Source organism: Salvelinus alpinus, chromosome 39, assembly GCF_045679555.1.
Source record: "Salvelinus alpinus chromosome 39, SLU_Salpinus.1, whole genome shotgun sequence".
NCBI lineage: Eukaryota > Metazoa > Chordata > Actinopteri > Salmoniformes > Salmonidae > Salvelinus > Salvelinus alpinus.
In genome coordinates this window covers 9,194,084-9,414,793 of record NC_092124.1, presented here as the reverse complement: position 1 = coordinate 9,414,793, position 220,710 = coordinate 9,194,084, and the positions used below count along the sequence as shown (strand labels likewise).

General features: G+C 42.8%; 10 protein-coding genes and 1 pseudogene across 16 annotated transcripts; 1 reads left to right on the top strand and 10 right to left on the bottom strand.

The window, feature by feature from the left end:
• Nucleotides 1-6,470: 6,470 nt before the first annotated feature.
• LOC139566822 (uncharacterized) lies at nucleotides 6,471-19,231 on the bottom strand. 3 transcript variants are annotated; one of them, XM_071388138.1, is made up of 7 exons: nucleotides 19,054-19,230; nucleotides 18,111-18,335; nucleotides 17,596-17,714; nucleotides 11,939-12,115; nucleotides 8,427-8,585; nucleotides 8,026-8,137; nucleotides 6,471-7,802 (listed from the first exon to the last, which is right to left on the bottom strand). In XM_071388138.1, exons 1-7 carry the CDS (start codon nucleotides 19,121-19,123, stop codon nucleotides 6,922-6,924), a joined length of 1,743 nt encoding a protein of 580 aa, XP_071244239.1. In that variant the 5' UTR covers nucleotides 19,124-19,230; the 3' UTR covers nucleotides 6,471-6,921. The 3 variants fall into 3 exon arrangements, with proteins under 3 accessions (XP_071244239.1, XP_071244241.1, XP_071244240.1); XM_071388140.1 differs by lacking the exon at nucleotides 18,111-18,335 and having other exon boundaries at nucleotides 19,054-19,231; XM_071388139.1 differs by lacking the exon at nucleotides 19,054-19,230 and having other exon boundaries at nucleotides 18,111-18,369.
• LOC139566824 (putative nuclease HARBI1) lies at nucleotides 18,325-24,278 on the top strand. 2 transcript variants are annotated; one of them, XM_071388141.1, is made up of 12 exons: nucleotides 18,325-18,442; nucleotides 21,035-21,105; nucleotides 21,193-21,369; nucleotides 21,460-21,521; nucleotides 21,604-21,690; nucleotides 21,778-21,819; nucleotides 21,888-22,061; nucleotides 22,141-22,176; nucleotides 22,275-22,829; nucleotides 22,899-23,014; nucleotides 23,111-23,222; nucleotides 23,317-24,278. In XM_071388141.1, exons 9-12 carry the CDS (start codon nucleotides 22,358-22,360, stop codon nucleotides 23,685-23,687), a joined length of 1,071 nt encoding a protein of 356 aa, XP_071244242.1. In that variant the 5' UTR covers nucleotides 18,325-18,442; nucleotides 21,035-21,105; nucleotides 21,193-21,369; nucleotides 21,460-21,521; nucleotides 21,604-21,690; nucleotides 21,778-21,819; nucleotides 21,888-22,061; nucleotides 22,141-22,176; nucleotides 22,275-22,357; the 3' UTR covers nucleotides 23,688-24,278. The 2 variants fall into 2 exon arrangements, with proteins under 2 accessions (XP_071244242.1, XP_071244243.1); XM_071388142.1 differs by lacking the exons at nucleotides 22,899-23,014; nucleotides 23,111-23,222; nucleotides 23,317-24,278 and having other exon boundaries at nucleotides 22,275-22,489.
• A 9,960-nt stretch (nucleotides 24,279-34,238) lies between these two features.
• LOC139566821 (uncharacterized) lies at nucleotides 34,239-51,310 on the bottom strand. The gene is made up of 7 exons (XM_071388137.1): nucleotides 50,696-51,310; nucleotides 49,990-50,120; nucleotides 49,618-49,791; nucleotides 47,646-47,798; nucleotides 47,212-47,320; nucleotides 43,751-43,872; nucleotides 34,239-37,324 (listed from the first exon to the last, which is right to left on the bottom strand). The coding sequence occupies exons 1-7, from the start codon at nucleotides 50,976-50,978 to the stop codon at nucleotides 36,263-36,265; spliced, it is 2,034 nt and encodes a 677-aa protein (XP_071244238.1). The 5' UTR covers nucleotides 50,979-51,310; the 3' UTR covers nucleotides 34,239-36,262.
• Nucleotides 51,311-60,352: 9,042 nt separating this feature from the next.
• On the bottom strand, nucleotides 60,353-67,066 carry LOC139566788 (zinc finger protein 583-like). 2 transcript variants are annotated; one of them, XM_071388103.1, is made up of 4 exons: nucleotides 66,886-67,066; nucleotides 65,554-66,461; nucleotides 65,161-65,291; nucleotides 60,353-64,371 (listed from the first exon to the last, which is right to left on the bottom strand). In XM_071388103.1, exons 2-4 carry the CDS (start codon nucleotides 65,810-65,812, stop codon nucleotides 63,208-63,210), a joined length of 1,554 nt encoding a protein of 517 aa, XP_071244204.1. In that variant the 5' UTR covers nucleotides 65,813-66,461; nucleotides 66,886-67,066; the 3' UTR covers nucleotides 60,353-63,207. The 2 variants fall into 2 exon arrangements, with proteins under 2 accessions (XP_071244204.1, XP_071244202.1); XM_071388101.1 differs by lacking the exon at nucleotides 66,886-67,066 and having other exon boundaries at nucleotides 65,554-66,469.
• Nucleotides 67,067-77,376: 10,310 nt separating this feature from the next.
• LOC139566798 (uncharacterized) lies at nucleotides 77,377-88,704 on the bottom strand. Of its 2 annotated transcripts, XM_071388122.1 has the most exons (5): nucleotides 88,188-88,692; nucleotides 87,637-87,767; nucleotides 87,283-87,459; nucleotides 84,080-84,232; nucleotides 77,377-79,272 (listed from the first exon to the last, which is right to left on the bottom strand). In XM_071388122.1, the coding sequence occupies exons 1-4, from the start codon at nucleotides 88,468-88,470 to the stop codon at nucleotides 84,080-84,082; spliced, it is 744 nt and encodes a 247-aa protein (XP_071244223.1). In that variant the 5' UTR covers nucleotides 88,471-88,692; the 3' UTR covers nucleotides 77,377-79,272. The 2 variants fall into 2 exon arrangements, with proteins under 2 accessions (XP_071244223.1, XP_071244222.1); XM_071388121.1 differs by lacking the exons at nucleotides 77,377-79,272; nucleotides 84,080-84,232 and having other exon boundaries at nucleotides 85,749-87,459; nucleotides 88,188-88,704.
• A 9,503-nt stretch (nucleotides 88,705-98,207) lies between these two features.
• Nucleotides 98,208-113,977, bottom strand: LOC139566768 (uncharacterized; annotated as a pseudogene).
• A 4,077-nt stretch (nucleotides 113,978-118,054) lies between these two features.
• Nucleotides 118,055-122,684, bottom strand: LOC139566793 (uncharacterized). Its single transcript, XM_071388113.1, has 3 exons — nucleotides 122,167-122,684; nucleotides 121,659-121,783; nucleotides 118,055-121,451 (listed from the first exon to the last, which is right to left on the bottom strand). Exons 1-3 carry the CDS (start codon nucleotides 122,447-122,449, stop codon nucleotides 120,333-120,335), a joined length of 1,527 nt encoding a protein of 508 aa, XP_071244214.1. The 5' UTR covers nucleotides 122,450-122,684; the 3' UTR covers nucleotides 118,055-120,332.
• A 3,546-nt stretch (nucleotides 122,685-126,230) lies between these two features.
• Nucleotides 126,231-136,993, bottom strand: LOC139566777 (uncharacterized). The gene is made up of 3 exons (XM_071388080.1): nucleotides 136,576-136,993; nucleotides 128,359-128,483; nucleotides 126,231-127,950 (listed from the first exon to the last, which is right to left on the bottom strand). Exons 1-3 carry the CDS (start codon nucleotides 136,856-136,858, stop codon nucleotides 126,652-126,654), a joined length of 1,707 nt encoding a protein of 568 aa, XP_071244181.1. The 5' UTR covers nucleotides 136,859-136,993; the 3' UTR covers nucleotides 126,231-126,651.
• A 2,588-nt stretch (nucleotides 136,994-139,581) lies between these two features.
• LOC139566785 (uncharacterized) lies at nucleotides 139,582-144,911 on the bottom strand. The gene is made up of 3 exons (XM_071388097.1): nucleotides 144,432-144,911; nucleotides 143,856-143,986; nucleotides 139,582-143,668 (listed from the first exon to the last, which is right to left on the bottom strand). Exons 1-3 carry the CDS (start codon nucleotides 144,688-144,690, stop codon nucleotides 142,481-142,483), a joined length of 1,578 nt encoding a protein of 525 aa, XP_071244198.1. The 5' UTR covers nucleotides 144,691-144,911; the 3' UTR covers nucleotides 139,582-142,480.
• Nucleotides 144,912-163,566: 18,655 nt separating this feature from the next.
• On the bottom strand, nucleotides 163,567-200,324 carry LOC139566736 (uncharacterized). 2 transcript variants are annotated; one of them, XM_071388013.1, is made up of 13 exons: nucleotides 196,874-200,324; nucleotides 196,351-196,481; nucleotides 195,972-196,151; nucleotides 191,634-191,795; nucleotides 191,137-191,248; nucleotides 190,822-190,949; nucleotides 184,940-185,135; nucleotides 182,867-182,997; nucleotides 182,522-182,686; nucleotides 176,596-176,748; nucleotides 176,100-176,211; nucleotides 175,087-175,856; nucleotides 163,567-164,236 (listed from the first exon to the last, which is right to left on the bottom strand). In XM_071388013.1, the coding sequence occupies exons 1-13, from the start codon at nucleotides 197,130-197,132 to the stop codon at nucleotides 163,952-163,954; spliced, it is 2,784 nt and encodes a 927-aa protein (XP_071244114.1). In that variant the 5' UTR covers nucleotides 197,133-200,324; the 3' UTR covers nucleotides 163,567-163,951. The 2 variants fall into 2 exon arrangements, with proteins under 2 accessions (XP_071244114.1, XP_071244113.1); XM_071388012.1 differs by lacking the exon at nucleotides 163,567-164,236 and having other exon boundaries at nucleotides 172,105-175,856; nucleotides 196,786-196,904.
• Nucleotides 200,325-200,769: 445 nt separating this feature from the next.
• On the bottom strand, nucleotides 200,770-219,374 carry LOC139566772 (uncharacterized). The gene is made up of 6 exons (XM_071388070.1): nucleotides 218,885-219,374; nucleotides 217,147-217,277; nucleotides 216,791-216,946; nucleotides 206,326-206,475; nucleotides 202,981-203,092; nucleotides 200,770-202,802 (listed from the first exon to the last, which is right to left on the bottom strand). Exons 1-6 carry the CDS (start codon nucleotides 219,135-219,137, stop codon nucleotides 201,847-201,849), a joined length of 1,758 nt encoding a protein of 585 aa, XP_071244171.1. The 5' UTR covers nucleotides 219,138-219,374; the 3' UTR covers nucleotides 200,770-201,846.
• Nucleotides 219,375-220,710: the final 1,336 nt, after the last annotated feature.

Below are 220,710 nucleotides of genomic sequence, written 5' to 3'. Positions count from 1 at the left end.
GTGGGTTTTAAAATATGTTCCAGGGTCAAATAAATTCCCCCGATACAATATATTGTAAAATACATATTGGCTTATAGAGAGAACTATTCTAGGTGCCGACGTAAAAGTGGGGTTGGGATTACTCAGCAGGGTCTGTAGAATCTATATATACAGTGTTATTTAATGGGGGACTCTGGTCTAAATACTCAGCAACACTTTCTACTCCACCCACTCCATAGCCCCCAATGCAATACACTGTAGGTCTATACATTACATGTTGGCTTATAGAGAAGAAAACGATTCTATGTGCCAATGCAAAAGTGGCGTTGGGCATACTAATGTAATTCATAGGCCTACAGTGTATTGTATTGGGGGCTTTGGAGTGGGTGGAGTAGAAAGGGTTGCTGAGGATTTAGACTAGAGACCTCCATTAAATAGCACCATATATACAGTGGGGAGAACAAGTATTTGATACACTGCCGATTTTGCAGGTTTTCCTACTTACAAAGCATGTAGAGGTCTGTAATATTTATCATAGGTACACTTCAACTGTGAGAGACGGAATCTAAAACAAAAATCCTGAATATCACATTGTATGATTTTTAAGTAATTAATTAGCATTTTATTGCATGACATAAGTATTTGATCACCTACCAACCAGTAAGAATTCCGGCTCACACAGACCTGTTAGTTTTTCTTTAAGAAGCCCTCCTGTTCTCCACTCATTACCTGTATTAACTGCACCTGTTTGAACTTGTTACCTGTATAAAAGACACCTGTCCACACACTCAATCAAACAGACTCCAACCTCTCCACAATGGCCAAGACCAGAGAGCTGTGTAAGGACATCAGGGATACAATTGTAGACCTGCACAAGGCTGGGAAGGGCTACAGGACAATAGGCAAGCAGCTTGGTGAGAAGGCAACAACTGTTGGCGCAATTATTAGAAAATGGAAGAAGTTCAAGATGACGGTCAATCACCCTCGGTCTGGGGCTCCATGCAAGATCTCACCTCGTGGGGCATCAATGATCATGAGGAAGGTGAGGGATCAGCCCAGAACTACATGGCAGGACCTGGTCAATGACCTGAAGAGAGCTGGGACCACAGTCTCAAAGAAAACCATTAGTAACACACTACGCCATCATGGATTAAAATCCTGCAGCGCATGCAAGGTCCCCCTGCTCAAGCCAGCGCATGTCCAGGCCCGTCTGAAGTTTGCCAATGACCATCTGGATGATCCAGAGGAGGAATGGGAGAAGGTCATGTGGTCTGATGAGACAAAAATAGAGCTTTTTGGTCTAAACTCCACTCGCCGTGTTTGGATGAAGAAGAAGGATGAGTACAACCCCAAGAACACCATCCCAACCGTGAAGCACGGAGGTGGAAACATCATTCTTTGGGGATGCTTTTCTGCAAAGGGGACAGGACGACTGCACCGTATTGAGGGGAGGATGGATGGGGCCATGTATCGTGAGATCTTGGCCAACAACCTCCTTCCCTCAGTAAGAGCATTGAAGATGGGTCGTGGCTGGGTCTTCCAGCATGACAACGACCCGAAACACACAGCCATGGCAACTAAGGAGTGGCTCCGTAAGAAGCATCTCAAGGTCCTGGAGTGGCCTAGCCAGTCTCCAGACCTGAACCAAATAGAACATTTTTGGAGGGAGCTGAAAGTCCGTATTGCCCAGCGACAGCCCCGAAACGTGAAGGATCTGAAGAAGGTCTGTATGGAGGAGTGGGCCAAAATCCCTGCTGCAGTGCGTGCAAACCTGGTCAAGAACTACAGGAAATGTATGATCTCTGTAATGGCAAACAAAAGTTTCTGTACTAAATATTAAGTTCTGCTTTTCTGATGTATCAAATACTTATGTCATGCAATAAAATGCTAATTAATTACTTAAAAATCATACAATGTGATTTTCAGGATTTTTGTTTTAGATTCCGTCTCTCACAGTTGAAGTGTACCTATGATAAAAATTACAGACCTCTACATGCTTTGTAAGTAGGAAAACCTGCAAAATCGGCAGTGTATCAAATACTTGTTCTCCCCACTGTATATACACTGAGTGTACATGACTGAGTGTATATAACATAGACTGACCAGGTGAATCCAGGTGAAAGCTATGATCCCTTGCTGATGTCACTTCTTAAATCCACTTCAATCAGTGTAGATGAAGGGAAGGAGACAGGTTAAAGAAGGACTTTTAAGTATTGAGACAATTGAGACATGGATTGTGTATGTGTGCCATTCAAGACAAAAGTTTTAAGTTCCTTTGAACAGGGTATGGTAGTAGGTTCCAGTTTCCCATGTATATCAAGAATAGCGCACCACCCAAAGGGTGGCCTGTGTTGGAGTCAACATAGGCCAGCATCCCCGTGGAACACTTTCTACACCTTGTAGATTCCATGCCCTGACAAATTGGGACTGTTCTGAAAGCAAAGGGGGGTGGGGGTGCAACTCAACATTAGGAAGGTGTTCTTAATGTTTTGTACACTTAGTGTACATTCTAAAGACCCTACTCTGTGCTGGTGGTCATTTCCAGTGGTGGAAAGAATACAGTAAATTACCTAAAAAAATTGCTGAGACGGTTGGCTTAGATCGAAGGAAGCCAAGGAAACTAAGGCCAATTTGAATTAATATATGGTCAATATACCACGGATAATTCTTCGTTCATAACTAAGTGGGAAGTGGGAATTTACCAGTTGTGAAGTCGTAAATACCAGTTGTGTAACGGAAGCCTTGTGTAACAGGGATCGGACCAAGACGCAGCGTAGCTCGTGCTCAACATGATTTTAATAAACAAGACGAAACTGTGAACACTTACAAAATAACAAAAGTGGCTTACCGATACAGCCCTATCTGGTGCAGAGAAAACACAGAGACAGGAAACAACCACCCACAAAATCCCAACACAAAACAAGCCACCTATATATGATTCCCAATCAGAGACAACACAAAACATCTGCCTCTGATTGAGAACCATATTAGGCCAAACATAGAAACAGACAAACTAGACACACAACATAGAATGCCCACCCAGCTCACATCCTGACCAACACTAAAACAAGCAAAACACATAAGAACTATGGTCAGGACGTGACAAGTTGGATGCATTCACGTGCCTTGAACTTGTTGAAAAAGGCAGATTGGCTAATGCCAAGCATGCGTAAACTATAAACTAAAAGTACAGCTATCATGCTTGTAAACTAATTTTTGTGTTGAAAACCCATATTAATAGATTGCTTTTTATAAATAATGTTTTGTTGTTGCATTTACCAGCCCAGAATGCTATTATCGAGGTAATTTCCTTAGTAGGTAATGTCAGAGGTCAGCATGTGGGAGAAGTGGGAGCTCAGTTACTAGTAATTCCAGTAGTTAGCAGTTCAAGTGGATTTTTCCCAGTCGTATGTGGTAAATTCCCTATTGGTTACAAACGCAACATAAAAGCTGTTCTTATGCATGACACAATGTGGAGTGCCTGGATACAGTCCTTAGCCGTGGTATATTGGCCATATACCACAAACCTCCAAGGTGCATTATTGCTATTATAAACTGGTTACCAACGTAATTAGAGCAGTAAAAATAAATGCTTTGTCATAACCGTGGTATATGGTCTGATATACCACGGCTGTCAGTCAATCAGCATTCAGGGCTCGAACCATCCAGTTTATATATATAACAAACCACCCAGTTTATATATATAACAAACAGGTAAGTAAAAAGTCAAAATACACTATATATACACAAAAGTATGTGGACATCCCTTCAAATTATCATCTATTTCAGCCACACCCGTTGCTGACAGGTGTATAAAATCGAGTACACAGCCATAGACAAACATTGGCCGTAGAATGGCCTTACTGAAGAGCTCAGTGACCTTCAACGTGGCACCGTCATAGGATGCCACCTTTCCAACAAGTCAGTTTGTCAACTCTAAGTGCAGTTATTGTGAGGTGGAGATGTCTATGAGCAACACCGACTCAGCCGCGAAGTGGTAGGCCACACAAGCTCACAGAATGGGACCATCGAGTGCTGAAGTGCGTAAAAATTGTCTGTCCACAGTTGCAACACTCCCTACCGAGTTCCAAACTGCCTCTGGAAGCAACGTCAGCACAAGAACGGTTTCTCCGCTTCTTCATGAAATGGGTTTCCATGACCGAGCAGCCGCACAGAAGCCTAAGACTACCATGCACAATGCCAAGCTGGAATGGTATAAGGCTCGCCGCCATTGAAACTCGTTCCTTGGCGTGATGAATCACGCTTCAACATCTGGCAGTCCGACGGATGAATCTGGGTTTGGCGGATGCCAGGAGAACGCTACCTGCCCCAATGCATAGTGCCAACTGTAAAGTTTGGTGGAGGAGGAATCATTTTCTAGGGCTTTTTTTCATGGTTTGGGCTAGGCCTCTTAGTTTCAGTGAAGGGAAATCTTAACGCTACAGCATACAATGACATTCAAGACGATTTTGTGCTTCCAACTTTGTGGCAACAGTTTGGGGAAGGCCCTTTCCTGTTTAAGCATGTCAATGCCCCTGTGTACAAACACAGTTTGTTGAGATCGGTGTGGAAGAACTTGACTGGCCTGCACAGAGCCCTGATTTCAACGTCATCAAACACCTTTGGGATGAATTGGAATGCCGACTGCGAGCCGGCCCCAATCACCCAACATCAGTGCTCGACCTCATGAATGCTCCTGTCTGAATGGAAGCAAGTCCCTGCAGCAATGTTCAAATGTCTAGCGGAAAAGCCTTCCCAGAAGAGTGGAGACTGTTATAGCAGCAAAGGGGGGACCAAATCCATATTAATGCCCATGATTTTGGAATGAGATGTTGGACGAGCAGGTATCCACATACTTTTGGTCATGTAGTGTATCAAAAGGACAACATGGTTCCTAATTTATTAACAGATTTGATCACATTGTTTTAGTACATAAAGGAACAGGTACAACCTGATTATGCCCAATAATGTTAGGGGGTGTTATAAATATATTATAAAAAAGAGGGTATAGAACATAGGAAAAAACAAATTCAGAGGGGAGATATAGTTACATTTCAATAAAATGACCGTGTTTTGGCTATGCCAGCACACCAAACAACACATCTGTATAATCTGAGAATGTTAGCATACCCAGATGCTCAACTGAGGGGCTTAGTAATAAAACAAAAAAAACTCTTACTCCAAGACACACCACATGATAATTATAATTCAGTATGTCAGGTAAAAAATGGTTCCCAGATAACCCCATGTGTACATCTCAAGCCACACTGCTACGATTTCTTCCCATTGTGGACACTCCTATGTCTGGTAAGGTTAGTCAGGAAGGAGAAGCTCTTGTAACATAGTTTGCACTTGAAGGGCCTGTCCTTGGTGTGAACGGTCTGGTGTCTCTTCACATAGTTTGCCTCAGCAAAGCGCGTCCCACAATTAGGGCAGGCGTACGGCTTGTCGGCTTCCGTCCTAATACTCGGCCTCCCACGTTGTGACCCAATGACACCAGAGGAGGTAGAAGCAGGAGCCACCACCCTCAGGTGGTTACTCTTTAAGCTCCCTCCTTGACCTCTAGCCATTGATGGGTGTTGTTGGGATTGTGTGCTGTGTGCTGTGTTATAGGCTAGGTACCTCTCGTGGTGAACGCCCATCCTGACCATGTCTGTATTCGTGGGGTAACCATGAGGTAACTGAGGAAGGCTAGACCCAGACCTTTTATGAACCCAGTCACCAGGCATTAGACGAGACCCTGAAGGAGAAGACAGCCTTCCTGATAGACTACCACCCGGGGTGTCGCCCACTACTCTCTGTTAAGGCTGAAGCCCAGGGTGACCTGCTCTGTTCATCATGGATACTGTGGTGTTTGTATCAAAGGAACAGGAGGGTCTATCTCTATCAGCCCCAGGCCCTGCTCCATCCCTGCACTGAGACTGTGAAGAGAAGGGTCTGGGCTGCAGACTGGAGCCTCTGTCTCTCTGATGACCACCAGGACTGAGTTTGTTCAGTCCACCTGTCCACTGGTTGTGTTATGTGTGGTGGTGGAGTCTCTGTCCCGGATCCGACTCAGGAAGGAAGAGCGACGGCTCTGATCCAGGGTCCTGATCCGGGGCCAGGGTTTGTGACAAGCCGATTTAGAGGTCCAGTCTCTCCCGCCAGCAACACCGGATATCAGCAGGTCCTCATGGCCTGCAGACTGTAATAACAAATTGAACAGAAAAGTATAAAGGTTTATATAAGAAACTCTTTGCTGTACACACAGAAACATGACATTAAAAAATGATAACCAGTCAAGCCCATCTCTGACACTGATTCAAGTACCTAACAATATAGAGCGATTGGAGAGTATTATAAAAACATTTCCATATATGTGATGATTCCAGAATTAAATACATTTTGGTTCGACTGAGATAAGGGAAGTCCACGCAATGATACAAAAAAAACAAGGGGGTCAGCAGAGTACATTTTGTATTTAATTTCAATAAAATGGTCAAACACTCACATAACGTGAAGTACAGTATGTTTATTGCACAAAATGATACGTGACAAGTACAATAACTTTTCTCACTATGGTAACACCCTTTCTGTAAATCTGGTACCCTCGCTTTGATAAAATGTATTTTAGAATACTTTGGAAAAGATTCAACATTACACACATCTTCATGTGAAGTAAACATGAATTAAGGCACTATCATTTCCTCATTATAAAACACCAGCATCACCCTACAAGACATAGTTGTCACTTTTCATCAGTGAAGCATTTTTACAGACACCATCAGCATATCATCATACTCATTCTTTCCTCAGTTCACCTCATCCACTTCCCTACTACATCCTAAACCAGCAGAATGAATTACAAACTAACTAGTACTACATTACATGTCACTATATATGTGCATTTTCTGCTGGTGCATCCTGAGGTAGCTCCTCTCTGAGAACCTCTTCTCGCAGTGGTTACAGGTGCTCTCCAGTGTGGACCTTCAGGTGCATCTTCAGCTGGTCCTGGCGGGAGAACCTCTTCTCACACTGGGGGCAGCTGTAGGGTTTCTCCCCTGTGTGGACCCTCTTGTGCCTCTTCAGGTGGTGCTGGTGGGAGAACCTTTTCTCACACAGGTGGCAGCCAAAAGGTTTCTCCCCTGTGTGCATCCTCTGGTGGATCTCCATCTGTTTGGGGAAATTGAAGGCTTTCCCACAGAATGAACACGGGAAGCGCTTCTCTTTGCCACCGGATCTACTGATAGCGTTACTACTACTGTCATTTGTCAATAGGCTTGTGTAGCCATTTAGTATTGAGGCACTGGCATTGTCTGAGGTCTGGTTTAACATCAGGAGAGTGTGAGGAGGACGAATGCCAGGGAATGTCTGTGTTGTCGCAGGGTCCATGTTCCAGTTGATAGATCCTATAGAAGGCAGGCTGAAGGCAGCATCTGTTAGGGGGTTAACCTGAGGCGCCATCAGTCTCTCTGAATCACAACTATAGGAGCAGGACGGAGCATCGCTAAACGAGTCTGTGGCTGTTCTCTCCCGCCTCATACCAACACCACCCCGTCCATGCAGACCTAATCTACGCCTCGCCCTGGTCTCAGCCAGTCTGTTGTCGTGGAGACTAAGTTCAGTTGTTGTTTTGTGTTCCACTGTCTGTTTCTGGTTGTGGCTAAGAGTGTTGTTCCCCAGCCCAGAGTTGAGGACGCTGTCCCATCCACTGACCTCCACTATATCGCCGCTGGTCCTGTCTTGCTCAGTAATGTTGTCGTCCCCGGGGCCCTTGGCTGCACCCGTCTGGGTCTGGGAATGCAAGATGGCCGCCCAGTCTCTGTTAGCCTCCAGCCAACCACCTGCAGGAAGAGGTTACAAAATCGACTTTACAAACATGGCAGAGAAAACTATTTTGGGGGGGTCCATTACCTGGTCAAGTTCATACATTATAATATGTGTTTTTGTATGTAAACATAAACTGTTTTGATTTCATTTTATGAACGTAGAAATAATAATAGCCAGGCGCATCACTATTCCCTTGAAGATCTATTACTGTATGTAGGCTATATGTATTTCTCTTACCTTGCTCCCCCATCTTTAATCCACTCAGCAGATCAATGCTCTCTGGTTCGTCTTCTATCGTCTCCTCTTTGACCAGCAGCAGATCAGGCTTCCCATCCTCCATGTCTACTGACTGTAAGAGATACAGAGTGAGAGGATATTGGATCAAGAAATCTGATATGAGCACCCTGCTATGGAGCATCTTCTGATTGGGCAATGAGGGATTGCTATGAGTACTATGCAAACATGTTAGTAGATTTTATACTATGCAAAAATGCCGATCTAATATCTTTCCATATAATCTTATTCATTATGATTTAAAAGGCTAAACTGATCCTAGATCAGCACTCCTACTCTGAGAGGCTTTGAGGATACAGACCCTGACCTAATACCATACAGACAGTAGTTTACTGTGGGCTCACCTCAGTGAGACTGTGTGTGGTCCTGTGCTGGCCAGCTGGTTCCTCTGTGGGTTCAGGAGGAGGTGTAGTCTGGTTGTCCTCCATGACCATGGTCCCCTCAGGGTTCCCCAGACCCTCCTCACAACCCTCCTCCTTCACCAGCAGCACCTCTGGACCCTCCTACTCATGGAAGAGACAGGTGATACAGATTACACAGACATACACTCCCTCAGGTACGTATACACACAGATAATAAACACACTTTCAACATCGTGTTTACCCATCATCACTACGTTTGAGTCCTATACTGTAGTTACAGAATGACTTAATTGTTGTTAAACCCATCATGGTGGACATAAATACACTACCGTTCAAAAGTTTGGGGTCACTTAGAAATGTCCTTGTTTTTGAAAATAAAGCAAATGTTTTGTCCATTAAAATAACCACAAATTTATCAGAAATACAGTGTAGACATTAATGTAGTAAATTACTATTGCAGCTGGAAACGGCAGATTTTTTATGGAATATCTACATAGGCGTACAGAGGCCCATTTTCAGCAACCATCACTCCTGTGTTCCAATGGCAAGTTGTGTTAGCTAATTCAAGTTTATCATTTTAAAAGAGTAATTGACCATTAGAAAACCCTTTTGCAATTGTTAGCACAACTGAAAACTGTTTTGCTGATTAAAGAAGCAATAAAACTGTCCGTCTTTAGACTAGTTGAGTATCTGGAACATCAGCATTTGTGGGTTTGATTACAGGCTCAAAATGGCCAGAAACAAAGTACCTTCTTTGAAACTCGTCAGTCTATTCTTGTTCTGAGAAATGAAGGCTATTCCATGCGAATAATTGCCAAAAAACTAAAGATCTCATACAGCGCTGTGTACTACTCCCTTCACAGAACAGCGCAAACAGTCTCTAACCAGAATAGAAAGAGAAGTGGGAGGCCCCGGTAAACAACCGAGCAAGAGGACAAGTACATTAGTGTATAGTTTTAGAAACAGACGCCTCACAAGTCCTCAACTGGCAGCTTCATTAAATAGTACCCGCAAAACACCAGTCTCAATGTCAACAGTGAAGAGGCGACTTCGGGATGCTGGCCTTCTAGGCAGAGTTCCTCTGTCCAGTGACTGTGTTCTTTTGCCCATCTTAAATATTTTATTTTTATTGGCCAGTCTGAGATATGGCTTTTTCTTTGCAACTCTGCCTAGAAGGCCAGCATCCCGGAGTCGCCTCTTCACTGTTGACGTTGAGCTGTCGGGTGTATGCAAAATAGGGTGAGATCAGATGTGATGTATACTGAAGAGAGTCTCAATGAAACTTTTAGAATGAAAAGTCCCATGTTGTGTTTATTAACCATCCATATGAAAATCACAAATACACGTCTCAACCAAAAATCTGCATGAACTTGATAAACTGCATACATTTTCTCATTAAAAGTGTATTGGGGAAAGAAATTAAGCAAAAAAAATTCTGTAGTTGAATGGAAGTAATGAAACAGGCATTGTGAACATCTTATAGGCTACACAGTACAAACACAATGTGTAACATACGTTTTATGCTTATAAACTGAACAAATAAATAAAAATCGCACCATGCAACTATTTCACTGAGTTACAGTTCACATAAGGAAATCAGCCTATTGAAATAAATGCATTACGCCCTAATCTATGGATTTCAAATGAATGGGGTGCCAGTGAAGCCAGGCCCAGACAGTCAGAATGAGTTTTTCCCAACAAAAGGGCTTTATTACAGACAGAAATACTCAGTTTCATCAGCTTTCCGGATGGCTGGTCTCAGACGATCCCGCAGATTAATTAGCCAGATGTGGAGGTCCTGGGCTGGCATGGTAATACATGGTCTGTGGTTGTGAGGCCAGTTGTACTGTCAAATTCTCTAAAATGACGTTCGAGACAGCTTATGGTAGAGAAATTAACATTTGATTCTCTAGCAACAGTTCTGGTGGACATTCCTGCAGTCAGCATGGCAAATGCACGCTCCCTCAACTTGAGACATCTGTGGCATTGTGTTGTGTGACAAAACTGCACATTTTAGAGTGGCCTTTTATTGTCCCCAGCACACGGTGCACATTTGTAATGATCATGCCGTTTAAATCAGCTTCTTGATTTTATTTATTTAACTAGGCAAGTCAGTTAAGAACAAATTCTTATTTACAGTAGTGACCGCTTGCCATACCTGCCAAGTGGATGGATTATCTTGGCAAAGGAGGAATGTTCACTAACTAAATCTGAGAGAAATAAGATTTTTGTGCGTATGGAACTTTTCTGGGATCTTTTATTTCAGCTCATGAAACATGGGACCAACACTTTACATGTTGCGTTTATATTTTTGTTCAGTATATATGCCTTATATCACACAATGTCTGGATGCAATATTCTACCCAGGAATATTCTAAAGTCAAATCTGTTACTCTCGTTATTCCAAATGCATCTGTGGATCTTTTATGCTGACAACACTGACAATTCATATGTCTTTACTGCAGGGCTTGATCTAAACGTCAATTGCTATTGAGTGGAACGATTACTTTCTATGTTATAGTGGAATGTTTTTTCTGCTGGTGTATCCTGAGGTAGCTCCTCTCTGAGAACCTCTTCCCGCAGTGAGTACAGGCAAACAGCCTCTCTCCCGTGTGGACCTTCAGGTGCATCTTCAGCTGGTGTTGGCGGGAGAACCTCTTCTCACACTGGGGGCAGCTGAAAGGTTTCTCCCCTGTGTGGACCCTCTGGTGCCTCTTCAGGTTGCCAGCCTGGGCAAAGCACATATGACATTGGGTACAGCTGAAGGGTTTCACCCCTGTGTGGACCCTCTGGTGGACCTCAACCTTCTGGGGGCAGCTGAAACCTTTGTTACAGAACATGCAGGGGAACCGTTTCGCTTTACTATTGCCTGATGTGTCTCCCCCTCCCTGAGCCTGGGCTCTAGCCTTCTCGTTTGAATTCAATACCTGATCAAAAAGTACACGGCCATGTGAATCAGAAGATGCCGTCGACGTTGACACTGGGTCGCGATCCCAGAACCTGTGTACAGGGGAGTGGGTCACAATATTTGTATTTGTCTCTAAGCTTCCCCTGTAATCTAAGAAACCTCTGCCCTGTGAGTGTCCATCTCCTTGGTGACTATCTGCATTCCATGTGGGAGGAGCGTCACCCTCCACTTTCACAATCACCTCATCTACCACTATAACCTCCCCTTTCTTATCTAGGCACCCTTCAGAGTATACATTACTACTGTACTGGTTCCAGTCCCCTTTAGACAGATCAGTCTGTGTCTCTAAACCAAAGGGCATATTGCCAGGGTCCATCTCTGTAGCGTAAGAACAAGACAGATCATCAACACCGGTGTCTAACGTTTCACCATCACCACGGGAATGAACCGTCCTCTGAGCAGGAGGACAGACCAGTCTCTCTGGGTCTGATCTGTGGTCAGATCCTGTGTGTAAGAGCCTGTGTGTTACAGTTAAAGTCTCTGTGTCGGTCTCTGACTTGAGGACGGCGTTCGGCGCTCCACTGACCTCCGTGATGCTGCGTCGAGTCTTGGCCTGGGGCGCGGGGGCAGTTGCGGTGTCTTCCGTAGCTATAGGGGGCGCTCCAGTCGATCCAGTCTGGATGTCTCTGCTGTGCCGTGGGTCCTCCTCTCCTTCAGACGTCTCCTGCTTCACCCCAGGACCTGCAGCCTCTGCATCTGCAGACTGACACAAAAAGAGGAGATTGTTGAATTGTATAACAGGGAAGTAGGACTGTTGCGGTGAGCGTATTACCGCCACACCGGTGGTAACGAGACACAAAGGCAGTCAAATAGGCTTCTCCAAGCTCCGATGCTGCTGATGGTCATTAGTAGAATACCAAACTTGCTAACTGCCTGGTACTCAGCACTCTATTGTCCGTCTAATCACTCTGACATTAATGCAAATGAAATTGGAAATCTAATCAAACACTTCATGAGAGCCCATGAGCTCATGTTGCGCAACAATTCTATAGGCTATGCAATTGCGCGAAAAAAAAGAGCGATGGCCTCTATTAAAAAGAGGAGGATCCCATCAGCTTTCGATTGGCTAGGCCTACTATATTTACTTCAAGTTTCCTAATATTAAGCACATTGCTTATCTTTACAACAGGAGTATAATCTACCTGGCTGGCATGAAAATTAATCATGGGAAAAGCGTCCTCCAGTCGCTATTTAAGTGCATAGATGACATGTATTTTTTCAGCTGCCCCTGTTGAGACAGGTGCATGATAATGGTCCATTATAAATCAAAACACATTTCACACATACAGTGCCTTTGGAAAGTATTCAGACCCTTTGACTTTTTACACATTTTGTTAGGTTACAGCCTTATTCTAAAAAATTTTTTTTTTTTTTTTTTTTTTAAATTTGTATCCCCTTTTTCTCCCCAATTTTCGTGGTATCCAATCGCTAGTAATTACTATCTTGTCTCATCGCTACAACTCCCGTACGGGCTCGGGAGAGACGAAGGTCGAAAGTCATGCGTCCTCCGAAGCACAACCCAACCAAGCCGCACTGCTTCTTAACACAGCGCGCCTCCAACCCGGAAGCCAGCCGCACCAATGTGTCGGAGGAAACACCGTGCACCCGCCCCCCTCGGTTAGCGCGCACTGCGCCCGGCCCGCCACAGGAGTCGCTGGAGCGCGATGAGACAAGGATATCCCTACCGGCCAAACCCTCCCTAACCCGGACGACGCTAAGCCAATTGTGCGTCGCCCCACGGACCTCCCGGTCGCGGCCGGCTGCGACAGAGCCTGGGCGCGAACCCAGACTCTGGTGGCGCAGCATAGCACTGCAATGCAGTGCTCTAGACCACTGCGCCACCCGGGAGGCCCTTATTCTAAAATTGATTAAACATGATTCCCTCATCAACCTACACACAATAGACCTTTAATGACAAAGCAAAAATAGATTTTTAGAAATTAATGCTAATTTACAAAAAATAAAAAGACGGAAATATCACATCATGTCTTTTTAAACTATTTTTTATTTATTTTTCACCCTTTTTTTGTGGTATCCAATTGGTAATAGTTACAGTCTTGTCTCATCGCTGCAACTTCCGTACGGACTCGGGAGAGGCGAAGGTCGAGAGCCATGCGTCCTCCGAAACACAACCCAACCAAGCCGCACTGCTTCTTGACACAATGCCCATCCAACCCAGAAGCCAGCTGCACCAATGTGTCGGAGAAAAACACCGTACACCTGGCGACTGTGTCAGCGTGCACTGCGCCCGGCCTGCCCCAGAGGAGTCGTTAGTGCGCGATGAGACAAGGATATCCCTGCCGGCCAAACCCTCCCTAACCCGGACAACGCTAGGCCAATTGTGCGCCGCCCCATAGGTCTCCCGGTCACGGCCGGCTGCGACAGAGCCTGGACTCGAACCCAGAATCTCTAGTGGCAGAGCTAGCCCTAGGCTGCAGCATCCCCTTTGTGTGGCCATAAAATTAAACTCATTAATCTGCTTTACAAGGGGTGTAGAGCCTAACTGGCATACGTAAGCAGCGTGTGAGTTTCAAGTTTGGGGAAGATCGTTTTCACCATAAAAATGCACCTTTATAATAAAAGCATTATCGCATTTGCGTTCACTTTTGATAATGGTGTTTTCCCGCTAATGGAACATTTGTGCTTATAGCCTGCTGCAGTGTGCGCATTGCTGCGCTTATCATGTGAAGAAATAGCCTAATAGTTTATCAACATTTAAAGCTGTTGCGTCAGCCACATTGTATAAAAAAGTTTTTTTGATGCTAGTGGTTGTATTAATTTGGAATCTATCGCATCCCACAACTGCCCCAGAATATGTTTGGAATATTTACTTCTCGCACAGAATGGATTGTTTAAAAATGGTGCATTATGGCCACACAAAGGGGATGCTGCCGTGAAATTCGAGGCATTATCAAGTGCTTGTCAAACTGTGAATGAGAGACTGATAAAGTGTGTACTGCGCAAAAAACTAAGCAGAGCTCATGCCTTTAAGCGACTTTAAAAATAAATCATTAGCGTCGCATCATGCAGCCTTACAATGTATTACAAATCAAAACATATAGCCCAATGTTTGTAGAACAACTAAAGTTATATTAATAACTTATTTATTTGTTAACCACTCAGCACAGAATAGCCGCATGTGCGCACTCCCTCAAATCGTTTGGAGAAAATATTCTTTCTATTTTAGTCAGCTTTGTTCAATTGTATTGTTCATACTATAAAATGATGCCACGGAATTCTAAGCAAATCTTGTCTGCTAAATGAACTAGTGTAGCCCACAGCCATTTGGCATAGCCAGATCAGGACACCTCAGAGTATGCTATTCTGTTCTTCTAAAATAGACTACATTTCCTTCATATCATGCTTCTTTAGACCTGTCTAAAATAAATAGATTTATTGTGAAGGTGTAGGCTATATTACATGGATTTATTAGACTTTTTAAAATGTAGATGTTCCAAAGGTCTGCATCAGTGGCTTGTAGGCTTTGTGTGGAAGCCAGAAGATGCTGAACGTGTTTATGTTCATTAACGTCAATTACCGGAGGCCGACAGTTATTTGCTTGACAATCACTGGCTGATGAAATTCCGTGACCGCCACAGGCCCACTCACAAGCTCCCCTGTGGCAGATAAATAAGGATGTACTTGTAAGCAAATTAATAGCTATGAGCAATGGAGCAGCTGCACCCCCACTTTCAAAATAGGGGTGCAAACTGATGTTTTTGCGCACCCACTTTAATATCAGAAAATGTATTTGTTGTTTTCAAATGATTAGTAATGTTTTGAGCTAGTCTGTATTAAAATAGATATACTATATATACAAAAGTATGTGGACACGCCTTCAAATGAGTGGATTCATACAGTTCATCCACACCCGTAGCTGACAGGTGTTTAAAATAGAGCACATTGCCATGCAATCTCCATAGACAAACATTGGCAATAGAATGGCCTTACTGAAGAGCTCAGTGACTTTCAACGTGGCATCGTCATAGGATGCCACCTTTCCAACAAGTCAGTTTGTAAAATTTCTGCCCTGCTGCCCCGGTCAACTGTAAGTCCTGTTATTGTGAAATGGAAATGTCTAGGAGCAACAACGGCTCAGCTGCAAAGTGGTAGGCCACACAAGCTTACAGAACGGGTCCATCGAGTGCTGAAGAGCAAAAAAATGATCTGTCCTCGGTTGCAACACTCACTACAAAATGCCTCTGGAAGCAACGTCAGCATAAGAACTGTTTGTCGGAGCTTAATGAAATGGGTTTCCATGGCCGAGCAGCCACACATAAGCCTAAGATCACCATGCACAATGCCAAGCGTCGGCTGGAGTGGTGTAAAGCTCGCCGCAATTGGACTCTGGAGCAGTGGAAACTCGTTCTCTGGAGTGATGAATCATGCTTCACCATCTGGCAGTCCGACGGATGAATCCGTGTTTGGCGGATGCTAGGAGAACGCTACATGCCCCAATGCATAGTGCCAACTGTAAAGTTTGGTGGAGGAGAAATAATAGTGTGGGGCTGTTTTTCCATGGTTCGGGCTAGGCCCCTTAGTTCCAGTGAAGGGAAATCTTAACGCTACAGCATACAATGACATTCTAGATGATTCTGTGCTTCCAGCTTTGTGGCAACAGTTTGGGGAAGGCCCTTTCCTGTTTCAGCATGACAATGCCCCCATGCACAAAGCGAGGTCCATACAGAAAGGATTTGTAAGACTGGCCTGCAGAGAGCCCTGACCTCAACCCCATCTAACACATTTAGGATGAATTACAACGCCGACTGCGAGCAAGGCCTAATCGCCCAACATCAGTGTCCAACCTCACTAATGCTCATGGCTGAATGGAAGCAAGTCCCTGTAGCAATGTTCCAACATCTAGTGGAAAGCCTTCCCAGAAGAGTGGAGGCTGTTAAAGCAGCAAAGGGGGGACCAACTCCATATTAATGCCCATGATTTAGGAATGAGATGTTCGACAAGCAGGTGTCCACATACCTTTGGCCATGTAGTTCATGTCCATGTTATATATAGGATATAATAGCTAACAGATGGCATTTTGCACCCCCTCCTCCCGTCGCCTCAAGATGAATGGTTTTGCTTCGTTTCCGCGTGCCACTGTTTTGGTTCAGTGCAGTTAGAAAGCACTAGTTGCACCACTGGTGTTTAACATGAAAAGGCATATGCAAAAGAAAATTGTTTATCTATTTTGTTGTGCTGTTCTATCGTTATTAGAGTAGGAGGCTACTAGTATGCAGGTTGTATATGAGTACATTTCTTTTCGTATGAAGTAGCGTTTATGAAAGTAAAGGTTGGAGACACTTGCTCTAGGTCAATCTGTTGAAATATGACCCATATTACCGGAGCTACATTTTATCCTTTCTACTGCAGATTCAGAGCCACAATTTATGGATATATAGCTGACCAACAAAAAATATCGCATTTAATAATTATAAATTAATATGTTTGGAATATTATTTTTTTAATGGTAAAATAATGAATGACCAAATGTAAACGCAAAACTCTAGTTTACATTTTCAAGTTGACAGTTCAATGCCCTACCAGATAACACTGCCATATTGAGGACAAAAATTGTTAAAGGTTCACATTTGTAATTGTACTACATTATTGTGATTGCATTATTTGTGACAAAAAGATGACAACTTAATGTGCAATTTCACAATGTTTTTTGTATTAACCTACCAAGTACAACATTTAAATCCTTATTGAGTAAAACAATATTATTCCTCCCATTTTTGATTTCATTATCATTCTTTATCCTTGACAGTTTGGCCTGTCAATCGATCACTGTGGGTGGGATTGTCAGGGGAGGAGCAGAATATTTGAAAGTCACAGGCTTGTTTAGGTTTCAGATCTGTCAATGAATTATTAGGGGTGGGATTTTCAGGGAAGGGAGAAGATGAGTACTCTAGTAATTATATCACTTTTTCAATAGAATTTATTGTGGGAAAACCAAAGAAAAATAGTTCTGTTCTGTTCATATATATGGATTCCCCCTGTTAAGAAACAGAGTAGAATGGCAGGAAAATGGTTTCAAAAATGCTAAGAATTCTGGGAGAGATCCCCCAGACGCCAAAGCTTTTGCACCACCACTTTCAGAAAAAGTCAGGCGCCCATGGCTGAGGGGAGAATTTCTGAAATAAACGGGCCATGTTTGATTATCTGTCACACTATGACACTAACCTCTATCACGATAACCTGCTGAGTTGAGGTTCCACTACCCTCATCTATAGCTAAGGGTTGGTCATCTCTCCACGCTGGCTTCACAAAGCTCCTGTGGCCTCCAGTGAGATGTCCTTCACCTGAGAGAGTGATTGAGGAAAAAGGGGTGGTTAAGTTAGGTACTGTCAATGCTATATTGTACACAGTCTACAATTGGCAAAGATGTAAGGAAACACCTCATAACTTCTTGATACACTATTTATTGATTGACTTATGTTCCATGCATCACATTCTTTTGAGTATGACAATAGGAAATTCAGTAAATCAAGAATCTTGTTAGAATATTATATTGTGTCTTTGTGCAAGAAAAATGTGTTCTTAATTGACCTGCCTGGTAAAATAAAATGTGCAAGATAGCCAAGTAATCAGGGGAAGTGACCAGAAGCTGACCAAGACCCAATTCTGGGTAACGCATCTGAACACGTGATGAGGGTAACATGGCAACAGCCCCCGACTTCTGCAAAATCAAAATGTACCTCTTGCCATTCCTTTGTATCGTTCGAGGATCTTGACACTACTGGGACGACTTGCGAGGACGCGCTCCCGTGCCACCTTCAGTTCCACTAGCTGTAGTTTCCTCCGCAAAGCCCTGTTTTCTTTCTGGCTTTGAGTTATTTCCAAACGAAACACTGCATAGTCGTCGTCTACGAGTTTACAGATGTCTGCCACGGCTGAATTCGCTAGCACCTCCATGATGGAGGCTATTTGAGTGTGAAAAACCATACAGTTAGCCATTGTTAGCAGCTACTAGCTAGCGTTACCTAAACATATATCAACCAAGTCGAACGCGAATTAAACAGTACATGGGGTACGTATGTGATGCTGTGCAGTTACATTAGTCATATTCTGAATTGCAGGGTGTAAATAAATGTCTAAATAAAACCGCTAACGTGGAAATTGTTCTTGGTTACAGTTCGCTTCCGTTTACACTGAAGAGAAGGATCTTATTGGGTGGCGTCATAGCTCAAAGGGTGTGATTAAATAAAATATGCGTATTCTTTGAAATACGGTACTGCTTAAAATGGTAATTATGTTAAAAATCATATTTTGTGTGTTGGAATGGTATACCGGTCGTTAACATTTACGCGAGTAGCTCATCCTCTATAAGGAAATACCAAGCGTTTTTTAAACCTTTGATTGAGAAAAGTTTAAGTGTTTTCTCAAATTTATGCTTTTGCCACAAATACGATTATTAGATATGCACGGTTATTCGAATATCCATAGTATGCCAATAGTTGTGAGTATAAATACATTAATTAAAACATCCGTCTGACAATGGGTGGGTATAATTTGTGGAACGTTCAAACAGGAATGTGTTCCAAAAACTTCGTAAAGTACAAGGTTGCCAACAAACGACGCATACAGAGTAGAATGATCAATTCACGTCGCTAACTAGCTGCCGAATAGGCATCAACTCACCACGTAGCTTATTCTTAATGTTTGTCCATAGGCTACCAGAGTGAGGACAGACATTTTTCGGAATAAACATGGTTATACCCACCCTCTGACAATCATTTTAAATGATTAATTTAATAAAACAAACTTTTCAATCTAGTTATGACGTGTGCCCCGTAAAGACTAGTAGCCAACCGGTAGACTTCAAGTGTAGCTTGTTTATGTTGACCAATCAAAGTGGCAAATAGGCTCAATGTGACGCAAGTACGTGACAGTTCACTACTGCAATGTACAATGGAATAAAATTACGTAATTACACGTTTTTGAAACGAGTAGGAGTTGGCTACAACCAGCAACCAACGGGTAGGCTGTTGTTTACGGAATGGGGTTGAAGAGAGCGCCTCAATTAACCTACCATGCCAAGCTGTCTAGGATACTCCAGTGAAGACAGGCACTGTTATGTTGGATGATTTGTAAGTCGCTCTGGATAAGAGCGTCTGCTAAATGACTTAAATGTAATGTAAATGATGATATATAACATTGTGGCTGGTACATGTTAGCTAGTTTGGGCTGTAGCCAAACTGTCTTGCTAATGTGTCTCTCGCTCAATTTCAATTTAAGGGCTTTATTGGCATGGGTAACATATGTTAACATTGCCAAAGCAAGTGAAGTGGACAAAAATTAACAGTAAACATTATACTCACAGAAGTTCCAAAAGATTAAAGAGAATTAAAATGTCATTATGTCTATATACAGTGTAACAATGTGCAAATAGTAAATGTAAAAAAGGAAAATAAATAAACATAAATATGGGTGGTGTTTGTTCTTCACTGGTTGCCCTTTTCTTGTGGCAACAGGTCACAAATCTTGCTCCTGTGATGGCACACTGTGGTATTTCACCCAGTAGATATGGGAGTTTATCAAAATTGGTTTTGTTTTTGAGTTCTTTGTGGATCTGTGTAATCTGAGGGAAATATGTGTCTCTAATATGGTTCATACATTTGGTAGGAGATTAGGAAGTGCCGCCTAGTTTCTATCTACAGCAACCCTTCTCAATAGCAAGGCTATGCTCACTGAGTCTGTACATAGTCAAAGCTTTCCTTAAGTTTGGGTCAGTCATTTATTCTGCCACTGTGTACTCTCTGTTTAGGACCAAATAGCATTCTAGTTTGCTCTGTTTAAAAAAAAAAAATCAGATGTGTCAAGTAATTATCTTTTTCTTGTCTCATGATTTGGTTGGGTTTAATTGTGTTGCTGTCCTGGGGCTCTATGGGGTCTGTTTGTGTTTGTGAACAGAGTCCCAGGATCAGCTTGCTTAGGGGACTCTTCTCCAGGGGCCTGTTGCACAAAAGTAGAATTAAGACATCCGGGATAAATGACTCAGCTGAGCTCAATGAAGCCAAAACATGTGCGTCCAGGCTTAATTGGTTGCACAAAGACCAAGCCAGGATGAGCAGACACGGATTCATTAAGCCAGGTGAAACCAATCCTGGATAGGTGCGCGCTCACGGCTCACTCAAATAGACCCCGCCACAGATCACAGATTAACTGATTTACCATGGCAACTAGAGCCGCGTACTTTTCCCCGTCGGAAGCACAAATCCTCATGGAGGCATACGAGGAGGTAAAAGATATAATTAAGAAGAAAGGCAACACCGCCACAGTGATAAAGCAAAGAGAAAAAGCGTGGCAAAGTATTGCAGACCGCCTGAATGCCTAAGTAGTGCACAATTACACACTCACCGCTCCGCTGAAACATCACAATTACAATTCAAATATTTAATTCACATCTCCAAAAATGCAGTTGTACTGTAATTATGAAACGGTTAAATTTTTAATTGAAATGCACTGCAGATATGAGTGAAATTGTGTAAAGTAACTCCATCACACTGTATAAAGCTATGATAAATTTTTTGATATTTTTACTGAAAACAAGACAAAAATACCAAGTAATTTTTTGCAGTGTGACTCCATTAAATGTGTGTGTGTGTGTGTGTGTGTGTAGATTAAACATGAACGGGCCAAAACGGACATGGCAGCAGGTCAAAATCAAATACAAGAACATTCTGCAGAATGGTATGGTCCCTGACTAATATTTAACAAAGCACAAGCATATATTGTACCCAGAAGGTGCCTGCTCACACATTGTCTGTACTGTTTTAGCAGTGAAAAAGAATACCCACAGACAAGGCACGGGTGGTGGGTCACCAAAGGCTGACCTTACCCCAGCAGAGGACATGGCCTTGGAGCTAAATAAAGGCAGGCCCGTCTTAGAGGGGATCCCTGGGGGGAAAGAGACGAGCATAGGTTCCTCCCAAGATGCCACCCGCTTCATTCAAGGTATGTCCTTCCATCTCTACATGGGATACAACCACATTCATATTGAATCAATTTGGACTGTCTGACTTTGGTTTACCTATTGCCTTGCAGTGTCTGGCAGCACTGTGTTCCTGTTAGAGCCACCAGCACAAGCACCAGACGATGCTGATCCAGTGAGTACTCCATCAAAGGCATACTGTAGGCCTGGCATGTCTTGTCTACTAGCTTCAATATGAATCCGATTAAATGTGATAGGGTGAAGGCCCCAGTGCAGCAGCAACAGCACATGATGGAGACGATGATGAGGAGGAGACCATCTCTCTGGATTCCAGAAGGCATGAGGTATCATGTTAAGACTGTGAAAGTACTATTTACTCTACAATGGTGAGGAGTCCTCATCAAAATCAAAAAATCTAATTTCTTTTACAGGACCCAGATGCTATACAGTGGGAAAACCAGCCTGGCAACATAGTGCGTATTAATAAAAGGACACCACATCCTGCCAAATTCCAGCTGCGCTAATTGTATTGTGTTCACAGAGCTCACAAGCTATCAGAAAGTTGTATGGCAACCACCTCCGGCGCCAAATAGAACTGGCAGACATAGACATTCAGTACAAGAAGAAAAAGATGGAAAATCTTGCACTGGAGTCCGAAATAAAAAAGAGGACAATTAGGAAACTGGACCTTGAAATAAAAAAACTTGAGAGGGAGGTGAGATATGCCTTCAATGTACACTGTATGCTAACTGTAACACAAATGTATTAATCATTATTTTTCTTTCCTCCCCCAGCTCCAAGAAGATGACACAGCTCAAAATAAAAATTAGGTATATTCTCGTAAAGTCAAGTGAGCCATGACATATGAGCTCTTATTGTGAGCACACAGGACGGTGGCATCTTTCTAAGGTTTTTTTTATTTTCCCAGCAATCAGTACAACCAAGTCATCGTTATAAGGCATCGCCCTCTTTTGCCCACCCCCCCAGCACCAGGTGTGGCCACTAGCCTATATGAAGGCCCAAAATTGTGTGTTCCTTTCTGCTCTGACAATGGCATGCCCATTCGTGCGAGATGTGGTGGATGAAGAAGCACTTGTGCTGAGGAGAGCCTTCAGGCGAGAAAGGGTCTTCAGGGACCGGTTGGACCCACTGGCCTTCCCTGATGACCATCTATATGAAAGATACAGGTTTTCTGCAGATGGCATCAGGTATCTATGCAGACTACTGGGTCCCAGGATTAAGCACCGCACTGCACGGAGCCATGCACTGAGTGTGGAGCAAATGGTTTGTGTGGCCTTGCGCTTTTTTGCTAGTGGAGCCTTCCTGTACTCAGTGGGGGATGCAGAACAGCTGAACAAGGCCACAATTTGCCGCACAATAAGGAGTGTGTGTCTGGCTATCAAAGCATTAGCAGATGTCTTCATCTCCTTCCCTGGCCACAGAAGACTCTGTGACATCAAAGAGGAGTTCTATAGGATTGCAGGTAAGAGGATCTACAAATTACAGGACAACTGTTAACACATAGTAGGATACTCATTACTTTGTGTGACAGGTTTCCCCAATGTCATTGGTGCAGTGGACTGCACACACATAAGGATAAAAGCCCCCTCAGGTGCCCATGAGGCCGATTTTGTGAATAGGAAATCCTTTCACAGCATTAATGTTCAGGTGAACATAACTTTTTGATATTGTCCATTGACGAACACTCTGCATTGCCAGTGATGTGCATTGATTGGTGTAATATTCCTCATCTTATGATTTCAGATGGTCTGCAATGCTGACTGTGTGATCAGCAATGTTATGGCAAAATGGCCTGGCTCAGTCCATGACTCCAGAATCTTTCGGGCCCCTGAAATCTATCAGTGCCTATCACAAGGTAAGCCACACAACCCCTATTTATAACCATCATGGCTGTGTCAAGAATATCACTGTGTTTATGAGGTAGTAATGATGAGATTTTGTGTTGACAGGTGAATTCTCTGGTGTGTTGCTGGGAGACAGGGGGTATGGCTGCCAGCCTTTTCTCCTGACACCTTTCACAGACCCCCAGGAAGCACAGCAGGCCTACAACCATGCCCATGCCAGGACCAGGGCCAGAGTTGAAATGACCTTTGGCCTCCTGAAGGCACGCTTTCACTGCCTTCACAAATTAAGGGTCAGCCCTGTTAGGGCATGTGATATTACTGTGGCTTGTGCTGTCCTCCACAATGTGGCCTGCCTGAGGAAGGAGAGGGCCCCCAGAGTGCCACCAGCCATGGACTGGGACAATCCGGCAATCTTCCCTGATGACGACAGTGGTCGGCTGCTGAGGGACCAATATGTGTTGAATTATTTTAGTTAGTATGTGTGCTTTCAATTTTGGTTAAATATGTCCTGCGGTGGCAGAGGAATTTGGGTTTTTTTGGGTTCGTTTTTTGACGAATTTGGCCTCTTATGATGTTTGTGCGGTATACTGTGTGTAATACAAGGCTGCAGGGAGGCTACTGCATCCATTCATTTGTCTGTTCAGTTGATGTGTATGGATTTGTCCTGCATTTATTTTAGTGTGCAGACATGCAGGGTGTGTTATATACAGACCTTTGAATGTGTATGTATCATTTTGTATAATATGCTTGGATTCTGTGCTTTCCATCTTGTAGAGTCACTGTGACTTCAGTTTCGAAAGGAGCTGATGGTTTACCTGCTTTGTTTTGTCCTTATTCAATAAAGGAACATAATGTTACACATTGTGTTTTTATATTCATATGGAATGTGTATTTGTTTATATGACAGAGTACTAGGGCCACACTGAAGAAAAAGGATAAAGTCATAAATTTATGAGGCTGGTTCTTTCTGCAGAAAAGCTACATATTGTTTTTACAGTTTTGATACTTATGACAATGTGATACTTAATATTCTGGCACATCAGCATGTCTTTGTTTATGAAACCATACTGAAGTACAATTTCACGAAATGCCCCACATCTGTCATTTTAACAACTGTCCTCCTTTAAAACAACTGGTTACAATATTATGACTTGTGTTTTTTTCCCCTCTGTGGCCCTAATATTCTATCATTTTATATATAGCCTTATAGTCTATGGGAAACTGTAAATTATCTAATGATAGCAACATCATCTAAAAATCATTTTTTATCCAAAATCATTGAAATTAATGATCACAAACGTTTAAATAATAACAGTGGGTCTAGTTATATGTGATAACAATGTATAGTGAGCAGTGAAATAACTATTGGTTTCCATTTGTGGTGACTGCTGACTGACATTAGGGATGAGATTAAATAGATCCTGGAATTTAGCCTGGTCTGGAGCAGGCTAGCTCCACAGAATAAATCTCCATGGTAATTTATACCATAACATATCCTCCTGCCCCCTATCCATCTTTAGTGCAACCGGATTACGGATCAATTGAGCCAGGATCACCAAGATATCCTGGCTTAATCCCTTATCCTAGTTTTGTGCAACAGGCCCCAGGTTCATCTCTCTGTTGGTGATGGCTTTGTTATGCAAGGTTTGGGAATCGCTTCCTTTTAGGTGGTTGTAGAATTTAACGGTTATTTTCTGAATTTTGATCATCTCTCGCTCCCTCCATCTGCTCGCTACCATCTCACCGGCCCCTCTGCAGCTGCAATAGAGCGCCACGCTTCCTCGTGCAGCAGTACTCAGGTTAAAACACAAGTAAAAAATGTCTGGATATCCATCCAAAATTCATCATACTAGTGATATTATAGTGAAATAGTGAAATTATTTCAAACCCCCATCTCTAACGACTATAGGATGAGTCAACAACATTATTTGGGTATGAGTTATCATAGGATTTCCCAAGCTCGACACTAATTGCTATTCGTACATGTAATGAATATGCAAAATGTATGATATGTTACGAATTTCAATTTGTTGTCGCTAATGTTAGCTAGGCTAGGGGTCAGGAGTTGGGTTAAAGGGTGAAAGGTTAGCTAACATGCTATGTAGTTGCAAAGTAGTATGTAGTTAATTAATCTTCTCCTTTCCCCCCTCTGATAACCAGGTGGTGAATCGCATCTCTGCATGTCTGGCAGACATATCAGTGTGGATGACGGATCACCACCTCAAGCTGAACCTCGGCAAGACGGAGCTGCTCTTCCTCCCGGGGAAGGACTGCCCGTTCCATGATCTCGCCATCACGGTTGACAACTCCATTGTGTCCTCCTCCCAGAGTGCTAAGAACCTTGGCGTGATCCTGGACAACACCCTGTCGTTCTCAACTAACATCAAGGCGGTGACCCGTTCCTGTAGGTTCATGCTCTACAACATTCGCAGAGTACGACCCTGCCTCACGCAGGAAGCGGCGCAGGTCCTAATCCAGGCACTTGTCATCTCCCGTCTGGATTACTGCAACTCGCTGTTGGCTGGGCTCCCTGCCTGTGCCATTAAACCCCTACAACTCATCCAGAACGCCGCAGCCCGTCTGGTGTTCAACTTTCCCAAGTTCTCTCACGTCACCCCGCTCCTCCGCTCTCTCCACTGGCTTCCAGTTGAAGCTCGCATCCGCTACAAGACCATGGTGCTTGCCTACGGAGCTGTGAGGGGAACGGCACCTCCGTACCTTCAGGCTCTGATCAGGCCCTACACCCAAACAAGGGCACTGCGTTCATCCACCTCTGGCCTGCTCGCCTCCCTACCTCTGAGGAAGTACAGTTCCCGCTCAGCCCAGTCAAAACTGTTCGCTGCTCTGGCACCCCAATGGTGGAACAAACTCCCTCACGACGCCAGGTCAGCGGAGTCAATCACCACCTTCCGGAGACACCTGAAACCCCACCTCTTTAAGGAATACCTAGGATAGGATAAAGTAATCCTTCTAACCCCCCCCCCTTAAAAGAGTTAGATGCACTATTGTAAAGTGGTTGTTCCACTGGATATCATAAGGTGAATGCACCAATTTGTAAGTCGCTCTGGATAAGAGCGTCTGCTAAATGACTTAAATGTAAATGTTAAATGTAGTTGTCCGTGATGAGAATCGAACACCCAACCTTTGGGTTGCTAATGTTTGTTTTATACTCCCACCCATCTTTAGTTTTTAGCCATAAGTAACCTTCTGTCTTAAGTAACATACCAAATTAACATATCATACTATATTGAACAAAACATATGAACGCAACATGTAAAGTGTTGGTTTCATGAGCTGAAAGAAAAGATCCCAGAAATGTTCCATATGCACAAAAAGCTTTTTTCTCTAAAATGTTGTGTACAAATTTGTTTACATCCCTGTTAATGAGCATTTCTCCTTTGCCAAGATAATCCATCCACCTAACAGGTGTGGCATATCAAGAAGCTGATTAAACAGCATGATCATTACACAGGTGCACCTTGTTCTGGGGACAATAAAAGGCCACTCTAAAATGTACAGTTTTGTCACAAAACACAATGCCACAGATGACTCAAGTTTTGAGGGAGAGTGCAATTGGTATGCTGACTGCAGGAATGTCCACCAGAGCTGTTGCCAGATAATTGAATGTTGATTTCTGTACCATAAGCCTCCTCCAAAGTAATTTTAGAGAATTTGGCAGTACGTCCAACTGGCCAAACAACCGCAGACCACATGTAACTACGCCAGCCCAGGACCTCCACATCCGGCATATTCACCTGTGTGTCGTTTGAGATCAGCCACCTGGACACCTGATGAAACTGAGGAGTATTTCTGTCTTTAATAAAGCCCTTTTGTGGGGATAACACATTCTGATTGGCTGGGCCTTGCGCCCCAGTGGGTGGGCCAGTCTCCCAACTGGGAGGGCCTATGCCGTCCTAGGCACACCCATGGCTGCACCCCTGCCCAGTCATGTGAAATCCATAGATTAGGGCCTAATGAATTTATTTAAATGACTGATTTCTTGATATGAACTGTAACTCAGTAAAAGCATTGAAATTGTTGATTGTTGCGTTTACATTTTTGTTCAGTATAATTTGAGTGTCCCGGATTTATGTTTACTATGTTACGTCTAGTCTAAGGCTTTTAAATATTTTGGACATTATTTTTGTCCAGCTTCTGTGAAAAGTTTGGACACGTGCGATGCCTTTTGCATGAAAGGTGTCAGTGGCTGTAGGAAGCCTGTTTAGGAACATCAAGTTATTTAAAATGACTGCTTGTTTTTCGTTTATCATTTTGTAATAAAAAAAACATCTTCCACTTTCCTCTGTTGGACCTAACTGTCAAATCGCAGGAATTTTGATCGCTGTCCGTGGTTCTGAATCCGCTTGTAGGCAATATTAGCATGTTTGTTTATTTACCTTTAACATGTCCGTTCACGACTGGCCATATCAACCATGATGGTAGTATATATATATATATATATATATATGAGAGCAGTATAAAGGTGAGTTGACATTCCCCCTTTCTCTTTATCCTGGATCTTTTTCCAGCTCCTGTGAAAAGTTTGCATGTGCGTAAAATCCTCCATAGGCTTCATTATCTTAATAATATATGCCCAAGGGGAGCAATTATGGTGCCTGTAACTATTTAGACAGCCTATTTAAAACAAGTTCCTGTTTCGTTTTATAAAATTTTTATTCGAATTATTCACTGTCTTTTCAGGTCCTGGCCAATCAAAAACAGCACATGTAGAAATGACCCGAATTGCGGGCTGCAGTTGCACACTTCTACAATTTATCTTCTTAAAATCTAACATTAACCACACCGATAACCTTATGCCTAACCTTAAATTAAGACCAAAAATCTAAACAAAAGATTCATGAATGTTTACGATATGGCCAATTTGGACTTTGTGGATGTGGTAACTATTGACAACAGGGGTCAAGCCTCGACACACAACTTTATTAATCAAAACCCAGCCCTTTCACGCCACCGCCAGCTACTGCCTCCATAATTACAGTTGTGAAAATAGCAACATTCTTTATACACAATCTTACCGCCAGCACTAAGATTTACCATTGCGTTAGGTCTGAATCTCCTATGATCAGTATATTTCAAGCTGAGAACATTTTTTTTTTAAAGAACATTGTTGCCAAGAATAAAGTAGGAAATAATGAATGACTTTATTCCATCTACTTCACCTCAGTAAGGTAAATATTCAACTGTTCTAGCCTAGGTTTTCTGTCTCTCTAAAAACAGGTATTTACACAAGACTGTTTTAAATGGCAAGTTAACAAAGGGTTAATGAGGGGTATGTGGTTAATTACCCTCTTAATTAAACTCTTACTCCAAGACACTTCACATGATAACTATAATATGTCAGATAAAGAATGGTTCCCAGACATCCCCTGTGTACATCTAAAACCACACTGCTACAATTTCTCCCTGTTGTGGACACTCCTATGTCTGATAAGGTTATTCTGGAAGGAGAAGCTCTTGTAACATAGTTTGCACTTGAAGGGCCTCTCCTTGATGTGAATGGTCCGGTGCTTCTTCACATAGTTTGCTTCAGTAAAGAGCTTTCCATACGTGGGGCAGGCGTACGGCTTGTCGGCGTCCGTCCTAATGCTCGGCCTCCCACATTGTGACCCAATGACACCAGAGAAGGTAGAAGCAGGAGCCACCATGTGGTTAGTCTTTGTGGTCATGTGGTTAGTCTTTGAGCCCCCTCCTCTAGCCATTGTTTGGGTGTTGTTGGGATTGTATGCTGTGTTGTAGGTTAGGTACCTCTTGTTGTGAACGTCCACCCTGACCCTGTCTGTATTGGTGGGGTAATCCAGAGGCAGCTGAGGAAGGCTAGATCCAGGCTTTCCATGAACCCAGTCACTAGGCATTAGACCGGTGGTCACCAACCTTTTCTGAATCAAGATCACTTTCGCAGTCAAAAAAAAAGAAAGATCTACTGCTCACATTTTTCTTTTTACATTAACCTCACACAAACAGTTTTGTAGGAATGAGGTTTGGGCAATAGGCCTAATACATTATCACAGCATATTGGGTATATGATTGGCCTGCCAATATTGTTAATCAGACCATATTATATTTCAAAACTTGAGCTTTGATAACAAAATAGATCAGTTGGTTTAGCACTTGTGAGGCACTGTGGAGCATGAATTTAAATATGTAGCTTTTTTATTTTACTGGACTGATGGTACCTGCGCCTGATGGTCAACGAGGTCAAATCACGACATCAGTGATCTAGAAAGATGCCTGAGTTTCTGACTTGGAATTCCGTGTTGGATGACCGTTCAAAACTATTTTTCCCAACCGCCTCTCACGGCCCCTGTTCTCTCCTTCCTTTCCTCCGACCAGGGAGTGTCTGTGTTGTTGCAGGGTCCATGTTCTAGTTGATAGATCCTATAGAAGGCAGGCTGAAGGCAGCACCTGTTAAGGGGTTTAACCTGTGGCACCAATGTTTACAGTTAATTAATTGAGCTGTATCTAAGGATATTTTCTTTAGAGTTATTTACATATGTAATTGTATTAGAATTCGTGTGTTGGAGATTGAGAGAACTACATACATATTTCTGTTGTATTGGTTAGTATTGGATTACGCTATTGACTGCAAGTTCCAGAATGCCTTGCAACAGGCCAGAGAGAGAGAGAGAGAGAACTCGCCAGTTACGTACAAGTGATTATCCTGACTTTCGCTAGCAACTTTCTTTTATTGTTTTGTAGAATCTAAAGTTGTTAAACGTGACGTGAACAAGTAGTACTACTAAAATAAGTTTTCATTTCAAACCCGACATCCCGAGTCATTACTTTGAAGGTAGTTATTCTATACCATCTGTCTGTCTGAATTACAACTATAGGAGCAGGATGGCACATTGCTTGCCGAGTCAGTGTCTGTTCTCTCTAGCCGCATAAGGACATCTCCCCGTCCACGCAGACCAACTCTACGCATCGCCCTGATCTCGGCTAGTCTGTTGTCATGGAGACTAAATTCAGTTGTTGTTTTGTGTTCGACTGTTTGTTTCTGGTTGTGGTTAACAGTGTTGATCCCCAGCCCAGAGTTGAGGACGCTGTCCCATCCACTGACCTCCACTATGTCGCCTCACCTGCAGGAAGAGTTTACAAAATAGACTTTACAAACATGGCAGAGAAAACGTAACGTTATGACTAACTACTGTTCACGAAGGAGGGAAATTAGGTAAATCATACTACGGGGAGTCGGTTGAAGGATCTACAATCACGCCTGAGAAGGCCAATGAAAACCGTGCCTAGCTGGAAGCCCCGCCTTTCACAGATGAAATGCGTGAGACTCAGATTCATTACTTCAATTTAATAACGCTTTTCACCAAGCCCTGGAACGGGGCCAAACAGGTGTTCTACCTCGTTTCGCTCCTTCAGGGAACAATAGTTATAGTGTTGACGCTACGTTTCCTTTCAGTCAGTCAACTTTGGTACAACATACTATGGGGAAATATAATCACGCCCCAAGCCACCCCAACGGATACTAAATGAAATGGACCAAGACAGACCACTCAGACCTGACCACGCTAGATGGGGCAGTCCAGATGCAGCACACAGGGTGTCCTGCCTGCTTACTTCCCCTGTCACAGCCGTAAGCACACTGTGGGCTACACTGGGAGCTGTGACATCCAAGCAATAAAATATCACAAGTGTTTGGAGATGCCCAACTCGCCGCAGCACAAATATATCCTATAGTCAACCCTTTAAACAATGCCCAAGTGACCTAGCCCCTTGCTGCTATATGCCCGGGGAAAAAAGCTGGTCATATTACCGGATATCTCTGGACGTTCAATGTATGTGCGTAAAGCTCTCAGCGGACACAGGGCACGTAACCGCTGTTGCTATTCAGAAGCAAAAGGAGGATGTGAAAAGGGAAATGGCTCAAAAAGAACTGTAGGACATAGCCATGACTTTTGGGGCAAAGGTCACATTTGGACGCAATATCACCTTAGAGTTCCCCAAGGCGAACTGAGTACAGGGAGGGTGTACAGATAACACGTGGAAGTCCCCAACACATTCAGCCAAAGCCATGAGCAGGGAGGTTTTTTAGGAGAGCATCTTCAGAACCATCAACTCCAAAGGCTCAAAGGGGAGCAGCACACAGTGCCTCCAAAACCAGCGCCAAGTCCCATGTGGGCAAATAGGTTTAGAGACCGGTCTGAGACGATATACACCTTTTCAGGAACCGCACAATCAGGGGGTGGGCCCCCGGTGAGGCTCCGTCAATTCCCACGACACACTGAGATAGCAGCCATGTACATATTTATCGTGGAGAATGCACGCCTCTGCTCAAAAATCTCCTGCAGGAACATAAGGATGTCCCTCACAGAGCACTGAAAAGGAACAAGTCCTTTATCTTGGTACCAGAGATCAAACACTTGCACTTATACCATATAGACCTCTCGTGGAAGGTAGCAGACTGAATGGATCAATAACATTCAGCGGTAAACCTCTAGCCATCCGATTGGCCCTTTCAGGGGAAAGGCCCATAGGAACCAAATCTCCAGCCATGCGTGCCTGGTACACCAGGTCCCTCCCGGCACACCTTCTCCAATGTGGGCTGAATCAGAACCACTGGCGGAAACATGTAAAGGAGGGTCGGAGGCCACTGGTGTGCCAGAGCATCCGTTCCCAACGGGGCACTCGGGTCACTCTTCGAGAAAAATAGTCGAAACTGCGCGTTTTCTCACGATGTGTAAAGATCTACATCTGCCCTGTAGTCTCCACTCATGCCGTGACCACCTTGCGGGACAACACCTGGCGCATGAGAACTCCTTGCAACAGTACCCGGGGATCCCTCCGCTGGGCCAGTGCCCGAAGGCATGTCGGGGACACCTGAAATGACCAGTTTAGGTGGTGTTGTGACTTTTGGCTAATTAATATTCAAGATAATTTACTGATTAATTAATTGATCAGGTTTATTTGAATAATTTGGTTATACAAATAATAAGAGGGGCACCATTAGGTTTTGGATATAGAGACACCGTATAATTAACTAATCATTAGTCAATTTACTATATTCTCATTCTCAACAGTTGTCGAGCTCTGAAACCTCAAGAACCAAATCGCTTACAAATTAACTCAATGTCACAAATAATTAAGTCAAGGTTTTATTTACTAGACTAAATAAATTGGAAAATTAGGTAGTTAAAGACACAATATAAGACAGGGTACAATGGGGGTACAACAGTTATTGAGGTGAGAAGCCCCACAGGGCAATATGAAATAGGTTTCTGTACTCAACTCAGACAAATACAACAGGACATTCACAGGACCTTTGAGAATTACATGATCTTACTCATTGAAGGAGAAAATGTCAACATAGGCTTTCGCAACTGTGAAACTCTAGAGCTCCCCAACCAGGAATAGACATGAACTAGGCTACCGATTAGTATCTGATGTGGACAGTCCCGGGATAGTATTGACCATGGGTTTGTAAATTAGACCTGCTGTCTTACAACCCTCAATGACTTCCACCACTTTAAAAATACAAAGCACCACTTTCAGAGGAAATTAATAATGCAATGCGGTAATTTACTTGTATGTTGATATTGCCTGCCCAGTAGGATTCTGTTAGGATAGGATGAAGCCGGGATAGAGACGAAAAAGACGTGTTGTCCAAGACTCTTTCTCTCTCTCAGTTCTCAGTCCAGGAAACTAAAGTCTATGAGAGCTCTTCCGTGCAGTGAATTCTTCCTCTGCTGCCAGCTGGGATGGATAGCGAACTCGGTCAGTTAGTCTCGAATGCAAATAGTGCGTTCCTGCAATCACCCGCAGCAAGAGCGACATCGTTGATATATACAGAGAAAAGAGTCGGCCCGAGAATTGAACCCTGTGGTATCCCCATAGAGACTGTCAGAGGTCCGGACAACAGGCCCTCCGATTTGACACACTGAACTCTATCTGAGAAGTAGTTGGTGAACCAGGTTGACATATTGTTCATCGGGTGCAATGGAGAGATTGAAAATACTAATGGCCGAACCTACCAGCACCGCAAAAAGTCAGGTAAACAACCTCCAACCGCCAAAAGGACCAACCGCTAAAGTAAGTAAATATAATTTTACTCAACATTCTGGCTTGTAGAGACTACTGCATCTTTTGTAGGGCGACTTCAGTCAGACCGAAAAAGACATGCAGTAACCATGGTAACAATCTGATGTTCAGACAAGGTAGCTTCCAGCTTCAATTAAGCTAACTTTCCTTGTGAGCTTACAGCTGAATTTACTACCTAGTTCTTTGTTTGTGATAATATGCAAAGCATAATGCAAAATATACTGATTTCAAAGACGATTGTCACCAAAAACTTTATTAATTCACTTCGTCTCCCTCGCCCCAAAAAATAAATTTACTTGTGTCCCCTCCTTTGCTTCCCATCTGGTTTCCACTCGATTCCATAGCAACAAACTCAGATTCCAGCCACATTCTGCCTGCGAATGACATTCATTTCTTAGACAGTGCACGCTATTATAAAAGAAGAGATTGCTTCTTCTGTGCAAATGTTGTTAATCAGTACAACAAAATAATATTCTCTTAGCAGTTGCCAATAAAGTAAGTCCTAAATGGAAAGGAAAACAAGCTCAATTACTCAATGCATGCACACACTCCAATTGAATAATATGCATTCACCTGTATTGTGAATAGACCTAGGCCACAGCTTGATTTACTCAGTGTATCAATACAGATTTTCCATTCAAATATAGGATTACCATTATGTTGTTTTCTAGTTAGATTGGTAAAAAAAAAGTACATTTGAATATAATTGATTCAAAATGGACATAAAAAATGTTAAAATAGAATGATATTGAACTCAAAAGATGCCCAACGATTGAACAGAGCAGTATTTGAGTTGATCTGACTGGATCAAGTGCCATTCTGTGACTTTGGCAAATACGCCTTTTTTTTTGTGGTATCGTTTTGGTATCAAGTATCGTGATACTAAACCTGGTATTGATATCGAAGTCAAAATTCTGGTATCATGACAACACTATACCCCATAATGACAAACTGAAAACATGTTTTTAGAAATTTTAGCACATTTATTGAAACTTAAATACAGAAATATGTAATTTACATAAATATTCACATCCCTGAGTCAATACATGTTAAAATAACCTTTGGCAGCAATTACAGCTGAGTCTTTCTGAGTAAGTCTCTCAGAGCTTTACACACCTGGACTGTACAATACTTCCATATTATTCTTTTAAAATGTCTTCAAGCTCTGTCAAGTTGGTTGTTGATCATTAAACAATGGGTGGGACTAATCCTGGAAGCTGATTGTTTAAAACTGCATTCCAGGTTTTAGTTACCACCGGCTAAAACTATGACGTTGAAATGCCTATCTGCTCTGTTCCATCTCACTGTGCAATCCACTGTCTCATCAGCCCAGCAAGACAACTTATAAACTTGATCTCCACTGTACAAAGAAATGTCAATAGAAAACAGGTAAAACGAAACGAAGTGCAGCTAGTTTTCAGTCTTTCCAACTTCAGTTTGAAGTGATTATGTTAGCTCTGTTGTTAGCTAGCTCCTCTGAACAAGTGTCCTGATGAGAGAGCACATTTTCTATGCCAGGTGAAATCGCACATCATTTAGCTCATTGTTATGGATGTATCCAAATAAATGTCACTAAAAGACAGCTTATGTAAATGAAGCTACTTTTGTTGTTATTCTGCCTGCATTGTTTGATGTGACTAAGTTAGCCGTAGTAGGCTAGCTAGCAAGCAAGGGATAAGAACATTGAAAATATGAAGAGTGGTAGGTACTCAGTGATGTGTTGTTGGATTTGCCCCAAACATAACGCTTTGTATTGAGGAAAAAAATCCATTTTTTTTTGCAGTTTTAATTTAGTCCCTTATTGCAAACAGGATGTATGTTTTGGAATATGTTGTATTCTGTACAGGCTTTCTTCTTTTTACTCTGTCATTTGGGTTAGTTTTGTGGAGTAACTACAATGTTGTTGATCCATCCTCAATTCTCCTATCACAGCCATTAAACTGTAACTGTATTAAAGTCACCATTGGCCTCATGGTGAAATCCCTGAGCGGTTTCCTTCCTCTCCGGCAACTGAGCTAGGAAGGACGCATGTATCTTTGCAGTACCTGGGTGTATTGATACACCATCCAAACTGTAATTAGTAACTTCACCATGCTCAAAGCGATATTCAATCTTTTTTTACCTATCTACCAATAGGCGCCCTTCTTTGCGAGGCATTGGAAAACCTCCCAGGTTCTTGTGGTTGAATCTGTGTTTGAAGTTCACTGCTCAACTGAGCGACCTTACAGATAATTGTACTGGGTACAGAGAAGAGATAGTCATTCAAAAACCATGTTAAACACTATTATTGCGCACAGAGTGAGCATGCAACTTACATGACTTGTTAAGCAAAGTTTTACTCTGAATGTATTTAGGCTTGCCATAAGAAAGGGGTTGAATACCTATTTCAGCTTTTCATTTTTAATTAATTTGTAAAAATGTCTAAAAACTTAATTCCACTTTGACATTATGGAGTATTGTGTGTAGGCCAGTGACACAATCTCAATTTAATCCATTTTAAATTCAGTCTAACAACAAATGTGGAAAAAGTGAAGGGGTGAGAACACTTTGACGACATTGTACACGTCTCAACAAAAACTCTGCATGAACTTGATGAACTGCATTCATTTCTCATTAAAAGTGTAGTTGAATGGAAGTAATGAAATAGGCATTTGTGACAATCATATAGCCTACACAGTACAAACACTATGTAACAGAGTTTTTAGGCTTATATATACACACCTTATATATCACACAATGTCTGGATGCAATATTCTACCCAGGAATATTCAACACTGAAATATGTTACTCCTGTTATTCCAAATGGATCTGTGGATCTTTTCTGATCTAAAGGTGAGAAGCTATCTTGTGGAATGGTTACTTTCTATGTTATAGAGTGAATGGTTTTTAAGCTGGTGTATCCTGAGGTAACTCTTCTCTGAGAATCTCTTCGCACAGTGCGTACAGGCCAACAACCTTTCTCTCGTGTGGACCTTCAGGTGCATCTTCAGCGGATTCTGTTGGGAGAACCTCTTCTCACTCTACGGGCAGCTGTAGAGTTCTCCCCCGTGTGGACCCTCTGGTGCCTCTTCAGGCTGTACGAGTGGGAGAAGCGCATATGACACTGGGTACAGCTGAAGGGTTTCACCCCTGTGTGGACCCTCTGGTGGGTCTTTACGTTCTGGAGGCAGCTGAAGCCTTTGTTACAGGACATGCAGATGAACCGTTTCTCTTTACTATTGCCTGATGTTGCTCCCCCTCCCTGAGCCTGGGCACTTTGTTCCTTTGAGTTCAATACTTGATAGAAAAGGACGTGGCCGTGTGAATCGGAAGTCCCCATCGACGTGGACACTCTGTCGCGATCCCTGAGAATGTGTAAAGGAGAGTGGGTCGCAACATTTGGATTAGTCTCTAAGCTTTCCCTGTAATCTAAGACATCTCTACCTTGTGAGTGTCCAAGTCCTAAGTGAGTCTTGCCTGCATTCAGTGTCAGAGGAACGTCGCCCTCCATTTTCACAGTCACTTCGTCTACGACTATAACCTCCCCTTTCTTATCTAGGCACCCTTCAGAGTATACACTACTACTGTACCGGTTCCAGTCCCCTCTAAACAGATCAGTCTGTGTCTCTAAACCCAAGGGCATGTTGACAGGGTCCATCTCTGTAGTGTAAGAACAAGGTAGATCATCAACACCAGTGTCTAACGCCTCACCATCTCCACGGGAATGAACCGTCCTCTGGCTCTGGTGAAATACCGGTAAATACTCTGAGCCAGGAGGACAACCCAGTGGCCCTAGTCTCTCTGGGTCTGATCCGTGGTCAGATCCTGGGTGTAAGAGCCTGTGTGTTACAGTCTCTGTGTTGGTCTCTGACTTGAGGAATGCGTCCGGCGTTCCACTGAACTCTGTGATGCTACGTCGGGTACTGGGCGGCGCTGGGGCGGAGGTGGTGGGGACCTCTGTGGCTACATGGGGCGCTCCAGTCTGGATGTCTCTGCTGTGTCGTTGGTCCACCTCTCCTCCAGTCCTCTCCAGCTTGACCCCAGGATTTGCAGCCTCTGCATCTGCAGACTGACATAAGAAGAGAGGAGGTCATTACCGGCACATGAGACTAATTGGATAACAATGTCGTAGGGAAGTCTCACAAGCTATACTTTCGTCCGTTTGCTATATCGGCATCGAACATGTCACCCTCCCTAGGAAAGGGGGTGACCTTGACAATTTATTGTTAAAATGAGAGGATGCCTGGATCTTTAATTTAAAGTCCTTGCTCCCTTTCGCCCTAACATAGAGTTTGATCTGAAACCATTCTTGTGATTGTGTTTTTGCTATCCATTATAAATAATGTTTGTAGGCCTATGTTGCCAAATTACACTACATGGTCAAAAGTATGTGAACACCTCTTCAAATTAGTGATTTGGCTATTTCAGCCACACCCGTTATTGACAGGTGTATACAATCAAGCACACAGCCATGCAATCTCTATAGGAAAACATTGGCAGTAGAATGGCCCGTACTGAAGAGCTCAGTGACTTTCAAAGTGGCACCGTCATAGGATACCACCTTTCCAACAAGTCAGTTCGTAAGGAGCAACAACGGCTCAGCCGCAAAGTGGTAGGCCACACAAGCTCACAGAACTGGACCGCCGAGTGCTGTAGCGCGTAATAATTGTCTGTCCTCGGTTGCAACACTCACTACCAAGTTCCAAACTGCCTCTGGAAGCAGCGTCGGCACAATAACTGTTTGTCGGAAGCTTCATGAAATGGGTTTCCATGGCTGAGTAGCCGCACACAAGCCTAAGATCACAATGCGCAATGCCAAGCGGCGGCTGGAGTGGTGTAAAGCTCACCACCATTGGACTCTGGAGCAGTGGAAACGCGTTCTCTGGAGTGATGAATCACGCTTCACCATCTTGCAGTCCAATGGACGAATCTGGGTTTGGCGGATGCCAGCAGAACGCTACCTGCCCGAATGCATAGTGCCAACTGTAAAGTTTGGTGGAGGAGTAATAATGGTCCGGGGCTGTTTATCATGGTTCGGGCTAGGCCTCTTAGTTCCGGTGAAGGGAAATCTTAATGCTACAGCATACAATGTGACATTCTAGATTATTCTACACTTCCAACTTTGTGGCAACAGTTTGGGGAAGGCCCTTTCCTGATTCAGCATGAAAATGCACCTGTGCACAAAGCGTGGTCCATACAGAAATGGTTTGTCGAGATCGGTGTGGAAGAACTTGACTGGCATGCACAGAGCCCTGACCTCAACCCCATCTTACACCTTTGAGATGAACTAGAACGCCAAGCTGCGAGCCAGGCCTAATCGCCCAACATCAGTACTCGACCTCACTAATGCTCTTGTGCTGCGGGGACTTGCTTCCATTCAGCCAATGTTCCAACATCTAATGGAAAGCCTTCCCAGAAGAGTGGAGGCTCTTATAGCAGAAAAGGGGGGACCAACTCCATATTAATGCCCATGATTTTGGAATGAGATGTTCAACAAGCAGGTGTCCACATAGCTTTGGCCATGTAGTGTATATCTATGATCATATGTAATCCATTCGTGCTTTTTATATAAATCACGTAACCATAGCAACGGTAAACATTAGGCCATAGCGATGGTACAAAAATAAACAGACATGCACACTCCCAATGCAGGTGCATGTCTAATGGTGCTTAAGCAATACAAACCTATGCTCCTAATGCACGTCTAATGTACCTCACTGGACTAGGTAATGGCTTCCCTTAGCCTAATGACCTAGACACATATAGAGTGCACTTATTCTGCTTACTACTCTAAGATGTATAATGTAAACACTGCCTGGGGAAATAATGTGATGCTGTGCAGTTAAATGAGTCATATTTTGAGTTCCATGGTGTTAACGTCTAAATAACAACAAAAACGCTAACGTGGAAATTGTTATTGGTTCCTGTTCACTTCCGTATAAACTGAAGAGAAAGGATCTTATTGGTTGGCGTTTTTGCTCAAAGGATGTGGTTAAATGAAGTATTTATGTGTATTGTTCTTTGAATTACGGTACAGCTTCTTATATTACATCAAATCTCCTATGATCAGTATCTTTCAAGATGACAGCAGACTAGTTTAGAATGAACAGTGTGATAGCGTGACAATAATAGAATGACTTTATTCCATCGACATCACCTCAGTAAGGTAAATATTCAACTGTCCTTGTTCTCGCTTCGGTCCTTCTTATGATAATTATTACAATACAGTGCCTTGCATAAGTCTTTACCCACCTTAAACTTCCCCATTTTAGTGTTACAACATGGAATTTAAATGGATTTAATTGTAATTTGTCAACAATTTATTGAAAATACTCTGTCAAAGTGGAACAAAAATTCTAACATTGTTTGAAAAGTTATGACAACTAAAACACTACTATACCTTGATTACATAAGAATTCATCCCCTGAGTAAATACTTTGGTAGTGATTACAGCGTTGAATCTTCTTGGGTAAGTCTCTTGAGAGCTTTGCACACCTGTAGGCTATTGTGCAATATTTGCCCAATATTCTTTTAAATTCTTCAACCTCTGTCAAGGTGTTGGGGATCATGGCTAGACAGCAATTTTAAGTCTTGCCCTAGATTTTCAGATAGGTCAAAAATGTAACTTGGCCACTCGGAACGTTCACTGTCTTCTTGGTAAGCAATTTCAATGTAGATTTGGCTTTGTGTTGTAGGTTATTGTCCTGCTGAAAGGTGAATTCCTCTGAGTGTCTGGTGTAAAGCACACTGAAGCAGGTTTTCCTCTGGGATTTTTCCTGTACTTAGCTACATCCTGTTTCTTTCCATCCTGAAAAATCCCAGTATTTGCCAATGTCAAGCATACCCATAATGCAGCCACCAACATGCTTGAAAATAAAGAGGCAGTTACTCAGTGATGTGTTCTGTTGTATTTCACCCAAACATAAGGCTTTGCATTTAGGCCAAAATGTCCTTTGCTGTGTTTATTTTGTAGTATTACTTTAGTGCTTTGTTGCTTACAGGATGCATGTTTTGGAATATTTTCATTCTGTCATTACCTACAGTGTTGATCCATCCTCAATTCTTCCATCTCAGCCATTAAACTCACCAATGAGTTTTAAAATCACCAATGGCCTCATGGTAACATCCCTGAGCGGTTGCATTCCTGTCCTGCAGCTCAGTTCAGAAGGATGACTATCTTAGATGTGTCTGGGTATAATCATATCAGCCCTATTATGTCACACAGTGATTCCTTGTAACATATGTGTTTTGTCTACATTTACATTTAAGTCATTTAGCAGACGCTCTTATCCAGAGCGACTTAGAGATATTTACTCCTGAACTCATCTAGTCTTGCCTAAACAAAGGGGGTGAATACTGTATATTTTAGTTATCCAATTTTTATATTTAAAAAAAGCTTCCATTTTGACAGAGTATTTTGATTAAATTGTTGACGAAAAAATGACAATTAAATCCATTTTAACTCCAGTTCGTAAGAAAATTAGGAAAAGTCTAAAAGGGGGATGAATGTTTAGCTTACCCCTTATATCACTACAAGTTACCACAAAAATATGCAGAACATTTGATTGTATTGTTATATTCTGATTTTAAAATACCAACCCAACAGGATAGAATGAAGCATAACAGGGTATTTGGTATTTTATTAGCACCTACTCTTCCTGGGGTCAAGATAAAACATGAAACATAATACAGAACATCAATAGACAAGAACAGCTCAAGAACAGAACTACATACATTTATAGAAAATGAAAGCAATAGGGTGGAACAAACAGCAATAATGAATACATGATTTAAAGTCTATACTGAACAAAAATTGTTTCAAAGATTTTACTGTTGCAGTTCATATAAAAGGAAATCAGTCAATTGAAATATTTTCATTAGGCCCTAATCTCTGGATTTCACATGACTGGGAATACTGATATGCATCTGTTGGCCACAGACACCTTAAAATAAGGTAGGGGCGTGGATCAGAAAACCAGTTAGTTTCTGGTGTGACCACCATTTGCCTCATGCAGCGCGACATCTCCTTCGCATAGAGTTGATCAGGCTGTTGATTGTGGCCTGTGGAATGTTGTCCCACTCTTCAATGGCTGTGTGAAGTTGCTGGATATTGGCGGGAACTGGAACACGCTGTTGTACATGTTGATCCCGAGCATCCCAAACATGCTCAAATGGGTGACTTGTCTGGTGAGTATGCAGGCCATGGAAGAACTGGGCATTTTCAGGTTCCAAGAATTGTGTTCAGATCCTTGCGATGTGGGGGCCTTGCATTATTATGCTGAAACATGACGTAAAGGCGATAGATGAATGGACCACAATCGGCCCGACAGGATCTCATCACGGTATATCTGTGCATTCAAATTGCCATCGATAAAATGCCATTGTGTTCGTTGTCCGTAGCTTATGCCCGCCCATACCATAACCCCACCGCCATCATGGGGCACTCTGTTCAAAACATTGACATCAGCAAACCTCTCGCCCACACGACGCCATAAACGAGGCCGGTTGGACATACTTCCAAATTCTCAAAAACAACATTGGAGGCGGCTTATGGTAGAGAAATTAACATTAAATGATCTGGCAACAGCTCTTGTGGACATTCCTGCAGTCAGCATGCCAATTGCACACTCCCTCAAAACTTGAGACATCTGTGACATTGTGTTGAGTGACAAAACTGCACATTTCAGAGTGGCCTTTTATTGTCCCCAGCACAAGGTGCAACTGTGTAATGATCATGCTGATTACCTTGACAAAAGGAGAAATGCTCACTAACTGGAATGTAAACAAATTTGTGCACAACATTTTTGCAAAATACTCTTTTTGTGTGTATGGAACATTTCTGGGATCTTTTATTTCAGCTGATGAAACATGAGACAAACACTTCACATGTTGCGTTTTATATTTTTTGTTCAATAAATGAAATGGTTGAAAAACATTACACCTATAATAATAATGAATATTGTGGATTAGTTTACTTTCTATTTATTTGATAAAATCAAAAATGTACTTTTTAAAAACATTGTCAACCTGAGTTTGTAAAACATGAACAGATTTATTGTTGCTAGCCAATTACATACTAATTACAATTATATATGCACATTTCATTACTTACATTATGTAAGCTATGTAACTAATTAATAATTGTAATGTTATTAGCAACAAATGTATCTAAATATGCATAAAATATATTATTCAAAGATGAATAAATATTGACATTAGTCATTTATTTGCTATTTTTTCAAACAACATTTAACAACTGTTAGGTGCATAATCCTAACAGGGTGGAACCTTAGAGTGGAATAATTTAGCTTTACACCGTTTTATTCCCCACCAACAAATGATACTTCCTGAACGTGGTGCCATTGTGGGAGGGCGCTGTTTTTTTAAAGGGGAATTCAGTTTTTCCTCTATATTAATTTAGCCACCTCCGCAAAAGATATGTACATTAGTTTTAATCTTTTTGCAGAGACAAGCTTTTTAAATGGATAGTTGTTGGCTCAATGCCTGGAAGTTTACGGGAACAGCTAGCCTGTTTCAAATGACAAGTTAACAAAGGATTAATGAGGGGTATGTGGTTAATTACTCTCTTACCTCAAGACACTTCACATGATAACTATAATATTTAATCTAAATAACAGTTCCAAGACATCCCCTACGTACATTTCAAGTGATACGATTTCTCTCAATTATTAGACACGACTAGGCTACTCCTGCAGTGCATACAGGGACACTGCCTCTCCCGTATGGACCTTCAGGTGCACCTTCATATTGTGGTGGTGGGAGAACCTCTTCGCACACTGGGGGCAGCTGTAGGGTTTCTCCCCTGTGTGGACCCTCTGGTGCCACACAGGACCCTCCTGTGTGGACCCTTCAGGTTGGACAATCGGGAGAAACTGGCCGGGCACAGGTGGCAGCTGAACGCTTTCTCCCCCGTGTGCATCCTCTGGTGGATCTCCACCTGTTTGGGGAAACTGAAGGCTATCCCACAGAACGAACACGGAAAGCGCTTCTCTTTGGCGCTGCCACCTTTACTGATTCCGTCTCTACTACGGTCATGTGTCAATGGGCTTGTGTAGCCATTTAGTGTTGAGGCACGGGCGTGTTCTGAGGTCTGGTTTAACATAAGGAGAGTGTGAGGAGGATGAAGGCCAGGAAGTGTCTGTGTTGTCGCAGGGTCCATGTTCCAGTTGATAGATCCTATAGAAGGCAGGCTGAAGGCAGCACCTGTTAGAGGGTTAACCTGAGGCGCCATCAGTCTCTCTGAATTACAACTATAGGAGCAGGATGGAGCATCGCTAGCCAAGTCTGTGTCTGTTCTCTTCAGCCGCATACGGACACCTCCCAGTCCCCGCAGACCAATTCTACGCCTTGCCCTGGTCTCAGCCAGTCCTGGTCTCAGTTCAGTTGTCGTTTTGTGTTCCACTGTCTGTTTCTGGTTGTTATTAACAGTGTTGTTCCCCAGCCCAGAGTTGAGGACACTGTCCCATCCACTGACCTCCACTATGTCATCTCTAGTCCTGGCCTGCTCAGTGATGTTGTCCCCTGGGCCCTTGGCTGCACCGGTCTGGGAATCCAAGATGTCCGCCCAGTCTCCTCTGTTAGCCTCCAGCCAACCACCTGCAAGAGGTTACAAAATACTTTCCAAACATGGCAGACAACGTTACATTTTATGACTATAACTACTGTTCCCTGAAGGAGGGAAACAAGGTACAACATACTATGGGGAGTCGCACACTCGCCACTTCGATTGAAAGACCTACAATCACGCCCGACAAGGCCAATGAAATCGCTGTACACCTCGCCTTCCACAGGATTCATTCCTTCAATTGAATATCTCTCTCAGGGTTTGACAAACTTTTTTAGCCACAAGTAGTACAGATGTTTTACTTGTTCGAAAGCGCAAGTCACTTGGCCACCCCCAGACCAAATCTCTGGTCTCCCGTGCCAAACCTGCCCGTACGTCTGGGACAACAGGACTCTGCGCAACGTGAGTTGTCAGGGTCCTCGCCTAAAGGGCGAATGATCTGCCTGAACCAAGGCTGCCTGGGCCAATGGAGAGCCACAAGAATCAATGATAAGCCCTCCCAGCGCACCCTCTCCAACGTGGACTGAATCAGAACCACTGGCGGAAATGCATAAAGGAAGGTCAAAAGGCCACTGGTGCGCCAGAGTGTCTTTCCCAACAGGGCACTTGGGTCCCTCATGCAGATAAAAAGACGACAATGAGCATTTTCTTGCAATGCGTAAAGATCTATGTCGGCATTGCCGAACCTCTCCCATATCTGGGCAACCACCCAGGGGTGTAGTCTCCACTCTTGATGAAGAGGGGCCCCCCTGGATAGCAGATCCACCCGAGTTGTGGTAACCAGGAACATGCATCACCTGATGTGAGAGCAAATGTGCACTGCTCCACCACAACAGGGAGCGAGCCAAGGTGAGGAGGGTCCGGCCATGCCTGTTGATGTATTATATTTACATTTAAGTCATTTAGCACACGCTCTTATCCAGCGTGACTTACAAGAGTGAGAGCGCACATTTGTGTACCGTTTTCGTACTGGTCCCCCGTGGGAACCGAACCAACAACCCTGGCATTGCAAGCACCATGCTCTACCAACTGAGCCACCATCGTTAGATATGACCAGCACACAGTGGTGTAAAGTACTTAAGTACAAATACTTGAAAGTACTGCTTAAGTAGTTTTTGGGGGTATCTGTACTTTACTTTACTATTAATATTTGTGCCTACTTTTACTTTACTACATTCCAAAAGAAAAGAATGTACTTTTTACTCCATACATTTTCCTTGACACCCAAAAGTACAGGAAATTTGTAAAATTCACACACTTATCAAGAGAACATCCCTTGTCATCCCTACTGAGTCTGATCTGGCGGACTCACTAAACACAAATACTTAGTTGGTAAATCATGTCTGAGTGTTGGAGTGTGCCCCTGGCTATCGTCAATTAAAATAAAAAATACAATTCTGCCGTCTGGTTTGCTTAATAAGAAATCTGAAATGGTTTATACTTTTGATACTTAAGTATATTTAAAAGCAAATACTTTTAAACTTTTACTCAAGTAGTATTTTACTGGGTGACTTTTTTACTTGAGTAATTTTCTATGAAGGTATCTTTACTTTTCCTCAAGTACGACAATGTAGTACTTTTTACACCACTGCCCGCACATGTCTGACAATCAGAAGTTCCAGGTAATTGATATGCCGGGCTCTCTGTGACACCGACCATACTCCTCGAATTCAGTAACCCTCGCACACCGCGCCCCGTCTGTCATGATCACCTTGCGGGACAACACCTGGCCCATGAGAACCCCTTGCGATAGTAACCGGGGATCCCTCCACTGGGCCAGTGCCTGAAGGCATGTCGGGGACACCTGAATTGACCTGTTTAGGTGGCGAGATGTATCCAAGCGTGTTGCTAGCACCCAGCACTGGAACAGCCTCAGGGGAATGACCACCATCCACAGAAGCACCATCCCCAGTAGACGCAGGAACTGGTGAAAACGTACAGGAACTGGTGAAAAACGAAATTGGGCCAAGCAGAGCTGGAAACCCGACAACCTCTCCGGGGATAGAAAAGTGCAATTTAAGGATGAGTCTAACTCGAGACCCAGGAATGGAATGTGCTTAGACAGCTCTTTTTCTGGTTTACAATAAAACCTAGAGAATGAACATAGGGCATTAGCCTCGATGTGTGTAACACTGCTTGTTCCTTTGACTGCTATCAGCCAATCGTCCATATAGGTCAACACACTCAGCCCCTGGCCCCTCATGGAGTACCAAAAAATGATGCTACTTTCATAGCGTGAGGAGGTGGCTGTCCCCGAACTAAGTCCTCTTCATCACCCGAGGAAACCCCCGGAGCTGTCCAGGGACACCATGGCGTCGTCCGAACATGGGCCCTGTATGTCACCGAACCCACCGGCTCACCACCTCCCTGCTGGGAGGCTAGTTCCACCTTTTCCGACAACAGCCTCAAGCCCCTCTCCGCTTCCTGCACCTCGGTCCCAGCCAAGTTGCCGGATTCTTGGAAAGGAAAGTCGCAAAGAATGCTACACGTCTTTCCAGGGAGTTTTCACACAGTATGTGGCAATGCGCACACGGACTGGTTCGCATAGTATAACCGCATGACTGGGGGCGTGATCGTGACCCTGAACCCGGCTTAGCCATCGTCGTCTCGGTCGCTTTCTTAGCCATCTTACTCATTGCTCCAGAAAACTGAAGAATAATTAACTGTTTGGGATTAGGAAACTAACGATACCAAATACAAACTTCAGCACACAACGTCCAGGGGGGTGAGCACGCTCTACCACAGTCTCGTTTTCCAATTGTTTGTTTTAGTAGCGTGAATTGCTCCTGTTCACACCAAGGTGAAGAGTGGAATAGTTGACGGAATAAATCCGAGCCTCGCATTTATAACCTGTGGATGGACGGGGCTTCCAGCGAGGCGCAGATTTCATTGGCCTTGTCAGGCGTGATTGTGGATCCTTCAACCGGTCACGAGAGTGCGACTCCCCATAGTATGTTGTACCGAAGTTGACTGACTGAAGAGGAACTCCTATACATTTTTCTGTCAATTACCTGGTGAAGTTCGTTGTTTTTGTATGTCAACATAAGTTGTATTCATTTTATGAATGAAGAAAGTGAAGAAAGAATCATTTCCAGGCGCATCACTATTACTATTGAAGAGGGCTCTATGCTGACTTTTTTTTTTACAAGGAGTAAGTATAAGTGGGAAAATGTAGGCGCACAAAGAAATTTAGGAGCACAATTAAACATATTTCAGGTATTAAAGCTAGAATCTTAAATTGTTCTAGGCACACTGGTGCTAAATTAAAATTCCAGGTTTCCCTACAAAATATTTAGATGCATATGTGAGTAAAATGGTCGCACTGTAGAACCCTGTTGAGGATCTATAGGTTATACGTATTTCTCCCTTACCTTGCTCCCCCATCTTTAGTCCACTCAGCAGATCAATGCTCTCTGGTCCGTCCTCTGTCTCCTCTTTGACCAGCAGCAGATCAGGCTTCCCATCCTCCATGTCTACTGACTGTAAGATACAGAGTGAGAGGATGTTGGATCAAGAAATCTGATATGAGCACCCTGCTATGGAGCATCTTCTGATTGGGCAATGAGGGACTGCGATGAGTACTATGCAAACATGTTAGTTGATTTGATTACTTGACACTCTTTAAAATGGTTTGATAATTCAGGCATGGTCCCACCCTTTTGACAAAATGAATGAAGACCTGGGCCCGTTTCCACAAAGAGTCTTAGTAGGAGTGCTGATCGAGGATCAGAACTCCTACTCTGAGAGGCTATGTAGATACGGGCCCTGACCTAATACCATTCAGACAGTAGTTCAGTGGGCTAACCTCAGTGAGACTGTGTGTGGTCCTGTGCTGATCAGCTGGTTCCTCTGTGGGTTCAGGAGGAGGTGTAGTCTGGTTGTCCTCCATGACCATGGTCCCCTCAGGGTTCCCCAGACCCTCCTCCTTCACCAGCATCACCTGTGGACACTCCTCCTCCTGGAAAAGACATGTGATACAGATTACACAGACATACACTCCCTCGGGTACATAAACACACACACAGATAATAAACACACTTTCAACATGGAGTGTTTACCCATCCCCAATATGTTTGAGTCCCATACTGTAGTTACAGAATGACTTCATTGTTGTTAAACCCATCATGGTGGACATAAATATGATGTTGTGGATAAATATGAGTCAGCTATGATAAGTGAAAAGTCATCAGACAAACCTTAAACTATTTTGAAGTGTACACTAGGTATTTGTTAGTGTGTAGGTGATATTTAGTAGGCCTTAAGTGTGTATCGATTATAAAGCACTCGAGAGTATGCAGTCAATAAAAGTCTTAGAATGAAAAGACCCATTTTGTGTTTATTAAACAAGTGTTAAATACACCATATGAAAACCATCAACAACAACAACAAAATCAGCATGAACTTGATAAACTGCATTCATTTTCTCATGAAAAGTGTATTGGGGGGGGAAATTAAGTAGTTGAATGGAGGTAATGAAATAGGCATTTGTGAACATCACACTACACATATCTTTATTTTAAATAGTAAAAAATAAAATAAAAACCCTTGAATGAGTAGGTGTCCAAAATTTTGACTGGTACTGTGTATATACACACACACACGCATGTATATGCCTTATATACTGTATCACACAATATCTGGATGCAATATTCTACTCAGGAACATTCAAAACTGAAATCTGTGGATATTTTTGCTGACAATAATGAAAATGTATCTTTGATTTTAATGCAGGGCTTGTTCTAAACCATTCCTGAGTGGAATGGTTACTTTCTATGTTACGGAGTGGAATGGTTTTTCTGCTGGTGTATCCTGAGGTAACTCCTCTCTGAGAACCTCTTCCTGCAGTGTGTACAAGCAAACGGCCTTTCTCCCGTGTGGACCTTCAGGTGCATCTTCAGCTGGTCCTGGCGGGAGAACCTCTTCTCACACTGGGGGCAGCTGTAGGACTTCTCATGTGTGGACCCTCGGGTACCTATTCAGGCTCGACGAGTGGGAGAAGCGCATGTGACACTGGGGGCAGCTGAAGGATTTCTCTCCTGTGTGGACCCTCTAGTGGGTCTCCACCTTCTGAGGGCAGCTGAAGCCTTTGTTACAGAACATGCAGAGGAACCGTTTCTCTTTACTATTGCCTGATGTTGCTCCCCCTCCTTGAGCCTGGGTCCTTTGAGTTCAATACCTGATCGAAAAGGACGTGTGAATCGGAAGGCCCCATCAACGTGGACACTTGGTCGCGATCCCTGAGCGCACGTAAAAGGAAGTTGGTTGTGACATTTGTATTTGTCTCTAAGCTTTCCCTGTAATCTAAGAAGTCTCTGCTATGTAAGTGTCTGTCTCTTAGGTGACCATCTGCATTCCGTGTGGGAGAAACGTTGCCCTCCACTTTCACAGTCACCTCATCTAGAATCAGACCCTCCCCTTTCTTATCTAGGCACCCTTCAGAGTATACACTACTACTGTACTGGTTCCTTTGAGCCATTCCAGATCAGTCTGTCTCTAAACCCAAGGGCATGTTGCCATGGTCCATCTCTGTAGCGTAAGAACAAGACAGATCATCACCACCAGTGTCTAACGTGTCACCATCTCCACGGTAATGAACCGTTCTCTGGCTTTGGTTAAATACCGGAAAGTACTCTGAGCCGGGAGCAGGAGGACAGCCCAGTGGCCCCAGCCTCTCTGAGTCTGATCCGTGGTCAGATCCTGTATGTAAGCGCCTGTGTGTTACAGTTAAAGTCTATGTCTGTCTCTGACTTGAGGACAGTGTTCGGCGTTCCACTGACCTCCGTGATGCTGCGTTGGGTCCTGGGCCTGGGCGGTGCTGGGACGGTGGTGGAGTCCTCAGTGGCTTCATGGGGCACTCCAGCCACTCCAGTCTGGATGTTTCTGCTGTGCTGTGGGGCCTCCTCTCTTTCAGACCCCTCCTGCTTCATCCCAGGAACTGCAACCTCTGCAGGCTGACACAAGAAGAGAGGAGATTATTACCGGCACAAGTCTAATTGGATAACAACGTTGTAGGAAAGTCCCACAAGCTCCCTAATGGCAGATAAATGAGGATGTACATGTAAGCAAGTGAATAGCTGAGGGGAGCCTTTCTGAAATAAATGGGCCACATTTAATGTACTGTAATTTTGATGTAATACTATTACACTAACCTCTATCACGATAATGTCCTGGGTTGAGGTTCCACTCCCATCATCAACAGTGATTGGTTGGTCATCACGCCATGTATTGTCTCTCGCTGGCTTCACAAAGCTCCTGTGGCCTCCAGTGAAATGTCCTTCACCTGAGAGAGTGATTGGGGGAAAAGAGGGGATTAGGTTAGTTACTGTCAATGCTCAATGGTATATTGTACGCTATTGTTACTGTCTAGAATTGGCAAGGATGTAAGGTAACACTTCTCATAACTTCTTGATATACTATTTATAGATCAATGTATTAAGTTTCATGCATCAAATTGTTTTTAATTAGTAAATAATAGGACAAGCAGTAAATAAAATATCTGTTTAGAATATGATATTTTGTCTTTATGCAAGATAGTTAAGTAATCCGGGGAACTCTTGCATACTATCCAAAAACTGACCAAGACCCAATTCTAGTTAACACAGAGTTTCCAAGACTTGGTCCTAAGAGACGCACTTTTTTTTTTTTTTTCACCAACACTGCAAAGCTGATTTAAATGATCAAAGCTTGATGATTAGTTGACTATTTGTATCAGATGTGTAGTGCTAGGGGGGGGAAACAAAACCTGCACCCTTTAGGGTCTGGAAGACCGAGTTTGGGAAATGCTGAGTTAACACATCTAGTCACACATGCGCATAGGAGAACGGGGCGCCAGGCCCGTTCTTTTGCAAAACGTACCTCTTGCCATTCCTCTGTTTCGGTTGAGGATCTTGTCAATACTGGGACGACTGGCGAGGGAACGCTCTCGCATTGTCCTTTCTGCGCGCTCCCGTGCCACTTTCAGATCGAGTAGCTGTAGTTTCCTCCGCAATGAGCTGTTTTCTTTCCGACTTTGAGTTATTTCCAAACGAAACACTGCATAGTCGTCGTCTACGAGTTTACAGATCTCTGCAACGGCTGCATTAGCTAGCACCTCCATGATGGAGGCTATCTGAGTGTGAAAAACCATACAGTTAGCCATTGTTAGCAGCTAGCTAGCATTACCTAGGTAACATCGATCAACCAAGTCCTGTCTCCAACGAGAATTAAACACTACCCGGGAAAAGTATGTGATGCTGTTCATTTAAACGTCATGAGTTCCACTGTGTTAATAAAAACGCTAACGTGGAAATTATTCTTAGTCACTGTTCACTTCCGTTTAAACTGAAGAGAAATGATCTTATTGGGTGGCGTCATAGCTTAAAGGGTGTGGTTTGAATAATAAACTGTTTTTACGTTACGCATCAAATCTCATATGATCAGTATCTTCCAAGCTGAGAGCAGACTTGTTTAGAAAGAGCAGCGTGTCAGCAAAAAATAGAGTAGAAAAGAATAGAATCACCTCAGTAAGGTAAATATTAATCTGTCCGAGTTCTGTTTAGTTGACTGCTTCTATCTCTACAAGTTACCACAAAATATACACAACATTTGGAATTGTTAAATTATGATTTTAAAATACCTACCCAGGTAGCAATTCCACTTCCTTTACTTGGACTTGTTCTCTCTTTTCCAAGTTTACAAATTAATAACTCGAATCTTTTGGATAAAAAATGCAACAATAAGTGGATACGATTGGCAGTTAATTAAGTAATTTTTTCGTGATTATAATTTAATATATTGCTATGAAAGTGACCAAACCATGCTAAGGTAAAAAGCGACTACCTTTTACCTTATCCAGTTTTCCCAAAAGTTAAAGAAACTAATTTAATGATTTCTTGCACAAAAGATTCCATTTTGACAAAATGGCTTGTGTTTTTTGTTTTTGTATCTCTAGACTAACATATGGTGCTCTATCTTTATATCTTGACAGTAAAATAAGCAAGGAGATAGACCAGATGCTTTTCAACTTTCTGTGGAGAACCTGTACCCATTACATTAGGAAAACTGTTGTAATGAACACAATTTTCTGGACTTTACTACCTTAAATAATACTTTTAAGATCAATTGGATAAAACAATTCCTAAGAAGACCCACTTCTATCTGGAATTTTATTCCTCATCATGTCTTCTCTACTTTTGGTGGCCTTAACTTCATGTTGTTTTGCAATTATAATATTGACAAAGTTCCAGTGAAACTTTCTGCTTTTCATCGGCAGGTTTTCTTGTCATGGTCCTTAATTTATAAACACATTTTTTCTCCACAGATATTATATATGGAATAGTCGGGATATATTGTATAAAAATACTTATTTGTTTTTAGAATATTGGTTCCGAAATAATATCCTATTGGTGAGCCAACTGGTAAATGCAGAGGGTCTTTTACTCAGTTATAAGGAATTCTTATCACTTTACAAGGTCCCTGTAACACCTAAAGATTTTGCAATTGTTTTAGATGCCATTCCCTCAGGTGTTGCTCTGTTATTCAGGAACGTGTCAAGACCTGACCCTCAGAGCCTACCTTCTATTGACCCTGTTGACTCATTAGTAGGAAAGATTTGTTTCTCTTTTGGTCCATTCAACAACAGAGCGATACGAACCTTGTTTCAGCAGGATGTTGTATGTCATGCCTTATTGGAAATATCTGTTGGAAAAAAGTGTGGATGTTGCCACACACATACCTACTTGTCAACAAAATTAAGGAAGTTTCCTTTAAAATTATTCATAAATATTATCCTGCCAACCACTATATGAAGAAGTTTAAGGAAAACATAAACTCAAATTGCTCCTTTTGTAATGACCACCCAGAAACAGTGTTGCATCTTTTTTGGCATTGTATTCATGTAAGAATACTGTGGCAAGACATCAGTAGATTTATAATTTAACACATTTATGAAGATTTTACACTATTGTGGAGAGATGTACTGCTTGGATTCTTTACATACGATAGAAATAAGCTGAAACATTTTAATGTCATTCATTTCATTATTCTTTTGGCCAAATTTCATATACACAAATGTAAATTTACAAACAAAAAAACTAATTTTCTTACCCTACAAAAATAAATTGAACTGTATTTTAAGACAATTAAATACTCTACTAACAAAAAAGCTGTTAGAATTATAAGTGTATGTATGTCCCTTAAGGTCCTTGTGTAATTGTAATGTGATATTGTACCCCCTAGCTCAATTGTCCATTGTATATAATATATATATACTTGTGTTCCCTCATGTACACTCTGTATTGATTTGTTGTTAATAAAATAATAAAAATAATTTTAAAAAGTGTTTCCTGACCGATATCGCATTTGGTTAATGAATGTCCCCCATGAAACACTGTAGACGCAGAATCCTATTTCACGTTCTCAAAAACCCCAGAATGAATCCAACTAAGATAACAACAAAAACATTTAATTCATTTTGACGTTTTAGTTGCACAATTTTACATCTAACTAAGGAGCTACTGGGCATGTATGTCTCACTGTCTTATCTATGCTATTGGTTAGAACGCAGCCACTGCAGCTGTTCACCCCATGTTAGTGGGCAAGTGGACCTTGTCAAATCAAAACCCAACCTTCATTTACCCGTTGTGACGCACTGATGTTCCAAACTCCATTTTAGAAGAGACGGACTTTATGACCAAAATCATCCTATTTACACCTTGTAGTCCATTTTAACAATAGTATAATGTTAATTGACTCATATCGATGCCACATAGGCCGTTTTCAAAGGGATTCGTTGCTTTTTAATGGCAGTCGCTCTTTAACGCTTACCGTATGTGGTCCGGAGCCTGCTGGTTTTCTGTTCTACCTGATAATTAATTGCACACACTTGGTGTCCCAGGTCTAAATTAGTCCCTGATTTAGAGGGTAACAATGAAAAAGCACATTGGAACTGGCTTCGAGGTCCAGACTTGAGTTTGAGGGCCCTATATTATGTTTTGTATATGTACAGTCACCTCCATAATTATTATCACCCTTGATTAAGTTGAGCAAAAAAGACTACAATTAATAATTCAAATATTGAGCTACAGTGCCTTCATAAAGTATTCACACTCCTTGACCGTTTACACTTTTTTTTGTGTTACAAAGTGGGATTAAAATGGATTCAATCATAATTTTTTGTCAAAGATCTACACAAAATACTCTGTCAAAGTGGAATAAAAATGCTAACTTTTTTTAATAAATGGAAAATAAACAATAATATATCTTGATTAGATAACTATTCAACCCCCTGAGTCAATACATGGTAGAATCACCTCACAGCTGTGAATCTTTCTGGGTGTCTCTAAGAACTTTGCACACCTCGATTGCACAATACATGCTCATCATACTTTTTTAAATTCTTCAAGCTCTGTCAAGTTGGTTGTTGATCATTGCTAGATAGCCATTGTCAAGTCTTGCCATAGATTTTCAAGTTGATTTAAGTCGAAACTCAGGAACATTTCATGTCGTCTTGGTAAGCAACTCCAGTGTATAGTTGGCCTTGTGATTTAGGTAATTGTCCTGCAGAAAGGTGAATTTGTCTCCCAGTGTCTGTTGTAAAGCAGACTAAATCAAGTTTTCCTCTAGGATTTTGCCTGTGGTTAGCTCTATTCTGTTTATTTTTATCCTAAAAAACTCCCTAGTCCTTGCTGATGACAAGCATACCCATAACATGATGCAGCCACCACCATGCTTGAAAATATGAAGAGTGGTACTCAGTGATGTGTTGGATTTGCCCCAAACATAATGCTTTATATTCAGGACAAAAAGTACATTAATTTGCCATATTTTTTCACTATTCATTGAGTGCCTATTGCAAACAGGATACATGTTTTGGAATATGTTTTATTCTGTACAAGCTAACTTATTTTCACTGTCATTTATGTTAATATTGTGGAGTAACTACAATGTTGTTGATCCATCCTCAGTTATCTCCTATCACAGCCATTTAACTCTGTAACTGTTTTAAAATCACCATTGGCCTCATGGTGAAATCCCTGAGTGGTTTCCTTCCTCTCTGGCAACTGAGTTAGGAAGGGCGCCTGTATCTTCAAAGTGACTGGGTGTATTGATACACCATCCAGAGTAATTAAAAACTGCACCATGCTCAAACAATATTCAATGTCTACTTTTTTTAAATCCCTCTACCAATAGGTGCCCTTCTTTGCGAACCATTGAGATTGTGTCACTGATTTACACACAATACCCCATAATGTCAAAGTGGAATTGTGTTTTTATACATGTTTAAAAACAAATACAAATAAAGATCTTTTAAAATATTGGCAAATTATATAATTTTATATTAACACAACTGGTCAGAGAATAAAAAATACTAAAAAAGATTGGTGCCAAAATTATTGGCACCCCTGTTTTCAATACTCCAGCACCCTCACCTTGCAAGGACAATGACACTGGGCCTTTTTCTAAAACGTTTTATGAGACTGGAGAACACATTGGGAGGGATCTTAGACCATCCCATACATAATCTTTCCAGATCCTTGAAATCCTTCGTCTGCGCTTATGGACTGTCTTCTTCAATTAAACTATAGGTTTTCAATGGTCGGGAGACTGAGATGGACATTGCAAAATTTTGATTTTGTGGTCAATTAACCATTGCTTTGTGGATTTTGATGTGTGCTTGGGGTTATTATCTTGCTGGAAGATCCACTTGCGGGCAAGTTTCAGCCTCCTGGCAGATGCAACCATGTTTTGGGTTAAAATGTCCTGGTACTTAGTAAAGTTCATGATTCCATGGACCTTAACAAGGGCCCCAGGACCAGTGGAAGCAAATTAGCCCCATAACATCAAAGATCCACCATCATATTTTACAGTAGGTATGAGATTTGGTTGTTTTCTGCATATGCTTTATTTTCAAGTCATCTCACCATAACACCGCCTGGAGTTTGCGGAACGGTATTGGTACTTGGATTGAAACTGGTGCTATGAGGGGGAACGAGCATCAGAAGACTATATGGGCTATATGAATTTCTCCGTTACCTTGCTCCCCCATCTTTAGTCCACTCAGCAGGTCAATGCTCTCTGGTCCATCTTCTATTGTCTCCTCTTTGACAAGCAGCAGATCATTCTTCCCATCCTCCATGTCTACTGACTGTAAGAGATACAGAGTGAGAAGATGTTGGATCAAGACATCTGATATGAGCACCCTGCTATGGAGCAACTTCTGCTTGTGAAATTAGGGATTGCTATGTGTACTACGCAAAAATGTTAGTTGATTTGATACTTTGAAAACGTGTTAGTTGATTTGATTACTAGACACTCTTTTAATGGTTTGATCATTCAAATGCATGGTCCAACACTTAAGACAAAATTTCTCAAGACCTGGGCCTGCAAGTATCCACAAAGAGTCTCAGTCTCTAGGAGTGCTGATCTAAGAAACTAAGGAATTAACATGGTCCACACACATCCACACAGTTGTGAAGCGGGCACGACAGCGCCTCTTCCCCCCAGGAGGCTAAAAAGATTTTCAGGAGGCCCTCAGATCTACAGCTGTATATCACTGGGGCCGAGCTCGCTGCCATCCAGGACCTCTATACCAGGTGGTGTCAGGGAAAGGTCCAGAAACTTTTCTCGTTCAAATATTTTTTATTGAACACACACAAGAATGGTGTATAGGTATAAAAGACAAGTATACAATTATTATCTAAACATAAAAGAGCAGACGGATCAGAAGCGGGTCTGGGTCTATTGAAGTCTCCAGAACTTCAGAGAGGATCCTAAAAATTCCACACCAATAACCATACAAGCTAGAGCACAGGGCAAAGCAGTGGAGTAGTGTACCCTGCGCAGCCAGACATTTATCACACATAGGGGATGTATCAGGAAATATCCTATGCAGTTTGGTTTTGGAATAGTGTAATCTGTGTAATACCTTGAATTGTATGAGACGATGTCTGGAGTTAATGGAGCAGGTGTGGATATACTCCAAGCTATCTTCCCAGTCTGCCACAGAAATGTAAGTCCCTAGTTCTTCCTCCCATTTTGCCTTAATGGCATCTGTAGAAGGTGTGCTAACAGATTGAAAAGCGTCATATAGACGAGATATCAGTTTGTCTGAGGTGGGGCATATTTTTATGCATCCGTCAAACATGGAAGGTTTAGCATTCCCAAATGTCGGGAGGTGTTTTCTAACTTTCTCTAATTTGTAGGTATCTGAAAAAGTTACGTCTGGAGGTCCAGAAACTTTTCTAACCCTCCAGCCACCCAAGCCATTGACAGTTCTCTCTGCTGCCGAACGGCCAGTGGTGGAAAAAGTACCCAATTGTCATACTTGAGTAAAAGTATAGATACCTTAATAGAACGTTGCTCAAGTAAAAGTAAAAGTCACACAGTAAATTACTCCTTGAGTAAAAGTCTAAAAGTATTTGGTTCTAAATATACTTAAGTATCAAAAGTGAATGTAATTGCAAAAATATACTTATGTATCAAAAGTAAAGTAGAAGTATAAATACTTTCAAATTCCTTCTTTTAAGCAAAGCAGATGGCACCATTTTCTTGTTTTAAAAAGGTATGAATAGCCAGGGGCAGATTCCAACACTCAGACATAATTTACAAAAGATGCATTTGTGTTTAGTGAGTCCGCCAGATCAGAAGCAGAAGGGATGACCATGTGTTTAGTGAGTCCGCCAGATCAGAGGCAGAAGGGATGACCATGTGTTTAGTGAGTCCGCCAGATCAGAGGCAGCAGGGATGACCATGTGTTTAGTGAGGCCGCCAGATCAGAGGCAGCAGGGATGACCATGTGTTTAGTGAGTCCGCCAGATCAGAAGCAGAAGGGATGACCATGTGTTTAGTGAGTCCGCCAGATCAGAGGCAGAAGGGATGACCATGTGTTTAGTGAGTCCGCCAGATCAGAGGCAGCAGGGATGACCATGTGTTTAGTGAGGCCGCCAGATCAGAGGCAGCAGGGATGACCATGTGTTTAGTGAGTCCGCCAGATCAGAGGCAGCAGGGATGACCATGTGTTTAGTGAGTCCGTCAGATCAGAGGCAGCAGGGATGACCATGTGTTTAGTGAGTCCGCCAGATCAGAGGCAGCAGGGATGACCATGTGTTTAGTGAGTCCGCCAGATGAGAGGCAGCAGGGAACATGTGTTTAGTGAGTCCGCCAGATCAGAGGCAGCAGGGACCATGTGTTGTCTTGATAAGTGCGTGAATTGGACCATTTTCCTGTCCCGCTAAGCATTCAAAATGTAACAAGTACTTTGGTTGTCAGGTAAAATGTACGGAGTAAAAAATAAATGATTTTCTTTAGGAATGTAGTGAAGTAAAAATATAAATAGTAAAGTAAAGTACAGATACCCCCAAAAAACTACTTAAGAAGTACTTTAAAGTATTTTTACTTAAGTACTTCACACCACTGTGCACGGCAAGCGGTACCAGTGCACCAAGTCTGCAACCAGCAGGACCAGGGCTGGGCGATATGGCCTAAAAATCATCTCTCTATTTTTTCCAAACCGATTCACGATATACAGTACCAGTCAAAAGTTTAGATACACCTACTCATTCAAGTGTTTTTCTTTATTTTTACTATGTTCTACATTGTAGAATAATAGTGAAGACATAAAAACTATTAAAAAAAACATATGGAATCATGTAGTAACCAAAAAAGTGTTAAACAAATCAAAATATATTTTAGATTTAGATTCTTCAAAGTAGCCAGCCTTTGCCTTGACAGCTTTGCACACTCTTGGCATTCTCTCAACCAGCTTCATGAGGAATGCTTTTCCAACAGTCTTGAAGGAGTTCCCACATATGCTGAGCACCTGTTGGCTGATTTTCCTTCAGTCTGCAGTCCAACTCATCCCAAACGATATCAATTGGGTTGAGGTCGGGTGATTGTGGAGGCCAGGTCATCTGATGCAGCACTCCATCACTCTCCTTGTTGGTCAAATAGCCCTTACATAAGCTGGAGGTGTGTTTTGGTTCATTGTCCTGTTTGAAAAACAAATGATAATCCCACTAAGCGCAAACCAGATGGTATGGTGTATCGTTGCATAATTCTGTGGTAGCCATGTTGGTTAAGTGTGCCATGAATTCTGAATAAATCCCTGACAGTGTCACCAGCAAAGCACCCCCCACACTTCCTCTTCCATGCTTCACGGTGGGAAACACACATGCAAAGATAATCCGTTCACCTACTCTGCGTCTCACAACGACACGGTAGTTGGAACCAAAAATCTCCAATTTCGACTCATTAGACCAAAGGACAGATTTCCAACGGTCTAATGTCCATTGCTCATGTTTCTTGGCCAAAGCAAGTCTCTTCTTCTTATTGGTGTCCTTTAGTAGTGGTTTCTTGGCAGCAATTCGACCATGAAGGCCTGATTCACGCAGTCTCTGAACAGTTGATGTTGAGATGTGTTGATTACTTGAACTCTGTGAAGCATTTATTTGGGCTGCAATCTGAGGTGCAGTTAACTCTAATGAACTTATCCTCTGCAACAAAGGTAACTCTGGGTCTTCCTTGTCTGTGGTGGTCCTCACGAGAGCCAGTTTCATCATAGCGCTTGATGGTTTTTGCGACTGCACTTGAAGGAACTTTAAAAGTTCTTGAAATTTTCCGGATTGACTGACCTTCATGTCTTAAAGTAATGATGGACTGTCGTTTCTCTTTGCTTATTTGAGCTGTTTTGCCATAATATGGACTTGGCCTTTTACCAAATAGGGCATCTTCTGTATACCACTCCTACCTTGTCACAACACAACTGATTGGCTCAAACACATTAAGAAGGAAAGAACTTACACACATTAACTTTTAACAAGGCACACCTGTTAATTGAAATGCATTCCAGGTGACTACCTCATGAAGCTGGTTGAGAGAATGCCAAGAGTGTGCAAAGCTGTCAAAAGGTGGCTACTTTGAAGAATCAAAAATATATTTTGATTTGTTTAACACTTTTTTGGTTACTACATGATTCCATATGTGTTATTTCATAGTTTGTCTTCACTATTATTCTACAACGTAGAAAATAGTAAAACAAATTAAATAGAAAACCTTGAATGAGGAGGTGTTGTAAAACTTTTGACCGGTAGTGTATATTATATAACTTTATAGTAAGAAGAATAAATTAACATAGCTGAATAAAATAGAAAGGATATTTGTATGTAATGATTGCCTAGCCAGTGCGCACATGGAGTGGCTATTCTGTGTGGAATGTAAAAAGTGATCATTTAAAACAGGTCCTATACACTTCATTTAGAGTTATTTGGCTACTTTAGTTGTGATACAAACCTCTTACAAATCAAAACATATTGGCTGCATGATGCTACTATTGTCTGATGATTTGAAAGTCGCAAAAAGGGTAATGCGCTCAGTTTCTTGCCTAGACTGTGTACACTGTTCATTAGTCTCTTATTCTGTGCATTCAAATTGCCATCGATAGTATAGCCTTAATATGCCTGTACGGGACAGTGTTAATGAAATAAGAACGCTATAATAGGTGTGTTGGAAAAATGAAAAGCTCCTGACACTCATCAGTCATTCATTATGAATACGATTTATTTGATTTCATTCTTCATTAATGTAACCACAATGTTCAGTTGAAATGACAGATGCACTCACCAACAGTAGGGACATCTTATTGATAAAATATATAACAAATGGATTTGGGCTAATTCACCATCTGATGAAGTGGAAACTCAAAGGGGCAGATTCAGACTTAGGAAATGCACGACTTTCCTATGCACGCCTTTCCTATGCCCTTCTGAAGCATCAAATCAGACCGACAGCAAATTACATCAATGCCGCGTAATACATTCTGCAGTAAAAAATTTCAATATGTAATCCAACATGTTTAGTGGATGTGTGCATCAAAAGTTCAACATTCACCTTTTCCTACTATTTCTGTCAAGTCTAGCATACAATTTGATGCATACATTGGTGTGTACCACACAGAACGCACTGAAACTGCAAGGCAAACGCAGCATTCCATTGGAAATGAATGTACTTCTGATGTACCAAAACGCAATGATGCTGTCGGTGTCAGTATTTGGTATTCAGAGTTACCTTATTCAGTCGCGTAACGCGCTCTGCAGGTGCGGTTACCTTGCATGCTCTAAATACATTTCATTCAACTGCTGAAAACCCTCCCACTTGCTGGCCAACAGATTTTCTCATGGAGTTTCCATTCAATAGGGTTTTCAGTACATGTATCTTAAGCCATCCCTTGAAATAGGCTGTACCTTTTTAGTTAGAACTTTGTCAACAGACTCACTAGATTATATTGACAGGACGGGTTCAGAATATTAGGGATCAATGAAAGAAAGCCATCTAAATATATGCATATTCGCCTCCGTTTCAGCGCCAATTGGTAGATTTAAAAAATACTCTGATCTTGTTGATTATTTAGGGTAAGGAAAGTATTTATGAATCACAAATAACAGGTTTGGAGAGCCTTTACACGCAAAATATTGATCCTGAAAGTTGCCATATTCAAGTTCAAACTATGAGATATTGGAAGGTGAGAAAATTGTACAATAGGGGTTCAAGAATATTCCTATAAATACATTATCCCTCACTAATCATGGAATTGTAGCCTAATGACTGGTCCAGTAATCATGAACCGTGCACCAGGCTCCAGGTTTAAACTGCTAAGTGTGGTCTGAGTTCCATAATGATTTAAATAGGCTACATGTCCCAAATTATTGCCACTAATGCTAGCGACTCTCTGGAACAATTTACAAGGACGTGACAGAGGAAAGAAAGGTAAATAGAATGGCAATGGAAGGATGTGAAATGTAGGCTACAAATGGAAAGAAACTAACACTAAAGTGACAGTTACAAATTAATGTGGGTATTACTGGCAGTGGCTCCCGATTTAATGGATAATATTTAACATTATAAACTGTAAAAATAAAAAATAAACTGAGAAAAACCTGGGCATAAAATTAAAACATTCTATAGCGCATAAATCAACTTGGTAGGTTCGGCGCTCAGAAGCCTATAGCTTGGCTCTCCAAATTTCACCCCCCCACCCAAAAAAACTATGAGGACATAGGCCTACAATTAACATTTTGAATAACGACAGAGCTATTTTTAGGTAGGCTACATTTTCATGAACCCTAGGCACTCGTGGAATTTTTTTTGGAGAGCCTTACCACACAAATGTAAGAAAACAGTGCTTTAATTAACTTAATTAGCCTAAAAAATTTTACATTATCAACTGTTACTAATGATCCTCAGCAACAAGCACACGGCCGTGACAGTGTTTACAGAGGAAGCAAATTAAGGTAAACGAAACGATGTAATGACTATGTAGGCTATACCAACTGAAGGGAACTAACAGTGAATTGGCAGTTGAATATGCGTGGTTATTAGGCCTACTGACGGTTGATACTGATAGTGGCTAATATTTAACATGATAGAAATAGGAAACAGAAGGTCAGGGTAGCCAATAATTAAGACATTAGAGTGTGCCCCTCTCTGAAAGTTAAAAGGCTGTACAATTTAAATTCTGCATAATGGCACAACATTTCATAAACTTTTCTGTGGGAAAAGTGATATGTAGATATGCTTCAGTACTGCCATATGACTGGTTTCACATTTGTCTCCAGCGATTAGTAGGTCAAATAGATCTAGATGCTATTCTCAAACTTAAGGGAAATGCGTTCCATTTACGCCGCTTAACTCTGGTCAGAATTCCCCCTATTATGCATTAGCTAGACTGCTAAATATAATATGCCGCTAGTTAGCTGTGTAATTGATTAATGTAATGTCTTAAACTTTGCAGCATACCCAATGATGTCTATAGGCTTACGCAATCACTGCAAATGGCAGATGTGCGCTTCCTGCGCACCGTTCCGTATAAGCTATTTCTCAAAGCCATAGCCTACCAGATACTTTGGTTAAAAAACGGTGCTCCAGCGGTCCATATTGAGAGTTGAGAAATAAATGTAATACCTACAGAAAGCTGAGACCCTCCTCTCTCCAACAGTCACAACAGTAGGCCTATTTGCTTTTAAAACTGTAATTGTTCCGCAATTGCAATTTGAAATGTTGCAATCACAATGCATTTTACTCTCCTCTCCCATTCACTCAGAGCCCAGAGAGAGAGAGTGTGGTTTGGAGGATGGATGAGACGTTTCGGATAATAGCAGCGAGTCTATTTAAATAAAAAGTGTGGAACTTGAAATTGAATGTCATGGTCAATACACCTGTGTTTCCAGAATGCAACACTTTATCATTTTAACTAGAGCGCTGAGTATCAGGCTATTAGCAAATTGATGGCCGTTAGCAAGTTTGGCAGGCTTCTAACGCCCATCAGAGCCATTAATTTACAGAGGGCAGTTTTGGAGTAGCCTAGTTACCGTGAGTCACGTGGAATTAAACTGAGGTCATGACTCGTGACCGCTAGTCTGGGGGTAATACTGGGCCCTCTCTCCCGTGTGGACCTTTAGGTGCATCTTCAGCTGGTGCTGGTGGGAGAACCTCTTCTCACACTGGGGGCAGCTGTAGGGTTTCTCCCCTGTGTGGACCCTCTGGTGCCTCTTCAGGTTGCAAGTCTGGGCAAAGCTCATGTGACACTGGCTACAGCTGTAGGGTTTCTCCCCTGTGTGGACCCTCTGGTGGATCTTCAGGTTCCAAGCCTGGGAGAAGCGCATTTGACACTGGCTACAGCTGAAGGGTTTCACCCCTACGTGGACCCTCTGGTGGATCTCCACCTTCTGAGGGCAGTTGAAGCCTTTATTACAGAACATGCAGAAGAACCGTTTCTCTTTAGTACCGCCTGATGTTGCTCCCCCTTCCCCAGCCTGGACTCTAGCCTTGTCGTTTGAGTTCAATACCTGATCGAAAAGGATGCGGCCGTGTGAAGCGAAAGGTGCCATCGACGTGGACACTGGGTCGCGATCCCTGAGCGCGTGTAAAGGGGAGTGGGTTGCGATATTTGGATTTGGCTCTAAGCTTTCCCTGTAGTCTAAAAAGTCACTAGTGTTGCTCTGCGACTGTCCTTCTCCTAAGTGAGTCTGGTCTGCATTCCATGTCAGAGGATCGTCACCCTCCTCTTTCACAGTCACCTCATCTACAACCAGACCATCCCCTTTCTTATCTAGGAACCCTTCAGAGTATACACTACTACTGTACTGGTTCCAGTCCCCTCTCATTGAATTAGTCTGTGTATCTAATACCACAGGCACGTCACCAGGTATCAACTGTGTCTCTGTAGCATATGAACAGGTCGGATCATTGCCAGTCTGTGACGCGTCACCTGAATCCCGATGGGACAGAACAGTCCTATGGCTCGGGTTACCGTAAAGTAAATACTCTGAGCGGGGAGTAGGAGGACAGCCCAGTCTCCTCAGCCTCATTAAAGTCTCTGTCTCAGACTTGAGGACGGCGTTCGGCGTTCTACTGATGTCCCTGGGCTGCGCTGGGGTGGTGGGGTCCTCCGTGACTACATGGGGCGCTCCAATCTGGATGTTGCTGCTGTGTTGTGGATCCTTCTCTCCTTCAGACCTCTCCTGCTTGACTCCAGGACCTGCAGCCTCTGTATCTGCAGACTGACACAATAGGAGAGGCTATTATCATTACATGAGTTGAATTAGATAAAAATGTCATAGGGAAGTCTCACAAGCTCCCCTATGGACAGGGCTGTGCACAACCCCCCCAAAATGCCTCTGTAGCTAAAATAAATAAGCCTATTTATTTCTGCAACAACTCACTCACTCATCACAAATTGTAAGCAAGCTAGTTACTGTAACTCCATAAGAGATGACTGGCATTGGGAAAAGAGGTTGGGCTATCAGCTGATTATTGGTGTTGATGATTGATGTAAATCTGCTAGTTACCTATCTCGATTAATTTTACCTCTGTATTTCTGCCTCTCTCAGATGCTCGTATCAGCCAACCAGACCGAATATTGACGATGATGTAGGCTAAATCATGTGTGATCAAGTGTTAATAAAATGTTATGCTGCTGTGGTATTTAATAGCAATCTCCGTACAGGGCAGACTGGGAAATAGACGCAACCGGGCGTGCGCAAGCTCCGTACAGGGCAGATCAAGAGGCGCAACCAACAGAGCTTGACAACAACTTGCGGTCAGTGGGTTCAGAACAACAATGACAAAAAATATTTTGGAGGAAATTATACCACCACCCAAGAGGGCACTTTGGAGACTGGAAGGGCAAAGGGGCAGAGCCCTATCAGGTAGAGCCCTATCTGTGCACGTGCCTGCTTATGGCAGATGAGGATGTACATGTGAGCAAGTGAATAGCTGAGGGGAGCCTTTCTGAAATAAACAGGCCACATTTCATTTACTCATTTTCAATTCAACACTATTACACTAACCTCTATCACAATAACGTGCTGGGTTGAGGTTCCACTCCCCTCATCAACAATGATTGGTTGGTCATGTCTCCATGTATTGTGTCCTGCTGGCTTTACAAAGCTTCTGTGGCCTCCAGTGAGATTTCCTTCACCTGAGAGAGTGATTGAGGGAAAAGAGGTAGTTCGGTTACTTACTGTCATTGCTCAACACTATATAGTGGATGTAATGTAACACTTCTCATAAGTTCTTGATATAGGCCTACTATTTATTGATCTATGTATTATGTTCCATGCATCATATTCTTTTCATTGAGTAAATAATGGGAAAAACAGTAAATCAAGAATCTGGTTAGAATATGATATTGTGTCTTTGCGCAAGTTAGATAAGTAATCAGGGCCTACTGCAAATTGTACCTCTTGCCATTCCTCTGTATTTGTCGAGGATCTTGACACTACTGGGACGACTGGCGAGGACGCGCTCCCGTGCTACCTTCAGTTCTTGTAGCTGTAGTTTCCTCCGCAATGCCCTGATTTCTTTCTGGCTTTGAGTTATTTCCAAACGAAACACTGCATAGTCGTCGTCTACGAGTTTACAGATCTCTGCCACGGCTGCATTCGCTAGCACCTCCATAATGGAGGCTATTTGAGTGTGGAAAACCATACAGTTAGCCATTGTTAGCTAACCTTAGCAGCTAGCTAGCGTCACCTATATACTAGCTATCAACCAAGTCCTGTCTCCAACGCAAATTAAAGATTACATGGGGTAAGTATGTGATACTGTGCAGTTAAATTAGTCATATTTTGAATTCCATGGTGTTAATAAACGTCTAAATAACAACAAGAAAAACGCTAACGTGAAAATAGTTATTTGTCATGGTTTACTTCCGTTTACACTGAAGAGAAAGGATGTTATTGGTTGGCGTCATAGCTCAAAGGGTGTGGCTAAATGAAAAGGATGTGCGTGCTGTTCTAAGAATAACGGATTTTTTAAACATTACACATCAAATCTCCAATATCTTTAAAGCTCAGAACAGAAAAAAATACTAGCTGGAACTCGTCTGAGCGGTCGGCTATGAATGCCCGCACCCACTAGTACTAAAGTTGTATTGATTTAATTTTATGAATGAAGAACAGTAAGAAACAAATATAGGCAGGTGCATCACTACTCCCATTGAATATATATTACTGTATGTAGGCTATATGTATTTCTACCTGACCTTGTTCTCCCATCTTTAGAGCAGATCAAAGCTCTCTGGTCCGTCCTCTATTGTCTCCTCTTTGACCAGCAGCAGATCAGGCTTCCCATCCTCCATGTCTACTGACTGTAAGAGATACAGAGTGAGAGGATGTTGGATTAAGAAATCTGATATGAGCACCCTGCTATGGAGCATCTTCTGATTGGGCAATGAGGGATTGCTATGAGTACTATACAAACATGTTAGTTGATTTGATACTTTGCAAAGTGTTAGTTGATTTGATTACTTGACACTCTTTAATGGTTTGATCATTCAAAGGCATGTACAGACTTAAGTCACATTTAATCACGACATGGGCCCATATCCACAAAGTATCTCAGAGTAGAAGTGCTGATCTAGGATCAGGTTCCCCATCTGTCTGCATAGTCTTATTTATTATTATCTAAAGGCACGCCTGCTCAGAATTTTTTCTCTATTAGTCTACACCTACTGTTTATGAAGCATGTGACATATTAAATTTGATTTGATTTTGAGTTCACAGTGGACTCACCTCAGTGAGACTGTGTGTGGTCCTGTGCTGCTCAGCTGGTTCCCTCTGTGGTTTCAGGAGGAGGTGAAGTCTGGTTGTCCTCCATGACCACGGTCCCCTCAGGGTTCCCCAGACCCTCCTCACACCCCTCCTCCTTCACCAGCAGCATCTCTTCCTCCAGGAAGAGTCTGGTGATATAGATGACAAGGAACAACACTCCCTCAGGTACACACACACAGATAATAACCACACTTTCAACATGGAGTGTTTACCCATCCCCCACTACTTTTGAGTACTATACTGTTACAGAATGTCTTCATTGTTGTTAAACTATCATGGCGTACATAAATATGATGTTGTGGGTAAATATGAGTCAGCTATGATAAGTCAAAAGTCATCAGACAAACCTGACTATTTATGTGTACAGTAGGTGTTTGTTAATGTGTGGATATGTGTAGGTACATTTAGTAAGTCTGGTTGTTGGTTGTGGTTGTTGTGGTTGTTGGGGGTATGCAGAATAGGGTGAGATCAGATGATGTATACTAAAGAGTCTCAATATAAGTCTTAGAATTTAAAGTCCCATTTTCTGATGTGTTAAATACACCATATGAAAATCACACATACACGTCTCAACTAAAAATCTGCATGAACTTGTTAAACTGCATTAATAGGCATGAAATCTAAAAATATAAATAGGCATTTGTGAACATCATATAGCCTACACAGTACAAACACAATATTTAACAGACTTCTTAGGTTTATATACAATTCCTAAATGCAACATCCAGGAATATTCAACACTAAAATCTGTTAATCCATTATTCCAAATGCATCTGTGAATCTGTACAGCACTTTGTGACATCTGTTGATGTAAAAAGGGCTTTATAAATACATTTGGTTGATTGATTCTGCTGACAACAATGAAAAATCATTTTTCTTTAAAGGGGAATTGCTAAATGTATGTAGATCAAAACATTTAATAAAAACATGTTTGTGAAATGCTTACTTACAGGCCCTTCCCAACATTGCAGAGATAATAATATAAAAAGTATATGGAATAAATACAAAATGAGTAACAAGATATTCTAAACTAAGTGTTTTGATAGCTTTCAAATGTAGTATCAGGTCCACGTAGAATAAACAAACCTTTACATAAATCAAATAACATTTTATTTGTCACGTGCCGAATACAACAGGTGTAGACTTTACTGTTAAATGCTTACTTACGAGCCCTTTCCCAACAATGCAGAGATAAAAATGGAGAACATTTTGAAAAAAAGGGAAATAGTAACACAATAAAATAACAGCGAGATTATATACAAGGAGTACCGGTACTGAGTCAATGTGCAGGGATATGAGGTAGTTGAGGTAATATGTAGGTAGGGGTAAAAGGGACTAGGCTAGATGGATAAGGAGAGATAATAAACAGAGTAGCAGCAGCGTATGTGAAGAGTGTGTTTTGTGTGTGTGTGTGTGTGTGTGTGTGTGTGTGTGTGTGTGTGTGTGTGTGTGTGTGTGTGTGTGTGTGTGTGTGTGTGTGTGTGTGTGTGTGTGTGTGTGTGTGTGTGTGTGTGTGTGTGTGTGTGTGTGTGTGTTGGAGTGTCAGTGTAGTAAATGTCAGTGTAGTATGTGTCAGTGTGTGGGTGGAGTCCAGTGAGTGTACATAGAGCTGGTGGAGGAGAGTCAGTGACTCAGTGCAAATAAAAAGGTGTCAATGCAAATAGTCAGGATATGGAAAGATAAAGTGCTCGATCCTCGTATATAATCCAATGAACAGAAATAGGACAGCACTCCGGTAAATAAACGTAACGCCACGTAGGGTAGGAGATGGGGCTAAATTACTTCTCCAAAGAGAGACATATTGGATAGTCCGCTTGGGCACTCTTGCCCCAGCAGGCCTGAATGCAGAATGTTATTTTTCGTTGTATGTTTTTGTAGTAGTATATAAATAGGCCAAACATTTAGGTAATGACATCATTACTCAAGAAGGGCTCATACCCGAAATGTTTGTGCTGCAATAAAAAATTGTCAGGGTAGCCATTTGACTAACTGTTCAGCAGGGCTTTCCTCTGACATCGCTTGGTATAAAGGTCCTGGATGGCAGGGAGCTCGACCCAGTTTTTCACACAACACAATGCCACAGATGTCTCAAGTTTTCAGGGAGCATGCAATTGGCATGCTGACTGCAGGAATGTTAACCAGAGCTGTTACCAGATAATTTAATGTTAATTTCTCTACCATAAGCCGCCTCCAATGTAGATTTAGAGAATTTTGCAGTATGTCCAACCGGCCTGCAGACCACGTGTAACCACGCCAGACCAGGACCTCAACATCTGGCTTCTTCACCTGCGGGATCGTCTGAGACCAAAAACACGGACAGCTGATGAAACTGTGGTTTTACACAACCAAATCATTTTTACAGAAACTGTCTCGGGGAAGCTCATCTGTGTGCTCGTCGTCCTCACCAGGGTCTTGACCTGACTGCAGTTCGGCGTCATATCAGACTTCAGTGGGCAAACGGTCACCTTCAATGGCCACTGGCACGCTGGATGAGTGTGCTCTTCCCGGAATTATCTGGGAATTGACTGGATTTCTGACCCATGCCCCTACCTTTTTTTGTAAGGTATCTGTGACCAACAGATGCATATCTTTATTCCCAGTCATGTGAAATCCATAGATTAGGACCTAATGAATGTATTTAAATGTACTCTTTTCCTTATATGAACTGGAACTCATTAAAATCTTTGAAATTGTTGCATGTTGCGTTTTATATTTTTGTTCAGTGTATATATAGACAATATGCATAGCAGTATTGGCAACACACTTACATTACAGTTTGGTAGTTTAGTAGAAAATATGTCTGCAAGCTTATCAAAATAACTTTAAGTAATTAGTGGTAATTATTATTATTACACAGCATGTCAAACTCCCCAATAAGAACCCATGCAACTTACATTTCGATGCACGCACAACATTCAGGTATTCGGGTTAATGTCCACAATAAAAAGTCCTCAGAAAAACATGTGTCTTCTTCCTTCGCACATTGATAACACTCTTTTGGATACTGGAACATCTTCACTGTAGCCAGGTCAGTATCAGGCAATAAGAAGGACCATGAAAACAAATCTGAGCGGTTGGCTGTGAATGCCCTCATCCGCTAGTACTTGATGCTGATTAAGGATCTGACTCACTACAGGCTGTCCGGCAAGAACAAGGCAGATGTTTTATTGGCTCTTGGTCACAGCCACATATTACCACACAAGCACAGACTAAAAGTGATCGTCATGGTTACAATTAGGAATGGACAGCAGTTGAACTGTTGTGGTTCTATAAGGCATGAGTGTGCACAACATGTAAACGGTATTAGTTAAAGCGTTATAGATCTGCAATATAAATAGGCTATATGCACTAGTCATTCAGAGTAACAGTTATTCCAAGATCCATTGTAAATAACCAAAGTGTGTGTGTGTGTGCTCCAAATGTGTGGTGGGGATGAAGAAAATGAATAAACACCCTGAAAGGAGAAGCATCCACCTTGTTCTTACCGGGCATCCAGTAGAGCAGTGGTGCCCAAACTTTTTATAGTCCCCTAACCCTTCAAACATTCAACCTCCAGCTGTACCCCCTCTAGCACCAGGGTCAGCGCACTCTCAAATCTTTTTTTGCCATCATTTTAAGCCTGCCACACACACATAAGAATGAGTGTGAGTTTGTCACAATCCGGCTCGTGGGAAGTGACAAAGAGCTCTTATAGGACCAGGGCACAAATAATAATAATATAATAATAATCAATAATTTTGCTCTTTACTTAGCCATCTTACATATCAAACCTTATGTGTTCATCAAAAATTGTGAATAACTCACCACAGGTTAATAAGAAGGGTGTGCTTGAAAGGATGCACATAACTCTGCAATGATGGGTTGTATTGGAGAGTCTCAGTCTTAAATCATTTTCCACACACAGTCTGTGCCTGTATTTAGTTTTCATGCTAGTGAGTGCTGAGAATCCACTCTCACATAGGTACGTGGTTGCAAAGGGCATCAGTATCTTAAACAGCACGATTTGCCAAGGCAGGATACTCTGACCGCAGCCCAATCTAGAAATCTGGCAGTGGCTTCTGATTAAATTACATTTTCAACAGAACCGCTTGTTGCAATTTCGATGAGGCTCTCTTGTTCAGATATCGGTAAGTGGACTGGAGGCAGGACATGAAAGGGATAACGAATCCAGTTGTTTGTGTCATTCGTTTCAGGAAAGTACCTGCGTAATATGGTGGAAATTACAAGAATATATTATAATGCTGTTATTGCAATTGGCTCATTCATCCCCCTCCTTTCCCCTGTAACTATTCCCCAGGTTGTTGCTGTAAATGAGAATGTGTTCTCAGTAAACTTACCTGGAAAAATAATGGAAAAATAAATTAAATTAAAATAAATTGCATCAAATGGTTGTTTTATGCAACAGAATAAGGGGTTGTTAGAACACTCATTTGTGTGTGTTCTACCGAGGATGGGGCTCTAGAAGATTTACGATGTCTTTGGGTGATACCGCATTCCAGAGCTTGAGTTAATGTTTCTGTACTGGGGTACCGGGGGGAGATGGCTCCAGTATGGAGTTGGGGGGCCAGAGACTGGTCTCTACACAATGATAACTGTTTTTACAGCAGATATTGTCTGCTGTGAATTATAAGTATCTTTCATACAGATCTTAACCTTGTGACCCATTCCATACATCTGTTGTTTGTCATGTAGACTGAAGAAGGATGGCCTTTGCTATAAAATGCTGTGGCTCAAACCAGCTCGTTGAGTTCGCAGTGATCACCTCCAGGGGTGATTACCGACCAGCTCCATTACTGCAGTAATTAAATAATAAAGTTGGATTGTTTTGAAGAAATCTAAAAGTCTCTCCTTTTGATGACAATACTTCCACCACAGTAATTGCGCACCCAACTCACTCAGGTGCTTCGCTATATCACATTTTACATTATCCGTAAGCTTGCGTTCATTTGCACACAAAAAAATCATACAATGATGGAAAGACCTGTGTGTTGTCTTTGTTAATGAAGACAGAGGAGAGCTCCAACTTCTTAATCATAGCCTAATTTTTGTCCCGCACATTGAATATAGTTGCGGAGAGTCCCTGTAATCCTAGATTCAGATCACTCAAGCAAGAAAAAACATCACCCAGATAGGCCAGTCGTGTGAGAAACTCGTTATCATGCAAGTGGTCAGACAAGTGAAAATTATGGTCAGTAAAGAAAACTTTAAGCTCGTCTCTCAATTTTAAAAAACGTGTCAATACTTTGCCCCTTGATAACCAGCGCACTTCTGTATGTTGTAAACGCGCTACATGGTCGCTGCCCATAACATTGCATAGTGCAGAAAATACGAGAGTTCAGGGGCCTTGCTTTAACGAAGTTAACCATTTTCACTGTAGTGTCCAAAACGTCTTTCAAGCTGTCAGGCATTCCCTTGGCAGCAAGAGCGTCTCGGTGGATGCTGCAGTGTACCCAAGTGGCATCGAGAGCGACTGCTTACACACGTGTTACTACTCCACTATGTCTCCCTGTCATGGCTTTTGCGCAATCAGTACAAATACCAACACATCTTGACCACCAAAGTCCAGTTGATGTCACAAAGCTGTCCAGTACTTTAAAAATATCCTCTCCTGTTGTCCTGGTTTCCAGTGGTTTCCAGAAAAGGATGTCTTCCTTAATTGACCCCCCATAAAAGTAACGGACATATACCAGGAGCTGTGCCAGGCCCGCCACGTCTGTTGACTCGCTTGTATGCGAAGCAGTAATTGTTTTAAAACATCTCCTGCCATGTCACCGATGCGTTGTGAAACAGTGTTGTTTGATGAAGGCATTGTCTGTATAGTTTTTATGGCCTTTTCCCCCCAGCATTGTCCCAGCTATATCCGCAGCAGCAGGAAGAATTAAGTCCTCCACAATAGTATGGAGCTTGCCTGTCCTAGCCACTCTGTAGCTCACCATATAAGACGCTTCTAGCCTCTTCTTATTAATGGTATCTGTTGCTTTTATACACGTCTTACTACTCTAAAGTCGTCTTAATTCTTGCTCAAAAAACTCCCGTGGCTTATCTTTCAAATTGGCATGTTTTCTTTCTAAATGTCTGCTCAAGAGTGAAGGTTTCATCGAGATGTGAGATAGTACTTTTGCACATACACTAACGTTCAAAAGTTTGGGGTCACTAAAAAATATCATTTAAAAAAAAAGAAAAGCACATTTTTTGACAATTAAAGTAACATGAAATTGATCAGATGTTGTAAATTACTATTGTAGCTGGAAACGGCTGATTTTTAATGTAATATCTACACAGGCGTACAGAGACACCAAAGCCATCTGCCAGGGCACCAAGGTCATCTGCTAGGGCACCAAGGCCATTTACCAAAATAGCCAATTAAATTGATTTGAAAACCAAAAAACACTAGCTATTCTGTTAAGAAAAACAATAGTGTATGTAAATGTACATAAATAATTTGCCTACAAGTCAAAGTGTAAGTGATAGCCTATGCGTATTGGCTACAGCCTGTCATGTCCAGACTGATGCTGGCATGAGGGAGGCACCTGAAAATGTAGCCAAACTTTAATGAGACTTTTAATTACACATTATATATATATATATATATATTGTATTTGTCAAACATGACTGGTGTTTAGCCTATATATATATATAGGCTAAACACCAGTCATGTTTGACAAATACAATGTAGGATCATTATTACTATCTAAAGGCTTGATTCTGTCAAATTCATTCCGACAGGAGAGAAAGGCCAGTGCCTGTTGTGCACTGCAACATCACCCACCTTGTAATCTGTATATTATTTTGAAACTATTTAACAGTAAATGTAACTGTTTAAAACCTGGACATTTGTTGTCATTTTATGAGGCATGTCTTAACATTCCTATGGTTGGAAAATGGTAAGGGGGGTTATTTTCTAAACACTTCCTCATATCCCATTGAAAGCAGTGGGCCTATTTTTCTCATGTGCTCAACTTTCTTTCCTTGTCCAGCAGCCAAAAACACAATCCTAGTCATATTAACAACCCATGCTTGTTGTTGCATCTTTAGATCTTCCCTCTTTCGAAAGGATTTTTGAAGGATATTTTCATCTCTGTCATATGAAACCACTCGCATTTGAGTGTACTTTTGAGAATGGTGTTTTCCTGCTAATTGCATTTTGGAACATTCACACTTATAGCCTACGCATTGCTGCGTTCATAATGTAAAGAAATAGCCTAATAGTTTAGCAAGATTTTAAACTAAACCTTCTGATCTGTTGCATCAGCCTCATTGCTTTAAAAGGGTTTTTGATGTACAGGGGTTGTATTAATTTGGGATCTATCACGTCCCACAACATGTTCGGAATATACACTGCTCAAAAAAATAAAGGGAACACTAAAATAACACATCCTAGATCTGAATGAATGAACTATTCTTATTAAATACTTTTTTCTTTACATAGTTGAATGTGCTGACAACAAAATCACACAAAAATGATCAATGGAAATCAAATTTATCAACCCATGGAGGTCTGGATTTGGAGTCACACTCAAAATTAAAGTGGAAAACCACACTACAGGCTGATCCAACTTTGATGTAATGTCCTCAAAACAAGTCAAAATGAGGCTCAGTAGTGTGTGTGGCCTCCACGTGCCTGTATGACCTCCCTACAACGCCTGGGCATGCTCCTGATGAGGTGGCGGATGGTCTCCTGAGGGATCTCCTCCCAGACCTGGACTAAAGCATCCGCCAACTCCTGGACAGTCTGTGGTGCAACGTGGCGTTGGTGGATGGAGCGAGACATGAATTCCCAGATGTGCTCAATTGGATTCAGGTCTGGGGAACGGGTGGGCCAGTCCATAGCATCAATGCCTTCCTCTTGCAGGAACTGCTGACACACTCCAGCCACATGAGGTCTAGCATTGTCTTGCATTAGGAGGAACCCAGGGCCAACCGCACCAGCATATGGTCTCACAAGGGGTCTGAGGATCTCATCTCGGTACCTAATGGCAGTCAGGCTACCTCTGGCGAGCACATGGAGGGCTGTGCGGCCCCCCAAAGAAATGACACCCAACACCATGACTGACCCACCGCCAAACCGGTCATGCTGGAGGATGTTGCAGGCAGCAGAACGTTCTCCACGGCATCTCCAGACTGTCACGTCTGTCACATGTGCTCAGGGTGAACCTGCTTTCATCTGTGAAGAGCACAGGGCGCCAGTGGCGAATTTGCCAAATGCCAAACGTCCTGCACGGTGTTGGGCTGTAAGCACAACCCCCACCTGTGGACGTCGGGCCCTCATACCACCCTCATGGAGTCTGTTTCTGACCGTTTGAGCAGACACATGCACATTTGTGGCCTGCTGGAGGTCATTTTGCAGGGCTCTGGCAGTGTTCCTCCTGCTCCTTCTTGCACAAAGGCGGAGGTAGCGGTCCTGCTGCTGGGTTGTTGCCCTCCTACGGCCTCCTCCACGTCTCCTGATGTACTGGCCTGTCTCCTGGTAGCGCCTCCATGCTCTGGACACTACGCTGACAGACACAGCAAACCTTCTTGCCACAGCTCGCATTGATGTGCCATCCTGGATGAGCTGCACTACCTGAGCCACTTGTGTGGCTAGAGTCTCATGCTACCACTAGAGTGAAAGCACCGCCAGCATTCAAAAGTGACCAAAACATCAGCCAGGAAGCATAGGAACTGAGAAGTGGTCTGTGGTCACCACCTGCAGAACCACTCCTTTATTGGGGGTGTCTTGCTAATTGCCTATAATTTCCACCTGTTGTCTATTCCATTTGCACAACAGCATGTGAAATTTATTGTCAATCAGTGTTGCTTCCTAAGTGGACAGTTTGATTTCACAGAAGTGTGATTGACTTGGAGTTACATTGTGTTGTTTAAGTGTTCCCTTAATTTTTTTGAGCAGTGTATATTTCTTGCACAGAAGGACAAGCTGACCAATAGAATAAGTCAACTTTAGTACTATGGGGGATAGTAGATTGACATAGGCTGTTCGTTGGGCCTACTCTTCTTGTTGGCTGATGATCACCATATCATCTACTCTGCCTCATCATTGGGGAGAAGTGCCTTGGTCAGGGAGGTGACCAAGAACCCGATGGTCACTCTGACAAATCTCTAGAGTTCCTCTGTGGAGATGGGAGAACCTTCCAGAAGGACAACCATCTCTGCAGCGCTCCACCAATTAGGTCTTTATGGTAGAGTGGCCAGACAGAAGCCACTCCTCAGTAAAAGGTACATGACAGCCCACTTGGAGTTTACGAAAAGGCACCTAAAGACTCTCAGACCATGAGAAACAATATTCTCTGGCCTGATGAACCCAAGATTGAACTCTTTGACCTGAATGCCAAGCGTCATGTCAGGAGGAAACCTGGCACCATCCCTACGGTGAAGCATGTTGGTGGCAGCATCATGCTGTGCGTATGTTTTTCAGCGGCAGGGACTGGGAGACTAGTCAGGATCGAGGGAAAGATGAAGTACAGAGATTCTTGATGAAAACCTGCTCCAGAGTGCTCAGGACCTCAGACAGGGGCAAAGGTTTACCTTCCAACAGGACAATGACCCTAAGCACACAGCCAAGACTATGCAGGAGTGGCTTCAGGACAAGTCTCTGAATGTCCTTGAGTGGCCCAGCCAGAGCCAAGACTTGAATCCGATTGAACATCTCTGGAGAGACCTGAAAATAGCTGTGCAGCAACGCTCCCCATCCAACCTGACAGAGCGTGAGGGGTCCTGAGTGGCTCAGCGGTCTAAGGCACTGCATCTCAGTGCAAGAGGCATCACTACAGTCCCTGGTTCAAATCCAGGCTGTATCACATCCGTCCGTGATTGGGAGTCCCATAGTGCGGCGCACAATTGGCCCAGCGTCGTCCAGGTTTGGCCCGGGGTAGGTTGTCATTGTAAATAAGAATTTGTTCTTAACTGACTTGCCTAGTTAAATAAATGTTCCATTTTTTTTTATTACAAAACATTTAGAGGATCTGCAGAGAATGGGAGAAACTCCCCAAATATAGGTGTGCCAATCTTGTAGTGTCATACCCAAGAAAACTCGAGGTGCTTCAACAAAGTACTGAGTAAAGGGTCTGAATACTTGTGTAAATCTGATAGCAGTTTATTTTTAATTTTTAATACATTTGAAAATATTTCTAAAAAAACGTTTTTGCTTTGTCATTATGGGGTATTGTGTGTAGATTGATGAGGGGGGAAAACGATTTAATCCATTTTAGAATAAGGCTGTAACTTAACAAAATGAGGAAAACGTCAAGGGATCTGAATACTTTCCGAATGCACTGTATTAGACCATGCATTTAGCCTATGCATGGTCTACATGATCAGATGTGCTACTAGCAAGAAGCAAGAAGCACCTGTAGCCCAGCAGCATAGTTGCTATAAAATGTACATAGGCTGAAGCATTTTTAACAAATGCCAAAACTGCTTTGAAAATACATTTGACAAAACTGCTTTTAAAAGTGGTTTCCCGCGATTGCATTAAGAATTGTTGTGCATTGCCTGCTTGTCAGAATACATGTAGCCCTCCCATTGCTCTTTAAACTTGAATGAGCCTCGAGAGGAATATTTATCTCGCATAGAAAGGGAAGGGGGTGGTGGGGGGGTATACCTAGTCAGTTGTACAACTGAAAATGTGGCATTTAACCCAATGCCTCTGAATCAGAACACACAACAAGGTAAACAGGTACAGTGCTTCATTTGAGCAGGATCCTGCCGGAACAGGATCCGGAACCTCTCGGTTTAAGACTGTTTTGTCCCGGAACCTATTTGGCAGGATCCGGTACCTTTATAAAAGGCCAACATTTTCTCGGACCCTAGGCTACTAAAAATGTTCCCCGTGTATGCAACTTCTGTAAGAGCCTCTACTCTACTGCTCTATGCCACTACTCAAACGCGATGATATGCATGCAATGCTTTATTATAAAGGTGATTTTTCCCCTCATGCGTTCTGGTACCTTAGAACTCCCCAGGTCACCCCCCTCTCGGGCTCACTTTGTTCTGGCACCTCCCGATTTACAAAGTAAGCACTGAATAGGTACACTATTCCACTATTGGGCCGTCTGATTTTGTTTTAATAATAACAACATTACATGGAAAAAAAATAGTAGCACTGGAAAGTAACATCCTGAGTGATAAAGTAGAGGCTTTGAATTACTTTGCCAGCAGCTACACACCACTGTCTGAGTTGAACGCTGCTGTGGTGCCCTTTACAGACCATTTCATCCCTTCCATCTGAACATTAGAGTGTCATCAACAATCATGCATGTCAGTTCAGTGCACACAGTTTAACAGAGAAAATGCAATATTTGGGAATATATTTCGTAGAACAGACATGCTTCTGTCTGTATTAGGCTATGTCATCTAAACCAGAATCCATATGACTGAAATCCATGGCAGTGACTGAGAACTTTATGGAACTAACGTTATACATGGGCCATGTGCTTTTTCTGCTGGTGTATCCAGAGGTATCTCCTCTCGGAGAACCCCTTCCCGCAGTGCGTACAGATGAACAGCCTCTCTCCAGGTTAATCTTCAGCTGGTGGGAGAACCTGTTTTCACACTAGGGCAGCTGTAGGATTTCTCCCCTGTGTGGACTGTCTGGTGCCTCTTCAGGTTGGAAAAGTGGGAGGAATTGGCCCTGCACAGATGGCAGCAGGATAGTTTCTCCCCTGTGTGCATCCTCTGGTAGATCTCCACCTGTTTGGTGAAACTGAAGGCTTTCTCACAGAATGAACACGGGAAGCGCTTCTTTTTGCCACCGGATCTACTGATAGCATTACTACTACTGTCATTTGTGTAGCAATTTGGTGTTGAGGAACTGGCATTGTCTGAGGTCTGGTTTAACATTAGGAGAGTGTGAGGAGGACAAAGGCCAGCGAGTGTCTGTATTGTCGCAGGGTCCATGTTCTAGTTGATGGATCCTCAAGGCGGCAGGCTGAAGGCAGCACCTTTTAGTGGGTTAACCTGAGGCACTGTCAGTCTCTCTGAATCACAACTATTAGGAGCAGGATGGAGCATCTTCAGCCGAGTCAGTATCTGTTCTCTCCCCCTGCATACGGACACCTCCCCGTCCCCACAGACCAAATCTACTCCTCGCCCTGGTACTCAGCACGTCTTTTGTCATGGAGACTAAGTTCAGTTGTTGTTTTGTGTTCGACTGTTTCTGGTTGTGGTGTTGATACCCAGACCAGAGTTGAGGACGCTGTCTCATCCACTGACTCCCACTATGTCGCTTCTGGTCCTGGCATGCTTGGGGGAAGTCGTCCCCTGGGCCCTTGGCTGCACCCATCTGGGTCTGGGAATCCAAGATGGCCGCCCAGTCTCCTCTTTTAGCCTCCAGCCAACCACCATCAGCGAAGTCTACATATACAGTTTTGAGTCAATGTTTGTTTTAGTATCTAAACAAGTTTTATTCATTTCATTGTATGTCCATTAGTAATATAATAGTAATAACATATGCCATTTAGCAGGCACTTTTATCCAAAGCGACTTAGTCATTCGTGCATACATTTTATGTACGGGTGGCCCTGGGAATTGAAATGACTGTGCAAGTGCCATGCTCTACCAACTGAGCCACACACACAGTGCCTTCAGAAACTATTCATACCTCTTGACTTATTCCACATTTTGTTGTGTTACAGCCTGAATTCAAAATGTATTAAATAACAAATCCTCATCCATTTACACACACTACCCCATAATGAATGACAAAGTGAAAACTGTTTGCAAATATATTGAAAATGAAATGCAAAAATCTAATTTACATGAGTATTCACACCCGAGTCAATATTTGTATAAGCACCTTTGGCGGCGATTACAGCTTTGAACTGTGTTGGGTATGTCTGTATCAGCTTTGCACATCTGGATTTGGGGATTTTCTCCCATTCTTCCTTGTAGATATTCTAAAGCTCTGTTAAGTTAGATGGGGAGCTGCCGTGAACAGCAATCTTCAAGTCTTAACACAGATTTTCAAATGTGATTCAAGTCTGGGCTTTAGCTGGGCCAATCAAGGACTTTCACATTCTTGTTCTGAAGCCATTACAGTGTTGCTTTGGCTGTATGCTTGTAGTCATTGTCCTGTTGGAACGTAAATTTTCGCCCCCAGTCTAAGGTTTTTTGCATTCTGAAGCAGGTTCTCATCAAGGATTTGCCTGTATTTGGCTCCATTTATTGTTCTCTCTATCCCTACCAGTCTTCCAGGTCCTGCCGCTGAAAAGCATCACCATAGCATGATGCTGCCACCACCATGCTTCACGGTAGGGATGGTGTTAGAGGGGGGAAGAGTTGTGCCTGGTTTTCTCCAAACATAGCACTTTGCATTCAGGCCAAAGAGTAACAGTTTTGTCTCATCAGACCACAGAATCTCAGTCTTTCACATGCCTTTATGCCAACTCCAGGTGTGCTGTCATGTGCCTTTTTCTCAGGAGTGGCTTCCGTCTGGCCACTCTCCCATAAATCCCAGATTGGTGAAGTCCTGTAGAGACTGTTGTCCTTCTGGCAGGTTCTCCCATCTCAGCCAGAGAACTCTGTAGTTCTGTCAGAGCGGTCATTGGGTTCTCAGTCACCTCTCTGACCAAGGTCCTTCTTGCACCAAGGTCCTTCTCAGTTTGGTTGGACAGCCAGCTTTAGGCAGAGTCTGGGTACTTCCATATGTGCTCTTGGAAACGTTCAACACTCTAGAAACTGTTTTATAACCTTCCCCAGATATACGCCGCGTCACAATTCTATCTTGGAGATCTACGGGCCGCTCCTTGAACGTCATGGTATAGTTTCTGCTCTGACATGCACTGTCAACTGTGGGACCTTACACTGAGTGTACAAAACATTAGGAACACATCTTTCCATGACATGGACTGACCAGGTGAATCCAGGTGAAAGCAATTATCCCTTATTGAGGTCACCAGTTACATCGACTTCAATCAGTGTAAATGAAGGGGAGGAGACAGGTTAAAGAAGGATTTTTAAGCCTCGAGATATTAATTGTGTACGTGTGCCATTCAGAGGGTAAATGTGCAAGACAAAATATTTAAGTGCCTTTGAACGGGGTATGGTAGTAGGTGCCAGGCGCACCGGTTTGAGTGTGTCAAGAACTGCAACACTGCTGGGGTTTTCACACTCAGCAGTTTCCCGTGTGTATCAAGAATGGTCCACCACCCAAAGGACATCCAGCCAACGACAGGTCATTGATGAAATGGGACAAAGGAGGCTGATAAATTGTGCAGCGCAACAGAGAGGCTACAGTGAGTCAACTGACAGTCCAGTACAACAGTGGTGCCCAAAGAACCACAAAATAATAAACAGCTCATAGTACCTTGACACAAAGGGATTATGGCAGCCGACAACCTTACAAAGTTCCATTTCTTTCAGCAAAAAACAAGAAACTGCGGTTGCAGTGTGGTAAAGAACAAAAACACTGGAGAATTGGAAAAACATTGCCTGGTCTGATGAATCCCTGGTTCCTGCTGTTTTACACTGATGGGAGGACTAGGGTATGGAGAAAACCACGAGTACATGCATCCATCATGCCGCGTGTCAACATTGCAGACTGGTGGTGGTGTGATGGTGTGTTTTCATGCCACACATTTAGGCACTTGATAAAAGTGGAGCAACGTTTGAATGCCACAGGATATCTGAACATCGTCGCCAATCAGGTGCATCCCTTCATGTCAGCAGTGTATCCATCTGTGAATAGATTTTTCTTCAGCAAGATAATGCCCCAGCCACAAGGCTAGGATTGTCCAGGAATGGTTCCACGAACGTGTTAGTGAATTCAGCTTACTGCAGTGGCCTGCCCAGTCACCAGATCTCAATCAAATTGAGCATCTGTGGGATGAGATGGAACGAGCTATTCAGAGTAGAGATCCACTACCAGCCAACTTGACACAACTGTGGGAAGCATTCGAGTCAACATGGGCCAACATCCCTGTGGAACGCTTTCGACACCTTGAAGAGTCCATGCCCTGACGAATTGAGGCTGTTCTGAGGGCAAAAGGGGGGGCAACTCAGTATTAGGAAGTTATACTGTTTTGTACACTCAGTGTATATAGACAGGTGTGTTTCTTTCTAAATTATGTCTAAACAATTGAATTGGCCACAGGTGTACTCCAATCATGTTGTAGTGACATTTCAAGGATGATTGAAGGAAATTGGATGCACCTGAGCTCAATTTGGAGTGTCATAGCAAATGGGTGTGAATACTTATGTAAATGAGATATTTCTATATTTCACTTTCAATAAATGTGAAAAATACTAAAAACATGTGTTCACTTTGTCATTATGGGGTATTGTGTGTAGATGTGGAATAAGTCAAGGGGTATAAATACTTTCTGAAGACACAGTATATTAAGTTCTGTATATGTATTTCTCCCTTACCTTCCTCCTCCATCTTTAGTCCACTCAGCAGGTCAATGCTCTCTGGTCTGTCTTCTATTGGGCATGGTCCCACGCTTAAGATAAACTGGGCCCATATCCACAAAGTGCTGATCTAGGATCAGTTCCCCACCTGTCTACATAGTCTTATTCATTATGATCTAAAAGGCTAAATTTATCCTAGATCAGCACCCCGACTCTGAGAGGCTTTGTGGATATGGACTAGAGGTCGACCGATTATGATTTTTCAACGCCGATACCGATACCAATTATTGGAGGACCCCAAAAAAGCTGATACCGATTAATCGGACGATTTTTATATATCGGCCGATATATATATATATTTGTAATAATGACAATTACAACAATACTGAATGAACACTTACTTTAACTTAATATAATACATAAATAAAATCAATTTAGTCTCAAATAAATAATGAAACATGTTCAATTTGGTTTAAATAATGCGGTTTAAATAAAAAGTGTTGGAGAAGAAAGTAAAAGTGCAATATGTGCCATGTAAAAAAGCTAACGTTTAAGATCCTTGCTCAGAACATCAGAACATATGAAAGCTGGTGGTTCCTTTTAACATGAGTCTTCAATATTCCCAGTTAAGAAGTTTTAGGTTGTAGTTATTATAGGAATTATAGGACTATTTCTCTCTATACCATTTGTATTTCATATCATTTTGACTATTGGATGTTCTTATAGGCACGTTAGTATTGCCAGCCTAATCTCGGGAGTTGATAGACTTGAAGTCATAAACAGCGCAATGCTTGAAGCACAGCGAAGAGCTGGTGGAAACGCAGGAAAGTGCTGTTTGAATGAATGCTTACGAGCCTGCTGCTGCCTACCACCGTTCAGTTAGACTGCTCTATCAAATCATAGACTTAATTATAATATAATAAACACACAGAAATACGAGCCTCAGGTCATTAATATGGTCAAATTCGGAAACTATCATTTCGAAAACAAAACGTTTATTCTTTCAGTGAAATACAGAAGCGTTCCGTATTTTATCTAACGGGTGGCAACCCTAAGTCTAAATATTGCTGTTACATTGCACAACCTTCAATGTTAGGTCATAATTATGTAAAATTCTGGCGAATTAATTACGGTCTTTGCTAGGAAGAAATGGTCTTCACACAGTTCGCAACGAGCTACGAGGCCCAAACTGCTGCATATACCCTGACTCTGCTTGCACAGAACGCAAGAGAAGTGACACAATTTCCCTAGTTAAAATAAATTCATGTTAGCAGGCAATATTAACTAAATATGCAGGTTAAAAAAAATAACTTGTGTATTGATTTTAAGAAAGGCATTGGTGTTTATGGTTAGGTACACATTGGTGCAACGACAATGCTTTTTTTCGCGAATGCGCTTGTTAAATCATCACCCGTTTGGTGAAGTAGGCTGTGATTTGATGATAAATGAACATGCCCCGCATTGATTATATGCAACGCAGGACAAGCTAGATAAACTAGTAATATCATCAACCATGTGTAGTTAACTAGTGATTATGTTAAGACTGATTGTTTTTTATAAGATAAGCTTAATGCTAGCTAGCAACTTACCTTGGCTTCTTGCTGCACTCGCGTAACAGGTGGTCAGCCTGCCACGCATTCTTCTCGTGGAGTGCAATGTAATCGGCCATAATCGGCGTCCAAAAATGCTGATTACCGATTGATATGAAAACTTGAAATCAGCCCTAATTAATTGGCCATGCCGATTAATCGGTCAACCTCTAATATGGACCCTGACCTAATACAATGCAGACAGTAGTTTACATTGGGCTCACCTAAGTGAGACTGTGTGTGGTCCTGTGCTGCTCAGCTGGTTCCTCTGTGGGTTCAGGAGGAGGTGTAGTATGGTTGTCCTCCATGACCATGGTCCCCTCAGGGTTCCCCAGACCCTCCTCCTTCATCAGCAGCACCTCTGGACACTCCTCCTCCTGGAAGAGACAGGTGATACAGATTACAGACATACACTCCCTCAGGTACGTACACACAGATAATAAACACACTTTCAACATGTAGTGTTTACCCATCCCCACTATGTTTGAGTCCAATACCGTAGTTACAGAATGACTTCATTGTTGTAAAATCCATCATGGTAAATATGTTGTGGGTAAAAATAAGTCCGCTAAGTCAGCTGTCAAAAGTCAGACAAATCTGACTAAACTATTTTGACGTGTACAGTAGGTGTTTGTTAGTGTGTGTGTCAGCAGGTAGACATATTTAGTGTATATTGGTTATAAAGCTCTGTTGGGATGCAGAATAGGGTGAGATCAGTTACTGTCTTACCTCAATTAGCCACGAAATCCCTAGTTTGAAAGTGACAAACAGTTTTCTGGAAGCTGTGCTGCGCCATTTTCCCTAAATTTCTCTCCACGTGGACCAGCCCCCTAGCAAATCGAGATCCAGCCAATGATATTCACCCCCTCTATGTTTTTTGAGTGATAGCTAGCAAGAATCACACACAGCAGAACAAGAGAGAGAGCAATGACGTGAATTGAACATACACTATATACACAAAAGTATGTTGACACCCCTCAAATTAGTGGATTTGGCTATTTCAGCCGCACCCGTTGCTGACAGGTGTATAAAATTGAGCACGCAGCCATGCAATCTCCATAAACAAACATTGGCAGAAGAATGGCCTTACTGAAGAGCTCAGTGACATTCATTGTGGCACCGTCATAGGATGCCACCTTTCCAACAAGTCAGTTTGTAAAATTTCGGCCCTGTTAGAGCTGCCCCCGGTCAACAGCGAGTGCTGTTATTGTGAAGTGGAAACGTCTAGGAGCAACAACGACTCAGCCGCGAAGTGGTAGGCCACACAAGCTCACAGAACGGAAATCTTAACGCTACAGTGTACAATGACATTCTAGATGATTCTGTGCTTCCAGCTTTGTGGCAACAGTTTGGGAAAGGCCCTTTCCTATTTCGGCATGGCAATGCCCCCGTGCACAAAGTGAGATCCATACAGAAATGGTTTGTTAAGATCGGTGTGGAAGAACTTGACTGGCCTGCACAGAGAACTGACCTCAACCACATCGAACACCTTTGGGATGAATTGGTACACAGACTGTGAGCCAGGCCTAATCGCCCCGAGCTGACAAGGTACAAATCTGTCGTTCTGCCCCTGAACAAGGCAGTTAACCCACTGTTCCTAGGCCGTCATTGAAAATAAGAATTTGTTCTTAACTGACTTGCCTAGTTAAATAAAGGTAAAATAAAAATAAATAAAAATGTTCCAACATGGAAAGACTTCCCAGAAGAATGGAGACTGTTATAGCAGCAAAGGGGGGGACCAACTCCATATTAATGCCCATGATTTTGGAATGAGATGTTCGACAAGCAGGTGTCCACATAATTTAGGTCATGTGAGGTAGTACGCAATTTTCGGGGATCACTTCTGGCTCGTGGGCTACTTTCAGAAGAACTGGCTAAAAAGAATAATGAGAGTCTTAGAATTAAAAGTCCCATTTTGTGTTTATTAAACAAACAAGTTTTAAATACTCCATATGAAAACCACACATACAGGTCTCAACTAAAAATCTGCATGAACTTGATAAACTGCATACATTTTCTCATTAAAAGTGTCTTGGGGGGAAAATGAAGTAGTTGAATGGAAGTAATGAAATCGGCATTTGTGAACATTATATAGCCTACACCAGGACTCTCCAACCCTGTTCCTGGAGAGCTATCGTCCTGTAGGTTCACTCCAACCCTAATCTAGCACAACTGATTCTAATAATTAGTTGGTTGATAAGCTGAAACAGGCTCGATACAAGTAGGGTTGGAGCAAAAACCTACAAGAGACCCCTGGCCTACACAGTACAAACACAATATGTAACAGACTTTTTAGGCTTATAAACTGTATGCCTTATATATATCACACAATGTCTGGATGCAGTATTCTACCCAGGAATATTCAACACTGAAATGTGTTACTCTTGTTTTTGCAAATGGATCTGTGGATCTATTCTGCTGACAACAATGAAAATTAGTCCTTGTCTTTAATACAGGGTTTGATCTAAACGTCAGAAGCTATCGGGTGGAATGGTTACTTTCTATATTATAGAGTGGAATGTTTTTTTTGCTGGTGTATCCTGAGGTAGCTCCTCTCTGAAAAACTCTTACTACAATGCGTACAAGCAAACGGCCTTTCTCCCGTGTGGACCTTCAGGTGCATCTTCAGCTGGTGCTGGCGGGAGAACCTTTTCTCACACTGGGGGCAGCTGTAGGGTTTCTCCCCTGTGTGGACCCTCTGGTGCCTCTTCAAGTTGCCAGCCTGGGCGAAGCTCATGTGACACTGGGTACAGCTGAAGGGTTTCACCCCTGTGTGGACCCTCTGGTGCCTCTTCAAGTCGCCAGCCTGGGCGAAGCGCATGTGACACTGACTACAGCTGAAGGATTTCACCCCTGTGTGGATCCTCTGGTGGATCTCCACCTTCTGGGGGCAAGGGGAGTGGGTCGTGACATTTGGATTTGTCTCTAAGCTTTCCCTATAATCTAAAAAATCTCTACCTTGTGAGTGTCCTTCTCCTGAGGGAGTCTCGTCTACATTCCATGTCAGAGGAACATCGCCCTCCACTTTTACAGTCACCTCATCTACGACTATAACCTCCCCTTTCTTATCTAGGCACCCTTCAGAGTATACGCTACTACTGTGCTGGTTCCAGTCCCCACTAGACAGATCAGTCTGTGTCTCTAAACCCAAGGGCATGTTGCCAGGGTCCATCTCTGTTGTATAAGAACAAGACAGATCATCACTGCCAGTGACTAACGTGTCACCATCTCCACAAGAATGAACCATTCTCTGGCTCTGGTAAAATACCGGTAGGTATTCTGAGCCGGGAGCAGGAGGACAACCCAGTGGCCCTAGTCTCTCTGGGTCTGATCGGTGGTCAGATCCTGTGCGTAAGAGCCTGTGTGTTACAGGTAAAGTCTCTGTGTCTGTCGCTGACTTGAGGATGGCGTTCGGCGTTCCACTGACCTCCATGATGCTGCGTCGGGTCCTGACCTGCGGTGCGACGGAGGTGGCGAGGTCCTCCGTGGCTACAGGGAGCGCCACTCCAGCCGCTGCGCCAGTCTGGATGTCTCTGCTGTGTCTTGAGTTCTCCTCTCCTTCAGTCTTCTCCTGCTTGAACCCAGGTCCTGCAGCCTCTGCTGACTGACACAAAAAGAGAGAAGGTTATTACCGGTACAGTGGAATTGGATAACAATGTCGTAGGGCTCTCACATGCTGAGGATGTACATGTAAGCAAATTAATAGTTGAAGGAGCCTTTCCGAAATAAAAGGGCAATGTTTGACAAACTGTCATTTTCAATGTCACACTATGACACAAACCTCTATTACGATAACATGCTGGGTTGAGGTTCCACTCCCCTCATCTATAGCTATGGGTTGGTCATCTCTCCACGCATTGTGTTCCACTGGCTTCACAAAGCTCTTGTGGCCTCCAGTGAGATGTCCTTCACCTAAGAGAGTGATTGGGGAAAAAGGGGTGGTTAAGTTAGGTACTGTCAATACTCAATGCTATATTGAACACTGTCTACAATTGGCAAGGATGTAAGGTAACACTTCTCATAACGTCAATATATACTATTGATGGATTGATTATGTTCCATGCATCATATTATTTTAATTGAGTATGATAATAGGAAACTCAGTAAATCAAGAATCTGGTTAGAATATGATATTGTCTTTGTGCAAGAATAATTTGTTCTTCATTGACCTACCTGGTAAAAAAAAAAATGCTAAACAAAAAAAAAGCTAGATAATCAGGGGAAGTATTGGATACTATCGAAAAATGTCACAAGACCCAATTCTAGGTAACACATCTGAACACATGCACTGAGGGGAAAGGGGCGATAGCCCCTGCCTTCTGCAAAATGTACCTCTTGCCATTCCTCTGTATCGGTCGAGGATCTTGACACTACTGGGACGACTGGCGAGGACGCGCTCTCGCATTGTCTTCTCTGCGCGCTCGCGTGCCACCTTCAGTTCCAGTAGCTGCAGTTTTCTCCGCAATGCCCTGTTTTCTTTCTGGCTTTGAGTTATTTCCAAACGAAATACTGCATAATCGTCGTCTACGAGTTTACAGATCTCTGCAACGGCTGAATTCGCTAGCACCTCCATGATGGAGGCTAATTGAGTGTGAAAAACCATACAGTTAGCCATTGTTAACAGCTACTAGCTAGCGTTACCTAGATAACATCTATCAACCAAGTCCTATTTCCAACGCGAATCAAACATTACCTGGGGGAAAGTATTAATCATATTTTGAGTTCCATGGTGTTAATACAGGTCTAAATAACAACAATAAAAACGCTAACGTGGAAATTGTTCTTGGTTACTGTTCTCTTCCGTTTACACTAAAGAGAAAGGATCTTATTGGTTCGCGTAATAGCTGAAAGGGTGTGGTTAAAGTGAAATGTATGCTCGCTGTTCTTTGAAGTACTGTACTGGTTATTACATAATGGCGTCTTTTTGCAAGCACACACTCAGCCATGTTGGTCAAAGCCCAAGGTGAAAGTGTAGGGGTTTGAATAAACGCGAAAAAATCAGGTCTGTGGTAAACACAGGTTTAGGATATCTTATACGTTTTCTATGAGCTATTCTTCATCAGCCAACGTAACTTTTTGTGAATTTTGAAGCATTTGAGACGTTAAAACATTTATGTAATCAATGCACGCACATAAAGACTTCATAATTCATAAAGGTCATATTAACTGACTGACATTATCTCATGGGTCGTTCCATGTCATTTCAGCAAGCCATTTTAGGCTGTCCTGAAATCGTTTCTGTAGTTAGAAACATAAGATTACCATTTCTGCAACATTATTTTGATTAAATATAATTTGAAATTAAAGCAATTGATGGCACCCAAATTTGCCATTTTAATTTATAGAACTCATATAATATTCAATAAACATAGTACCTAACATTCGATTTGAACCAAACTTTTTTCTAACTCTAACCACGTTTCTATCCAGTTGTATGCGAGTAAAATCATACCATATAAAAAAAAAGAAATCGATACAATTTTATAAATGCCGACAGATAATTTGTTCATTTAACATGGTGGGATCTTTTTGTGTCATTAAAATTAATTATACTAGGAAATGCGGTGGAAACAACTTTATGTGCAAATATTAACATAATAACTATCATAAAGAAGTACATTTGGAGTCACGCGATGATATGGTGTGTGGTCCACCCACTACGACTCGGGAAACCATGCAGTTTATTAAACTTGTCATGATCGTCTTTAGGTGAAAGAGAGGACCAAGGCGCAGCGTGATATAAATACATATTTTATTTGAAGATGAAAACGAACACTAATACTAATACAAACTAGACAAAAACAACCGTGAAGCTACAAAACGAAAGTGCAGACACAAGCAACTAACGTCAAGACATAGACAATTACCCACAACCTACCTAATGCCTATGGCTGCCTTAAATATGGCTCCCAATCAGAGACAACGATAGACAGCTGTCTCTGATTGAGAACCAATCCAGGCAACCATAGACTTACATAAACACCTACACTGAACACAACCCCATGAACTCTACAAAACCCCCTAGACAATACAAACACCCTAGACTAGACAAAAACACACAAACATCCCCCATGTCACACCCTGACCTAACTAAAATAATAAAGAAAACAAAGATAACTAAGGCCAGGGCGTGACAAAACTACAGATGAAATAAATTATACTGAACTTCACAGGGTGGTGAAAGTGCACAGTGATACAGTAAGTTTGAATAACAAATAAAAATATTCTGTCTCTTATCCATAATAATCTCATCATGTAGACTCACTAGCCTACTTTCACTGTACGTAAATCTGAGAACCTCCAATTAGTATGAAATGTTACGTTTCTTATAGTATGTATTCATGTGTGGATTTCCATCACCCATTTCGTATGACATGTTATGAGTTACATGTTATGAATTTGCAAAAATGTACACTACCGGTCAAAAGTTTTAGAACACCTACTCATTCAAGGATTTTTCTTTATTTTTACTATTTTCTACATTGTAGAATAATAGTGAAGACATCAAAACTATGAAATAACACATATGGAATCATGTAGTAACCAAAAAAGTGTTAAACATATCAAAATAGATTTTATATTTGAGATTCTTCAAATAGCCACCCTTTGCCTTGATGACAGCTTTGCACACACTTGGCATTCTCTCAACCAGCTTCATGAGGTAGTCACCTGGAATGCATTTCAATTAACAGGTGTGCCTTCTTAAAAGTTAATTTGTGGAATTTCTTTCCTTCTTAATTGCGTTTGAGCCAATCAGTTGTGTTGTGTAGGGGGATATACAGGAGATAGCCCTATTTGGTAAAAGACCAAGTCCATATTATGGCAAGAACAGCTCAAATAAGCAAAGAGAAATGACAGTCTATCATTACTTTAAGACATGAAGGTCAGTCAATACGGAAAATTTCAAGAACTTTGAAAGTTTCTTCAAGTGCAGTCGCAAAAACAGTCAAGCGCTATGATGAAACTAGCTCTCATGAGGACCGCCACAGGAATGGAAGACCCAGAGTTACCTCTGCTGCAGAGGATAAGTTCTTTAGAGTTACCAGCCTCAGAAATTGCAGCCCAAATAAATGCTTCACAGAGTTCAAGTAACTGACACATCTCAACATCAACTGTTCAGAGGAGACTGTGAATCAGGCCTTCATGGTCGAATTGCTGCAAAGAAACCACTACTAAAGGACACCAATAATAAGAAGAGACTTGCTTGGGCCAAGAAACACAAGCAATGGACATTAGACCGTTGGAAATTTGTCCTTTGGTGTGGAGTCCAAATTTAAGATTTTTTGGTTCCAACCGCCGTGTCTATGTGAGATGCAGTGTGGGTGAACAGATGATCGCCGCATGTGTATTTCCCACCGTAAAGCATGGAGGAGGAGGTGTTATGGTGTGGGGGTGCGTTGCTGGTGACACTGTGTTATGAGAATTTTGTTATCAATGTTCATAAACTTAAATTAATCTACTCAGTCTGCAACCCAGAGTTTGTAAGACTATGGTTGAATTAAACAGACAGAGTACCAGCTTACAATAGTCAGAATGTTTATTCACGAGAGCGCTCTGAAGTCCATTATACAAAGACATCCATTTTATAACTTGCTCCTTACTTACGCACATACTTCCACACAAACAGTAGATATCCTAAGCACATACAGTGGGGAGAACAAGTATTTGAGACACTGCCGATTTTGCAAAAATCCAGAAAATCACATTGTATGATTTTTAAGTAATTAATTTGCATTTTATTGCATGACATAAGTATTTGATACATCAGAAAAGCAGAACTATGATCATTGATGCCCCACGAGGTGAGATCTTGCATGGAGCCCCAGACCGAGGGTGATTGACCGTCATGTTAAATGAACAAATTATCTGTCGGGATTTATAAAATTGTATTGATTTCTTTTTTTTTATATGGTATGATTTTACTCACATACAACTGGATAGAAACGTGGTTAGAGTTCAAATCGAATGTTAGGTACTATGTTTATTGAATATTATATGAGTTCTATAAATTAAAATGGCAAATTTGGGTGCCATCAATTGCTTTAATTTCTAATTATATTTAATCAAAATAATGTTGCAGAAATGGTAATCTTATGTTTCTAACTACAGAAACGATTTCAGGACAGCCTAAAATGGCTTGCTGAAATTACATAGAACGACCCATGAGATAATATCAGTCAGTTAATATGACCTTTATGAATTATGAAGTCTTTATGTGCGTGCATTGATTACATAAATGTTTTAACGTCTCAAATGCTTCAAAATTCACAAAAAGTTATGTTGGCTGATGAAGAATAGCTCATAGAAAACGTATAAGATATCCTAAACCTGTGTTTACCACAGACCTGATTTTTTCGCGTTTATTCAAACCCCTACACTTTCACCTTGGGCTTTGACCAACATGGCTGAGTGTGTGCTTGCAAAAAGACGCCATTATGTAATAACCAGTACAGTACTTCAAAGAACAGCGAGCATACATTTCACTTTAACCACACCCTTTCAGCTATTACGCGAACCAATAAGATCCTTTCTCATCTTGAACTTCTTCCATTTTCTAATAATTGCGCCAACAGTTGTTGCCTTCTCTCCAAGCTGCTTGCCTATTGTCCTGTAGCCCATCCCAGCCTTGTGCAGGTCTACAATTGTGTCCCTGATGTCCTTACACAGCTCTCTGGTCTTGGCCATTGTGGAGAGGTTGGAATCTGTTTGATTGAGTGTGTGGACAGGTGTCTTTTATACAGGTAACGAGTTCAAACAGGTGCAGTTAATACAGGTAATGAGTGGAGAACAGGAGGGCTTCTTAAAGAAACACTAACAGGTCTGTGAGAGCCGGAATTCTTACTGGTTGGTAGGTGATCAAATACTTATGTCATGCAATAAAATGCAAATTAATTACTTAAAAATCATACAATGTGATTTTCTTGATTTTTGCAAGATCTCACCTCGTGGGGCATCAATGATCATGAGGAAGGTGAGGGATCAGCCCAGAACTACACGGCAGGACCTGGTCAATGACCTGAAGAGAGCTGGGACCACAGTCTCAAAGAAAACCATTAGTAACACACTACGCCGTCATGGATTAAAATCCTGCAGCGCACGCAAGGTCCCCCTGCTCAAGCCAGCGCATGTTCAGGCCCGTCTGAAGTTTGCCAATGACCATCTGGATGATCCAGAGGAGGAATGGGAGAAGGTCATGTGGTCTGATGAGACAAACATAGAGCTTTTTGGTCTAAACTCCACTCGCCGTGTTTGGAGGAAGAAGAAGGATGAGTACAACCCCAAGAACACCATCCCAACCGTGAAGCATGGAGGTGGAAACATCATTCTTTGGGGATGCTCTTCTGCAAAGGGGACAGGACGACTGCACCGTATTGAGGGGAGGATGGATGGGGCCATGTATCGCGAGATCTTGGCCAACAACCTCCTTCCCTCAGTAAGAGCATTGAAGATGGGTCGTGGCTGGGTCTTCCAGCATGACAATGACCCGAAACACACAGCCAGGGCAACTAAGGAGTGGCTCCGTAAGAAGCATCTCAAGGTCCTGGAGTGGCCTAGCCAGTCTCCAGACCTGAACCCAATAGAAAATCTTTGGAGGGAGCTGAAAGTCCGTATTGCCCAGCGACAGCCCCGAAACCTGAAGGATCTGGAGAAGGTCTGTCTGGAGGAGTGGGCCAAAATCCCTGCTGCAGTGTGTGCAAACCTGGTCAAGAACTACAGGAAACGTATGATCTCTGTAATTGCAAACAAAGGTTTCTGTACCAAATATTAAGTTCTGCTTTTCTGATGTATCAAATACTTGTCATGCAATAAAATGCAAATTAAATACTTAAAAATCATACAATGTGATTTTCTGGATTTTTGTTTTAGATTCCGTCTCTCACAGTTGAAGTGTACCTATGATAAAAAATTACAGACTTCTACATGCTTTGTAAGTAGGGAAACCTGCAAAATCGGCAGTGTATCCAATACTTGTTCTCCCCACTGTACATACACACGAGTAGGTGAGTTGTGAGTAGGGGAGTTGTATGCTTCTCCAGAGTTCTCACCACTGTGTATCACTACCCAGCCGACAGTTCCATTCCCCCGAGATTAGGGAAACCTTGAGAAGTACTCCCTGTCCTATCATAAGTTTCTCAGAGTTCTAGCCAGGTCGGGTCAAACACAGTTTAATTGTTCTCTGTATTTTCTTAGGCACACACATACACACACATTTCTCTCCCTCACAGGTCTCTTCTGAACCTAGTTGGACTTACGTTTAATACTTTAATTATTCCTTATACATGCTACATAAACTATAATCACTAAGAGTTAAGTTTCAGGGTGGAATTATTTAATCATTATCTTTAAACATATAAATTCCTTTATCACACTGTCTGTGATTTATTTAGAATTCAAGGCACACTTAATCAGCATGGCTACCACAGCACTCTGCAGTGATACGCCATCACATCTGGTTTGGGCTTGGTGGGACTATCATTTGTTTTTCAACAGGACAATGACCCAAAACACACCTCCAGGCTGTGTAAGGGCTATTTGACCAAGAGGGAGAATAATGGAGTGCTGCATCAGATGACCTGGCCTCCACAATCCCCCGACCTCAACCAAATTGAGATGGTTAGGGATGAGTTGGACCGTAGAGTGAAGGAAAAGCAGTCAACAAGTGCTCAGCATATGTGGGAACTCCTTCAAGACTGTTAGAAAAGCATTCCAGGTGAAGCTGGTTGAGAGAATGCCAAGAGTGTGCAAAGCTGTCATCAAGGCAAAGGGTGACTATTTGAAGAATCTTAAATATAAAATATGTTTTGATTTGTTTAACACTTTTTTGGCTACTACAATATTCGAATTCACAACCTTTGGGTTGCTAGACATTCTGGTTATATGCCCACCCATTGCCTTAAGTAACCATCTGTCGTATGTAACCATACCAAACATAACATATCATACTAAATGGAGTGTCTCGGATTTACTTACAGAATAATACAAAATGCTCTGAGACCAGGTAGGTATTCATTATCAGTTCTCTATGTCTTACAAGTAGTATGGAGTTGCGGCATGGAGTATTGTTTCTTCATCCTATGTAATCTATTACTGAATTTGCTGATGTTTTTTTCCCCCTCTTCTGAGAAATTAGTCAGTAACCACGTTTCCATCCAACCATTTTATGCAGATTAATTACCTGACGCATGAAAAAAGAAACTACGGGGCTGATGGAAACATGAAATGCCGATACAATTTTATTAAGGCCGACAGACAATTTATTCGTTCAACATGGTGGGATCTTTTTGTGTCAGTTAAATAAATGATGTGAGAAATGACAGTGGAAACGCCTTTATGCACAAATATTGCTATAATAACTATCATATCGAAGTAAACTTGGAGTCATGCGATGATGTGTTGTGTTGTCCTCCCGGGACACTACGACTCGGGAAGGCATGCAGTGTATTAGCAGTGGTGGAAAAATTTCCCAATTGTCATACTTGAGTAAAAGTATAGATGCCTTAATAGAAAATGATTCAATTAAAAGTGAAAGTCACCCAGTAAAATACTACTTGAGTAAAAGGATATATTTGGTTTTAAATACACTTAAGTATCAAAATGTAATTGCTAAAATATACTTAAGTATTGAAAGTAGAAGTACAAATGATTTCAAATTCCTTATCTTAAGAAAACCAGACAGCACCATTTTCTTGTTTTTTAAATGTACAAATAGTCAGGGCCACACTCCAACACTCAGACATAATTTACAAACGAAGCATTAGTGTTTAGTGAGTCCACCAGATCAGAGGCAGTGGGCATGACCAGAGATGTTCTCTTGATAAGTGCGTGAATTGGACCATTTCCCTGTCCTGCTAAGCATTCAAAATGGAATGAGTACTTTTGGGTGTCAGGTAAAATGTATGGAGTAAAACGTACACTATTTTCTTAAGGAATGTAGTGAAGTAAAGTAGTCAAAAATATAAATAGTTAAGTAAAGTACAGATACCCTCCAAAACTACTTAAGTAGTACTTTAAAGTATTTTTACTTAAGTACTTTACACCACTGTTTGTTAGTCTACAGATGAAATAAATGAACTTCACAGAGTGGTGAATGTGCAAGGGAATGAGCTTGATGCTCCTTTCCAATAAATATTGAGGGTCTTATTCTGGTGAGCAATTCTGGTGTCTGTAACCATTTAGAGAAAGCCTACTTAAAACAATTTGTTTCATTTTATTATAATTTTATTAAAATTATTCATTGTCTTTTTAGGTCTTATCAATAGCCTAGTGAATGTAAACTTTCTTATTGACAACATTTGGTATGTCCATGGCTCAGACATAATGAATGCATTTCAGCGTGAATGCTATGTTTAACATTATTAACTGGATGGTTCGAGTCCTGAATGCTGATTGGCTGACAGCCGTGGTATATCAGACCGTATACCACGGGTATGGCAAAACCCTTATTTTTACTGCTCTAATTCCATTGGTAAACAGTTTATAATAGCAATAAGGCACCTCAGGGGTTTGTGATATATGGCCAATATACAACAGCTAAGGGCTGTGTCCAGGCACTCCGTGTTGCGTCGTGCTAAGAACTGCCCTTAGCCGGTATATTGGCCATATACCACACCCCCTCTCGGGCCTTATTGCTTAAATATATTTCCATATTGAAACCATGCAATTACTCAGAACAATGTGGACTGCAAACATGTTAAACATATTTAGCAAATATGGGATAGGCCTAGATTGATTTCTTTTTGTTTCTGTAGGCTATTTAACAAACTAGGCTATAACGGACTAACGTTAGAATTGGAGTTGATGAGAATGCAATACATAAAAGACCATAAATACACAACTTGAAGCAACCACATATTTAGCCATGGAGTTCGTTCTGATTGGCCAGTGAAGGGTCGTCACTCCTTACCACAGATCCAAAGTCATAAACCCTTCCTATTTCTACAATTTGTCTTCTTAAAATCTGATTTTAAACCTAACTCTAACCTTAACCACATTGCTAACCTTTTGCCTAACCTTAAAGCTGCAATATGTAACTTTTTGTGCTACCCCACAGAAATGTGAGTTATAGATATGTCATTCACCTCGATAGCAAGTCTAAGAAGCTGTAGATCCGTTCTGTGCGCTGTTTCTATACTTCCCTTTCTTAAGTTTAATTTTTGTGTCTTACTTTCGGTTTCATACACCAGCTGAAAATACTATATTTTGGGTTATTGAAAATATATTTCACTGCAGTTTAGATGGTACAATGATTCTCTACACTGCTTGTTTTGGCACATAAACTGAAATTAGGCGAACTACTCGAATTTTCACAACCAGGAAATGGCAGAGCGATTTCTGCATATTGCACCTTTAAATTAAGACCAAAAAGCACATTTTTGTTTTCATGAATTTTTACAATACAGCCAATTTTGTTGTGGTTGTGGCTTATGTAACTAGTGACAACTGGGGTCAAGCCTCAACACCTACATCTTGCTTATTCATCAAAACCCAGACTTTTTACACCAGCTACCTTGCCCATAATTCCAACTGTGAAATAAAATAAATATTTTACACACCCCTGAACCTATAGCACTACCACCCCAGCCTCGCTAAGATTTACCATTAGGTTTGTTAAAATAGAGCCCCAAATCTACTATGATCAGTATCTTTCAAGCTGAGAGCAGACTTTTTTTTGTTGAACAGTATCTTTGCAAGAATAGAGTAGAAAATAATAGAATTAACAACTTTATTCAATCTACATCACCTCAGTAAGGTAAATATTCAACTGTCTTTGTTCTAGCATAGGTTTACTGTCTCTGTAAAAACAAGTATTTTTTTAGTCCTGTTTCAAATGACAAGCTAACAAAGTGTTAATAAGGGGTATGTGGTTAATTACCCTCTTACCCAAAAACACTTCACATGTACATCTCAAGCCACACGGCTACGATTTATCCCCATTGTGGACACTCCTATGTCTGAGAAGGCTACTCAGGAAGGAGAAGCTCTTGTAACATAGTTTGCACTTGAAGGACCTCTCCTTGGTGTGAACGGTCTGGTGCTTATTCACAGTACACCTCAGTAAAGTGCTTACCAAACATGGGGTAGGCGCACAGCTTGTCGGCGTCCATCCTAATGCTCGACCTCCCACGTTGTGACCCAATGACACCAGAGGAGGGAGAAGCAGGAGCCACCACCCTCAGGTGGTTAGTCATTGAGCTCCCTCTAGACATTGTTGTGGGTGTTGTTGGGATTGTGTGCTGTGTTGTAGGCTAAGTAACTTTCGTGTCCATATGTGAATTAAATATGTTTTGGTTCGACTGAGAGAAGGGAAAGTCAGTCCCTACAATGATACAAAAATAACCAAGTAAGTCAGCACAGAGTCAATTTTGTATTTAATTTAAACCAAATAGTCCTACACTCATAACGTGAAGATCAGTACTTTTATAGCAAAATATGATACGTGACAAGTTGAATAACTTTTCTCACTATGGTAACACTTTACCGTACATCTAGTACCCTCGCTTTAATAAAATACATTTTAGAATACTTTGGAAAAGGATAAAACATTACATTGCACACAAACAGGACAGGGTTGTCACTTTACATCAGCGAAGCACTTTTACAGACACCATATCATCTACTCTGCCTCATCACACATTATTTCCTCAGTTTACCTCATCCAGTTCCCTACTACATCCCAAACTAATACTAAATCATCAAATCAAATTATATTGGTCACATACGTGTTAGCAATGTTATTGCGGGTGTAGCGAAATGCTTATAAATGCGTGTACTACATTACATGTCCCTATACTCTAGACATGGGTCGTGTGCATTTTCTGCTGATCTATCCTGACGTGTCTCCTCTCTGAGAACCTCTTTCCGCAGTGCGTACAGTCGAACGGCCTCTCCCGTGTGGACCTTCAGGTGCACTTTCATATTGTGCTGGTGGGAGAACCTTTTCTCACACTGGGGGCAGCTGTAGGGTTTCTCCCCTGTGTGGACCCTCTGATGCCTCTTCAGGTGGGTCGATCGGGAGAAACGGGCCCGGCACAGGTGGCAGCCGAACGGTTTCTCCCCTGTGTGTATCCTCTGGTGGATCTCCACCTGTTTGGGGAAACTGAAAGCTTTCCCACAGAACGAACACGGGAAGCGTTTTTCTTTACTGATTCCGTCTCTACTACTGTCATTTGTCAATGGGCTTGTGTAGCCATTTAGTGTTGAAGCATTGTCTGAGGTCTGGTTTAACATAAGGAGAGTGTGAGGAGGATGAAGGCCAGGGAGGGTCTGTGTTGTCACAGGGTCCATGTTCCAGTTGATAGAGCCTATAGAAGGCAGGCTGAAGGCAGCATCTGTTAGAGGGTTAACCTGAGGCGCCATCAGTCTCTCTGAATCACAACTATAGGAGCAGGACGGAGCATCACTAGCCGAGTCTGTGTCTGTTCTCTCCAACCGCATACGGACACCTCCACGTCCCCGCAGACCAAATCTACGCCTCGCAGTGGTCTCAGCCAGTCTGTTGTCATGGAGACTAAGTTCAGTTGTGGTTTTGTGTTCGGCTGTTTGTTTCTGGTTGTGGTTAACAGTGTTGATCCCCAGCCCAGAGTTGAGCACGCTGTCCCATCCACAGACCTCGACCATGTCACTTCTGGACCTGGCCTGCTCAGTGACGTTCTCCTCTGGGCCCTTGACTGCACCGGTCTGGCAATCCAAAATGGCCATCCAATCTCCTCTGTTAACCTCCAGCCAACCACCTGCAGGAAGAGGTAACAAAACAGACTATAAGAATATTTAGAAGATAAATACACAACGCAGAGGATGAGAGGACAAGAGTAAATAGTTGGTCTTCAGTTCCACAGCTGTTTAGAATCTGTGGAATGTCAGTCCTGCACGCAGAGCTACGAGTGCCACGTTTTCATTGGTCTGTACATTGAGTCTGGAGCAGGATACTTGTTATTTGGCCATTGGCCCAGTTGTACTGCAAGGACTTCTGATTGGTCAACCCCACACTATGGTGGGGGGTTATGAATGACATCCTGTTCCTTTGTTCTGTGGAGAAAAGCTGAGGACAGGGGAGACTGAACATCTACCTCCCAGCATAACATCTATGATTTGTCCTCTTTGAATAAACCTATTTTTCTCCCCGATTTGCCTTGGGGTTTGTGTTATTGAAGAATAACATCAACTGCTAACAAGACTTTATAAACATGCCAGAGAAAACATAACGTTATGACTATGACTACTGTTCCCTGAAGGAGTGAAACTGGATTTATTCCTTAAATTTAAATACCGCTCTTCACCAAGCCCAGGAACGGGCGGCGCAGGGCCAAACGGGTGTTGTACCTAATTTTTCTCCTTCAGGGAACAGTATTATAGACATAACATTACGTTCCCTTTCAGTCAGTCCATTTCGGAATAGCACACTATGGGAAAATATAATCACGCCCTAGCCGACCCCAACGGATACTAAATGAAACAGCCCATTGCAGACCACCCACAGCGTGCTGCCTAGTTATTTCCCATCCCAGCTGTAAGCACATTGTGGGCTACACTGGAGCAGTGACATCCAAGCGATAAAACCTTTAAAAAATGTGTGGTGATGCTCAACTCGCCGTGGCACAAATATCTCCTCTAGTCAACCTTTTAAACAATGCCCAATATGCTGCCAGACCCCTTGTGAAGTAGGAGCTGGAACAGCTAGGTAACCCTTGCCGCTATATGCCAGGGAGATAGCCTCCACAACCCAGTGGGAGAGAGAGTGTTTAGAGAGCGCCCTGCCGGGAGCTGGATTAGCGACACATACAAAAAGCTGGTCACATAACTGGATATCCCAGGTCAGTTCAAAGTACGTGCGTAAAGCGCACACCGGACATGTAACCTTTTTTGCTTTTCAGAAGCAAAACGAGGAGGCGAAAAGGGAAATAGCTCAAAAGCTAAAAGGACCTGTAGAACATGACTTTCGGGGCAAAGGCTGCATTGTCAACCTTTGGGCGAACTGAGTCCAAGAAGAGTGTACGGATAACGCGTGAAAGTCCCCAACAAGTTTAACTGAGGCCAAAGCCATGAGTATAGATCTTTTGAAGAAGAGGATCTTCAGATCCACCGACTCCAGAGGCTCAAAGAGGGCCGCACATAGTGCCTCCAAAACCAGAGCCAAGTCCCATGTGGGCACAATAGGTTTAGAGACCGGTCGGAGACAACGTACACCTTTCAGGAACTGCACAATCAGGGGGTGGGCTCCCAGTGAGGCTCCGTCAATTCCCACATGACAGGCTGAGATGGCGGCCATGTACACTTTTAATGTTGAGAATGCCCACCCCTGCTCGAAATGCTCCTGTAGGAACATAAGGATGTCTCTCAAAGAGCACTGATAAGGAACAAGTCCTTAATCTAGGCCCCAGAGCTCAAACGCTTACCACTTATATGCATACAGCCCTGTTGTGGAGAGCACCCTTGCAGACTGAATGGTAGCAATAACATTTGGCGGTAAACCTCTAGCCATCAGATTGGCCCTCTCAGGGGCCAGGCCCATTGGAACCGAATATCCGGCCTCCCATGCCAAACCTGCCTGTGCGCCTGGGACAAGGCCACTGGTGCACCAAAGCGATCGTTTTCAACTGAGCACTGGTCCCTCCATGAGAAAAATAGACGACACTGTGCGTTTCCCGGCAACGTTGGCCCTAGTCTCCACTCCTGAGTGCCAAGTACACAGTCAGAAGTTACAGGTAATTGATAAGCCGGGCACTATGACACCGTCCGTACTTTCCGAATTGAGTAACCCATTGCACAGTGCGCCCCCACCCCTGGGGGGATGAGTCTGTTGTGACCACCTTGCGGAACAACACCTGGGCCATGAGAACCCCTTGCGACAGTAGCTGGGGATCCCTCCACTGGGCCAGTGCACGAAGGTATGTCGGGGACACTGGAATTGACAAGTTTAGGTGGCAAGATGCTTCCAAGCGCGTTGCTAGCACCCAGCACTGGAACAGCTGCATCAATAATAGTTCCAGGGGACTGACCACCATATCATAGAAGCCATCCTCCCCAGTAGGCGCAGGAACTGGTGAAAACGTACTGTGCGGCCCAACCAAAATTGGGTCAAGCAGAGCTGGAAGCTCTTTTTCTGGTTTACAATAAAAACCTAGAGAATGAACATGGGGCACCAGCCTCGATGTGTGTAACACTGCTTGTTCCTTTGACTGCTATCAGCCAACTGTCTAGATTGGCACCCATCAGGGGCTGAGGGTGTTGGCCTGAGCCGCCTCCACCACCCGTGAAAAGACGAGAGGCGAGAGGGACAAGCCGAACAGGAGTACCAAAAACTTGTAGGCTATCGCCTCGTAATGGAACCTCAGGAACTTTATGTGACTGGGGTACATGGGCACAAGAAAGTACGCATCCTTTAGGCCGATAGTGGGTGAACCAATTGCCTGGACACATGGACAGTAATAGCCACTGGTTTGTGAGCATTTTGAACTTGCGAACTGTGAGATGCTTGTTCAGGGCACGCATGTCTAGAATAGGGCTTAAACCACCGTCCCTTTTCGGAACCAGGAAATACAGACTGTACCAGCTGTCCTGGGCTTCCAACAGAGGAACCATTCATTCTGCCTGTTTCTGGAGCAGGGAGGATATTCCTCCCTTAATACTGGCACTGAGGCCAGGGGAACAGTTGACATGATGATGCCGCAAAACGTGGGGGTGATTCGTACAACGATGATCCAGGGCAGATCAGGCAGCGAGTCTCCTGTAAAGTGCCATCTGAGGCATGACGCCCCCAGTAGTGGCCTGGGAAAAATATGTTTCCACCACACTCGACAAACTTGTGTCTGAATGTGGAGGGACAGGTTTTATTGAACTCATATGTGGAATACACAACACTCCTAACATCCGCAAACAATGGGGTTGAAACAATTTGTTTAGGTGGAAACGTTTGCCTGAAGTCTCCTTTCCTGTGCCGTAGCAGGACCATGTCGCCCCTGGAAGCGGTGCGGCGCTTGTGCCAGGCAGATTGGCGTTGCGCCTGTCAATCAGGCCGGTGCTGGGCCGGGCCCCTGGGACAGCCCACTTAGCCGGCCCAGCATCCCCAAAGGAGGGAGAAAAGTACGCCGCGCCTCTTCCTGGCCTTGAACCAGGCCTGCATGGCCCCCAGGGCCAAACCGAACAACCCCGGAGGACAAATCGGCTCAGAGGTACATTTGTCTGTCCCGCTCTCTCTGAAAACGTCAAAGATGACAGTGTGCCACCACAGTAGCGCCCCTGCTCTTGCCGAGTGCCAGAATGGTGCACCGGGACGTGAGCAGAATGAAGTCGGCCGTAACACGAATCTCATCCAGGAGATCTGTGTGGGGCTCTCCTGCAGCCAAAGCCATGCCAAGCTCCGGCAGCAACTCTGTCTGGTAGACCTGCAGTACAGTTATAGACAACAGGGATCAGCCACCCCCTCTGTGCAATACACCTTATCCAGCTGAGCAGGTGAAAAGCGACAGTGCTTGTTAGGGAGCGTAGGATCCGCATTAGCCACACCCTTGTTAGCCAACAGGCTAGGTAGCTTGCTATAGACTGGAGGCGTGTGCACCAGCCCCGCCCAATCCATCCCCTCCAGATCCATGAAGGAGGCACACCAATGCAGCATCAGCTGAGCTGAATGCGGGTTGGACCAGGTTGTCATAAATTCTTCGATGAAATCCAGAAACAGGGGTAGGTGGTGCTTGACTGTGGCAACCACAGGGGGCTGATACTTCCCACCGAACCTTGACTTTGCCACGGGTGTGAACATGGCCACTTCAACTCCAAAATGTATAGCCACCCTGCGGCACAATTCTATGAACAATAGGTTGGATACCAGGGTCTCCCCCACTACTCACGTAGCGTTAGGGGGTGGCTGTCTGGGAAGTCCTCTTACGGGAAACTCCTGGAGCGTCCAGAACACCATGTTGTCATCCGAAAACTGTGTCCTGTATGTCATCATGGGAGACAAACCAGCCGCCTCACTATCTCCTTGCTGGAGGCTTCCACCAAAGCCCCAAATCTCTCTCTGTTTCCTGCACCTCAGTCCCAGGCGAGATACCGGCATACGGGAAAGGAAAGTTGCCATCGGTAACTCCAAGCTTTCTCAAGAATGCGACACGTCTTGCCATGGAGTTTGCACGCAGTATGTGGCAATGCTCACACAGACTGGTTCAAGCGAGGGCTGCCTGAGCGTGTTCCAAGCCGAGACAAAACACACATAAATTGTGAGCATCTTTCAGAGAAATAGTATAACTGCATGACTGGGTGAATGAACACATCGTCGCCTCGGCCGCTTTCTTAACCGTTTTAATCATTTTCTTCCAGCAAATTGAAGAATAACTAATTGTTTGTGATTAGGAAACTTGTGAGAACAAATACAAACTAAAGCACACAACGTCCAGAGGGTGAGCACACTCTACCACTATGGGACAGTTTAGTTGGCGCAACATAAGGCTCGTTTTCCAATTGTTTGTTTTATTAGCGTGAATCGTTCCTGTTCACACCGAGGTGAAGAGCAGAATAATTGAAGGAAGGAATCTGTGCCTCATGTTTATCACCTGTGGAAAACGGGGCTTCCAGTGAGGCACAGATTTCATTGGCCTTGTCAGCTGAGATTGTAGATCTTTCAACCAAAGTCACGAGAGTGTGTTGTACCGAAGTTGACTGACTGAAGGGAAACTCATACATATTTTGAGTCAATTAACTGGTCAAGTTCATACATTATAATGTGTGTTTTTGTATACAAACATAAGTTGTATTAATTTCATTTTATAAAAGAATAATAACCAGTTGCATCACTATTTTATATGTAGGCTGTATGTATTTCTCTCTTACCTTGCTCCCCCATCTTTAATCCACTCAGCAGGTCAATGCTCTCTGGTCCATCTTCTATTGTCTCCTCTTTGACCAGCAGCAGATCAGGCTTCCCATCCTCCATGTCTACTGACTGTAAGAGAAGAGATACAGAGTGAGAGGATGTTGGATCAAGACATCTAATATGAGCACCCTGGTTTGGAGCATCTTCTGATTGGCCAATGAGGGATTGCTATGAGAACTATGCAAACATGTTAGTTTGATCAAAGATCAGTTCCCTGCCTGTCTACAGTCTTATTCATTATAATCTAAAAAGCAAAACTGATCCTAGATCAGCACTTGTACTCTGAGAGGCTTTGTGGATGCGGAGGGTAGTGCGCACGGCCCAGTACATCACAAGGGCCAAGCTTCCTGCCATCCAGGACCTCTATACCAGGCGGTATAGGAAGGCCCTAAAAGTTGCCAAAGACTCCAGCCACCCTAGTCATAGACTGTTCTCTCTGCTACCGTACGGCAAGCGGTACTGGAGCGCCAAGTATAGGTCCAAAAGGCTTAACAGCTTCTAACCCCAAGCCATAAGACTCCTTAACTGCTAACCGGACTATTTGCATTGACCCCCCCCCATTTTTACGCTGCTGCTACTCTGTGTTTATTATCTATGCAGTCACTTTACCTCTACCTACATGTACATATTACCTCAATTACCTCTACTGACCTGTGCCCCCGCGCATCGACTCTGTACCGTTACCCCCTGTGTATAGCCTTGTTACTGTTATTTTATTGTTGCTCTTTAATTATGTTATTTTTCAATTTTCTTATTTCTTCCACCATTTTTATTTATTGTTTACTTCAGTTTATTTAGTAAATACTTTAACTTATTTTTTCTTAAAACTGCATTGTTGGTTAGGGCTCGTAAGTAAGCATTTCACTGTTGTATTCTGCGCATGTGACAAATAAAATATGATTTGATCTAATACCATTCAGAGAGTAGTTTACATTGGGCTCACCTCAGTGAGACTGTGTGTGGTCCTGTGCTGCTCAGCTGGTTCCTCTGTGGGTTCAGGAGGAGGTGTAGTCTGGTTGTCCTCCATGACCATGGTCCCCTCAGGGTTCCCCAGACCCTCCTCACTCCCCTCCTCCTTAACCAGCAGCACCTCTGGACCCTCCTCCTCCTGGAAGAGAGCCATAATACAGATTACACAGACATACACTCCCTCAGGTACATACACACAGATAATAAACACACTTTAATGATGGATGGGCCATACTTGTGAACATTAGAAACAGTTCAAATTCAAACAAATGCTCTGTCACAATGTGCATCAGCTAATTAAAATGGTCAATGTTCTTGCAAGTGATAGAACGCACACACAGATAATAAACACACTTTCAACATGGAGTGTTTACCCATCCCCACTATGTTTGAGTCGTTACTGTAGTTACAGAATGATGACTTCATTGTTGTTAAACCCATCATGGTGGACATAAATATGATGTTGTGGGTAAAAATAAGTCAGCTATGATAAGTCAAAATTTATCAGACAAACCTGACTAAACTATTTTGAAGTGTACAGTAAGTGTTTCAGACCCCTTGCAAATGTATAAATTGTTTTTTTTGTTTAAAAAAAAACTGAAATCACATTTACATAAGTAATCAGACCCTTTACTCAGTACTTTGTTGAAGCACTTTTGGCAGCGATTACAGCCTCAAGTCTTCTTGGGTATGACGCTACAAAAATGTTGGGAGTTTCTCCCATTCTTTTCATCAGATCCTCTCAAGCTCTGTCAGGTTGGCTGGGGAACGTCACTGTACAGCTATTTTCAGGTCTCTCCAGAGATGTTCAAATCGAGTTCAAGTCTGGGCTCTGGCTGGGCCACTCAAGGACATTCAGAGACTCGTGCCAAAGCCACTCCTGCGTTGTCTTGGCTGTGTGCTTAGGGTCGTTGTCTTGTTGGAAGGTGAACCTTCACCCCAGTCTGAGGTCCTGAGCGCTCTGGAGCAGGTTTTCATCAAGGATCTTTCTGTACTTTGCTCCGTTCACCTTTGCCTCGATTCTGACTAGTCTCTCAGTCCCTGCCGCTGAAAAACATCCCCACAGCATGATGCTGCCACTACCATGCTTCACCGTAGGGATGGTGCCAGGTTTCCTCCAAACGTTCAGGCAAAAGAGTTCAAATCTTGGTTTCATCTGACCAGAGAATCTGGTTTCTCATGGTCTGAGAGTCCTTTAGGTGCCTTTTGGCAAACTCCAAGCGGGTAGTGATGTGCCTTTTACTGAGGAGCGGCTTCCGTCTGGCCACTCTACCATAAAGGCCTGAATGCTGGAGTGTTGCAGAGGTGGTTGTCCTTCTGGAAGGTTCTCCCATCTCCACAGAGGAACTCTAGAGCTCTGTCAGAGTAGCCATCAGGTTCTTGGTCACTTTCCTGACCAAGGCCCTTCTCCACTTATTGCTCAGTTTGGCTGGGCAGCCAGCTCTAGGAAGAGTCTTGGGGGGTTCCCAACTTCTTCCATTTAAGAATGATGGAGGCCACTGTGTTCTTGGGGACCTTCAATGCTGCAGTCATTTTTTGGTACCCTTCCCCAGATCTGTGCCTCGACACAATCCTGTCTCGGAGCTCTACGGACAATTCCTTTGACCTCATGGCTTGATTTTTGCTCCGACATGCACTGTCAACTGTGGGACCTTATATAGACAGGTGTGTGCCTTTCCAAATCATGTCCAATCAATTGAATTTACCAGAGGTGGACTCCAATCAAGCTGTAGAAACATCTCAAGGATGACCAAATGGAAACAGGATGCACCGGAGCTCAATTTCAAGTCTCATAGCAAAGGGTCTGAATACATACTTAAATAAGGCATTAATATTTTTCTATTTTTAATACATTGGCAAAAATTTCTAAAAACCTGTGTTCGCTTTGTCATTATGGGCTATTGTGTTGATTGAGGAGTTTTCTTTAAATTTGATCCATTTTAGAATAAAGCTGTAAATAACAAAATGTGGAAAATGCAAGGGGTCTGAATACTTTCTGAATGCACTCTATATTGTGAACTTCCTGACGAGCAGTCTCCAGGTGGTGAGGGTAGGCACATCCGCCACGCTGACCCTCAACACGGGGCCTCTCAGGGGTGCGTGCTTAGTCCCCTCCCATACTCCCTGTTCACCCACGAATACGCTCACGCGAACTACTCCAACACCACCATTAAGTTTGCTGACGACACGACAGTGGTAGGCCTGATCACCGACGATGAGACAGCCTATAGGCAGGAGGTCAGTGACCTGGCAGTGTGGTGCCAGGACAACAACCTTTCCCTCAATGTCAGCAAGACAAAGGTGCTGATCGTGGACCACAGGAAACGGAGAGCCGAGCACACCCCCATCCACAGGGCTTTAGTGGAGCGGGTCGAGAGTCTCAATCTTGGTGTTCACATCACAGGACCCGAGCTCTCTGCCATCCAGGACCTCTATACCAGGTGTGTGCTTAGTTCCCTCCTATACTCCCTGTTCACCCATGACTGCGCGGGCATTTTTTTGCTTATCTGTACTTTACCATTTATATTTTCTACATCTTTTATTTTAACTCCACAACATTCCTAAAGAAAAGAATGTACTTTCAACTCCATGCATTTTCCCTGACACCCAAAAGTACTCTTACATTTTGAATGCTTAGCAGGACAGGAAATTGCCAAATTCCCACATTTACCAAGAGAACGTCCCTGGTCATCCCTACTGCCTCTGATCTTGTGGAAGCACTAAATACATGCTTTGTTTGTAAATTACTTTTGACACATAAGTATATTTAAAACCAAATATTTTCACTCAAGTAGTACTTTAGTGGGTGCCTTTCACTTGAGACATTTTCTATGAAGGTATCTTTACTTTTACTCAAGTATGACATTTGGGTACTTTTTCCACCACTGCTAAAGAGAGCCTCATTGGAAGTCTTAGAATGAAAAGTCCCATTTTGAATACAACATATGAAAATCACACATATATACACACACACCAAACAAAAATATAAACGCAACATGTTGTGTTGGTCCCATGTTTCATGAGCTGAAATAAAAGATCCCCGAAATGTTCCATATGCACAAAAAGCTTATTTGTCTCAAATTTTGTGCACAAATTTGTTTACATCCCTATTAGTGAGCAATTGTCTTTTGCCAAGATAATCCATCTACCTGACAGGTGTGGCATATCAAGAATTTGATTCAACAGAAGGATCACTACAAAGGTGCACCTTGTGCTGGGGACAATAAAAGGCCACTAAAATGTGCCGTTTTGTCAAACACAATGCCACAGATGTCTACATTTTTGAGGGAGAGTGCGATTGGCATGCTGACTGCAGGAATGTCAACCAGAGCTGTTGCCAGATAATTTAATGTTCATTTCTCTACCATAAGCCGCCTCCAACGTTGTTTTAGAGAATTTAGCAGTACGTCCACCCGGCCTCACAACCGCAGACCATGTGTAAACATTGCCAGCCCAGGACCTCCACATCTGGCTTCGCCACATGCGGAATAGTCTGAGAACAGCCACCTGGAAAGCTGATGAAACTGATGAGTGTTTCTGTCTGTAATGAAGCCCTTTTGTGGGGAAAAACTAATTCTGATTACCTGGGCCTGTCTCCCCAGTGGGTGGGCCTATTGCCTCCCAGGCCAATCCATGGCTGCGCCCCTGCCCAGTCATGTGAAATTCATAAAATTGACAGATTTCCTTATATGAACTGTAACTCAGTAAAATCTTGGAAATTGTTGCCCTTACATTTTTGTTCAGTGTAAGTAGTTGAATGGAAGCAAAGAAATATGCATTTGTGACAACATAGCCTACACAGTACAAACACAATATGTAACAGACTTTTTAGGCTTAAATATATCACACAATAGCTGAATGCAATATTCTACCCAGGAATATACAACACTGAAATCTGTTACTCTCGTTATTCCAAAGGCATCTGTGGATCTTTCCTGCTGACAACACTGAAAATTAATCTGTCTTTAATGCAGGGGTTGATCTAATTGTCAGAAGCTATCAAGTGGAATGGTTCCTTTATGTTATAGAGTGGAATGGTTTTTCTGCTGGTGTATCCTGAGGTAGTTCCTATCTGAGAACCTCTTTTCGCAGTACATACAGGCAAATGGCCTTTCTCCCGTATGGACATTCAGGTGCATCTTCAGATGGTGCTGGTGGGAGAACCTCTTCTCACACTGGGGGCAGCTGTAGGGTTTCTCCCCTGTGTGGACCCTCTGGTGCCTCTTCAGGTTGCAGGCCTGGGCGAAGCGCATGTGACACTGGGTACAATTGAAGGGTTTCACCCCTGTGTGGACCCTCTGGTGGATCTCCACCTTCTGGGGGCAGCTGAAGCCTTTGTTACAGAACATGCAGAGGAACCGCTTCTCTTTACCACCTGTTGTTGCTCCCCCTCCCTGAGCCTGAGCACTTTGGTCCTTTGAGTTCAATACCTGATCGAAAAGGACGCTGCTGTGTGAATCGGATGGTGCCAAGGACGTGGACACTGGGTCGCGATCCCCGAGTGTGTGTAAAGGTGAGTGGGTGGCGACATTTAGATTTGTCTCTAAGCTTTCCCTGTAGTCTAAAAACTCACTGGTGCTTCCCTGCGAGTGTCCTTCTCCTAAGTGAGTCTCGTCTGCATTCCATATCAGAGGAGCATCGCCCTCCACTTTCACCTCATCTACGACCGGACCCTCTCCTTTCTTATCTAGGAAGCCTTCAGAGTTTACACTACTACTGTACTGGTTCCAGTCCGCTCCCATTGGATTAGTCTGTGTATCTAAGTCCACAGGCATGTCACCGGGTAGCATCTCTGTCCCTGTAGTGTATGAACAGGACGGATCATTGCCAGTCTGTAACGTGTCACCTGAGTCCTGATGGGACAGAACCGTCCTCGTGCTCGTGTTACCATAAAGTAAATACTCTGAGCGGGGAGCAGGTGGACAGCCAAGTTGCCCCAGCCCCATTAAAGTCTCTGTATCTGTCTCTGACTTGAGGACGGCGTTCAGCGTTCCACTGACCTCCGTGATTCTGCGTCGGGTCCTGGGCTGTGCTGGGGCAGCGGTGGGGTCCTCCGTGGCTACATGGGACCCTCCAGTCTGGATGTCTCTGCTGTGCCGTGGGTCCTCCTCCTCTTCAGACCTCTCCAGCTTGACCCCAGGACTTGCATCTTCAGACTGACACAAGAAAAAATGAGGTAATTACTGATACATGAGTAGAATTGGATAACAATGTCATAGGGAAATCACACAAGCTCCACTATGGCAGATAAATGAGGATGTACATGTAAGCAAGTGAATAGCTGAGGGGAGCCTTTCTGAAATAAACTGGCCACATTTGATGTAGTGTAATTTTGATGTAATCAGGGTCTAAAATTAAACACCCACCAATTGCGTGTAGATTTTGACATTGGCGGGAAAGAATGTCTAATTCACCTGCTACGTTAGTGGGTGGTCACAGTCAGGGCTCTACAGTGCAAGCATGTTATAAAAATAGTCAAGTGAAGTATGGGCACAAGTGCAAGTTGTGATATATAGCTAAATAAATGCTGCAGTAGCTGTTTTGAAAGTATTTCAGCAGTTTTGTTTCATATCTGGTAATGCACAAAGAAATCGGAATTCAAACGTTATAGCTACCCCACCTTGCAAAGCAACACTGCCTGTCTGGTGGGCTGTGGGCGAAGTGCTGAAGGACTTGATTTTAGAAGCAATGCGCTCAGCCTTAAATGTTGGTCTAACTTACTCAAAAGTCTACTAAAATGAGACTTTGTCCTTGTGTTTCTTGTCTATTTACATTGCTTTGTTCACAAGCTAGGTTGCTTTCAATGTTTGAGTTTGCTTCCACGGATAGCAAAAAGAGACATGGTTGATCTCTACTAGTGAGATCATCACAGGCAAGTGTCCCTGTTACTATGGTAACCTTAAAGGGGCAGCTAAACATTTTTGCCTCTACTACGCATGCTCATGTTTTTTACATTTTTATTAATGGTGGCAAAAATATTTTGTCTGAAAAAAAATAAAAAATAATTCTGTGTGGCTGTTAGATTATAGCTTTAATTATGATTTTTAAAATATTTTTTATCTACCTGCCACAGTGCCTGGTATACAAAAAAAGTATGTTTTAGGCCCTGGATGTAATTCTATTACACTAACCTCTATCACGATAACATGCTGGGTTGAGGTTCCACACCCTTCATCAACAGTGATTGGTTGGTCATCTCTCCATGTATTGTGTACCGCTGGCTTCACAAAGCTTCTGTGGCCTCCAGTGAGATGTCCTTCACCTGAGAGAGTGATTGGGGGAAAAGAGGTGGTTAGGTTAGCTACTGTAAATGCTCAACACTATATTATACACTGAATATACAAAACATTAAGAACACCTTCCTAATACTGAGTTGCACCCCCTTTTGCCCTCAGAACAGCCTCAATTCATTGGGGTATGGACTCTACAAGGTGTCGAAAGCATTCTACAGGGATGCTGGTCCATGTTGACTCCAATGCTTCCCACAATTGTGTCAAGTTGGCTAGATGTCCTTTGGGTGGTGGACCATTCTTGCACGCTGTGTCAGACTCAATTATTAATTTGATAATAATTCAATATCTTAATTTAAGATGATACTAAATGAAGCAAACTCAGATTTGTACAATAAATCACATACACTACCGTTCAAAAGTTTGGAGTCACTTAGAAATATACTTGTTTTTGAAGGAAAAGCAATTTTTTTTGTCCATTAAAATATCAAATTTATCAAAAATACAGTGTAGACAGTCATTTACAACATTAACAATTGTAGCTGGAAACGGCATATTTTTAATGGGATATCTACATAGGCATACAGAGGCCCATTATCAGCAACCATCACTCCTGAGTTCCAATGGCACGTTGTGTTAGCTAATCCAAAAACCATCATTTTAAAAAGGCTAATTGATCATTAGAAAACCATTTTGCAATTATGTTAGCACAGCTGAAAAGTGTTGTTCTCATTAAAGAAGCAATAAAACTGGCCTTCTTTAGACTAGTTGAGTATCTGGAGCATCAGCATGTGGATTCGATTACAGGCTCAAAATGGCCAGAAACAAATAACTTTCTTCTGAAACTCGTCAGTCTATTCTTGTTCTGACAAATTAAGGATATTCCATGCGAGAAATTGCCAAGAAACTGAAGATCTCGTACAACGCTGTGTACTACTCCCTTCACAGAACCACGGTGCACAACTGAGCAAGAGGACAAGTACATTAGAGTGTCTAGTTTGAGACAGACGCCTCACAAGTTCTCAAATGGCACATTCATTAAATAGTACCCGCAAAATACCAGTCTCAACGTCAACAGTGAAGAGGCGACTCCGGGATGCTGGCCTTCAACTTGCCCAGTACAGCTTGGGTTGGCCTGATATTGAAAGACCAATATGGGATTCATGATTTTAGGTCATTCAGAGTGTGTCACGGTTTCTCATAATTTTTCACACAAAGGTGCCTTTCCTTCGCCAGTCATACCGTTTGGAAATGTTTGGGCAAAATGTAAGTATACCCACTTCTCCAAGCACCACTACACAACTGGAGATAATATTTATAGATCGAGTGATTATGTTCGATACATCATTGTTTTCAATGAGTAAATAATATGAAATGCAGTAAATTTGATAGTGTCTTTGTGCAAGATACTGTAGCAAGCTAAGTAATCAAGAGAATTATTGCATACCATCTCAAAACTGACCAAGACAAAATTCTGGTTAACACATCTAAATTCACACATGTGTAAAGGGGAACCGGGTGACACCACCCCTACAAAATGTACCTCTTGCCATTCCTCTGTATCGGTCGAGGACCTTGACACTACTGGGACGACTGGCGAGGACACGCTCTCGCATTGTCTTCTCTGCGCGCTCCCGTGCCACCTTCAGTTCGATTAGCTGAAGTTTCCTCCGCAATGCCGTGATTTCTTTCTGGCTTTGAGTTATTTCCAAACGAAACACTGCATAGTCGTCGTCTACGAGTTTACAGATCTCTGCCACGGCTGCATTCGCTAGCACCTCCATGATGGAGGCTATTTGAGTGTGAAAAACCATGGCCATTGTTAGCTAACGTTAGCAGCTAAGTTAGCGTTACTTACTAGATAACGTTAACATCTATCATCCAAGTCCTGTCGCCAACGCGAATGAAATATTATTTGGGGTAAGTGTTTAGTGCTGTGCAGTTAAATTCGTCATACTTTGAATTCCATGGTTGTTAAAATGTCTAAATGACAAAAACACAAACGTGAAAATTGTTCTTGACCATGTTTACTTCCGTTTACTTAGTCTTTGGAATTTGGTTGGCGGATCGCATCCAAATTGTAGGTGCATACACCGCCACCTACAGTCCTGGAGTGTGAGGCCAATCACAGCCTACCTACATAAAATTATCTTAATTAGTCCTGGTCCTCTAAGAAAGTTACATATAGCCGTAGACACCTACACTCGTTAAAAACCTATTACCCAATTCCACTACTTTTACCCTATCGTCTCCTGCACCATACCAACGGACTGGGAGAACGGGACACCACCCCTCAAAACACCCAGTAAAACTCTTATGAAGTCAAATCTTATACCCAAATACATCTCTGCAGCTGCCACCACATCCATTTTCTGTGATTTACTTTCCATTTCTGCGGTATAGTTGATAACCATCGCTAAGAAGCCAACCTTACTGAAGCATAACTCACTCGTTACCCTATCCCTCTGTACTGTTACAACTCAATTACACACTGGGATCCTCTCAGGACCCTCACCCGTGACCCATCCTCCTCCACTTTCTAAACTGCCTCAGCATACTACACCCTCTGCATTAGTCTGACTCTGGCCACTTCAATTTACCTCTCTCGCACTGGACACATCCAAACCCCAGCAAGATGGGCACCCCTACAGTTAACACACACAACTACACAATCCTCTGTCCCATGCCCTCCTGCACACTTCCCACATCTTGGAATCTCCCTCCTACACACTGCTGCACCTGAAACAATGCAGTGGATTTGGCACAAAAGCTCTAACAGGATAACTGATATCCTAACATGACTGCCGGGTAGACTGACTCAAAGGACTGACAGTGACTCCTCTTTCCCCACCGGGTCTGCGACGCACCAAATGGGGGGGCGTCACAAACACCAGGAATCTAAAACTTCAATTGCTCCAGCGCCACACTTAACGCTACCCCAGAAATCACTCCTTTCTATGATGCCCTCTTCCTAAGAGCAAAGCAAAAAACTGATCTTGACCCAAGTTGCGTGACACGGAGTGCCTGCTCCCTCTGATCAGAAGAAACACAAACAAATATCACAAGTTCACTACAGGTTACCTTCACTGATTCAACTGCACCCAACTCCTTCTACACTGAAGAGAAAGGATCTTATGGGTTGGCCTCATTGCTCAAAGGGTGTGGCTAAATAAAAAGTAAAGCACGCTGTTCTTTGAAATACGGTACTGTTTATTACATTACACATCAAATCTCCCGTTATGTTCGTCACTACTTACCACAGTCAAAATCATAAACCCTGCCTATTTTTACAATTTCTGTTCTTAAAATCGGATTTTAAACCTATTAACCTTAACCACACTACTAACCTTACGCATAACCCAGGAATATAAATATGTGAATGGTGCATATAGACAGTATATGAATAGAAAAGGCTTGTACAACAGTAAATACAGTGCATTCGGAAAGTATTCAGACTCCTTCCCCTTTTCCACAATTTGTTACGTTACATCCTTATTCTAACATGGATTTAATGATTCCCCCCCCCCCTCATTAATCTACACACAATACCGCATAATGACAAAGCGAAAACAGGTTTAGACAAAAACAGAAATACCTTATTTACAGTTGAAGTCAGAAGTTTACATACACCTTAGCCAAATACATTTCAACTCAGTTTTTCACAATTCCTGACATTTAATCCTAGTAAAAATTCCCTAATTGACATCATTTGACTCAATTGGGGGTGTACCTGTGGATGTATTTCAAGGTCTACCTTCAAACTCAGTGCCTCTTTGCTTGACATCATGGGAAAATCAAAAGAAATCAGCCAAGACCTCAGATTTTGTTTTTGTGTAGACCTCCACAAGTCTGGTTCAGCCTGAAGGTACCACGTTCATCTGTACAAACAATAGTACGCAAGTATAAACACCATGGGACCACACAGCCATCATACCGCTCAGGAAGGAGACGCGTTCTGTCTCCTAGAGATGAATGTACTTTGATTTGCACATTTCGAACCAATCTCAGAACAGCAGCAAAGGACATTGTGAAGATGCTGGAGGAAACAGGTACAAAAGTATCTATATCCACAGTAAAACGAGTACTATATCGGCAGAACCTGAAATGCCGCTCAGCAAGGAAGAAGCCACTGCTCCAGAACTGCCATAAAAAAAGCCAGACTACGGTTTGCAACTGCACATGGGGACAAAGATCGTACTTTTTGGAGAAATGTCCTCTGGTCTGATGAAACAAAAATATAACTGTTTGGCCATAATGACCATCATTATGTTTGGAGGAGAAAGGGGGATGCTTGCAAGCCGAAGAACACCATCCCAATCGTGAAGCACGGGGGGTGGCAGCATCATGTTGTGGGGGTGCTTTGCTGCAGGAGGGACTGGTGCACTTCACAAAATAGATGTCTTCATGAGGAAGGAAAATTTCATGAAATCAGTCAGGAAGTTAAAGCTTGGTCGCAAATGGGTCTTCCAAATGGACAATGACCCCAAGCATACTTCCAAAGTTGTGGAAAAATGGCTTAAGGACAACAAAGTCAAGGTATTGGAGTGGCCATCACAAAGCCCTGACCTCAATCCTATAGAAAATTTGTGGGCAGAACTTAAAAAGCGTGTGCGAGCAAAGAGGCCTACAAACCTGAGTCAGTTACACCAGCTCTGTCAGGAGGAATGGGCCAGAATTCACCCAACTTATTGTGGGAAGCTTGTGGAAGGCTACCCGAAACGTTTGACCCAAGTTCAACATTTTAAAGTCAATGCTACCAAATACTAATTGAGTGTATAAACTTCTGACCCACTGGGAGTGTGATGAAAGAAATAAAAGCAGAAATAAATCACTCTACTATTATTCTGACATTTCACATTCTTAAAATAAAGTGGTGATCCTAACTGACCTAAGACAGGGATTTTTACGAGGATTAAATGTCAGGAATTGTGAAAAACTGAGTTGAAATGTATTTGGCTAAGGTGTATGTAAACTTCTGACTTCAACTGTATACTAACAGCCCTATGAAACCCTTTTAAAGACAGAATGACACAATACAAAATAAACAAGGGCAATTTATATGCAAATAGATTATGGCAGCCATATTGGATTTTGGACACCATATTTGATTTGAGGCTAAATCCATGGAGGCCCCAAAGATAATCTTTGGTGGCTTGACTTAATTACAAGACTAGGAGCTAAAGATACAAAATCATTCAAGCAACCTCACACCCCAAAAAATCTAATTCCGATGTCTGAGCCCACTTGTTTAGAACAGATTACAATAGCCCAAACATAAAAATATAAAAAACATAACTATGTATTTTGTCAGGCAGGACCATACAGCACTGAATGAGAGCACATATGACTTGGAAAGTCTATTAATCAGTTACCAAAAAGTAAAGCTTACATTCATCATACATATTCATAGTTGACATTTCCATCTATTGTATCTGTGTTTACAGGTCTATATTTCCTAGATGCATTAAGATATCCTAATGCTGTTTGTATGTAGGTAGAACTACTATCTAAAAAATGTAGGGGCTTGCCACTAGCCTATTAAATTCATTATGATCTAAAAGGCTAAACTGATCCTAGATCAGCACTCAGAGGCTTTGTGGATACGGGCCCTAACCTAATACCATTCAGACAGTAGTTCAGTGCACTCACCTCAGTGCTGCTCAGCTGGTTCCTCTGTGGGTTCAGGAGGTGTTCAAGACCCTACTCACACCCCTCATTGACCAGCAGCACCTCTGGACCCTCATCCTCCTGAAAGAGACAAGTGATAGACATACACTCCTTCAGGTACACACACACACACACACACACATAAAACACACTTTCAACATGGAGTGTTTACCCATCCCAACTACGTTTGAGTCCTTTACTGTAGTTAAAGAATGACTTCATTGTTGTTAAACCCATCATGGTGGACATAAATATGTTGTGGGTAAATGAGTCAGCTATGATAAGTCAAAATCATCAGACAAACCTTAAACTATTTTAGTGTTTACAGTAGGTGTTTGTTAGTGTGTGGGTATGTGTAGGTATATTTAGTAAGTGTATATTGTTATAAAGCACTGTTGGATGTATGCAGAGTAGGGTGAGATCAGATGTGATGTATACTAAAGAGAGTCTCAATGAAAGTCTTAGAATGAAAAGTCCCATTTTGTCTTTATTAAACATAAGTGTTAAATACACAATATGAAAACTACAAATACACATCTCGCTGCGTGCCTGGCAGACATCTCAGCTTAATGTCGGCGCAGCACCTCAAGCACAACAAGAAGGAGCTGCTCTTCCTCCCAGGGAAGGCCTGCTCGCTCCAAGACCTCTCCATCACGGTTGACAACACCATAGTGTCCTGTGCAAAGAACCTTGGCGTGACCATGGACAACACCCTGTCATTCTCTGCAAAGCAGTGACTCGCTCCTGCAGGTTCATGCTCTACAACATCCGTAGAGTACAACCCTTACTCACACGGCGCAGTTCCTAATCCAGGCTCATCTCCCGTCTAGACTACTGCAACTCTGTTGGCTGGGCTCCCTGCTTGTGCCATCAAACCCCTGCAACTTATCCAGAACACTGTAGCCTGCCTGTGTTCAACCTTCCAAAGTTCTCCCATGTCACCCCGCTCCTACAGTGGCATCCAGTCGAAACTCGCATCCACTAAGACTATGGTGCTTGCCTACGGAGCAGCACGGGGAACTGCTCAAACCCTACATCCCAACCTGACCACCTTGTTCTGCCACGTCTTGTCCTTTGCCTTGACAGCTTTGCACACTCTTGGCATTCTCTCAACAAGCTTCATGAGGAAGTCACCTGGAAGGCATTTCAATTAACAGGTGTGCCTTAAGTTAATTTGTGGAATTTCTTTCTTTAATGCGTTAAACCAATCAGTTGTGTTGTGACAAGTTGTGGAGGGTATATTTGGTAAAAAAAACAAGTCCATATTATGGCAAGAACAGCTCAAATAAGCAAATAGAAATGACAGTCCATCATTACTTGAAAGACGAAGGTTAGTCAATCTGGAAAATTTCAATAACTTTTTCCTCAAGTGCTGGAAAATACCAAGAGTTTTTCAAGTGCAGTCGCAAAAACCATCAAGTACTATGATGAAACTGGCTCATGAGGACCGCCACAAGAAAGGAAGACCCAGAGTTACCTCTGCTGCAGAGGATAAATTCATTAGAGTTAACTGCACCTCAGATTGTAGCCCAAATAAATGCTTCAGAGTTCAAGTAACAGATACATCTCAACAACTGTTCAGAGGAGACTGCATCAATCAGGCCTTCCTGGTCGAATTGCTACAAAGAAACCACTACTAAAGGACACCAATAACAAGAAGAAACACGAGCAATGGACATTAGACCGGTGTAACTCTGTCCTTTGGTCCGAGTCCAAATTTGAGATTTTTGGTTCCAACTGCCGTGTCTTTGTGAGACGCAGAGTAGGTGAACGGATGATCTCCGCATGTGTGGTTCCCACCGTGAAGCATGGAGGTGGTGGTGTGATGGTGCTTTGCTGGTGACACTGTCAATGATTTATTTAGAATTCTAGGCACATTCTTGGTTAAGACCAGCATGGCTACCACAGCATTGTGCAGCGATATGCCATCCCATCTGGTTTGGGCTTGGTGGGACTATCATTTTTTTTTTTTTTTTTACAATGACCCAAAACACACCTCCAGGCTGTGTAAGAGCTATTTGACCAAGAATGAGAGTGATGAGTGCTGTGTCAGATGACCTGGCCTCCACAATCACCCAACCTCAACCCAATTGAGATGGTTCGGGATGAGTTGGACTGCAGAGTCAAGGAATAACAGCCAACAAGTGCTCAGCATATGTGGGAACTCCTTCAAGACTGTTGGAAAAGCATTCCTCATGAAGCTGGTTGAGAGAATGCCAAGAGTGTGCAAAGCTGTCAAGGCAAAGGGTGGCTACTTTGAAGAATCTCAAATATGGTTCGATTTGTTTAACACTTTTCTGGTTACTACATGATTCCATGTGTTATTTCATAGTTTTGATGTCTTCACTATTATTCGAATAATGTAGAGAATAGTAAAAATAAATAAAAAACCTTGAATGAGTTGGTGTGTCCAAACTTTTGACTGGTACTGTATATGTTTACATAGGCCATATATATCACACAATGGCTGAATGCAATATTCTACCCAGGAATATTCAGCACTGAAATGTGTTACTTTTGTTATTACAAAGGCATCTGTGGACCTTTCCGCTGACAATGAAATTAAAATGAATCTTTGACTTTAATGTAGGGTTTGAGGTATAGAGTGGAATGGTTTTTCAGTTGGTGTATACTGAGGTAGCTCCTCTCTGAACCTCTTCCCGCAGTGCGTACACGCGAACAGCCTTTCTCACGTGTGGACTTTCAGGTGCTTCTTCAGCTGGTTCTGGTGTGGAAAACGCATTTTCACACTGGGGGGCAGCTGAAGGATTTCTCTCCTGCGTGGATCCTCTGGTGCCTCTTCAGGCTGGACGAATGAGAGAAGTGCATATGACACTGGGTACAGCTGAAGGGTTTCACCCCTGTGTGGACCCTCTGGTGGATCTTTAGGTTGCCAGCCTGGGCAAAGCGCATGTGACACTGGGTACAGCTGAAGGGTTTCACCCCTGTGTGGACCCTCTGGTGGATTTCCACCTTCTGGAGGCAGCTGAAGCCTTTGTTACAGAACATGCAGAGGAACCGTTTCTCTTTACTATTGCCTGATGTTGCTCCCCCTCCCTGAGCCATGGCCCTTTGGTCCTTTGAATTCAATAGCTGATCGAAAAGGACGCGGCTGTGGGAATCCGAAGACCCCATTGATGTGGACACTGTGTCGCGATCCCTGAACGTGTGTAAAGGGGAGTGGGTTGCGACATTTTGATTAGTCTCTAAGCTTTCCTTATAATCTATGAAATCTCTGCCTTGTGAGTGTCCTTCTCCTAAGTGAGTCTGGTCTGCATTCCATGTCAGAGGAACATCTCCATCCACTTCATCTACGACTATAACCTCCCTTTTCTTATCTAGGCACCCTTCAGAGTATACACTACTACTGTACCGGTTCCAGTCCCCACTAGACAGATCAGTCTGTGTCTCTAAAGACAAGAGCATGTTGCCAGGGTCCATCTCTGTAGTGTAAGAACAAGATGGATCATCACCTCCAGTGTCTAACGTATCACCATCTCCACGGGAAGGAACCTGGCTCTGGTGAAATACCGGAAAGTACTCTGGGCCAGGAGCAGGAGGACAGCCCAGTGGCCCCAGCCTCTCTGAGTCTGATCCGTGGTCAGATCCTGTATGTAAGAGCCTGTGTGTTACAGTTAAAGTCTCCTTGTCTGTCTCTGACTTGAGGACGGCGTTCGGCATTCCACTGACCTCCGTGATGCTGCGTTGGGTCCTAGGCGGTGCTGGGGCAGTGGTGGAGTCCTCCGTAGCTATAGGGGACACTTCAACCGCTCCAGTCTGAATGTCTCTGCTGTGCCGTAGGTCCTCCTCTCCTTCAGCCTTCTCCAGCTTGACTCTAGGACCTGCAGCCTCTGCATCTGCAGACTGACAAGAAGAGAGGAGGTTATTACCGGCACATGAGTGTAATTGGATAACAATGTTGCAGGGAGGTCTCACAAGCCTCCCTATGGCAGATAAATTAGGATGTAGATGTAAGCAAGTGAATAGCTGATGGAAACCTTTCTGAAATAAACGGGCCACATTTGATTTACAAATAACTGGAATCTTTTTATGCAACACTATTACACTAACCTCTATCACGATAACATGCTGGGTTGAGGTTCCACTCCCCTCATCAACAGTGATTGGCTGGTCATCTCTCCATCTATTGCGTCCCGCTGGCTTAACAAAGCTGCTGTGGCCTCCAGTGAGATGTCCTTCACCGAGAGAGTGTGATTGGGGTAAAATAGGTGTTTAGGTTAGCTACTGTCAATGCTCAACACTATATTGTACACTATTGACACTGTTTAGAATTGGCAAGGATGTAAGGTAACACTTCTCATAACTTCTTGATATACTATTTATAGATCGATTTATGTTCCATGTATCATATTGTTTTCAATTAGTAAATAACAGGAAATGTAGTAAATCAAGAAAGTCGTTAGAATATGATAGTGTCTTTGCGCAAGATAGTTAATTCATCAGGGGAATTATCCAAAAACTGACCAAGACACAATATTGGTTAACACATCTTAAGTCACAAATGCGCAGAGGTGAAGGGGGCGACAAGCCCCGCAGCTAGGCCCTCTGAAAAATGTACCTCTTGCCAGTCCTCTGTTTCGGTCGAGGATCTTGACACTACTGGTACGACTGCCGAGGACGCGCTCTCGCATTGTCCTCTCTGCGCACTCCCGTGCCACCTTCAGTTCCAGTAGCTGTAGTTTCCTCCGCAATGCCGTGTTGTCTTTCTGGCTTTGAGTTATTTCTAAACGAAACACTGCATAGTCGTCGTCTACGAGTTTACAGACCTCTGCCACGGCTGCATTCGCTAGCACCTCCATAATGGAAGTTATTTGAGTGTGAAAAACCATACAGTTAGCCATTGTTAGCAGCTAGATAGCGTTACCAAGATAACATCTATCAACCAAGTCCTGTCTCCAACACGATCTAAACACTACCTGGGAAAAGTATGTGATGCTGTGCCGCTAAATTAGTCATATTTGGAGTTACATGGTTTCGATAAACGTCGAAATAACAACCCAAAAAACGCTAACGTGGAAATTGTTCATGGTCAATGTTCACTTCCGTTCAAACTAAAGAGAAGTGATCTTATTGGTTAGCGTCATAGCTCAAAGGGTGTGTTTAAATGAGAAAGTTACGCGGGCTGTTCTTTGATTTGTGCTGCATATAGATGGTGACGCCGTCACGAAAACTGCGCGTTTCCATAGGGCAAAAGTCATCCTGTTGTGATTCAGGATGGCCAGATTGCTAGCAAGAGTGACAAGAAACTGCTAATTGTGGAATCATAAGTGGCTCGTTTCAGCTTGTTCTTAATACCATGCCTTGTTTTGAGGTGTTTTTGAGTGATTTCACGTCGATACTAATATGGCTAAAATTCCCTAGCTAGCTAACCAACAACTGCAACAATGTATTTGAGATACGACAAGTGCTCATTGTACAAATGTATTTATGTTTTCAATAAACATTGGAGACAGAAATATACCTTACATGTTGTCAACAATGTAAGCCAAACGTATCTGTTTTGCTCCACTATTGTGCATGTGTCGGTTTTGTTGCTAAACAACCAACCCATCTATTACATTACACATCAAATCTCATAAGATCACTATCTTTCAAGATGAGAGCAGACTTGTTTAAAGAGAACAGTGTGTTAGCAATAATATAGTAGAAAATAATATGACTTTATTCCATCTACACCTCAGTAAGGTAAATATTAAACTGTCCTTGTTCTAGCCCAGGTTTACTGTCTCTCTAAAAACAGGTATTTATACAAGCCTGTTTCAAATTACAATTTAACAAAGGGTCAATAAGGGGTATGTGGTTAATTACCCTCTTAACCCAAGACACTTCACATGATAACTATAATATTTTAGCTAAAGAATGGTTCCCAGATATCCCCTGTTTACATCTCAAGCCACACCAACAATTTCTCCTTGTTGTGGACACGCCTATGTCTGGTAAGGTTACTCAGGAAGGAAAAGTTATTGTGTACATAGTTTGTACTTGAAGGGCCTCTCCTTGGTGTGAACGGTCTGGTGCTTCTTCATATAGTTCTCATCAGTGAAGCGCTTCCCACACATGTGGCAGGCTTACGGCTTATCGGTGTCCGTCCCAATACTCGCCCTCCCATGTTGTGACCAAATGACACAAGAGGAGGTAGAAGCAGGAGCCACCACCCTCAGGTGGTTAGTCTTTGAGCTCCCTCCTTGACCTCTAACCATTGTTTGGGTGTTGTTGGGATTGTGTGCTGTGTTATAGGCTAGGTACCTCTTGTGGTGAACATCCGTCCTTACCTTGTTTGTATTGGTTGGGTAACTCTATGGTAGCTGAGGAAGGCTAGAACCAGGTCCAGGCCCAGTCTTTGTATGAACCCATTCTTCTCTGAGAACCTCTTCCAACAGTGGGTACAGGCAACGGCCTCTCCCGTGTGGATCTTCATGTGTATCTTTAGAACCTCTTCTCACACCGGGGTCAGCTGTAGGGTTTCTGTCCTGTGTGGACCCTCTGGTGCCTCTTCAGACTGGACGAGTGGGAGAAACAGTCCGGGCACAAGTGGCAACCGAATGGTTTTTCCATCGTGTGCATCCTCTGGTGGATCTACACCTGTTTGGGGAAACGGAAGGCTTTCCCACAGAATGAACACAGGAATCATTTCTCTTTGGCGCTGCCACCTTTACTGATTCTTTCTCTACTACTGTCACGTGTCAATGGGCTTGTGTAGCCACTCAGTGTTGAGGCACTGTCATTGTCTGAGGTCTGGTTTAACATAGGGAGAGTGTGAAGAGGACGAAGGCCAGGAAGTGTCTGTGTTGTCGCAGGATCCATGTTCCAGTTGATAGATCCTATAGAAGGCAGGCTGAAGGTAGCATCTGTTAGGGGGTTAACCTGAGGTGCCATCAGTCTCTCTGAATCACAACCATAGGAGCAGGATGGAGCATCGCTAGCCGAGTCTGTGTCTGTTCTCTTCAGCCGCATACGGACACCTCCCAGTCCCTGCAGACCAATTCTACGCCTTGCCCTGATCTCAGCCAGTCCTGGTCTCAGTTCAGTTGTTGTTTTGTGTTCCACTGTCTGTTTTTGGTTGTTATTAACAGTGTTGTTCCCCAGCCCAGAGTTGAGGACACTGTCCCATCCACTGACCTCCACTATGTCATCTCTAGTCCTGGCCTGCTCAGTGATGTTGTCGCAGGGTCCATGTTCCAGTTGATAGAACCTATAGAAGGCGGGCTGGCCATGGTCTCTACCAGTCTGTTGTCATGGAGACTAAGTTTGGATGTTTTGTGTTTGACTGTCTGTTTCTGATTGTGGTTAACAGTGTTGTTCTCCAGCCCAGAGTTGAGGATGCTGTCCCATCCACTGACCTCCAGTTCTGGTCTGCTCGGTGATTCCGTCCCCTGGGCCCTTGGCTACACCCGTCTGGGTCTGGGAATCCAAGATGGCCACCCAGATGGCAAGAATCGTGCAAGCAAACAGGCGGGCCACAAATAAACAAATAACAGCGCAGTTCAACAGTGGTGTGCAGAACGACATCTCACAATGCACAACTTGTCGATCCTTGTCACAGAGTGGCTATTGCAGCACCGGGTTCCACTCCTATCAGCTAAAAACAAGAAGATGAGGCTCCAGTGGGCACGCGATCACCAACACTGGAGGAGGGAGAAACATTGCCTGGTCTGACTAATCCCGGTTCCTGTATGAGTCCATGGACCCATCCTTCCTGGTGTCAATGGTACAGGCTGGTAGCGGGGGTGTAATGCCGGCCAATCTGCAACAGCTGCAACAGATGCCATCGCGTCAGCATGGACCAACATCCACGTGGAACGTTTCCAACTTGTAGAATCTGCGCCCCGAAGACTTCAGGCTATTCTGGAGGCAAAAGGGGGTCCGACCCGGTACTAGATGGGTGTACCTAATTAACTATGTTTCCCTTACCTTGCTCCTCCCATCTTTAGTCCACTCAGCAGATCAATAGTCTGGTCAGTCTTCTATTGACTCTTTCACCAGCAGCAGATCAGGCTTCCCATCCTCCATGTCTACTTCATGTGCCCTTGACCCAGGCACTCAACCCTAACTGCTCAAAGTCACTTTGAAGCTACAGCAACAAGATTATGTCAATTTGTTTTTGCTGTTCTCCAAATAGCATTTTAGAGTGTTAAATTGTGTAGAAATGCAGTAAATAAGCTTAACTATTATAGAAATTCCATGACCATGGTTCCCCAGACCCTCCTCACATCCCTCTTCCTTCAACAGCAGCACCTCTGGACCCTCCTCTTGGAAGAGACAGGTGATACAGATTACACAGACATACACTCCCTCAGGTACTTACACACAGATAATAAACACACTTTAAACATTTAGTGTTTGCCCATCATCACTACGTTTGAGTCCTACACTGTAGTTACAGAATTACTTCATTGTTGTTAAACCCATCATGGTGGACATAAACATTGCTGTGGGTAAAAATAAGTAAGCTGTGATAAGTCAAAAGTCAGACCAACCTGACTAACTATTTTGACATGTACAGTAGGTTTGTTAGTATTATTTAGTAAGTTATTTGCTTATAAAGCACTGTTTTGTGTATGCAGAATAGGGTGAGATCAGATATGATGTATGTTAAAGGGAGTCTCAATTAAAGTCTTAGAATTTAAAAGTTCCATTTTGTGTTTATTAAACATAAACACGTTTGAAATACACCATATGAAAACCACATCAACAAAAAATCTGCATGAACTTAATAAACTGTATAAATTCTCATTAAAAGTGTCTTGGGGGAAAAAACAAAAGTAGTTGAATGGAAGTAATGAAATAGGCATTTGTGAACATCATATAGCCTACACAGTACAAACACAATATGTAACAGAGTTTTTAGGCTTATATACCTTATATATCACACAATGTCTGGATGCAATATTCTACCCAGGAATATTCAACACTGAAATCTGTTACTCTTGTTATTCCAAATGGATCTGTGGATCTTTTCTGCTGACAACAATAAAAAGGTGTCTTTGTCTTTAATACAGGGTTTGATCTAAACGTCTAACGAGTGGAATGGTTATTTTCTATGTTATAGAGTGGAATGGTTTTTCTGCTGGTGTATCATGAGGTAGCTCCTCTCAGAGAACCTCTTCCCGCAGTCCGTACAGGTGAACGGCCTCTCTCCCGTGTGGACCTTCAGGTGCATCTTCAGGTTGCCAGCCTGGGCGAAGCGCATGTGACATTGGGTACAGCTATAGGGTTTCTCCCCTGTGTGGACCCTCTGGTGCCTCTTCAAGTCACCAGCCTGGGCGAAGCGCATGTGACACTGGGTACAGCTGAATGGTTTCACCCCTGTGTGGACCCTCTGGTGCCTCTTAAGGCTGGACGAGTGGGAGAAGCGCATATGACACTGGGTACAGCTGAAGGGTTTCACCCCTGTGTGGACCCTCTGGTGGATCTCCAACTTCTGGGGGCAGCTGAAGCTTTTGTTACAGAACATGCAGAGGAACCGTTTCTCATTACTATTGTCTGATGTTGCTCCCCCTGCCTGAGCCTTGGCCCTTTGGTCCTTCGAGTTCAATACCTGATTGAAAAGGATGTTGCCGTGTGAATCGGAAGGCCCCATTGTCGTGGACACTGGGTCGCGATCCCTGAGAATGTGTAAAGGGGAGTGGGTGGTGAAATTTAGATTTGTCCCTAAGCTTCCACTGTAATCTAACAAATCTCTGCCCTGTGAGTGCCTGTCTCCTAGATGACTATCTGCATTCCATGTGGGAGGAGCGTCGCCCTCCACTTTCACAGTCACCTCATCTACCACTATAACCTCCTCTTTCTTATCTAGGCACCCTTCAGAGTATACACTACTACTGTACCGGTTCCAGTCCCCTCTAGACAGATCAGTCTGTGTCTCTAAACCCAAGGGCATGTTGCCAGGGTCCATCTCTGTATTGTAAGAACAAGACGGATCATTGCCAGTCTCTAACGCGTCACCTGCATCTCGATGGCAATGAACTGTCCTCGGGCTTGGGTTACCGTAAAGTAAATACTCTGAGCTGGGAGCAGGAGGACAGCCCAGTGGCCCCAGCCCCAGTCGCTCTGAGTCTGACCTGTGATCAGATCCTGTGTGTAAAAGCCTTTGTGTTACAATTAAAGTATCTGTGTCGGTCTCTGACTTGAGGACAGCGTTCAGCGTTCCACTGTCCTCTGTGATGTTGGCTTTGGTCCTGGGCTGGGGCGAGGCGGTGAGGTACTTCGTGGATAAAGGGGATGCCACTCCAGCCGCTGCTTCAGTCTGGATGTTTCTGTTTTGTTGTGGGTTGTCTTTTTCAGTCCTCTCCTGCTTGACCAGAGACGATCCTCCAGGACCTGCAGCCACTGCATCTACAGACTGACACAAGAAGAGCAGAAGTTATTACCGGTACATGAGTTGAATTGGTTAACAATGTCATAGGGAAGTCTCACAAGCTATAAATTAGGATGTGCATGTAGGCAAGCAAATATATATATTTTTTAACCTTTATTTAACTAAGCAAGTCAGTTAAGAACAAATTCTTATTTACAATGACGGCCTACCCCGGGCCAAACCCTAACCCGGACGACGCTGGGCCAATTGTGCACTGCCCTATGGGACTCCCAATCACGGACGGTTGTGATACAGCCTGGGATCGAACTAGGGTCTGTAGTGACGCCTCGAGCACTGAGATGCAGTGCCTTAGACCACCGCGCCACTCGGGAGCCCCGAAATAAACTGGCCACATTTTATGTACTGCAATTTTTGTTACACTATTACACTAACCTCTATCACCATAATGTGCTGGGATGAGTTTCCACTCCCCTCATCAACAGTGATTGGTTGGTCATCTCTCCATGTCTTGTCTCTCACTGGCTTCACAAAGCTCCTGTGGCCTCCAGAGAGATGTCCTTCACCAGAGAGAGTGATTGGGGAAAAGAGGTGGTTAGGTTAGCTACTGTCAATGCTCAACGCTATATAGTTCACCATTGACAGTTTTGACAGTGGTTATGTCCGAATGCCCATACTTGCGTCCTAAATAGTATGCCGTTTGAGTATGCAAAAACAAAGTGTAATAGTATGCGACATTTCAAAAATCTAGTATACTTTAAATACTAATTTCGCCTTTGACAACAGCTGATCAATTAGATAAGGGGATGCGCTACCGAAATCAACGAATAGCGTGAAACAACCCAATCGCGCATGATGCATTCTATTTTCGCATACTGAGAATGCATGTGAATTTTCGATGATCGAGATGGTTTAAATGCCAGGATGTTATACTCATCTCAGCTCTTTATCTAGTAGAATTAGATGCACACTTTCCCACAATGCATTGGAAGAGGTGAGCTGCGAGTGATTTGCCCTATTTCTCTTTGAGTAGCCAAACAACAAGTAGGTTACTTAATTGGGAAGATGTAGATTTTGTTCTCAAAATAATTGAGTATTGAATCGTAGGCACTACATTGTTGAAAACAGAAGGTTTTTTTCACCCAAAGACGACTTCTGTTTTCTCATTGAAAAGTGCTTCTTGTTCTCTTGGCCATCGTCAGAGCTTTTAAACTAAATACTACACCATCTTTTGATTTCTGAACGTGTCAGCACAGGGGATTCGGGATGTGGCTGCGTTATTAATGTCATGTTAACCAGGCCTTTTGATTTTAACATATGGATTGTTTTAGTTTTGCAGGCTAGACTACCTATTTAATGATCTAATGTATGGATGCAGCCTTACCAGTGATTCTGATCTCGTTCCCAATGATCAGTGCTTTAGTTTTATGTTGCTGTCCAGGGGTTCTGAATTTGCGATGCATCCGACTGTCCACGTTTTTCTGTGCAATAGCCTTTTTATTTGAACATTTGATGTGTGTACTAGGTTATTTGATTTAATTTATATACAGTGCATTCGGGAAAGTATTCAGACCCCTCAACTTTTCCCACATTTTGTTACATTACAGCCTTATTCTAAAATGTATTTAAAAAATCTTGCCCTCAATCTACACACAATACCCCATAATGACAAAGCGAAAACAGGTTTAGACATTTCTGCAAATATATTAAAAAATAAAAACTCCCAAAGGTGCTTCAACAAAGTACTGAGTAAAGGGTCTGATTACTTATGTAAATGTGAGATTTCAGTTTTTATTTTTAATAGATTTGCAAAAAAATACCTGTTTTTGCTTTGTCATTATGGGGTATTGTGTGTCGATTAATAAGGCAGAAACAAAACCCAATTTAATCAAATTTAGAATAAGGCAGTAACGTAACAAAATGTGGGGTCTGAATACTTATCGAATGCACTGTATGTTACAGCATTTTGGTTTCACTAATAAATATGTTGAAATGGAACCTAATTCTGTTTATGTCTTCAGTTTTAAATAGGATAGATGGGCTATGGCAGGGGTAAGCAACCCTGTTCTTTATGGTATGTATTCATTTGTGGATGTCGTTTTGTTGCTAACCTTACTTTGCTACCTGACAACTTTACGGTTTTTACTTTTTAATTACCTTTTATATTTTTAGTTTTTCCCTCGCTCGACTTTTTTCATTCAACTTTTCACTCCGGACGCTTTATCTGGACGTGGTTCGTCAGGACCTCCACCAGCTGAAGCTAAGTAGTAACATTAACATGTGCCTTCTAATTGCAGTCGCTGTACTCATAATATACAGGAGAACGAAGCCCAGCTTCAGACGCAATCGTTAGGCAAGGGTAATTTCAGTGTAGGAAAGGATGAAACAGCGTCTGTGCCACCAGTAAGTACAGATAGTAGTATAAATCCCCTCGCACAGTCCCCGCAGCCGGACAATTTTCTCATGGCTTCTGGAAGGAAATGCTGTAGGAATGCTCAACCGGTGTCGCTCATTCAGCCGACAGAAACTTTCAACCGGTTCTCCCCATTAAGCAGCGAGTCGGAGTCAGAGGCCGAGCCTTCTCTGGTCTCTACTCCTCCCGTAACGGGATCTGAGACACCGAAGCCTCCCACCATTAGCTCTGACAAATTTTAAACCCTAGTCATTGGCGACTCCATTACCCGCAGTATTAGACTTAAAACGAATCATCCAGCGATCATACACTGTTTACCGGGGGGCAGGGCTACCGACGTTAAGGCTAATCTGAAGATGGTGCTGGTTAAAGCTAAAACTGGCGAGTGGGCTATGGGGATATTGTTATCTACGTCGGCACCAACGATGTTAGGATGAAACAGTCAGAGAGCTTCAGCGTGTAAATCAGCTAGAAAGATGTGTCGGCATCGAGTAATTGTCTCTGGCCCCCTCCCAGTTAGGGGGAGTGATGAGCTCTACAGCAGAGTCTCACAACTCAATCGCTGGTTGAAAACTGTTTTCTGCCCCTCCCAAAAGATAGAATTTGTAGATAATTAGACCTCTTTCTGGGACTCACCCACAAACAGGACCAAGCCTGGCCTGCTGAGGAGTGACGGACTCCATCCTAGCTGGAGGGGTGCTCTCATCTTATCTACAAACATAGACAGGGCTCTAACTCCCCTAGCTCCACAATGAGATAGGTTGCAGGCCATGTAGCAGGCTGTTAGCCAGCCTGCCAGCTTAGTGGAGTCTGCTACTAGCACAGTCAGTGTTGTCAGCTCAGCTATCCCCATTGAGACCGTGTCTGTGCCTCGACCTAGGTTGGGCAAAACTAAACATGGCGGTGTTCGCTTTAGCAATCTCACTGCAATAAAAACCTCCTCCATTCCTGCCATTATTGAAAGAGATTGTGATACCTCACATCTCAAAATAGGGCTACGTAATGTTAGATCCCTCACTTCCAAGGCAGTTATAGTCAATGAATGAATGAATGACTGATCCTAATCTTGATGTGACTGGCCTGACTGAAACATGGCTTAAGCCTGATAAATTGACTGTGTTAAATGAGGCCTCACCTCCTGGTTACACTAGTGACTATATCCCCCGCGCATCCCGCAAAGGCGGAGGTGTTGCTAACATTTACAATAGCAAATTTCAATTTACAAAAAAATAGACTACGTTTTCGTCTTTTGAGCTTCTAGTCATGAAATCTATGCAGCCTACTCAATCCCTTTTTATAGCTACTGTTTACAGGCCTCCTGGGCCATATACAGCGTTCCTCACTGAGTTCCCTTAATTCCTATTGGACCTTGTAGTCATGGCATATAATATTCAAATTTTTGGTGACTTTAATATTCACATGTAAAAGTCCACAGACCCACTACAAAAGGCTTTCGGAGCCATCATCGACTCTTTGTTTTGTCCAACATGTCTCCGGACCTATTCACTGCCACAGTCATACTCTGGACCTAGTTTTGTCCCGCGTAATAAATGTTGTGGATCTTAATGTTTTTCCTCATAATCCTGGACTAATCGGACCACCATTTTATTACGTTTGCAATCGCAACAAATAATCTGCGCAGACCCCAACCAAGGATCATCAAAAGTTGTGCTATAACTTCTCGGACAACCCAAAGATTCCTAGATGCCTTTCCAGACTCCCTCCGCCTACCCAAGGACGCCAGAGTACAAAAATCGGTTAACCACCTAACTTAGGAACTCATTTTAACCTTGTGCAATACCCTAGATGCAGTCGCACCCCTAAAAACCAAAAACATTTGTCTTCAGAAACTAGCTCCCTGGTATACAGAATATACTTGAGCTCTGAAGCAAGCTTCCAGAAAATTGGAACGGAAATGGCGCTACACCAAACTGGAAGTCTTCCGACTAGCTTGGAAAGACAGTACCGTGCAGTATCGAAGAGCCCTCACTGCTGCTCGATCATCCTATTTTTCCAACTTAATTGAGAAAAAGAACAATCCAACATTTATTTTTGATACTGTCGCAAAGCTAACTAGAAAGCAGCATTCCCCAAGAGAGGATGGCGTTCACTTCAGCAGTGATAAATTCATAAACTTCTTTGAGGAAAAGATCATGATCATTAGAAAACAAATTACCGACTCCTCTTTACATCTGCCTATTCCTCCAAAGCTCAGTTGTCCTGAGTCTGCACAACTCTGCCAGGACCTAGGATCAAGGGAGTCACTCAAGTTTTTTAGTACTATATCTCCTGACACATTGATGAAAATAATCATGGCTTCTAAACCTTCAAGCTGCATACTGGACCCTATTCCAACTAAACTACTGAAAGAGCTGCTTCCTGTGCTTGGCCCTCCTATGTTGAACATAATAAACGTCTCTCTATCCACCGGATGTGTACCAAACTCGCTAAAAGTGGCAGTAATAAAGCCCCTCTTGAAAAAGCCAAACCTTGACCCAGAAAATATTTTTAAAACTAAATCGGCCTATATTTAATCTCCCATTCCTCTCAACAATTTCAGAAAACCTGTTGCGCAGAAACTCACTTCCTTCCTGAAGACAAACAATGTATACAAAACGCTTCAGTCTGGTTGTAGACCCCATCATAGCACTGAGACTGCACTTGTGAAGGTGGTAAATGACCTTTTAATGGCGTCAGACCGAGGCTCTGCATCTGTCCTCGTGCTCCTAGACCTTAGTGCTGCTTTTGTTACCATCGATCACCACATTCTTTTGGAGAGATTGGAAACCCAAATTGGTCTACACAGACAAGTTCTGGCCTGGTTTAGATCTTATTTGTCAGAAAGATATCAGTTTGTCTCTGTGGATGGTTTGTCCTCTGACAAATCAACTGTAAATTGCAGTGTTCCTCAAGGCTCCGTTTAAGGACCACTATTGTTTTCACTATATATTTTACCTTTTGGTGATGTCATTCGGAAACATAATGTTAACTTTCACTGCTATGCAGATGACACACAGCTGTACATTTCGATGAAACATGTTGAAGTCCCAAAATTGCGCTCCCTGGAAGCCTGTGTTTCAGACATAAGGAAGTGGATGGCGGCAAATGTTCTACTTTTAAACTCGGACAAAACAGAGGTGCTTGTTCTAGGTCCCAAGAAACAAAGATCTTCTGTTGAATCTGACAATTAATCTTGATGGTTGTACAGTTGTCTCAAATAAAACTGTGAAGGACCTCGGGGTTACTCTGGACCCTGATCTCTCTTTTGACGAACATATCAAGACTGATTCAAGGACAGCTTTTTTCCATCTACGTAACATTCGAAAAATCTGAAACTTTCTGTCCAAAAACGATGCAGAAAAATTCATCCATGTTTTTGTCACTTCTAGGTTAGACTACTGCAATGCTCTACTTTCCAGCTACCCGGATAAAGCACTAAATAAACTTCAGTTAGTGCTAAACACGGCTGATAGAATCTTGACTATTGATCATATTACTCCAGTGCTAGCTTCTCTACACTGGCTTCCTGTTACGGCAAGGGCTGATTTCAAGGTTTTACTGCTAACCTACAAAGCATTACATGGGCTTGCTCCTACCTATCTTTCCGGTTTGGTCCTGCCGTACATACCTACGGTCACAAGACACAGGCCTCCTTACTGTCCCGAGAATTTCTAAGCAAACAGCTGGAGGCAAGGATTTCTCCTATAGAGCTCAATTTTTATGGAATGGTCTGCCTATCCATGTGAGAGAGGCAGACTCGCTTTCAACCTTTAAGTCTTTATTGAAGACTCATCTCTTCAGTAGGTCTTATGATTGAGTGTAGTCTGGCCTAGGAGTGTGAAGCTGAACAGAAAGGCACTGGAACAACGAACCGCCCTTGCTGTCTCTGCCTGGCCAGTTCCCCTCTCTCCACTGGGATTCTCTGCCTCAAACCCTATTACAGGGGCTGAGTCACTGGCTTACTGGTGCTCTTCCATGCCATCCCTAGGAGGGGTGTGTCACTTGAGTGGGTTGAGTCATTGACGTGATCTTCCTGTCCGGGTTGGTGCCCCCCTTGGGATGTGCCGTGGCGGAGATCTTTGTGGGCTATACTCGGCCTTGTCTCAGGATGGTAAGTTGGTGGTTTGAATATATCCCTCTAATGGTGTGGGGGCTGTGCTTTGGTAAAGTGGGTGGGGTTATATCCTGCCTGTTTAGCCCTGTCCGGGGGTATCGTCGGACGGGGCCAGTGTCTCCCGACCCCTCCTGTCTCAGCCTCCAGTATTTATGCTGCAGTAGTTTGTGTCGGGGGGCTAGGGTCAGTCTGTTATATCTGGAGTATTTCTCCTGTCTTATCCGGTGTCCTGTGTGAATTTAAGTATGCTCTCTCTAATTCTCTCTCTCTCTCGGAGGACCTGAGCCCTAGGACCATGCCTCAGGACTACCCCAGTCCACCTGGCCGTGCTGCTGCTCCAGTTTCAACTGTTCTGCCTGCGGCTATGGAACCCTGACCTGTTCACCGGATGTGCTACTTGTCCCAGACCTGCTGTTTTCAACTCTAGAGACAGAAGGAGCGGTAGAGATACTCTGAATGATCGGCTATGAAAAGCCAACTGACATTTACTCCTGAGGTGCTGACCTGTTGCACCCTCGACAACCACTGTGATTATTATTATTTGACCCTGCGGGTCATCTATGAACATTTGAACATCTTGGCCATGTTGTTATAATCTCCACCCAGCACAGCCAGAAGAGGACTGGCCACCCCTCATAGCCTGGTTTCTTCCTAGGTTCTGGCCTTTCTAGGGAGTTTTTCCTAGCCACCGTGCTTCTACACCTGCATTGCTTGCTGTTTGGGGTTTTCTGGGTGGGTTTCTGTACAGCACTTTGTGACATCAGCTGATGTAAGAAGGGCTTTATAAATAAATTTGATTTGAATCACCCATTACGTATGATATGTTACGAATTTGCAAAACATATATGCTATGAATTCTAGCTAGGGGGCTAGTTGGCTAACATTAGCTAGGCTAGGGGTTAGGGTTAAGAGTTAGGTAAAAGTGTTAAGGTTAGGGGAAGGGTTAGCTAACATGCTATGTAGTTGCAAAGTACCTAAAAAGAAGTAAGTAGTTCAAGTTGACAATTAGCTAAAATGCTAAAGTTGTCCGTAATGAGATTCAAACTCGCAACCTTCGGGTTGCTATATGTTCGCGTTATCCAACTAAAAATTTTGCCATAAGTAACCATCTGCCTTATGTAACCATACCAAACATAACCTATCATACTAATTTGGTCTCCCAGATTTACATTTTACTATGTTACATCTAGTCTATGAGACCAGGCTGACCCCTGGGCTACAGTGTAGGTCGAATGTGACAAGTTAACTATAACCAGCCTGAGTAGGCCTATTCTATTTAGAGAAATTAATCGATTTGGAAATTAGCCATTATCAAGTTGGTTAATGTAATCTCTGTTGAATTTGTAAAAATCCACCGCACTCAGTCCTGCCCCACCTACTCAGCCAGTCAGGAGTAGCTACTGCGTTGCGGCCGTTGCATACTGCATTCTTTTTTACTAATGGTACTTGCTAAATAGTATGCGACGATGAGTACACAGTATGCAGTTTAAGTATGGTATTCGGACATAGCCACTGTCTAGAATTGTCACGGATGTAAGGTAACACTTCGCAAAACTTCTTGATATACTATTTATAGATTGATTATGTTCCATGCATCATCTTATTTTCATTGAGTAAATAAATGCAGTAAATAAAAAAATATGGCTTATGTAACAGTATAACTTTAGACCGTCCCCTCGCCCCGACACGGGCGCGAACCAGGGACCCTCTGCACACATTAACAACGGTCGCCCACGAAGCATCGTTACCCAACGCTCCACAAAGGCCACGGCCCTTGCAGAGCAAGGGGAACCACTACTTTGTAAGTCGCTCTGGATAAGAGCGTCTGCTAAATGACTTAAATGTTAAATGTTACTTCTAGGTTTCAGAGCAAGTGACGTAACTGATTGAAACGCTATTAGCGCGTACCCGCTAACTAGCTAGCTATTTCACATCCGTTACATTTAGAATATGATATTGTCTTTGTGCAAGATTGCTAAGTAATCAGGGGAATTATTGCATACTATTCCAAAACTGTCAAAGACCCAATTCTGGTTAACTATGTGGTTAATAACGCATCTAAAGTCACACATGCGCAGAGGGGAACGGGGCAACAGGCCCAGAAGCCTCGTCCTGCAAAATGTACCTCTTGCCATCCCTCTGTATTGGTCGAGGATCTTGACACTACTGGGACGACTGGCGAGGACGCGCTCTCGCATTGTCCTCTCTGCACGATCCCGTGCCACCTTCAGTTCCAATATCTGTAGTTTCCTCCGCAATGTCCTGTTTTCTTTCTGGCTTTGAGTTATTTCCAAACGAAACACTGCATAGTCGTCGTCTACGAGTTTACAGATCTCTGCCACGGCTGCATTCGCTAGCACCTCCATAACGGAGGCTATTTGAGTGTGAAAAACCACACAGTTAGCCATTGTTAGTAGCTAGCTAGCGTTACCTAGATAACATCTATCAGTATTTTGAGTTCCAGGGTTAATACATGTCTAAATAACAACAAAAACGCTTAACCTGGAAATTGTTCTTGGTCGTTCTTGATTCCGTTTACTTCTTCTTTGGTAGATTGGCGGTCTTAAACGTTTAAGGTGCATGCCGCCACCTACTGTGCTGGAGTGCGTGGTCAATCACGATTCTCAAAGCTCTACTTTGATAGAAAAGAAAGCAAACCCATAAAACTAAATCCTCATACTACTAAGAAAATAAAAAAGAGCCATACTAACTTCCAACAGACCTTCTCCCATCCCCCAAATCCCTTCCAACCCCCCCCAACCTTAATGATCCTACACTTGAATATCTCACTCTCCTCAACATACGTGTAACAATACAACACATGCTCCACTGTTACATCAACCATGCACTCCAGACGCAAAGCATTATGCTTACCGAACACAAACTGTAACTTCCTAATCTGACCTTTGAACCTTGGTCCACTGACCTTTCTTTAGAGGGCATATAAATCCTGGCCCTTGGGCTCAGAGTCCCACCTCTTCTGCCACACATCTATCAAAATGGCTCTGATCTTACATTTGGCCTCACCTCTACCCAGTGGTAGAGTTCATCTGTTTGTCTTCTACATTCAGTATTTGAATATCTAATTCAGGAATGTATACGCCTGTTCCTGTGCGACCACTATCTGGGTTGTTTACTTCTTCATGTGATTTTCCGTCAGACTGGACACTTTGATGCGTATTGCTGCTGTTCACAGGTCAGAGTGTGAATTGTACATTTTGGTCCCAAAAAGAGAGAAAAGGGGAAACATTTAAATTGCACCACTATCTAACTCTGCACCTATACACTATCCCCCAAAACCCACCACCCCATCCCATTACTTTGGCCCCAAGAGATCCTACATCAGGCCGCCGGTCTGGGAGGATGGAACCCCTTCCCTCAAAACTCCCTGTAGATGTTCTGTACTAAAATCTCTCACACCCTAATATTTCTCTGCTGCTGCAACTACCACATCTATCTTTGATTTCTGTGATTTCCGCTCCTTCAGTGCAGTGCAGTTGATCACCATGGCTATAAACGCAAGACATCCAACCTTTCTAAAACGTATCCTCTCTGGATCTCTTTCATTCGCTCTAAGTTATTGTCTAACTTGGTGGGAAAGTGGTCAAAGTAGCTGATTTGTGTCAAAAGTTGAATGTTGGAAGTCATGTCACAATGGGCCCTTTAGAATGCTGAGGAAATCCCATGAAAGTAGATGGACAAAAAGCTTAATAGTTTAAAAAGTATAAAATATATCAAACACTTGTTTTAAAGTATATGACAACTGTAATAATAGAGAACAGATGAAAATGAGGCACTGAAGTTAAGTAAATGAAAAATATATATATTTCACAACGTATTTGGACAACAGGGGGATGGATGTTCATGAAGTCCTCTCTGGGCTGGAGGAGGATCAGTGGGTAGAGGGACTCTCTGCCTGGAACGGGGAACCCCTTTCCCTCGGAGCACCTCTGACCCCAGGGTGGACACACATTAACTGAGCATAGCATACTGTACATCTATAATTCATTATTTGAAATGCAAATGTAGACCGTTCCTTTTATTTTGACTTTTTTTTATGCTAATGAAGACAGAACTAATGCAAGCAGTGAAATGTGATACCAATGTTTTAGTCAAGATTCATACCTGGGAGATGTCTGAAGTGAAAATGCAATACACTGGGTTGTGATAGCTTTAGTATCTCTGTAGCACATCTGACTGGAAGCAAGTTTGTGGTTGAGAAATTAACACTGGATCCAGCAGGGTATTATTTTCTGTGGTCGCAGCTTGTATCCACTGTGCGTACCCTCTCTTGTAGATGGGCTTGTCGATCTGGACAGCAGATCCTTGTGGAAGGAGTGTGTGTACTGGTCTCAATGATTTTGTGACTTCTTACCTGTAGAAAACAAAAAATGTGGCACTTCTAACAGACTGAGTCAGCAGGGCTATTAATGCAAAGTGAGACCAAATGTTGCTATGATAACCAGGGAAATGTCACCAACGAAGTTACATGAGTGGGAAGTTAGCGCAATGAAAGCAGTTGAAAGCAGTTGATGAGGTTACTAAAACAGCTCTCTATCCTTTTATTGGTAGAAACTATTCCTGTTCTGATTTCATATTTGAAAAGCAGAGGAAGACTTCCTACACTAACTTTTTGTCTAACTTCTTGGGAAAGTGGTCAGAATATCAGTTGTTCGTAAAAAAATTATGAGGTTACCAAAACAGCTGAATCGTTAGATATTTTTGCTCCGATTTCAGATTTGAATAGCAGAAAAGTAGAGGAAGAGTTCAAACACACACTTTTTGTGAAAGTGGTCAAAGTAGCAGATTTTTGTCAAAAGTTACATTGTTGTTTACAGTGAATATAATAGAATGTTGGAGGTCATGATGTCACAATGGACCCCCTTTAGAATGTTGAGGAAATCCCATGAAAGTGGATTTCCAATGCCTTGCAAAGAAGGGCACCTATTGGTAGATTGGTACAAATAAAAAAAGCAAACATTGAATATCCCTTTGAGCATGGTGATGTTATTAATTACACTTTGGATGGTGTGTCAATACACCCAGTCACTACAAAGAAACAGGCGTCCTACCTAACTCAGTTGCCGGAGAGGAAGGAAACCGCTCAGGGATTTCACCATGAGGCCAATGGTGACTTTAAAACAGTTACAGAGTTTAATGGCTGTGATAGGAGAAAACTGAGGATGGATCAACAACATTGTAGTTACTCCACAATACAAACATAAATTACAGAGTGAAAAGGGAGCCTTTACAGAATAAAAATATTCCAAAACATGCATTCTGTTTGCAACAAGACACTAACGTAATACTGCAAAACATGTGGCAAAGCAATTAACTTTTTGTTCTGAATACAAAGTGTTATGTTTCGGGCAAATCCAATACATTACTGAGTACCACTCTACATATTTTAAATCATAATGTTGGCTGCATCATGTTGATGGTATGCTTGTTATCTTTAAGGACTGGGGAGTTATTTCAGGATAAAAAATAAATTGAAATTGAGCTAACCACAGGCAAAATCCAAGAGGAAAACCTGGTGCAATCTGCTTTCCACCAGACACTGGGAGATTAATTCACCTTTCAGCATGACAACCTAAAACACAAGGCCAAATCTACACTGGAGTTTCTTACCAAGAAGACAGTGAATGTTCCTGAGTGGCCGAGTTACAGTTTTGACTAAAATCTACTTGAAAATCTATGGCAATACCTGAAAACGGGTTGTCTAGCAATGATCAACAACTACTTTGAAAGAGATTGAAGAATTTTGAAAATAATAAATGGGCAAATGTTGCACAATCCAGGTGTGGAAAGCTCTTAGAGACTTACAGCTGTAATCACTGCCAAAAGGTGCTTCTACAAAGTATTGACTCAGGGGTGTGAACACTTATGTAAATGAGATATTTCTGTATTTCATTATCAATACATTTGCAAAGATTTCTAAAAACATGTTTTGGAATTCAGGCTGTAACACAACAAAATATGGAATAAGTCAAAGGGTATGAATACTTTCACTGTATATTCCGGACTCTGACAAAGCTCGTACTAATATTTCTTAATTTCTACTTATATATAAATATATATTTTTAAACATTTATTTAACTAAGCAAGTAAGTTAAGAACAAATTATTATTTAAAATGACGGCCTACACCAGCCAAACCCGGACGACACTGGGCCAATTGTGCGCCGCCCTATGGGACTCCAAATCACGGCCGGTTGTGATACAGCCTGGATTCGAACCAGGGTGTCTGATGTGACGCCTTTAGCACTGAGATGCAGTGCCTTAGACCGCTGCGCCACTCGGGATTGTGTGTATTGTTTTGTATTACTTGGTATTAATTACTGCACTGTTGGAGCTAGAAACACAAGCATTTGGCTGCACCTGCGATAGCATCTGCAAATCTGTGTATGCGACCAGTGAACTTTGATTTGATTAGATTTGTTAAAGCGCTGTCGGGTGAATGCAGAACAGGGTGAAAACCACACATACAGACCTCAACTAAGAATCTGCATTAACTTGATAAACTGCATTCATTTTCTCATTAATAGTGTCTTAGGAAAAAAAAAAAAAAGTTGGTGAATGGATGTATAAAATAGGCATTTGTGAACAACTATATAGCCTACACCAATGGTCAATCTTCAACCAGTCAATCTTCAAGGCATTCCACACCAAACATTTCTGTAGAAAAACCGATGATAAAGGCTGTGATAAAGGCTTGCGCTCCTTCTTTAAAATTGTATATTTGTGTTGTGCTGTTGGCGGTTAAGCAAAGACTTCCCATTTTGAACCATTTCATTTGTCTGAAAGGACAAACCTACCAGGCAGACCGAGAGATCTGTGGCTAAATCGAGTGCGCCTACTGCACTGGCCAATCGGATAGCTCAAATCACTGTGCCTACAGAGCTTCCACAGTAAAGTTTGATACTAGCCTACGTAAGACTTAATAACTTTTAAAACCATGACCACAGAGACTGTCAAAGAATACAGTAAAGAGCTGCTGTTTTTATGAGTGAGTTCATGTAAAACAATTTAAAAAAGACATCTGCACCATTGCAAAACATAAAACGCTCTTCTCTACTACTTCCACTCGCGATGCAGCTGCAATGAATGAGTAGCCAAGTGTATTGCTAGCCCTGCGTTTTTTATTATTATTAGTCCATCGTCGTGTCTATTTTTAGAGGAATATTTCACTTTCTCTGGTCATAGGAACATGAATTTGTGCATGAGGCAGATGCGGCCATCAGGTGGAAGACGGTGTCCCCTCTCTCTGTTCAGTCTCACCAGAGGAAAGGTAGGAGAGAGCAGTGACTGTGAGAAGTGGACCCTCTGCTGTTCTCTCCCTCCACTGAGACTAATGCTATGTTCAAAACAACTGGGAACTCTGAAAAAATTGAGATCTAACTGGATTTTTTGTTTTTTCGAACGGTCATGAATTACAAGTCAGAAACTCTGGCATCTTTCTAGACCTCCGACTTTCCAACCTGAAGGTCACTGACATGATTTGACCTCGTTTTTTCCCCGAGTTCCCATTTGTATTGAAAGCACCATGACAATCAGATGCAGGTACCATCAGTCCAGTAAAATAAAAAAGCAAATTATTTCAATTTATGCTTAGCAAGTTGCTACACCAACTGATCTATTTTGTAAACAAAGCTTGACTTTTGAAATATGGTCTGAGAAGAACAATATTGGCAGGCCAGGCATATAGCCAGTATGCTGTGATAATGTATTAGGCCTACTGCACAAACCTCATTCTTACAGAACTGTTAAGTAATGTTTAAAAACAATTCTGAGCGATAGATCAATGAAAGTGATCTTGAATAGGTTGGTGACCACTGGCCTACACAGTACAAACACAATTTTTTTTAGGCACAATGCCTGGATGCAATATTCTACCCAGGAATATTCAACACTGAAATCTGTGACTCTTGTTAATCAACATTTTCTTCTGACAACAATGAAAGTTAATCTTTTAATGCAGGGTTTGATCTAAACGTCAGAAGCTATCGAGTCAAATGGTTACTTTCTATGTTATAGAGTGGAATGGTTTTTCTGCTGGTGTATCCTGAGGTAGCTCTTCTCTGAAAATCTCTTCCCGCAGGGCGTACAGGCGAACAGCCTCGTTTCAGTGTGGATCTTCAAGTGCATCTTCAGATGGTGCTGGTGGGAGAACCTCTTCTCACACTGGGGGCAGCTGTAAGGTCTCTCTCCTGTGTGGACCCTCTGGTGCCTCTTCAGGTCACCAGCCTGGGCGAAACACATGTGACACTGGGTACAGCTGAAGGGTTTCTCCCCTGTGTGTACCCTCTGGTGCCTCTTCAGGTTGCCAGCCTGGGCGAAGTGCATAGAACACTGGGTACAGCTAAAGGGTTTCACCCCCTGTTTTTTGCCAGATGTTGCTCCCCCTCCCAAAGCCTGGGCTCTAGCCCTGTCTTTTGAGTTCAATGCCTGATCCAAAAGGGCGCAGCTGTGTGAATCAGAAGGCCCCATTGACGTGGACACTGGGTCGCGATCCCGGAACGGGTGGACGACGTTTGGATTTGTCTCTAAGCTTTCCCTGTAATCTAAGAAATCTCTGCCTTGTGAGTGTCCGTCTCCTAGGTGACTATCTGCATTCCATGTGGGAGGAGCGTTGCCCTCCACTTTCACAGTCACTTCGTCTACGACTATAACCTCTCCTTTCTTATCTAGGCACCCTTCAGAGTATACACTACTGCTGTACCGGTTCCAGTCCCCTCTAGACAGATCATTCTGTGTCTCTAAATCCAAGGATACGTTGCCAGGGTCCATCTCTGTAGCGTAAGTACAAGACAGGTCATCAACGCCAGTGTATAACACCTCACCATCTCCACGAGAATGAACCGTCCTCTGGACCTGGTGAAATATCGGTAAGTATTCTGAGCCGGGAACAGGAGGACAGCCCACTGGCCCCAGCCCAAGTATCTCTGGGTCTGACCTGTGGTCAGATCCTGTGTGTAAGAGCCTGTGTGTTACAGTTAAAGTCTCAGTGTCCGTCTCTGACTTGAGGACAGCGTTTGGCGTTCCACAGACCTCCGTGACACTGCGTTGGGAACTGGACTGCGCTGGAGCGGTGTCCTCTGTGGCAACAGGGCGCGCTCCAGTCGGTCCAGACTGGATGTCTCTGCTTTGCTGTGGGTCCTCCTCTCCTTCAGACCTCTCCAGCTTGAACCCAGGACCAGCAGCCTCTGCATCTGCAGTCTGACACAAGAAGAGAGGAGGTTGTTACCAGTAAATTAGTAAAATTGGATAAATGTTGTAGGGAAGAAAGATTCACAAGCTCCCTTATGGCAGATAAATAAGGATGTACATGTAAGCAAGTGAATAGCCGGCCACATTTGATTCACAAAGTAACTGTAGTTTTTTTATGTAACACTATTACACAAACCTCTTTCACGATAATGGGCTGGGTTGAGGTTCCACTCCCCTCATCAGGAGTGATTGGTTGGTCATCTCTCCATGTATTGTGTCCCACTGGCTTCACAAAACTCCCGTGGCCTCCAGTGAGATGTCCTTCACCTGAGAGAGTGATTGGGGGAAAAGAGATGGTTAGGTTAGCTAATGTTAGTTAATGCTCAACGCTATATTGTACTCTATTGACAGTTTTGACACTGACTATAATTGGTAAGGATGTAAGATAACGCTTCTCATAAATTATTGATATACAATTTATTGAGAAATGTATTATGTTTGATGCATCACAATGTTTTCATTGAGTTAATAATAGGACATGCAGTAAATCAAGAATTTGATAAGAATATGGTTAGAATATCATATTGTGTCTTTGCTCAAGATAGTTAAGTAATCAGGCGAATTATTGCATACTATCCAAAAAATGACCAAGACCCAATTCTGAGTAACACATCTGAACACATGTGCAGAGGTGAACGGTGCGACAGGCACTGAGCTATATATGAACCGCGACAGTCCGCACAAGCTCGGCCTTCTGCAACATGTACAGTACCTCTTGCCATTCCTCTGTAGCGGTCGAGGATCTTGACACTACTGGGACGACTGGTGAGGATGCGCTCCCGTGTTACCCTCAGTTCTAGTAGCTGTAGTTTCCTCCGCAATGCCCTGTTTTCTTTCTGGCTTTGAGACATTTCCAAACGAAACACTGCATAGTCGTCATCTACGAGTTTACAGATCTCTGCCACGGCTGCATTTGCTAGCACCTCCATAATGGAGGCTATTTGAGTGTGAAAAACCATACTGTTAGCCATTATTAGCTAACGTTATGTGCTAACTAGCTGGCTAGCGTTACCTCGATAATCGATAACATCTGTCAACCAAGTGCTGTAAGTATGTGATGTTGTGCAGTTAAATTGTTCATTTTGAGTTCCATGGTGTTAATAAACGTATATATAACAACAACTCTAACGTGGAAATTGGTCTTGGTCGCTGTTCTTTTCCGGTTACACTTCTTCTTTGGGTTTTATGTCGAACTACACGCAAAAAGGTGTATTGTCGCCACCAACTGTGCGGAATGAAATAAAAGATCCCAAAATACTAAATTAATGTGGATAAAAATACTGACTACCCGAAAATCTCTCATCAACATGATCCTTTCTTCATCTGTTTAAATCAATAATCCATGTCTGATCCCTACACAGGCTCTGCAATAACCCTTGTAAATCTTCCGCTGTGAAACACTAAAGACCCAGATACTTTTCCTGCTGCAGCCACAATGAGTTCCTTTCTACTTGAGCTGTGCAGTTTCACAGCTGCAATGAAAGCCACAAAATCCACTTTCTTTACATACAGCAAGTCTGGTTCTCTTGGTTGACAAATAGGCCTATTGACTATGAGCATTGGTGCATGAACTACAGTACCATTTCTTCAACTTCACTTGCTCACTCAATTATGTTGATTGCCTCCGCATAGGAGCTCTGATGTACCGCCCTAACTTTTTCCACCTCAACCTCCTTCACCCTTACAGGGCACTCCACGAACTCTGGGCCATGATCCCAACCACAATTGCAACAAGGCCATTCTTCACTCTGATCTGTATACTCCACCCGTCTGCACACACTTGAAACATGGCCATATCCTATACAATTTTTACACTAATGTTTTGGTGATAAAAGCTCTTGCTGCGTAACTCATATACCCCAGCTTCACATGCGTAAGGAGGTGCTCATCATCAAAAAACAATAGAACCGACTAACTTTCTTCCAATCTTCTTTTCACCATGCAGGTCAAGCGACGGGCACTAACCACACCTGGGATTCCTGTCACAAGGTTTTCCTCCTGAACTTCCATCGACACCCTGGAGACACCCTACTCCGGAGTTCAAAGCACGATACTTCAGGTGACTCGATTCTTGTGAGACCCACTGCCCTCTTCCTCTGTTCCTCAGACACAAAATGAATTAAGCCCACTCCTGGTCACTGATTGAACTTTTACCAACATATGATTCACCCTCTTCGAGACCCCGAACGGATATCCCAGATAAACATCATCAAAAAATCTCATCCCAACAAGAAATGGATCCTTGTCGGATATATTATCATCCCCTTCAATTATTGACACTTTTTCATTCCATTCTTCGACACTACTGTTGTCCTTTCCTCTCCTTCAACTCCACTCGAAGCACTTTTCATTTCAAACTCGGTATTCACTTCTGCCATCACCGACGGCTACCTCTGTTGACTTCTTCTTCTTCTATGATATAATGGCGGTCCGCAAACAAACATTAGCTCGACATTTCTAATCCTCCTACCTAAGTAATTCTAAGAAAATGTAAAAAAGCCCTATTAACTTTAAATAGACCCTCCCCCATCCTCCAAACCCTGTTCAGCCTCAATAACCCTATACATCGACCATACACTTCAGACACAAACCATTCACATGCTTGGCAAACAGATGTAATGTACTAGGCGCTATCGGGCAAAAACCCCCTCATCCTTCCTAATCTGACTTTTAAATCTTGGTCCACCGACTTTTCTTCGGAGGGCATATAAATGCTGACCCTTGGTCTCAGAGTCCTATCTCTTCTGCCACACATCAATCAAAATGGCTTTGATCCTACATTTGGCCTCACCTCTACCCAGTGGAACATTAATATCAATTACATCTTGTTTCAAAGCTCTTTTGGCTATCTGGTCTACAATTTCATTCCCTTCCTCAACCGAATGGGCTGGGACCCAGCAGAATCTCACTACTATACCTAGGTTCTCAATTCTCCATAATAATATTAATGCCTCCAATAGTACATCACTCCTATTCAATTTGCCAGATGATAAACTATTCAATACAGACAGGGAATCTGAGCATACTATAATTCTGACTGGTTGTACATCCTCCACAGTTCAAATGAGTATACGGAAAGTTCCTCTGTTAGTCTTCTACATATCTGCACATCAAATTCAGGAACGTAAACGCCTGCTCCTGTGCACCTACTATCTGGGTCCTTGGATCCATCTGTGAAAAGCTGTAAAAATGCATAAAAACTAATACCTATGTAATTGTCAACCAGTTTCCCTATATCACTGACTTCTGACCTATCTTTTCTTTTCTCTACCAAGGTTAGATCAACAACAGGATCTAGGAGTAACCACTGAGGAACATCCCCTATCACCACAGAAGGGCCAACCTCCAACTCCCTCAGACCACTCATCAGCAAGCTTTCCAACTGTCCAACCAAAACCACTGCCTTGTCTCGTAGTATATTCCCAACAGTCATCTAGAACAGTAGCAGTGGGATGGTCAACCTCACAGCCTTTCAGCCTAACCCAATAAGCTAATGACCATTTTTTACACTGAATATCCAAAAGCATCTCACCTACCTCCACTAGTAAGGCACATACAGATGTTGATTTAAATGCACCAATGCATATCCTTAAAGCTATATACTGGATTCTGTCCAGCCTCTGAAGCCAAGTCTTCGCCGCTGTTCCCTAAACTATACACCCGTAATCAATTGTCGTTCTGATCAGAGCTCTATAAATATACATCAACGATTATCTGTCAGCACCACATTCATAACCAGAGACCAAGCGCATAAGATTCACCACCTGCTTACACTTTGTTTCAACATTTATAACATATGATATTTACATGTATATCGCTCATTGAACCATAGACCCAAATATTTGTACTTAGAAACCCTCCCCATAGGCTGTCCATACAGAAACAACTGTATATTATCAGCAACTTTCTGCTTAGAGAAGAGCATACAGCAAGACTTTCACCACTGACAATTTATAACCCCAGTCAATTGACCATCTTTCAAAATCCACTATAGCTTGTTGAATAGATTTGGTCACATGAGAGATATTCCTTGCCCCCTTCCAAATAGCTCTATCATCAGCATATAGGTAAGCCCCAATACCCCTAACAACATTCAAAAACACATCGTTAATCATAATATTGAACAAAATAGGACTGATAGCACTGCCTTGAGGAATACCATTGTCAACTCCACAGGCATCAGATAAAATGGATCCTATTTTAACTAAAAAAAGAGCGATTCAATAAGAACACAAACTCAGCTGTATATTCTCCCACCAATACCAAGTCTATCCATCTTAATCACATTTATGCCTTTTCAATGTCAAAAAAGACAGTAGCCATTACTTCATGACCAGAGTTTTTTCAACTTCATTGCTCACCTTTACTAATGCATCCAAAGTAGATCTACCTTTATGGAATCCACTTTGCCATTGACTCAATAAAAATCTATGTTCCAGGAAATATGACAATCATCAGTTCACACAATTTAGAGATCAGTGCTATTGGTCTGTAACTATCAGCACATGAAGAGTCCTTACCAGGCTTTACAAAAGGTAATATTACTGCACGTTTACAAACAGAAGGTATAACCCCCTCACTCCAAATCATATGAAATAATCCAGGCAGAACATGTATGACCTCATCAGGTAGATGCTTAAACATTCCATAGCACAACTGATCATGACCTGGGGCTGTATATCCAGAGCCTATTAAGGCTGAACACATCTCATGTGTGGTAAAAACTGCATCCAAAGAAGAGTCAACAGTATCCCTTTTCTTATACACATTAACATGAGCATTTAAAATCTCACACCGGTGTTGCTTATATACAGTTGAAGTCAAAAGTTTACATACACTTAGGTTGGAGTCATTAAAACTAGTTTTTCAATCACTCCACAAATTTCTTGTTAACAAACTATAGTTTTGGCAAGTCGGTTAGGACATCTACTTTGTGCTTGACACAAGTCATTTTTCCAACAATTGTTTACAGACAGATTATTTAACTTATAATTCACTGTATCACAATTCCAGTGGGTCAGAAGTTTACATACACTAAGTTGACTGTGCCTTTAAACAGCTTAGAAAATTCCAGAAAATGATGTCATGGATTTAGAGGCTTCTGATAGGCTAATTGACATCATTTGAGTCAATTGGAGGTGTACCTGTGGATGTATATGAAGGCCTACCTTCAAACTCAGTGGCTCTTTGCTTGACATCATGGGAAAATCAAAAGAAATCCGCCAAAAATTGTAGACCTCTACAAGTGTGGTTCATCCTTGGGAGCAATTTCCAAACGCCTGAAAGTACCACGTTCATCTGTACAAACAATAGTATGCAAGTATAAACACCATGGGACCACGCAGCCGTCATACCGCTCAGGAAGGAGACGCGTTCTGTCTCCTAGAGATGAACGTACTTTGGAGCGAAAAGTGCAAATCAATCCCAGAATAACAGCAAAGGACCTTGTGAAGATGCTGGAGGAAACAGGTACAAAAGTATTTATATCCACAGTAAAACGAGTCCTATATTGACATAACCTGAAAGGCCGCTCAGCAAGAAAGAAGCCACTGCTCCAAAACCGCCATAAAAAAGCCACACTACAGTTTGCAACTGCACCTGGGGACAAAGATCGTACTTTTGGGAGAAATGTAATCTGGTCTGATGAAACAAAAATACAACCGTTTAGCCATAATGACCATCGTTATGTTTGGAGGAAAAAGGGGGATGCTTGCAAGCCGAAGAACACCATCCCAACCGTGAAGCACGGGGGTGGCAGCATCATGTTGTGGGGGTGCTTTGCTGCAGGAGGGACTGGTGCACCTCACAAAATAGATGGCATCATGAGGTAGGAAAATTATGGGGATATATTGAAGCAACATCTTAAGACATCAGTCAGGAAGTTAAAGCTTGGTCGCAAATGGGTCTTCCAAATGGACAATGACCCAAAGTATACTTCCAAAGTTGTGGCAAAATGGCTTAAGGACAACAAAGTCAAGGTATTCGAGTGGCCATCACAACGCCCTGACCTCAATCCCATAGAACATTTGCGGGCAGAACTGAAAAAGCGTGTTCGAGCAAGGAGGCTACAAGGAGGGCTACAAACCTGACTCAGTTACACCAGCTCTGTCAGGACCCAACTTATTGTGGGAAGCTTGTGGAAGGCTACCCGAAACGTTTGACCCAAGTTAAACAATTTAAAGGCAATGGTACCAAATAATAATTGAGTGTATGTAAACTTCTGACCAACCAGGAATGTGATGAAAGAAATGAAAGCTGAAATAAATCATTCTCTCTACTATTATTCTGACATTTCAGATTCTTAAAATAAAGTGGTGATCCTAATTTTTACTAGGATTAAATGTCAGGAATTGTGTAAAACGGAGTTTAAATGTATTTGGCTAAGGTGTATATAAACTTCCGACTTCAACTGTACTTCAGCCAAAGTAACTCCACTATGTACCCTAGCAAATGTCTTCCCCAACAAGTCAGCTTTGTCTTTATCAGTTACAGCCATTTTTTGACCCACAACCAAAACTGGAATTCGAGTGGACTTGCTTCTTCCAGTCATCTTCTTTAACATATACCATACATCCCCCAGCTCAGTAAATAATAATTTGTCCTTAACTGACTTGCCTAGTTAAATAAAGGTTAAATAAATACAAAAAAAAAAAAAACAGTTCTGCTCTACAAGAGACATGTTGTCTCCATGCATTTCTCTTGCCAGACTTAATGAACCTACGTAATAAAGCTTTCTTCCTTTGGAAACCAAATAGATTCTCAGGAGTCATATTTCTACACAACTGTCACGTTCTGACCTTAGTTCCTTTTTTATGTCTTTATTTTGGTTTGGTCAGGGCGTGAGTTGGGGTGGGCATTCTATGTTCTATATTCTATGTTTTGTTCTATGTGTTGTATTTCTGTGTTTGGCCTAGTATGGTTCCCAATCAGAGGCAGCTGTCAATCGTTGTCTCTGATTGAGAACCATACTTAGGTAGCCTGTTCCCACCTGTGTTTGTGGGTAGTTGTTTTGTGTTTGTTTCACCATTCAGGACTGTTTCGATTTATGTTGTCATTCACTTTGTTATTTTTGTCTTTTTCCCGTGTTCAGTTAATAAATTTAACATGGACACTTACCACGCTGCATTTTGGTACGATCCTTCATATTCCTCATCGGAAGAAGAAGAAAATCGTTACAACAACACTCTGTAAGCCCTATTTCTTTCTCAAATAGCCACTGTGAACTCTTCAGTCCACCAAGGAATCACCTTCCTTTCCTCACCCACTTCACTCACTGGCACATGCCTTCGGAAAGTATTCAGACCCCTTGACTCTTTCCACATTTTGTCACATTACAGCCTTATTCTAAAATGGATTAAATAAAACAAACCCTCATCGATCTACACACAATATCCCATAATGACAAACCAAAAACATGTTTTAGAAATTTTTGCAAATTACAAATAAAAAACAGAAATACCTTATTTACATAAGTATTCTGACCCTTTGCTATGAGACTCGAAATTGAGCTCAGGTGCATCCTGTTTCCATTGATCAGTCTTGAGATGTTTCTACAACTTGATTGGAGTCCACCTGTGGTAAATTCAATTGATTAGACATGATTTGGAAAGGCACACACCTGTCTATATAAGGTCCCACAGTTGACAGTGCATGTCAGAGCAAAAACCAAGCCATGAGGTTAAAGGAATTGTCCGTAGAGTTCCAAGACAGGATTGTGTGGAGGCACAGATCTGGGGAAGGGTACCAGAAAATGGATCCCCAAGAACACAGTGGCCTTGCTCAAACTGAGCAATCGGGGGAGAAGGGCCTTGATCAGGGAAGTGACTAAGAACCCGATGGTTACTCTGACAGAGCTCTTGAGTTCCTCTGTGGAGATGGGAGAACCTTCCAGAAGGACACCATCTCTGCAGCACTCCACCAATCAGGCCTTTATGGTAGAGTGGCCAGGCAGAAGCCACTCAGTAAAAGACACATGACAGCCCGCTTGGAGTTTGCCAAAAGGCACCTCAGACCATGAGAAACAAGATTCTCTGGTCTGATGAAACCAAGATTGAACTCTTTGGTCTGAATGCCAAGTGTCATGTCTGGAGGAAACCTGGCACCATCCCTATGGTGAAGCATGGTGGTGGCAGCATCATACTGTGGGGATGTTTTTCAGCAGCAGGGGCTGGGAGAGGCAAAGATGAACAGAGCAAAGTACAGAGAGATACTTGATGAAAACCTGCTCCAGAGCGCTCAGGACCTCAGACTGGGGCGAAGGTTCACCTTCAAACAGCACAACGACCCTAAGCACACAGCCAAGACAATGCAGGAGTGGCTTCGGGACAAGTCTCTGAATGTCCTTGAGTGGCCCGGACTTGAACCCGATCTCTGGAGAGACCTGAAAATAGCTGTGCAGCAATGCTCCCCAACCAACCTGACAGATCTTGAGAGGATCTGCAGAGAGGAATGGGGAAAAACTCCCCAAATACAGGTGTGCCAAGCTTGTAGCGTCATACCCAAGAAGACTCAATGCTGTAATCGCTGCCAAAGGTGCTTCAACAAAGTACTGAGTAAAGGGTCTGAATGCTTATGTAAATTAAACATTTCTAAAAACCTGTTTTTGCTTTGTCATTATGGGGTATTGTGTGTCGATTGAGGGTGGAAAAAAACAATATAATACATTTTAGAACAAGGCTGTAATGTAAGAAAATGTGGAAAAAGTCAAGGGGTCTGAGTACTTCCCGAAGGCACTGTATACATTTGTAGCACTCAAAATTAGAGAGGTCACAGAGGCAGAACATACATCAACCAGCTTCTCTAAAGACAACTCTCCAACAGACTTTAAGCAATGATTACCAAACTTTTCCCAGTCTGCTTTATGAAAGCCCCATCTTCTGAATGGTACTTTACCTGGAATAGGAACATCACAGTTCATGGTACACCAAATCAGGAACAAATCATGGTAACCCAAAATCGGGAAATGATCACTTCCAACAGTAGAATCATCCATTACATTACATTCACACTTAGATGCAATAGAGTTAGAAGCCATTGTGAGTTCCAGGCAGGATGTAACCCCTCTAACAACAACTCTTGTACCACATCCATCGTTAAGACATACTAATTATAAATGCTTGTTTCCATCACATCTTCCACAATAGTACCATCAGCATCTGTATGTTCTTCCTCAAACTATTTATGTGCATTAAAGTCACTGCACCATCTCTCTAGAGCCCAATTCTACTGATATTTCAGCAAACATCTCTACAGATAGTTGATGACAAGTGTTGTACATTTTTTTTAAACTTAATAGTACTACCTGCACTGTAGATTTTCACCATCACACATTCATATTCAGATGGGACAGGTGTATTAGGATATACAAGACATTCCCTTATGAACATAGCACAGCCACCACCCTGTCCAATTGATCTGTCAGGTCTGATTGAACAATAACCAGGAATAATAAAAACAAGATCTGGTCTAAGCCATGTTTCTTGAACACATATCACATCAGGTTTGATCTCTAAATCAATGACATATTCCTTAAAATCCTGACCGTTAGCAATAAGGCATCTGGAATTCCACTAAAGGATGACAATAACTCGAATTACCATCACACTGAGACATTACATCATTAGTATTATTAGGAGTCAACATATCAACAATCATGGCGACATTAACATCTGTTACTCCTAAAAAACGTTGGGGCTTCCAGTGATCTTCAACCTGGCAGTTCTTCCTTCCACAAACGCCGCCAGGTTGATCACCTTTCCAATGACGGCTATGAAGTCAATCTGATGAACTATCAAGGTGTCCTTTGACACAACACATTTGTGAGAGTAAGATTTCTGAACAGGTCTCGTATCCGTGTCAGGACCAACATAAGTAATATTTCCTACAGTAGGTCCACTTATTCCAGGAGTAACCCGATTATCTACATCATTCTGCCCAATAGTTCCACCAATCTGCCTTGCAGCCTCTGCATAAGATACATTATGAGTGATTTTATATCTTTGGGCCTCTCTAGCCTCTTTTTGCACCTGGCATCCACCAATTGCTGCACCATGCCCCCCCCCCCCCACAAAAATAATCAACAGTTAACCTTGACATTGTTCACACATTCACCATAATCATGTCTCCACTTGGCACATATTTTCTTTCCTTTGCACAGAGCTGCTACATGTCCCATTCTTTGGCATTTAAAACACCTTAATGAAGGTGGGACAAACTCTCTAACAGTGAAAGCCAGGAAGCCCATCTGTACTTTCTTAGGCAAAACCTTCTCAAACATTAATAGTACTGACAGGCTTGCACTTCTCTGCCCCTCTTTCTTACTTTACAGCATTTTGTCTTCAACCACTATGCCCCCTCTCATTGGCAACCCATCATTCAGGGCAGTTTTGAGCCCCACCTGTTGTGCTCACTTGAACAGGAAGGTGGCGCGGCGGTCCTTGTGGGCAAATTTTGTCATCAACTTTGTCATCAAAGTCTGACATTCTCTGGATTTATGGTGCATTCAACACAACTGGGAACTCTGAAAAAAATAAGGTTGAATTATGACGTCAGTGATCTTCAGGTCGGAGCTCTAGAAAGAGGCCAGAGTTCCCGACTTAGAATTCCAAGTTGGATGACCGTTCAAAACGTATTTTCCCAGTCAGAGCTCACTTTTTCAGAGTTCCCAGTTGTCTTGAACTCACTGAAGTTGAAGATTTCCACTTTTCTGAGTTTCCAGTTGTTTTGAACATGGCAGAAGTCATGCTGGATTGACAGCATGGCAAGGCAAAACACCAGCCTCAACGTCACCAGTGAAGAGGCGTCTCCGGAGTTGCAAAAAAAAAGCCATATCTCAGACTGGCATATAAAAAGAAAAGATTAAGATGGGCAAAAGAACACAGAACCTGGACAGAGGAACTCTGCCTAGAAGGCCAGCATCCCGGAGTCGCCTCTTCACTGTTGACGTTGAGACTGGTGTTTTGACAAAATCTGCATCACTTCTAGACAAAACCCCTAACCTGCTACGAAAAAGTCACTTCCGGTCGTAGCTGTATACAACATTGTCAAAACCAAAACGAATGCTTCTTCTTCTTTGGTGTATTGGCGGAATGCGCTGTTCTTTGAAATACGGTACTGCCTATTACATCAAATCTCATGTGTGTGTTAGCAAGAACAGAGTAGAAATAGAATAAAATATAATACAATATAATGACTTTATTCCATCTACATCACCTCAGTAAGGTAAATATTCAACTGTCCTTTATCTAGCCAAGGATTACTGTCTCTCTAAAACCAGGTATTTGCAAGCATGTTTCAAATTAGTTAACAAAGGGTTAATGAGGGGTTTGTGGCTAATTACCCTCCATAACAGAAGTAAACAGGTTGTACACTCTGACCCTATTTGTAGAGACCAAGTACATGTCCACTTTAGTTTATGTTTAATATTTCATCTCAGTCATCACACAACCTGAAGGTAGCTTATAGACCAGTGGTCACCAACCTTTTCTGACTCAAGATCTCTTTTTCAGTCAAAAAGCAAGCAGAGATCTACCACGGATAAATTTTTTAATACATTACTTTTTACATTAACCTATTAAAAACTGTTCTGTAGGAATGAGGTTTGTGCAGTAGGCCTAATACATTGTCACAGCATAATGGCTATATGCCTGGCCTGACAATATTCTTCTTCTCAGACCATATCATATTTCAAAACTCTAGCTTTGATAACAAAATAGATCAGTTTGTGTAGCACTCGCTGAGCATAAATTGAAATTATTTGTAAATAATTTGCTTTTTATTTTACTGGACTGATGGTACCTGCATCTAATGACCATGGTGCCTTCAAGACAACCGGGAACTCTGGGGAAAAAACGAGGTAAAATCATGATGTCCGTGATCTTCAGGTCGGAGCTCTAGAGAGATGCCTGTTTTTGACTTGGAATTCCGAGTTCAAATCAAATTTTATTGGTCACATACACATATTTAGCAGATGTTATTGCGGGTGTAGCGAAATGCTTGTGTTCCTAGCTCCAACAGTGCAGTAGTATCAAACAATTGACAACAATATACAAATCTAAAAGTAGAAGAATGGAATTAAGAAATATATAAATATTAGGACGAGCAATGTAGGAGTGGCATTGACTAAAATACAGTAGAATAGAATACAGTATATGCAGATGATGAGTAAAGCAGTATGTAAACATTATTGAAGTGACTAGTGTTCCATTATTAACATGGCCAGTGATTCCATGTCTATGCATATAGGGCAGCAGCCTCTAAGGTGCAGGGTGGTAGCTGGCTAGTGATGGCTATTTAACAGTCTGATGGCCTTGAGATAGAAGCTGTTTTTCAGTCTCTTGGTCCCAGCTTTGATGCACATGCACTGACCTCGCCTTCTGGATGATAGCGGGGTGAACAGGTCGTGGCGCAGGTGGTTGATGTCCTTGATTATTTTTTTGGCCTTCCTGTGACATCGGGTGCTGTAGGTGTCCTGGAGGCCAGGCAGTGTGCCCCCGGTGATGCGTTGGGCAGACCGCACCACCCTCGGGAGAGCCCTGTGGTTACGGGCGGTGCAGTTGCCGTACCAGGCGGTGATACAGCCCGACAGGATGCTCTCAATGGTGCATCTGTAAAAGTTTCTGAAGGTCTTAGGGGCCAAGCCAAATTTCTTCAGCCTCCTGAGGTTGAAGAGGCGCTGTTGCACCTTCTTCACCACACTGTCTGTGTGGGTGGACCATTTCAGCTTTCCACCTTCTCACCAGGTGGAATGACCGTTCAAAACTATTTTTCCCAGTCTAAATTTCCAGCTGTCTTGAACGAACCGAAGTCTGAGATTATTGAGTTCCCAGTTGTTTTGAACACAGCATTAGTCTGAGCGGAGGGAAGGAAAGAGCAGCAGAGGGTGTCTGCCTCTCACGGTCCCTGCTCTCTACTTTTCTCTGGTGAGACTGACTAGAGAGGGGACTGTCTTCCACCTGATGGCGAAACTCGAGTAAAAACTCCTATGATGATGGCGAAACTCCTATGACCATAGAAAGGTAAATATTCCTCGATATTAAAATAGACACGAGGTACTAATAATAAAAACGCAGGACTATCACTTTGCCTACCCGACGCACATGGCTTCTGAATCTAGTGCACCAACAGCGCAACACGAAAACAAACGGAGCACAAGCCTTTATCGTTGGCTGTTCTACAGAAATATTTGGTGATGCACTAGGATTGCCTTAAAGATCGACCAGTCGGTCGTGATCGACCGGTTGGTGACCACTGTAATAGACCGTTTACTGCAAACAGCTTGAGGTCAAGGACTGTAGACTAAATACACTGACGTACACTCCCCTACATATTTATTTGGACATTGAAGCTAAAACTTTTAATTTGGGTCTCTACTCCAGCATTTTGGATTTGAGATCAAATGTTTCATATGAGGGGATTGTTGTGCCCAATATAAATTAAATGGTAAATAATGTATTGTATCATTTTGGTGTCACTTTTATTGTAAATAAGAATATCATTTGTTTCTGTACACAGCTACATTAATGTGGATGCTACCACGATTGCAGATAATCATGAACGAATCGTGAATAATGATGAGTGAGAAAGTCAAAGGCACAAAAACCCTACCCCTACGACATGCTAACCTCTCACCATTACCATTACCAATAACAGGGGAGGTTAGCAATTTTATTTTGAGTGGGGGTATGATATTTATGCCTCTGTAAGCTTCTCACTCTTACATATCTCCAGTTGGCTGCCCGAAATTGGCAGTTTGGTGCACGTTTTTAAGGACACATCTCAAATATTCCCACCCCTCCCATCTCAGCGAGTTGACGTTAAACAGGTAAATTAGCAACCCTGGCGCAAGGGTTAGAAAATAGCAGAGCGCCAATTTCAACAAGTCAAAATTGCCAACGAGCAATAGAGCCCTTAATGTCTTATTCAGCCTGCTGTGTCCCACCCGTAGCCTTGTAAAGATGGCCTCCTCTCTCCTGTCGTCCTCCCCGGCTTTCCGCTGTAGCCTACTTGGAATACATGCCTAACCTTATGTCTATAAGCAGTTCCACTGCTCCTGCCATCTCTGCACCACCACTGTCCATATCACCCTTAGCCTCTGCCTTGCTCATGGGCACCGCCTCTCTCCTAAGGGCCTGTCTAGCTAGCACATCTACTTCTTCATTCTCTTCCACCCCCACTTGGGCGGGGACACAAGCCAAACAAATCTGTACACCCATCTGCATCACCGGGAATGAATTTGGAGTGCCTCATATAGCATGTCTTGTCTCCTCCGTGATCTGAAGGACTTCACTCATCAATACTGCACACGAATCCGAACACCCCTCAACCCTCCCCATTGCAAGGACAACAGTACTGCCATCAGCTCTCCCGTGTATACAGCCAGTTGGTCTCTGTGATACATCTGCCGATTGCCATCCCCACGACCTTTCACTACAAGTGTGGTGGATACATTACCGTAAATGACCTGAAAAGAATGGCTGGCTTGATCCCATCAGTGGCAAGGACAGAAACCTATATAGGTTTGAAGGAAGCCAATGAAACCAAGGCCAATTTAAATTCTAAATGATAAACAAGCAGAGTCAACATATCAACTGGTTTGATCACCTATTTAAAAATGTTTGGTACATAAAGAAACAGGTACCACATAATGTTGGGGTATATTTGTTATGAATAGAACATCGGAAAAACCAAATTGAGGGAAAATACAGTGTTACACTTCAATGACAGTGTTTCGGTTATGCCAGCACACCAAACAACAAGCCGGTATCATCTCAGAATGTGAAAGGACACAGAAAGAAAACTCTTACCCCAAGACACTTCACATGATAACTATAATATGTCAGCTAAAGAATGGTTCCCAGATATCCCCTGTTTACATCTCAAGCCACACTGCTATGATTTCTCCCTGTTGTGGACACTCATGTCTGGTAAGGTTATTCTGGAAGGAGAAGCTCTTGTAACATAGTTTGCACTTGAAAGTCCTTGGTGGGAATGGTCTGGTGCCTCTTTACATAGTTCGCCCTCAGCAAAGCGCTTCCCACATGTGGGGCAGGTGTACGGCTTGTCGGCGTCCATCCTAATGCTCGTTCTCTTACGTTGTGACCCAATGACACTAGAGCTCCCTCCTTGACCTCTAGCCATTGTTTGGGTGTTGTTGGGATTGTGTGCTGTGTTATAGGATAGGTACCTCTTGTGGTGAACACCCATCCTGACCCTGTCTGTATTGGTGGGGTAACCATGAGGTAACTGAGGAAGGCTGGACCCAGGCTTCCCCTGAACCCATTCACCAGGCATTAGACAATATCCTGAAGGAGAAGACAGACTTCCTGTTAGACTCTCACCAGGGGGGGGGGGGGGGGGTCTCCCACCACTCTGTGAAGGCTGAAGCCCAGGGTGACCTGCTCTGTTCATCATGGATACTGTGGTGTTTGTATCATAGGAACAGGAGGGTCTATCTCTATCAGCTCCAGGCCCTGCTTCATCCCTGCACTGAGACCGTGAAGAGAAGGGTCTGGGCTGCAGACTGGATCCCTGACTGGAGCCTCTGTCTCTCTGATGACCACCAGGATTGAGGTTGTTCAGCCCACCTGTCCACTGGTTGTGTTCTGTGTGGTGGAGTCTCTGTCCCTCGTAGTTTGGTCCTGGTTGTGACTCAGGAACGAAGAGCGATGGCTCCTGATCTAGGTCCGGGGCCAGGGTTTCTGACCAGCCAATTCAGAGGTCCAGTCTCTCCTTCCAGCAACACTGGATATCGGCAGGTCCTCATGGACTGCAGACTGTAAACACAAATTGAACAGAAAAGCATAAAGGTGCATATAAGAAAGTCTTTGTTGTACACACAGAAACATGACATTATAAAATGTTAACCACAATCAAGGCCATCTCTATGACTGTGATTCAAGTACCTAACAATATGGAGCCATTGGAGTTTATTATAAAAAATACCCTTGCTTTGATAAAATACATTTTAGAACACTTTGGAAAAGGTTCAACATTACACTGATCTGTACGTTCTTATCTCGATCTTTCTTTAACTTAATTCATGTTTACTTGACAGGAAGTTAAGGCACTATCATTTCCTCATTATAAAACATCAGCATCAAACAACATGACAGGTTGTCAACTCTTTATCCGTGAAGCATTTTTAGCATTTTTCATCAGCATTTTCTGCTGGTGTGTCCTGAGGTAGCTCCCCTCTCCCATGTGGATCTTCAGGTGCATCTCCAGCTGGTCCTGGCGAGAGATTCTCCCACTGTTGGCAGCTGTAGGGTTTTTCCCCTGAGTGGACTCTGTGGTGCCCCTTCAGGTGGTGCTGGTGGGTAGTGCTGAGCGATTGCTGCTGTTTGAGGTTGGTTTGGTTTCGGTTCGATTATTGTACGTTTTTAGGCCTATTTGATGACTTTATTATTTCATTCCAAGTCATCATCTCTGTAGAGATGCCTATGCTGTCTGACAAAAATCACAATCTTAATAGTTCTTCAAACTAAATAAGGCATACTTTTATGACTGACTACCAAATATCAATCTTAGATCATGTATTTTCAGGTAAAGCAACTGCTCTCTATCCCTCTCGATCACATCTTCTTTGGTCTCTAGGCACGCAATGGATTATGGTCATTGTAGTTAATTACCACGTTTTCTGTGCTAAACTACGTAGAATATTGTCCTGTTGGAAACTACAACTCCCTACTACATTGCACAATTTGGGCTTGATCTGACTTCTCTAGAGAAATTGCTGCATTCTCTCACAGAAAAAAACGAATGGAATTCAAATAATTGAACTAACATCGGTCAATTAGTTGTTTAAAAATTGAAAAATAATCTACATTTCTGTTAATTGCGCAGTACTACTGGTTGGAGAGCCTGTTCTCACACAGGCGGCCGCCAAATTCTTTCTCCCCTGTGTGCATCCTCTGGTGGATCTCCAGCTGTTTGGTGAAACTGAAGGCTTTCCCACAGAATGATCACTGGAAGCGCTTCTCTTTGCCACAGGATCTGCTGATAGCGTTACTACTACTGTCATTTGTCAATGGGCTTGTGTAGCTATTTAGTCTGGTTTAACATTAGGAGAGTGTGAGGAGGATGAAGGCCAGGGAGTGTCTGTGTTGTCGCAGGGTCCATATTCCAGTTGATAGATCCTATAGAAGGCAGGCTGAAGGCAGCACCTGTTAGGGGGTTAACCTGAGGCGCCATCAGTCTCTCTGAATCACAACTATAGGACCAGGACGGAGCATCGCTAGCCGATTCTGTGTCTGTTCTCTCCCGCCACATACGACACTTCTCCATCGACCAAATCTACGCCTCACCCTGGTCTCGGCCAGTCTGTTGTCATGGAAACTAAGTTTGGTTGTTGTTTTGTAGTCAACTGTGTTTCTGGTTAACAGTGTTGTTCCCCAGCCCAGAGTTGAGGATGCTGTCCCATCCACTGACCTCGACTATGTCGCCTCTGGTCCTGGCCTTCTCAGTGATGTCGTCCCCCAGGCCCTTGGCTTCACCGGTCTGGGAATCCAAGATGGCCTCCCAGTCTCCTCTGTTAGCCTCCAGCCAACCACCTGCAAGAAGAGGTTCGAAAATAGACTTTACAAACACGGCAGAGAGAACTCTACATGTGGAGATTTTTGAGTCAGTACCTGGTGAAGTTCATCCAATATAATGTGTGTTTTTTTATGTAAACATAAGTCATGTTGATTTCATTTTATGAATGAAGATATTACTGTATGTAGGCTATATGTATTTCTCCCTTACCTTGCTCCCCCATCTTTAATCCACTCAGCAGGTCAATGCTCTCTGGTCCGTCTTCTATTGTCTCCTCTTTGACCAGCAGCAGATCAGGCTTCCCATCCTCCATGTCTACTGACTGTAAGAGATACAGAGTGAGAGGATGTTGGATCAAGAAATCTGATATGAGCACCCTGCTATGGAGCATCTTCTGATTGGCCAATGAGGGATTGCTATGAGTACTATGCAAACATATTTGTTAATTTGATACTATGCAAACGTGTACATTGACTTGATTACTTGAAACTCTAATGGTTTGATAATTCAAAGACATGGTCCCACACTTACAGATCCACAAAAGCAGAAATTCACTTTTATTTTCCTGAAATATGATGGCCAGAGCTTACCATGATGTTGTACAACGATTTACGTCAATAGGTCCTCATTTTTGTCAAAGTATGACATATTTGGGCTTGAAATAGAAAATCTGAAGTGGGAAATCCGTGACAATTCTGTGTCTTTCCTATGAGATGAAATGCAAATTATTTTCAGGATATGTTTCTTTTCAGGCCTGGGTTTTATTTGAACGTTACCACCGACCAGCATGGCATTGTTTATTAATTAGAAACACCTGCAAAGTTCTACCAACCCGCGAGTTGAGACTGAGCTGAGCCAAACAGTTTAACAGAAAATTATCATAATCCATTGATAAATTAACACACATGTATCTATTTTGTATTAAAAAAAACTATCTGACCATTTTAGAAATGTTATAACTGCGTGATATGATTGCATTTTGCAACCCCGCCCCCCCGAGATAAATGGTTTTGACCACTAAAGTTGTGCTTTGATTGGTGCAGCTAAAAAACACAAGTGTCTATCCTATAATGAAAAGGCAGCCACGAAAATTCAAGGAACCTGTTTATTTATTCTGTTGTTACATTTGTATTGGTGTTTCATGTCCGATACGCTCAGGGTGTTGTTACTTGTCATTTGGGCGCGCATCATTAGCAAAGTCATTGAAGCCTATAATTTCACTTCCCCTGTGAGAACCATGATCATTGGATTTGACTTTGCTGTACCGCAGCCGAATAGCCTGCTCGCAGCCTAACAAAGGTTGCACCGTGTCCATTACCGTGTAGAAAAACGCGTCTTCAACTGTTCTACAGTTATCCATATAACCGGAGCTTGAACTTATTCTTTCAAATTATTTCTAGGGCGAACTCGCGGCCACATTTTTTGGAAGATGTGAAAACTTTGGCGATAACAACAGATGGCGAAGTCAAAGACTGGTTTCTCCTATCCATTTTTTGTTTTCCCTAAATGCTTATTACAAATCCATCCCCAGAACCAGCCATAGCCTAGCCAGCTGGCTAATCCTTTGAATACAGTGTAGTTATAGGCCTGTATTCATTATAGGCCTGTATCCACAAAGCATCTCAGAGTATGAGTGCTGATCTAAGATCAGGTCCCCACCTGCATATAGTCTTATTCATTATGATCTAAAAGGCAAAACTGATCCCAGATCAGCACTCCTACTCAGAGGCTTTGTGGATACAGGATACTAATACCATTCAGACAGTAGTTCACAGTGGGCTCACCTCAGTGAGACTGTGTGTGGTCCTGTGCTGCTCAGCTTGTTCCTCTGCGGGTTCAGGAGGAGGTGTAGTCTGGTTGTCCTCCATGACCATGGTCCCCTCAGGGTTCCCCAGACCCTCCTCCTTCACCAGCAGCAACTCTGGACCCTCCTCCTGGAAGAGAGTTGTAATACAGATTACACAGACATACACTCCCTCAAGTACACACACACAGATAATAAACACACTTTTAAAATGTGTTTCCCCATCTCTACTACATTTGAGTCCTATACTGTAGTTATAGAATGACTTCACTGTTGTTAAACACATCATGGTGGACATAAATATGATGTGGGTAAAAATAGTCAAAAGTCATCATCAGACAAACCTGAATAAACTATTTTGACGTGTACATCAAGTGTTTGTTAGTGTGTGGGTATGTGTAGGTATATTTAGTAAGTGTATATTAGTTATAAAGTGCTCTTGGGTGTATGTAGAATAGGGTGAGATCAGATGTGATGTATACTAAAGACAGTTTCAATGAAAGTCAAAGTGAAAAGTCCCATTTTGTGTTTATTGAACATAAACAAGTGTTAAATACACCATATGAAAACCACACATACACGTCTCAACTAAAAATATGCATGAACTTAAAAAAATTAGGTAGTTTAATGGAAGTAATCAAATAGGCATTTGTGAACATATATCCTACACAGTACAAACACAATATGTATCAGACTTTTTAGGCTAATATATGCCTTATATATCACACAATGTCTGGATGCAATATTCTACCCAGGAATATTCAAATCTGTTACTCTTGTTATTCCAAATTCATCTGTGGATCTTTTCCGCTGACAATACAAATTAAATCTTTGTCTATAATGCAGGATTTGATCTAAACCTCAGAAGCTATTGAGTGGAAGGGTTACTTTCTATGTTATAGAGTGGAATGTTTTTTCTGCTGGTGTATCCTGAGGTAGCTCCTCTCTGAGAACCTCTTCCTGCAGTGTGTACAGGAGAACGGCCTCTCTCCCGTGTGGACTTTCAGGTGCATTTTCAGTTTGTCCAGGCGGGAGAACCTCTTCTCACACTGGGGGCAGCTGTAGGGTTTCTCCCCTGTGTGGACCCTCTGGTGCCTCTTCAGGTCACCAGCCTGGGCGAAGCACATGTGACACTGGTTACAGCTGAAAGGTTTCACCCCTGTGTGGAACCTCTGGTGAATCTCCACCTTCTGGAGGCAGCTGAAGCCTTTGTTACAGAACATGCAGAGGAACCGTTTCTCTTTACTACTGTCTGATGTTGCTCCCCCTTCCCGAGCCTGGGCTCTAGACCTGTTTGAGTTCAATACCTGATCGAAAAGGCTGTGTGAATCGAAAGGCCCCATTGATGTGGACACCGGGTCCCGATCCCTGAGTGTGTGTAAAGGGGAGTGGGTCGCAACATTTGGATTTGTCTCTAAACTTTCCCTGTAATCTAAGAAGTCTCTGCCTTGTGAGTGTCCGTCACCTAGGTGACTATCTGCATTCCATGTGAGAGAAATGTCGCCCTCCATTTTCACAGTCACTTCATCAACGACTATAACCTCCCCTTTCTTATCTAGGCACCCTTCAGAGTATACACTACTAGTGTACCGGTTCCACCCCCCTCTAGACAGATCATTCTGTGTCTCTAAACACAAGGATATGTTGCCAGGGTCCATCTCTGTAGAGTAAGAACAAGACGGATCATCAACACCAGTGTCTAACGCATCACCATCTCCACGGGATTGAACCGTCTTCTGGCTCTGGTGAAATACCGGTAAGTATTCGGAACCGGGAGCAGGAGGACAGCCGAGTGGCCCCAGTCTCTCTGGGTCTGATCTGTGGTCAGTTCCTGTGTGTAATAGCCTGTGTGTTTCAGTTACTGTCTTGGTGTTGGTCTCTGACTTGAGGGCGGAGTTCGGCATTCCACTGACCTCCGTGATGCAGTGTCGGATCCTGGGCTGGGCAGGGGAGGTGGGGTCCTCCGTTGCTACAGGGGGCACTCCAGATGCTGCTCCAGTCTGGATGTCTCTGCTGTGCCATGGGTCCTCCTCTCCTTCAGACCCCTCCTGCTTGACCCCAGGACCTGCAGCCTCTGCATCTTCAGACTGACACATGAAGAGAGGAGTTTATTACCGGTACATGAGTTGAATTGGATAACAATGTCGTAGGGAATGCGCTCTAACCTCTATCACGATAACGTGCTGGGTTGAGGTTCCACTCCCCTCATCAACAGTGATTGGTTGGTCATCTCTCCATGTATTGTGTCCCGCTGGCTTCACAAAGCTCCTGTGGCCTCCAGTGAGATGTCCTTCACCTGAGAGAGAGATTGGGGGGAAAGAGGTGGTTAGTTTAGCTACTGTCAATGCTCAACAATATACTTATTGACACTGTCTAGCCAATGCAAGGATGTAAGGTAACACTTCTCATAACTTCTTGATATACTATTTATTGATTGATGTATTATGTTCCATGCATCACATTGTTTTCATCTAGTAAATAATAGGAAATGCAGTACATCAAGAATTTGGTTAGAATATCATTGTGTCTTTGCGCCAAGTTAGCTAAGTAATCAGGGGACTTATTGCATACAATCCAAAAACTGACCAAGACCCAATTCTGGTTAACACATTTGAACACATGCGCGCAGAGGGGACACATGAGCAGAGGGGAACGCTGTGATGCCGCACTCACATCGTGACGTATTTTACTACGCCGTACGTCATCTTCACGTAATCTCGTTCCACTACTGGACGGAGACAATGGCCTTTTCTCCACAATTTCAATCAGGCAAATGAGGTTTACAGGTGGATCCCAAAATAAATGTGTAATGTGATAAAAAACAAATTATGTTAGCTGTGCAAGACATTTTATAGATAAAAGGACAAGTAGCATATCGTTCTTAAATGTGTGCATGCTTTTCTCCTCTGAAAATACAATAGCTGTTTCAAAGGGGGTGTGGGAGAAAGGCAATTTCTATAGGCAATCACATAGAGAAGTGCGATTAGACAATTCCTAAAACACTTTAGTCCTCACCTTTGTGCACAAGACATCAATTGAATTATATTTAAAAAAAATATATATAATCACTCACAGCCAAAGATATTAACATTTTATATTCACCCAATGCCTGCCATGTTTTTGGATGACGTCGTTGCTGCTCCCTATCTGCTAGTGCGCATGTGATTTAGTCTGTATAAACCGGGAAAACTACGGTCAGACATTTTAGATACAGTCTCCAGTTCTTATTATACGTCAGTGATTGACACGCTCCACTTATCGGTTTCCGGATCACAGGGGAGAGACAACGATTATGGATATACTGACAAGATACACATCTCTCCGCCCTAACAATGGGAGTTGTTGTCCACAAAGCGGCACCGAGGGCTGTCTAGCTCCCAACTATCCTTTCTTTGGATTGGTGGATACGTCTCATTATTGTAATCTTTTTTTGAATATTCGATGAGGTTTGTTGACGTCAACCGCCAGTATTCAATGGAGAGAGAAGCTACGCTACTAGCCTCATTACATTTATAATAGCCATCTCGAGGCAATTACGATATAAAAAAAAAAATTCTCCCAAAGTTGCCGGGATGTCACGTCGTACTTACACTCGTAACACCTTAAGCATTACGAAGGTTCTATTCGACCAAATAAAACTCACGTAGCAAATAAAGCATAACATTTTTTGTTGGCAAAATTCAACACTATCATTGACCTCCCTACAAAAACTCATTGCTTGGTGGGCGAAAATGATCAAACGCCACCTACTGGAGGGAGACAGATTTTCCTCCGAGTTGGGCCTCTCTCTTCCCCTCTGTCAGATGCCAAGCAGTTGCCATACTAAACGGTGATGCAGCCAGTCAAGATGCTCTCAATAGCACAGCTGTAGAACTTTGAGTATCTGAAGGCCCATGCCAAATCTTTTCAGTCTCCTGAGGGAGAAGAGGCATTATCGTGCCTACTTCACAGCTGGGTTGGTGTTTGAGGACCATGATAATTCCTTAGTGTTGTGGACACCGAAGAACTTGAAACTCCACTACAGCCCTGTCAATGAGAATGGGAGCGTTTTGGGCCTCTGTTTCTTGTAGTCCACAATCAGGTCCATTGTCTTGCTGACGTCGAGGGAGAGGTTTCCAGGTCACTGACCTCATCCCTATAGGCTGTAGTGTTGTCACGATACCAACATTTTACAAATGATACCAGGCCAAGTATCGCAATACCACGGCAGAAAAATTCAGTGGCCTAGAGTCCTGTTCGCTCCGTCCCCGCCAATGCTTGTTCCCATTTTCTAGACGTTATGCATGTGCTACACAAAAAAACCTGTCACTGATATTCACACTTCTACTCAACACATATTGAATTTTACAGTTTTCTTTGCTGTAAAGCTGCACACATGCCTGTCGCAAAGCCGTTTTTCTTCTCTGGCACTGCTGTGTGACACAGAACTTGCAGAGCCTACCCAGACTGGCCTATGCACTGGTTATACCAAGGATGAAATTATATACAATGTATCAACTTTGCTCACTTTCTGAGCTGCTCCAATGTATAAAATGTACAAATGTAAAAACATATAACTGATCAGGGACTGCATCACAGCTAAATTCTATTTTAAAAAATGGAAGAAAAGATGAACATTAAGAGCAGATGGAGAGAAGCAGGTAAGTGATGGCTGGAATGGGATTGGCTGATTAGAAGTCACTAGTTGCTAAATTCCTCTTGCCACTACGCTATATTTGACTGGGTAAATAACTTTATTTTGAGTTCATGTGGACCCAGTGACTCAGACTTGAGCACTTCGAGTCCCAGTGCCCGAGTCCTGGGCCAACTTCAGCCACAGCAACTCGTGACTCGACTTGTGACTCGAGCACAGGGGAATCAAGGTTTAGTGACTCTACTACATCACTGGGCGAAACACTGCTCTGCGCTTCTGTGTGTATTTTTGTTTTGTATGTAATGTGTATTATCTATGTAGCCTGAATTAGGAATTTACATGGCCAGATAATTCTTATATAATTAGGGGTGAAAGTAGATTTAATTTATTCCCAGTATGGACGAGCTTAGTCATAGAATTAAATATAGAATCTCTGTTAATTCAATAGGATCTCTGTGGGCGTAGTTGTAAAGATCTGCTATTTAACTTTTAAAATGTATCACATTTATTTGTGGTATAAACACAACCAGTCATGTTTTCATCTGATCAGTGGAGGCTCATCAGGAGGAAGGGGAGGACCATCCTCCTCAGTGAATTTCATTAAAAAAAAATTAAAACCTGAAAAAAGTTTACCTTTTAAGATAAAACTATACTAAATATATTCACATCTTACCAAATAATTGATTATAAAACACTGTTTTGCAATGAAGGTCTACAGTAGCCTCAACAGCACTCTAAGGTAGCACCATGGTGTAGCCGGAGGACAGCTAGTTTCCGTCCTCCTTCCGTCCTCCTCTTCAATACAAAACCTAGGAAGCTCATGGTTCTCACCCCCTTCCATAGATTTTCACAGTAATTATGACAACTTCCAGAGGATATCCTCCTGCCTATCAGAGCTCTTGCAGCATGAACTGACATGTCCTCCCAATCAAAGGATCAGAGAATGAATCTAGTACTGAAAGCATAAGCTACAGCTAGCTAGCATGGCAGTACATAAAATGTGTTGAGTAGTTGACTCAAAGAGAGAAAGACAATAGTTGGACAGTTTTGAACTAATACATTTCTTCAAAAATGAAGGAGAAGCAAGAAAGAGAGAGATATTTCGTATTCCCCCCCCCCATTTTCACTTAGCTAGCGAATGCAAACAGCTCAAACAGCGAGGGATGCCATTTTAGCTAGCTGGCTATGGCTAGCCAACACTAGCATTCCCAAGTCAAGGTAAGCTTTTGGCTTTAATTTAATGCCACGAGGCCCGCCAGTGTAACTGCTAAACTTCTTGCCAACTGTACACTGTACTGCATGATTGAAGCGGGTTTAACACGTTAGTTCTAGTAGCTATGTTGACAATGAAGTAGGCTGTTTGTAGCGGTTATGATATGAAGGTTTGGCTTGGAAAGGTTTTGTTGTCCGGTCACACAGCCTGGGTCACAGACAGCTGATGTATTGTACACTAAAGCCTGCAAGCAAAGCGCGTAGATGCGAAAAGGAATTAACGAGCAGTGATCATGCTGTTTGTATGCGGCTGCTATGAAAGTGAACTGTGTTTGCGTGTGATCAGGGGTGTACTCGTTCTGCCGATTCCGTTGAAAAACGTTTCTTCAACGGAAGCAAGCGGAACGGGGATAAACATACCTGAATTTGTACAAAAGAAACTCTCATTTGCAACTGTTGGATTAATGATTACACCCTAGATCAGCTAAATGCAAGCAGGAGTGTGCAAGGTGGTATTGAATGTGTCACTGTCTGTCACCTTGATTACTCAAAGTGTTTCTCTCGACCTGTGCACCTACGTTGTAAACTTTCATTCATAGGCAAGGTTGTAGCAACCTCATGATGGGTGTAGGGAACATTTGAGTATCATGTAGTAACCTAAACCTATTGAAGTTACATTGAGCAGGGTGAAAGGAATATGAATGACAGTCACCCAATATGCTATAAAATAAATAAGGCAATGATCAACAGTTTCCCGTGTGTATCAAGAATGGTCCACCACCCAATGGACATCCAGCCAAGTTGACACAACTGTGGGAAGCATTGGAGTAAATATGGGGAAGCCTCCCAGGGGAATGCTTGACACCTTGAGTCCATGCCCCAACAAATTGAGGCTGTTCTGAGGGCAAACATTTGGAAGGTGTTCCTAATGTTTTGTACACACTGTATATGTTTGTCATATTTCTGCTGTTGGGAAGAGAATAGGACATTATGCAGAAAAAGATGTTGGTAGGACAAGGCTCTGTATGTGCACATGGAAGTCAGTGATTTATGTTTACTGTAGGTTAATGAGGCAATACAAATGTGATGTGACTAAAATGAAAGGGCATTTAGTTGACTAAAATGGCCCACTGTTTTCGTCATTTTGACAATAACTAGACTAAATCATTACTCAAACGACATAAATGTGACTTAATTATATTTTCTAAGACCGAATGATATGTTTGTCAAAATGACTAAAACTAGATTAAATCTGACATTAACACTACACCGCCTGCTAAATGTACCTCTTGCCATTCCTCTGTATCGGTCGAGGATCTTGACACTACTGGGACTGGCGAGGACGCGCTCTCGCATTGTCCTCTCTGCGCGCTCCCGTGCCACCTTCATTTCCAGTAGCTGTAGTTTCCTCCGCAAAGCCCTGTTTTCTTTTTGGCTTTGAGTTATTTCCAAACGAAACACTGCATAGTCGTCGTCTACGAGTTTACAGATATCTGCCACAGCTGCATTCGCTAGCACCTCCATGATGGAGGCTATTTGAGTGTGAAAACCCATACAGTTAGCCATTGTTAGCAGTTAGACGTTCTAGGTATCGCTAGTCTAGGTAACGCTTGCTAGCTATCAACCAAGTCCGGTCTCCAACGCGAATTAAACACTACCTGAGGTAACTAATGTAATGCTGTGCAGTTAAATTTGTCATATTTTAAGTTCCAGGGTGTTAATAAACGTCTAAATAACAACAAAAACGCTTTCGTGGAATGTGTTCTTGGTCACTTCCGTTTACATTGAAGTAAAAGGATCTTATGGGTTGGCGTCATAGAGCAAAGGGTGTGGTTAATTGAAAAAGTTATGCGCGCTGTTCTTTGAAATACTGTTTATCAAACATCCTATTCATAATCACTATCTTTGAACTAGCCTGTCTCTCTAAAAACAGGTATTTACACAAGCCTGTTTCAAATGACAAGTTAATGAGGGGCATGTGGTTAATTACCCTCTTACCCCAAGACACTTCACATGATAACAATAATATTTTAGCTAAAGAATGGTTCCCAGATATCCACTGCTATGATTTCTCCCCATTGTGGACACTCCTATGTCTGATCAGGTTAGTCAGGAAGGAGAAGCTCTTGTAACATAGTTTGCACTTGAAGGGCTTGTCCTTGGTGTGAATGGTTTGATGCGTCTTCACAGTTTGCATGGGCGAAGCACTTCCCACGCGTAACGCTTGTCTGCGTCAGTCCTCAACTTCCCACATTGTGACGCAATGGAAGCAGGATCCACCACACTCAGGTGGTTAGTCTTTGAGCTCCCTCCTTGACCTCTAGTCATTGTTTGGGTATTGTTAGGATTGTCTGCTGTGTTATAGGCTAGGTACCTATTGTGGTGAACGCCCATCCTGACCCTGTCTGTATTCATAAGGGTAACCATGAGGCAGCTGAGGAAGGCTAGACACAGGCCTTCTATGAACCCAGTCACTAGGCATTAGATGAGACCCTGAAGGAGAAGACAGATTTGCTGACTACCACCAGAGGGGTCTCCCACCACTCTCTGTGAAGGCTGAAGCCCAGGATGACCTGCTCTGATCATCATGGATACTGTGGTGTTGGTATCATAGGAACAGGAGGGTCTATCTCTATCAGCCCCAGGCCCTGCTTCATCTCTGCACTGAGACTGTGAAGAAAAGGGGCTGAGCTGCAGACTGGATCCCTGACTGGAGCCTCTGTCTCTCTGATGACCACCAGGACTGAGGTGGTTCAGTCCACCTGTCCACTGCTTGTGTTCTATGTAGTGGAGTCTCTGTCCCTCTGGGTTGGGTCCTGGTTCTGACTCGGAAAGGAAGAGCAACGGTTCCTGATCCATGGTCCTGATCTGGTGCCAGGGTTTGTGAACAGCCACTTCAGAGGTCCAGTCTCCTGCCAGTAACACTGGATATCAGCAGGTCCTCATGGACTGCAGACTGTAAACAAAGATTTTTCAGAAGATCATATAAAGGTTTATATAATAAACCCTTTGCTGTACATACAGAAACATGACATATTATAAAATGTTAACCACAGTGAAGCGTAACTAACACTGATTCAAGAACCTAACAATATGGAGCTATTGGAGTTTATTATTTGTATATATATAAAAAGGTCCAAACAGTCTGCAATGATACAAAATAACCAAGTTAGTCAGCAGAATCAATGTAGGTTTTAAACAAAATGGCATTAGAATACTTTTTATTGTACAAAACCATACGTGACAAGTAGAATAACTTCTCACTATGGTAACACTTGACCATTTCTGTAAATCTGGTACACTCGCTTTGATCAAATTCATTTTTAGAATACTTTGGAAAAGGTTCAACATTATATAACACACAACTTCATGTCAAATGAACATGAATGCTTTTCTTTCTAAGTCACCCCAAACTTTTGAAAGGTAGTGGATGTTGGCAAACGTTTTATGAAAGAAATAAGGCATGAGAACCTGGGAATTATTGTGTGATAACTAGCTCCTAAGGGCTGTTTCCCCAGCCCTTGGCTTTGCCTTGGGCATAAGAACAGCCCTTAGTCGGGAGTTATCACAGGATAATTCCCTCTCATGCCTTATTGCTGAAACAACATCTAGGTTGCTAAGAGAGATATCCGAATAGTCAGCACCAATTTCAAGTTAAGATAGTTGTTTTATGAGATCGCCAGTGTCTCAAGTATGAGGGCAATTGCACCACTATAGTGCACCACTACAGGACAGCCAGCCGATAGTGGCCGCTAGATCTGCACTATCGTCTAGGTTTGATGTGCGTTCCCGGTAATACACTCGTTTCTCCTGTGGACCGGCTCGTACATAAAGCGTCCTCCATTCAGGCTGCAAAGGCATCATTTTCCTCCTTAACTAGCTTTAAATGGTGAGCCGCGGGGGGGGGGATATGTGTACTGACTAAATAAAACAACATTTTCCACCACTATTTTCAGACACCTTAGGATGTTACACACTTGGCTGAATGCGGTGGACAACAATAGTGGTCATTTGGTAGTGCTTTTAGATCAATCACAGTCATAACACATTAAGTTGTTGTATAAATTAACAATATCTGACAATGTATTCCCATTTGAACTTTAGTGTGATTTTAAATGGTTGAAAGCTCAGTGACAACACAGGTGAATACGAAACCAAAAATCTGATAGATTTTTCCATTGGAATTTGGTTTCACTTTTAGATGATTGAAAGCATTGTGATAACACATGGGGAATTCAACAAACTTTTAGCTGTCATTTTGAGTAGGTGAAAATAGATCAATGTACAGTCGTATGAAAAAGTTTGGGCACCCCTCTGAGGCTGCATAATAATTTACTCTATCGTCACAGAAAATGATCACAGTGGCATGCCATTCATTTTCTAATAAAAGCTGAGCACTGGGGTATTGTCCAGACAAACATTTTTAGTGTAGCAATATTAAGTTGTATGAATTTAAATCAGATGTGAAAAATAGGCTATGCAAAAATGTGGGCACCCTTGTCATTCTGTTGATTTGAATACCTGTAACTACTTAGCACTGATTAATTGGAACACACAATTGGTTTGGTGAGCTCATTAAGCCTTGAACTTCATAGACAAGTGCATCCAATCATGAGAAAAGGTATTTAAGGTGGCCAATTGCAAGTTGTTGTTCTCTTTGACTCTCCTCTGAAGAGTGGCAACATGGGGGCCTCAAAACAACTCTCAAATGACCTGAAAACAAAGATTGTTCAACATTATGGTTTAGAGGAAGGCTACAAAAAGCTATCGCAGAGATTTAAGCTGTCAGTGTCCACTGTGAGGAACATAGTGAGGAAATGGAAGACCACAGGCACAGTTCTTGTTAAGGCCAGAAGTGGCAGGCCAAGTAAAATATCGGAGAGGCAAAGGCGAAGGATGGTGAGAACGGTCAAAAACAGCCCACAGACCACCTCCAAAGACCTACAACATCATCTTGCTGCAGATGGTGTCACTGTGCATCGTTCAACAATTCAGCGCACTTTGCACAAGGAGGAGCTGTATGGGAGAGTGATGCGGAAGAAGCCTTTTCTGCACACACGCCACAAACAGAGTCGCTTGAGGTATGCAAACGCACATTTGGACAAGCCAGCTTCATTTTGGAATAAGGTGCTGTGGACTGATGAAACAAAGATTGAGTTATTTGGTCATAACAAGGGACGTTATGTATGGCGGCAAAAGAACACAGCGTTCCAAGAAAAACACTTGCTACCCACAGTAAAATTTGGTGGGGGTTCCATCATGCTGTGGGGCTGTGTGGCCAGTGCCGGTACTGGGAATCTTGTTAAAGTTGAGGGTCGCATGGATTCCACTCAATATCAGCAGATTCTTGGGAATAATGTTGAAGAATCAGTCACAAAGTTGAAGTTACGCCGGCGCTGGATATTTCAACAAGACAACGACCCAAAACACTGCTCAAAATCTACCCGGGCATTTATGCAGAGGAACAAGTACAATGTTCTGGAATGGCCATCCCAGTCCCCTGAATATCATTGAGAATCTGTGGGATGATTTGAGGCGGGCTGTCCATGCTCGGCAACCATCAAACCTAACTGAACTGGAGATGTTTTGTAAGGAGGAATGGTCCAAAATACCTTCATCCAGAATCCAGACACTCATTAGAGGCTATGGGAAGCATCTAGAGGCTGTTATTTTAGCAAAAGGAGGCTCTACCAAAAATTTGTTGTGATTTTTCTATTGGGGTGCCCAAATTTATGTACCTGTCTAATTTTGTTTTGATGCATATTGCACATTTTCTGTTAATCCAATAAACCTAATTTCACTACTGAAATATTACTGTGTCCATCAGTTATTTGATAGATCAAAATTAAATTGCTGATCCAAACACCCAATTATTTATAAATGGAAATCATGGAAATTGTCAGGGGTGCCCAAACTTTTTCATACGACTGTATCTACCAAATACCAAATATTACCCAATTCTACATGTTGAAATGACGTGGTGTACCCTATTCATGGACCATGTGCATTTTCTGCTGGTGTATCCTGAGGTAGCTCCTCTCTGAAAACCTTTTCCTGCAGTGCGTACAGGGTACAGGTGAACAGCCTCTCTCAAGTGTGGACCTTCAGGTGCATCTTGAGATCGTGCTGGCGTGAGAACCTCTTCTCACACTGGAGACAGCTGTAGGGTTTCTCCCCTGTGTGGACTCTCTGGTGCCTCTTCAGGTTAGACAATTGGGAGAAACTAGCCCGGCACAGGTGGCAGCCAAATGGTTTCTCCCCTGTGTGCATCCTCTGGTGGATCTCCATCTGTTTGGGGAAACTGAAAGCTTTCCCACAGAATGAACACGGGAAGCGCTTCTCTTTGCCACCGGATCTACTGACAGTGTTACTACTACTGTCATTTGTCAATGGGCTTGTGTAGCCATTTAGTGTTGAGGCATTGGCATTGTCTGAGGTCTGGTTTAACAGGAGAGTGTGAGGAGGACGAAGGCCAGGGAGTGTCTGTGATGTCGCAGGGTCCATGTTCCAGTTGATAGATCCTATAGAAGGCAGGCTGAAGGCAGCATCTGTTAGGGGGGTAACCTGAGGTGCCATCAGTCTCTCTGAATCACAACTATAGGAGCAGGACGGAACATCGCTTGCCGAGTCTGTGTCTGTTCTCTCCCGCCACACACGGACACCTCCCCGTACCTGCAGACCAAATCTACGCCTCGCCCTGGTCTCAGCCAGTCTGTTGTCATGGAGACTAAGTTTGGTTGTTGTTTTGTGTTCGACTGTCTTTTTCTGGTTGTGGTTAACAGTGTTGTTCCCCAGCCCAGAGTTGAGGACACTGTCCCATCCACTGACCTCCACTATGTCGCTTCTAGTCCTGTACTGCTCAGTGACATTATCCCCTGGGCCCTTGGCTGCACCCATCTGAGTCTGGGAATCCAAGATGGCCACCCAGTCTCCTCTGTTAGCCTCCAGCCATCCACCTGCAGGAAGAGGTTAGAAAATAGACTTTACAAACATGGCAGAGAAAACTCTATGTATGTAAACATAAGTTATATTGATTTAAGAAAAAACAACCCAGGCAAATTTCTAATCCCAGTTAAGATCTATTTTTGGTATTTGGTAATTTATTAGGAAAAGTATTCTATGTGAAGCTGGTTGAGAGAATGCCAAGAGTGTATAAAGCTGTCATTACTGTACGTAGGCTATATGCATTTCTCCCTTACCTTGCTCCCCCATCTTTAGTCCACTCAACAGATCAATGCTCTCTGGTTCGTCTTCTAATGGCTCCTCTTTGACCAGCAGCAGATCAGGCTTCCCATCCTCCATGTCTACTGACTGTAAGAGATACAGAGTGAGAGGATGTTGGATCAAGAAATCTGATATGAGCACCCTGCTATGGAGCATCTTCTGATTGGACAATGAGGGATTGCAATGAGTACTATGCAAACGTGTTAGTTCATTTGATTACTTGACACCTTTTAATGGTTTGATAATTCAAAGGTATGGTCCCACACATAAAACAACATGTATGAAGACCTAGGCCCGTATCCACAAAGAGTCTCAGAGTAGGAGTGCCGATCTAGGACCTTGCCATATAATCTTATTCATTATGATCTAAAAGGCTAAACTGATCCTAGATCAGCACTCCTACTCCGAGAAGCTATGTGGATACAGACCCTGACCTAATACCATTCAGACAGTAGTTCACAGTGGGCTCACCTCAGTGAGACTGTGTGTGGTCCTGTGCTGCTCAGCTGGTTCCTCTGTGGGTTCAGGAGGAGGTGTAGTTTGGTTGTCCTCCATGACCATGGTCCCCTCAGGGTTCCCCAGACCCTCCTCCTTCACCAGCAACACCTCTGGACCCTCCTCCTCCTGGAAAAGAGAGGTGTTACAGACATACACTCCCCCAGGTACATACACACAGATAATAAACACACTTTAATGATGGATGGGCCATACTTGTGAACATTAGAAACAGTTTAAATTCAAACAGTTGCTCTGTCACAAAATGTGCATCAGCCAATTAAAATCATAAATTTACTTGCACGTGATTTGTAACTGGATTGTAGCTGGTCCCATCAGATAACCTGGTACATGTTAGCCCTATGCTAACCTCACCAGATGACTGATTATTTCCTGGAACAAAATTCCACATCAGCCTATCAAAGATCTTAGACTTTATATCCACCAACAAATTGTATTTCTTAAAATAGGTCAACCCTGGACACCAGGGATATTTTAAACCTACAAATTCAAGGTTGCCTTTTGTTTCGTTGGTCTGAAACGACATATGCCAATATTGCATTGATGCATCCTTGACAAAGCTGTTAGTACTAATGTTAGACAATGTTCAACAATAAAGATGTAGGAGGATTATACAACATGTACGTTTATATTCATACAGTACCAGTCAAAAGTTTGGACACATACTCATTCCAGGGTTTTTCTTTATTTTCACTTTTTTCTACATTATAGAATAATCATAAAGACATTATGAAATGACACATGGAATCATGTAGTTACCAAATCATAATATATTTTATTTTTGAGATTATTTAAAGAAGCCACCCGTTGCCTTGATGACAGCTTTGCACATTCTTGGTATTCTCAACCAGCTTCATGAAGTAGTCACCTGGAATGCATTTCAATTAACAGGTGTGCCTTCTTAAAAAGTTAATTTGTGGAATTTCTTTCCTTCTTAATGCGTTTGAGCCAATCAGTTGTGTTGTGACAAGGTAGGGGTGGTATACAGAAGATAGCCCTATTTGGTAAAAGACCAAGTCCATATTATGGCAAGAACAGCTCAAATAAGCAAAGAGAAATGACAGTCCATCATTACTTGAAGACATGAAGGTCAGTCAATACGGAAAATTAAGAACTTTGAAAGTTTCTTCAAGTGCAGTCGCAAAAACCATCAAGCGCTATGATGTAACTGGCTCTCATGAGGACTGCCACAGGAAAGGAAAACTCAAAGTTACCTCTGTTGCGGAGGATAAGTTCATTAGATGTAACTGCACCTCAAATTGCAGCCCAAATAAATGCTTCAGAGTTCAAGTAACAGACACATCTCAACATCAACTGTTCAGAGGAGACTGCGTGAATCAGGACTTCATGGTCGAATTTATGCTTAGAAACCACAACTAAAGAACACCAGTGAGAAGAGACTTGCTTGGGTCAAGAAACACGAGCATTGGGCATTAGACCGGTGGAAATCTGTCCTTTGGTCTGATGAGACCAAATTGGAGATTTTTGGTTCCAACCGCCATGTCTTTGTGAGACGCAGAGTAGGTGAACGGATGATGTCCGCATGTGTGGTTCCCATCGTGAAGCATGGAGGAGGTGGTGGTGTGCTTTGCTGGTGACACTGTCAGTGATTTATTCAGAATTAAAGGCACACTTAACCAGCATGGCTACCACAGCATTGTGCAGCGATACACCATCCCATCTGGTTTGTGCTTAGTGGGACTATCATTTGTTTTTCAACAGGACAATGACCCAACACACCTCCAGGCTGTGTAAGGGATATTTGACCAATAAGGAGAGTGATGGAGTGCTGCATCAGATGACCTGACCTCGACAATCACCCAACCTCAACCCAATTGAGATGGTTTGGGATGAGTTGGACCGCATAGTGAAGGAAAAACAGCCAAAAAGTGCTCAGCATATGTGGGAACTCCTTCAAGACTGTTGGAAAAGCATTCCAGTTGAAGCTGGTTGAGAGAATGCCAAGAGTGTGCAAAGCTGTCATCAAGGCAAAGGGTGGCAACTTTGAAGAATCTCAAATATAAAATATATTTAGATTTGTTTAACACTTTTTTGGTTACTACATGATTTCATAGTTTTAATGTCTTCCCTATTATTCTACAATGTAGAAAATAGTAAAAATAAAGAAAAACCCTTGAATGAGTAGGTGTCTCCAAACCTTTCACTGGTACTGTACATTGTTTAAAAAAAAGTCAAAGACGCTCGTGGTTTTGTGAAATAGTTGTAATTTACCCTTACTGCCATCACTAATTGGTGGTGTAATCCACTAAGGCAGTAAACCCAGAGATGGCAAGGTATGATGGCCGCGAGTTCGAATCCCCTTCTGGGCAAGGATTTAATTTGAGGAAAAAGCACTCCACTGTGGGCCCTCGACTGAAAAAGTAGATTATAAAATGCATCTAAAACATTGTAAATGTAGCCTACAATTCTATGTATTATAGTAGCAACGATTATTTATGTAGCAGTGCCAGTAGCCTGTGTGTCAGTCAGCAACAGGAACAAGAAGCTACTCATAAAATGTATTGGTAATCTTCATTTGCACTTCTCCTCTTCACACAATTAGTGTAAGCCTAATATCTAGCTTCTTACTTTCAGTTGTCTCTATGACTATGGACACCCTGAAAGCAGTGAATGGTATTGTGTTACTACCTTATTAATAGGCCTACAGCGTGCAGTAGGATGCGTTGATCAGTTGATTGACAGGCGTGCTTCTACACCTGCATTGCTTGCTGTTAGGGGTTTTAGGCTGGGTTTCTGTACAGCACTTTGAGATATCAGCTGATGTACGAAGGGCTATATAAATACATTTGATTTGATTTGATTTGAAATTTGATTTGATATTGTAGAACAGGGCCGGTCCAAGGCATAAGCGGCCTGCGCCCCATGGCAAAATGTGTAGAATTACAGCAACTTTAAAACTGAAATTCTCTCTCTGCCGTCAAAGGGCAAAAAAAAAATTGCCATGAGGTGGTGGGCCCCCCAACCAAATCTTGCATAGGGCCCCCAAAAGCTAGGACCGGCCCTGCTTTAGAAGATAAACGATAAACTTTCCTCTAGTGTGGATGCTCGCCAATGTGGGTTTGAGTCCGGACTGGTGATCAACATAAAAAAAATAACTAACACTGTTAGTGCAATACTGCCATCAGTAGGAGGATAATGAGAGTGCTTGACTTTAAGGTCACTCTTATGCTAGTGTTTGTTCACCTCAATCTATGTCAACATTTATAATTGGCTGATGCAGAACTTGTTCCAGGAAATAATCACTGTTATCTGGTGAGGTTAACATAGGATTAACATGTAGAAGGTTATCTGATGGGACCAGCTACAATGTAACCTACTATTGTATGCAAGTAAATTAATGATTTTAATTGGCTAATACACAGAAACAGAGCAACTATTTATATTTAAACGGTTTCTAATGTTCACAAGTATGGCTCCGGAGTGTTTACCTATCCCCACTATGTTTGAGTCCAATACTGTAGTTTCAGAATTACTTAATTGTTGTTAAACCCATCATGGTGGACATAAATATGATGATGTGGGTAAATATAAGTCAGCTATGATAAGTCAAAAGTCAGACAAACATGACTAAACTACCTTGTACAGTAGGTGTTAGTTAGTGTGTAGGTAGGTACATTTATTTATATTGAAGTGTATAATGCTTATAAAGCGCTGTTGTGTGTATGCAGAATAGGGTGAGATCAGATGTGATGTATACTAAAGAGTCTCAATAACAGTCTTAGAAAAGTCACATTGTATTTATTAAACATTAACAAATGTTAAATACACCATATGAAAACCACACATACACGTCTCTCTGCGTACCTGGCAGACATCTCAGCTTGGATGTCTGCCCACCACCTCAAGCTCAACCTTGACAAGATGGAACAGCTCTTCCTCCCGGGGAAGGCCTACCCCGCTCCAAGGTTCATGCTCTACAACATCCGTAGAGTACGACCCTTACTCACACAAGAAGCAGAGCAGGCCCTAATCCAAGCAGTTGTCATTTCCAGTCTAGACTTCTGAAACTCTCTGTTGGATGGGCTCCCCTCCTGTGCCATCAAACCCCTGCAACTTATCTAGAACGCTGCAGTCCGCCAAGTTCTCCCATGTCACCCCGCTCCTCGGCTCACTCCACTGGCATCCAGTCGAAGTTCGTATCCACTACAAGACCATGATGGTTGCCTACAGAGCAGCAAGGTGAACTGCCCCTCCCTACCTTCAGGCTATGCTCAAATCCTACACCCCAATCCGAGCACTCCATTCTGCCACCTTGGTCTCTCTTTGGTCGCTGTCAAAGCTCTTCTCTGTCCTGACACCCCAATGATGGAACCAGCTTCCCCCTGAAGCTAGAACAGCGTCTTCCTACTAGCACTGACTTTGCTGACAAGTACTTTATTTAGGGAAATGTACTTGCTACGACTGTGTTATGTGGTTGTTTAGCCCAGCTTTCTTAAAATGAACGCATTAACTGTAATTCACTGTGGATAAGAGTGCCTGCTAAATTACTAAAATGTACATTTCAAATATGTCTCAATCTGTATGAACATCATATAGCCTACACAGTACAAAACACAATATGTAACAGACTTTTTAGGCTTATTTATGCCTTATATATCACAATGTCTGGATGCAATATTCTACCCAGGAATATTCAACACTGAAATCTGTTACTCTCACTATTCTAAATGCATCTGTGGATATTTTCTGCTGACAGTGAAAATTAATCTTTGTCTATAATGCAGGATTTGATCTAAACGTCAGAAGCTATTGAGTGGAATGGTTACTTTCTATGTTATAGAGTGGAATGTTTTTTCTGCTGGTGTATCCTGAGGTAGCTCCTCTCTGAGAACCTCTTCCTGCAGTGCGAACAGCCTTTTTCCCGTATGGACCTCCAGATGCATCTTTAGCTTGTTCTAGTGGGTGAACCTCTTCTTACACTGGGGGTACCCTTAGGGTTTTCCCTTGTGTGGACCCTTTGGTGCCTCTTCAGGCTGGACGAGTGGGAGAAGCGCATCTGACACTGGGTACAGCTGAATGGTTTCTCCCCTGTGTGAACCCTCTGGTGCCTCTTTAAGTCACCAGCCTGGGTGAAGCGCATGTGACACTGGGTACAGCTGAAGGGTTTCACCCCTGTGTGGACCCTCTGGTGGATCTCCACCTTCTGGATGCAGCTGAAGCCTTTGTTACAGAACATGCAGAGGAACCGTTTCTCTTTACTATTGCCTGATGTGGCTCTCCCTCCCTGAGCCTGCGCTCTAGCCCTGTTTGAGTTCAATAACTGATCAAAAAGTACATGGCGGCCGTGTGAATTGGAAGGCCCCATCAACGTGGACACTGGGTCTCGATCCCTAAGTGTGTGTAAAGGGGAGTGGGTCGTGACATTTGGATTTGTCTCTAAGCTTTCCCTATAATCTAAGAAATCTCTACCTTGCGAGTGTCCTTCTCCTGAGGGAGTCTCGTCTACATTCAATGTCAGAGGAACATCGCCCTCCACTTTTACAGTCACCTCATCTAAGACTATAACTTCCCCTTTCTTATCTAGGCACCCTTCAGAGTATACACTACTACTGTACTGGTTCCAGTCCCCTCTAGACAGATCAGTCTGTGTCTCTAAACCCAAGGGCATCTCTGTAGTGTAAGAACAAGACAGATCACTGCCAGCATCTAACGCGTCACCTGAGTCTCGATGGGAATTAACCTGAGCTCGAGGGCGGTTCAAGTTATCGTAAAGTAAATACTCTGAGCCGGGAGCAGGAGGACAGCCCAGTTTCTCTGGGTCTGACCTGTGGTCAGATCCTGTGTGTAAAAGTCTTTGTGTTACAGATAACGTCTCTGTGTCCGTCTCTGACTTGAGGACGGCGTTCGGAGTTCCACTGACCTCCGTGATTCTGAGTCGGGTCCTGGGCTGGGGAGCGGTGGTGGTGAGGTCCTCCATGGCTACATGGGACGCTCCAGTCTGGATGTCTCTGCTGTTCCGTGGGTCCTCGTCTCCTTCAGACCTCTCCAGCTTGACCCCAGGACCAGCAGCATCTGCATCTGCAGACTGACACAAGAAGAGAGGAAGTTATTACCAGTAAATTTGTTTAATTGGATAACAATATCTCAGGGAAGTTTCACAAGCTCCCATATGTTAGATATGTAAGGATGAACATGTAAGCAAATTAATAGCCGAGGGGAGCCATTTGAAGTACTGTAAAGTCTAATGTTACACTAAGACAGTAACCTCGATCACGATAACATGCTGGGTTGAGGTTCCACTCCCCTCATCAACAGTGATTGGTTGGTCATCTCTACACACGTTATGTGCCGCTGGCTTCACAAAGCTCCTGTGGCCTCGAGTGAGGTGTCCTTCACCTGAGAGAGTGATTGGGGGAAAGGAGTGGTTAAGTTAGGTACTGTCAATGCTCAATGCTATATTATACACTATTGAAACTGTCTAGGATGGAAGGTAACACTTCTTATAACTTCTTGATATACTATTTATTGTTCCATGCATCATGTTATTTTAATTGAGTTTGACAACAGGACATGCAGTAAATCCAGAATCTGGTTAGAATATAATATTTTGTCCTAGTGCAAGAAGCCTGGTCCCAAAAAATTGTTTTGGTTGTTGCAAGATGGCTAGGTAAACAGGGCAAGTATTGCATACTATCCAAACACTGACCAAGATCCAATTCTGGGTCACACATCTGAACACATGCGCAGAGAGTAACGGGGCGACAGCCTCCGCCTTCGGCAACATCAAAATGTACCTCTTGCCAATCCTCTATATCGGTCGAGGAGTTTTACACTACTGGGACGACTAGCGAGGACGCGGTCTCGTGCCATCTTCAGTTCCAGCAGCTGTAGTTTCCTCCGCAATCCCCGGTTTTCTTTATGGCTTTGAGTCATTTCCAAACGAAACACTGCATAGTCGTCGTCCACGATTTTACAGATGTCTGCCACGGCTGCATTTGCTAGTACCTCCATGATGGAGGCTATTTGAGTGTGAAAAACCATACAGTTAGCCATTGTTAGCAGTTTTAGGTAACGCTTGCTAGCTATCAACCAAGTCCTGTCTCCAACGCGAATTAAACACTACCTGAGGTAACTAATGTAATGCTGTGCAGTTAAATGAGTCATATTTTGAGTTCCAGGTTGGTAATAAGCATCTAAATAACAACAAAAACGCTTTCGTGGAATGTGTTCTTGGTCACTTCCGTTTACACTGAAGTAAAAGGATCTTATGGGTTGATGTCATAGTGCAAAGGGTGTGGTTAATTGAAAAAGCTATGCGCGCTGTTCTTTGAAATACGGTACTGCTTATTACGTTATACATCAAATCTCCTATTCATGATCACTATATTTCAAGGTCAGACGAGACTTGTTTAGAAATAATTATGTTAGCAAGAATAGAGTAGAAAATAATGACTTTATTACGTCTACTAAGTAAGGTAACTATTCAGTTGTGCTTGAACTAGCCTAGGTTTACAGTCTCTAAAAACAGATTTACACAAGCCTGTTTCAAATGACAAGTTAACAAAGGATTAATCAGGGGTATGTGGTTAATTACCCCAAGACACTTCACGTGATAACTATAATATTTTAGCTAAAGAATAGTTCCCGGATATCCCCTGCGTACATCTCAAGCCACACTGCTACAATTTCTCCCCGTTGTGGACACTCCTATGTCTGATAAGGCTAGTCAGGAAGGAGAAGCTCTTGTAACACAGTTTGCACTTGAAGGGCTTGTCCTTGGTGTGAACGGTTTGATGAGTCTTCACATAGTACGCATGAGCGAAGCGTTTTCCACATGTGGGGCAGGCGTACGGCTTGTCGGCGTCAGTCGTAATGCTCGACTTCCCACATTGTGACGCAATGACACCAGAGGTGGTAGAAGCAGGAGCCACCACCCTCAGGTGGTTAGTCTTTGAGCTCCCTCCTTGACCTCTAGTCATTGTTTGTGTGTTGTTGGTATTGTGTGCTGTGTTATAGGCTAGGAACCTCTCATGGTGAACGCCCATCGTGACCCTGTCTGTATTTGTGGGGTAACCATGAGGTAACTGAGGAAGGCTAGACTCAGGTCTTCTATGAACCCAGTCACTAGGCATTAGATGAGACCCTGAAGGAGAAGACAGATTTGCTGATAGACTACCACCAAGGGGGTCTCCCACTACTCTCTGTGAAGGCTGAAACCCAGGATGACCTGCTCTGTTCATCATGGATACTGTGGTGTTTGTATCATAGGAACAGGAGGGTCTATCTCTATCAGCTCTGTCTCTCTGAAGACCATCAGGACTGTGGTGGTTTAGTCCACCTGTCCACTGCTTGTGTTCTATGTAGTGGAGTCTCTGTCCCTCTGGGTTGGGTCCTGGTTCTGACTCGGAAAGGAAGAGCAACGGTTCCTGATCCATGGTCCTGATCTGGTGCCAGGGTTTGTGACCAGCCGCTTCATAGGTCCAGTCTCTTCTGCCAGTAACATCAGATATCAGTAGGTCCTCATGGACTGGAGACTGTAAATAAAGATTGTTCAGAAGAGCATATAAAAGGTTTATATAAGAAACTCTTTCCTGTCCACAAAAACATGACAAGATATCAAATGTTAACCACAGTCAAGCCCATCTCTAATACTGTGATTCAAGAACCTAACAATATGGAGCTATTGGGAGTTATATATATAACTCAGCAAAAAAAGAAACGTCCTCTTACTGTCAACTGCGTTTATTGTCAGCAAACTTAACATATGTAAATATTTGTATGAACATAAGATTCAACAGACAAACTGAACAAGTTCCACAAACATGTGACTAACAGAAATGGAATAATGTGTCCCTGAACAAAGGGGTTGTCAACATAAAAAGTAAAAGTCAGTATCTGGTGTGGCCACCAGCTGCATTAAGTACTGCAGTGCATCTCCTCATGGACTGCACCAGATTTGCCAGTTCTTGCTGTGAGATGTTACCCCACTCTTCCACCAAGGCACCTGCAAGTTCCCAGACATTTCTGAGGGGGAATGGCCCTAGCCCTCACCCTCCGATCCAACAGGTCCCAGACGTGCTCAATGGGATTGAGATCTGGGCTCTTCGCTGGCCATGGCCGAACACTGACATTCCTGTCTTGCAGGAAATCACGCACAGAACGAGCAATATGGCTGGTGGCATTGTCATGCTGGAGGGTCATGTCAGGATGAGCCTGCAGGAAGGGTACCACATGAGGGAGGAGGATGTCTTCCCTGTAAAGCACAGCGTTGAGATTGTCTGCAATGACAACAAGCTCAGTCCGATGACGCTGTGACACACCGCAACAGACCATGACGGACCCTCCACATCCAAATCGCTCCCTCTCCAGAGTACAGGCCTCGGTGTAACGCTCATTCCTTCGACGATAAACGCAAATCCAACCATCACCTCTAGTGAGACAAAACCACGATTTGTCAGTGAAGAGCACTTTTTGCCAGTCCTGTCTGGTCCAGCGACTGTGGGTTTGTGCCCATAGGCGACGTTGTTGCCGGTGATGTCTGGTGAGGACCTGCCTTACAACAGGCCTACAAGTCCTCAGTCCAGCCTCTCTCAGCCTATTGCGGACAGTCTGAGCACTGATGAAGAGAGTGTGTTCCTGGTGTAGTTGTTGCCAGTTGTTGCCATCCTGTACCTGTCCCGCAGGTGTGATATTTGGATGTACCAATCCTGTGCAGGTGTTGTTACACGTGGTCTGCCACTGCGAGGGCGATCAGCTGTCCATCCTGTCTCCCTGTAGCGCTGTCTTAGGCGTCTCACAGTACGGACATTGCAATTTATTGCCCTGGCCACATCTGCAATCCTCATGCCTCCTTGCAGCATGCCTAAGGCACGTTCACGCAGATGAGCAGGGACCCTGGGCCTCTTAATTTTTGTGTTTTTCATAGTCAGTAGAAAGGCCTCTTTAGTGTCCTAGGTTTTCAGAACTGTGACCTTAATTGCCTACCGTCTGTCTGTAAGCTGTTAGTGTCTTAACGACCGTTCCACGGGTACAGGTTCATTAATTGTTTATGGTTCATTGAACAAGCATGGGAAACAGTGTTTAAACCCTTTACAATGAAGATCTGTGAAGTTATTTGGATTTTCACGAATTATCTTTGAAAAACAGGGTCCTGAAAAGGGGACGTTTCTTTTTTTGCTTAGTTATATACAGAGACATGTCTGTCTGTCTAAGTCCAAACAGTCTGCAAATGATACAAAATAACCAAGTTAGTCAGCAGAGTCAATTTAGTATTTAGTATTCTTTTAAACAAAATGGCATTAGAATCATTTTTATGATTGCACAAAACGATACATGACAAGTAGAGTAACTTCTCACTATGGTAACTTCGCTTTGATCAAATTAATTTTAGAATACTTTGGAAAAAGTTCAACATTACACACAGCTTCATGTCAAATAAACATGAATTAAGGCACTATGATTGTCTAAAAACACCTAAAGGGACAAAGTGTGTAAAAATACTAAAGTGATGAAAAGTGACAGACACCATCACATACTCATCATACTCATTCTTTCCTCAGTTCATCTCATCCAGTTCCCAGCTACGTCCAATACCAACAGAATGAACTACAAAAAACGAACTAGTACTACATTACACGTCACTACCCACTGGGCACAAACTGGTTAATTCAACATTGTTTCAACATAATTTGTCAAAGTTTTGTGACATGGAATCTACGTGGAAAATACATTGGATTTGAAACAAGTCGTGAATGTATAATTGTTTTTATTTTTACCTTTGAAACAAAGTCATCTTCAACGTAATATCCACTATAAGAATTTTACTTAGCTTGATATTCATCATTGACTATTACTAGTAAAAATTCCCTGTCTTAGGTCAGTTAGGATCACCACTTTATTTTAAGAATGTGAAATGTCAGAATAATAGTAGAGAGAATGATTTATTTCAGCTTTTATTTCTTTCATCACATTCCCAGTGGGTCAGAAATGTACATACACTCAATTAGTATTTGGTAGCATTGCCTTTAAATTGTTTAACTTGGGTCAAATGTTTTGGGTAGCCTTCCACAAGCTTCCCACAATAAGTTGGGTGAATTTTGGCCCATTCCTCCTGACAGAGCTGGTGTAACAGAGTCAGGTTTGTAGGCCTCCTTGCAAGCACACGCTTTTTCAGTTCTGCCCACAAATTTTCTATAGGATTGTGGTCAGGGCATTGGGGACTTTGTTGTCCTCAAGCCATTTTGAATCAACTTTGGAAGTATGCTTGGGGTCATTCTCCATTTGGAAGACCCATTTGCGACCAAGCTTTAACTTCCTGACTGATGTCTTGATGTTGCTTCAATATATCCACATAATTTCCCTTCCTCATGATGCCATCTATTTTGTGAAGTGCACCAGTCCCTCCTGCAGCATGATACTGCCACCACCATGCTTCACAGTTGGGATAGTGTTCTTCGGCTTGCAAGCCTCCCCCTTTTTCCTCCAAACATAACGATGGTCATTATGGCCAAACAGTTCTATTTTTGTTTTATCAGACCAGAGGACATTTCTCCAAAAAGTATGATCTTTGTCCCCATGTGCAGTTGCAAACCGTAGTCTGGCTTTTTTTTAAATGGTTTTGGTGCAGTAGCTTCTTCCTTGCTGAGCGGCCTTTCACGTTATGTCGATATGGGACTCGTTTTACTGTGGATATAGATACTTTTGTACCCGTTTCCTCCAGCATCTTCACAAGGTCCTTTGCTGTTGTTCTGGGATTGATTTGCACTTTTCGCACCAAAGTACGTTCATCTCTAGGAGACAGAACGCGTCTCCTTCCTGAGCGGTATGATGGCTGCTTGGTCCCATGGTGTTTATACTTGCGTACTATTGTTTGTACAGATGAACGTGGTACCTTCAGGCGTTTGGAAATTGCTCCCAAGGATGAACCAGACTTGTGGTCTACAAAAAAATTCTGAGGTCTTGGCTGATTTCTTTTGACTTTCCCATGATGTCAAGCAAAGAGGCACTGAGTTTGAAGATAGGCCTCGAAATACATCCACAGGTACACCTCCAATTGACGACTCAAATTATGTCAATTAGCCTATCAGAAGCTTCTAAAGCCATGACATCATCTTCTGGAATTTTCCAAGCTGTTTAAAGGCACAGTCAACTTAGTGTATGTAAACTTCTGACCCACTGGAATTGTGATACAGTGAATTATAAAAGTGAAATAATCTGTCGGTAAACAATTGTTGGAAAAATGACTTATGTCATGCACAAAGTAGATGTCCTAACCGACTTGCCAAAACTCAAGTTTGTTAAGAAGACATTTGTGGAGTGGTTGAAAAACAAGGTCTAATGACTCCAACCTAAGTGTATGTACCATCTACCAACTTCAGCTATGTATGTATGTATGTATGTCTGTATGTCTGTATGTCTGTATGTCTGTATGTCTGTATGTCTGTATGTATGTATGTATGTATGTATGTATGTAGACAAATGTTTTATTTAAGAAATAAGGCAGGAGAACCTGGGAATTATTGTGTGATAACTAGCTCCTAAGGGCTGTTTCCCCAGCCCTTGGCTTTGCCTTGGGCATAAGAACAGCCCTTAGTCGGGAGTTATCACACGATAATTCCTGGGCTCTCATGCCTTATTGCTGAAACAACATCTAGGTTGCTAAGAGAGATATCTGAATAGTCAGCACCAATTTCAAGTTAAGATAGTTGTTTTATGAGATCGCCAGTGTCTCAAGTATGAGGGCAATTGCACCACTATAGTGCACCACTACAGGACAGCCAGCCGATAGTGGCCGCTAGATCTGCACTATCGTCTAGGTTTGATGTGCGTTCCCGGTAATACACTCGTTTCCCCTGTGGACCGGCTCGTACATAAAGCGTCCTCCATTCAGGCTGCAAAGGCATAATTTTCCTCCTTAACTAGCTTTAAATGGTGAGCCGCGGGGGGGGGGATATGTGTACTGACTAAATAAAACAACATTTTCCACCACTATTTTCAGACACCTTAGGATGTTACACACTTGGCTGAATGCGGTGGACAACAATAGTGGTCATTTGGTAGTGCTTTTAGATCAATCACAGTCATAACACATTAAGTTGTTGTATAAATAAACAATATCTGACATTGTATTCCCATGGTTGAAAGCTCAGTGATAACACAAGTGACAACTAAACCAAAAATCTGACATAGATTTTTCTATTGGAATTTGTTTTTACTTTTCGATGGTTGAAATCATAGTGATAAGACATTGGGAATTCAACAAACAATTAGCTGTCATTTTGAGTAGGTGAAAATAGATTGGAATCTCATTGATCAACCAAGTATCTACCAAATATTAACCAATTCTACATGTTGAAATGACGTGGTGTACCCAGTGGGTATACACTATTCATGGACCATGTGCATTTTCTGCTGGTGTATCCTGAGGTAGCTCCTCTCTGAAAACCTTTTCCTGCAGTGCATACAGGTGAACGGCCTCTCTCAAGTGTGGACCTTCAGGTGCATCTTGAGATCGTGCTGGCGTGAGAACCTCTTCTCACACTGGGGACAGCTGTAGGGTTTCTCCCCTGTGTGGACTCTCTGGTGCCTCTTCAGGTTGGACGAATGGGAGAAACTAGCCCGGCAAAGGTGGCAGCCAAATGGTTTCTCCCCTGTGTGCATCCTCTGGTGGATCTCCATCTGTTTGGGGAAACTGAAGGCTTTTCCACAGAATGAACACGGGAAGCGCTTCTCTTTGCCACCGGATCTACTGACAGTGTTACTACTACTGTCATTTGTCAATGGGCTTGTGTAGCCATTTAGTGTTGAGGCACTGGCATTGTCTGATGTCTGGTTTAACATTAGGAGAGTGTGAGGAGGATGAAGGCCAGGGAGTGTCTGTGTTGTCGCAGGGTCCATGTTCCAGTTGATAGATCCTATAGAAGGCAGGTTGAAGGCAGCACCTGTTAGGGGGTTAACCTGAGGCGCCATCAGTCTCTCTGAATCACAGCTATAGGAGCATGACGGAGCATCGCTAGCCGAGTCTGTGTCTGTTCTCTCTCGCCACATACGGACACGTCCCCATCCCCGCAGACCAAATCTACACCTCACCCTGGTCTCAGCCAGTCTGCTGTCATGGAGACTAAGTTTGGTTGTTGTTTTGTGTTCGACTGTCTGTTTCTGGTTGTGATTAACAGTGTTGTTCCCCAGCCCAGAGTTGAGGACGCTGTCCCATCCACTGACCTCCACTATGTTGCCTCTAGTCCTGGCCTGCTCAGTGACATTGTCCCCTGGACCCTTGGGTGCACCAGTCTGGTTCTGGGAATCCAAGATGTCCACCCAGTCTCCTCTGTTAACCTCCAGCCAACCACCTGCAGGAAGAGTTTCGACTTTACGAACATGGCAGAGAACTCTACATATGGAGTTTTTTTTGAGTCAAGTTCATATGTTATAGAATTGTATTGATTTGATTTAATGAATGAAGAAAAAACCCAGGCGCATCACTATTCCCAATCAATATCTATTACTGTACGTAGGCTATATGTATTTCTCCCTTACCTTGCTCCCCCATCTTTAGTCCACTCAGCAGATCAATGCTCTCTGGTTCATCTTCTATCGTCTCCTCTTTGACTAGTAGGAGATCAGGCTTCCCATCCTCCATGTCTACTGACTGTAAGAGATACAGAGTAAGAGGATGTTGGATCAATAAATCTGATATGAGCACCCTGCTATGGAGCATCTTCTGATTGGACAATGAGGGATTGCTGTGAGTACTATGCAAACATGTTAGTAGATTTGATTACTTGACACTCTTTAATGGTTTGAAAATTCAAAAGGTATGGTCCCACACTTAACACAACATGTATGAAGACCTGGGCCCGTATCCACCAAGAGTCTCAGAGTAGGGGTGCTGATCTAGGATCTTTCCATATGATCTTAATCATTATGATCTAAAAGGCTAAACTGATCCTAGATCAGCACTCCTATTCTGAGAGGCTTTGTGGATACAGGCCCTGACCTAATACCATTCAGACAGTAGTTCACAGTGGGCTCACCTCAGTGAGACTGTGTGTGGTCCTGTGCTGCTCAGCTGGTTCTTCTGTGGGTTCAGGAGGAGGTGTAGTCTGGTTGTCCTCCATGACCATGGTCCCCTCAGGGTTCCCCAGACTCTCACACCCCTCCTCCTTCACCAGCAGCACCTCTGGACCCTCCTCCTCCTGGAAGAGAGGTAATACAGATTACACAGACATACACTCCCTCAGGTACGTACTCCCAGAAAATACACACTTTAATGATGGATGGGCCATACTTGTGAACATTAGAAACTAACATTAAATTCAAACAGTTGCTCTGTCACAAAATGTGCATCAGCCAATTCAAATCGTCAATTTACGTGCACGTGATAGAACGCTGGATTGTAGCTGGTCCCATCAGATAACCTGGTACATGTTAGCCCTATGCTAACCTCACCAGATGACTGATTATTTCCTGGAACAAAATTCCACATCAGCCTATCAAAGATCTTAGGCTTTATATCCACCAACAAATGGTATTTCTTAAAATAGGTCAACCCTGGACACCAGGGATATTTTAAACCTACAAATTCAAGGTCGCCTTTTGTTCCGTAACAACATGCCAATATTGCATTGATGCATCCTTGACAAGGCTACTATCTGTTAGTACTAATGTTAGACACGGTTCAGCAATAAAGATGTGGGTTCTACAACATGTAAGTTAATATTCATTCATCGTTTTAAAAAAAGGTTGAAGATGCTTGTGGTCTTGTCAAATAGTTGTAATTTACCCTTACTGCCATCACTAATTGGTGGTGTAATCCACTAAGGCAGTAAACCCAGAGATGGCAAGGTATGATGGCCGTGAGTTCGAATCCCCCTCTGGGCAAGGATTTAATTTGAGGAAAAAGCACTCCACTGTGGGCCCTCGACTGAAAAAGTAGATTATAAAATGCATCTAAAACATTGTAAATGTAGCCTACAATTCTATGTAATATAGTAGCAACGATTATTTATGTAGCAGTGCCAGTAGCCTGTGTGTCGGTCAGCAACAAGAAGCTACTCATAAAATGTATTGGTAATCTTCATTTACAAGGTTTTGCCTGCACTTCTCCTCTTCACACATTTAATGTAAGCCTAATATCTAGCATCTTACTTTCAGTTGTCTCTATGACTATGAACACACCCTGAAAGCAGTGAGTGGTTGTGTTACCACCTTATTAATAGGCCTACAGCGTGCAGTAGGATGCGTTGATTAGTTGATTGACAGGTGTATTGAAGAACAGGGCCGGTCCAAGGCATAAGCGGCCTGCGCCCCATGGCAAAATGTGTAGAATTACAGCAACTTTAAAACTGAAATTCTCTCTCTGCCAACCAAATCTCGCTTAGGGCCCCCAAAAGCTAGGACCGGCCCTGCTTTAGAAGATAAACGATAAACTTTCCTCTAGTGTGGATGCTCGCCAACGTGCGTTTGAGTCCGGACTGGTGATCAACTTAAAAAAAATAACTAACACTGTTACTGCAATACTGCCATCAGTAGGAGGATAATGAGAGTGCTTGACTTTAAGGTCACTCTTATGCTAGTGTTTGTTCACCTCAATCTACGTCAACATTTATAATTGGCTGATGCAGAACTTGTTCCAGGAAATAATCACTGTTATCTGGTGAGGTTAACATAGGACTAACATGTAGAAGGTTATCTGATGAGACCAGATACAATTTTGGGCTCCCGAGTTGCGCAGTGGTCTAAGGCACTGCATCTCAGTGCTAGAGGCGTCACTACAGGCCCGATCCCAGGCTGTATCACAACCGGCCGTGATCGGGAGTCCCATAGGGCGGGTTAGGTGAGGGTTTGGCCGGGGTAGACAGTCATTGTAAAATAAGAACTTGTTCTTAACTGACTTGCCTAGTTAAATAAATAAATAAACAATAACCTACTATCACGTGCAAGTAAATCAATGATTTTATTTAGCTAATGCGCAGAAACAGAGCAACTGTTGAAATTTAAACAGTTTCTAATGTTCACAAGTATGGCCCCGGAGTGTTTACCCATCCCCACTACGTTTGAGTCCTATACTGTTGTTACAGAATTACTTCGTAGTTGTTAAACCCATCATGGTGGACATAAATATGATGTTGTGGGTAAAAATAAGTCAGTTATCATAAGTCAAAAGTCAGACAAACCTGACTAAACTATTTTGACGTGTACAGTAGGTGTTTGTTAGTGTGTGGGTATGTGTAGGTATATTTAGTAAGTGTATATATTGGTTATAAAGCGCCGTCAGGGGTTTGCAGAATAGAGTCTCAATAAAAGTCTTAGAAAAGTCCCATTGTGTTTATTAAACAAACAAATGTTAAATACACCATATGAAAACCACACATACACATGTCTCTCTGCGTACCTGGCAGACATCTCAGCTTGGATGTCTGCCCACCACCTCAAGCTCAACCTTGACAAGATGGAACAGCTCTTCCTCCCGGGGAAGGCCTACCCCGCTCCAAGGTTCATGCTCTACAACATCCGTAGAGTACGACCCTTACTCACACAAGAAGCAGAGCAGGCCCTAATCCAAGCAGTTGTCATTTCCAGTCTAGACTTCTGAAACTCTCTGTTGGATGGGCTCCCCTCCTGTGCCATCAAACCCCTGAAACTTATCTAGAACGCTTCAGTCCGCCTCCCATGTCACCCCGCTTCTCGGCACACTCCACTGGCTTCCAGTCGAAGTTCGCATCCACTACAAGACCACGATGGTTGCCTACAGAGCAGCAAGGTGAACTGCCCCTCCCTACCTTCAGGCTATGCTCAAATCCTACACCCCAATCTAAGCACTCCATTCTGCCACCTCTGGTCTCTTCACCGTCCCACCCTTACGAGTGGTCAGCTCGCTGTCAAAGCTCTTCTCTGTCTTGACACCCCAATGATGGAACCAGCTTCCCCCTGAAGCTAGAACAGCGTCTTCCTACTAGCACTGACTTTGCTGACAAGTTCTTTATTTAGGGAAATGTACTTGCTACGACTGTGTTACGTGGTTGTTTAGCCCAGCTTTCTTAAAATGAAATGCATTAACTGTAATTCACTGTGGATAAGAGTGCCTGCTAAATTACTAAAATGTACATTTCAAATATGTCTCAATCTGTATGAACATCATATAGCCTACACAGTACAAAACACAATATGTAACAGACTTTTTAGGCTTATATATCACAATGTCTGGATGCAATATTCTACCCAGGAATATTCAACACTGAAATATGTTAATCTCACTATTCTAATTGCATCTGTGGATATTTTCTGCTGACAATGAAAATTAATCTTTAGTGCAGGATTTGATCTAAACGTCAGAAGCTATCGAGTGGAATGTTTTTTCTGCCTGTGTATCCTGAGGTAGCTCCTCTATGAGAACCTCTTCCTGCAGCGCATACAGGCTTACAGCCTTTTTCCTGTGTGGACCTTCAGATGCATCTTTAGCTTGTTCTAGTGGGTGAACCTCATCTGACACTGGGTACAGCTGAAGGATTTCTCCCCTGTGTGGACCCTCTGGTGCCTCTTCAGGTTGCATGCCTGGGCGAAGCGCATGTGACACTGGGTACAATTGAAGGATTTCACCCCTGTGTGGACCCTCTGGTGGATCTCCACCTTCTGGGGGCAGCTGAAGCCTTTGTTACAGAACATGCAGAGGAACCGTTTCTCTTTACTATTGCCTGATGTTGCTCCCCCTCCCTGAACCTGAGCTCTAACCCTGTTTGAGTTCAATACCTGATCAAAAAGGACATGGCGGCCGTGTGAATTGGAAGGCCCCATCAACGTGGACACTGGGTCTCGATCCCTAAGTGTGTGTAAAGGAGAGTGGGTCGTGACATTTGGATTTGTCTCTAAGCTTTCCCTATAATCTAAGAAATCTCTACCTTGCGAGTGTCCTTCTCCTGAGGGAGTCTCGTCTACATTCAATGTCAGAGGAACATCGCCCTCCACTTTTACAGTCACCTCATCTACAACTATAACCTCCCCTTTCTTATCTAGACACCCTTCAGAGTATACACTACTACTGTACTGGTTCCAGTCCCCTCTAGACAGATCAGTCTGTGTCTCTAAACCCAAGGATATGTTACCAGGGTCCACCTCTGTAGTGTAAGAACAAGACAGATCACTGCCAGCCTCTAACGCATCACCTGAGTCTCAATGGGTATTAACTTGAACCGCCCTTGAGCTCAGGTTATCATAAAGTAAATATTCTGAGCTGGGAACAGGAGGACAGCCCAGTCGCCCCAGCCCCCTGGGTATGACCTGTGGTCAGATCCTGTGTGCAAAAGCCTTTGTGTTACAGATAACGTCTCTGTGTCCGTCTCTGACTTGAGGACGGCGTTCGGAGTTCCACTGACCTCCGTGATGCTGCGTCGGGTCCTGGACTCGTGCCCGGTGGCGGTGAGGTCCTCCATGGCTACAGGGGGCGCCACTCCAGCCGCTGCTCCAGTCTGGATGTCTCTGCTGTGCCGTGGGTCCTCCTCTCCTTCAGATCTCTCCTGCTTGACCCCAGGACCTGCAGCCTCTGCATCTGCAGACTGACACAAAAAGAGAGGTTATTATTACCAGTAAATTAGTTTAATTGGATAACAATATCTAAGGGAAGTTTCACAAGCTCCCATATGTTAGATATAAGGATGTACATGTAAGCAAATTAATAGCAGAGGGGAGCCTTTCTGAAATAAACGGGCCACATTTGATGTACTGTAATTTCTTATGTTACACTGTGACACTAACCTCTATCACAATAACATGCTGGGTTGAGGTTCCACTCCCCTCATCAACAGTGATTGGTTGGTCATCTCTACACGCGTTATGTGCCGCTGGCTTCACAAAGCTCCTGTGGCCTCGAGTGAGATGTCCTTCACCTGAGAGAGTGATTGGGAGGAAATGGGTGGTAAAATTAGGTACGGTCAACGCTATATTGTACACTATTGAAACTGTCTAGGATGGAAGGTAACACTTCTTGTAAATTATTTAACTATTTATTGTTCCATGCATATTATTTTAATTGAGTTTGACAACACGACATTCAGTAAATCGAGAATCTGGTTACAATATTATATAGAATATGATAATTTGTCTTTGTGCAAGAAGCCTGGTCAAATAAAAAAACATTTGCAAGATGGCTAGGTAATCAGTGTAAGTATTGCATACTATCCAAACACTGACCAAGATCCAATTCTGGGTCACACATCTGAACACATGCGCAGAGAGGAACGGGGCGACAGCCTCGGCCTTCTGCAACATCAAAATGTACCTCTTGCCAATCCTCTGTATCGGTCGAGGAGTTTCACACTACTGGGACGACTAGCGAGGACGCGGTCTCGTGCCATCTTCAGTTCCAGCAGCTGTAGTTTCCTCCGCAATCCCCTGTTTTCTTTATGGCTTTGAGTTATTTCCAAACGAACCACTGCATAGTCGTCGTCCACGATTTTACAGATCTCTGCCACCGCAGCATTTGCTAGCACTTCCATAATGGAGGCTATTTGAGTGTGAAAAACCATACAGTTAGCCATTGTTAGCTAACGTTAGCAGCTAGCTAGCTAGAAAACATATATCGCCCTGTCGACAACGCGAATTAAAGACTACCTGGTGTAAATATGTGAAGCTGTGCAGTCGAGGGATTCATATTGATTTCCAGGGTGTTAATAAACGTCTAAATCACAATAAAAACGCTAAATGTAAGAAATTGTTCTTGGTCAATGTTAACTTCCGTTTATACTGACGAATTATTTATGTTTTATTCTTCCTCTCTGGTTTAATGGCTTTCGCAACAATTTGAAGTGCATGCCGCCACCTACTGTAGGGGTGGATAAGTCAAACGATTAAAACATTAAACTGTTCGAAATCAACCTGCTTTTCTGTTCAAATTAAACATTCTAATCAGGTCCCTACACAGGCTCAGAAAAGAGCCTGGAAGTTCGTGCCATCTTCCAACGACAGTATCCTTGCCCGTGCTTCTGCCATGAAATATTGATGCCCCTAATACTTTTCAGTCACAGACAATGAACAATATAATTAATAACTGTGGCAATAAGTGTTACAAAATCCACCTTCACAATGACTGTATCCAGATCTCTTGACTGACGAGTAACATTTACTGTTGTAAATGTTGTGCATCCACTACCATTTCCACTGGCCACTTGCCCATTAGACTCTCTCCCCAGCTCCACATAGGAGATCTGCTGGACAGCCCTGATCCTTGACACCTCTACCTCTTTCACCCTAACAGGACACTCATGGAAGTCGGGAATATGATGCCCACCGCAGTTGCAACATTTTACATTCAGACTCTTCAATAACATACACCTCCCGTCTGCAAACACTTGAAACGCGGGTTTTACACGAACGCTCTCATGGCGTATCTTTTATTTATCCTAGGGGACTAAACTCCCAGGTGAAGTTCGTTTCTGATGAACAGTGGTGTAAAGTACTTAAGTGAAAATACTTTAAAGTACCACTTAAGTAGTTTTTGGGGGTGTCTGTACTTTACTATTTATATTTGACTAATTTTACTTCACTACATTCCTAAAGAAAATGTACGTTTTACTCCATAGATTTTCCGTGACAGTCAAAGTACTCGTTGCATTTTGAATCGCTAGCATGACAGGAAAATTGTCAATTTCATGCACTTAAGAAAACATCCCTGGTCATCCCTGTTGCCTCTGATCTGGCGGACTCACTAAACACATGCTTCGTTTGTAAATTATGTTGGAGTGTGCCCCTGGTTATCCGTAAATAAAAAACACAAAAATGGTGCCATCTGGTTTGTTTAATAAATGGAATTTGAAATGATTTATACGTTTACTTTCAATACGTATGTATATTTTAGCTATTACATTTACTTTTGATACATAAGTATATTTAAAACCAAATGCTTTGTATTTTACTGGGTGACTTTTACTTGAGTAATTTTCTATCAAGGTATCTTTACTTTTACTGAAATATGACAATTGCATACTTTTTCCACCAGTGCTGATGAACTTCAAAGGCGTGGAGCCGAGACCAGGCTTTGTGGAATCTAGCTCCAACTACCTCGATTCGCCCAAGGTCAATACTTTGGTCAAAATATTAAACGCGTGTTTGTCCTCTGTAGTTCCGTGACTTTGTTTGCTGAAATCCTTACTTTTTCAGTAAAATGTTAACCAAATACAACCACTGACTGTTTGCTCATTGCTGTTACTCAAAGATGGCAACTAGTGGTGAAGTTCATCAGAAAACTTCCTTCACCATGAGGTGGAGTTTAGTCCGCTAATATATCCCAGCTTTACATAGGTTGGGAGATACTCTTAATAAACAACAGTAATACAGATCAAATTTGCTCGGTTTTCCCCATCCACCATACGGGTCAAGAGACGTACATGAACTACACCTGGACTTTTTAGCCTGAGATATGTCGGGATGCCAGAGATACTTTTACCGTTGCCCTGTTCTGAAAATCAAAGCTGTCCACTTCATGCGTAGATAATTTCGCGAGCCACAATGCACGCTCCTTTTGCTCTTTAGATATACCACTCTTGGTTACTGACTGCATCCACTTTTCCCAGCGCCTTCTTCACCATCCTGACTTCAAAAGAGTTTCCCAAGTGAACATCCTCGTCCCAAAAACTTACTCCAAAAAGAAACGATTCATCAGACTCATTTTCCACAACAATTTTAGCTCTTTTCGTTCCATTCTTAGACTTCACTGTTGTCCACTCATCCTTCTCAGTACTGTAATCGACGCACTTTCAGCTTTAAATAGCACTTGCGCTATCTCTCCAGCGTCTCACCAACGGCTTTCTTCAATGATCTGGTTGGTTTACCTCATAGCAGCGTGGTTAAATAAAAAGTTATGCGCGCTTTTCTTTGAAATAAGGTACTGCTTATTACATTACACATCAAAACCTATTCATCAGTATATTTCAAGCTCAGAGCAGGCTTGTTTAGAAAGAACAGTGTGTTAGCAAGAATATAGTAGAAAATAATAAAATTACTATTCCATCTACATCACCTCAGTAAAGTAAATATTCAACTATACTTGTTCTAGCTTAGGTTCACTGTCTCTCTAAAAACAGGTATTTACACAAGCCTGTTTCAAATGATAAGTTAACAAAGGGTTAATGAGGGGTATGCGGTTAATTACCCCCTTACCCTAAGACACTTCACATGATAACTATAATATGTCAGGGCTAAAGAATGGTTTCCAGACATCCCCTGTGTACATCTCATGCCACCCTGCTTCAATTTCTCCCGGTTGTGGACACTCCTATGTCTGGTAAGGTTAGTCAGGAAGGAGAAGCTCTTGTAACATAGATTGCACTTGAAGGGCTTGTCCTTGGTGTGAACGGTCTGGCGCCTCTTCACATAGTTTGCCTCAGCAAAGCGCTTCCCACACTTAGGGCAGGCGTACAGGTTGACAGTATCCGTCCAAATGCTCGGCATCCCACGTTGTGACCCAATGACACCAGAGGTAGCAGCAGCAGCCACCACCCTCAGGTGGTTAGTCTTTGAGCTCCCTCCTTGACCTCTAGCCATTGTTTGGGTGTTGTTGTGATTGTGTGCCATGTTACAGGCTAGGTACCTCTCATGGTGAACGCTCAACCTGACCCTGTCTGTATTTGTGGGGTAACCATGCACTGAGACCGTGAAGAGAAGGGTCTGGGCTGCAGACTGGATCACTGACTGGAGCCTCTGTCTCTCTGATGACCACCAGGACTGAGGTTGTTCAGTCCACCTGTCCACTGGTTGTGTTCTGTGTGGTGGTGGAGTCTCTGTCCCTCGTTATTGGGTCCTTGTTCTGACTCGGGAAGCAAAAGCGAAGGCTTCTGATCCGGGGCCAGGGATTTTGACCAGCCACTTCAGAGGCCCAGTCTCTCTCGTAAGCAACACCAGATATCAGCAGGTCCTCATGGACTGCAGACTGTAAACACATATTGTACAGAAAAGTATAAAGGTTTATATAAGAAAATCTTTGCTGTACACACAAACATGATATTTTAAAACCAGTCAAGCCCATCTCTAACACTGTGATTCAAGAACCTAACAATATGAAGCTATTGGAGTTTATTATAAAAAATATACAAAAGTGTCAATTTAAGAATTAAGTATAATGTTTTGGTTTGACTGAGATAAGGAAAACTCAGTCACTGCAATGACAAAAAAATAACCGAGTCAGTCAGCACAGAGTCAAATTTGTATTTCATTTCAACAAAATGGTCATACACTCGCATACGTGAAGTTCAGTACTTTTATTGTACAAAACGATAAGTGACAAGTACAATAACTTTTCTCACTATGGTAACACAACCTTTTCTGTAAATCTGGTACCCTCGTTTTGTTAAAATTCATTTTAGAATACTTTGGAAAAGATTCAACATTACACACAGCTTCACTACTTCATGTCAAGTATGTCAATGTATGTCAATATGTATGTATGTCAAATGTATGTATGTCAATGTATGTCAAGTATGTCAAAGTATGTCAAAATGTCAAGGTATGCCAGCAGCATACCACCCTGCATACCACTGCTGGCTTGCTTCTGAAGCTAAGCAGGGTTGGTCCTGGTCAGTCCCTGGATGGGAGACCAGGTGCTGCTGGAAGTGGTGTTGGAGGGCCAGTAGGAGGCACTCTTTCCTCTGGTCTAAACAAAGATCCCAATGCCCCAGGGCAGTGATTGGGGACACTGCTCTGTGTAGGGTGCCGTCTTTCGGATGGGACGTTAAATGGGTGTCCTGACTCTCTGAGGTCATTAAAGATCCCATGGCACTTATCGTAAGAGTAGGGGTGTTAACCCCGGTGTCCTGGCTAAATTCCCAATCTGGCCCTCAACCATCACGGTCACCTAATAATCCCCAGTTTACAATTGGCTCATTCATCCCCCTCCTCTCCCCTGTAACTATTCCCCAGGTCGTTGCTGCAAATGAGAACGTGTTCTCAGTCAACTTACCTGGTAAAATAATGGTAAAAAAAAAAAAAAAAAGGAAACTTAAGGCCCAATCATTTTCTCATTATAAAACAACTGGAAAAAAGTTGTTAGTCTTATTCAGTGATTTTTTTTTTACAGACACCAACCACCAGCCTATCATCTACTCTGTCTCATCATACTCATTCTATCCTCAGTTCATCTCATCTACTCTGTCTCATCATACTCATTCTATCCTCAGTTCATCTCATCCAGCTCCCTACTACATCCAAAACCAACAGAATTAACTACAAACAAACTAGTACTACATCACATGTCACTATACTCTATACATGTGCTGTGTGCATTTGCTGCTGGTGTATCCTGAGGTAGCTCCTCTCTGAGAACCTCTTCCCGCAGTGCGTACAGGCAAATGGCCTCTCCTCCGTGTGGATCTTCAGGTGTACCTTCAGATGGTGCTGGTGGGAGAACCTCTTCTCACACTGGGGACAGCTAAAGGGTTTCTCCCCTGTGTGGACTCTCTGGTGCCTCTTCAGGCTGGATGATTGTGAAAAACTGGCCCGGCACAGTTGGCAGCCGAAAGGTTTCTCCCCTGTGTGCATCCTCTTGTGGATCTCCACCTGTTTGCGGAAACTGAAGGCTTTCCCACAGAATGAACACGGGAAGCGCTTCTCTTTGCCACTAGATCTGCTGATTGCGTTACTATTACTGTCATTTGTCAATGGGCTTGTGTAGCCATTTAGTGATGAGGCACTGGCATTGTCTGAGGTCTGGTTTAACATTAGGAGAGTGTGAGGAGGATGAAGGCCAGGGTGTGTCTGTGTTGTCGCAGGGTCCATGTTCCAGTTGATAGATCCTATAGAAGGCAGGCTGAAGGCAGCACCTGTTAGAGGGTTAACCTGAGGCGCCATCAGTCTCTCTGAATCACAACTATAGGAGCAGGATGGAGCATCGCTAGCCGAGTCTGTGACTGTTCCCATAAAGACAACTCCTCGCCCCTGCAGACCAAATCTACGCCTCACCCTGGTCTCAGCCAGTCTGCTGTCATGGAGACTAAGTTCGGATGTTGTTTTGTGTTCCACTGTCTGTTTCTGGTTGTGGTTAACAGTGTTGTTCCCCAGCCCAGAGTTGAGGTCGCGGTCCCATCCACTGACCTCCACTATGTCGTGTCTGGTCCTGGCCTGCTCAGTGATGTTGTCCCGTGGGCCCTTGGCTGCACCCGTCTGGGTCTGGGAATCCAAGATGGCCACCCAGTCTCCTCTGTTAGCCTCCTGCCAACCACCTATAGGAAGAGGTTACAAAATAGACTTTTATTTTGGGGGGTCAATTACCTGGTCAAGTTCATACGTTACAATGTGTAGTTTTTGTATGTAAACATACGTTGTGTTGATAGCCAGATATATCACTATTCCCATTGAAGATCTATTACTATATGTAGGCTATATGTATTTTTCTCTTACCTTGCTCCCCCATCTTTAGTCCACTCAGCAGATCAATGCTCTCTGGTCCGTCCTCTATCGTCTCCTCTTTGACCAGCAGCAGATCAGGCTTCCCATCCTCCATGTCTACTGACTGTAAGAGATACAGAGTGAGAGGATGTTGGATCCAGAAATCTGATATGAGCACCCTGCTATAGAGCATCTTCTGATTGGGCAATGAGGGATTGCTATGAGTACTATGCAAACATGTTAGTTAATTTTATACTATGCAAAGTTGATTTGATTACTTGACGTGCTGAGAATAGAGACATTTTACTCATACACTCATGGGTCAAAATAGAAGCTATGCATGAAGCCTCTATAGTCATAAGAGTCCCACTTAGTCGACAAATATTTAAAAGACCTCATGAGCTGTCCTAGCCAGTTAAGAGTTACCAGCATCTGTCTTGGTAATAGGACAACGCAGCGAGTCAGTGGTTCCTATGCAATTGCTTTCGAGTTGGTAGAAGAATGTGTTGATATTGCTATATCATCTTAACCTAGAGAAGGACTATAGTATGTTTCTGTGAAGGGCCCCTTCCCTTTGTTGACCCGAACCCCCCCCCCTTCATACTTTGGCTATTGGAGCCATTTGTACTTTTTTTATTCATGAATGAAAAAAGCTCATAAGCTCAATAACTATTGTCTAACCCAGTTGTGGTAGTCCTTTTTGCCTATACTTTTAATGATTTTTTGTTATCCCTAGTTTTGCTTAACCCTGTTGTTTATTTTCCAATACCTGACATATTCAACAACCTCGACTAACCTGTGCCCCCGCACACTGACTCAGTACCGGTACCCCCTATATATAGACTCGTTATTGGTATTTTGTGTTATTCTTTTTACTTTAGTTTATTTAGTAAATATTTTCTTAACTCTTTTTCTTAAAACTGCATTGTTGGTTAAGGGCTTGTAAGTAAGCATTTTACAGTAAGGTCTACACCTGTTGTATTCAACGCATGTGACATAAAATTTTATCTGATGTGTTCTACAAATTATACTAATGGTTTTACATCAATTATATTTACTGCAGATGAAATATGCTTGCCCTGACTTCAAGTGTTTTATTGTTTCCTATTCTGTATTTTACCACTAGGTGGGGACATTGACCACAATAACGATCACCCTAAGGACTAACATGTATAATCTACCACACCCTCTCTTATTAGCACCACCAGATGAAGAGAGTTCTCCCTGATTGTTTTCCACATGCCTTATATCAGGGACGGGCATCTCCAGTCCTCGGGGGCGGAGTGGTGTCACACTTTTTCCCCATCCCTAGCAAACACAGCTGATTAAACTAATTGCATTCTAAACTGAAGATCGTGATTAGTTGATTATTGGAGTCTGGTGTGTTAGCTGGGGCAAAAGTATGACACAAATCAGGCCCCCGAGGACTGGAGATGCACATCCCTGCCTTATATGATCTTGTCCTTTCCCTTTGTGTGATTATTCTGATGAAGGCTGAAACCTGAATCTTCTAACATTGCTTAAATAAAACAATTAATTTTTAATGGTGAGCGAGTGTTGCCCCTTTTCCGCTTCAATATATGATCAATCCATAAATAATCTAGACCTACATGGAACAGTAGGCCTATCTCTTGCACTTTTGACATGGTTATCACATGAGGCCTATTTCACATGAAATTCCCAAATACTAATAACCACAAGGCTAATGAATAACAGGGTCAATTCAATTTCAGTCAATTCAGAAAGTAAACCAAATTACAATTCCCCATTTTTCTCATTGAAAAGCATTGAAGAGGACTGGAATTGACCCAAACCCTGATAAATAAACACGTTTTTCTTTTGATTATTTAATTACATACTGTACATGTTATTTCAATTCGCAAAATGTTGTTAAAAAAAAAGCCTAAATTGGGCAATTGAAGGCATTTAGGGCTTTATGTTAACTTTGATTGTGTTCAATGAAAATGATAAACCTTTCAAACATTATATGCAACGTTGTATGCAACATTATCAGCAGCAGGTGACTTGATGCCTAAGGCTACTGTGCCAAAGCGATTTAGAGTTGAGTTGTTAAAATGGGAGTGACGAGTGTGTTGATGTAATGGTAATATTGTAGAAATTCCACTTTCAACAACCATCAGAATTTGTAAAAAAGGTTAGGCTATGCATGCAAACATATTGGGCCTAAGTGTTGTTGTCCATTAGTTTACTCCAATTAGGGGAGGGGTGGGCGGGTTAGGGTCAAATAAAAAAGGAAAATATTTAAAAAAAAGATTAAACAAAAATATATGGGGGATTGGAAATGATGCAGACAATTACATTGATAGAACCCACAATCTATCTGCAATATTAAAGCTGGTCTACGGTACCATTTACGTTTACACAGTCTGTCCACTAGAGATTACGCAAAGGAAAGATAGTGATGACGCTCATTGAAAACGCTGCCAATGATGTGAAATAACCAATCGCGATGAGGTATCGCCAGCTTTGAACTCTATCGAGCTCACCAGTTTGTAGTCCTAAAAACCCCAGAAATGAGTTACCTCTGGTTCGTTCAGCCATTGTTACGGGTGAAATTAATGGAGAAAGATTGGGTTTTATGATAAACGCAGAAAATAAGGTCTGAGGTTAATCACCCCGTAGAGTAGTGATGGGCAACTGATGACCCGCCCTCCTTTTCTAGGCCAGCGGAAAATAAAATAAAAAAACTTTTTTTTTTAAATGAAGGGACTCAGTCGGGGTCTCAACATGCTGTTGAGAGTTAGAATAATAGAATACACAAGGTGTAATTTCGAAATGTAGTTGTGCCTGAGTCGTCACTCAATTAACCCATGTCAGCTAAACATTTTTAGATTGATAAATTAGTCTAGAGGCCAGCTATCTAAACTTGTAGTAAGCATGGTCGAATTACCGACCGGCGTGGGGCCCATTGATAATCAGTTATCATATTAAAAACTGCAAACATAGTGAAATGATCCATGGTATAACCTTCTTAAAACAATTCCATGTGTCAGCTTACAACCCCCCTCCAACAGCTTAGACTTTTAAGAATGAACAACTCCAAAGCAATTTCGTGTGGCTCAGGAACCACTGACTCGCTGCATTGTTCTATTACCAAGACACCTGCTGGTAACTCTTAACTGGTTAGGACAGCTCAAGAGGTCTCCTAAATATCTGTCAACTAGGTGTGACTCTTATGACTAAAGAGGCTTCATGCATAGCTTTTATTTTGACCCATTAGAGTAGGAGTGAAATCTCTCTATTCTCAGCACTTACGACCAATTTTCTACACCGAGAGGCTTAGTGGAATACGGCCCGACCTAATACCATTTAGCCAGTAGTTCACAGTGGGCTCACCTCAGTGAGACTGTGTGTGTTCCTGTGCTGCTCAGCTGGGTCCTCTGTGGGTTCAGGAGGAGGTGTAGTCTGGTTGTCCTCCATGACCATGGTCCCCTCAGGGTTCTCCAGACCCTCCTCCTTCACCAGCAGCACCTCTGGACCCTCCTCCTGGAAGAGACACACACACACACACAGATAAACACACTTTCAACATGGAGTGTTTACCCATCCCCACTACGTTTGAGTCCTATACAGTAGTTACAGAATGACTTAATTGTTGTTAAACCCATCATGGTGGACATAGATATGTTGTTGGTAAATAAGTCAGCTATGATAAGTCAAAAGTCATCATCAGACAAACCCTACTAAACTATTTTGACTTGAACATTAGGTGTTTGTTAGTGTGTGTAATACAATACACCATATGAAAACCACACACACACATGCATCTCTGTGTGCCCGGCAGACATCTCTGCTGGGATGTCGGTCCACGACCTCAAGCTCAACAAGACGAAGCTGCTCTTCCTCCCGGGGAAGGCCTGCCCACTCCAAGACCTCTCCATCACAGTTGACAACTCCACAGTGCAAAGAACCTTGGCGTGACCCTGGACAACACCCTGTCATTCTCTGCAAACATCAAATCAGTGACTCTCTCCTGCAGGTTCATGCTCTACAACAGTAGAGTACGACCCTTCCTCACACAGGAAGCAGTGCAGTTCCTAATCCAGGCTCTTGTCATCTCCCGTCTAGACTACTGCAACTCTCTGTTGGCTGGGCTCCCTGCTTGTGCCATCAAACCCCTGCGATTTATCCAGAATGCCGCAGCCCCCCTGGTGTTCAACCTTCCCAAGTTCTCCCATGGGTTGTTCCATGTCATTTCTGCAAGCCATGACACCCACTATCTCAGATTGTTCTGAAATAGTTTCTGCAGTTAGAAACAAGATTAGCATTCCTGCAACATTATTTTGTTGAAATATCATTTCATCCCGAGAAATTAAGCTAATTGATTGCACCCAAATTGGCCATTTTCATTTATAGGATTCATATAAAATTCAATAAATACAGTACCTATCATTCAATTTGGGACAAACTTTTTTCTAACAATGAGTTAGACATGAAGAAATGTACTGGCCAAAAGCCACCCATACCCCATGCAAATCCCACCCCAACAATGAGTATATAGTATCAGTTCTCTATCTGACATGTAGTATGGAGCTGCGGCTTGGAGTATTGTTTCTTCATCATATGTAATGTATTAATGTTGAAATTGATGATGGTTTTTTTTCCCTGTTCAGGGAAATTAGTAATTTTTGTTGTTTATGTCCCATTCTACATCCTGATATTACTAGGTTCTGACCACTAGATAGTGCTGTTTCTGCTTTTAGGTGATAAAAAAAAGAACCCCCCCCCCAAAATTCACTGAGATTACATAGGACAATGAAACAATACTCCGAGCCGCAGCTCCAACCATGCTACTTGTCAGACAGAGAATTGATACTATATACTCGTTGTTGGGGTGGGATTGGTGTGTGGTGTGGGGGGTCCGTGGGTGGTTTTTGACAATTTCTATGGATTCCTCATGTCTAACACATTATTAGAAAAAAGTTTGGTCTAAATCAGATGTTAGGTACTATATTTCTATATTTTATAGGTCTGTACCCAAACAATTTGAACTTCTACTTTTAAAAATCCATCTCTAAAAACAAGTCTCTCACTGTTGCCGCCTGCTATAGACCACCCTCTGCCCCCAGCTGTGCTCTGGACACCATATGTGAACTGATTGCCCCCCATCTATCTTCAGAGCTCGTGCTGCTAGGTGACCTAAACTGGGACATGCTTAACACCCCAGCCATCCTACAATCTAAGCTTGATGCCCTCAATCTCACACAAATTATCAATGAACCTACCAGGTACCACCCCAAAGCCGTAAAAACGGGCACCCTCATAGATATCATCCTAATCAACTTGCCCTCTAAATACACCTCTACTGTTTTCAACCAAGATCTCAGCGATCACTGCCTCATTGCCTGCATCCGTAATGGGTCAGCGGTCAAACGACCTCCACTCATCACTGTCAAACGCTCCCTGAAACACTTCAGCTAGCAGGCCTTTCTAATCGACCTGGCCCGGGTATCCTGGAAGGATATTGACCTCATCCCGTCAGTAAAGGATGCCTGGTTATTTTTTTTTAAATGCCTTCCTCACCATCTTAAATAAGCATGCCCCATTCAAGAAATTTAGAACCAGGAACAGATATAGCCCTTGGTTCTCTCCAGACCTGACTGCCCTTAACCAACACAAAAACATCCTATGGCGTTCTGCATTAGCATTGAACAGCCCCCGTGATATGCAACTTTTCAGGGAAGTTAGAAACCAATATACACAGGCAGTTAGAAAAGCCAAGGCTAGCTTTTTCAAGCAGAAATTTGCTTCCTGCAACACAAATTCAAAAAAGTTCTGGGACACTGTAAAGTCCATGGAGAATAAGAACACCTCCTCCCAGCTGCCCACTGAACTGAGGATAGGAAACTCTGTCACCACCGATAAATCCACTATAATTGAGAATTTCAATAAGCATTTTTCTACGGCTGGCCATGCTTTCCTCCTGGCTACCCCTAACCCGGTCAACAGCACTGCACCCCCCACAGCAACTCGCCCAAGTCTTCCCCATTTCTCCTTTTCCCAAATCCAGTCAGCTGATGTTCTGAAAGAGCTGCAAAATCTGGACCCCTACAAATCAGCCAGGCTAGACAATCTGGACCCTTTCTTTCTAAAACTATCTGCCGAAATTGTTGCAACCACTATTACTAGCCTGTTCAACCTCTCTTTTGTGTCGTCTGAGATTCCCAAAGATTGGAAAGCAGCTGCGGTCATCCCCCTCTTCAAAGGGGGGGCACTCTTGACCCAAACTGCTACAGACCTATATCTATCCTACCCTGCTTTTCTAAGGTCTTCGAAAGCCAAGTCAACAAACAGATTACCGACCACTTCGAATCCCACCGCACCTTCTCCGCTATGCAATCTGGTTTCAGAGCTGGTCATGGGTGCACCTCAGCCACGCTCATGGTCCTAAACGATATCTTAACCGCCATCGATAAGAAACAAGACTGTGCAGCCGTATTCATTGACCTGGCCAAGGCTTTCGACTCTGTCAATCACCACATCCTTATCGGCAGACTCAATAGCCTTGGTTTCTCAAATGATTGCCTCGCCTGGTTCACCAACTACTTCTCTGATAGAGTTCAGTGTGTCAAATCGGAGGGCCTGTTGTCCGGGCCTCTGGCAGTCTCTATGGGGGTGCCACAGGGTTCAATTCTTGGGCCGACTCTCTTCTCTGTATACATCAATGATGTCGCTCTTGCTGCTGGTGAGTCTCTGACCCACCTCTACGCAGACGACACCATTCTGTATGCTTCTGGCCCTTCTTTGGAGACTGTGTTAACAACCCTCCAGACGAGCTTCAATGCCATACAACTCTCCTTCCGTGGCCTCCAACTGCTCTTAAATACAAGTAAAACTAAATGCATGCTATTCAACCGATCGCTGCCTGCACCTGCCCGCCCGTCCAGCATCACTACTCTGGACGGTTCTGACTTAGAATATGTGGACAACTACAAATACCTAGGTGTCTGGTTAGACTGTAAACTCTCCTTCCAGACTCACATCAAACATCTCCAATCCAAAGTTAAATCTAGAATTGGCTTCCTATTTCGCAACAAAGCATACTTCACTCATGCTGCCAAACATACCCTCGTAAAACTGACCATCCTACCGATCCTCGACTTTGGCGACGTCATTTACAAAAAAGCCTCCAATACCCTACTCGATAAATTGGATGCAGTCTATCACAGTGCCATCTGTTTTGTCACCAAAGCCCCATATACTACCCACCACTGCGACCTGTACGCTCTCGTTGGCTGGCCCTCGCTTCATACTCGTCGCCAAACCCACTGGCTCCAGGTCATCTACAAGACCCTGCTAGGTAAAGTCCCCCCTTATCTCAGCTCTCTGGTCACCATAGCAGCACCCACCTGTAGCACGCGCTCCAGCAGGTATCTCTCTCTGGTCACCCCCAAAACCAATTCCTCCTTTGGCCGCCTCTCCTTCCGGTTCTCTGCTGCCAATGACTGGAACGAACTACAAAAATCTCTGAAACTGGAAACACATCTCCCTCACTAGCTTTAAGCACCAGCTGTCAGAGCAGCTCACAGATTACTGCACCTGTACATAACCCATCTATAATTTAGCCCAAACAACTACCTCTTCCCCTACTGTATTTATTTATTTTGCTCCTTTGCACCCCATTATTTCTATTTCTACTTTGCACATTCTTCCACTGCAAATCTACCATTCCAGTGTTTTACTTGCTATATTGTATTTACTTCGCCACCATGGCCTTTTTTTGCCTTTACCTCCCTTATCTCACCTCATTTGCTCAAATTGTATATAGACTTATTTTTCTACTGCATTATTGACTGTATGTTTGTTTTACTCCATGTGAAACTCTGTGTTGTTGTATGTGTCGAACTGCTTTGCTTTATCTTGGCCAGGTTGCAATTGTAAATGAGAACTTGTTCTCTACTTCCCTACCTGGTTAAATAATGGTGAAATAAAATTTAAAAAATGTATTACATATTATATGAATCTTATAAATTAAAATGGCCAATTTGGGTGCAATCAATTATAGTTTAATTTCTCAGAGATGTAACTGTATTTCAACAAAATAATGTTGCAGGAACGCTAATATTATCTGTCAGAAATATTATCAACAGAAACGATTTCAGAACAATCTGAGATGGTGGGTGTCGAAATCCTCTATCTTGTGCTTTTTGAGGTGGAACGACCCCCATGTCACCCCGCTCCTCCGCACACTCCACTGGCTTCCGGTCGAAGCTCCCATCCACTACATGACCATGGTGATTGCCTACATAGCAGCAAGGGGATGTGCCCCTCCCTACCTTCAGGCTGTGCTCAAACCCTACACCCCACCTGAGGACTCCGTTCTGCCTCTGGTCTCTTGGCCGTCACACCAGTACGGGGGATCAGATCCCGCTCAGCCCAGTCAAAGCTCTTCCCTGACCTGACACGCCAATGGTGGTACCAGTCCCTGCTCATCTTCCGAAAACGTCTGAAACCCTACCACTTGAAAGAGCATCTTAAATGAATCCCATTAAATAAATTAATTGTCTTCCTGCCAATGTTATAGTTTGGGTTTTTATAAAGCCTTATAATACTTTTTATTTCTATTCATTTTACGATTTTTATTTGAAATTGTTTTTCAGATCTGATTTACTGGTTTTTATTTGGTTTAAGTTTTATGATTTTTTTTTCTTCATTTTTATATAATTAAGTTTCAGTTTTAGTTCTGGGGACAGAAAGTAACCTGTGTGTGGGAGGCTAACAGCCATTTATGTGTTGTATAGTTGTGTTTTTTTATGTCCCTTCATGCCACTATAGGGCAGTAATACATAAAGTGATGGGTCAGGTCATAGGTTATGTTTAAAGGGATAGTTCACCCAAATTCCAAAATTAAACATTGCTTACAGGGCAAGGAAACCAGTCTATGGACAAGTTATGACGGCAATCTATGTATCTCAATGGGTGCGTTTCTCTGCTCATAGGTTGCTGACCTTACAATACCTGGATAGGCATTTGATGTATCAGCTAACCACATCATGAGCAGTTCCCCTGCTCAGACGTTGCAAGCATCGACCAATGGTTGTGCGTAGGGCTAACTATGGAATTTGGGGTAACAATTATTTGTCACGCAAATGGAAACGGGTATTGTCATAATTGTCATTTCTGTTCAAATGTTTTGCGCTTGTTGCATCATAATGCATCTGAGGGAAGACACAGTGGTGTACGAAATTATTGACACCCTTGATAAAAAATTAGCAAAAATGACTGTATAAAATACAGTACATAATTAATTTACTGAGCTATATTGTATGCAAACAAATATATATAGGGGTCAAAATGATTGACATCCCTGTTATCAATACCTCACATTGCGAGGATAATGGTACTGAGACTTTTTCTAAAACTTTTTATGAGATTGGAGAACACATTGGGAACAATCTTAGACCATTCCTCCGTACAGAATCTTTCCAGATCCTTGATATCCTTCGTTTGTGCTTATGGACTGCCAACTTCAATTCAAACCACAGGTATTCGATGGGATTTGAGTTCGGAGACAGATTCTGTGGTCAATCTTTGTGGATGTTGATGTGTGCTTTGGGTTATTGTCTTTCTGGAAGATCCATTTGAACTATCACCCTCCTGGCAGAGGCAACCAGGTTTTTGGCTAAAAAGTCCTGGTTCTGGGTGCCGATGCCGTTGACCTTAACAAGGGCCCCAGGACCAATGGAAGCAAAACAACCCCATAACATCAAAGATCCACCACCATATTTGACAGTAGGCATGGGGTTCTCATCTGCTTATGCATTCTCATTTCAACGCCAAACCCACCACTGGTGTGCAAGGCCAAAGAGCTCAGTTCTTATCTCAGTTCTTCATCAATGAAGACTTCTCTGAAAAGGTACGCCTCAAAAGAAAGAATCAGCTGCTACGACTCATTGAACAGCAAAAGAGAGGCAACATCGCATACCTGAAGTACGACTAGCTGGTCATTCACCCTCTACCCCTAGTAGGCCTACTGCAAGCAACTGTAGCCCACTGAGAGAATGCCAAGAGTGTGCAAAGCTGTCATCAAGACAAAGGGTGGCTAATTTGAAGAATTGTCTCTCTTTTGGTTACTACATGATTCCACATGTTATTTCATAGTTTTGATCTCTTCACTATTATTCTACAATGTAGAAAATAGTTTTAAAAATAAAATAAAAACCCTTGAATGAGTAGGTGTGTTTAAAACTTTTGACCGGTACTGTATATTTCTTCAAAACCCACCATGGACAGCTCAAACACAATTTTACAGTGGTTTGGGGAAGATTGAAAACAAATGCCTATGTCTCATCAGTATTCATAGCATTCTTAGTGCTTGTTAGAGCATCGTGACCTGCTGTAGCACAGCGGTCTAAGTAGAGTGCTCCGGCTGTAGACCACTGATCGATTCCTTGAATTCATTTGACCTTTTTTCCCCGCCCCTTTATTTAAAAAAAATCTTTCTCCCCAACCTGCCATGGACAGCTCCAATACCATTTTACCTGTTGAACATGGTGGTCTCCTGAACTGGGAGCACCACATGCCCTTCGTTGACACTGACTGTGACACTACAGATGTTGAATCTTGGGGCCTCCCGAGTGGCGCAGCGGTCTAAGGCCCTGCAGTGTTTGAGAGTTCACTACAGATCCGGTTCGATCCCGGGCAGTGTTGCAGCCGGCCGCGACCGGGAGACCCATGAGGTGACGCACAATTGGCCCAGCATCGTCCGGGTTAGTGGAGGGTTTGGCTGGGAAGTCCTTGTCCCATCGCGTTTTAGCGACTCCTGTGGCGTGTCAGCGTGCACGCTGACACAGTATGGTGATTCCTCCGACACATGGGTGTGCCTGGATTCCTGGTTAAGCGAGCAGTGTGTCAAGAAGCAGTGCGTCAAGAAGCAGTGCGGCTTGGCAGGGTCGTGTTTTGGAGGACGCACGGCTCTCGACCTTTGCCTCTCCGAGTCCGTACGGGACAAGATTGTAGATACCACGAAATTGGGGAGAAAAAAGGGGTAAAAAGTACAAAAAATATATTATAATAATAATTTAAAAAATAGGATCTTAATCTTTCGTCGCACGAGGAAATTTATCCTGCAGCCGGAGGATTTGAATATCCGAATAAATATTTAGCATGAATTCTTATGTGGATTATAATAAAAGGATAAGTACGGGGTAGATGTATTTTTCGTTAAGGATTTTTTAAATGATATGTTGAAAGCAAGAAATAGGCAGAATACATCTACCCCTTACCTCAGTGCGGTCAACGATTTATACATACACTAGACGACTGTTTGGGGGCACTGTGTTAAAGCCACTGTGCCTCCATCTTGGAACTCCCCCACCATTGTAAAAAATATTTTGGAAGCTATATAAATGCATTTATTAATGTCCACATAAATTTTTTCCACATGTATTTAATTACAGACACATTAATGCGAAATGTGTTATTATATTATGTGCACTAAACAAACATAAAAAAATATGTAAAAACATTTTCCTTAAAGTATACTTTGAGATCCCTTATGTTACTGTCCCCACTACAACAACAAAAATACTTAAATACATGTAATTTTGTCCTTTATTGAAATACAGTAGAATTCCATTCAATCCTATGGAGGTTCCATAACATTCTTAGTGTTTTCTAGAGCATTGTGACCTGCCGTAGCGCAGTGGTCTAAGCAGAGCGCTCCCGCTCCAAGCCTCATGAGTTGCATTTATTTCAATGTTTTCAAGAAGTAAAACGAATAGTATGATAATTTACACATCAGAGAAAAGCGTCTCGGCTCAACTAAATCGTCTTAGGGTAGGTTCAAATGCATAAACATCGACAGATTTACGAAATATTATCAACACCAAAGACCATAACTAATTTGACAATAGCCCAACTGTAAAACGTGGGTCAGCATCCACACTGGAGGAACGTTTATCGTTCTACAGGAGGCCTACATCTGTTAATCAAATGATGGTCCGGGAAGCAAATTCACCATTAATTTTCACTCAAACATCGTTTTAAGCTTTGTTCTACTGTTGACAGTTAGCTGACTTCGGGATTGTATATATCAATTTGCTCTACTTAAATAAACTACACAACCAAAAATATGTGGCACCTGCTCGTCGAACATCTCATTCCAAAATCATGGGCATTAATATGGAGTTGGTCCCCCCTTTGCTGCTAAAACAGCCTCCACTCTTCTGGGAAGGATGTCCACTAGATGATGGAACATTTCTGCAGAGACTTGCTTCCATTCAGCCACAAGATCATTAGTGAGGTCGGGCACTGATGTTGGGCGATTAGGCCTGGCTCGCAGCCGGCGTTTAAATTCATCCCAAAGGTGTTCGATGGGGTTGAGGTCAGGGCTCTGCAGGCCAGTCAAATTCTTCCACACTGATCTTGACAAGCCATTTCTGTATGACCCTCGCTTTGTGCACAGGGGCATTGTCATGCTGAAACATGAAAATGCACCCGTCACTAGTCTCAACTAAAAATCTGCATGAACTTGATAAACTGCATACATTTTCTCATTAAAAATATGTTGGGGGAAAAAATAGAGTAGTTGAACGTAAGTAATGAAACAGGTATTTGTGAACATCATATATCCTACACAGTACAAACACAATATGTAACAGACTTTTTAGGCTTATATTTCACACAATGTCTGGATGCAATATTCTACCCAGGAATACTCAACACTGTGGATGTTTTCTGATGACAACAATGAAAATGCATCTTTGTCTTTAATGCAGGGTTTGATCTAAACGTCAGAAGCTATTGAGTGGAATGGTTACTTTCCATGTTAAAGAGTGGAATGGTTTTTCTGCTGGTGCATCCTGAGGTAGCTCCTTTCTGAGAACCTCTTCCCACAGTATGTACAGGCAAACAGCCTCTATCCCATGTGGACCTTCAGGTGCATCTTCAGCTGTTCCTGGCGGGAGAACCTCTTCTCACACTGGGGGCAGCTGTAGGGTTTCTCCCCTGTGTGGACCATCTGGTGCCTCTTCAGGTGACCAGCCTGGGCAAAGCACATGTGACACTGGGTACAGCTGAAGGGTTTCTCCCCTGTGTGGACCCTCTGGTGGATCTCCACCTTCTGGGGGCTGCTGAAGCCTTTGTTACAGAACATGCAGAGGAACCGTTTCTCTTTACTATTGCCTGATGTTGCTCCCCCTCCCCGAGTGTTGGCTCTTTGGTCGTTTGAGTTCAATACCTGATCGAAACGGATGCGGCCGAGTGAATCGGAAGGTCCCATCGTTGTGGACACTGGGTCCCGATTCCTGAACTCGTGTAACGGAGAGTGGGTGACAATATTTGTATTTGTCTCTAAGCTTTCTCTGTAATGTAAGAAATCTCTGCCCTGTGAGTGTCTGTCTCCTAGGTGACTATCTGCATTCCATGTTGGAGGAGCGTCGCCCTCCACTTTCACAGTCACCTCATCTACAACTATAACCTCCCCTTTCTTATCTAGGCACCCTTCAGAGTATACACTACTACTGTACCGGTTCCAGTCCCCTCTAGACAGATCAGTCTGTGTTTCTAAACCCAAGGATATTTTGCCAAGGTCCATCTCTGCAGTGTAAGAATAAGACATTTCATCAACACCAGTGTCTAATGTGTCACCATCCCCATTTCCACAGGAATGAACCATCCTCTGGCTCTGGTGAAATACAGGTAAGTACTCTGAGTCTGGAGCAGGACTGCCCAGTGTCCCAAGCCCCAGTCTGTCTGGGTCTGATCTGTGGTCAGTTGCTGTGTGTAAGAGCCTGTGTGTTACAGTTAAAGTCTCTGTGTCTGTCTCTGACTTGAGGATGGCGTTCGGCGTTCCACTGACCTCCGTGATGCTGCGTCGGGCGACGGTGGTGGGGACCTCCATGGCTACAGGGAGTGCTCCAGTCACTCCAGTCTGGATGTCTCTACTGTGTTGTGGGTCCTCTACTTCAGTGCTATCCTGCTTGACTCCAGGACCTGCAGCCTCTGCATCTGCAGTCTGACACATGAAGAGCGGAGGTTATTACCGAGACATGACTGAAATTGGATAACAATGTCATAGTGAAGTCTCACAAACTCCCCTACGGCAGATAAATAAGGATGTACATGTAAGCAAGTGAATAGCCGAGGGGAGCCTTTCTGAAATAAACTAAACACATTTGATGTACTGTAATTTTGATGTAATACTATGACACTAACCTCTATCACGGTAACGTGCTGGGTTGAGGTTCCACTCCCCTCATCAACAGTGATTGGTTGGTCATCTCTCCATGTATTGTGTCGCGCTGATTTCACAAAGCTCCTGTGGCCTCCAGTGAGATGTCCTTCACCTAAGAGAGTGATTGGGGGAAATAGGTGGTTAGGTTAGCTACTGTCAATGCTGAACGCTATATTGTACAATATTGACAGTTTTGACACTGTCTATAATTGGCCAGGATGACTTTGCATAACTTCTTTATATCCGATTTATAGATTGATTGATTATGTTCCTTGCATCATTCTTTTCATAGTAAATAATAGGAAATTCAGTAAATCAAGAATCTGGTTAGAATATGATAAAACCTTTGTGCAAGATAGCTAGCTATGTAATCAGGGGCATTACTGCATATGATCCAAAACCTGACCAACCCCAGTCAGGGCCGGATTAATGCAGGGGCTTACTGAGGATGAAGCCCCTAGGCCCAGACCCGTGGCGGACCAACAGGCAGCAAAAATGTTTTTTTCAACTACAGGAGGATTCAGGAGCCCGCTCTCAATGAGTGTAGACAGCCTGCTGCCGCTCTGCTAATCATCAGATGGGGTGGGGGTGGGGGGGCACGTGGGTGCCTTGATTGGGTAACTGATTAATAAAATAAACTGCATAATAAATAAATGTGACTGGCCAATTGTGTGAGTCAGGGACTGGGCCCAAGAAGCAAATGTATTTATTTTTTATCCAACCACAGGAGCCCGCTCTCAATGTTCAAAATACAACAGAGAGCATAATTTAGCCACAGAGGCTCAATAGTTTCAAAAAAATAACTGGATTAAATTTGATCACAAGCACATACAGGTAAACTGCCAAAACAAAGGAAACACCAACATAAAGTGTCTTAAAAAGGGTGTTGGGCCATCACGAGCTGCCAGAATGGCTTCAATGCACCTTGGCATAGATTCAACAAGTGGATTTAAACCACTCATGACATGGTTACTGCCATCTATGATTATATTTCTATGGTTGGTTGTGGCTGTCCTTTGGCCTTCTGCTAATTTCAAAATACAATCGCGGGGGGAAAAAAAACATGTTAAGCAAACACCTACCACTGAAAAGAGAAGACTAATCTGTCTGTAGAACCAATATAAACTTTTTCTTCTCAACAACTCCCAATTTTTTGCGAACAGCAGCACTGTTTTTCTAAGTAGATCATCTTGAGATGTGCTCCTCTTGGCAATTGCCTATCAGGCCATCACTGTGAGTAGTAGACTATGGCTTCATCTTCATCATTAGGTGAGCCTGGGCAATTTTTTGGTTCGAATTCAAGACCAGATTTATCTCTGTCAGTGTAGCCACTCATTTCGGTCATTTATGTGATATTAAAAACGATTTAGCTAATGTATTTTGTCATGTAAATGAAGTAGAATTGCGTGAAAGTAGTTTTTAAAAAGGCAAAAAAAGGACCCTACTTACAAATGTGTGGAAATCCTAAAAGCTGTAGCCTATGCCACATCACAAATGTTATTATGGCTTTATTATAATGACGCTTTTCCTTCCACATAAAACGTTTTAACACGTGCCGAATTGCATATTGGTGCACGGATTTGTTTACAAAAAAAATATGGTGTGCCGAAGGGGGGGTGTCTATAACAATAATAAAAAAATATTTCTAAATCTATCCCTGAGCCTAATTCTAGGTAACACATAGGCAGAGGTGAACAGGGCGACAATTGCAAATTGTACCTCTTGGCATTCCTCTGTATCGGTCGAGGATTTTGACACTATTGGTCCCTTCTGCGCACTCCCGTGCCACCTTCAGTTCCAGTAGTTGTAGTTTCCTCCGCAATGTCCTGTTTTCTTTCTGGCTTTGAGTCATTTCCAAACGAAACACTGCATAGTCGTCGTCTACGAGTTTACAGATCTCAGCCACGGCTGTATTCGCTAGCACCTCCATGATGGAGGCTATTTGAGTGTGAAAAACCATACAGTTAGCCATTGTTAGCAGCTAGCTAGCGTTACCTAGATAACATTTATCAACCAAGTCCTGTCTCCAACTCGAATTAAACACCACCTTGTACGTGTGTGATGCTGCGCAGTTAAATTAGATATATGTTGAGTTCCAGGGTGTTAATAAACGTCGAAATAACAATAAAAACGCCAACGTGTAAATTGTTCAGTCACTGTTCACTTCAGTTTACTTCTTCTTCGTGTGAATATCCGTCAGACTTAAAGCTGTGTTGCGTATTGCTGCCCTCTGCAGGGCGGAGGGCGGATTGCATATTGGTCACAAGAAAAGAGAAAAACTCAGCGCAGAATTGTATTAGTGGAAAACAAGACTGTTCTCAGGGCAGGCCTGGTTGTAGTTAGATATTTTCGAGTAGGGTCTAGGATAATTTGAGCATTTTAGCTAACCCTTTCCTTAACTACGGGACCAGTGTCCCACCCGCGGGACAGTTGAGCTAACGTAGGCTAATGTGATTAGCTTGAGGTTGTAAGTAACAAAAAAATCAGAGTACATAGACATCTGATATGGGCAGAAAGCTTAAATTCGTGTTAATCTAACTGCACTGTCCAATTTACAGTAGCTATTAGGCACATTTGGGCAGTCTTGATACAACATTTTGAACAGATATGCAATGGTTCATTGGATTAGTCTAAAACTTTGCGGATACACTGCTGCCAACTAGTGGCCAAAATCTAAATTGCGCCTGGGCTGGAATAACACATTATGGCCTTTCTCCTGCATTTGAAAGAGGATGGTAAAAAAAAATACAAAAAAAATTATCTTTTACCAGATCTAATGTGTTATATTCTTCTACATTAATTTAACATTTCCACAAACTTCAAAGTGTTTCCTTTCAAATGGTATCAAGAATATGCATATCCTTGCTTCAGGTCCTGAGCTACGAGCAATTAGATTTGGGTATGTCATTTTAGGCGGAACATTTTTAAAAGGGTTGGATCCTTAAGAGGTTTTAACCTTAACATAACTCTCCTAACCTGCTGCGTAAATTCTCCTAACCTGCTATGAAAAGTAACTTAGTCACCGGTAGTCTCCGGACCTACTCACTGCCACAGTCATACTCTGGACCTAGTTTTGTCCTGTGGAATAAATATTGTGGATCTTAATGTTTTTCCTCAATCCTGGACTATTGGACCACCATTTTATTACATTTGCAATCGCAACAAATAATCTGCTCAGACCCCAACCAAGGCTCATCAAAAGCCTCACTATAAATTCTCGAACAACCCAAAGATTTCTAGATGCCCTTCCAGACTTCTTCCACATACCCAAGGATGTCAGAGTACAAAAATTGGTTAAACACCTGAGGAACTAAATTTAACCTTGCATAATACCGTAGATGCAGTTGCACCCCTAAAAACAAAAAACATTTGTCATAGCTCTCTGTACAGAAAATACCCGAGCCCTGAAGCAAGCTTCCAGAAAATTGGACCGGAAATGGAGCTACACCAAACTGGAAGTCTTCCGATTAGCTTGGAAAGACAATACCGTGCTGTATCGAAGAGCCCTCACTGCGGCTCGATCATCCTATTTTTCCAACTTAATT

Bases quoted from the DNA above. Each gene is read 5' to 3' on its own strand.
- LOC139566822 (XM_071388138.1), bottom strand. From the start codon at position 19,123: ATGTTTATTCCGAAAAATGTCTGTCCTCACTCTGGTAGCCTATGGACA. The intron at 12,116-17,595 runs GTTAGTGTCATA...TTTTTGTGTCAG, and splicing joins AGCAGGTTATCGTGATAGAG to TCTGCAGATGCAGAGGCTGC. The intron at 8,138-8,426 runs GTGAGCCCACAG...TATCTCTTACAG, and splicing joins CCACACACAGTCTCACTGAG to TCAGTAGACATGGAGGATGG.
- LOC139566824 (XM_071388141.1), top strand. From the start codon at position 22,358: ATGAAGGCCCAAAATTGTGTGTTCCTTTCTGCTCTGACAATGGCATGC. The intron at 22,830-22,898 runs GTAAGAGGATCT...TTTGTGTGACAG, and splicing joins GGAGTTCTATAGGATTGCAG to GTTTCCCCAATGTCATTGGT. The intron at 23,223-23,316 runs GTAAGCCACACA...TTGTGTTGACAG, and splicing joins CTATCAGTGCCTATCACAAG to GTGAATTCTCTGGTGTGTTG.
- LOC139566821 (XM_071388137.1), bottom strand. From the start codon at position 50,978: ATGGCTAACTGTATGGTTTTTCACACTCAGATAGCCTCCATCATGGAG. The intron at 50,121-50,695 runs GTACGTTTTGCA...TCACTCTCTCAG, and splicing joins AAACAGAGGAATGGCAAGAG to GTGAAGGACATTTCACTGGA. The intron at 37,325-43,750 runs GTCAGTGGATGG...TTCTTATGTCAG, and splicing joins CTAGAGATGACATAGTGGAG to TCTGCAGATGCAGAGGCTGC.
- LOC139566788 (XM_071388103.1), bottom strand. From the start codon at position 65,812: ATGGCTAACTGTATGGTTTTCCACACTCAAATAGCCTCCATTATGGAG. The intron at 65,292-65,553 runs GTACAATTTGCA...TCACTCTCTCAG, and splicing joins ATACAGAGGAATGGCAAGAG to GTGAAGGAAATCTCACTGGA. The intron at 64,372-65,160 runs GTTAGTGTAATA...CTATTGTGTCAG, and splicing joins AGCACGTTATTGTGATAGAG to TCTGCAGATACAGAGGCTGC.
- LOC139566798 (XM_071388121.1), bottom strand. From the start codon at position 88,470: ATGGCTAACTGTATGGTTTTTCACACTCAATTAGCCTCCATCATGGAG. The intron at 87,768-88,187 runs GTACATTTTGCA...TCACTCTCTTAG, and splicing joins ATACAGAGGAATGGCAAGAG to GTGAAGGACATCTCACTGGA. The intron at 87,460-87,636 runs GTTTGTGTCATA...TTTTTGTGTCAG, and splicing joins AGCATGTTATCGTAATAGAG to TCAGCAGAGGCTGCAGGACC.
- LOC139566793 (XM_071388113.1), bottom strand. From the start codon at position 122,449: ATGGCTAACTGTATGGTTTTTCACACTCAAATAACTTCCATTATGGAG. The intron at 121,784-122,166 runs GTACATTTTTCA...CTCTCGGTGAAG, and splicing joins AAACAGAGGACTGGCAAGAG to GACATCTCACTGGAGGCCAC. The intron at 121,452-121,658 runs GTTAGTGTAATA...TCTTCTTGTCAG, and splicing joins AGCATGTTATCGTGATAGAG to TCTGCAGATGCAGAGGCTGC.
- LOC139566777 (XM_071388080.1), bottom strand. From the start codon at position 136,858: ATGGCTAACTGTGTGGTTTTTCACACTCAAATAGCCTCCGTTATGGAG. The intron at 128,484-136,575 runs GTACATTTTGCA...TCTCTGGTGAAG, and splicing joins ATACAGAGGGATGGCAAGAG to GACATCTCTCTGGAGGCCAC. The intron at 127,951-128,358 runs GTTAGTGTAATA...TTCTTGTGTCAG, and splicing joins AGCACATTATGGTGATAGAG to TCTGTAGATGCAGTGGCTGC.
- LOC139566785 (XM_071388097.1), bottom strand. From the start codon at position 144,690: ATGGCTAACAGTATGGTTTTTCACACTCAAATAGCCTCCATTATGGAG. The intron at 143,987-144,431 runs GTACTGTACATG...TCACTCTCTCAG, and splicing joins CTACAGAGGAATGGCAAGAG to GTGAAGGACATCTCACTGGA. The intron at 143,669-143,855 runs GTTTGTGTAATA...TTCTTGTGTCAG, and splicing joins AGCCCATTATCGTGAAAGAG to ACTGCAGATGCAGAGGCTGC.
- LOC139566736 (XM_071388013.1), bottom strand. From the start codon at position 197,132: ATGGCTAACTGTATGGTTTTTCACACTCAAATAGCCTCCATTATGGAA. The intron at 191,249-191,633 runs GTGAGCCCACTG...TATCTCTTACAG, and splicing joins CCACACACAGTCTCACTGAG to TCAGTAGACATGGAGGATGG. The intron at 164,237-175,086 runs GTCCACACAGGG...CAGAAGGTGGAG, and splicing joins ACCTGAAGAGGCACCAGAGA to ATTCACCAGAGGTTCCACAC.
- LOC139566772 (XM_071388070.1), bottom strand. From the start codon at position 219,137: ATGGCTAACTGTATGGTTTTTCACACTCAAATAGCCTCCATCATGGAG. The intron at 206,476-216,790 runs GTCAGTGGAACG...TGTCTCTTCCAG, and splicing joins CCCGACGCAGCATCACGGAG to GAGGAGGGTCCAGAGGTGCT. The intron at 203,093-206,325 runs GTGAGCCCACTG...TATCTCTTACAG, and splicing joins ACACACACAGTCTCACTGAG to TCAGTAGACATGGAGGATGG.